The sequence below is a fragment of the Diprion similis genome, chromosome 1 (genome assembly GCF_021155765.1).
Source record: "Diprion similis isolate iyDipSimi1 chromosome 1, iyDipSimi1.1, whole genome shotgun sequence".
In the NCBI taxonomy this organism is placed as follows: Eukaryota; Metazoa; Arthropoda; class Insecta; order Hymenoptera; family Diprionidae; genus Diprion; species Diprion similis.
In genome coordinates this window covers 17,524,456-17,765,923 of record NC_060105.1, presented here as the reverse complement: position 1 = coordinate 17,765,923, position 241,468 = coordinate 17,524,456, and the positions used below count along the sequence as shown (strand labels likewise).

General features: G+C 36.5%; 13 protein-coding genes across 35 annotated transcripts; 4 read left to right on the top strand and 9 right to left on the bottom strand.

Moving 5' to 3' along the window:
* Positions 1-9,511: 9,511 nt before the first annotated feature.
* LOC124416185 (leucine-rich repeat-containing protein 20) lies at positions 9,512-27,544 on the top strand. Of its 2 annotated transcripts, none has more exons than XM_046897111.1 (4): positions 9,512-10,221; positions 21,210-21,353; positions 23,977-24,144; positions 25,763-27,544. In XM_046897111.1, the coding sequence occupies exons 1-4, from the start codon at positions 10,065-10,067 to the stop codon at positions 25,924-25,926; spliced, it is 633 nt and encodes a 210-aa protein (XP_046753067.1). In that variant the 5' UTR covers positions 9,512-10,064; the 3' UTR covers positions 25,927-27,544. The 2 variants fall into 2 exon arrangements, with proteins under 2 accessions (XP_046753067.1, XP_046753071.1); XM_046897115.1 differs by lacking the exon at positions 9,512-10,221 and adding an exon at positions 17,150-17,236.
* Positions 27,545-28,506: 962 nt separating this feature from the next.
* LOC124416004 (formin-binding protein 1-like) lies at positions 28,507-66,200 on the bottom strand. 5 transcript variants are annotated; one of them, XM_046896806.1, is made up of 11 exons: positions 65,938-66,200; positions 43,253-43,368; positions 38,902-38,952; positions 38,025-38,331; positions 37,723-37,869; positions 36,864-37,220; positions 34,383-34,412; positions 33,073-33,380; positions 32,144-32,335; positions 30,715-30,851; positions 28,507-29,888 (listed from the first exon to the last, which is right to left on the bottom strand). In XM_046896806.1, the coding sequence occupies exons 1-11, from the start codon at positions 65,959-65,961 to the stop codon at positions 29,731-29,733; spliced, it is 1,827 nt and encodes a 608-aa protein (XP_046752762.1). In that variant the 5' UTR covers positions 65,962-66,200; the 3' UTR covers positions 28,507-29,730. The 5 variants fall into 5 exon arrangements, with proteins under 5 accessions (XP_046752762.1, XP_046752780.1, XP_046752772.1 ...); XM_046896824.1 differs by having other exon boundaries at positions 30,715-30,839; XM_046896816.1 differs by having other exon boundaries at positions 34,383-34,409.
* LOC124416201 (ubiquitin-like protein 5) lies at positions 58,262-74,115 on the top strand. 4 transcript variants are annotated; one of them, XM_046897138.1, is made up of 4 exons: positions 58,262-58,273; positions 73,492-73,695; positions 73,951-74,046; positions 74,077-74,115. In XM_046897138.1, exons 2-3 carry the CDS (start codon positions 73,518-73,520, stop codon positions 73,992-73,994), a joined length of 222 nt encoding a protein of 73 aa, XP_046753094.1. In that variant the 5' UTR covers positions 58,262-58,273; positions 73,492-73,517; the 3' UTR covers positions 73,995-74,046; positions 74,077-74,115. The 4 variants fall into 4 exon arrangements, with proteins under 4 accessions (XP_046753094.1, XP_046753098.1, XP_046753082.1 ...); XM_046897142.1 differs by lacking the exon at positions 58,262-58,273 and adding an exon at positions 72,664-72,786; XM_046897126.1 differs by lacking the exon at positions 58,262-58,273 and adding an exon at positions 72,750-72,934 and having other exon boundaries at positions 73,496-73,695.
* LOC124416169 (surfeit locus protein 4 homolog) lies at positions 68,036-71,903 on the bottom strand. Its single transcript, XM_046897097.1, has 3 exons — positions 71,753-71,903; positions 68,834-69,508; positions 68,036-68,700 (listed from the first exon to the last, which is right to left on the bottom strand). Exons 1-3 carry the CDS (start codon positions 71,801-71,803, stop codon positions 68,614-68,616), a joined length of 813 nt encoding a protein of 270 aa, XP_046753053.1. The 5' UTR covers positions 71,804-71,903; the 3' UTR covers positions 68,036-68,613.
* A 227-nt stretch (positions 74,116-74,342) lies between the features above and the next one.
* On the bottom strand, positions 74,343-83,622 carry LOC124416147 (uridine-cytidine kinase). 4 transcript variants are annotated; one of them, XM_046897071.1, is made up of 5 exons: positions 83,461-83,622; positions 81,895-82,151; positions 78,472-78,617; positions 78,166-78,312; positions 74,343-75,002 (listed from the first exon to the last, which is right to left on the bottom strand). In XM_046897071.1, the coding sequence occupies exons 1-5, from the start codon at positions 83,620-83,622 to the stop codon at positions 74,884-74,886; spliced, it is 831 nt and encodes a 276-aa protein (XP_046753027.1). In that variant the 3' UTR covers positions 74,343-74,883. The 4 variants fall into 4 exon arrangements, with proteins under 4 accessions (XP_046753027.1, XP_046753045.1, XP_046753019.1 ...); XM_046897089.1 differs by lacking the exons at positions 74,343-75,002; positions 83,461-83,622 and adding exons at positions 75,038-76,072; positions 83,204-83,254; XM_046897063.1 differs by lacking the exon at positions 74,343-75,002 and adding an exon at positions 75,040-76,072.
* A 191-nt stretch (positions 83,623-83,813) lies between these two features.
* LOC124416043 (folylpolyglutamate synthase, mitochondrial-like) lies at positions 83,814-89,226 on the top strand. Of its 4 annotated transcripts, XM_046896886.1 has the most exons (4): positions 83,814-83,927; positions 85,216-85,339; positions 86,851-86,966; positions 87,238-89,226. In XM_046896886.1, exons 2-4 carry the CDS (start codon positions 85,265-85,267, stop codon positions 88,715-88,717), a joined length of 1,671 nt encoding a protein of 556 aa, XP_046752842.1. In that variant the 5' UTR covers positions 83,814-83,927; positions 85,216-85,264; the 3' UTR covers positions 88,718-89,226. The 4 variants fall into 4 exon arrangements, with proteins under 4 accessions (XP_046752842.1, XP_046752835.1, XP_046752859.1 ...); XM_046896879.1 differs by lacking the exon at positions 83,814-83,927 and having other exon boundaries at positions 84,707-85,339; XM_046896903.1 differs by lacking the exon at positions 83,814-83,927 and having other exon boundaries at positions 84,707-85,386.
* Positions 89,227-89,535: 309 nt separating this feature from the next.
* LOC124415901 (neuropathy target esterase sws) lies at positions 89,536-106,811 on the bottom strand. 7 transcript variants are annotated; one of them, XM_046896648.1, is made up of 16 exons: positions 106,050-106,160; positions 104,596-104,997; positions 103,702-104,121; positions 103,113-103,438; positions 102,035-102,395; positions 101,649-101,942; positions 98,076-98,455; positions 97,291-97,462; positions 96,839-97,219; positions 96,224-96,499; positions 95,940-96,126; positions 94,234-94,350; positions 91,410-91,730; positions 90,784-91,091; positions 90,127-90,183; positions 89,536-89,892 (listed from the first exon to the last, which is right to left on the bottom strand). In XM_046896648.1, the coding sequence occupies exons 1-15, from the start codon at positions 106,119-106,121 to the stop codon at positions 90,136-90,138; spliced, it is 4,065 nt and encodes a 1,354-aa protein (XP_046752604.1). In that variant the 5' UTR covers positions 106,122-106,160; the 3' UTR covers positions 89,536-89,892; positions 90,127-90,135. The 7 variants fall into 7 exon arrangements, with proteins under 7 accessions (XP_046752604.1, XP_046752595.1, XP_046752613.1 ...); XM_046896639.1 differs by lacking the exons at positions 90,127-90,183; positions 106,050-106,160 and adding an exon at positions 106,503-106,811; XM_046896657.1 differs by lacking the exons at positions 90,127-90,183; positions 106,050-106,160 and adding an exon at positions 106,521-106,811.
* Positions 106,812-110,357: 3,546 nt separating this feature from the next.
* On the top strand, positions 110,358-119,898 carry LOC124416082 (histone-lysine N-methyltransferase SMYD3). 2 transcript variants are annotated; one of them, XM_046896941.1, is made up of 6 exons: positions 110,358-110,611; positions 114,071-114,312; positions 114,735-115,039; positions 117,089-117,368; positions 118,547-118,712; positions 118,846-119,898. In XM_046896941.1, exons 1-6 carry the CDS (start codon positions 110,478-110,480, stop codon positions 119,054-119,056), a joined length of 1,338 nt encoding a protein of 445 aa, XP_046752897.1. In that variant the 5' UTR covers positions 110,358-110,477; the 3' UTR covers positions 119,057-119,898. The 2 variants fall into 2 exon arrangements, with proteins under 2 accessions (XP_046752897.1, XP_046752907.1); XM_046896951.1 differs by lacking the exon at positions 110,358-110,611 and adding an exon at positions 113,486-113,713.
* A 20-nt stretch (positions 119,899-119,918) lies between these two features.
* LOC124415997 (endoplasmic reticulum chaperone BiP) lies at positions 119,919-123,379 on the bottom strand. Its single transcript, XM_046896795.1, has 6 exons — positions 123,334-123,379; positions 122,639-122,792; positions 122,033-122,453; positions 121,522-121,887; positions 120,964-121,367; positions 119,919-120,710 (listed from the first exon to the last, which is right to left on the bottom strand). Exons 2-6 carry the CDS (start codon positions 122,764-122,766, stop codon positions 120,050-120,052), a joined length of 1,980 nt encoding a protein of 659 aa, XP_046752751.1. The 5' UTR covers positions 122,767-122,792; positions 123,334-123,379; the 3' UTR covers positions 119,919-120,049.
* A 2,977-nt stretch (positions 123,380-126,356) lies between these two features.
* On the bottom strand, positions 126,357-129,277 carry LOC124409762 (probable low affinity copper uptake protein 2). Its single transcript, XM_046887596.1, is given in 6 exon segments — positions 126,357-126,786; positions 127,477-127,703; positions 128,439-128,712; positions 128,836-128,877; positions 128,880-128,896; positions 129,150-129,277. Coding segments are annotated over 6 exon segments (780 nt in total). The 3' UTR covers positions 126,357-126,694.
* Positions 129,278-131,300: 2,023 nt separating this feature from the next.
* LOC124416033 (BRCA1-associated protein) lies at positions 131,301-136,227 on the bottom strand. The gene is made up of 6 exons (XM_046896869.1): positions 135,812-136,227; positions 135,272-135,566; positions 134,448-134,637; positions 133,643-133,961; positions 131,878-132,296; positions 131,301-131,781 (listed from the first exon to the last, which is right to left on the bottom strand). The coding sequence occupies exons 1-6, from the start codon at positions 135,888-135,890 to the stop codon at positions 131,392-131,394; spliced, it is 1,692 nt and encodes a 563-aa protein (XP_046752825.1). The 5' UTR covers positions 135,891-136,227; the 3' UTR covers positions 131,301-131,391.
* A 2,240-nt stretch (positions 136,228-138,467) lies between these two features.
* LOC124416141 lies at positions 138,468-139,825 on the bottom strand. Of its 2 annotated transcripts, none has more exons than XM_046897039.1 (5): positions 139,596-139,825; positions 139,298-139,507; positions 139,008-139,247; positions 138,832-138,927; positions 138,468-138,695 (listed from the first exon to the last, which is right to left on the bottom strand). In XM_046897039.1, exons 1-5 carry the CDS (start codon positions 139,670-139,672, stop codon positions 138,470-138,472), a joined length of 849 nt encoding a protein of 282 aa, XP_046752995.1. In that variant the 5' UTR covers positions 139,673-139,825; the 3' UTR covers positions 138,468-138,469. The 2 variants fall into 2 exon arrangements, with proteins under 2 accessions (XP_046752995.1, XP_046753003.1); XM_046897047.1 differs by having other exon boundaries at positions 139,008-139,235; positions 139,596-139,820.
* A 24,491-nt stretch (positions 139,826-164,316) lies between these two features.
* LOC124415932 lies at positions 164,317-237,296 on the bottom strand. Its single transcript, XM_046896689.1, has 9 exons — positions 236,759-237,296; positions 226,137-227,109; positions 200,955-201,801; positions 198,376-198,671; positions 176,149-176,232; positions 174,201-174,707; positions 167,255-167,480; positions 166,154-166,546; positions 164,317-164,774 (listed from the first exon to the last, which is right to left on the bottom strand). Exons 2-9 carry the CDS (start codon positions 226,980-226,982, stop codon positions 164,506-164,508), a joined length of 3,468 nt encoding a protein of 1,155 aa, XP_046752645.1. The 5' UTR covers positions 226,983-227,109; positions 236,759-237,296; the 3' UTR covers positions 164,317-164,505.
* Positions 237,297-241,468: the final 4,172 nt, after the last annotated feature.

Genomic DNA, 241,468 nt, shown 5'->3' with positions numbered 1-241,468 from the left:
TACTATTGAAAACTTACAAAGGCTATTCTTTAGTTATAAATATAATGAGAGCAAATCCGTAATTGAAAATTGCATGAAAATTCAGCAATATGCAGACAGATTAAAAGCCGGAGGCGAAGAAATTAAGGAAGGGTGGATTATATCGCGAATTCTGAATATGTTGCCACCTAGATTATATCATTTCAGAACCTCTTGGGATTGCATGAGTAGTACAGACAAAAATCTAAACAAACTTTTTGAATTTTTGCGTCTAGAAGAAGACAGACTAAATGAAAGTAAAGGCGAAAGCCATAATTCTCGAAACGCTCTTATATCAAAACAGTCAGGAAAAGATTATAAACCGCCGAGTCAGAAAATTGAATGTTTCAAGTGTGGAAAGGCAGGTCATTTAAAGAAAGATTGTCGAGGTAGGCCATGTGAAAAGTATTTAGACTATTGTAAGAAAAACTATGGCTGTAATATTTGTAAGAAAAAGGGTCATTTTGCAAAGGATTGTTGGAACAACAAAGAAAAGAATGAAAAGTCTGATAAAGAAGAGTCCACAAAAGGTAAAAGTGATAGACGAGCATTTATAACAATAAGCCTATCAGCTGCAAATGTAAATCACATAAATTCTTTACCAAATTGTAGTGATTTATGGTACCAAGACTGTGCTGCGACACAGCACATGACGTCTCATATGGAATGGATGAGTGATTATGTAAAACTCGAAAAGCCTGTAATGGTCGTGATCGGTGACGCAACCCAAATTGAAGGGATAGGCATAGGGAATGTTAAGTTAGAAGCATTCGACGGTGAGCGTTGGTGTAAAATTGAGCTAAAGGATGTACTACACACACCAAAGATGCCTTTCAATTTATTGTCTGTTACTAAAATATTAGATAAGGGTTACATTCAAACTGCAGATGCAAAAAACTCCTATTTCATGACTAAAAATGAAAATGAGATTGTCGCCATAGCAAATAGGGAAGGAAATTTATTCAAAATGATGTTTCGTATGGATAGGTCAGAAAGTACAAAGAGTGAGTCAGTTCGTTCAGACAGTTGTCTAGTCAGTATTTCTATAAAGCAGTGGCACGAACGAATGGCGCACCAAAACATTAAGTATATTAAAAACGTATTAGATAAAAAGGGTATTAAATATATCAACGACTGGGAAGAGTATGTTTGCGAAGGATGTGCTTACGGGAAGCAACACAGGGTGTCTCATCCGAAAAATAGTAAAGTAGCCTCACGACCGCTGGATCTGATACACGTAGACTTAGGTGAGATAGAAACTAGATCTTTAGGAGGAGCGAAATATTTTCTTCTTCTAAAAGATGACTTTACACATTACCGAACAGTTTATTTTCTCAAAACCAAAGACGAGGCAGTTACAAAATTAGACATATTCCTAAAAATGGTGCAAAACCAATTTGACAGAAAAGTTAAGACTCTCAGGTCAGACAATGGCACGGAGATTAAAAATTGTGATACTAAGAAACTATTAGACAATCTAGGAGTTCTTCATAGCAAGACTAATACATATACGCCAGAACAAAATGGTCGAATCGAACGTGAAATGCGTACAATCGTAGAGGCAGCTAGAACTGCGATACAATCGAAAGGTTTAGATGAAAATTTGTGGGCCGAAGCAATAAATTACGCAGTATTTACAATTAATCAGACTGGTACAAGCTCACAAAAGAATAAAACACCAGCCGAACTGTGGTTTGGACGCACAATAGACATAAGTAAGCTAAGAATCTTTGGATGTGACTGTTACGTTTTGTTACCAAAGCATAAACAAACAAAAATCGGTAAAAAGTCGATAAAAGGTATATTTGTAGGTTACGATTTAGATTCACCGAGTTACAGAATCTATGTCAAAGATAAAAATGATGTGATAAGCTCTGAAAATGTAATTTTTGATGAAAAATTTAAGTCAAATCAAAGTCTAACCGAAATGCAGATGCCTCTAAATGAAAACGAAAATGAAAATATTGAAATTGAGTCAGTAGATTCGGAATATGATACACCTGACAATGACACTTCAGATGAAAGCCAAAACTCCGAAATAGTTGAAGCTGAAAATCAAAATGAGGGTGTAAAGTTAAGAAATCGTAACGAGTTAAGAATGCCCAGAAAATTTGCCGAGTATGAGACAGGCTGGATAAATAGCGCAAACAATTGTGCAATGATAGGTGAAGTAGAAGATATATCCGTATCTGAAGCACTGAAAGATAAAAATTGGTACAAAGCAATGCAAAATGAATTCGAGTCTCTAGTCAAAATGAATACTTGGAAATTAGTAGAACTACCGAAAGATGCTAAACCATTATCCTGCCGTTGGGTTTTACGTCAAAAATCCGATGGTACAGAGAAAGCTAGATTAGTAGCGCGAGGATTTGAACAGGAAAAGGGTATAGATTATTTTGAAACGTTTAGTCCTGTTGCTCGTCATGCATCTATTCGATTGTTGCTAAGTCTTGCCGCGTCAAACAAAATGAAGCTAATGACATTCGATGTTAGAACAGCCTTCTTACACGGTGAATTAGAAGAAAATATATATATGTATCAACCTGAAGGATTTGATGATGATTCAGGACGCGTTTGTAAGCTCATTAAGAGTCTGTATGGTCTGAAGCAATCACCTAAAAATTGGAATGAGAAAATCTCATCGTACTTAAAAACATTTGGATTAGAAAATACTGAAGATGATCCGTGTGTATATTATAATAAAGACAGAACCGTCATTATGATCTTATTTGTTGATGACGGAATAATTGCTGGAAAAGATGAATCTAAACTAGTACAAATATTGAGAAAAGTGAATCAAAAGTTTGAGATCACATTTAATACTGCTACAAGCAATCGTCTGTCATATTTAGGGATGAATATTGAAGTAAATTCAAATGGCATTTTCGTAAACCAAGTCCAGTACACTGAGAAAATTATCAAAAGATTCAACCTTGAAAACTCTAGTCCTGTATCCACACCGATGGAACGTGGTATGATAACTGACGAAGGAAAATTTGTAAACGATCAACCACTTGATAAACTAAATCCATATCGTGAAGCCATAGGTAGCTTACTTTATTTAGCTACAATTAGCCGTCCAGATATTAGCTTTGCAGTGAACTATCTTAGTAGACAGATGAGTAAACCGATGACGAGTCATTGGAGAATGGTAAAACGTGTGTTTCAATATTTAAATGGCACAACGAATTTTGGAATCTTCTTTAACGGAGATGATAACGTAATAGCCTATACTGACTCAGATTATGGAGGAGATCCAGTGACTGGAAAGTCAACAAGTGGTGTGCTTATTTTGAGAGGAGGCCCTATTGTATGGCACACACAGAAGCAACGCCATGTAGCAAATTCTACAGCCGAGGCTGAATATCGAGCAGCAGTATCATCTATTGATGACATTTGCTGGATACGACGTTTAGGTAGCGAGCTAGGCATTACAAATCTAAATGAACCCACAACTTTATACGTTGATAACAGATCAGCTATCTGTATGTTGCAAAACACCCATGAAGGGAGAATTACAAAAGGAAAGAAACACATAGACATCTCACGTAAGTTCATTCAAGAACATTTAGAATCTACTATTACCTTAAAACATGTAAAGAGTAACGAACAAATAGCCGATATTTTAACAAAACCTTTACCCTATGTAAGTTTCAAACTATTACGAAGTAAAGTAATTAAGGAGGAGTGTTAAGATACCTAATTACTTTAAGTGTCGCACATAAGTACCAAGCTTAAGTTGAATGAAAAATGAAAACGCGGCTTGAGGGCGCTAGCTGCTCCTGCTGCGTCTTCCGGTACAAAGAAACAGAAATCAGTCAGCTAGCAAGTATGGTGAAATTTTCAAAGAAAGTGTATCCAATATAATCCTGCACGTACTTGCTAAATCCGTCAGTAAAATTATTCCTAAATGTATGTTAAATTGTTAAGCTTCGATACAAGTATAAATACTCCTAAGAAAGGTACGTAAACTACAATAAACTGCAAACTAGCAATTCTCATGTGAAACCGCGTGCAACATGTAACCACCATTTCCTTGTTTGATTGTAAATGTTGCAGGCCCCTTTTGTACTTTTGTTATCCTCTTCAGTTCTTATTAACAATAACTCAAATAAATAAGAGATTTAAACCAGACTGAAATTCAATATATGTATACCCACTTCCAACCAAAAAAAAGGAAATATTACAACACAGGGTTTGCCAGAAAGGCGCAGACGTTGCATCCGGTATTGGCAAAAATATAGCTGTATAGAGTGTGAAAATTAGGGAAAAACCTGAGTTTTGCATATATCTAAGTTAGTGTGTATTTTCGAATTGGAACAGAGACAAATGAATACGTTCTTAGAAAACAATGATATATACCGGCGAGGAATGAGCGAAACACGTGCCTATCGATTCAAAATAATATTACAAATTTTCCGGTCCGAGTAAAATAGGGTGAGAAGAATAAACACAAAATGGAATTGGGTTGGAAAATAAGCAAACAAACAAATAAATAAAAGAAATTGCGTGCTAGTTAGATAATAAACTGCACACGTGTGTCGATTAAAGGAAAATAAAAATCTACAGTTGCCAAAGTATCAGAGGATATCTTATCGAACAATAGCCCGCGTATCGAATACGATCATAGTCGCAATACGATGACATCTACGCTGTAAGTTTCGGGCGTTTCATCTCGGCCTCATTTTTATAGACATTGAAAGATAGAGTTAGACAAAAATGAAGCAATTTTACAGTCCCCAATTTTAAAAATAACATAACTCCTCTAATAAACAATTTGTATAATAATAGCAACTTGTACCTTGAGTACGGATATCTTTAAGCGTCTAAATCAGATGGTTAGGTGGGAATTTGAAATTTCAAACATCAACGCTGAAACGATAGAAGTAGAAATATTAAAGTTATAAGGTGAGAGATAGATTTTTCATTTTATAACAATTTAAAATTGCGAAGAAATCTGTGAGGATAAAATGTGCAATCACAGAGTGAAATCAAACCGATAAAATATTTAGAAAAGTGGATGTTTGAGCGCTCGTTCATAATTAACTCAATTTTTTCTTTTTATTAATTTGTCAAATACTCAACGAGCGATCTCATCAAAAACAAATAAAAACGATAGATTTTCAACTCATCAATCTCTTGATGTATACTTATTTCGGATCTAAATTTCTGAGATAAACTAACAATAAGTACCTCATACATCGCAGTATATACAAATATAATTCAAGAAACGAGAAACAACCGACTTGTGATGTTGAAAATTTGCCGCCGGGTCAGCGAACCGTATGAGTGAGTCTGCACGAAAGGATTTTTCTTTTAAAAATACCCCAGACATATGCTTTTCTCTTATGACCTTAGTCGACACCGACATTGCTTTGTTTGAAGTAAAAAAGGCACACATATTGCAACTCACTGCCAATTTTGCAAAATCCTTCAAATGTTTTCTCGGTATAACGCGTTATACGTGAACTGTTTGAATCTACGCAGTAACCGTTGAGTTCCAGCATAGAATACAGTTTAGATTATTTTTATTATCCTAATACATTATATACCGAGTTAACACCGACGCAAACAGGCCGTCGACTGCGTCTTCAGATTCCGAGAAAAAAGTATTACTTTATTCCGTAAATTGTAGTTGAAATGTGAAAAACAGTTCTCCATTTCATTTTCTTCTTCTCCATGTTAAAACGCGATTTGAAGACAGTATACATTTTCTTTAACTCTTTCTCTCTCTCTCTCTCTTTCTCTCTTTTCCCATTATACTCTCAAAAATCAGTACACATCAATTAATAATAAAGCAAATCCTCATTTTTGACGTGAACCTATTGGTGTTTGAATGTGTTGTGTGAACTATTGTGTTTTGAATTATAATTTTCCTAGTGTGAAATGGGAAAAACGATCGATATAATCAACACGTGCAATGAGCGCGATATTCGTTCCAATAGTCGTCTTTGAAATTTAAACGTTTTTGTAGTTCGACTATCCGGCGGTTCGCCGCGCCACTGGCATTGAAAAATAAAAGAAGCCGTTCAGCAGCGACCGGTTTTAAGCTGTGCTATATATACACGTGCAATTTACGAATTAACAGGTCACCAACACTTATTGTTAGACATCACTTATATTCTAACATCAAACGAAATTCCCAATCGTTAAAATAAGCCAAGTTATGCATAATGCAGCCAAATCCAAGAGACTTCACGAACCACACTAAATCAATTTTGGTCATAAGAGCATAAATACTTATAGTAGATTCGCAATCAAATACTTTCGAGCTTTATCGTTATCGGGGTATTTCGTTTGAGAGGAACATTTTTTTCCTCCCACATGAAAAACTTGCTATACATAACCATGAAAAAGGATTCTCTTGGAAAGAAATTTCTTGAATTCGAGCCTAAGAGGTGGCGGTTGGAATTCGAAGTTGTTCCATTCAAACAACAATGGAGCAAGATGCCAGTTAAAGAAATTATTATGACTCGACCGCATAACTTATAGATACAGACTTGATCCTGGAAGTATTTCGTAAAAAATTAATTTCCTTCTGAAATTGTCTTTAGGATTTTCGTTTGTGAAGTCAACAGTTCAACCCCTGAAGACTTCGAGGGGTGCCTTTTCATCTCATTTCGGTCCTTGCAAAAAATGTCGGATAGATAAATGCGTCCTTATTCCAATTAGTATACAGTTTTCGTTTTCATATTGTTTCGGAAATGGAATTTAAGTTGTAAATTCGGATACATTTCGGTTTTTGCGGCGGATCGCTGCAGAATTTGGGCGCGTAAATATTGGAATTGTCATTTTGCAATGCGTCATCTGGTGGAAAAAAAATCAAACTAATGCAATCAGGCTAACGGCTGATCGTTTTTTCGCATGTGAATGCTAGATTAGGTATATTATTGATTAGTTTCATTAATTTATGGGTATATAGAACACGTCCGTGTCGAATAATACCTGTGCGCAATAAAGTCCGTGTCGAATAAGGTCGTGTGCAATGTGGTCTGAGGCGAATCGGCCTCTCTCAAGTCGTTTAACAATGAATTTTTGTACAAAATTGACTTTCAATTCTTATAATTTGCGAACCGTTGAAAGTACAGAGTTTGCTCGCGTATTTGCGAAATATAGGTATAGATCTTTACGCTTACAGTAACTATCGCACAATATATGTTGTAAAATTATCACGCAATAAGATCTTCGAATTTCGTATATAAGCTTTGTGGGATATTTGTTGAATCATTGCGTAATTACAGAACCTCTGCTATATTACTTAATGTAGTAATTAGAAGTAACTTGCGTAAGGTAATTCGAAAACCGGGCGAATAGAACAGCGATTTGTGAGTGTATCATAATGACATACAGCGCCGAAGCCAGGCATGGGCGAGCCGGGTGGCTGCCTGGGGTCTTTGGCAGAGAGGGCCAAGAAATTACAGAAAGCAGATTTTTTTCGCAAATTGTTTTTTTTTTGGAAAGCTGTCCTTTCTTATTCAGTGGTAATATTGTACGACATTCTGCAAGTGATCAACAAAATCAGTAATGCCTTACAATGTCCCAAATTTGATTTACCTACATACTGCGGAGAACATGATCGAAGCTGCTCTTTTTCAATTACAAGCCTTCCGAGAGACTGGTTTCGAAAAAGTGCAGCCAGCGCTGAAGAGATGGCTGAACAGTTGGACATTTCGCAAATTTTACCCGCATTACATATCCCACGGACGAGATGACTTTTCGTTTATGAATCTCAATGCTATGAACGACTAAGCGATCCAATTAAAAGGTTGGAAATTGAATTTTTCAAAAAATTATGCAATATAGCGGTATCAATTTTACGAGAACGTTTCGTGATGGCCACAGACGTTTGCAAACCTTTTAGTATCATGCAAAACTCTGACAACTTTGTAAAATTGGATAGATCACAAATTTTGAGTAAATCGAAGTCTCTGGAAAATTTCCTAACCTGGGAAGGTGGAAACAGTGATATTGATGGTACGATGGTGGAGAGCTTGCCGAAGTACTGTAATCCTTAAAGGGTTACTCTCTAACATCTAAAATGGCCAATTTGAGTGCACTCATGACGTTGCCGCACATTATTACTATAGGTCTTGATGAAATATATCCAAGGTTTATCGTGGCTTCAAGGATTTTTTTAACATTACCCGTAACTTCCGCCCCAGGAGAAAGAACATTCTCAAAGGTGAGGCATATAAAAACTTATTTGTGATCCACTGTATATGTGCCAAGACCGACTGAAATGCCTACCTCCATTGCAATGTCAACTGAACATGAAATTGGTAGGATGTTAGATTTTGCAGATATTATTTCAATATTTTGAGATTTGAGTAGTGGAAAAATTTTTGGGAGGGGCCCGATTTTCAAGGCTCGCACGGGGCCTGACGTGAGCTAGCGCCGGCGCTGATGACACATAACGCACTTCCTGTATCTTAATAATTATCATTCAAACTTTCAAGAATGCTGTACATCGCAATTATCATAATAATTTGAAATTTCATGCCTGATAAGTAACGTATGAAGTGCGATGCACACCGATAGTGATATGTGATGATGATGATGATAGTGATGGGGAGAAAACTGGGGCCACAGCTGGCTGTCTCTTATAGGTTTGAAGCGTTAGAAAGCTACGGATTTTTATTATAGGTTTACGTCGCACAGAACCTGCAACTGTTACAGGCTTGAAATTCACCGTCAAATCGATCCACTAGGTACAAAATCTCGATACCTTGAATAAAAAATATTTTACGGTCTTGAAAATAATCACAATATAATTAGAAATTAATCGAAAAGTTCTAACTAAAGATCTGAATAAAAATTGTTGCAATCAAATATATTTCACGTCGATTATCCATATATTTTCTTTATGTACGGGGCATTCCATGTCAACTCCTGTACAAATATTTTCTACTACAGTCTACTCAAATAAGGTTTAAAAAATTTATATCGCAAGAACTGAGTGAGATAAAAATCGGCAACAATTACCTGATATTCAGGTCCTGATATCCTATGTAACGCAGTTAATAATTGACATAGAAATCAGAACGGTTCAGCGTTGGACATGGATGGAATTGGTATGGAATGTCTCATACATATGATGAAGAATATCAAAGCAGATAACGCGGATAACCTTATTGAAACCGGAAGATGTAAATCACAAAATTACGCAATAGGTGCGGTGAATTAGCACTGGAAGCCGGAAAAGAATGAAAATTATTACGTAGTTTAAAATCGCGAGCGCGTTTTTTTATTCTGTATATGATACTGCGTAGTATCGGGAGCGTGACGAGTGTTGAATTATTTTGTGGGAATTGATCGAGAGGACGAATATATCACGAGACGCGTTAGAGATATTAAGAATAAAAGACGCGTAAATGCGGAATGGGTTTGGAAAATTTTGACAGCGAGTTGCCCCGCGTGTTTATATCCACGTGGCTCCGTTCCACGGAATCGGTGCGTGTAGTTGTTTTCAAACAAAGAGAGAGACCGGACAAAGTCAGCTGATCAGAGATACATCTCTGGTGGGAGAGAGCGGAAGGCTTAAATAGCACCGTTCGCCGCTCAAACGAACCAGTACTAACATTCAATTTCCAACAAAACGGCACTCCACTTGTTTCCGATCAACCGTCGGTCTGGCTAGCTGAAAGGAAAACACAACTTTCGTTCAGGAGCCTAGAAGTTGATTAGCAAATTCTAATCGTAAAAGAAGTGGCGGTAATATTGTCCAGTCAGTATTCAGAAATAGAATTTAAAAAAAAAGAACGCGGCGCGGGAAATTTGTTTAATCTGAATAATACAACCGACCTTTAATTCCGCTGCAAAATCCGTCAGGGATATTCTGCAATTTGTCGATGCAAGAGATTACGTAAAACGTAGTTCGTACATGATAAGTGCGTCGAGTGTGTTCGTCGAATACATATATATTTGTTCAGCATTTTTCTTTGAGCACCAAGTTTGTCGGATAAAGAGTTCGAGCCGCGAGTGTGTTCGATAGAATTGCGAAGATTGCCGCTAATCGACGGAACAAAGATCAAATAAGAAAAACCAAGATGAAGCCCCCGTCGTATAACACCGAAGAAGTACAGCGGATCTCCCAGGAACAAGGAGAACGCAATGTGGCGATGGCTGTTTGCGTACAACTCGCTGGAAGAGCGATCATCAGGGTTGTGTCGAGATGCGAAGCCGCTCAAGACAATTGCAATTTGGGTGAGCAGCTTGCGCGTAACAACGATCTCCGATATTTTACAACAAAGAAACAAACAGACTTTCAAATTTCGCGCGCAAAGGTTCACGCGCATTTCGCAATTCCGATGATTGTTCACGGATTTACACAACAGTTTCTATGAATTTGTTGTAACGATATTTGCTGTCGGAAGAGTAAATAGAACAGTGTTGTAAAATTTCAATCTGATGCTGTTAGGATTGTTCATTCGAATACAAGTTTTAGGTTAGCTAGCAGACGGTCATCTAAAGATTGTAATTGATCCAAATTCTGCCGCAACGCTCTGAAGCTGGCTGCAAATCAGTCAGTCGGCTGTAATCGAAATTCGAACGTTTCATATTCTTCGGCGAACTGCCAATCGAACTTGCCATATCGTTATCGCCTAGCTTTACCTGAGATCGAAACAAGCGATAATTCTAGCTATCGCGCAATTTGAGCAAACATTATTAATTTTGCAATATTGCGGAACTGTGTGTCTAGTCTGGAAAAAAAATTTGCAATTTTATCGACGTAAACGATTCGCAGAAAAATATTCCGTAGTAAATTGTTGTGTTTATGCGGTATATATCAGTTTTATCTAAAATTTCATCGTGATAAATTTTTACGTCGCTTACGCGTTATCAGATGCCCGATTATAAAGATAAGGTGGCGTCAAAACACAACCGGGTTGAACTCTTTCTTTGTTTGTGGTTGACACGACAACAAAGCCTATATGCAGACAATGCCACTTCAAGTGCGTAATCGCAAAAGTTGTATACAACACACTTAGACTACCTTCACCTTGCTATAATTAGTCATCCTTCCTTGTGTCGTGAGAACGCAATTTATCCAGTAGATTCATTTCGGACAGAAATAAAAATGGTATATATACCTATATCATATAGATGTAAATATATGCGTCACAATTTCACAGCAACCTCTTAAAGCTATCCCTCGAGTTTTTAAAACCCTACAGGACGAGAAAATTTATTTTACCGTTAGCATTAGCTTGGTATATTAAAACGATTACAGTTTCCTGCCTATAAACGATCATCACGAGAATACATAAATGTAGTAAATATATTCACATACACGTGCATGCGCGCGCGTACATAAGTTTATATGAGATCCTATGTTATGTTATTTATTTGCTTTTCGACAGACATCCTAAACGGAATAGAATATACGTCGCATTTTACAAGGATGGCATAAGCTTTTTAATGCGTATTATATGTGTATAAATATATTAGCTGTACAATATGTAGGTACAGAGTGAATTGCTATGTCCTGAATTCATAATTAAACATAATACCTATAAGCACGTGGGATTGGAACGTTGAATACATCGGAATAGTAAAATGCGATTGAAATATAAATTTCCGATACACAGTTTCTAATAATAATTCAAAGAACTGCGTACATATATAAATACGGTGTTGTAACATTTTTTTTTTCGCTCCCACCTAAAAAACTTGTACGTAGCATATAAAAACTTGGCAGAAGGACATCTCGAAAAGGTCGCTCTCGGATTTTAAAGTTTTCTCATTTAAATAACACAGTGAAGCTGCCGTTCGTTTGATTTGTAGAGATCTTGATTCTCTGTAAAAATGTCATTTAAAGTTCTGTTTCAAGGTCAATAGCATAGGCACTGCAGACATTTAAATATGAATACTATGCATGAAATTGACTGAGAGCTTTATGACTTTAGAACCGTTCGAGATACGAATTTTGCTCAACGGATACTTTTGTAGAGAACTAAATTTCTTACGGAATGCTTCTAGCATCATGTGCGTATTATGAAATGTGGCCGAGTGGTAGCAAATGAATTGTAACTTCCAAATGGGAAACCGATTTGCTGCGTAAAACAAATTTTTAGCACTCTAACCTCAAAATCGCGACTTTGTCGTCATATCTTGGCTTTCGTGATAGGAATTACAGGTTCAAACTCGTGCGGATAAGGCTTTTTGATTCACGTATTACATCTCGTCAACAAACCGTATACATACTTTTTGCAAAATGCAGTATTTTCAAGTAGGGTGAGAAAATTGTTACTTCCAACCCTTCCAACCGAAAGAATATAATCCTGTGACGAGAGTAGGTACATAAACGCCATTGTCGTCCGTGTACACGGCCCATAGATATACGGAAAATAACGCAACGCGGTATAGACAGCGTCAGCTGGATCAGCAATACTTTGTACTTCCTGGATTGAACAAGGCCCGGGCCTTGCCTTAACCATACTTGGAAAGATTTGAGACCTTGTGCACAGCCTTTTCTACCATTTTTAATTCGTCTTATTGCTCATGGTGACTCACGTAATGTGCTTCCTCTGATAATATAAGACGATCCAGGGTATTTAACTATTCGTACATGTGTTCAACTGCATACATACACATATATTTCGATGTTAATTTATTTATGTATTTAGTGTATATATGTATACATGTGCACGATTGCGAATGCGATGGTGAATTCGATGCAAAAGCAGTGCATAGAAATGCAACAACCATCCTCGTATGTTACATATCAGAAATGAAAACGGGATTTCTAATCGTCTGCTACAGTAGCGGCGAAAGTGAGCTGGAGGAAACGAGTTCCTGGATTTTTATAACTATAGTATACATGTGGGGCATTCAGTACTTATTTCACCGAGTTTCGAGCTGGTTATTTTTTATTTAGGGGAAACTTTCAGGCTATAATAGCACCTCTCTAATTAAAAGAAATAAAAATTTTTTGTGCAATTATTATATTGTCACAAGTATTTGAACCCTTTTATCACAATTATAGCTATGTTCAAGTTCTCAAATAGACTTGTTAGACTTGTTATTTGTCATGAGTATTTTGAGATTAATTCCGTGATGGATTAATTTTTTCTTAAATTTTCTTTCCAGCCTTTTGAATATTTCTAATATACAGAAATCGATGTTTCGCTATTTTTCAAATGTTGAAAAAGTCTTAGGTTTCTAAAGTACTTATCATCAATTTCATTCTCGAATGTTGATGAAATCTGAGGATTTTTTGAATCGTAACAGACATGCTGGAATTATGAGGAGGGAGTAAACTAATTTTATGCTTCTCTCATCGAATTTCGATGAATATTTATATTTCTTATTGAATCAAAGAGATTTGAAATTCGTCCAAAATCTTCATAATAATATTGAATCACTGTTTTCTGCGCATCAAACATTTTTGAAATACTGAAAAAAAAATCCGGGAAGAGAAAGGACTCCATCATAGAATCAATATTAAACATAATGATCGGAGTAAAATCTGAATATTTTTTTTTGTTGGAAATTTGAAAAAATGTAGTGAAAGTATAATAAATTTTTATAAATATTAGTAATTTCAGAATAATTACATAAAAAATATTTATCGGCGCTTTTTAAAGGTGCTATTATAAACTGACAACGTTTCGATTAATTTAAAAATCTGGATTTCGAAACCTCGTCAATTTGACATGGAACGCTCCATATGTACGTTCGAGGGGGCTGCACACAGCGACAGGGATAATAAAACTTGGTCTTTCGTATTACATGTATACCTGTACGCTTCGTTTGCCGGTTGTATAGTTGCGCGTTTGATACGTAAATACTTGAATTCAGTTCTTTGTTTGCTGAATATCCCGCGAAGAGTCTCGCTACGCGTTTAAAAGCTTACGACGCGAATTAGCAGCGGACCGGTTGCTCGCGCCCACGATGAAAATCGTATCAGCTTACACGCAATACTTTGCATGTATTTACCCATTTATACGTGCTTGAACACGTTGCATTTGTCTTTCTAGCCATTAATTGTTTTTACGATTTTCATGAATCATCTTGCGAAATTTTGTCTAGTGAAATGTCACAATTTTGAAGTAAAAATCGAACCACTCTATGGCTGCGCTCAGATATTAACTCCCAGTGCTGTCAACAAAGTTTCATCTCTTTTGCGCTGCTGAGTTCGTGAGTGGCTCTGTCTCTGTCCTAGGGAGTTTTAAGCGTTACCAACTAATTTCGCAACGTACCTCTAAAGACAAATTCAACTGCTACTTACAATTAGGATGCGTTCCGACATTAACTCCCAGTACAACAATTTATCATCACTTCTGCTCTGCCGAATTCGTGGGTAGCTCTGTCTCTCTCCTAGGGAGTTTTTTGCGTTACCAACTAATTTCGGAACGCACTCCAAGTGATAACTGAGATTTTACTCGCAAAAGTATAAGAAGCTCTGTAATTTTCTAAATACTTTTCTTAGATTTTCCGAGTTAAAATCTCATTCCTATGTAACGGAGTAGCACGGTTTTCATCAGTGGAATTTCTGATCGAACACTTCCGATATAATATTCACTATTTTCGTTCTATTTCATAGAATAATAGATGAGAATTTTCTGAATATTACTGAGAATTCATTATTCCTCTGAAAAAATTATAGGTTTCGTAAAACAATCTCACTTATCTCTGAGACTAGTTGAATATTTTTTTTATCGGTAAGTCTTCTGAACATCCGACTTCTTCATGTTCATAACTGGAAACAAAGAAATACAGACGAGCAACGAGTATTACACGTTTCGCAATCTAATCTTGTCTTTGTTTCTTTGCGCCTTACACGCTTAATATTATCCGAAAAAATTACTACATTTCAAAATTGCTGTTGTTGTTAATTGTTATAATTGTTAAAATTATATGAATCATATTCGCTTGATCTGTGCAATCAGTGAAGAGAATATTGCAATCACTTCTTGGATTTTTATGTATTCAATGTATACAGAATAATATCGACATCATCAATAATTATACAATATGAGTTGAAGAGGTTCAAGTTGGCTACATAATCGTAAAATTTAGCAAGTGAAAGACCGGCTTCAATACATATAAGCAATACCTGCGGCCTTTCGGAGTGACTTATTCAAGCACACGTACCTCGCGCGCATCAATATAGTGCCAGTAAAGATCAACAATCCGAAAATAGAGAACAGGCCTTGGCACTGCACCGAGAATATATACCATACATTCCGTTTAAAAAACATTTTCCCTTCCATTGTTTGTTCATTGTTTTTATTTGCTTTCATAGGTTAATCAATTTGTCGTCACGTAAGTCTGTAAGAAAAAACAACAAAAAATGCGTACGTGAGAGTTTTTCAGTGTAAGGTTTTACGTACATTCGGTTTTCGCTATTTACACCAGCAGCAACTGAACACAAGTCTGTGTACGCGTGTTTGCATGCATTATAGTCACCGCAGATGTGAGCTACGGGTAATACAGGGCGTTGCCGTAAAAGGAGGGATACCCTTAAATGGTAGCTTGTTTTAAGGCCCTAAGGCCAGCTACGCAAGCACGAACGCGGGAAAAGAATGTATATCTTGGCAAAAACCAATCTACTGGCTTCCAGGTTTCAATTCGCCTTTGCTGACTTGTAAACTACGCGCTAACAGCGTTCCAAGTCATTTTATAAAATTCTCCGATTAGGCACTGTGAAAAAACATCGTCCGGAAACTAATATATGCGTGTATTACATTTCAGGATTTTCGATTGGATGTTTAATTTACAAACCTGCGACTTAATATTGCCTATATAATTATAACAATTGAAAAATAATATAAAGACTGTAAGAAAAGTTTAATTGTTCAAACCCAACTCTCATTGAAGTCGAGAAACTGAAAATTCAGTTTGAATAATTAACCCTTAAACTTATTTCATCATGAGGGAAGAATTAAAAATTCCATTACGTGGTAGTAAACACATTTGCAATACGAGTTGTTTCACATTTGAAAGTAAGTGTTTTTTCATCGCATGTTTGACTCTCTGACGGCTTAATGCAACAAAATAAGAGTCTAACAGCTCACACGATGGTTTCTGTACTCCGATAAATTTGTTAAATTTACCTGTAACGGTCAGCTGATAGTCAACTTCGACGCCATATTGCTTTGAGCTCATACTTTTTTTAGATTGAAACAAAAAAATGGCAGATTGTCATGTATTTATTAACGCCTATTAGACTTTTTAATTCGTAATTTTTATACATATTCACAAATGAATTGTTCGCACGGTATTACGACCTTCTGAGGAAAAACGGAAACGAAACAGCGTTGCCAATTGAAAACCAAAAATATATTTTGAACTAGGGATCAACGAACTTCAAACATATATGAATTCCTCGTTCCTGTCTCATCGCAGGTTCAGTGTAAAACGATGTATTACATAAATGTGTTACATACATGCATCACGCTTCTGCGGATTGGTAATTAATTCGAACCGTACGTTGGCCTTGTTGCAAAACTATTTATACATGCGAACGCGTGTTTATAATACACGCGCTATGTATGTATGCGTGTACACACTTTCACGTCGATCAACTTCCGCGTTTCAATTGCCGAATACTGTCTGCCAATATTCTAACAGCAATTAGAATCCCATGTAGTGGGAAATAGAGATGTTATTTGATATTAAAATTTGCGTAAAAATGAAAAGATGAATGAATCATTAAGCTTCCTGAGCCTCAAAAGTTCTGAGAGAAATTAGAAGACTTTTAGGAAACAGATATTTGAAATTAATTTTTCGAGAATGCACCTGTAAAATCTGGACGTATTTTTAACGAATACCTTTCATGACAGTCAAGTTATAAAAAGTCTGTCAAAATTTTCATAAAAATATTAAGGTTTCTATGTAAATCTGTCGAAACGAATTTTTTTCCACAGAAATTGATATGTTTCTAAAAGTAAACCCTGGAAATGATCCGAATCTGTTAAATGAGATATTTGATAAAAAAAAAAAAAAAAAAAAAAAAACTGAAAAACTGTCTGAAATTGATATATTGAGTAAATTCATTCAGGGATTTCTGAAAGTTTCTAAAAATAATTTTCGCCAGGTACGTAATGCGAATTCCTGGCGCCGCCTAGAGTTAGCCTACTGGTAACACGGTACTGTATTTCTATCTCGTGTCGCTCGCTAGGTAACAGAAGCAGAGTTATAGTAGCCAAGATGGCGCACGCGGTAACACGAGTAGTGCTACGCTGTGAGAGAGCACAAGAAGACGAGGATTTAGGTAAAAGATAAATGTATTTGGAAGAATTTACCGCTCCTTCCACGATCCGTTGTTCGTCTAAGTGTAATTAATTCTTAGTCTAAATTCTTTTCTCATTTCGGTTACATTTCTTCAAACCAAGTTAGGTGGGGCTCAATCTGAAATACTCTACTTATGAATTTAAATTTCTCTGCAATAATTACGTAAATACATAAACGAAATAGAACGCGCCCACAAACAATCTGTATTAATATTCATAATATGTGAACCATAAACCGTTACACCGGGAGTTCTAGTCACGTGCTGTAGCCTCAACTTTTTGCTGCATGCAGGATTCTGCTTAGGCCTAGCACGATAAACAATTTCAGCTGTTCGAATCTACTCATAATGTAACCTATAATCTGTAACGTAATAATTTCGTAGACCTATTTCCGATTCCAATGTGTGTCACGTCTCAACGCTGCCTCTGGCGTGTGGCAACAATGGATGAGAGACGTACGTTTAACGAAAAAGCGCGGGAAACGCACATTCGAATTTTCAAATGTTCAAATTTCCGCTGTTAATTAATGGTTTTATTGTTTGTTCCTTCGCTATTTCGTGGTGTTTCTTTTGCTTCTGCGTACGCGATGAATCTACTAACCCATAATCGAGGTGCAGTCCATCTGTGTATATCGGCTAGATGCAGGCGGTAGTTATCGAGTGACCTAGTTTGACTCGTCTATACGGAACGCGGGGCGCAACAAAGTGGGACAACGTGGATATACATCTGTGCAATCCTCAAAATGAATCTTGAGTCGGAATTTCGTATCAGTATCCGTACGATTGCGTGATTTATGCATACAGAAATTTATACCAACAGAAGAGTTTCTGGAATGAAAGAAATATCGTTTGATTTGACGAAAAAAAAAATTGCTATCACAAAACAATTCGGGTTGTTAGGTGAAACCATATTTGGTAAAGTCTACAATTTTTTTTTTTTTTGCCTATAAGGCACTTTGCTTTCAATCAGGAAATATTCCTACGTGTGGACACGAAATTCAAGAAACAAAAAAATTAAAAAGGAGCACAAACAATCGACTGGCTTGAGATTTTGTATTCTAGAACTTCTCGTTATTTAGTTTGACAACCCTTCTTATCCGAAATTTTCATTCTGACAAACAAATCAGAAATTGCTTGACTGCTTTTACTCGAAATTGAATCAGTTCTAATATAAGCTAGATGAAACTAAATCAATTTTCCAAGTAGCGAAATATTCGAGTTTGCAAAGTCAACTCGATTGTGTTCGAGATTAATGCAGTAACTTTTTTCTCTTTAAAAGAAAATATGATTTTTACATATGCCTATATAATTATAACAATTGAAAAATAATATAAAGACTGTAAGAAAAGATAAATATGATTTTTACATATGAATCTTGAAAAACTGCTAGTAGAATTAATTGTAGTCAATTGGATATAATTGTTAAATTAACGACAAAATAATACACATGAGCGTATCTTTACGGTTAATTTGATAATGGATTTTACTTTGTGCTTGAAATTCTATCAAATGTGTTGAAAATCAGTCAATGTTATAGTAAGAAATTTATCGTTATGACAAGAGTAAAGTTGAAATTACAGTAGAACTTCTATTAAAACAGGAAGGACGGAACGGGGAATCACCTGGTTGAATGAAATCCGCGTATAATCCGAACACGATATATTATATGATTGATGAATGCGAAGAAGAGTTTTCAACGACTCAACAAGTATCCATAATAGTTCATATGAATGAAAATGTATTGTTTATAACCATTGCATTGTCGTTATAAAATCTACGAAAAATACACAACATTCTCAGTTTTTCACCGACTCGATAAAAGCTTCAAGTAATGCTTTCCGCATGCATTGTAGTCAATTTATTGAGGTTAAAATGGATTTTCAAAATTAAAAAAGAAGAACAAGAAAATATTTACCAGCAAGCCCGGTTGATCAATATCCTAACTGGATTAACCGGACCCGGTTAATTGAGGTTATACTGTATTTCGATTGCTTATCACACGTCCAAAATCAAAAGAAATACGTTCTCTAGAGAGTCATTCACACGTATTACGTTTCCAAAATTGACGTCAAGCATAGAATGATTGTGATTTTTCGTTACACGAAATAGCTCATTATTTGAACGATATGCATTATAGTTATGAAGTGCTGCATTTCAATGAATTATGTGTATAATAAGGCCAGTAATTGGGACGTGTACTCAAATATATATAATTTTTCTTTTTTACTGCTGGATAACAGTGTTGAAATTTATTAATTATTATACAGTAGAATATTTTGCAATTGTTATATGATCATATTGCGAAGGTTTTATTGATTGTAAGAGAGGTGGGTATAATTTCTCTTACAGTTTAATTTAATCTTATAAAATATTTTGATCTAATGTGGAAAAAATTAAATCACAACTCCGAGCCCGTATAATGCGGACGAGCTGGACTTGTTAATTAACTGGTAACCATTTTAGCTTTACATAAACAAAGTTTCTCAGGTGGAAATCGTACAGGAGAAAGCGTGAAATACCTGCAGTGTGTTTGCAAACACGATATTCACTTTCAAAGAGATTCTTTCGCACATGCAGGTGATCATATTCCCAAAGAAATACGTAATCGACTCATGCTAATACTCCGGCAGTTGTTCGTAATTAATGACTCAATAATACATATGGTAATAAGACCAAAAAAGTTACGCCATAAAAGTATTTGCATTAAAAATTTTACACCTTCTTATTTTTAAACACCATGATAGTGATATTGAAAAATTCATAAATGTCGTTACAATTACGTAGTTCATCGACAGTTTGAAAATTCCGCCAGATCATACAATTTTATTTTAACTTCTTGGGTGACCAACTGCAGCAATTTGAGACATAAGGAATGATGATTGTTGTTAACGATTGTGTTATTTCTATGAGTCAAACAGAATGAACAATGTTTCCAAAAAAATGACAGTCAATAATATTAAGAATACATATTATGAAATGCGGATATAAATTCAAGTTAAAGAAACGAATTTACACAATGAGCAAATGTAGGAGAACAATTCTGCCACGGTGTAAAAATACTTTTATATTTAGCGGATATTTTCAGGATGACCGCTCTGCTAATTTGAAAAAATCGCTTTGTATTCGTGTGAAACTTCGGTGTCGGCGACTGCACGGTCGGCTTTACTGAAAACTGCTACGACAGCAGATAAGCATCGCAATTTTCATGACGTATGTACATACATACCTTATTAGCCAAGCTTTTTTAATATGAATGTAATTTCCAGTATAATGAGAGTCATAAAAATCATTTTAATATAGGTATAATAATTGTACGTGATTGGTTTGGTATACATGCATATATCAAATATTTCGCCACTACCCCAATCATTATGCATATACCAGTTGGTGTGGTCTATAAAAAGATAATTTTTGAATTTCGACCGTCTCACCCCCCAAATTGGCTCCAACTAATTAAAAAATAATTCCCTAAATTTGTCAAATTTTTATCTCATACTGTAACCCGTGCCACCAGAGGGTCGAGTTCCCAATTTAACCCTTATCAATGGAATAGTCAATCTGCCAAATGGATTTCGATGAAATTTGAAAATGGGGAGTTCCTTGGGTAGCTGATTACGAAACTGGACTAAAAATTTCGAAATTCGAAACAGCGGATCCAATGTCGCAATACCAAGTGACTTTTTTAGATTTGCTATTTCTTTGAAAAGGGTTAAATGGGGAAATAAACCCTCTGGTGGCACGGGTTAGAGTTGAAATAAGAATCTGAAAAAAGTAGAGAATTATTTTTGAATTATTCTGAGTCGATTTCGGAGCTAGGTGAGACAGTCGAAATTGAAAAATTACTTTTTTAAGGACCACCCTAATATACTTATAATATCTATAAGTAGCATTGCAGCAATAATTTTTTCACTTATGCAACGTTTTGAAAATTCCGTATTTCATATATTTGTTTCAGATTTGTCCGAATGTCAACTGATGCAGGTGCCAGACGCGGTTTATCACCTTATGCGACACACAGAGCTGAAAAGATGCAACCTTTCCGGCAACGTGATTACGAAAATCCCGCCAAAGTTTGCCGTCAAATTTTCGCTGATCAACGGTAAGCTGATATAAAATCGGTTATAAGTGGTAAAGATAAAACGAAGTAACGAGACTGCACAGTTTTAAATGATTTCATAGAATTCCACAAAATTTAGTACGATTTCATACGATTTCAAAAGGTTTTATACGGTTTCATGTGATTTTAAAGATTTCACGAAATTTCTGGGATTCCAAACGATTCCATGAGATCTCAGTATTGGTGGTGTAAAATATAAGCAAAGTAAGCCTTGCACGTGAAAATCTGTGGTTATTGACAGCTATTTAGGTCCAATACCATTCTGTCTTTTTTTCTAATGAAGAAACTGTACCATACATCTAATGTTAATAAGTCGCAGTTCATTTCGTTTACAGTCGAACCTCGCTAACTCGAATCTCAGGGGCAGAGCTAATTTCTTCAACTGAGATAAGTTTCATCTTATCGAAGTTTTCCAGTTATAGAGAGTGACCAAAACAATAACAATATTCGAGTTATAGAGGCTCGTGAAGATTCGCCAAATATGTCGTCTTTTTTCTATTTTGAACCAGTCTTCACTGCTTCAATCACTCTAATCTTTTCACCGATGCTTAAGGTAGTTGGGCAGTGATTTCAGAAATGTTTAATTCACATGAGTTTTAATTATATAATTTTTTGAGTAATCTTGAACAATCCTGTAAAGTTTGAAGATGATTTGCGTTATTCTATGTATTTTCTTCAAGTTGCAAAGTTTTTTGCAAGGGAACAGACTGAATCTCGAACATATACAAGTTTCCGAGTTAGCGAGGTTTGACTGTATAATTGAATTATCCACAAATCGCCTACATTTAAACTTTCAATTGAGGTCTTCGAAAGACCAAAAACAATTGATGTAAAATCGACTTACAAGATGCATGTAACAAACTAATGCGTTATTCCAAGATATATTCATCGATTAATAGTAACAATAATGAGCTATCGCTAAATAAAATTCGACAAAGTTAATGAATTTCGCGTTAACAAAAGGTGCTAGATATTATGCCCATTTCAGATTACCAATCACTGGACTATTTCAATCGAAATATCTTTTCACGGTCTTTCATTTTAAACTTCCCGCTCCTTATTTTTTGAAGAACAAGACGCTGATTTAACTCATCTTGTCGGGCAAGTCTGAAAACTTCACGCTAAGATGCGTTTAGTTTTTTTGATTAAACTTGACATAAAAACTTTACGCTATTGCTAATTTTAAACCTCTGTTCCTTAATTATTCCAATTTGACTGATGATTGGATACCTTTTTGACAGGACTGAACACCCGATGTATTGATACTTGAGAAATGTTATTTCGCATGTGTTTTACTCACAAATTTTCAAACAACTTTCAACCATTTCAAAATAGTTTTAAAAAACGTTAATAATTTTGTCTTCCCACAAATTGCAAAACGCGTATTATAATATTTATGATCCATTCGAGATTTAATCTATTCCGGAATGATGCAATAGATCATGTAATATCATACGATACAGATGTACAATCACTAGGAGTTTTGCTCTAAAATTATCAAGGAGAAAATAACGTCATAATAAATGAATTGTGGGATTTTTAGCACACTAACACTTACGATTAATGACGTATTGTTAGCTATTGCGGTATCTTATTACGAAAATTAAAAACGTAGAACGTGATATTTTTGTACATGATTTTTGTCGTATTATTATATGTACCTGAATTAAAATTGTCTAATTTTCCCTATAAATTCAGATCATGGGTGATTGCAGCTTAGATTGCAGTCATTGAATAATTTATGCAGAACGATTTCATCAGTGACGAAAGTAAAAAATTTAATTCAATTGAACGTAACAAAAATAAAATATGCAAAAAAATCGAAATTAATCTAGAATGAGAAATTACGAAAAAAAAACTGGCTCGACATTAACTGCAACGCCAAATCTGACGTCGGCGCGAGACGCTTGACGATCACCATCTGAATCCAATATTAAAGGTGCGATATGATCAAACAATTTTTTTTTTTTTAATTCATCGACCAATTTATGTCCACCGTCAAATGAAACGACTAAAATTCAATAAACTGTTATACAGTAGATTCCAAATATGCTAGAAGCTTTACGAATTCACCAAATATGCCATTTTTTACCGTCCAAAAAACTTAGATAAAAACGGTGTGACTCGAATTATTATTATTATTATTTTTCAAGATTTTTTCAAACGTTATTATATTTTACGCGGACAAGAGCGGAAAAAATAGTAATTTCGTTGCGGTATTGATGAGGCTTTTCGACGAGACGTGAGGCTTACACTCGAGTCCAAAAGCCTTATCCATACGAGTTTGAACTTGTATTTTTCATCACAAGAGCCAAAAAATCACGAAGAAGTCGCTATTTTGAGGTTAGAATGACAGAAAAAAAAAATTCGATCTCGAATTTGGTGATCTACTATCGGAAACTATCGAATGAACATTCGTGTCAAATCAATCGCGCGTTTCCTGCCGCGATATTCACTAACAACTATGATTAATCCACTAATTCCGTATTTTAAATAATACATGAAAGATCGGTCAAATTGTTGTAGAAAAATGACGAGTTATCAGTAGATGAGTTATATGATTAATTATGAAAAATTGTGTATGTTTTATTTTCTTCAATTCAAGAATTGAACCTGAGCCACAACCAAATGAGTAAACTACCCGAGGAGCTTTCGGAATTGCAGGCCTTGAAAAGGCTCGATATTTCCCATAATACCTTCATTGCATTACCACCCGTCACTTGCAGAATACCTCAACTGGAACAACTGCTTGCCAACAATAATTCAATCATAGGTGAGTATCACAATTTTTTTTAACTCTGTTCACAAAAATAGTACTACTTTTTTTACTGTGTTTGTGGTATTTTTTTACTTACATTTCTTCTAGGGCTGTACGATTGATCGATTAATCGAAAAATAAAAAAAAAAAAAAAAAACCAAGTTTACGACCAATCGATTAACTGTACTGCCTTACTTTGTCCGCAAAATTCACCGTTTTTTTCTTTTGTTCCGCAGCGAACAATAAAACCGCGATGTAACACTTCAGTGACAAAATTAAAATTATGATAGTTAAATTAGTTTAACAGATCTCGATTTAATTACAAGTTAGTATGTCAATTTTTTATATGACTGATTTGTTATTTCAATAAAAAAAAAAAATATATATATATATATATAGGTATATATATGGGGTATTCCACGCCACCTCAACCAGTGTTAAACCTCGACCACCTCAAAATCATTTCATTTTTTTTCTACCACTCTACTCGGCAAAAAACGTGATCTGAATTTTTTCAACTTTTTTTATTAAATCGTTTATTTTTTATAAATATTTGAAGTCGATTGCGAATACCCATTTTTAAAAATATGAAAAAATTCTCACCCCCCGTTAAGGAAAACTTGGGCCGAATTTTTTTTTCCATATTTTTTTGTCGCCTAATTCGGAATTGTGAAATTTTTAAACTCAAAATTATCTTTACTCACTAGAGTGGCGTATCATCGAATTGGTGAAACCGAAGATTTACAAATAAATTGACCCTCATTTGACGCTTACGATTTGATCCTGTGTTAATTTTGGGTGTAAAATTTTTTAAATTCCGAATCAGGTGATAAAAAGAATAGAAAAAAATTCGGCCCACGTTTTCCTTAACGGGGGGTGTTTTGTGTCATATACTGAATTTTTGAAAATTTTCTAAGATTTAAAAAAATTGGCATTCGCGATCGACTTGAAATATTTATAAAAAATGAGCGGTTTAATAAGAGAATTTGAAAAAAGTTCAGATCGCATTTTTTACCGAGTAGAATGTTAGAAAAAAACATGAAATATCTTCGAGATGGTCGGCATTTAATACTGGTCGAGTTGGCGTGGAATAACCCATATACATAAAGTATTATTTTTAATACGATAATTATAACTCTGAGTCCTTGAATTTGATGTTTCGAAAAGCTGAAAATTATATTTTCTAATATCTCCGAATAAATAATCTAACGTAAAGAAACTACTGAGGGAATACATGTTACATTATATACTAATTTACAAAAATCGTAAGGCACGTGTTAATGTGTAAAAACTAAAAAGAGAGAAGAAAAGTTCAGGAGAATCCCCGCTCTCTTTATCACAATTCTCAAATTGGCTGACTTCTGGGTTTTCCATGATCAGTCTAATACGAAGTACAAAAAAATCAGGGCTGTGATCAATCAATATTGCAACTGACCGTTTATTCGATGAATTGGAAAAACAACGAATCGATTAATCACATACCCGTGAAAAGAAACGCAAATTTCCGGAGAAAGGTTGATTCTCAAGCGTTTTGTATTACGTGATTGAAAATTGGCGATAAATAATGTATTCCAATTACTGTTTAATAATTGTTATTTATATATATATTTTTTTAATGCATGTGTATGTGCAGATGTCGATGTGGAAAGATTGAGGCACGCACCGGCCCTGGAATTTATCGATTTACAAAACAACCCGTTGACGTCGCGAGTTCACGACCTGCTTCAAACTTTGATAGAAGTTAAAATCGAGCTGACACCACGAGAGCGGGAAGACTGGGAAGATCTCACAGTTTGAAAATGAAGCTGGAGTGGCGCGTTTACCTGATAAGAGAAGAAATTGTCTGTTTTTTTTACATAGAAGTGGGAAAATAGAGTAAAAAGATGTCGACCCAGTTGCACTTGTATGTTAATTCGATCGATTAAACGTGTCGATTAGAGTATTAGCAAATCGGGACAATGTGCGATTCATCAGAATATAGCCAAGTATAATTGTGTTTTACATGTGCGGTGCAGAAAAGAGACTGACGGAACAATAATATTTACCGGTGCGGGACACGTACGCCAAAGTGATCTAATTTCTTCATCTTATAAACACTAATTAAATGTAATGTAATATATAACACTTGTAACTCATCCTAGAAACACCCTTGCAGAACAGTTGCGATATAATTTTCGGATATAATCCCGTATTATGCGAGTAAATACATACAAATACGTACATAGAATATTGGTGTAATTGAAAGTCTTTCACAAACCACACGTTTACGATTACTGTTCATAAAGTCCATTGCTATCAAAACAACTACTGTGATTATATATAAGTATATCCATTATCGTATTATGTATAAGAGATTGTAAACGTATTTTGTAGAAAATTGTTACATTTCGTGTTTTCTTTTTTAATTGTTCAATTTATAATCTTATGAAATTATTCATGAAAATTATACTGTAATAACTATGCAAAGGCAGAAAGGAAAAAAAACGAGAGAAACCAGAAGACTTAAGGACTCATTTTAAGGCAACAGTTACGAACAACACTAGAATATTTGAACGTAATATCATTATTGCTCACAGTAGGTGTGTGTGTGAGTGTGTGTGGACATACACACACGCACACACACGCACAATATTTTTTTTTGATATTTAGGTATATACACATATTCAAAGATATATTGATTGATTTACAAACTATTTAGACTTCTGCCAAATATGAAAAAAAAAAGATTGCTAAACGTCAAATAATTATTATCTATGTCATTTTTTTGTACCATGTAAACAAACTTGAAATTTTCAACGATTTATTTGATAACACATGATGCGTTCTCACAAGGGTGTGATGTATTATACATATTGTATATGCAATATATATATAAATGATGTATTAGAACCCTAACGTTATTTCTTGCTAACCCCAGTGTTAACTTATTTAACACGTGTATACTATATATATATATAATAATGAGTTATTTTTTTTCTATGATGAAAACAATTCAATTTTGTGTTGTATATTGACCTGTCTGACTGCCAATTTTTCAATAAATAAATTAGTTGGTGGCTTGCTGAGTATGAGTGGCTACTAGATCAATTATTTAAAATGTTTCAGGGCGGGTGATATACGTACATACCTATGTCAACAACATCGCTCAAAGTTAGGGTAAAAACAATGTTCTCGCCTTAATCGAAATAGCCGCCCAAGCTGCACATGTTATCGAAAGCATTTTTGTGATTTAGACAGATTATTTACAGCCTTTTGTGCCGAAATGCCGAAGCACATTACTATTTGTATTTAATTTTAAAACGCCTGTCCTTTGTAAAGATTGTATCCTATGTTTGAAAAAAGAATTACCTTGTATTACTCTGTATTTCGATCTAGTCAATTGTCCAATCGGACGTTGCAATACATTTTATGAAACGAACTGATTTCTTTTTTCCTTCTCCTGTCTGTCTGTTTGTGTGCGTGTGTGTGTGTATGTTCGTTTTTCTTCATCATTCCATGTAAATCCTTCTAAATTCAGCCTTCATTTTGAGGAATTTGGATCGTGAGCGGAATGCAAATTAAAAAGCAGTACATTTTTTTTTTTTTTTTTTTTTTTTGTTAATAAAAGTTTACATTATTTTAATCATGACTTGTTGCATTCGGCTGTGGCAATTGCCCAGAATATTTGCATGTATAATAATATAATTGTATTTTATATATAGATATATCGCTGAATAATTCATATTTAATTATTCGCTGATAACAAGAGTTCGCACGGTTTCTGGTTAACACGACAAATAGCTACATATGTATAATTAATTAAAAAAAAAAAAAAAACTGAGCTGAATGAAAACCGACGAATGTTACATCAATACGACCGTATTTTGTGACCGCTAATTTATTTGTGTAAAAGCTACATAATCATTGATAATATTTTATTATTTATATACACAGAGAGGGCGAGAGGAATATTATTATTTTCGGCTGAAAAAAAAAATGGAAAAAAAGAACAACACTTATTGTTAGAACGAATTATGTAGGATGATACTGTATAAACGAGTTACATGTTTCTTTTTAGTATATCCTTTACTTTTAATTATTAATAATAATAATTATTATTATTCTCAAGATTATTATTATTATCATTATCATTATTATTACTATTAAACAAGAGTATAATTGAATTGCAGAGTCGATTATCTACAATACATGTCAATAGATATAAAATCACAAAATATACATACAATGGACACGTATATTAGATTAAACATTAGATAGATACCCTATATGTATATTAATCTTGAATAATACAGCTAGCGGATTTCATTTTTAACGAAAGTAGTTTCTTTCTATTTTTTATTCTGCTATAAATCGATAGAAACTTTGATATTTCAATTGAAATAACAATATTGGCAATACTGTTGGGATTCGTTAATATAAAATCTCAACCTTGCTCGAAGTTTGAATATCACACAAACCTCTGTGCTTTGCGACCAATAATAATAATAAATATTATAACATTAATTACGAGTCTCAAAAAAACCTGGGCATATAATCATGGATTCAATCGAAGCATTGCACAGATAACATTTCTCTCGAAACAAGTTTTGCGTGTTGGTTATATTTCATATTATATATTTATAACGAAGTTTCATTTTAATCGTACAATTTAATATAATGTATATACACTTGACACCTGCGACGTCCCACGAAGGAAACTTCCTCTACTTCAGCGTTATTCACGCCGTACCCTCGTTATGTACAAGAATTTAATAGCAAACCTAATTGCTGCATCGTTTTCAAGACACTGAGTGCGGTTTTCCTGGTTTGCCGACATTCGTATGGCGTAGAATAAGTACAACCAGGGAAATCGTACCGAATGCAATAATATTGAATTCGCCATAATCTAACTTTAATATTTCCAATGGCAAATTGCACATGTCTGGCGTAAAGTTTGAAAATCCAGCATAACACCGACTCGATGTCGCACCTAACGTACTTTAGTAGTTCAGTCTTCTCGTATTTCTCATATGGTCGGGCCGTTTACACCAAACTTTTCGACGCCTACGCAATCTTTGCCAAAAAATATATTCCGTATCCTTATTATTAAACACTGTTTACTTATAGAGAATACTATGTGTACAGTTTGAGCATAAAAATTTATCCCCTAACGTTGCCAGCTCTACGCGCGAACTGCAGGATTTGTTCACTTTTTTCACTATATACTCTTTCCCGAAGCAACTGTGTCTGTTGTACGATCTTGTAAAAAACTATCCACCACCAAGGCAAACAATTTAGCCTGATTACGTGTCAAGCAAGCAGCTTTATGGTTTTACGCCGATCGATTGAACAATTGATTTTTGCTACAGTATAATTCCAAGTTCGTTATTAAGTAGCACAAATGTTTATATCTTCGTCAGCCAAGCTACCATAAATAGAATAGTCACCTGTAGCAACTCCATCTTTCTTTCTTTTTTTTGCTCTCTCTTGTCTTCTCGCGGTCTCCTTTTCTCTTCAGCATTGCTCAAAATTCGGGATTTCACGTGGACGTAAGTTTTCGCTCCCACCTCCAAGAGCCACCAATCTCTGTAATTGGATACTTGCTACTTCGCCTGAATTCGGCTATGTGTTGTAGAGATTGCACTCTATGTACGATGTGGGAACGAAGCCTTCAATGGGCTGTGAAATACGTCGCACACGCGTCCAGCCATCTCCTTGATCCAGTTCGATCATGTAGAGCTCTTCTCCGTCGTACATGGGTATCGATCCTTCGCTTGTTGCTGCAAATATTGATAGTACGTGAGAATTTTTTCACAGAGCTTAACTAGAGAATTAGTGGACCGCATCTTTTGAGTTGAAAGTTAAGAAATAAGGAAAAAAGTGTTGGAAAAATCTGTTATTTGTGTTATTTATGAAAATGATGGTGAACTTAAGTGGAACGAGATACTTGTTATGTGATCTAAGGTTTTCAGACTTATTTTGTTTGCTACAGAGATCTCCAGAGATTACCTAAGAAAAAATTTTACTGGTAGTTTTTTCCAAAGCGGATAAACATAAATTTATGTAACTAATGCACAACCGAGATATTGACCACACTTGAAATCTGGTGTAAGCCTCTCATGACATCTTAAGAAATCGTTTAAGATGTCTGAAGTCGCCTGAGATCTTGCGAAATTTCAGCAGACATAAAATGAATTCGACCAATCACATGAAAACCCTGAAATCCTATGAAATCCGTAAAGTCATCTCAAAACAATGAAATCTCCAAGATCTTTCAAGTCCTGTGAAATCCTTGACACAACCTTTTGTAATCACTTTACATTCTCTGAAATCGTGTAATCTTGGAATCTGGCGTACAGACAAACTGTTGAGTGGTTAAACCTTTGGGTGGGAACGTTGTTTGTCAACAATTATACTTGAGCGTTATAACGATACTATGATATAAGATTTCGTGAACGTTCTTCAGACAACCTGTGAAGATCTGTTCAGCAAGAAAAATAGGGCCAAAAACATCAAAATCGAACTAAAAAAACCAATCTTTCCCATTTCTCAACTTTTAATCTTAACTTTGGTTCATACAACTTAGCTACTACTAAATCATCTTACCGTCAAAGGGATACAGAGCTCGACACGTTCCTAGCGGTGGTTGTGCTTCAAGCTCGTCGAGGTAGTATTCCTCGCCTCCGCTACCAGGCAAAGATGTTCGCGACGCTCCCAGGCCGGACTCCGGGCTGTTCGTGGAACTGTGCATCAGTACAGTAAAGCCAGAGCTGTCTATCTACGCTATTTTATCTTATCTAACGCACTGCGAATTTGCCTCTGCTACGGTATTATGCATTCGCTAATATCATGGTATAGACTGATATTACCATTGAAATAGATCAAGGTTTTCAGTGCTCGATATCAACGAACACATTCTTCAGATTCAAATTATGCACAGCATTGATTTTATTTATGACATAAATTTTCTTTGAAATTTCATTTGGACAAAAGTTTGTCATCAGTCCCGTGTTAATATAAATGCAACATTAAGAGTGAACAATTGGCGCTGCGTTTTTTGCGTGACACCATCACTTGAACACATATATGAGTGAATTACCACAACATAAATTCTTAGTATTTATAACTGAGTCGAATGAGATATAACATTCTAATTACTTTTATTGGGGTTGTCCTTAAAAAGGTCATTTTTTAATTTCAACCAGCTGACCCCCCAAATCAGTATCAAATAATTGAAAAATAGTTTCCTAATTTTTTCAGATTTTGATCTCAACTCTAACCCGCCCCCGTAAGAGCGTTGATTTCCCCATTTAATTCTTTCAAACGCACATTAAATCCACCTAACGGACTTCGATCAAATTTGGTATAGGAAGGTTTCTTAGGTGTCTGATTACGAACCTGAACTCGGAATTTTCAAAATTCAAAATAGCAGATCCAATATGGCGGATAAAAATCCAAAAAGTCATTGGATTTTGATAAAACTCGATGCTCAGCGGTTTTCGAGGGCACTGATTATGAATCTAAACTTGAAATTACAAAATTCAGAATGGTGGATCCAACGTGGCATTAACCATATTGGATCCGCAATTTTTTTCTGAAATTTCGAGTTCAAATTTATAATCAGCGACCTCAAAAGACGTTGAGTACCGAATTTCACCAAATTCGAGTGAAGTATTGGATTGCGGTCCACTGTATTGGATCCACCATTTGCAATTTTCAAATTTTGAGTTTGGATGCGTAGTCAGTGACCCAAGAAACTCCAGTGTACCAAATTTTATCGAAATCCGTTCGTTAGATTTAAGGTGCCTCTGAAGGAGTTAAATGGAGAAATTTATCCTGTTGCGGGCACAAGTTAGAGTTGAAATAAGAATCTGAAAAAATAAGGGAATTATTTTTGAATCATTTGAAGCGATTTTAAGGAGTAAGTGTGTCGAAATTAAAGAATGATCTTTTTAAGGACCACCTTAGGGTGGTCACATACTAAGAGTCTCATACATTTTTATCTGACGTCTGTTTACATTAAAGCAAGGCTTACCCATGGATTGGTTGAGGTGTTCCAGGAGCACTCTTTTTGTGCACTGGTTGACTAGTATTAACGTTGCTAACACTTGAGTCTGACGCGGATCTTGAGAGGCTTTCCTCTCCACCAGAATGGCTCGACCTTCTAGAGCTGAGAGGTCTGGTCGCCGAACCATTGCTCGTAGGCTTGCGAGAAACTTGACTTGGGCTAGAAAAGTTATGAGAGTTAAATTCATACGACATTCGTGAAAAACAATGGCATTGTTCAACCACTTACTACAATTTTTCTGTTTAGAAATACATTTATCAAATAACACTGCCGAACATTGAAAAGCAAAAGCATTGAAGCTTTTTTTACTTCCTTGAAATCGTTTTAAATCCTACGGTATGCATCCAAAAATTTAGGATCGCTTTACAAATTGTCGATAGGTACAAAAAGTTATATCTTGTCCACAACAAGGTCGATATGAATGATTCAAATGGTATTCCAAAGTAGAAGCTACCAGTTTCGTTCTGCTTTTTTCAAAATTCTGTGTGACTACTAATTTCTTCTCATTGCCCGAGTGACTCGAAAGTGCTAAGATTAGACTTCAATCTGGTTTTATGAGATTTTTTCGCGATATTTTTCGCCAAATTATACAACTTTTTCTACAGAGGAAAAAAAAGGAATTCATGACCTAGTGGACACAAAAAAGACGTGGAAAATTTTGAAAAGATCATAATGACTGGTATCTTCTACTTTCAAATGCTACCCGGATCATTCATTTATGCCTTCCCATGGTCGGGATATCCTACAACAAAAATTTGAAAAGCGACCCCGAACTTTTGGACAATACTGTAATACAGAAGAAAAGTAGTTGAAAAGTTCTCAATGGAGAATTCACAATGTAGTGAATGTTTATTCGACACCCATGTAAAATCATTTCCAAGTCTCGTAATGATTACCTCGATAAGTTAAGACCTGCACGCATAGCTTCGTCAAAATATCCTTGAAACTTAGTCAGCTCAGCCCCAAGTTTGTCTAATTTATGACTGGATTCGTTGAGTTGACCCTCTATACTCATAGGATCACCCAAAGCAGGATTTTGTTCGTAGACACCTTTCATTTTCATAAGACCATCTCGCGCAGCAGTTTCCTGTTGGATCTTTGCTTGTATTTCGTCGATTCGTTGCTGAAGGCGCTTTTTCCGTTGATTTGGGGGCAGGTCGCTGCAATCCTCCTTTGCGCCATCACCATAACCAGGAACGTTGTTCTATAACATAGCGGAAGTGGCAAATCTTGGTTGATTATAGAGTTGCGAGTAATGGTTCTGTGTCTTGAAATATTGAGCAATACTTGACAGCATGTTGCATTATTTTTCGGTAATTGAAGCAAACATTGTATGGAAACAGTTTTTACAATAAGTAGAAATGATTATTAATATTCACACGGAATTATTTTTAGACAACAGATTTAATACTTTGGAGCATACATTTTCCCTTGCAGTCAAATTCTTCGAAACTGGGTATATAAGGGTTCGCCAAGTCGCTTATTTTGACAATGGGTTCGGACCTGAGAAATCCTCAAAATTCAAAATAATGGATCTAATATGAGCGACTAGGATCAATTTTTATATTTTCAGTTCAGAATACTGGATCCACTATTTTGAATATTGAAATTTTGAAATTTTGACATTGCAATCGTTTTTAGCGACCCGAAAAACTCAGGGTACCTGAGTTCCACTTTTCTACTTCCTATAACCTCGCCACAATCACACTTATTCTATAAAAACAGGCATTTTCAAAAAAATTTTCCTTTACAGCGCTCACTATATTCGCAGAATCCCTCTTAAAACACGAACACTGATATCTTAGAAAAAAAATGACACCGATATCTCAAAAATGGAATATAAATCTTGACTAAACGATTCAAAAAATGTGTCTCATATATGAGACGTTGTGTCGCGAAGGGTTAACGATTAATTTGTCAACTTTTGAAAACTAAGTAGTAGTAATAATAATAATAATAATAATAATATAAATTATATACAAAATAAAATCAACAGTGCTCAAGCAATCCTGAAATGTTTTAAGCTAGTTTTTTACAGTCGATGGAGTGAATGAGAAAATGATTGGCGCGCGATCATTTGTGTTATTTATACTGTATGAAGTAAAATGGGTAGTGGAACATGTTTTATGTTTATATTAACAATGCAGGTTCGTTCAGCCTGGCCAGCCGTACTGGCCAATTATTAAGTATTATAGAAAAGACAGACCTTTAAAGCAATGCACACCTCGATCAACTTCTGTCGTAAGCATGAAACAAATCACAAAAGCAGTAAGTCACACATCATGTTGTTTGTCATTCAATAGGTTTGGGCATTTTCTAGCTAAATTATTAAATGCCAAGTAATAATTATGCCTCCTGTGGTGAAAATCATTCTCAGTAAATTTCGAAAACATCTATACAAATTGACAGTTTCTTAGTTTTTCAGAATAATCTCTGACAAATTCGGATTGTTTCTTTTTTTTTCGTACAAATTTCTCACTTTCTATGTATAAAATTAATTTTTGAAGATTTATAGAAAAAAAATTAATAATCCGTTTCTTCAACACATTGGAAAAGTTCTAATAATTTTAGTTTCATTGAAAAATTATTCTCTCTGAGAAATCAGCCATCTTGGTGTTTAATAACACAGTATCGTCAGAAAATATTGAAACAAAAAATAAGAAAAATATCAAAATTCAGATTTCTTTAAGATTCCAAAATGAAAACAGGTTCTGCAAAAATATGAGTTACATATATCTCAAAATTCGAACTGGATTTTCATTCTCCTCTAAAACTTGGTCAGAAATAGTCCAAAACAAAAATATTTCGCTTTTCAAATTTAATGAAGAAAAAATGAAGTTCAGAAAGAACACGGGTTCATTCCAGAAACTCTCCAAAATTTCTTGAATTATCTCGGACATTATCATAATAACGCAACCTTTTTATCCGATAGACGATATATGCTTTGGAATTTTTTTCACCATAGTCGAAAATGCCCGATGACAACAATCTGGTGAATTTTCTTATATTGTAGATGCAATTATTAATGTTCAGATGTGCGGACGATAGACAAGCAGGTAGCAATTATCACTATATGTACTTACTAAGTGGGATGGCATCCAATTTCATGGGTTGTAGATTGGAAACATGACAGAGAGACCAGAGAGACAGATCGAAGAACCATCCACCAAATTAAGAGAAAGGTATAGAAGACATTAAATCAGATGCGTAATAAGGAATAGAAAAAAATCCACAGAATGTTTTCTGAAGGTAGTGAAACCAAAATACTGATTTTAACCCGTGACTGAATTATCTACCGTGTTTATACCATACATAGTGCATCTCCTACGGCTTATCACAGGCGCGGATCCAGGACAAAATTGGGGGGGAGCTATTGCCACCGCCTCACCCCTGGATCCACCCCTGCTGATCAAAACACTTATATAATAATAACGAATATTTTCACCCAATTCATGCTTTTATCTTATGCACTTGAATTACAGGGCTAGAACCCAGATAACGAAGCGTGTCTATGCAAAGTCTGCTTCGCTTGCTGTGTTTTTACAGAAATTTTTGGTGAACTATGTTTTGTGTGCCAAAATAATGTTCGGCGATAATTATTTGTTATTTTGGTGCACAGCAAGACTTGCTTGCATTTAGCAAGCAGGTACTTTGCTGACAGCTTTTGCGTAGAATGATTTACTTGAGTTTTGATAACAATTGTGGACACACCGTGTTCCAATATTGCTACCAATGCTTTGCAACCATTGTTGTCTTCTTGCTGTATTTACACGCATGTTGTTATCTGGGAAGCTAACAAGCCATTGGAAGAAAAGGAAGGAGAGTCGTTTTTCGACTTTAAACATAATAAAGAGGTATATATATATATATATATATATATATATATATAAGTAATTATATGTAAACTTAAAAGAGAAAAACATTTTTCGATGAGCTGCCGTGTCAAATTTGGAATATTTTAGTAACCACTCTTTCTCTCCAAAGCAAATTACCGGTACTTCAAAGTTGAAATGAAGACAATTTGGCAAAGAAAGTAATTATCGTAAAGTACGGTACAGATCACGTAATTCAAAAGAACTTCTTGAAATTCAGTGTATCCCAAAATCATGTACTTTTGATGCTAACCAATAATATTTTAGACATTTAATTTTTGAATACTTGGTAGGAAACATTATTTGTGTGCATCGAAATTACAGCATTTCAGCGGATACACTCAAATGCTCGATGTCATTTCAGAGTGTGAATATAATTACCTGCCAAAGAAAGTTACTCACCAAAATATTGCATTCAACACACCAATTTTGATGAAAAAAAAAAGATTTTTAGAGTGCAGAAAATAACGCTAATTTAGTATTATTTATCACTTCATATTCTGGTAATAATTAAGTGCACTTCTATCAATGTTGCTGAATACCTCAGTTGCAGTTCAGATAAGCCTGATAGAAAATTAAACAAATAAGGTGAAAAGATAGGGAAAAAGATGGTAGTAAAGTAACTTGCTGCAAGCCCTGTTTCAACCAAAATTTGAGTAAAACATACATTTCTGTAGCTACATATATCTAATCAATCATTGCTAAACTTGTGCAAACATTGATACTGTATAGATATGAAAGATTTTAATAAATAAATAATGGATAGCTGGTGAGACACGAAGAATAGGGATAAATAAAACCGGAACAAATGTTACCTTGTTACTGCTGAATATTCCGAAAAGACCCACACGTTTTTTAATCTTCCCACCGGAAACTGTTCCTTTAACGGTGAGGTGATTATGGATTGGTTGCATCACTGGCTGAGATAACTGGCTGTTACTATCGTACGATTTAGCAGCTGATAAATCCTCAAATGGAAAATCCCCCGGTGGTTGAAAGCCGCTCTTGTAACGTTCGATGACCAACAGCGTATCTTCTTTCTCATTAATTTCGTTCGCCGCTTTTTCTATCCCATCCAAGCATTGTTCAATAATTGGAGCGACGGCTCTCTCGATTGCGACAGATTTCATCATATAATTCCGCATGTTCTTCACCCTTTTTTCATCCAGTTCCTGCAGACAGTGTTTCTTGTATTCAAACTATTAGCAACCTCTCGAAAAAAAAAGATTCACGGCGTGAACGAACTACTTTTCCTAGCTTTGCAAAATTTCATCTCCTGAATGACATTTAAAGTATAAGTAGAAAGGTAATTGTATAGATTGTATTGATAAGGAACAAAAGTCGATCGTATCAAGTTATTTTGTGCAAACGTTACACAAGCAATTCAACGTAGGGTAAATTTTCTCGCATTTATACAATTCGGGATAAAATTGAGGCAGCAGTAAAAACAATTTTTCTCCCACCGTTTTCGCTTGAGCTACTTTTTAGTGATGAAGTATGTACAAAAATCTTGGAGATAAGTGAAATCTAAAATATACATATACGATGTATATGTATATTGAATTGTCCATGCTAAATGTTCACGAAGTCAGCCCGGCATAATTTCTAGATGTATCGAAAATATTTTGTCTGGTTCGAAGTGCTTTCTGTAGATATTATTCGTCTAATATGTACCTGCAAATGTTGAAAAACTTCGGGCATCGCTGTATGATAATGTAGCGTTTGCATGTCATTTGTTTTTTGCAATTGATTTGCATACTCCGTTTTCGCCTCTTCGCACTGCTGCGTTTTCACAGTCATGTTCATTCTCTGTTTCTCTACCTGTGAAATTCACTTTCGTATTATTTTCAACATTTTTTTTTTTACATGATAAAAGAAGAAAAAGGATATTCTTGATTTGAAACCTTTTACCATGAATTCAGCCCATAATTTATATTCTTTATTATACGTATATGTATTTATAGAAAATGACAAACCTCGGCCCTAGAAAGATTAAGGTCGGCATCGGCCCTTTGATACTGATCCAACGCCCTCTCCGCTTCGCGAAATGCTTTTTCATAAGCTTTTCTAGCACGTTCTAAATTTCCTATTTGACCAGCAAGAGACGCCATTAATCTGGCTCCTTCCTGCAAATGTTTCTTTCGATCTTCCTTGAAGTCTTTTACAAGTATATTCAGCTCTCGGAGGACATTTGCCTGCAGATTTTCTGCTATTAGTTCTCTCTGTCCTGCTTGATCGTTCACTTCGTTCAATTCTAGTTTGAAGGCACGGCATGGACTGTACCTTACAAAACAGAAAATAATTATCAGCATTTTTCATTCAAAATAAACCAATAAAATTAAGTTCCACAATTTATTATCATTATTAAGGATATACCGCCTGGATCAAAAGATGGGAAGAGAGAAAAAACCACTTAAAAAAACCGAAAATTATGGTATTCCATACGAAAATTTAAAATGACCATCAGTGGTAGTTCAAACTTTGACAAAGTACAGAATTAATTAAGATTCCATAACATACTGTTATATTGACTTTCTGAATAGTTGCCAGAATTTATCAAGCACCATTAATCTTTGCAAAACTGCAATTTTAATTTCCAGAAGTTTACAGACCAAAATAAAAACTGTTTAATTTTAGATGAAAAAAAAAAACTGCGATCTTTCAAGTGTGAAATATTTATGTATAGACGGTGGGCAACCAGCAAACACCTTTCAAGCTATTTGATGATAAGCGTATAGACGTTCTGGTTTTCATCAAGCAACTTACATATGTATAGCAGTACAGTCAGTATAAGATTTGATTGGAATAAAATTCTTATTTATAGTACAAGAAACATTTCTCTTTTTTACTCACTGGTAATCTTCCTCGTCCTTTTTTTTCGGCTGATAACTCTTGACAAGTCTCCTGTAGCAGAATAAATGAACTAATCAATTTAATTGTGATGAAAAAATAAAAATTTAAATATCACATTGCAGTATATAATTCGTGTATATTGAAGAAAGGCAAGTGAATCGCATATTCGCATGCTTTCAGTTCGACAGGTTTTTTTCTTTTTTTCACGTTCACAAAAATAGAAACCAAGAGAGAGAGAGAGAGAATGATAAAAACAATTGTGTGGCAATTACGTAGGGATCATAATATTTGAATGAAAAACAATATTGGTGTTTGCATAAAACACACATAGTGTCCGACTTGGGCGCTCCGTATCTCATGTTTTTGTTAGGCGCATTGTGCTAGTCTGCTTTATCTCTCAAAAAAATTACCCACTTTAACTAAAACTGACACAACTTTTCAATGTGAAGCTCCCGGAAATTATGAAAACAGTTTGGGAACGTTTACGCTACGTAGCTATTAATTATGCTATACAACATAAATATAGATAGACGTTATAAGCTGCTGATCGTATAATGTAATATATTAAAAAAACAAATTACTGTATAGGAATGAAGCTGCTAATGGAAGGAAAATGAAGAAAAAAAAAAATTACAATTTATCAGGAAATAAAGAAAATACAAATTTTTCAAAAGTTTTTACATGACCGTCCATTTCTAGATTCAAGACACTACATTTGGAACCGGACTATCAGAATATGAAGTGCTATTTTGCAGTAAAAATTTTACTGGGCAAAACATATACCAGTTAGTTATAAAAGTCGTTTTATGATGCATATTCAACGCCTTATTGATCCAGTGTAACTTAACAAAAGTGTAACTGCTTGCATAAAGGTTACTTTGAGCGCATGTGATTTATTTAAGGTTAGGCGTAAAGGGATCAGCTGATAACCCAGCGCGACGCCATTTTACTCTATCCATAGTCAGACTATGATTTTTTAATATAGCTGCAAAAAAAGAGAATTGATATTCACACTACGTTTTGCAAGATGTCTAATTTTTTTAAATTTTTCGTCTTCCTGCTGTTCTGAACTCCAAACTTCCTCTGGTAATTCCAAGGGTGTCAATTGTTTGAAAACTTTCTTACCATTACCTGATCTTTCCTTTCTTTTTATATGGTAATTGGGAGTAAAAATTTATAGTTAAAATCGTATATGGCATTACTTACAAATGCGAATGGTTATAAAAGAAACTATCTAAATTTGCTTAATTCGCGAAATCATTAGATTCGCCTGTGCTTTTAAATCGTAAATTACTTTTTCCGTCGTAAGCATTGTAGAAAAATAACGCTGCGCGAGGTATCATTTTACTCCTTGTGATTTCTAGAATCTGAGAAAGTTCCTCAGCTCTGAACGCAGGCTATCGTAAAAAACGAATATTGTTAGTTGGCCATTATGTCGTTAAACATGATAAACGTATAGAATTATTACATGCCCTCAACACCGAATGGGAAACGTCGAGTCGCGTGCTACGGAAGTGAAATTTGAACAAAGATTTTGGCACCATCTCTCAATCCTCGACATTTTCCACAATTATACGTCTCTATCTATCTATTTTTTGGTAAATGTCCTCGTGACGTCGAAGCCTGGTTGTCGGCGCCATTTTATCACCAGATAACCTACGTTTTTATTTTTAACGAAGGCAAATCGTAATTTTTGGTGTTTCGAATTACTCATGTCACATAAATTAATGAAACGTAATCAACAATATACCTTTTCTACCATACACACGAGAAAAACACGATTAACGGTCAGCTGTCAGCCTGGTTGCATTAGTTTTATTTTTTTTCCACCAGATGAACACATTGCAAAGTGACAATTCCACTAAACTCTACTGTAGAGTGTAGTAGGCAATCCTAATAAGAAGATATCTTGGGTGACGTATCAACGTCCAGCCCAAACTCCTCGACATATAGACATGAAATTCGGGAAGTATGCTACATTTATAACGTAACCAGCCATTAAGAAACGACTTTTCAAAATACGACTTTAAAAGTATGAAGAGAGGAGAAACGTGATTTTCAGGATTTATCGATATCTCCTGGGTCCGATGAGATATCGACTTGATTTTTCTTCTAGCGGTAGTTCATTCGGTTACCTAAAAATAAATTGTAAAATTTCTCGAAATTCGACCCCAAAAGCGATAAAAAAAAGATATACGTGTTTTCATGAATTGCTCGATATACCTCACTGTCAATTGTAGTGCAATGTATTAGACATAGATATTTAGTCAGCAGAATCCAGGAAGCGAACCACGCTTCATGCACACGAAGTAACGTAACTAAAAGAGGGGAAAAAGTGTAATAACACCGTCTATACTAGCTGAGCATTCCGTGCACTAGAAGTCTTAATACCTACATACGTTTATGCTTACGTGTATATATGTACATAGAAATATTTACTACATATACGTTACATACAGCAGAATGCAGGTGCATATGAAGTATTACAAGATAATATTTCAAACGATTTATTATTTCGGGGTATAAAATTGAAAAAAAAAACCAAAATGTTTGCGATATGAAATCGACAACGTTCGGAAGAAGAAAGAAGACACTGTCTTATAGAAGACTATATTCTCAACCAAAAGTCAGTCTCGGTGAGAATATCGAACACTTCGGGATGAGATAATAAAAAACTGAAAAAAATCAATCGTAACCAAGTTGAAAAGATAATTCGTTTTGAATAACAGTAATGCCAACAAGTTGTTAACAAATTGTTCAAACAAAAATTTGTGTAACAAATCTCTAGAGAAATTTTTTTTTTATTTCATATAAAATGATTTCATTGATTTTTCTGAATACCTGTGACATTTTTTAGAATTTTCGACGATTTTAAATGATCCCATTTTCCAAAATTCTATCAAAAAATTCAGGACTTTTAATCCGTTTTTCAAAATTTTAAAAATTCTCGAAACCAGGTTTTCGAAAAACGCTGAGAATTTCAGAAAAATTCATGAGTATAAAGAAAAAACAACGAATTCATTTTACGTGAAATAAAAAAAATTTCACTAAAGTTTTGTTTAAACAATTTGTCAACAACTTTTTGGCATTATTATTATTATTCAAAACGAAGTATCTTATCAACTTGAAGACGATTAATTTTTTTCAGATTTTTATCCCATATTCTCACCGAGACTCGCATTTGGTCGGGAATATACGTCCCACAACACCTTTTCAAGCTCTCGGCAAAATTTTCGGAAATAAATTCCGCAATGGATACATATTTTTTAGAATTGGAATACTGATGTAAGTACAATAGAGTAAACATCAAACATTAGTCGCCAAGCTGGCATGAAATACTCTCAATGTATGCATGAGTTTGCTTCAGCAAGGCTTTTACTATATATATAATATGCTGTACTCCGTTTTTACGCATACCTATACACCTACATATGTAATCCAGTACTGCATGTATGTACGCAAGGCAACGCTCTCTACGTTACTACGGAAATAATACAGTAGACGGTATTCAGGGAGGGACAACGGATCTCTTTAATATAACATTACGGCGCGGTGTATGACCAGCAGCATGAGCCCAGTTTGGCCCTGAACTCTGACGCGTGTGTGTAATGTATGTACGCTGTAGTGCACACATATTCGATTTACACCCATGTGTCATTTGCTTTGTGAATATTTATACTTGGTACAATGCGGTGTCTAGTAAAATAGTCCACAACCTCGCAGTTGAAATTTCAGTTATGTCAAAGTTTTTAGATTCTTGACTCTATAATTTCCACCCCATGAAAATTGAAACAAATTATAACTAAAATGTACTACTCTTTATGTCTTAATTCTGACATCAAATAAAAATTTTTGTACCGTAACAGGTAAGTGAGAACCCTAAATACTATTCCCCCCAGAATGGCATTGGTTTAAACAAGTAGTTGTTTTTCAATTTTACTCTAAGACATTTGAAGGAAGAAATGGCGAGACACACCACACATACATGCAAATCACTATTAGCAGGAAAAGAATTGTTCTCAGTTTGTTCGTGATGATGAAACTGTGTTTCAAGTATACCAATTCCGAAGGCATGTCATTGAAACCCGGGACTGCAAAAAAATAATATTGCGGAAAAATTAATTAAAATGCATCAATTATTCAACAATGTATCACAGACTAGCCCCCCCCCCCCCCCCCCCATGTAGCCTAGCATAGCCTTCCCCCCTCCCCCAAATCAACATGAAAAATGAAGAATTTTGATTTTTTTATAGGAAGTCTCCACTTTAAAGTACTTGGTGCAACGTTTTCGCACATGGGGTGCTTTTTGGTGATATAGGTGTAAAATGTATGATCGAGAAAGGATGATTACCTTAGTTTTGCGGCGTACTCAACTTCGATGGTGCATCTATCACGTATGAAATGTCCATATCGCTCCAGAAATTCGATACCTTTTTGCGTGTGCAACGAGAGATTCTCGTACTGGTCCTAAGAACAGAAAGAGAAACAAAATGATAAGCATGGCGGCAGATATTGATTCGTAAAAATTTTATTTCACTCAAAATATGTATTCATTCATTTGTTATTAATAAACAATCGCCCAAAAAATGCTTGTTTTCTGGTAAAAATTCATTTTTACTTTCGAAACGGTACCAAATCTACTCAAGTTTGGATATCGGGGTTTTTGGGGTCGCTGATTACGAAACCGGTATTAGATTTTCAAAATTCAAAATGGCGGACATCAAATTTAAAAAATTTATCACTTAGAAAAATTTTATATCCACCATATTGTATCAGCCGTTTTGAATTTTGAAAATCCAATGCCGGACTCGTAATTAGTGAGCCCAAAAACTTTCAGATACCAATTTTCATCAAAATCGGTCCACAAATTAATTCGTGGCTGAAAGGGTTCTGAGAGAGTTCTGAAACAAATTCTTTACAGCTTATTTTTGGTTATGGACTGGTTAATCCGGTTTCTAACCAAAAAAATATATATCAATGGTAAGAAAATTTTGCGGTAATATTTCTTTCGGTTTGAAGATGAATATTCTGTGCGCCTCGAAGACTACATGAATTTAAATATCAAATGTAAACTAGTAAAGGAGTTTATTATAAGAGAACATGCGTGAAATTACGACAGCGCCAAAGCGACCGTATTTGTCCGAACCGACGGGAATTTTCCCCTGTCGACGCCAATGACTCATCCAATCATAATCTTCCGTGGCTGCGCCATGACACGAAATTAACCAATCGTTTTGAACCGCCCTGTCGCATAGGGACCGTGAATAATGGTGTAGGGTGCGTTCCGATATTGACTCCCAGTGCGTCAACAATCTTTTATCTCTTTTGCGCTGTCGAGTTCGTGAGTAGCTTTTAGCGTTGTCAACTAATTTTGGAAAGCAATCTTACTTGGTATTTCTGAAACTGTTACAACTGATAGCGTAACAATTAACCTTCACTTTTCTTACACCGAGAGGGAGCCTTTTCCGGTTCAAATGCTTGATTTTGGGGAAAAATGATGACAAATAACCGTCAGACCACTCGTAAAGGTTAGTGCAAGTCCTGTCGATACGGACAATTTTGGACACTTGTAGTGCTATTCGTACTCGGACTCGGTATACAAGCGTCCGGTACACCAAGAAAAGAGAAAAAAAATCTTTTTCGGGAAAAATGTAAGGCAGGTCGGTTATGTATATGGGGTATTTCATGACAACTTGACCAGTGTTAAACCCCGACCATCTTTGAACAGTTTATTTTTTATAAATATTTGAAGTCGATTGCGAATGCCAATTATTAAAAATCTGCAAAAATCTCAAAAATCCAGTGAATGACACAAAACACCCACCGTCTGTGTTTTATATCATCCACTGGATTTTTGAGCATTTTTTCAGATTTTTAAAAATCGGCATTCGCAATAGTTTTCAAATATTTATAAAAAATAAACGGTTTGATGAAAAAATTTGAAAAAAATTCAGGTTACGAATGTTACTTCAGATAACTTGGGCAGTATTTACTCAAAATTCAAGTTTAGAACAAGAGGTTTCAATTTCATAACCCTTTGCGGCATAACGTCTCATATATTATGAGACACCATTTTTGAATCGGTTATTTAAGATTTATATTAAATTTTTGAGATATCGCTGTAATTTTTTTTTTTTTTGCATAATTTGACTTCCAAGATGTCAATGTTAGCGTTGAAAATGTCTATTTTTGCAGAATAAATATCATTGTGGGAAGGATATAGAGGTTAGAAAAGTGGAACTCAGGAATCTCGACCTTTTGGGGTCGAATCCGACGTCAAAATTTCAAAACTCAAAATATCAGATCCAATATAGCGGATTGAAAATATAAAAATTGATCCAAATCGCTTGAAATTTGTTACGCGGGGGTTTTCGGGGTAGCTGAAAATGAATCCGCCGTAAAAATTTGAAAATCCAAGATGGCGGATCCAATGCGGCGGGCTAAAAATATAAGAATTAATTTGCTCGTGTTAGATCCGCCATTTTGAATTTTCAAAATTTCTCACATTTGACCCCATTTTTTAAATCAGCGACCTCAAGAACCCTTATATACCCGGTTTCAAGGGATTTAACTGCAAGGAAAAATGTATGCCTTAAAAGGCTAATAATATTGATGTCAGGCTACTTTTTGATAGATTTTTATATCTATTGAGTTCACAGATTGCACGTATTTACAAGCTAGCCATTTATTATAGTAAAGTGTGTTCCTTTATAAATTCTAAAAGAAATGACTAATCTCCATACATGTGTGAAAGTTCAGTTTCCTGTAGAAAAAATCTCATGGTCAGACCAAAACCGTTGAAGCATATACGTCAATGGCATTCCTCCATCGATGTTACAGTTATTCTTATGGTCGGTAATACAGAGCGCTACAAAATTATCAGCATACTTGATGGCAGTGTTACTAGAAAATGAATGAATAGCGATCTATACTTGGGAGTGTATCCAAGCGAATGAGAATAATAAGTGTTAATTGAATTATGTCTATGTAATTGATGTTTCTGAAAATGATTGCACCATGTAGGAAAAGTTTCCCATGCGTCACACGACCGCAGATGAACTACTTTGACATCTGCTCGCAATATTACAACAGGGTCAATTGATATTTGTACCGGATTAGCAGGAAGTTGAAGTTGACTTCTTTCTTAGGATTTTAAGACGTATATAATAATAAAATTCCAAGACTTTTTATAACGATAGTTTTCGTCCGTCCCGACAGCCACTATACATATACATTTCACTACACTTATACGAATACGAGCAGAAAGAGGAAGGCATTTATTCAAAGATACCAAATAAATACGCCTCAAGGTCATGAATGCCAAGGAAATCGCTTGGCCAATTCGAATGAAGCCTGGTTACAAAATTGGATCTGCCACCAACTCCCAATTTGGGGAAGAAAACAACAACAAAAAAAAAAAATAATTAGAACAGAATTAGCAATTTAACGAAAAACAAAGAAGTTCAGAAGCTTTATGGGTAAAACTGATAATTTTACAAGCCGTTTTACAGGTTTCTTCCGAAGTCGGTAAAGTCAAATTATAGACAATCGACGTACGTGTTTAAGAACACGTGGCACATACGCAACGCTTGCGTATCACCCACGCTGAATAGAAAAACGTTAGATTATCAAACAGTTGTATGTTTTACATATTGTCAAGTGCATATGGGGGATTCCAACCGAACTCGACTCGTTTTTGAACTTCGTGTTTTCAGATTTGTTCAACATTTCTTTTTTATATGATATCTCTCATCGAACTAAGTATTTTATTTTGATGAAACTTTATTGTTAAACCTCACGTTTTTGTGCACGTCATCTTGAAAAATGTAATTTTCTAAAAAAGGCGATTTGAAAAAAAAAAACATAATTCGAAACCGTTTGATTTCAAAAATCTGAAAAAATGATGTGTTTTCTTGTGAGCTAATAGAATTTCGAAAAAAAAAGAGAACGCAATGCGAAAACGTGGGGTCAAAAGTGGGTCGAGTTCGGCTAGAATGCCTTATATATTCTATACTTTGAAACTGAACAATACATATGTAAGCGTTGTCATTGGAAGGTAATGAAAATCGACGGTTGGGATGACGCAGGATGAATCCGTTATCATTTTCATGAACGTACGTCATCACGAACTCGGGTCGAAGATTATAAACATCGTGAATGTGAAACGGATAGACACGCCATCGTGAGAAAAATCCGTTGAGATCTAGCAGAATGTAAAACGAGATATAAAACGTACGTACGCCTACAGCTAAACAAATCGATCGATCGTTTATGGGTTCCTCGTTCTGTGACGTCACGGTACCATCAAAGCATTAAATCTTATTAATTCAGCTCCACTAAACTCTGGACATAAAGAAACCTCGCCTAATCCTGCAGACTAGATTCGACCTACTTCTACATGTACCTACGTGTGTATATAGTTAGTTAATGTATACATATAATATACATATACATATAGGTATGTAAGGTCAATATACAAGTACAATTTTCAAATCAATCTTCAGCTCGTCCCTGCGGTGCTGCTGATAAGTTATTATTAATGCAATTGATTTGTACCGTTTGTTTGATACGTAATATTATTATTAAACCACGGATTCGAGTCATTAGAATTCTATTTTCAACTAGATATCTTTCAGCCGAGAGTGACAACAGTTCCGTACAGATTGAAGTATCAATAATTACCAAAAACAAAACTCAAAGAAAGTTACAGATCCCTAAATTCAAATGACGCCGTCTGGTAGGAATGAATTTACTATGAACTAAATAATTGATACTTATTTGCAAAATTGGTTCTTCGTCGCATATTTCACTTTACATTAACTCAATTTCACAAAAGAAAAATCAAACAGCTTGCACGGGCGTGTCTACTTGCCTTGATATTTCCAAGGTTTGTGCCTAAAACGACCAGCTGATTATCCGGCTCAACGCCATATTGTTCAGACCCCGCCCACTTTACTGATTCCAATCGATTAACGCTTTCATGCATACATTTTTTTTTTTTTTTCTTTAGATACAATTCACTTAAACTTATGCATACATAACAAACAGGAAAAGAGAAAATGGAAAGCGGAAGCTTGTTCGGAGGTATATCAAAGAGAAGAAGAAATGGTTTCACAGACGAAAAGAATGAAGACGGAATGTTAAATACATATGATAAAGGAATTGTTTGTTTAATTTTGTAAAAAATATTGTTTAATTCATCGTGATAAAATGATGAGTTTTCCGCTATTGCTATGCTTTTTTATGCAAACGCTTTTTACCGCTGTTTTACGACCGCGCTTTCCGAGTGCTTGGTCACCCCTACCAAGGAAATGGAAATGACGATTATTTCCAAGCACAGTCTAGAAAAGCACGATAGACTGGGTCTGCAGTTAGCGCGTTGGCACGAAAAGTGAAACTACTGCACATTGCGTTCTACAAGTATAAAGTGACGTAATAACGTGAAAAATACTGAAAAATCGTAAAACCTAAATGATACTGAAGCCGCAAATTATAGCTTATTTGTTATTCATCCAAAATGTGTAAAGATGTCAACTGATTACAGAAGAGACGGTGCTCGTATTTATCGGTCAAATTGAATTTTCAAGGTGCATTCTACTCCTCATCAACTCAATGCAACAAAACGAAAGTGTAATCAGCTTGCACGAAGTTTTCTGTCCACATTGCTCTAGGTACAAAATAGACATAGATGATTGCAGGGCTTCCGGTAATTGAGGTATTCGAAAAATGTTGCATTAGTGGCGTTAACATAACGAAAAATAGTGGCAATATTGGTGTGACTACGAATGAAGGAAGGAACTGAAGTTAAAAAAAACCTGACTATTTTTTTGTTCAATTAAATATTAATGAAGAACATATTTACTAAACGACCTTTCAATTTATCGATAAGTTGAAATACCGGATACCGGAAGGCCTGTGACAGATTGTTCAATTGTTCAACCATAATTAATTCATTGACAAATGTTTCAATTTCTTATAACTTTTATATTTTTTAATTTTGTCTTCTCGTATGAAGTCTGCAGCAGAGATCTCGGCATCGACGACAAACGTCTAACACGATAAATACGGAAGTCGTATAGCAGGGAAAAAAATGTCTTAAACCAATACATAGAGTATAAGTGTATACAGTTTGTGTGTATGCATAAATCTCGTAAGTTAACCAGATTACACATGCAAAATACGTGCCTAACAAAGATGATTCATCAATTGTGTCAACTTTCCGTATTTTTTGTAGTAAAGGGATTATAAATATTACTTTCCGAGCAAGTTTGAAAGTTAATGAAATATCAGGTGTAACAGCTGTACACACGCGTTGGGTGTACACGTGTAAATAAAAAGTCAAGCTTACCGACTGACACAGGCTGTGTGTAAAGGTGGAAATGTGAGATTTTTATCATCATGATAATTCAAGCCTACATCTCAGAATGTTTACCGTTAATTTTTCGGGGTTAATTGTGTTTCTTTATGACTTAACCGTTACTCCGTGTGTATGTACATACATAAATTAATTGATTCTAAGAGCATGTAAACCATAATGCATGTGTACACCATTACCACTATGCATGGTTATGCTTATCCAGAACGAATTAATATATACTCGAATACCTTAGATACCTTTATTACGGATTATAAATAAACAACGTGTTACGTCATACGTTATACGTATGTCATGTTACTAGACATATAAGATTTTTTTCTGTTTTTGCAACTCACGTTGATGAATCAAGCTAAAGAATTTTAATATTGTATTAAAACTTTTTGTGTTTTACATAGATTTATAGATAAAAAATCTGTCAAAAATACTTTAAATATTCTTGTTGTATTTTTTCTGTAAAAGACATCTGAAAACAAAGAATTTGAAAAAAAACTTAAATTTGGACCATTATTAAGAAAGTTATGAACCAGAGACCAAAAAAAAACGCGATTTTTTTTTTACACGTGATATTTTTTTAACAACTATTCAAAAAAAATCTCAAAATTTACCAGAAAGGCTCTTTGGAGGCGTACTAAATAATATCAAAAAGTTGAGGAAATCAAAAATAAAATTTTTTCAAACCGTCCGATTTGGCGTGGAACGCCCCATATATATACTTTTATCTATAAAACAGATATAAAATACATAGGTACTAGGTATATCTACAGAAAAGTTTCTACTTCAACCGGAAGTGGCGTAGATAAATGTATTATTTGGAATTGCGTATATATCTGTAATGGTGTATCTATATTATATATGCATACATATTTTTGTCGTCCCATGAACTACATTAATATGTTCTGTAGATGTTTCCAATTCGTACATTTTATAACATATAGAAAAAATTAGCAATCAACATGTTATAAAATTTCTGGTTGGTGAAAATGTTGATCTCCAAGATGAAATTATTAAATTCCTGTTAACTGCAAAGGAAAAAGAAATGGTGCGACTATTTCTTTCTCAGGGTAAAAAATCAAATTCTTCACCTGATTGAGAGCCCAATTTGATCGCATCGGTAAGTTGTTAGAGGTATGGCTTAAAAAAAATATGGTATGGTAAATTTAACGGCTCAAGTTTTCACGTGCGAGACGTGTATTCGAGAGTATTTCCGGTGCACATTAGAATTCAAGTCGTGTTAAATAGATGCCGCATTCTACACGGCGGTAAAATTCGATCAAACGGTCCGTATAATTAATTAGGTATATTATAACGGGTTATTACGTGAAAATGTCACACACAGGTAATTTTGCCCTTTGAATCACACGTTAGTGTGCTGAGTTAACTTTGATAACAAGATAGTACTCGCTGATTATTGGGGTCGCTAATTACAAATCTGAAATAAAGTTTAGAAAATTCAAGATGGTGGATCCAATACGGCAGAAGAAAATTTTAAAGTCGATCGAATCCCGTTGAAAATTCTATGCAAAGATTTTCAGGGTCGAAGATTGCGAATCTGAAATTAGATTTAGAAAATTCAAGATGGTGGATCGAATATGGCGGACGAAAATTTTCAATTTGATAGAGTCCCGTTAAAATCCTCGAAGCAGAGGTTTTTAGGGTCAAAGATTGCAAATCTGAAATTATATTTAGAAAATTCAAGATGGTGGATTCAATATGCCGGACGAAAATTTTAAATTTGTCCGAACCCGGTGAAAAAACTGCAGGCAGGAATCTTCGCTGTCGTGTTGGATTAGCCATATTGAATTTCCAAAATCTGAATTCAGATTCATAATCCGCAACCCCAAAAACCCGTGAACAGAGTTTTTCATTCAGAACCACAAAAAAATATGTGGATTAGTTCTGTAAATATAAAACGACGTATATAAAATAGGTGGTAAGAATACTCAGATTTCGGCATTCAGAAGTAACATTTTACGGATAGACATTTGACTCGTTTCTTCACCCCCTAAATTGCAAAAGTGTAAACTGATCTCGGTACAAATGTACCCTGAATTGCATAAATGCAGGCGTGTTTACCCAATGTCAAATTGCCACATAATAACCCGGTGTATAATGATTATTTATACCAACATAGGAATAGAAAACAAATATGGCGTGCACGGCTTACACTTGCATGCTTTTACTTATTGTTAGGTTAGGGTACACCTATATTGGCTATATTGGGCGGCAGAGTGGAGAAAAACAAGTGGATGGATGCTTCACATGAGTCATTCAAGAGTCCGCTTATCGATCCTGGACACGTTTCTATACCTACATATGTTTCAGATACGTATATGAAGCATTCCACGCCAACGCCACGATCGAGTTCTGACCTCACCTTCGTTAGTTCGGATGAAACTGTTACCATAAAATCAACGATAATTACACCCAAGTAAAAATTTCTCAACTCTTCTATTTTTTGCTCTCTCTCCTATCAACGATTTTTGAGCTATAAATATTCAACCTTTTTATTATTGGTTTAATTGGGAATTCTTCACGTAGTTTTAAGATCGATTCCATGTTTTGTCTTCTCTTTATTTAGAAGTTTGGCAATATTTCAATTACTAAGATCAGTAAACAACACTTTAAAAAATTGTGAAATCTGTTTGAATGTTAAAAAATACAAATTCGTTATTTATTATTCGAGAAACGGTTGTATAAGTGGCTCTCTCTCACCTGAGCCTCGCGTTCAGCGACGTATTAATGACTGTATGTTGCAATTATGTAGAGGATGAAACGAGTGTTTTTTCCTATTTTTTTACTATTTAAAAAATTAGCATCTTCACGTAACAGTAAGATTCAATTCATGAAATTTAAAGATATACAAAGTTCAAGAATAGAAAAGTCAAAATACAGAAAGGTGATACGGTATATTCTACAGAATTTTCGAAAAAGGTGGAAGTGTTTAAAAATTTATGCATCAAAAACAGTTACTCATTGAAAAATCGGTCATTTCACAGGCGCTAATATAACCTCACAATCAATAAAAGATTCGATGAAACATAACTTGAGACGTGAAAGTCTACTGAAGTAATTGGCAGGGAATACCCCATGTATCTTAGGTAGGTGATGGGCAAAACTCTGCGTTGGTACCCGCCACTCTCAATTCTTTTATGCATACAATCTCTTTAACGACGTGCATTATCAATAAATGAGAGGGGCGCAAACGAACTAAAGTGAAATGACATTCCAATGATATCGTCCTATTCGTATGAGCTTATACCGGGACCATCTCTAGAAACTAAACAGGAACTGCGCATGCGCGAATTTAAATCCGCCGTCCGTGCAGTCTGGCCACCCCGAGACCCTGCTGTCAAACTCTGTTTCTGTCGGCGATGTAGTTCACATGCATTTTTGAGGTTAGAATCTCAAGTCATTCAGATAGTCACTCGGAAAGGCTTGGGAAGCATTTGTTATTGAAAATTGATTGTTCAAAGAACGGTCGGAATTTAATGCTGATGCTCTTTGAAAATTCGTCCTATTCGATTGAAACAAGAAATCTGTTCAAATGTTGGGTGCTTGGAAGAAACGAAGCAGGTAGGTGGGGACAATTTATTCAATCATTTTCATTACTTCATACATTAAGAATAACAATGAAATTTTTTTCTTTCAACAGAAAATACAGCCAAAATAATAGCATCTCTGCTGTTAGCTGATGTCTTCTCTTCCCATTCAATTCATGACACATGCAGAGATCATCGGCCACTTTTGTTGGTTGAAAAAGGAAGTTGTAGATCTTACGGTTTCTTTCAATTTCAAATCTAATCTAAAGAAATCTAATCCCAAGAGTAAAACTCAGAAACATTCTGTGACACAAGTTAAAAATCAACATTTTCAAAATGTGCCTCAGTAATTAACTTTAAGGATAATCATGTTTTAGAGTAATGTTCAGAACATTCATATGAAAATATTGACTTATCGGGTTCAACATTGTACCCCTTGTTCCTTTGAAACAAATGAATATCTAATTTTCACTGAAGTTCATGAAAATATCTACTCAAACCTAAATCCAATACAATATCTTGTTCATAGTGCTCCGAACATCATCCAGTAACATGAATGTCCGGAAGGAATCCCTCTGTCGCAGAAACCGTTATAAGGTTCTTTGTTTTTAACTTGTGCCACTAGATAACTTTTGCATTGCAGATTCCATTTCCAATCTTAGGATGAGATTTTTTGTTTCGAACAGTGTTAACATGGGATGCAGAATTAATTGTAATAAATGGAGATTCACAAACTCTCAGTTTCAATGAAGGACCATTGTAAGAGTATAAAATTGAATCTGGTTTCAAGCTTTCAATAAGTTACCGGATGACTCCCTGATAAAGATTCATCATAAAAAAGTTAGCCAGCAAGTAAGTCCTATTGTAGACAAAGTGATCATTTGTAACGTGTACTAGTAAGTGAATGCATTCCTTAGACCTTGCTGGGGTTGAACGAGGCTCAAGCACGGATGATAGCTGCAACTAGCTAGTCAGATGATACTGTCGATTAATATTGACTTTAAAGACATTTTCAACTGAAGTTATCCAACATTTTTAGATTGAGATTGGTTCAGTTTACCCATCAAAATTCATCCTTGGAATCTGATTTAACACTTGAAACACTATTCATCTGAATTGAATACCAAGAGAGTGAAAAATAAAATATCAAAACTGCCGATAATAAAATTTGAAAAATAATGTGGACCAATAATACTGCTTGGATTACAATGGTGCACGGAATGATTGCTCTGTAAAATTAGTTAGCAGCAATTGTTGAATAACAAACTTATTACTATTGGCTCGATAGATCTAAAATAATGGAATATTCAAACACCATGATCTGTAGCGTGTCGTGCTCTTCAATTTTGCCACGACTGATGTTCAGAAGGTGGCGATGACCAGAAGAAATTCCTTCGGATACCTGTTGTCTAATGGAACAACGGAACAACCAGGTTCGATGGTTGGAACGGTGGCACCAATCGAGAAACTAGGGTCCTAGCCACCAAAACGTTTTGACCATCAGGTAAGGTATGATTTTCATCCTATTATCCAAACTTGAAACTTTAAGTCTGTCAGAACAAACGAATTTTATCATTGAATACATGTGAAAATATTGTAATATGCAAATATCATAGCATCAGAAATTTACTTACACGCTTCAACGCCTGACAACTTTAGTCTCGCTTCGATGATGGTTGTTTCCCACCTGAAAATATTAAAAGATATTATCATCAGACAAGAGCTTCTAATTGTTTTGGATACCACTAATTTTCAATAAATTGCGACAGAAAAACGAATTGCTACTTTTTGTACTCCTAAGCTTTGTGTTTCAAGATACACTATTTCTTTTATTCCTTGTTACTGATTTTATTTTAATATTTCATGTTCATCGGCACTGATTACTGGCTTCCGGAGCACTGCACTGTAACAAATCTACTCTGGAGCAACCTTCTACTGGGTTTCAACAATCCATTTATTTTTAATTTTATGTAAATAAAGAATCTGTTTGAAATAAACAATATTTTTACTTACCTGCCTCAGTTTGTCTAGACTCCCACTCGTTGATGACGTTCCACATTTAATTTCAGTTTTCTTCTTTCAATAAATAACTGATCCAATTTCTGTAGCTTTTGATATTTGTTTCTCCATTGACGCCTTTATTGTGTCGATTAAATATCTGCTAATATCAACTACGGTATTGCTGAATGACACTTTTCTTAGAAAATTCACGATAAGTAGGAATAAATATCAACATAACCTCAATACGCTACTTTACGCGCGAGATATTCAGAGCCTTGTCACATTTCGTGTACGTTGGTCGCCTTGGTTAGCTGACGAAAATTACTCCGCGGGGCAATTTCGCTGACCAATGAAATTGAATCATCTGGCGCATGCGCAGTTCCTGTTTAGTTTCTAGAGATGGTCCCGGTATATGTATACAGTATAAGTACAAGCTCTTCATCCGTTCGCTAATGGATGAATCCTTTGAAATCTAGTCGGCTTGCTTATCGGACGTGCGGATTGAACAAGTGAATATCGAAACAAAAGGTTGGTGGCAGGGTTGAAGTTCGAAATTTGAAAAATTCCGACAGCGCTTAATTCCGAATTATTTGCCGGCGAAGCTTGAAGTAAAGAAATCAAATTTTTACGGAATAACAAAGTTCCGAAACTGAAAATTCCGAAAAATAAAGTTTCGATAGAGTAAAATTCCGAAAATTAAATTATTCTCGCACAGCGTAGTTTACTCAAAGAGTGGGGGTAAAAAAAAAAAAACAGTAAAATCAAAAATCAGAATTACCAGGATTCCGAACGTGAAGATATCGAAAATCGAAGTCAAAGAAAGATCAAAGTGGTGATATTTCACCGAGCTAGTAATTCACAAAATTGAAAATCTTATATTATTCGGAATATCGATGTTTCAGATTTTTTTTAATTTACTCATTTTCAAATTCGGAATTTCTACCCCGCGCCGGTTGGTGTGATTAAAATCGATCATGGATCAAGACTCGAAAACAGGAATCCAAACCCACAAATTTTAATTAACAAATAATTTTCAATCATTGTTACACGGTTGAAGTTGGTCGATTGATAATGTAACGATTTATTTTCAATAAAAATCACTATTCTACATAATTATACGATGGTCTAAAATTCTATAAATCATAATAAATCAAAACCAATTTCACATTCCAAAAACTCGATATCTTCAAAGTTGTTGTCAAGTTTAAAATTGATAATTTTTTACAACATTTCGTTACGTTGCTAACTTCAAAATCGTTGTTGTTGTTGTTGTTGTTGTTGTTGTTGTTGTTTTTTTTTTTTTTTTTTTTTTTTTTTTTTTTATTAACGGCAAGAAGGTACCTTCACTAAAAATAAAAACAAAAAAATTTGTCCGACCCACGCGTTCAAGCAAGAAGAAGTTTCAAAACTTAGTTTCTTCTGAAGGCGAGCATGTCAAATATCGTCTACATGCGTACATCATCATACTTCGGATGTACGATATAAATGGGGATGAAAAAAATTGGCGAGATTTTACGGCGGCGCCACCGTATGGTTATATTAATACATCATGACGCAAACTTTTTACTCCTTCCAACTGCCCAGAGGCATGTGATGAATTCTACGCAGCAGTTCTCGGAAATCATCAATTCTATCGGGCACTGATAATTTTGAAAATATTTATAGTACACGAATTTTTATTTATTTATCAGAGGGAAAAATCTGTTTTACAACTTCATACGGTCATAGATACTTTTATTATAGTTATTATTATAAAAAGATAATTATCAAAATATTTTGTACAAAATTTAAACCACACATTGCAGAATATTTTTTAACGATTATATTTATCATGGTTTGTTTGAATGATTGTATTTTAAATGTATATGAACTGAATGTATTCGCGAACTTTCTTCGCCATTTTTGGCTAAAAATTTCGATTTCACCTAAATATGTTTTCATGTATACCATAAAATTTGAAATCACTGAAATATTTATATTAATTCATTATTAATTATGTCCTCATTTTTTATCCAGTCTGAATACTTCAGGATATACTTTGATGTATCTATTCCTTCACGCAACAGAAATAAACAAATTATTAAATAATTTCTTTTTTAAACACTCCGGAAATTCGAGATCTTTGGAAAAATCATACCAATTTAATCGTTATCCAATTTCCATATCACTCTGAAAATTTCAGGATATACTCCGGAACGTACACTTTTAGAAACAAAGATAAACAAACAATTTATTTTTTGGGTCTTCACAAATACGTACATATATGACTGATAAAGTCAAAATAAAACGTGTTTTTCACCACTTTCCGATGACCTACCTCAAAATAGATTTCATATTTAGAGAGATCTAACATTTTTATAACAAAAAAACATACGCCATAAATTTTTTCGAAGGTAAAGATCCAGTGCAAAGAAGTGATAAAATTGGTCAAAATTGGATTTCCAGTATGCTCAGTGTACACTACTTAAATACATATCCAAATTTCCGGAAAATTCAAAATTTGGACCCAAAATGGTGGCCGAAGGTTCGTAAATCGGTCCACATGTTATGTACACTGGGTTAATTCATGGAAACGTTATGAATGCAGGCATTAATAATTTAACACCGGGTACACTTTGTTGATCGGTATTTCATACTCCACGTTAAATTGTCCGACGAGACATTTCCGTGAAATAACTCGTTAATCATGCATAATTATCATCAAGTATAATAGTATAAAAGTACGAGGGTATTTAAAAACTTTGGAGGTCTCGCGGCGTGTTATTTATAAATTAATTTCAACTCGCTGGAGCTCGATAGAACTGCGTCTCAACTTCTTATCTTCCTTGCATCCTTCCCAAGAGATTGCGTGTATGTGTATATAGGCATGTACATATATACGCAACACGTAGGTGTCTAGATTACATTAGTACAACTTCCTAAAGTATTCGTCGGCAGTTTGTTACACAGAGTGACAAATCGACGGTTGTTCGATGATTCACCGCAGCTTCTCTTTGTCAGAGCGTTTAAATGAAGTAAAATGCTTTTCGTGTTGAATCATTTACAAATTATCTATAAAGGAAATGTTAAAATCGAGAAGGAACAATTTGGATAAGTTGTTCGAAATTTTTTATTATTCGTAAATATGTACAGTGAAAAATTGGTGGGGTTAAAATATAGCGAAAAACTCTGGCCGGTGTAGTAGACTACTAAGGAAGAGAAGAATTTTCGTAGTAAGTTCATCAGATTTGTTGTGTTGGATTTGAAAATATGAATTGGAACAGTGTCAAAATGCAAGAATCAACAGACGGACATTTAATGAATAATTGACGAGGCTGAAGCTAGCAGCCAGAACTATCAGCCCAAGGTTCTAATGCTCATTCAAATAAGGTAGTCAAGACCAAAAATCAAAATTTTTCGAATTATCATGAACCCCAAATACTTTTATGGAATTATGAGGATAAAATTGCACTGTGTTTTTATATTTCTAAAAAATTTAACACATACGGCTGCGAGCTTAAGCTTCATCAATAATTGGATTAGGTACTGATAAGTTTCACGCAGGTCAACAGGATTTTTGGATCTCCAGTGACGATGCACAATTGGATTTCCTCCTTGACCTCATTTCTTTCAGCTTAAAAGTGAAAAATATCGTTATCATTATTCAAAAACATTGTTTCCATGACCAGAAGATCTGAATATTTTGAAGATTAATCAGAGATGACTAATACTTAAATAGATTAAGCAGACTACCAGCAATTATTTTAATAAAGTTTATCAGGATGAATCGAAGTTTCGTGACTCAAGATTCTTTCATTCATTTTTTACCCTCACCGACGAACCCACCTCTTTGAAAGAATCTTGGCTCACGAAACTTCGATTCAATAAAGTTCATCACAAAACTCGCCTATAAAACAGGTTCATTTTTTACAAATTCAATGTGAAAGTGAATATTTTATTTTATCTTGCTTGTGTAGACTAAATTACTATCCCGTATTAGCATAATATATACATTAGGGTGCCCCAGAAAAAAAATGTCTTCGGTGTAGATCGAAAAAGTTGATTTCTGTGGTAAAACAAATTCACGTGAAAGGAGAATCCTGTAGCTTAATTTGAAGAGATCGCTCACGCACGTGATAAATCAGAGGGGCCGAACAAAGTACAATTGATTTTTTTTTTTTTTTTTTTTTAATTTCAATGTTAGATGGTCATAGATCGGCTTTAGATATAAAGAAAAAAAACATATCTCGAATTTTTTCAGATTTTTTTTTCGAACTCTGAGTCTCCTTGGTGAACTTTTTTTGTACTTCATTCTTGTACACTAGAATTTGTACCTAATTCTTGAGTACTAGAATGGAATTCCCCAAACATCTTCTCCCTATACAATCGAAAATAACGACGATTCGAATTGCAACAAAATTTTTTTAAAAGTATAAAACAACACTTTAGAAGAGGGGCAGACAAAACGGTGGTGTAGAGGGGAGCAAAATGGGTTATCGTTAAAATTTTACAAAAAAATCTTGTTTTTCAAAATGTTTTTTAAATGGTCAAAAATTACTTTTATCAACATTGTCGAGCATTATTTTGAATTTAGGAAAATGAAAAAAAAAAAAACTTCCCTGACATCTGAAAATCATTTTTATTTTCTTTGGTTACACTCAAAAAAAAAAAAGATTTAGCGTATTTGAATCGTCGAAATCTAAGTATTTCCTTAAGAACCCCGTTTCGGCCACCCAGTCCCCGTCCCCTCTATATATCTTGAAAAATGACTAAAAAATAATATATGTATATTAAACACCCACGACTCGTGTGGAATATCAAGATCTGCGGTCGCCGATCGCGCCAAGGTCATTACAAACATGAACGCTCGTGCGTCCCGCCTGCGCTGTCTTTTACCGCGATGAGAAGCGTTCTAACCTCCCCGGTGAAAATATTAGCAATATGTCTCCTCTCGCGATGAAATTCGACAAGGTTTATAGATTTATAGATTTTTAGAACCTTTAACCAAGCCCTGTATGAAAGTGATCGATGCACGGAGAACGAAATATACCATTTTCAATATTTCCAACATCGTCTAAATCGTCAGTTCGATCAATAGTTATTGTTCTTTATAAGATTATAGATTTATGTCGACACTTTTTGGTGTATACAAAAAGATATACAAATCAGTGATGAATACGGTTGTCCATTTTATATATATATAATTGACTCGTGGTCAAATAAGGATTCTCTATGATTTCCGTGATATAAAAAGTTACTAGCTCGTTACGTTTACGTGAACGGTTCAACTCTATCTAGTGGCGAAAATCCCAATAGCTCTGCTGAGAAGCTGATTGGCCGCTTTAAAAATCCCGACAAATTTCCCTAACTGATCCCAGAGCGTGGTGTGAGTATACATGTGTGCCTAGAACTCCTACGGAACGCCTCTTTCTTCGATGTTAAAACCTTTAAGTGAGATGTGTACCAACTGTCTAAAAAAATCCCTATATTGTTAGGGATTTATTTTTCTGGCGAACGCTCTCCTGCTCTATAACGCCATCCTGTATAGTTATGGTGTGAGTTATTTAAAGTCCCGCTCATTTATCCCCACGCAGATACAACGTCACAACAATTAATCACCAAAGATCTAGGGTATTTTGGCGCCGTTGGTAGACATCTTACTTACTTACCCAGTCCAGTGCGAGAGAAACTTCTTTAGATAAAGATACTACACTCCAAGGCACACCATGTATGGGAAAATATTCTTATGACGTCAAAGCCTGATTGTCGGCGCCATTTTATCACCATATAACCCAACTTTTTAATTTTAATGGATGCAAATGGTAATTCTTGGGTTTTCAAATTACTCGTGTCACATAAATTAATGAAACATATTCAATAATATACCTGTTCCACGGTTCAAATGCGAAAAAACACGGCCAATGGTCAGCTGTCAGCCTGGTCGTATTGGTTTGATTCTTTCCACCAGATGACGCATTGCTAAGTGACAATCCCAATATTAACACCACGCTATTTACGCACATAAACCAAACGAGTTGCAATTATCAGGCAGGTCCTTTCGAGAGAACCTCTCGGTATGTATGTATGTACGTATTATACGTGAGCAGCCACGTACTCGCATACTTACGGTACACACACCGTGCGAGACAATGACTCTGATGCCGATCACGACCTGGGCCAACGCTCGACAACCAGACGGAGGAATTTATTTACACGCGTTTTACCCGCGCCGTAATCATCGGTGTCAGCTGTTCAGGCTAGCTTTAAAACGAGGATGAACGAGTTTCGACGAAGCATATTAAAGAGTCTAACTCGCATACGCGTACCTCGGCGTCTGTGCAATCGGACAAAGGGGGTTTAAAAAATTTTAGCTACTCAGAATTTCCCATCAAACGAGACAGCTGTAAGTCCATTTCTTCGTTTCGGTGACATGATTAATAAGTCTCTGGTTTTGACATTCGCAGGTTCAAACTGGAGACATCGAACACTTGAAACAGCAAGCGAACCGAATGTTTTCAAAAGGGTATAATATTTATTTCTGACATGGCATCACGTACTCTGTAACGGCGAAAGCGAGTATATAGACAAACTTCAAGCCGCATCGTGCGCGTTTTTGAAGTCCTACGACGAAGTATCGGAACGATAAGCGTAAGGTGTGGTCGTCGCCGAGGTAGGGCCGCTTAAATTTCGAATCGCGTTCCCTTCCTCGATTAGAATACATTTAGTAAGTAGGTATATATTCGTTGTACGCAATGGTTCGAACCTTGATGTGAAAAAAATATTTTGTTCTCGAGCATCCAAAATTTTTGGGCAAGGCTAAACAATATTGCATCGAATTGTAGTGCAAAGATAATCAGCTGATCCTATTTTAAAAGGAAAGGTTTAAAGCATTTATGCATTTTACTGTGCATCCATTATTGCGTTGATTCCGTTTCTTTTGATTTTTCTTTTTTGCAGTGAAAAAGAAAAAACTAAGATTTTTAAACTCAGATATGATAATAAATTTTAGAATTTCAGACTTTCCCACACGATATATTAAAGATAGCGAAACCACAAAAGATGTTGGAAGATGAGTATGAAATTAAATAATACATGTTGTTTGACGAGTAAATTTGTTTCGTCTTGCACTATTTTCCGTCTATACAGAGTTTTTGTTGTTAGAGATATTGTACAAATAAAGTCCCTACGACATGTCTGGGATAGATAATAAACGATAATTTCGACACCATAGTTAAAAGTTGAAAGTTCATATTTGATCGAGAAATTTCTACAGGAAAGTTCTGGTCCAAGCAAAAGCTTAGTTTTGATTTTTCAATTTTTCCAACCACTCCTTACTGAGATAAGATTTAATTTGTTATTACCGTAGCACCAATTCCATAAAATCTGACAAAACAAAGAAAAAATTCAGAACAATCTACTAAAATATGAAAAGATATTTGAGCTCTCGGCGAAAATGAAGTTTTCATTGCAGCAAAAGATCTGTACATTATTTTAAATGCTAAGTATAAATTTTCTCAAATGATAAATATTTGGCGTCAAAATATGAAATTCATCATTTTGTAATTCCGAAAATAAGCTTTTTTTCGACCAACTTTTATGAGAAATTTTTTTTCTTCAATTTGATACCAAAAATTTCCTCGAATTATAATAGATCATTTCAGTTTTCATTACAGAACAACAACAACAACAACAACTATTTAAGGACCACCCTAATACATATATGTAAATATTTTGCAAATTATGAATTCATCGGACAGATGTTCGTTATTACATAACAACGGCGTGGTAAATTACATCACGAGGAACTAAATTCGACGCTAATTGCGTTGCGTTAGTAATCAGCCTTATACCATGTATACACACAAACACACACGTATGGAGCGGAAAGGTGTGTGCATAACATAGATTGTTAAATATATCCTCCGTCCTCTCTCCGCCCTTTTTTTTCTACTCGCCACTTGGCAGACGTGAGAGGAGGTTGCGTGAGTTTTTTTCTTCTATTATTCTTTCACTTTGAAGAGGTTGTTTAAATGAGAGCGACCCGAGTCACTTTCAAGTCGTCGTCGTCACGTTTGCAGTTTGCATTTTCCACATACCAAGTACCCGGTGGAAATGTAATATTCAATACATTTTTTCCGAGCTAGATCAATCATTCCAGCAAGTAAACCGAAAAACATTCTTAAAATTCTATTAGATTGGTTAAAAAGTTATAATTTTTTATGTGAAAGACTGGACTGATTTAATAAAGTTTTGCACCTGTAGTCTTCTACTCAGTACAGTATTGTTTGAAAAAAAAAAAATTTAAGTCAATTGTTGGCAGATAAATATTTACACCATTGTAGATGATCCGAGGCTAACTTCGGCGAGACGAGATGCGGCGGAGCATTGATAAGGAATCAAAGAAGGAAATAAAGACCAAGCGAAGAAAACAAAGAAAAACGGTGATAACAAAAAGATAATCACGGAGGAATTCTTTGAATATTGTTTCATTGTTCATTTGTCCATCGGTCGGCGGTTGATAGACGAATTAGAAAACATAACAACAAACATAAATATATATGAGCTCAAAATAGTAACGTTATCGTAAGGAAACATTGGGGAAAAATAACTATTTTCCTAATTTTACAATGATTTTCAAAGACCTAAGATTGAAATATGAGTGTGTTTTGTTTTATTATGGTTTACCGAATTTCATACAATTTCGAAATTGTGAAATAACAGTTTTTCCTCGGCATGAATCGTTACGATAGCGTTACTAACTTCAGCCAGATACATAAATCGAAAAAGAAGAAAAGGAAGACGCATGAATAACGACCAAACGGTCGTATAGGTTAGTTTTGATAAGCAGGCTTAAACTGATAAGATAATTGTGCGGCGTGTAAATCTTAAACGTAGATAATATTGACCGAGCGTAAAATTGCCGTATCGTTCGTTTGTGAGACGGCCTGCAGCCAAGAATGATAAAAGGAAGAGAAAGAAGGAAGTACAGAAATAATAACAACGCTGCGCTCATCGGTCGCCTTGTGTCGGATTATATACGTATACGTACGCACAGGTACATGGATGTGGAAAAAATGAAAGCAGCCCAGAAATTCCACAACAAATAAAATAAGTTGGGTCGAATCGTTATGGACTCTGACAAATGTCTCGAGATAAATTTGACAAAATGTAACCTAATCGCGAGGCAGCTATATCAATTCTAATTGTAAGTCTGACCCAAGGCATTATACTTTTAGAAGGCTGAAATTAGTAATGTTAACGGAACGAAACATTGAGGGGAGAAATCACTATTTTGCAAGTTTATAGTGACTTTGAACTAGCTAAGTTTTTCAAAGTATGAATAACTTTTGGCCTAGTATGATTTACTGAATTCCAGAAATTCCTGCAATTCTGAAATAACGATTTTTCCGACACGTTAATCATCGCGGTAACGTTACTAACTTCAGCCTCGTTTTAAAACTGCTCCAAGCAACTTCAAAGCGCATTGTGCTTCAGAGACAGCCACAATTTCGACCAACGACAATCGTTTTACAACAGCAGAAGATAACCACAGGACAACTGAGGTATTGATAAAACGGTTTACGAGCTTCTCGGAACTCGGGTTCGTACGTATAGTTGAAATGAGAGAAATACATGCCCGGTAAGGAGTTTCCGGCCTCTGTTCTCACGAGTTCCAAGGATTAAGGAGGTGACGTGGTATGGCGACTGCTCGTAGGAATGGCAGAAAGACGGTTGTATATTCGACGATTTAAATAGACGAGAAATCTTAAGCGATGTCAGTCGCACGCAGAAATGCCGTAAATGGTGATTGAATATTCGCTGCTGCATTCATGTCGCGGGCAAGGAATTTATTGTCAAGTGGCGGCGCGGCGGGCGCACGTGGAGAAAGTTTCCGACAAAATGAGCGAAATTGAGAGAGAAAAAGGAAGAGAGGGGGGGGATAATCAAGGTGCTTCAATGATATGTAACGTAACCCGAAAAGGATGTCACGTTCCGAAAGGAAGAGCAGAGAAGAGTCGAAGGAAGAAAGTTTTACATGCATAAATATATATGTATGTATGTACATACACATATACCGTATCATCGGTCGATAAGGTCAAGAATTGTATATACATATACATATACACACTCGCGAAACCTACATAGATTCACAGGCGTGATAATGCAACTGCAAGGACGTGCTGTAGACTTGCGTGTGTCGTGTCTTTAGAAAATATGAAAGGAAGGTTTGTGAGTAAAGACCTAAAGAGTCGTTGTGTCAATTGAACGACTGAAGACACACACATGGACGAAAGTTAATTATCAATAAAATCGCGACATTCCCCCGTGATATTATAACAGCGATGATCCAATTCGAAGAGTTTCAAATACTGCAAGATAACGCATGTATGTGTGTACAATAGTGAGTATAAGGGAAAAAGTAATAACGACAAGAAGAGAATGAAACCGTGAAATCGCAATCAATTTCAGAACATCGAGCAATTGCGACCGCAATCTTCTTCGGTATAAACTAGGTGTGATGACTCACTGGTGAGCATGAATGGAAATATTGAGATCGCCAACAGCCTCTCTCCGAAGACATAAACGATAGCTGCATACGATACGGAAGAATTTTAGCGTCCCGTTTCAACGCTGTGTACTTATTCTTTTATCTAGTAAGATGCGCAAGGAAATAATTCCGCGGTGAGTGTGTGAATAAGTTCGGAAAACGTGCATCACCGAAGTGTAGTAGGCGTAGGTAAATGTGGAAATGCAGAGTCGAATGACGTGGTGGGGATTGACGCAAGTTCCCTGGAATGAGCGAATTAACGGGTGAGATTGTCATTCAATGACAGCGGCACGAACAGAGACGAACAACGCGAGGCGTCAGCTGCAGCTGCTCGGAGGGAATAATTGACGTTCGGTGTGTCGTTCAAATTTCTTGAGATAAAATGAAGGAAACGAGAAGAATGAAGAGAGTGAGAATTCGTCGAACAAGCATCGGGGAAATAAAGAATACCGCCCGGGGCTAGTTGGCTGAAAAGGTAGGGGCCGGCCAGCGAGGCACACGAACTGGTTTTGAAGACTGCAATATAGCAAAATCGCGACACAGAATTGTAGAATCGGGCTCTCTTATACGGGGTCCCGATAAAAACTCACCCATAACTCGGTGCCCCAGCTCATCTTTGCGGCTTAAAAGCCTGGAGGTCTATTGTCACGACACTTCACATAGAGAGACACTGGGATTTCGCTCGAGCCCGCTACGAGACTCCGTCGAGAGGCATAAAATTCACTGATTATTCACCCACATTTACGGAAACACCTTCAACATGTCCGCCTGTAACCACTGGCTCGACTCACCGTCTGTCTCCAAAACCGCCCGGAATTCCACGACCGCGCCATCTAGGCCTCACCCGACGCACTCCACTTTCAGATTTGAAACCATTCGACGGCCAAACGGCCGTTCGAATCCCCCTCCACACCGAATTCCTCCTAGTCTAGTTACACACCGCAAAGCCAGGGGCCTGATTCTGCCTTAATTTTCACTCGAGAAAAGAAGATTTTTGCGTTTAAAGCTACCTTCGGATTAGTCAGATGACGCTTATCACCGCTTTCACGAATATAAGTCAGAATCAGGGTCCAGAAGTGCATTTTAATTTTTTTATTTTATCCACCTTTTCGAAGCGAAAGCTTTGAAAGAAGCTGCGGATTGGCTGATTTTTGAATATTGACGAATCATGTGGGTCTTTCAGCTCTTTCGTTGGCTACTTTCCACTCGTTCGACTCGTCTGGGCCACGTTAACCAACGACAACTGCGCTACAACGGAACGATCCATGAGAAAGAATTCCAATTCTTTCGAACTTACATCAGGTGAAAACGTTATCTGCAGTCCTGAAAGCAGCTCAAAGCTCCCCTGGGTCTGGACCCTGGGTGTTGGAGACGCATAAAAGATGAGACGCAACACTACTGTCAATGCTGCAAATTGATAATAAAGTGCATGTATACTGAAATTGTCCCCGTATGCCCGTACTTGCGAGAGACAGTGAAACATTTTCATTTTATTTTAACTAATAATATTAAGTATCGCAACGAAGATTATCTTTTCGAGATACCAATATCTTGTCTCGACAATGATTTTTTTGATTACCTTGTCATGAAAATTGTCGTTGATTATCAATTTTCGAATCACATCATCTTTTATCAGAAACGCGATTATAAACAAGTTCACTATATAAATTAAAACTTGTAACTCTTGAGTTGCGGTCTATTTTCATTCTCATCTTAGAGAGAATAAATTCAATACGAGAAAAATGGCAAAGAACTAAGAAGGGGGAGAGGTTCGGTTTACTTCGTTTCAATTCGACTCACAATCCATGATGAAACACAAACATATTACACACAACCTCGTTCGATACAACGTCACTTGCCTCAGGTATTACTCGACACAAATTTATTCAACAGGGATTTTATTAGACACAGACTTATTCTACATGAGTGTTATTTGACACAGTGTTCTTCTACTAGGACGTCCTAGTAGACGAGATTGCACCTAAATATTTTGATTTCCAATCTTCCGCAAGTCATTTGGTTCAGTTTTTGCCTAACATTACTGTAGTATATGGGCGATTCAATAATACTCATCGCAAAAACCGAAATATATGCTGTGCGGAACATTGGATATAAATATATTAGGACACCCTAATAAAACACCGCTTCAAATAACAACCATGTAAAATAAATCTGTGTCGAATAATATCTGTGCACAATGAATCCGTGTTGAATAATTCCTAACCGACAATGGGACAACAACAATGGTTTCTGTTGCTCTTCAAATAGTGACATTCAAACACTGTTGTAAGACGTGTGAAAAAATGTGAGACAAAGTCTCAATTAAGTCACAGAAGTAAATCTTGACTTACTAAGTCATAATAGAATTTTTTTTTTAAATTCGTGTCATACAGAAACTAGTTTTCGAATATAGTATCCTTGTAAATTATGGAAATCTAAACTAATGACCTCGATAATTTAGGTTTCCGACGACTCTAACAACACGATTCTTAAACGATTACGAAATGCAGATCATTTGGCTTGGAATTCTTATGCTTCAAACTTTAATCTGATTCTAACAACTCAAACTCATAAAGCTAGTATCAGTTTCGCCAATTTAAAACGGTTATTCCGTTGTTCCTTATCGGAAATGATGAGTCGAAAGAAAAAGAAACGAGAAAAAAATATATATACATATATAAAGAAATCTACAGTCACCTATGATGTTTATTTCTAGGGGGATTCGTTTTTACAAGGTTTCAAATTGTTATTTCGGTCAATATTTTCTGATGCTTCAACTGAAAAATATTTAATAGTCTTCGATCTATTATATACCTATAATTTGTCATGTAATCAATTAACGTATTAAACTAAAATTCTAGAAATTAAAAACACCAAAAAAATATATATATTTTTCTTTGCTTCATAATAAATGTACTGCCGTATATACAATACCATAGCAATAGTATAAATTAGGTAATTCTATTATACTTTCATGTATCTGCCAATAGTAAAAATGCTATTTTCAAGGCATTTCGGTCACTCCAAATTGTCTTGACGCTATTTTGATGTACATCAGAAGTATTTCGTGTTATTTAAACATTGTCTTATTTGGCTTGGAATTCATTTACTTGCACACAACACTGTGCTATAAATAATCCAAACCCCCACTTGCATAGATAAAATAACTCTAGCCGAGGGCAACTTGCGGGAATGGAATTTTTTAATTTTTTTTCTTAATTCTTGAGATGATTTGATGATCCAAATGATGATAATTAGTAGGTCATCTACCATTTCTTTTTGTGCTCGTCCATGGAGACACCGCCAGGCCCCAATGAAACGATCATTAAAAGTCCCCCGATCACGGACAAGGTCTGGAATAAAAACAATAGATTATTATCATCATCACCTGTGCAGAAAAAATTTAAGTATCGAGAAATTTCATAACAACAGTGACTTGAATCAAAGTCGTAAAAAAAATAAAATGTATAAGACTGGATAAATCACCTGAAAGAAGTCGTATTTGAGAAAGTCTCTGAGTGGCTTAAAGTCAGGAATAGTCCACCACGCGTTGTGGTAAAAGTTGAGAGCGGACAAGAGTAGGACAAGCAGAAGCGCGCTCAGTTTTGTTTTGTATCCAATGGTAACCAGGACCATGAGAATACTGCCGAGGATGTCCTGAAGTATTTGCAGAAACGAAACTTCAAACCGAATCAGCGTGATGAACATAAAGGCTAGCAGTACTCGTCCAGCCAACTGCAGCAAGTTCTTAGGTTTATTGTCGCCCAAACTAGGAACGCCAGCAAATAGGGATCTTCCCTCGACTCTGGACTCTGCTAGGACCAACAGCAGCGCGCCGATCAGGGCCAAGTTTCTGAAGAGAAACTGCAGGTCCCAGAGAATACTGTAAGCAAACGTCTGGAGGACAACGATGAAGAATAAAACTCCACAAGCTATGCTGACGCGCCATCTAGTGATGACCATAACGCAGCCGCCGAGCTGGCCGATCAAGTTGATCAGGACAAATAATGTGGCCAGAAATGTTCCACAGCCCCAAGACAAGTCCATATATTCCCTCTGCTCGCTCCATTGGAACCACATTCGCAATCCATCTTCCAAAAATGTCGCAATCAGACAAAGCCGTGCGAGCGTTGGAAGTATGTGTTTTCCGTTACGTATCACCTAAAAAAAACAATTGCATTGTTATTCATGTTGTTTTCGTTGTCGTTGTCATGATTTAATGACAAACGTGTGCCCTTGCAAACAGATACTATACATGTAAGCGGATAAAACTGGTGTTTACAGATTCTCCACTGATGAAACACGTGTACGATAACCATTACAAAATAACATTCTCATATTACACTGGCTGTTCTTAAGTTGTTCTTTTAAAAATCTTTGTGTTTCGCTGAGGTTGCAGTTTGTAGCATTAAAATAAAAATCATTATGCCAGGCTGAAATTCGGTAAATCATGATACAACAAAATGTACTCATCATTTTATGCTATAAAGTTGCAAATTATTAATATATTTTCAATATATCATGACATTAATGATACTAACTTAAATGAGGTATTATTTTATCTCAGCAATTAATGCATTGTACTTGATTATGAAACGCAATAAAGCAATTCTGATCTAAAGCTTTTCATAGATTGTTTTTCAATTCTTAATTTACCAAAATACCCTTTCTATCTACGTAACATAAGTTCGTAGACAATTTCAATTTGCTTTGTATAACAAATCATGTTCGATGATACGCACTGAAGGTTGATACTCGACTGCCAAATAGCAGCTTCGAGTTGAATGCCAAGCTAATTTTGTTCTGAGAAACTTGGACTTATTCACAGCAAAATCATACCGTAACTACCAATTAAATTATTTAAGAATTTAGCGTTTTATAGAATTAAATAGATTCAGTTTGATTTATACATATTATCAATAGCACATATGTGCTAAATTATTTCAGTAAGCTAATTCCTGTTTACCACTGAGAAAGTAAAATGAGCGAAGTTAGTGACATGGAAATACTGAAATATAGAATGGCTTAAAGTTAGTTCAGTTGGTCAAATATGACTATATATGTTTTGCTTTATTACAGTTTACTGAATTTCAGCCAACCTCAAAGTTCGGACATCACAATTTTTCATTTCAATTTCATTGAGATATTGGTTGTAAAAAATTATCAACTTCGTAGTATCAAACACATTTTCGTACATCAACTTTCTTAAAAACCGGTTTTCGTTTAGTATGCAAACACCTGCAAGAAGAATGTCTCGATTCTGTTCCATTCAAAGGCAAAGTGACCACAGCTTCAATCTTAATCTTTACAATCTATTATTATCATTTAAGAATCCTGAATCAAATACTCCCAGTGCTGTTTCATTGATTAGGCATGCCTATGATACCTTGGAAATTGGGCTGAGAAAAGAACAGCAATAGGAAATTAAATTAACGGAGCCTAAATCAAGCCCATTTTACAGCAAGGTCTTTGTATTATAAATAATCGCTGCCAGTAGTGCCGTTTAACCATCTATATTTTGTCACCCTACCACATTGTTGCGGTACGTCAGACTCTGTGCAGAGATGGTAAAGCGCCAAACGCAAGTGCCAAATTTCATTGTGATAGAATTTTGTAAATAATGCATGGATTTAAACGCAAACAACAAAAGTTCCCAGAAATGAGAAACTTGGTGAAACTTGACTGACCGACTATTTTCAAATTCTTCCAGCTTTAAGTGGCACAACATTTGGCAAACTTTCACCTTGGTTACAAAATCATTCATTCGGGAGACTTGAAACTGGAATGTGGCACATTCCTACAATTGAACTTAAATATCGGATTTTTGGGTACGACTGAAAATCATTGGATCAATGATTTTCAAGTGTAATAAAATTCTGTTGAATCTCACAGCTGAATTGACGATGAAGTACGTGCTGGAATATAGCCTGTGATTGTTTCAGCAAGATGAGAATGACTTAAGAAAATGTTATGTACTGGATAATTAGATCTGGAGGAGATTTTTTGAGGCTGTGCAAGGATAAACATCGTTTCGAAAATAATATTTTACGTTATATTTCCATCGAAAGGACAAAGTTCAGTCACGACCAGTGCAGGGAATTAGGTTGAACGATTGTGTGAACTTGAGCCAACTTTTTCAGAAATCGCAAATAACCGATGACAAGGGTAAAATATAATCTGTGACGCGAAACGAAAGGTGATTGGCAATAGTAGGTGGTTCAAAAAATATCGGTAAAAATATGTGGGCCAAATTATAGCGAGCAACAGACGACTGAGAACAGATGACGTTGTCAGAAGAACCCTTACTTTCTGATTCGGCTTTGGTTAAATGAGATTCGAACAATACGGCACGGATTTTCATCGCGGTCCATTCGTATCAAGATTTGTATAATAAATACATTTCACCTGATCAGCAACCTCTTCGGCTCTCGAAACCACCTCTTGCTGGATGACCATCGTGTTGTATATTTCATAAAACCACACACACACAGCACGACTCGCGACTCGCGAATGATGTGGAGAAACGTATCAACCGACGACTTACTGACTTCCGGTTAAAACCACACGCACCGCCCGCCTTTCTGAAAGCTACGTCGGTAACGGCGTCGGTATTTGAACGAGAGTTTCACCTCGTCATCGTTTTGCGGAGTTTTGAGTTTTCGAATTACTTTTGGCAATATTTCCTTTCACCGTTCAACGATTTGGATGCGAAGAATGGCACCTGCTACGTACATTTAAGATAATCTGCTAATTTTGTTTGTCTTTCACTATTTTACCGATAGAGCGAATAAGTTTTTTCGAATTTTCATCCGTTTCTGAGTAAACACCATGTCACGGTAGTTGTTAATTATTGAATGCCAGAAGGAAGGTTTACTTCATGAGTTTGTTTAGGCGTAATCACGAAACTTGCATCATGCAATTTAGCCGGTTAACTTGTCGATAATCTCGTACCGACTCCATTCAGCCGTTATCCCATTTCATAGACACGATAATAACACGAAAAGAATAAAAAACGGTTGAATAAAAAACGTCCCGTCACGATGACGGATAGTTCTGTAATAACACAAATAGTTCAAAATTATTATATCATTGCATTGCACGATTTGCTGTAACTGCGTAATTGACAACGAATTGATCGTAGATCGTTGCGGATTTGTACAGTTTTATATTACCTATCACCTATAATTAATAACACCGATTCTATATATTTTTATACAAAAAATTACCGGATCGCTATCGTCACTTGTCATACGTGTTGTTTTCAAAAGTGATTTGATTTTCGTTGTAGCCCGCCGGGAAAGCCAGGTGCAGTAGAGAAATAAGTTGTCTATGGGGAAATGAGGGTGATGATTGAAAGTCCTGCTTGCGGTTAACGCGTGTTCAATTGTAAGAAGAATTCGGTTATTGAGCTCGGAAAGAAATATCGTGATAAAACATTGGTAAGATATTGCAAACTAGGAACCTTGCGTGATTTTATTAGAAGGCTGCCGGCAGATATCGATTTACGAGAAAAAATAAAATAAAATAAAAGAGATAACCCTATGCGCAAGTTTGTTATTTACGTTTGCGTACAATTTTACTGTATAGTTACGTACATAAACAATTTCCGATATTGTTGATGATTTATACGGCTCGTAGGGTTTCTTTTGCTATGTCACTAATGCATCTTCACGTTCATTTCGCGATATACAGGAATATGCATGCGGCGTATGAATGACTAGATTCTTAATTGTAACCTAACCTAACCTATAACCTAACCAATAGCCCGGTATAAAAATATTAATGCAAATCTTGTAGGAAATATTTCAACAATTTTGAAAAATTCTATTGTAAGCTCCAATTTTCACGGATCTTGTTCTTATTACTCTCACGTAATTCTAATATTTTTACAGACTTGGTAAGAGATTTTTTTCTTCCTGTTGAATCTCCATCGAAACCTGAAAAGTGTTGAAATTTGACGATGAAAGTAATCCGAACGTATGGACAAATAATCAGCATTGAAAAAAATATTCGTACACACTTTTCTACACTTGATCATTCGTTACCAATTACAAATATGCTACCAGAAAATTGTATTTAGATTCACAGCTGTGAAATACGATAAATTTTTCTTGCTAGGTTTAACCAGATACGTTGTTTTACAGATCTAAGCACCCAGTGAGGCAAGAAAATGCTTGAAATCACGTGCAACGATCGTCTTGGAAAAAAAGTCAGAGTGAAATGTAATCCCGATGACACGATAGGAGATCTGAAAAAGCTTATAGCTGCGCAAACGGGAACCCATTGGGAGAAAATAGTCTTAAAAAAATGGTACACCATATTCAAAGACCACATCAAGTTGCAAGACTGTATCCTTTTATGTTTCGATATAGTTGTTAAAAATATTAGGAATTTTGCATTTGACTTAATTTTTTTATTTCATTTTTCAATTTTTATTCTTAGTATGCCGACTAAACAAATTTGATGATCAAATCAAACAAATAACTGTATTAAAAATAAATAACTCTTAATTTTACCGAGCGATATTTAGAGTAATTAGTTTTATATTCCAACAATTTGCCAGATAAATTCCTCAATTTTTACAAACATATTTATATCTACAGATGAAATACACGATGGTATGAATTTGGAGTTGTATTACCAGTGAAGATATGCACATCTGATATTAAGATATAACGAGATTGTACAATAATAATAATAATAATAATAATAATAATAACAATAATGATAATAAATTTATCTATAAACAGCAACAGGATTAGGTACTATTTTTAATGTGTATAGCAATTATACTTTATATTTAACAAATAAATAAATTCAGCATTTAACTATGTAGCTATAATATTAATCACACATGATAGAATATTTTGCTTTGTTTATATTGATACTCCAATATATATGAAATAATTTTCTACTACTAATGATAAGCTTTTTATTTAAATATATTATACAATTCCTCTCTAAAATTTACACTCTCGCACACACACGCATCTATATACACAACTATAAGTAAATATATATTTAGTCACGATTTCAGTTAACTAGAAACCAAGCCTCAAACTATTATAAAATTCAATCTAAATATTATTCCAATCTAACAACTAAACGAACAATGATTATTAAGAATTTGACGTGGACTTGCTGCTTAAGTTTAATATTTTGTATAAATTGTAGCATCTTTGAAGGTTTCGATTAAACCTTGTTTGAAGATTTTTATTAATAGAGGCGGCATTAAGCGATGTATAAATCGACAGAAAATGCTCAATATACCTATGTTCACTAATTGTCAGTGTGATTCTTTAGATTTTGAGCTTCACGGAGAACAAAATATAAATGTGGAGGGCAGAGAAGATCATCCTTCGCGATGATGACAAAATCTAAACTGCATAATGTAAAACATCGAAGAATCGACGATGTTGTTGTGCAAATCTACGCTGTCTAAATTTACCTAATTTCCCTCAAAACAGTTTTCATTGTATTCTAAGTTTTAGGATAACAGTATATAATACTAAACAATGATTTAACGTTAATAGTCTTTAATGAGGTCTCTTGAATCCGCCTTCCGCACGGCTAGTCGGACTCTCGGCTTCGATTGTAACTCTACCTCGGTTACTTAGGAAATCCCTTATGTGCTGCACGATCAAATCTATAGCCACTGTAACATACCCCAATTTATTATTACTTTTTTTTTTTTTTGTTAAGCCTTCGAATCAGATTTTCGATGTAAATTCAATGAGATATCGATGTACAAGAACACGGTGTAACGTATCGTAGTTACATGACTCTCAAATAAACATGACAACTAATTTTTTTCACATTTATTTTTATTTTTTGCGTTTTTTTTTCACATTTATTCCATCACAGTATTATTATTCTCATATTAAATATATGGAATATATTGGATATATTTTAAGATACACGGAGAGAAAGATGATTTATCTCGCATCATTCTCTGACGTTTAGTTGTAAAATCGTCGGTTCAGCGTCATATCTAAATTTATATCATAATATTTATTATATTTTTCCGTTGTATCTATTATGCATATAAAGGTCATATCATTTCACACGAAATTATGAAACAATACATTATCACTTAACGTCGATTCAAAATTATAAACATTCGAATATTCTATCTATTCACTCGGTTGGGATGAAAAAAAGTTGAAACAATTTTTTACGTGAGAAAAAATTCATAATGCAAATACGCACGGGTCATATAAAATCAATAATTGAACGATGTATTTCGAAATGCACGGCATTTCTTCCTGAGCTACAACGATAGCTTCTGTTATCGTCATATGTCTTGACTCAATAATCACTCTAATTGCTTGAATACAAGCGATAAAAGATTATCATCCTTTTAGAGATGGTTATAAAAGAAAAAAGTGATCCTCAATTGACCAGCTGGTATAAAGCATTTGTGCAGAAAAATATTTCACATGACTGAAATCATTCCACGTGTGTGTAGTGAAAAAAAGAACGTACGGGTAACACATGGTTCGAGGGAATAGCTGTTCACCGGGAATTGTAAATGGTTAGAAATATTTTATGATAGTATATAAACTGTGCTGATCGGTTGATTATAGATCAGTCATCTGCTGAGTGTGTCGGATGATGCTGATGTTCGCCTAGGTTGATGGAGGTATGGATGCTGCCCGGATGACGATTCAGCCTTTTTCGAACGTAAAATGTCCCAGATGTGGTGCACTATTAGGTCTATCGCCACTGCGAACATACCACAAACAAACCATTTGTCGTTGTAAATCGCTGTACATTTGATCTGCTTTTCTCTTTCAAACGCAAAAACACTCATTCCCACCACACTAATCGTACCCTCAACCACCGGGCAGCACCCATAAAACATAAACTCATAGCTTGATAGAGATGAAGTTAGCCGAGAGCAATGCGATGAACTATTTCAACCTTCATACATGAGTTCATCGATTGTGCTTTTTGTTCGGCGTAGAGAGAGGACCAACCAAAGTTGAAAACTCGGATACTTTTTAACGGTCAACAAGACTTGGTTAATGCTGGAAGACTGTTTCCGTGAACAGCTATAATACCAAGACTCAAATAATTAGTGCAGAAGTTCCAAAACGTAATTGTAATTCTTGAAATTTCTGAATCTTCACAGGGGAGCGGGGTTGAAATTCCAAACTTGATAAGTTCCAGAAGAGCAAAGTTCTGAATCTTTTGGTAGCGAAATTTAAAAGAAAGTAATCAAAGTGTGACGAAACATCAAAGTTTCGAATGGTTCAGAACTCGACGCTCAAAGTTCCGAAAGTGGAAATTCAAATATCTGAAACATCGAAATTGCGAATGATTGAAGATTTTCAGTTCCATGAATTTCAGGCTTGGTGAGATTTCACCGCTTTCATTTTTCTTTGTTTTCGATTTCCGATATTTTTTTATTGGGAATCCTGGTCATTTTGGTTTTCGAAAATTTAATGTATCGAAACTTTGTTTTCAGAACTTATGTTCCATCGGAACTTGAATTTTCGGAATCTTGCATCGTGGACTTTCAGTCGTTGGGTTTCCGATGATTCGAAACTTTGTTGTTTCGTAAAAGTTGTATTTCTTTACTTCAAGTTTTACCACTTAATGATTTGGAATTAGGCGCTTCCGGAACTTTTCAAATCCCCACCCCTTCATAGGTTGATACGAGAGTCGAAATCAAATTGTGAAAATAGGCAAACTTCGAATTCAAGTGAAGCGGTGCTCGCGTGTTAGTAAAGTTGCATGGATGTATTGTAAACGTAAATGAAATATGAATTGAGGATAGATGGACTTGACCGTCTGAAAGGAAAATTCAGAAACGAGAAAAAATCCGTTTGGAAAATCTGCAGCAACGTTATTTGCGCCAATAATAATGAACACCAATAAAACAACGTCCCTACTAAGTGATAGAATTGAATCTGAGTAAATTTGAGTAAGACAATTAGAGTAAGACGTCAACAATTTGAGAAGAAGTTTTGTAATTAAAACGTTAGAAAGGCTTAAGCCCTGGGAGTTGGGCGTCAATTCTAATGTTTTTGGACTTATTTTGCTCACTGACCAGATTTTCGCGATTTATCAGAAAAATATCACGAGGTTAAAGTTAGTAACCTTATCGTAACGAAAAATTGAGGAAAAAAGCAGTATTTTCTTAATTTCAGAATGATTTTGAAGTAACTAAGATTTCGAAATATGAGTATGTTTTGTTTTATTACGGTTTACTGGACTTCAAAATGGCGAAATAAAGCTTTTTCCTCAGCATGAATCATTACGATAACGTTACTATCTTCCATATGATAAAATATTCAGGATGTCTTACATCACGTCTGGTGAAGTGTATTACAAAAATCTATTTTAATCTGTTAATCTATAAAGTGAACAAAATAAATCCAAGATTATCGGAATCGAGTAAAAATCACCAGTTTAATCATTACGTGAACGTTCCAATTAGAAAACCTTTCATAAATTCTTGATATCATAGTTTGTGTCATCTGGTTTTGATTGAAATCATTTCTATTACGTACCAGAGTCACCATTACTGGCACAAATAATACTGCTAAGAATTTGAAAGCCGGTTTTTTAGTCATTGCTAATTTTTTATTCAGACAAGACAGCCCGTTCATCGGTAACTGCTACCACCACCTCCTACATGAAAGAAGCAAATGCACATAAATTGAGTCACATAGTTGAAAAATTTTCAGCCTTTGTCGTGATTAGTATTGGTTTCCGAACGATTGCTAGATCTTCAAGCAACAACATCGGCGAAAGCCAACACTGGTTGGAAGGTTTCAATTTCCACGTGGTTTAAATCAAATTAGAATTACCTGTGTTATCGGCTCCTCTTGGTATAATGACATCGGCGAATTTTTTTGTTGGTAAACAGAATTCCTCGAAAGCTGGTTTCACAAAGTTCATGTATTGATTCAGCACATAGTCCAAGTCTCTTCCTCTTTCTTTGATGTCCCTTGGCACTAAATGTAATATTCAATTAGAGGATTGAGTTGTTCAATAATAATTCGTCGATAACAAGTTCGTTTTATCAGGGCTACGTAAATAATCTTCCAGAAAAACGAATTGTATTTTAGATCGTGTGGAAACTGGGATAGAAGCAATCGCACATATTTACTCACCTCTCCTGGCCAACCGAGTGTCAGAGTCTGTGTCGACGAACAGTTTCATATGAAAAAGTTCTCGAATTTCCGGAAAATAGAATACCAAAATCCCTTCGAAAAGAACAACATCTGCTGGATATATCGTCGTGATTTGATTCTTTAATCTATAAAAAAAAAAAATCAGGTAAATGACTGGTTGTTTGAATAAATTGTTCAGTTTCAAAGCGGTTTTACATTGACTTTGAAAACTTTATTGATATTCGGAACAAGCGAGCTGCAGGAATCATGAGAACTATAATTTATATTTACATAACGGGCTTGTAATTACACAAATGACAAATCGAAATATAACGAGTACATAAATACCGATTGTTATATTTCCGCAAAGACTTGGTGCAATAACTGGCTTGATTTGTTGTTTGTTATGCTTTTGAGTCAATAAAAATTGAACCAATCGTACGATTTGTAAGATTGTCGATGCAAACCGAGTGAGAAGGTTGAAAAAAAAATTTTCCACCAAACTGTTTGTTATTTTCCATAAAACTCAATACAAAAAATGACCATGACAATCGGTATACGCAAAGTATTATCAAGCGTGCGTTCCGGCTCAGCGTGAAACCCCGAACTGTTTGTAAACACGTTGAAAATCTGCTGAGTTTCACTTTACGCAGTATAAGGTGTCGAATATAAAAATGATTGCAGAGTTCAACCTGGCATCAGACCAACAGTAAGTGCAACAGACAAACCTCCGTCTTTTCTTTAATAAAGTTTTATAATTATAATTTACCCAAGATTCGTCAGTTACTCAAAGTTTTTTGGTGAAGTTATTTTGAAACGGACAATAAATAGAATGCAGGGCAAACTTGTCTACGCCTTGGCCGTTTTTGCCATTGTTCTTGCCATCGCAATCAGTACCGCAGACGCATGTAAACTCTGCGGCTGTAACATGTGTTCCGGCGGCTGTTCTCTATGTACAGCCCCAGCCCCAGCTCCACCTCCGCCAACATACTCGCTGTGCAGCAGTTGCAACAACCCTTGCGTAAGTTTGGAATATTTTGCGAGAGCTTGCGGAGTACCGTTTGAAAAAATTTTTGTACTCAAAGTTTATTAAATTTCTTAAGTGATTTCTGGAAATCTCTAGAGTAAAAAGATGAGCCCAAAAACTTTGAATTCAGATCAAAAATCCCAGAGTTTTATCGTAACGAACGTTATAAATATAAAACCTTCGCTCAAATCAGTCATGTCTTAGCTTGTGTTACTCGAATTCACTCAGACTCATTTCCATGATATAGTAAAGACGTTATTTCATTTGTGTTCAGCGTCATTGATGCAATTAATATTGCTGAAAATATTTGAAACGAAATTTTTTCTTTTCAAAATTTCACATTCAAATCCATAATCCACTTGAAAATTTCACTTTAGTGTAAGTTTCAATCTGATGTTTGATACGGAACTTCATGCACGTTTCTATGTTGTCGAATTCGAACTGGTGAAAGAAATTATTTTAAACATCCTAAGTTTTTGTATTTGTTCTTGTTTCAAGAATATACTTTGCAAAATACTGATTTCAATTAATTTTTGGTACAGGATGCTCCTACCTGGTACCCAAAACCATATTGCGGAGGCTGTTTGAAGCGCAAGACTTTGCGTCTCAACAATAACTGTGGCTGTTACAACTGTGGATGCTAACTCAAACATTTGAAAAATCAATGGTTAATTTATTAGTATGATATAGTAATAAGCAACGTATCATGTAGAACGAAAGTTTATACAAAAATAAAAATATTGTTTTTACTTTTTAGTTTAGAGTGTCAGTCGCAACAATTACTGTGACTGTTAGAGTTTGGAAAATCCTTGTTAAATTTATTGGTATGACTGAGCAATACACAATGCATAATGTAGAAAAACAGTTTATATAAAAATAAAGACATTGTTTTTACAAGTTTCAAAGTAAAACATCGCTAAAAGTTTAATTTTGCCCTAACTTAGTTTCTTAGATCTCAAAAACATTGTTCGTTCATCTGAACTTTGGAAATTAGGCGTGTGTATTTCATAGCGATATAACTTCGGCACAAACTAATATTATTTCAGCTATTCAACTTTCAAAGATTTGATTTTTCGTTTTTAAAAATAATTGTCCAAATTTCGACGTTGCGTCACTCTTCTGTAGGGGAATTCAGGAGCGTTACTCGTGTCCCGAAAATCATCAGAAAATTGTATGGTTTTTGCAGTGTTTCAATAATTTGTTGTGAGACAAATACAATCCAAATACGAACTTCAATAATTCCAAATACAAAATTTTATGATAATTTTGAGTAAAAAAATAATTTTGCAATATCCGAACCATTTAACCGAATTCATTCAAATTTTGTACCAACTTCACTTTTATAATATTATTTTAAAAAATCAGTACATCTTGATACTTGCAAGTTAGAGCGAGTTGACGATCGTTAAAAAAATTCAATGATTCATAAAATCTGAACCGTTCGTTCAATCATTCTCAAATTGAACACCAATCGTCTTTGGATGATACTTTGTTTATAAAAAACACATTTTTTTTTTTGCAAATCTGAAAATTTGTGGAAAATAAAGAGGTTAAAGAAAATAAGAAGGCAAGTAAGCGTCAACAAACCAGTCAATTTCGATGCGCTACCCCTTGAATTTATTGTCTGTTAAGAATTAATGGGCCTCGCTGTTTCAATTGGAAATTAGGAAAACAGGAAAAAACTTTTCAAAAATTCTCTTGCAGTATTATTCAAACCAACGATGGTAGATACCGAAGCTGTAAAATTTAACCGATTGAACCGGGTTAGCATGGCTATGTGACGAAAATTATGCTGAGCAAATTTAAATAACACAAGCCAATGTATCGACAATTCGGGAAATGATTTTGTCATTAAAATGTTCAAAATGATTAAGTATTGATGTTTTTGATCCAATTCTAAGACTGTTGGGGTTATTTCGTTCATCATAAAGACCTCTAGCAATCGCCTGAAAAAAGATTGATAGATCATTATCTTCAGAGTGTAACAATATAAATAGATTTTTGTAAGTATGGTACAATAGAATTTTGTTAAGTGTAATATAAAATTTCATGTATGGTTTTCACAAAATTTTTAAGGCTTCCATACGTAAGTAAAATGGACCCAAAAATAATTGAATCAAATACGATCATTTTGATCGTTCTAATTATAGAACTCTTTCTAAAATTGTTGTGCTGGTAAAATTTCCTCGGCATCATTTCCGTGGCATAGTAGGAACGTGGCTTCGTTTAAGTTCACACTCATAGGCGCAAGTAACATTGCTCGATATTTATTAAAGGTTTTTTTTTTCTCTGCTGAACTCTTGATCCAGATAATGAAACCCATCGATTTTTAATTTATGCAACAAGTTTGCAGACTCAGAAAAAGAGTTCAAAGTACGAACGAAAGAGATACATACATACTGTTAGAGCGGTAATCGTAGGCTGGTATCTCGCATTTAACGCCAGCCAAAATATCCCTCAAGGTCCGTAAGATTCTATCATTGTCGAACGCGTCAGGGTGGTCAAAGTTGAACTGTCCTTTTTCAGCTTTCAGCTTCTCGCTGGTGGTCAATTCCCGATAAAAACTGTCCTGCGATATGCAGACAACTTGGCGCTCCGTGTGATCCATGTCCACCTGTCCCAATTTTTCCATTATCCGCTTACAAACTGTGGACTAAACGTTCGTGTCAATGCTATAAGATGTACGATATAGTGAATAAAATGGTTTTCCGAATATCATCGATATTACATTTCATTTTATTTTAAAAATGACCATAAATACTCCATTATTTTTTCCCGATTAATCAAGTATAATAGATTATTTTTAAAAATCGATTAATCGACCGATTCGATCATTTTTCCTCACAATCGGTTTCTGTTTTTTACTCCTACGAACAGCGCAATACAATATAAATTTATAAGATTAAAGTATCAATTATTATCAATGTCTTACATACTAAGTACGTATTGCGTATGCTATGTGAAAAATAAACGAATATTTTTACCTGAAATTGAAAAATATTTTGAACGACACTATAAATCATCGAAAAACTTTTTTGAGATTTGTTTTGGACTCAATTAATCGATGAATCAATTATTTTTAGCGTAACAGGCATCGCTGGTTTATGTATGTATTGCTCTTATGGTATGTATTATTTATAAATATATATTTATTGTTATAACATTTCTGCTTTGCTTTACTTTTCTTACAAATTTTCATCATGATAATACTATCTGAATTCAACAATCGTCAATCAATGACTATTGCTCTCAAGGTTTTGGAATCACTCCAGAATAATTCAATAAAATATAAACTCCTTTTACTGCTTGTCTTTGTCCTTATCTTACCGACAGAGGAAGCGCGTTTTTTTTTCAAACTGTAATCGATTTCTGTACCAAGCACAGATTCATTAATTGTAAATTGTCTCTTGCGAGAAGGAAAAACTAGTTTATTGCTCCATTCCAGAGTAATTCGTAAAATTTACATCGCGATATTCCGCCGGTTGAACACAAGCTTCATCAACGCAATTCAGTATTGTTATTATTAGTAGTATTAATCATATTGAAGTTTAGTACCGTTATCGTAACGATTCATGCTGAGGAAAAACCGTTACTAATAAAAACAAAACACACTCATATTTTGAAATCATAGCTCCTAAAAAATCATTGTAAAATTAAGAAAATAGTGATATTTCCTCAACGTTTCGTTACGATAACGTTACTAACTTCAACCTCGTTAGTATTCTTGGTTATATCATTTGGCGTTTGGACATTCCATTCATGAATATGAGAATCGTATTGATCATTAGCCTGAAAAACGATCAAGACGATGATCGACCAATGCAACGCACATTGGATTCCGTATGCGAATAACACGGTATTCGATGCGACAGGCGTGGGGAACCCGCGCCTCGTGCTCAGCAAATTGGAGTTCCAAAGACTAGGAACGTTATAACCGTCAATATTTTCGAGTCGACTTTTACCTTGCCGCTGGCAGTTCCGCCGGAGACGCCGATTAGGAACGGAGTTTTGCCCTCCACGCCGTTCAACTTGCCATTTATGCCGAACGACATCTTTCGCGACGCACAGAGGTTTATCGTACCGTCTGCCATTTTTCTAACACTCTGTACAACGTGCCTATTCATGTGCGAAAAACATGTGTGCTAACAATTCACGCGATGTGGTCATCAGAACCAGAACTCAGAAGCAGTTGCTTCAGGCAGTCGATGACACCAATGCGGAACCCGTCATCGAGTTGCGACTGCGCCGTGCCTGCCTTCGCCTGCATAAGGATGAACATCATAAAACACGTGTATATTTGCGGATCTACGTGTTACGTGCTGCTTCTGTCGAGTATCGATCGGTTCGAAACAGACGAAAAGCGGAGAATATCGGTTGCTGATTAGGCGCTGACTACAAACTGCTGAAAAACAAGCTTTTTCGTAACTTTGTTGAACAATTTTAACCTTGTAGAGCAAATAATCTGTAGGGGTTACTAATTTATCAGTCACGTTGCAAGGCTTGCTCAATTACAGCTTTTCGGCATTTTCTAGTCATACGACGACTGTGGTTGGTCGAGAACTGTGCTAGAGCTTTCTCAAATCGCTCGTAGGTGTTTCGACCCATTGCTTCGATTTCCACGCGTTATAAACAAATGCACTGTGTGTATATTGATTTTATAAGTCTATGATATTCATAGGCGAAAAACGTAATCTTGACTTGTCATGACTGCTCGGGGAACTTGAGGTTGAAGTTAGCTAGATCATGCGAACGTCTTTCCGTTTAAATCCGAGTTCCTTATTGGTCGAAATAACACTTGTCGCACTTTGGCAAACCGCGGGAGATACGAACAACCGGAGAGCCGCTAAAAATCGTGATACGACGTTACGTTCTTTGACAACAAGACGCGTCACCAGTTGGTCTCTACTTATCATTAAACGAATCTGAATTTCACAATCATCTTTTTTTAAAATCATGACATAAAAACTCTAATGATAAATCATCAACAGACGCTGTGATTATTACCGGTTTATTAGAAAATAAACGACGTTAGTTGACACGTTTTTAGAATCACCGACGACAATATGAGAATTGTTGAAACAATGAAAATCAATAATAACATTTTTTAGTCCAAATACACAATTTCGAGAATCACCGAATAATTTTTCTAATATAGACTATTTAGTTTTACTATAAATTAGTTTTACTATAACGTTGACTCGGTAATTCTTGAAATTGCGTATTTGAACTTAAAAATATGTTTATTCAATATTTATCAAAATAAAAATTCATCCCGAAGAAAGATAATGATAGTTTGTTCTATGACCCCATTTGAGAAAATGATCAGAAATACGTCAACTTCGAGGGCTCGAAACTTTATGAATGCGAGGAAGAAATAACTTTTTATGATCATAATCGGATTCCTTGACCTAAACAATACGTAAAACACATGCTTTCAAAAGTAAATATTCACTTGAGACACCCAAAAACATTGAATTACTTCATGACATCTTGGCAGTTAAGTGATTAAGAGAGAGATGCACCGTCGATGTATTTTTCCGAGGGTATTGTTGACGCTGGTTGGCGGCACAATAACAATCTCGCATCAGCGCAGCTTCGGCTCGCGTTAAGTTTTTGAAATGTGTTCGAACCACTTCGTGACGTACATCCGTGTTATATGAATTAAGTCGTTATCGGCAGTCCGTGAACCATTCTGACCTTAGAATTTTTATTGCCAGGGCACGTACTACGCCGTCAAGCCTTATCGCTGTATCAAACCGAGGAGATATGCAATTTTTTTCTAAGATTATGACACAACTTATTACCCGCGGACGGTTTGTCTCCACCGGCACGAGCTACGAGGTACGTCGCATTCCGGGTCGCCGTTTTAAACACACTTGCCAACAATGGTATTATTATTGAAACGCTTTTCGATCAGAATTTTAATTTATCACCAATTCATATACATTCACAAACACTGTTATTTGCACCTACGCACAATTAATAATTCACCATGGAAATTGAAAGGAAAAGACGTACTACAATAATTATATCAACGCATATTCGAGTATTCTTATATTCTTTATAATGATTTTTTTTGTACGACTAGCCGACAACAAAAACACTATGAAAATCTGCCCGCCTAACTCTCTTTTGTCGCAGAATTAAACTCGAGGATGAGACGGCTGTATCTTATGAATCGAAAGTTAGGAAATTGAAAATAAGATCCTTTGAAAAATCTCCAACAGTGGTATTTGTGTAAATGACGATGAACAAAAATATAAAAATCCTCCCCCCCCCCCATCATTTTGAAGTTATTAACGTAAACGTAACGATTTATGCTGAGGAAAAACCGTTATATCGCGATTTTGGAACTGTTTGAAATTCAATAAACCATAATAAAATAAAAAACACTCATATTCTGCAATCTTAGTTTTTCCAAAATCATTGTAAAAATATGAAATAGCGATTTTTTCCAATGTTTCGTTAAGATAACGTTAATAACTTTGACCTCGTCCGACCCTATGCATCAGAAATAATTTTGAGCAAATTCGAATAGCACGAGTTAATCAGTTATGAAAAATTTGAATAAAGCGAATAAATATTTGAACCTACAAAACTTTTGAACTTGGGTGTTTTTTATCCGATTCTAATGTTTTTGGGCTCATTTTGTTCGCTGCCGAGATCCCCACAAATTGTGTAAAAACATTCAGAAAATATTGCATTATAGTACAATTATAATGTTCAAATGTCATTGTTGACAAGCATGTCTTGTGCAAAACTTGTAAAAATCTATTTTTATCAGTCCTGGAGATACTTGTCCGTAAAATTTTTTTCAAACGAGTTTTGGGAATTTCCGTGATAAACAGAATAAGCTCAAATGCATTTTATTTCGAACGTTTTAATTCTTGTGTTGTTCAAATTTGCTCAAAAATTGTTTTCTTGTGCAGTAGGGATGTTGTTTCATTTGAATTTACTATTATTGGAACAAATAATACTGTTAGAGACTTTTAAATAGTTGTTTCTCTCTTTCTATTCTTCGACTCGGACAATACAGCCCATTCATCGTTGTCGCGATAAAACCTTTATTTCTCAAATTTCACTGAATGCTGGATCATTCTCAGACGTATATTAACTATTCACTATCGCTATTATTACTGAATGTCGATTCTCTGATTAGTCTTTTGATTAACGATAATTAGCCAACAATAAAATATTAGATAATGGCCATCGAAGGCTTTTAAAATGTAACGTAATATCTTACTAAGATATCACTTACTCATAATCATGGTTGGAAGAATTGAGATGTGTTTATTTTTGTTAATGTACGGCCGCTCTCTATACACTACTCTTTCAATTTCACTTACTTCTAGGATGTGATATGTGCTCTGAACACTTTACAAACAAATGCACAGTACTTGAGAGCAGCCAAAACGAATCATTCTTCGGGGAGCGAATCCATTCAGGAAATGAAAAAATATCTTTTGCGGTACATAATTTAAATTTTTAATATGGGTATTTTTTGTATCATATTTGCATCAAATTTATTTCTGCTTCTCGTTCTTTGGGTATTCAATAATGGCTGGGTAAAACTAGAATAATAATTTGACTCCGTACAAGTTACAGGATTTTCCTGCAATTTTTTATTGAATCGTAATGCTTGATTCTCTCTTCGATTTAAAAATTTTCTATTCTCACACGTTTCCATTTCGCTTCTGTTCTTCTAGCTCCTAATCTCTCAATTATTATCCATTCTACAGGTCCGGATTGACCCTCGAAGATGTCGACAAACTGTCAATAATTCATGTCACAGGAACCAAGGGGAAAGGATCGACTTGTGCATTCACAGAGGCTATACTGCGCCAATATGGATTTCGCACAGGGTTTTATAGTTCGCCGCATTTAATCCACGCCACGGAAAGGATAAGAATCAACGGGCAGCCGATAAAGGAGGATCATTTTGCAAAATATTTTTGGCATGTTTTCAACAAATTGAGTAACCAGAAGGAAAGCGAAACCGATATGCCTGCATACTTCAAATTCATCACTGTTTTAATGTTTCACATATTTCTAAATGCTGACATCGATGTTGTGATTCTTGAAGTTGGTGTTGGCGGTGAATACGACTGCACGAACATTGTCAGAAATCCTGTGTGCGTTGGTATTTCCAGTCTGGGATTGGAGCATACTGCGTTGTTAGGAAACACTCTGGAGGAAATTGCGCATCAGAAATCAGGAATATTGAAAGAAAATTCAATTGCATTCACAGTTCCACAGCCGGACAACGCTGTGAACATTATCAAGCAAAGGGCTATCGAGAGAAACTGCGAACTGCGAATGGTACCAGATTTCAAATCTTACGATTGGGGCGGAGATCCACCGAATCTAGGGATAGCCGGTTCTGTTCAAGAGATTAATGCATCTTTAGCTGTACAATTGGCGCACACTTGGATGCTAGAAATGGCAAAAAGAAAGTCACGAGTTTCAAACGGTAATGAAGCTGATAATCGTCGAATCGATACGAGCAAAAACAGTTATGCTTGTGTTGCAAAAACTCTCTCTAGGTCACAGTTCAATTCATCTCTTAATGGTAACGAGAATGCACATAATGTTAGCTTCCTTCATTCAGAGTCTCAAATTTCTTCCGTTTTTGCCACTCTCGATGAAAATAATGATTTCTCTATAATTTCGCCGAAGAAAACTGCCCTCGCTTTGTCTTGCTGCGTGTGGCCAGGTCGCACGCAAGTATTGTGCGGTAGAACTATGAATTTTTACTTGGACGGTGCTCACACGTCCGAAAGTGTTGAACATTGCGCCGCCTGGTATCTAAATGAAATAGAAAATAAGATTGGGAAACGTTTTCTGATATTCAACGTAACGGGCGATCGAGACGTGTCAAAACTATTAAAGCCAATGAAAAGTTTGAACTTTGAAAAAGTTTACTTCGTACCAAATATATCAGGCAAAACAGTTAAGTTAGATCAATTAGAATTGCAAACCACAAGTAGTTTACAACATGAAAGATGTATAAGAAATCATGAGATATGGGGTGAAGGAAATTCAATGGTATTACAAAACGTGTCCGAAGCATTATCGCACATCACTAGCACGTGTTATTCGAACAGAAATACCATCAAAGATGAAGGTAAACCGCAGATACTTATCACCGGGTCTCTGCACTTGGTAGGTGCCGCGTTATTAGTTCTAGATCCAAATTTAACTATGAAAACGAATTACTGATACGAGATAAAAAAATTTAAAGACATCTATTAATATTAATCAGTGATGAGTCGGGCAAAATTCTATATATAATACGGAATAAACAAAGCTGTGATGATTCATTGTTCTGGTTAAAATTAAAATCAAAACTAGGGGTTGAAATTCGTGTCTGAAAATATCATTGATTGATTTTATTTTAATACAAAATTCTGTTTAGCTATGATATGCTGAACAACAGGGTGTTGGCTGAAATGTGAATGTAAAATTTCCTAAGAGTTCTAGATATTTCCAGGAAGTGGAAACCTACTTTTGTACAACATATGGATAGTCATATATACTCTGAATAAGGACTTTCCCGATTTATTGATCAAGGGATCTTACCATGCGAGGATAAATATTTATGTTATACACTTTGCATTCAGTTTATCTCGTCTCGCGATTGAATGCTTTTCTACATAAGATCATTGTAACATCTTTGTGAAAAATTTTACGTATTTTTGCTACGAAAATTTCTTTTGCTAGAAAAAGGAGGAAACAAAGTATTTTTCTGTGTAGATGTAATCATATTCATCCCCAACTATATGAATTATAAGATGTACATAAAAACAGGTAATAATAAATAATCATAAACATTCTGTAACATCTTTACATAACTTAGAATAAAGTTTTATTATTACCATTTTATAAGATCTGGTCGAAAAATAATTGTACTTATTCACTTTGTAGTTAGATACTGCTGAGGTTTTCAAGCCAATCGCACTCTTCGTATTCTAATACTTATTCAGTAATCGATACACCGCGCAAAGTTGTATCAGATGAAAATAAGAAATGAAAGATCATCAATACAAACAATAGAGTTTTTATTTATACTTAACACTAATAATGACAATATTAATTATCGTATTAATATGCACTATAGTGGTACATTACATTGATTGGTGTACCGCGATGCAAGCAGGCTTTCGGCTGCTTGCAAATGGATTTCGTGGATTACGTTTGTACTTTTGAAAGAAGAACTAAAATTTCTAATATAATTAAATATTTACAAGCAATCAACAAAGGCTTCAAGATTTCCGTCTACGCCGTTGACAGGATCAAAACATCTTCGAACGATAGTCGATTTCGCACTCTGCCTCATTTTCCGACAAACTAAGGGAACCTCCGGCTCTTCGTCTCAGACGATTATCTTCCGGACTCTGAAAAATAAAAACAATGCCTTTAATAATCAATTAAGAAAGTTTCTTCTAGAGGCATTGATGAAATTATGCAAGTAGTTAGCGTCTTCCGTTTCCGTTTTAATGATATGGCAGAATGATGTCGGAAAGATGCAAAATTGAAAATTGCCAAAGCTAATTCCAACCCAAATTCATGAAGCACAAATTTATAGCTGTTAAGGGGATAATTAGTTTCGTTGATACAATATTAATTACCATGCACAGCTACAGAGAAAATGGAGAATGTCCGTAACGTCCTAGCGATGGTTCTAGCTGAAAAATGTAGCATTTCTTTTTTTTAAAAGCGTACACAACGATCGACTGATGATATACATGGAAGAACATTGGTTTTCAAAATAACTATGATAAAGTATTAATTTTGTCACATGTGATAAAACGCGCTAGGAATTATATAATCAAAGCTAAGCTCACTTTACACACAATATTTCATTGTATCCTGCAAAACGATGTTGGAAGTGATAAATTTTTTTTAAGTATTCTATGTGTACAGGAGCACCAGGATGCATTCTTAAGATGAATTTTGACGTACGAAAAACATGCGTTCTTTAATTAACACTGTGTCGTTACTAACAATAAAGTATCCTTACCTCTACATAAGCTTCGCAACAATCATCCCCACATATAATTTTAAATGAAAAACCTCACCATTTTCCCAAAAGTTCTTCAGTACTTATAAAATTCTGAGTTCTAAAGCAATTACTTCGAAGTTATTCAAGGGAAAACAAGTTGCTACGAAACGAACAAAATTCGTCAGAACTAAATCGAAAGCCCTGAGGATTACAGTCTGGTTAAATCAGGCCAAAATGGAATTGTAATATAGTGAAGAATCGTGCATTCAAAGAATGTACTTGCCTGGTCTAGAATCCCAACGGTAGGTTCGGAGGCGTAACCAACTTCGTGCGCATCCTCTTCCAAATCAGCTTCATATTCTTCTAGTTCTTCCGAATCAGAGTCGAGATCTAAATCGACGTAACGATTGCCTCGAGATACCTTACAAACCATTTGTGCCAAATCGGTGAACGTATAAGCCGACACAGACGACTGGTATTGCTGCTGATTAGCTGCTTGGTGTTTCGCTTGCATTGCTTTTGCATGTTCTCGGTCGGCGTTGAATCTTGGTAATACTCCTGCCTTCAGTTGACCGTCGAAGTATGTTTTCCCTGTAACCAGATGTCGCAAGTTGTTCGACTGTTTCACAACTACTGAACAATAGCTTCGATATAACGAGCTCAAACAGATGATTAATCTGGCCGACCTTGATGGCTGAGCCTACATATTTTCGTCTCAATGCATTTCGAGCTAGAAAAACGTTGATAATCGAATCCAAAGTTTAGTTGATTTTACATTACCAAGAGCCGCTTTAAATGAGACCGATATCATAAAAACTCGTGAATTTAATCATCGGACCGCAAAACATGGAGAGTTAGTAAACACTTCAATTTTTTAAAGGATGACGGTAAGTAATAATTGAAGCTTACCGTGACGATAGCCTACATCTTTGATTTCGTCAAAGTTTGCAAATTGCAAAGTCTTGTACTTGTCGATCGGAGGTCTAATGTACTCGCAGTAGTCGGACGACTTGACTTCTTCCAATTGGCGAACGCAGCTGACGTATGCCAATCGAGACTGGATGTCAGGAAGATTTGGAACTTTAACAGTTGTGGCAAATGGGTTCCAGCGTTTCCACAACAACCACCAGCCAGATAAAGAATCGCCATAGTTTGTCAAGTCGGTGTCATCTTGGGAACCGACATCTATTGCTAGTATGTGATGAGCTCCTTGTCGAAGCATTTCATCGGCTTTGAGAGAAAATAAGAAGGGTGTGTGTATCATAGAAGGAAATACATACGTATACATTTGCCACATTCTCAATCAACAAGACATGCTTGATATGCTCATGAATTACGACGCGCGTGCTATGCAATGTGTACGTTTGTAGATTTTTTCAGATACACGTGTTACGATTGTCTGTCGATACAGTAAAAACTTTTATTCTAATTAATTATGCGGCATTAAAGGGACCTCGCCTTTCATTCCCTGACTAAGTGCAATTAATTTAAAACATCTCTGAGATGAAAAATTCTCCAGTTTCTGAAGTGAAGACCTGGCATATGTACTTTTGAGATTACGGTATCGTTAGTATTAGCAGCCATGCTTTTCTCAGCATTTGTCAGCCTAGAGCTTGACGATTCAGGCTGTCGAAAGATTAAATGAAAATATATTCAGGGCGGAGGAAAGATAAACTAGAATGACCAGAATTTCAAACTAAGTGATACTTGCATACGAGTGCCAATGCGAATGAGAAAATGTAGTCGTAACTTGGGAAAAGAGAGGAACTGAAATGGCTAAGACTCACGATTATAAGTTACCATTTCTAAAGTATGAAGAAAATTGATAAGTATCATTTGCAACTCAATTAATCGGTGTATGCGATTGGAACGATTGTTTCTTCACTTAATGGACCCAAATGATTGCTTTTTATTGAAGTTATACACGTACGGGCTGCAGGGTCTGAATCGAAAGTAGGGAAAGAAAAAAAATGTCTAGCAATGTTCATTCTGCCAATTACGGCGAACACCAATGAAATAACATTCATACCGTATAACAGAAATGATTTTGAGCAAATTTGACTAACGAAAGCTGAGGAATAAGAATCTGATGGAATAAAAACAGAGGTATTCGTTTTCCTTGTTCTAATTACAAAAGCTTTTCTCAAACAGTCGATATCTCAGCTTGTATTATTCGAATTCGCACAGATTCATCTGTACTGCATAGTAGAGATATTGATGCATTCGTGTTTGTCGTCATTAACAAGAATAAACAACTGCTGGAGTTTTTCAAACGGTTTTTCTCTTTTCCCAACTTTAAATAAAGACGATATGCCCACAGATTCTCATTCGGCGGTAGTTCAGAAGGCGATATTTACATAATACCATGGAAAAAATGCGATCAAACGTAAAGTGTAAAATAGGTGAAAAAAGAAACTTGAAAAATATGAAAAGAACATGAACTAGCTAATTTGCAAACGTAATTTAAAAGTAATTAACTATCACGAAATATATGATACCTGGTACATTGTTAACGTAGCACCCGTCAACCAAAAGATGTCCGTCAGCTGGATCGCAAATAGGTGGAAAAATACCAGCTATGGACATGCTCGCCCGGCAGTACCTCCATAACAAGCCTGTCTCAAGGAAACTAATCTTTTTAGGATCTTTTTTTTTAGATATATATACATCTTTTGGCTACGGGAGCGAGCTCTAAAATCAATGTATACGAATGTACGCTGGGGTTTGGCGATAACGACTAACTATACATTTTGGTTCGACTTCATATTCAAGCAAGGTGGGAATTTCTCTTTAAAAATTTGTGAGTCTACCTGTAAAAGGTTGATTATTAATATAATCAACAGCTAAATAGTCTGGTCGTATTCGATATCGCATAGCATAGATGAAATGGCTGTATGAGGCAGTACAGAGGTTTCACACAAATCTTAGCGTGTTAGATTTTTCAAATAAAGACAGTTTGACAGTCTTACAGAAGCTCGAACACCTTGTGTCCCATTTAAATCAAACAAGTGTTTATATTCGACAGCGATAACAGGAACGCAGAAAAATGTTTCAGACAAAAGTTGCTTGCTTTTGATATATTTAAATGAATATTATTTAAGGTTTCGTTGGAGGATTACATGTAAATGAGGAGAACTTTGTTTTAGATATTGTTCAAGTGAGTGTAATTTGCATCTCAATGAATGACCGCTGAATCGAAAGTTAGAAAATGAGGAAAATTCATATTAAAAATCTTCGGCAATGTTATTTGCCCCAATGATAGTGAATAAAGATCAGATGGTGAAACAACAAGATCAATAATGTTAGAATCGGATCAAAAAGAGCAAATTTTAATGATTTCGAAAGGTTTCATTATAAAACCTTTCCTCAAATTGTCGATACCTTAGCTTCTGTTATTCGAATTGGTAAAAATTATTTCACCGCTCTTGGCTAAAATAATACTACTGGAGATTTTTCGAAACGGTCTCTTTTTTTAATGATTTTTTTCCCATCTTTTTCCATTCAGACGATCGGGCTGATTCATCCTTGAATAATATCTCAGAATAACAATGGCTTTAAGTAACATCGTTCTCGAAAGCAGGTGACTAATGTTCGAAGCACTTTACCGAACGCTTGTTACTCTTTTGAAAGTGTCACAGTAAATTTATGAAAATGTGAGACCCATTCATGCTTGTCTATTTTAAACATTATTTTCATTGAAATAGAAAAGAAGTTTTATTTTGCGTCGTGTTACCTGGTAAGTTGTTGACGTACCCGCCATCAAGGAGGAGGTGGCCATCGACAGGGTCGCACATCGGCGGCATATAACCCGACAATGACATTGAAGCCCGAATATAACGCCACAGCGATCCTGAATACGACAAACCAGTCATGTTATTTGACTATTCTCTTTGCGACTTTCTTTAATAGCTTTGTGAATTTTGGTAACATTCGGGGCTGGGATTGTCTCGTGACAAACAAAATTCAATATCAAGCAACCAATCGCCTCGATTCTCTGTCTTGTAATTTGGAAGCATTGTATTTCATTTTCATTCGATAATATAAACTTTTGCATCCAAATATGCTTAAAGTTTTTATGGTTTACATATGAAAATGAAATACAGTGAAATACAGGCAATTATTGGATACGTGATGAAAATTTCATGGCAGAATATCGAGTAGGTTGTGACGTGAAATTCTGCTTATCGATTGTCAGAAAACGAATTTTGTACTTGAAAACATTATGCATATTTTTTTTGTTTTTTTCTTCTCAGATTAACTTGATGGATGGGTAACAGAAATTGGAGAGTACGTCAACAACAGTTATCCATAGAGCTCGCTCCTGCGTTTTAAAATTGTGGCAAGCCAGTCAGAAATGTACAACTTAAATATATTGTGTGAAAAAACAAATCGATTGACAAATGTCCCAGATGCGTGATTTCAAATGTTAGGGAATTTGGATTTTGTGAAATTGAGAAATAGAATACATTGATATATATTTATTACATTCGGTGCTAGATTAATCCAAAGTTCAATTTTATTACCGTCTTGCCCTGTTTTGACAATGAATGTGCCTAGAAGGTAGAGTTAGATTTGTGATAAATGATGAACTAACGACTTGCGTCAAAATCTAACATTCGCACGTAGATTCTTTGTACGTGTGATATAAGAAAATCCAGGACATTTGTACAAATGTTTCAGTCAATTCTCTAAAGTGCGATTAGCTAAGTGACTACATGCAGTCGAATAATCAAGCAAATTTCTATCGATTGAACTTTTGTAATTATTATATTAGAATAGAATTTTTTGATATTGCAAGTGGTTGAGACTTTTCACCAAGTTACTGTAAAATATGAATTCGTGAAATTTGTGCGTTCTTCCCTTCGACTGCAGATACCCAATTTGAATATGAAAAGAAATTGAAATAATATCTAAAGAATACATGAGAATGTTTAGGAAAGAGAAGTTATTTACCTCTACTACCTGTAACAAGTCTTGAGGAACAAGTTTTTAAGTTGAGAAGCTTCTTTTTCCTCTTTTTTTCAATCGTTTAACAAATATAAAATTGTGTCAGATGCGTTTCCTCGTTTGAAGATAAAATATATGATCGTCTAAACTATGTCAAACTTTAAACGACGTAAAGTTCAGAATTCAAATAACAGTCGAATATCGCAAATATCACACAGCATTTTCGCAGTTATGGCAAAAAAAAAAAAAGATGATTTCTCAGAATTCGAGAAAATTTAAAAATGATTTTTTCTTTAAGTTTTTCTAAACAGCGTAAAACCACTCGTTCAAATTTTAACTCATTGTTAGGTGACGTCAAGATGATTTGACAAACGATGGAAAAAAAATATGCACTTAGCGCGCATGTAAGAATTGTAGCGAAGGATTGTAAGGACAAGAGAAACAAACAAAGAAAACAAGTAAATAAAGAGTGATCAAAGCCAGTTTACCGACCGTGTGTGTGCGTGCGCATAGAAGATGCAGTGATGTCAGTCGTGATGGTGAAATACGGAAGCCATAAATCCTCGATATACACATCTCCAAAAGTCCCTTGAATAGTTGCATTAAAATCTCTTCCGGAAAACATTGATGTCATCGGATATGTTAGATCCAATATTTGCCTCCACCATTGGGTCATTTTCTACATCGAGAAGACAAAGATTTCACCATTCGTCGCAATATTCAATCCAACATTCCAGCAACCGTAAGAAGGGGGTGTGCGATCAATTTTACATTACCTTGGACCATTCTCTGGCTTTTTGCGTTGTCGTGGTAATGTTTTTCTCCATACACCACAAGGCGCCCATGAAAGCTCCTATGCTGACGCCGCCGACCATGTCGATGGGGATGCCTGCTTCCAAAATGGCCTTCAGCATTCCTATATGAGCTGCGCCTCGAGCTCCTCCGCCACCCAGAACCAAGCCTACAGAAGTTCCAGTGAGCCATCGTGCAAGTCTGCTAAAATCACTGTGCACGTTTGGTTCTGACGTAAGCACTTTTGAGTAGAGTTCATTCTGCGAGTAGAAAAAAAAAAAGTTGATCAATCACGGTATATTCGATACAGCTAACCATGAAAATTATCTGCTATTTGCGAGGTTGAAAAAATCAAGCATCTGACACTAAAAGAATAAGTGGTTAATCCGGTTGAGCTCGATCAGCTAGTCGACGCACTTTCTGCTCGGATGGCTAGTAACCATAAGAGAAATCATCGACTTCTAGTTCAGTGATGCAGCAAAATATAAGAGCCATTCGCTTTTCGTAACGTAGATGAAGTTGAGTATCTGAGACTAATAAAAACGGCTGATGGTTACTTCGATTCGCGGGTACTACAATTTTCTTGAAAATCAACTTACAATGCGATATTGGGATTTTCTGGTGAACATCCTCTTCGGACATTGGATGTGGTGATGACTTGAGACCCAGGATCGCATGTTGAGCCATTGAACAGTGTTACTGGGTCGTTGGCCGCTCTGTTCTCTGTGGAGTAGCACTAATTCTTTCTGAGTACGCATAGCGAGTCTCTCAACCTCACGTTCAATCCGACCTAAGCTGGGCGCCTTCTCACCCAAGCCAACTATGAGTATGCAATCGGCTTGTCGTACGCAACGTTGAGTCCAAAGCGTGTAGCTCGAATCACATTGATACAACGAAATGCGATGCTGGTCCTCCTGCTGCGCCAGCCACGATGTTAACCGATACTCGTTAGCCGACTCCATTATCGAAGCACCCAATGTCTGTAAGCAGTGATAAATGAGTAAAGAACGGAAGTAAAGTGGCGAGAGTTGAATCAGAGCTGTGAAATCACCTTTCGAACGACATCAGACGTCAGGCGTACGCATGGACCAATCGAACACAGCGAGTGATATAATTCAAAAGTGAAAGCAGTGAGCGGAACGTCTTCTGAGATTGGAACTATCGCTACTGTTGAAAAGTTCACTTGAGACGGTCTTGCATCCACCGTCGCAGCTGTCCGCCTCCTAAAAGTGTGAAAAACTTGCGTGTAATTGAAAATTACGAGGGGCATCTTGTACCAAACTACATTTTACATCTCAGCATTTTTATACAATTCTAGTAAGTATTAAAAGGATCAGCTAGAAATTCGTTGAGATTTTTAGAATAAAGTTCAATCATCAATTAAATGATATTACCTTAACGTATAATACATTATGACTCAATTTCTGGGTAACATTTCACTGGGATGACAGCCAAATCGATTTTAGATAAAAAACATTTTTTTTTTCTAAATAGACATTGAAACTCCATGCAAAGCTGCAAAGTTTTGACGCAAGAACTTCTTCCACAGATTTTGTCTACCCAGATTACAAATTCTACGATCATATATTAATATAATATATAGATTATAATAATATTCGGAAAATCATTGAATCACAATTTTTCCAAACGGTGTAACAATAAAATTGTCAATTTAGGAAGACTGAAGATAATTCGTGGCTGATCTTTTTAATACATGCTTGATTAAATTGGAAGGTAAAGAGCAAGAGAACGGAAAGTATTCTGGGAAATCGAGCGTACGATTCGTTCCAGAAAGCCAAATACAGTAGCTATTACATTTATATTGAAAAAACTAACGTCACTCCGTTTGACACTGCATTGGATTGGGAACGTTGCCAAGAGCCGAGTATGCGATGGCCAAGTAAGTTGATCAACCGTGTTACAACGATGGGAAATCTGAGCTTGATGGCATTGAAGAGACCTTCGGGGAGTTTGGCAAGTTCCGAATCTCGGACAGCCATTACAGTCGTGGATCTTGCGGTCTGAGTAACCATTTCGACGATCCCAACCAAATCCCCCTTTCCATACTCTGCGACCAGCTCTTTTTTCCCGTCGGCGTAAGTAATCACTGATCTCAGACGTCCGCTCAATACAATAAATGTTGAGTCAGATTCGGCGCCTTGCCGATACAAAGCCCTGCCACTTTCCAGGAACAGCCAATCCAGGGCAAAGTCTACCTGTGTAATCATTTTCACGTTAGCTTTATATAAATAATGCAATTTAATCCCTGGATGCTTATTTTACAATCTATAACCCTTTAATTTACACCGCTCGGCATCCCACCAGTTTTTTGCAGCTTTTTATTTATTAATCGTAGTTGGCCACATTCTTTAATAGAATTGCGCAATGGTCCGATAGTTTAGACTCGTAATCATTGACACCAAAAACCATGTAACATGAAGTTTTATCCAAGTTAAATGGCTTCTTGAATTTACGTCCGCCGTTTTGAGTTTTCTAATTTCGAGTTGAGATTAGTAATCATCAACCCCAGAAGCCCATGTATGCAAAATTTCAAGTGAATCACATGGAAGGCAAAATGTATGCATGAAAGGTTTAAGGATGAATGTGTCGCATCATCAGAATTAAAATTTATGGCAAAGGAATGTTAATTGCACCAAGTTAGCCCGTCTAATATTGATTTTGGCATCCACCGATTGGTCTACGTAGCATGTATTTAATAAATAAATAAATACATAAATATATCCAATGGATAATTACAACGATTCATGTCTAGTATTACCTACACAGTAGGGATTTTGGTTTATTCGTCTTTACCGCAATTCCCACAGTTGGAACTGATGCAGAGTGTTAGAACGTTTCTATTTTTCTTTTTCTGATTTTCGATTCAGACAGTATGAAGCGTTCATCCTTAAAGAGGTATATATGAGTAGACGGCTGAAAAGGGGAGTGAATTTTGATATTTCATATCTCGACAATCAGTTGCTTATTTTGACAGAAATTTTTTTTCTTGAAAAATACGTATAGGACCTTTTATTCGTTGTTGAACAGGAGACCCAGGTAAGAGAAAGGTGCATTTAGCAATAAATAAATTAATAAGAAGCATTGGTATTGTCTCGTATCGGCTCGAACATAAGTCGAGCTTTTTGGTAAACGTCTTTACCCTCAAAAACTATACTCAATTATATTTGGAGCTTTTTAGAGGTTTTTCAGTATTAACTGGAAAATTTGTTATCGACCGATGATTGTAATATTTTAGCAATGCGATGCAATGCAATGCAATGCAATGAAAATTGTTCAATCTTTTCACAGCATCAGGCTGGAATTTCATGCGCAGCAACACGTAGCAGCGGTAGCAGCATTTCCCACCATCCAAGCATTCTGATTGGTTGACTAAGGTTAGGTTAGGTTAGTCAACCAATCAGAATGTTCGGATGATGGGAAATGCTGCCACTTACTGCTGCTGCTACTTTTTGCTTGCTCATGAAATTCCAGCCTCGGTCTGAAGTTGGGATAAACAAATTGTTAATTAGACGTGCAATAATTGAGAATTGTTCTTGAAATGGATGTTTCGAGTGCAGATAGAGTAGAGTCTAGGGATTGTCAAACAAATCAGGTAAAGAAAAAAATTCTTTATAGTTACGATGCGAATTTGAACGAATGGTAGTGCGAGAAACCGAAAACATCAACAATTGCCAAGCTGCGTTAGAATACTGTACATCAGAGAAAAATGTACGCGACTGACATGAAATGAAACAATAGGTAAAGCGTGCCTGATCAACGCGTTGTAGTTTTAGGCGACCTAGTTCCAATAGAAATGCAGAATTGGATAATCAAGTCGCAGGTTTTGTACTCGAAAAAAGGACTCAAGGTTTCGCAATTCCGCGCAAAGTTATATAACCGAAGGGACTGGAAATAGCAAGATCCATGAACATTTAACGAATGCAATTGAAAGCTAATATGGGACAGTGCAAATGTATGACACGGATTAACTCTACAGCAAAGAAAAGCTCTTGCCTAGCATTTACCCAATGATTTTGAGGAAAAAGAGCGGGTGCAAAAGTGCAAAGGTGCAAAGAGCGTACTCATCAGAGGCTTTGGAAATGAGAATTCAAGGATAACTGTCATGTTGGCGGTTCACATACGTTATACTAAAACGCAGACGCCTACCGAAAGAAACGCTTCCACCTGGAAACATGTTCGCTGCCAAGACAATGGCTGGATGTCTAAAGATCTATTGCAAGACTGGCTGGGAGTGGTATGGAATTAGCGACCTGGCGCTCTACTGCGGCGAAGAGCAATGCTTGTTCTGGATGCTTGCGCTGGGCACACGACTGTCACCATGAAATGTCAAATTCAAAATCTGAAAACAGATTTAGTCGTCATCCCAGGAGGCATGAAGTCTCAGTTACAAGTCCTCAACGTAGTGGCGAACAAGCCCTTCAAAAAAAAAGCTAAGGATTTGTTATACCAAGTGGAAGCTAGAAATAAATCATGCTCTTAAACCAACTGTGAAAAATAGGAAACCATTTGTTCCTCTATTCGTGCAATGGATCAAAACTGCCTGGCAATCTATTAATAGTGAAACGATCGTCGTAAGCTTAAAAAAATGCTGCATAAGCAACGAAATAAATGGAACTGAAGGGGACGTGCTCTGGAAAAATAAAGATGATCGCATCACAGAAAACAAAGGGTCAACGACTGAGGAGAACTCTGTCGAAGACTCGACAGCTTGGGACGGCACCGACAAAGCCTCTGCCGATTGAAATATACCTGAAACAATGTCCAATTATGTTTGACTGGAGTTCAATTTATTTAGTGTATTTTAAAAAACTGCAATATTATAAATAAATATCCACCTGTGATAATAAGTAATTTGCTTCTGAAATTTGACTTATATTCGGATCGGAAAAAAAAAGGCCTGAATCAGAAGTCGATTTATATTGGCGCCAATACGATATATACACAATATACGTACACACAATACCTCAGAAACGGCTCCACCGATTTACTTCAAATTTCGAAACAGAATTCTTGGATAGTTTATTCTCTTTGCCACGATTCGAAATATTTTTTTTAAACAAAATAGCAATCGTTTAAAGTTGAAATTATATTATTTGGAGACAATTTACGACCTTTTTTTATACAAGTAACAAGGATAAGCTATCCAAAAATACTGTTACAAATTTTAAGTAAATCGATTAAGCAGTTTTTGAAAGAAATGGTAGACATTATTGTCAATAACAGTGTTTACTACTGACTCTAATTAAAGAAATATGTAGCTGAAGCACAACTCACGTACATTTGAACAAAACAAACTCCGAACGAATTGAATAATTGGTTGTCGAGATATAAATTCGGAAAATTCACCGCCTTTTTCAGCTGTCTACTTGTCATTCAGCTTGAACTTACCTGCCTAACGAACGGGCTGAGTCGTCTGACGACAGTGTTGGCAACGTGAAGAACCACCGTAGGTTTCTCTCGCATGATCGCAAAGAATGTGCTTTTAGAAAGCAAGGCAATGCGGCTCAGATTTTTTGCCCTGATTGTGTAAAACGACGGCTCGCCCGTCAACACGGCCAGGCCGCCAACTATTTCCCCAGGGTGAGTACTGAACATGTGAACTTCTTGGCCAACGTCTCTACCTTCCGCGACACGTTGACTGACGATCAGAGATCCTGAGATGACGTAAACCAATGCGACATCCTGTATCAGATCGCAGTTTGTTATTAGGAATCATAGAAACAGAGAGTGTAGGATTGAATTTTTGGAATGAATCAGCAGAACCCAAAACCTGCCTTGTGCGATTCTTCTTTCATGACGTAAGTGCCTCCTGGAATCTCCCGAATTTGAACTTTTCCGTCTTTAAGAATGGTGTCGTCTTCTAGTCCCAGTTCTCGCACAAACGCATCCGTCGCCAACTGAATCAAGTGCTGTTCATCCATCGGTTGTTGGTGCGACGCGTCGTAGGTTGAACGCTTTCTGTTTGTGCTGCCGCTACCGGAATGCATGAGATCCGGTGTAGCACCTTGCGAATTTTGCAGATTTGTCATCGGCAGAGTTGGCGAATGCGGATCACACTCTGGTACCATATCCGGCGTATTTTGACTCAGAAGAGGACTAGAACTTTGGTACTTCCAGTCTGAAGTATTCTTCGACCTGTTCGTGCATACTTTATTTACTTATCATAACAAACGGCTTGTTTTTTCAATTGCATCCATTTCAAAAGCTTCACAATTTACGTTTGTCATTAAATAATTCAAGTCTTCAACCCTTTGAAGCATACATTTTTCCTTGAAGTCAAATTCCTCAAAACTGGATATATGAGGGTTCTAGAAGTCACTAATTTTAAAAGTGGGGTCAGTTCTGAGAAATTATATATACAATATGATATAACATGAGTAAATCGGGTCAGTTTTAATATTTTCAACCCGCCATATCGGATCGGTTGTTGTGAATTTTGGAATTTTGACGTCGGATTCGTTTTCAGCTACCCCAAAACCTTGGATTACCGTGTTCCGGTATTCTGACGATTTTTTTTTTCTTTCTAACAATTGACATACTCACAAAGAGACGATTCATTTCTGTGCGCAATAAGTAATTTTTTATTACAATCGTACGTACTATATAAATTTTTCGGAGAGGAAGTAGTAAAGTAATTAGATTTCGTTGTTAACAACGCAGTGTTTACAGTTAAAATTTAGTGTTAAAAAGCTTTTTCTGCTTCTCAGAGAGATGCGTTTTTTTTACCGTATTCAACGTAACTAGCTTCAGATATACTTTTCAAAGCTTTGTTTTGTGATGTTTTGGTACAGTTTTAACTTAATCGTACGTCATAAACATCTTTGAAATGGGAAAAAGGTGAAACTTTCTTACCGACGACTAGAAGCAATAGGAATTGGCTGGGATATCAATCCTGAGCAATCTCGATGAAAAATATTAGATCCTGCTGCAGATTGCTCCATATGTCCCGAAGCGGTGGTGGGATTAGCATCCCAACCCTGTCCAGTAAAATTTTCTCTAGTTCTAGAACGAACTGGAGAACCAGAAAATGGACTCTGCTTCTTTTTCTGCATTCCTGGATTCACCAGCTCCGCCGACAGGCCCAGGTATTGATGCAACGCGGTAAACGTGACGCGTTGTAAACGAACCATTATGACTTGGATGACTCGAATGAATGCGTCTGGATAGTCTTGAAATACCTGTTAAACATTAACGCAAATTCTCATTACAAACGCACAAATGAGCTGTGCACCGTTTTAAGAAGAAAAAAAAATAGGAAATAATCGATTAATCGATAATTTTTACCGATTCAATCGAGTCCTGTTAGTTTTTTTTCTTTTTTGGACACGATTAATCGATGCATAGATTATTTTCTAGTCTAGGGACAATCGATACAGTCAGATATAGAAACATTGTTGTTTTATCTGAGCTGAATGTATTTTTCGTCAAGCGTTATACTTACTTCCTGAAAAGAACTCATTGGCAGTTTGACAACCACAGAGTCCTCGACAGCTCTGGCGGACACGGTCTTGTAAGAGCTAGTGTGACCGGTAAGCACGTCTGTAAAGCTGAGCAAGCTAGTCACGGATTCTCCAGTTTTCACTAGTTTCAAAGAAATTTGAGCACCGTCGGTTCCTACGATAAATACGTTGACCAGCCCTTGCTGGACGATGAATACATTCACGTCCGGATCTCCAATTTTGAATAGATAACTGCCAGCGGGTAAATTCATGATTTCTGTATGCTTGCAGAGCTTGAGGAAAACCGGCTTTTCAAAGTGACCGAACACTCTTATGCTTTGAAGCATGTATAACGCGTCTGGAGGCACTCTGTCTCCTGGGCCGAGATCTTCCTCCAAATATTCGGCTGGAGGTTCTAGTACCTGGAAAAAGGATGCAAAATATTTTAAGGGTCAATGTTAGTCGGAAATTAGCGAATAAGAAAAAAAAAGTTTAGAAGAATAGAATTTAAACGAATTTGAATAACACAAGCCAAGATTTCAATAATTTGAGAACAAGCTTGGTAATTAGAATGTTACAAATAATGCAAATCTCGTATTTTCAAACATATTCTTCTGTTTTTTGGTTTATTTTATTTACTACAAGAATTTCCAGAGATCGTCTGATAAATTTTATCATCTCCAGAGTGGATAAAAACGAATTTTCGTAAGTAAAACAGATGTGCGTCAACGGTTACATTTGGCCGACTAAACTTCCTCGTCATTTTGAACGTTTTATTTAAAAAAATCTGAGAATAATAGTAAGAATTATCGGAATAGAAATTTTTTAACTATGCTCAATAGTAGACTGAAAATATTTGTTTCCATACAAAGAACCAATGTAAAGTGGTAACTTGCTTTCAACTGTTGAGGGGCGCTCTCTTTCTTGAGCTGAAGCAGTCTTCTGGCAAATCGCATAACGGCTCGTCTCTTTTTCCCTTGTCCAGTAGGATGTACTTGGCCACTAATAGATTTCACTTTCCGAAGCATTTTTCTACCATAGAATAATACTTTGTCTCGTTTTCTGAATCTCGGCCTGCCGCTTCCAACGCCAACGAATTCTTTTACCTCTGGCAAAAACTCTTTGTTTTTCCATTTGCGCAATACTACTACAGACACGGTAATCAGGATTAGTAAAAGAACGATTGCACCCAGGAATAGAGCTTTTGACGCTTGGTACTCTTCCATGAACTGGCCAATCCATCTTGAAAATGCATACGACCCCAGATCCTCGTTGAATTTATTAAACAAGTCGACAATCTGAACAGAAAACACAAGATTATTTCCTTCGACTATTCGTAACAGGTGAATAATACTCTGTCAGAAATTTCTCGTTGTACAAAACTAGACAATGTTTCTTACTTAAGTGTAAAAACAAAGTTGAAGCTGGTAATATCAACTCTATTAAACACGGTAACAAGAATCACTGTTCTGAAATTTTCTAATGACTTTGAAGAGCTTGAATATGCTAGATACGAAAATGTTTCGCTTTTCTTTCGTATTCAACGTGAGATTTGTGCAGTTTATCCAATTACAATGCGAAACAATACGTTTTCTTTGTAAATAGAATCCCTAAAAATTGTCTGAGAGATTCTTCCTTCAGCTGATCTGTTGCCAAAAAAATTTGACGTGTAAGAGCGTTGTAAGTTACAGATTTCTAATTTGGAATTGACCAACCAATAAGTTATCATCGACCAAAATTAACTGGAACGATTTGAGAAAACTTCATTTACAAATATCAACGACATTAAACCATTGTTTGTTCAAATTAGACAAGCGATATTAATTAGTTTGGTGAAAAGATAATAGAGTAACGTGATTTTTCTGATTTTGTTTCGTATAATGAGGTGCTTATAATTAAAATTCAATGTTCTAGAACCTTTTCCAGTGTTGCAGAAAATTTCTTGTACATCAGATCGATGTACTTGATCGGTTTCAGTTATTTTTTTTCACCTGCGCTTAATCATGTTTTTTTTTGAACAGTTTTTTGAATTCTCATACGACTGTACAACCCCAAAGATTAAGCAAATCATTCTTTACTGGCAATTCAGCCAAGGTTATGCTATGCGATTGGACGAATAGTGCATTTTTCTCCAATTGCAATACCGAATGAAGGTAAATTCCTAGACTCTTAGATTACTGATAATTTAGTTCCATAAGTTATAGTATAAGTACAGCTGCATAGCAGAGCGCTGTAATTGGAAATGCTGAGTCACTCTTGAGTGTGTGTGGAGCAATTGCCTGACGCAGCAGCAGCAATTATTGTGAGTTTATAATTCCTTCTGAAGGATCGCGTCGTTTTTATTATATACCTTTCTATAAAACTCAATCAGGATTGCAAAATTATTGTTGTTGTTTGCGAAATCGAGATATTTATGACGCATAAAAATGACGGAACACGCAGCTGCTGGCTGATCGTGTTGTCGTCGTCATAACCGAAACCGTAATGTGAAATATTTTGTTTACATGTAATTCACGGAGCATCTTTATCGACAATGCATAGCATGACACGAAAACTATGCCTCGTCAATACCGAATGTTTACACATCATTCATGTTATAAATAATTTAGATGCGTAAGTTTGGTTAACAGTATCTTAACCACGTAAAAGAAATGACGATTTTCGCGTTATTCCTTTATCGGTTGTGTAATTGGACAGTTGTTTTATCATGCATTTAATTATCTACATGAAATATAATCTATGCCTGATTATAGCCTCGAATTCGCGAATTGCTGCGATTTGCGGTAGTGATGAAAAATAGTATATCTGATATAGTTACAACCTCCATGGTGGGTGAACATCTCGTTTCAGTCTTATGACGTATATGTGTTATTTACGTTGCGCAGTGGACTGTCGTCGTCGTCGTTTGTTCAACTAACGATATTAATTAACTATATTTTACCGCATGAATGGAACGCGAATGGAAAAAACTCGTGACACAATCGCGGAGGAGAACTGTTTGGTATGATTCGAATTTTCGCCCATTCAAATCACAGCAAATGATAATATTTATACTGCTGTCAGCTAAAGCATAAACTAACGACGTCCATCGCACGAGTCATCCAGAGCCATACTGATCCATGGACCATGATACGATCTGTATTCAGCTATCCGAAGTTTGAACATGCGCGTTGAAGCCTTTGTTGTCTAGTTGTATGAATGTATTACTGTCTCTGTTAGACAAGGAAGAAAATGAAAGGTTTAACTAATGTAGAGCGCCTAATTGTATGTTACATACGCCAGTCTTTTATTCCCTCTCTCTCTCTCTAGTTCGGGGACACCATTCTCTTTGAGGGACATCTTTAGTGCCGCCGTCCCACTTATCTATATGCTTATACCTCTATGACTATCAGAGTTGTTATACAAATAGATATGCTGATATCGATAATTCCTAGAGCATATACCGATAATTGTAGTCCAGTCGGAATAGATACGAGACCTATTCAAAGCTACCATCACTCAGCCAATTATTTACATAGGTTCTTCGGACCGACAGGAATATGCCCTCAAGTTTTCCACAACGTACTAATTGCATTTTAGCAGTGACACATCATTCAAAAGTTGAAATTGGATTTTTTTTAGTTATCTTTGTTAAAATGCGTTTTATCGAACAATTTTTTCCACAGCGTCGTGCTTTGTAATGTCTTCAATAAAATAGGTCCTATGCAAAAATAACCTAACATTGTTAGTTAAGCAGTTAATTTCAATTAAAAATTTTTTTTCTTATTTTGGTTTTTGCTTTCGTTATCGGTCATTTATCAACATACCGTATCAAAACTCATCCATCATGTAGAGGAAACTTTCCCTAAAAGATACGTGCAAGTTTTATTTATCTACGTTATATATGTATAGTTAAGCAACAATCTGCGATATACGAAAATTCGGAGTTTTCAAATTCCCATCTCCAAGGAAGGCTCACAGATTTAAAAAACCCGAGGAACCTCGTTTCGTCATGTATATACATTCCCGGTAAAAAAATGTCCATTTCCGTTAAAACAAACACCGTTTTTCGAAGATTTAAAATTTTTCCTTGTAAACAAATAGGAATAATTACTCAAAATATATAGATATTAGAAATATTCAGCAAGTTTCCGATACATTTTTTAAGGCGAGTAGTTTGAAAAAAAAAAACTTGGAAAATCTTCATCACATCCAGAGATGTCGATGCTTAAACGTTTTTGCAATTCACTATTGTCGTAATCATGATTTTTGCAAAATTCAAATATGTGAGGTTTCTCTACACTTTCAGGCATGAGATTCAATAAATACCAACCCTTAAGAGCGTTCTTCTCATTGCGGTTAATAATTAATTCCGACAGCCCGCGTGCGGATCAGCGAGCAGCGTCGGTCGCTCGGCCGGGCTACTTAAACTTCCTTAAAATTGGTCCTAGGGAGTTGTTTTTTTCAATTCTACTGATTTTTTTCTTATGAACGCAATGATATCTTTGAAAATCAATTTTTTCCAATACTTCCGCCAATAATTATTGTGTTTCGTCGATTTGAATACGGCCATGTCTATATAAATAATTTTTCTATAAATGCGGAAGGGTATAATAATGTAATTATATTTTTTACAGAGTTTCCTTCATCACAATCACTTTATTATATTCTTAAAGCGACAAACAATTCCGAATAATGATTACTTTTTTCAAATTTTTTTTCGTCAGGCTCATACTCGCTATCGCTATTAACAGTAAAGCTACTTGAGCCTCCAGTTATCAGAAAGGTCATGTCAGTTTGATTATCGACTGCTTCTGGATTAAAAAAAATCCTTGACCATATCATCGTCATTTAAAATTATGTCACGTTCGACAACATTTGCAGACGGTTTCTACGAATTTTTTTAGGGAACCCCACTTTGAAAGTACGAAGAAATGAAATTGTTTATTATTTTCGGAACAAAATGACTTATTATTTTCAGCAACTTTCGCAGAAAAAAAATAATTCAACAAAAGTGATTGTTAGCCGGAAGTTTTCGTTGGTTTAAGGATATAATAAAGTTATTGTGATAAAGGAAGTTGCCTCTACATGATGTATGAGTTTTGATAAGATATATGTTGATAAATGACCTATGTTGATGAATAACGGATGCAAAAACCGCAATGAGGAAACAAATTTTCAATTGAAATTAACTGCTGGACTAATAATGTTAGTTAGGATATGATATGATATATGAAGAACGTATAATGTACGAAAAGATATATTATGAATAAGCAATCTGAATGCAACCGCTGCGCACGTGGCTCCGGAATTCCGAGTATATCGTCCGCGGGGTTGACAGATATTGTAGTACGACAACTTAATAAAAATATTTTAACCTTTCCAACAAAATCTGTGTTGATGTTGAATGAAATTACAGGCGTTTGAGTTTAGTCGTGAGGTCATCAGGACGATCAACTATCACAATTTCTGACATATCAAAATCTGATTACACTTTATGCTGCAACTGAAAGAAATCACAGATTTTCATTTTTTCACCTTATTATGGTGATTCGGCTTGATAAAATAAAAATTGAGGACTGTTTGTGCAGATTTCCTAGTTTTTAACTGACGGAAAGGTGGGAAAGTGAGAAAATATGCCCTCTCACAATCAGTGCGCAACTGCATTTCAAATTCGTAACTCAAATAACTATATGAGCTAATTCTATGGAACGGCACGAGTAGGAATTAAAAAATGTTGTAGTTGCGTAACCGCAGTTTTACATAACAGCAAAAATGGCGGTAATTGCCGATGGCGATTGATTTTCTTTTCAAGAAGAAGAATCGTGGCCATTTATATGCTTAGACGTATAAATTCCACTCAACTTCAGAATTACTTATTGCAGTGAATTTAGAATCCATCAGTATTTGACTATGTAAATGCAACTAACAATCATAATATGATATCAGTGTAATGAATTACCATCTAAAAGTATATCTTACAATTAGGTGTAAAAGTATATCAGTCGTTAATATATTATCTTGTCATTACAGTATTGAAATGTATCAAATTTGGATGTATTAATTCTATTAATCTGCATTCGAATAAATGAATACTCGTGGCAAAGATGTAAAGTATAAAAGCTAGGTCGTTCAAAAATTTCATGAAATTCTTCTACGCCGCATAATATATTGCCAGGTCAATACATATGCAGGTATCAAATGCTGTATATTATTATAAAACTCACGGAATATCACGTGTTAAATTGGAACATACTACATACGTGAAGTTATACATCAATGATCAGGCGGATCATTATATAAGAAATTATACGTCCGTGCTCAACGGTCATGCGCTTAAAGATTTCCGCTGAAAGAAAATCAGGCGAGAATGAAATTTTCCATTAGATTCATTTCATGTCGTTCCCAGGGGAATAAACTACTGTGTGGAATGTTGGGCGGCTTGATTATCCGCAATGCAACTGCTACAGAGACGTTGTATGCCTGGAAATATATGCAGCATATTTTACTACAGGTTGAGAACCGTGATAAGTCGATCTATTTATAATACTGTGTTAAACTAGTGTCATCTGAAAATACCTTGTGGTTAATTTTAGGGTTGCAGTATAGAATGCTGATACACATAAGCTCGTTGGATCTAGAGATCTATATGTGTAACATGGGACTCAATTTAAAGATTGGCCTACCGTCGCGAGTAACGCACGCAATTCATAGTTTCAGTTTGTTTTATTACCTCTGCAACAGCTGGATGCTGAATCATTGAAGTTCATCTGACAAAGTATATTAGTTATATGTGAGAATGAGGTTTACGAATAATGGGTACAAAAATAGAGTCAATATCAGTAAAGGAACAACTCTTCTTACGGCTGAACCGTTTGTGTATGTGCTCAAGTCACTTTTTCGATGGGACCGATGTGACAACTGTTTCGCGAGGTGAGACCACATTAAACTCATTCTGACCTCAAGTGTACCTAACTATCAGATAAATGGCTTACAGAAGCATGGCGTCCCAGCAGTTCCTAACCGGTAAAACTGCAGCGCCAACTTAATTTATCAGTTACAGTTAAGTAGTGTAATAATTAACTTGCACTGGGATATATTGAAGTGCGCCTGTTATTTAATAAAGAAATCATACCAGTTATCAACCTCAAAAAGCAATCAGAACAACGAATTTGACTTGGAAATTCAAATTTCCAACACCTACCGCCGCAGACGATCCACTTTTGAAGCGATCCATACAGGAACATTTGTGTCTTTATAGAAAACAAACTGATCATGTTCCAGATTATAACAAGGATTCTGAATAGTTTGCAGAGCATTTGAGCTCTATTGAACTATTTGTTAAAATGACAATGCTGAGAGCAATTGTAAAATATTCGGGGCATCAAATTGAAAACATTGATCTTCCCAGTAAATCAAAACAAATTGCGTTCGAATTGGAAACGAATATTCATATTCCAATCTGCCGGAACGACAATTTGGAACATCATTCATATCGAATATTTATTACTCCAACGATTGTGACTATTCGTTTTGGTGTATTATTCGGAATAGGGCACAAGACAATTCGCTAGTTCACATTTATTCGAATTCGAATAAATTAATTACATTCGAGTTTCGAGAAAAACGCTTCTAAGCTTAGAGCACTAATTTCTTGAGTGAAAACTTTTTGAACACACTTCTTGACGTGTGCATGAATTAGTATAAAAAAATCACGAAGATTGCATCAGTAGTATATCCGAAATTAATTTTGTTTCGATGTTCGTTACAGTGGAGATAACCCCTTAACCTCTATAACAGAATTTATAGTTGATATGTAGGCTCGAATGTAGTGTAACATTTTTCGTCTTTCAACCCGATGAGATTGACAACAGAGTTCTAGGGCTTCAAACGGAAAAGTTAAAATAAAATTTCAAGGTCCTGTGAGATTTAAAGAGGTACTCGCTAATAAAAGGCCAAAAAGTAGATGGTATACATGAAACTTTTTATTTATTTGAAAAAAATACGACTCGAATTTTTTTTTCAATGTACTTATCAAATTTTTAACAAAGTGTTTTCTGAAATTTGGATTGATGAAAAAATTCCTAAAGTTGCAGCAGCCCGAATCAAATCTGATTGAATAATGGTAGTCCGACGATTGTTCAGAGGTTTACATCTCTGACGTTGTTCTGAAAAAAAAAGAAAGTTCTTCATTATTTCGGAAAGTCGTTTTAAAGCTAGAATTAGAATCAATTAAATAAAACCGCACGAAAAGAAATGACTACTTGAAACAATAACATGTTTGATTTGCACAGATATTTCAACTTTCGTTTCTTATAGAGAATATTTGGCATGAATTGTTCTAATCATGATTCAGACCACAGAAAATTTATATACGATTCAAATGAGCTTTGGATGTTTAAACTTGTATCAATTGCTTTAAAGTTTTTCTGGGGATAAGGGTTTCAAGAACAGCAGCTGCGAGGTGAGGTCAATTTTCAACCTGCACTCGCTTGGCTGCCAATCTTCATAACTTTCATATTTCTAATTTCTTCTAAAAGATTCTTTGATTTACAATCCAGTAAGATCATAGAAAAATGCACTATCCCCTAAAAATCCGATATTCTCGTAAAGCAAGTCTGTTTTCAGCGTTAAAGTGAATGAAATAATTTGTTATGTAGTTAGTCGCAGAAGTATTTAAAATAGTCACTGCGCAGTTGGTTGATTATAACAACCATTAGCTATAAACATTGCTAAAGACAGCTAGCCTTGAAGCTAAATGAGGGTCGCTTCCGGGATCATCGGTACAAGAATTTCCTGCCACTGTCGACCCGGTTCGAATTAGAAAAATTCGTTTTTCTCGTTCGTTGTATGTGCAGAAATTGATTTTGTAGAACGCCAGTATGTTTTGTGGGTTTTTCCATGCACGTTTTCCGTACCCAAAGTACGTCCTGTTTCCAAAGCCACACTTAAGTTCTAGAAGTCAAAAATGCGGTGTGAGTATCATGGACCTGAGTATAGATGGTGTTCCTACGAGAGCAGCTTTTTCCAAAAATGTTTCTCTCTCTCGCGCTGGGATAGACTTGATTAAAGATGTGTATGTATTGTACCAATGGCGCCAAAATCCCCTAGATCGGTGGTGATTAATTGTTGTGACGTTACATTTGTGTGGGGAAAAAATGAGTGGAACTTTGAATAACTCACATCACAACTATACAGATGGCATTACCTGAGCAGGGTAGCGTTCGCCAGAGAAATGATTCCCCAACAATATAGGGAATTCTTTAGACAGTTGGTACACGTCTCACTTAAGAGCCTGAACCTCAAAGATAGAGGCGTGTCGTAGGAGGAAAAACGTATACTCACAACCACGGTCTTACATACAGGTTTGGGGACTCTAGAGGCGGGGGAAGTACGCTTACGCTGCAGTTTTTGTTTTTCAGCGCTACCGTTAGTTGGCACTAATGGTAAAGTAATGTTCGCAAACATAACCTCAAATTTCTCAAACTTTGCAAATGACGTGGTCCAAATGTATGTACGTAAAAATAGTGAAAATCACATAAATCGTACACGGTTATGTATTTTTAAGAATAACGTGTGCCATCATCACTTTGTCATCGCACACCACTTATTGTTTGAGAAGTTTGAGGTTATGTCTGCGAACATTACTTTACCATTAGTGCCAACTAGCGGTAGCGCTGAAAAACAAAAACTGCAGCGTAAGCGTACTTCCCCCACCACGCAAATTTCGACGAGTCCCCAGACTTGTAATTTGTATGTAAGGCCGTGCTTACAACACGACAGGCAGCCAAGCCAGCCAGTTGCATCCACTGAATGAAATCCGACTAGAATTATGAATGCCGCCGGATTGAAGGAAAGCGATTCAGATTTCAGAATTTAGGGGCGATAAATAAAATGACATTAATTGCTGATCATCAATATGAAGGGTAAAAATAGTCAAATTTCGAAGGGCTCGGTAATCTTAACCGCGACACCTTTCGCCTTTGTTTTGATGTCCAAATACAGGGATGACAGATGCGACAACTGCTTGCAGAGGTACAATAACAATAAAATTACCAATGATTAACATGTGTAGAAATTAGAAGCGATTTCTTCCCCACTTCATCTGTTTGTTTCATCTGTAATCATTCTTCTAATTCAGAGTTTAGCAGACATTACAAGATACATTTCTCACTGAAATTAGCTCCATCGATGATTCTTTGACTACCTGACAACGGGATGAATTTCCGTTTAAATTTACTATTACATTGTATCACTTTGAATCACAACAATTTTAATACAATCGAATTGCTTGTAATTAAATGTATCGACCAAAAGAGTAGTTTTGCGTAATTTAGAAGCTGTATAATAATGATCCAGTTGCTAATTGATTCAATGGTATTTACTTTACAGCGGTAAACTACTGAAATGTTCAGCATGCCAATCTATATATTACTGCGATCGCCACTGTCAAAAAGAATCATGGGGCATTCACAAGTTCGAGTGTGCAAATTTGAAGCGAATATCACCGAGAATAATTCCTGACGCAGCTAGATTAATGGCACGAGTAATAATAAAGTTAAACAAAGGCGGAGCAGATGAGCAAGGCTTTTACACAGAGACAAAATTCAGGAAGTTCAAGGACCTCATGTCTCGTAAGTAACTACAACAAACGGCAAGTTTTCAGGATTCAGAAAACTGCTTTGCAAGCTTGCATTTTGAGGGGTTCAATCTCATAGTTAGATTATGGAAAACGACCATTTAATTAAATTCTTTGTAGGGATTATTGAAGACAAATGGGATTCAAATGTTGTGAAGAGAGACGGAAATACGTCTAAAAAGTCTCGAGTAATGTGATTTATAACAATGTTAACAATTATAAAACCTTCTATTAATTTGCCGATATCTTAGCTTGTGTTATTTCAATTTGCCTCGATTCATTTCGAATGTTGAACAGTCAGGTTGTTGGTTCGTTTGTGATCATCATTATTCTCACAAATATTACTGCTAGAGAATTTTTTAATTTTTGATCTAGTCTTGCCAAATTATCCTCAAATTCATACATTTTGTTTTTCAGATTATTCGGATCTGAAACAAGATGTGAAACGGATGGAACACTTTACCTCTCTATGCGGTGTTTTATTTGAAGTACTCGGAGAGACACTCCTACCGAATTCGGCAGAGTTGATGGGAATCTATGGTCGCCTGTGCGTCAACTCTTTCAACATATTAGACTCAGAGATGAACAGCATCGGAACTGGAGTTTACCTAGGGCCGTCCATAATGGATCATAGTTGCAAGCCAAATGCTGTTGCTGTTTTTGAAGGGACTAAAATCACCATTAGAGCCTTGGAAGATATACCTCGATTAGATTGGTCAGAGGTATGAGGATACACAAGTGTCATACAATACTCATTTCACCGTATTAACTCAATCATTCAGCATAATTCAATTGTTTTGCTTCCAATGAAGTTCCAGATCTAAACTGATCTGTTAACCCTTTGAGTCACACATTATTGTGCTGAACCTACTCTTATAACAAGATAGTATTCTATGCTTTTTGGGGTCACTGATTACGAATCTGAAATCAGATTTAAAAAATTCGAGGTAGTGGATCCAATATGGTGCACGAAAATTTCAAATTTATTTAAATCCGGTCAAAAAACTCGACCCAGGGGTTTGTGGGGTCGCTGATTACGAATCTGAAATCAGATTTTGAAAATTCAAGGTAGCGGACAAAGATTTTAAATTTATCAAATCCGGTAAAAAAGCTCTATGCGAGGGTTCTTGGTGTCGCTGATTGGATTCGCTATACTGAATTTTCAGAATCTGATTTCAGATTCGCAATCAGCAACCCTAAAAATCCTTGAACGGAGTTTGTTCTTCGGATTCGATCGAATTTGAAATTTTCGTCCGCCATATTAGATCCACCACCTTAAATTTTTGAGATCCGCTTCCAGATTCGTAACCGGCGACCCTAAAAACTTGGAATTTATCTAAAACATGTGTATGTGTAGAGGACAATTTTCTCGGAAATAAATTGTCCTTCAATTTTCACGATTCTTTTCAATCAATTCATTTCTAACAATAATTTACATTATATTGAAATAATTACTCTCGAGTATTAAAAACCTATTAGTATACTATCAGAAATAGTAAAAAACGGTGAGGAAATATGTTGAGAAGTTCTCTAAATATACCAAAAACGGATATAAAATAGGTGGTAAGAGTACATACCACTATGACTCAAAGGGTTAATCAATTTTCGCTCGTAACATTATTTAGAAAAACTCATATTTCCGCGCTTTTACTAAACTTGTACCATTTCATTACAGAGTTTATTTTCTTCGTATTATGACACCATAGTTTGACTGTTCGTTATATCGTGTTAAATAATGTTGGAATTGAGCTCGATTGCCAGGAAAAATTTTGCTTCTGCAATTTAACGAAAAGTTAAAAAACGCTCAACTTCTTGTACTACATACAAGCAATGCTGATCGTTACTTGTTGCCGTTAGTAATTGCAGCTTGCTGTTGCATCACATATAATATGGGTTCTTACATCATACAGTAGCTACTTGTTGTTTTCTTAAAAGTGTTGCTTATTCGTTTGTTTGTTTGTTCATCATTGTTGATGTTTCATTTCATAAACACGCATTCCATGTTATGTTGCATTATTTTAACCATGTGTCGATTGTCTCTGTGTTTCATAAAATTAGGGGTATGCATAAGTTCTCAGCGTTTTTTTATACTAAATCTTTATTAGGTTTTAAAATAGAAAAATAACGATTAGTCTTTTTGCTTCCGCAGTTGTCTTACCCAGATTAAATTGGAACAACATACAACGGCGAATGTGCACGTTATCGCATTCCATTTTTCACACAAACTTTCACGATAAAAATAAGCTCTTTTCTCCATATTTTATGGTCAGTTTTGGAGCAGGTATGAAATCCACATGCAACGCTGAGAACTTTACTACAACCCTAATATATATATTATATATAGTACTTTGCGCAGGTCTGTAATTTTAGTGAATAAATACAACATGAATATCTAACTAGCTATCAACAAAGCATGATTTTTGGATAACAGATAGAAATTCACTTATTCTCAAGTATTTTCAAATCAATATAACGGTACAAATACCGAAACATTTTACTTTCAGCCATACTAACTCAATTCTGCGTGCATTACTAAAGTGAGTTCCAAAAGCAATCAAAGTCATATGTCACGATAAGAAGCATAATACTTTATTGCACCCTTGTTTTATCCATGATTTTGCGAAATTGTGATTTTACCATGGGATGTAGATAATTTTCGCTTTACGAAGCAATGTTTCAATATTACATTATATCTATCTATTTATACATGTATATTAATGAAAAGTACTAAATTTCTTTTGTTTCTGTCTTTCCTACCGACAATAAATCAGATTAGAATATCATACATCGACCTGCTCAATTCAACAGAAGAAAGACAAAATGAATTACAAGCTGGTTATTATTTTCGTTGCAACTGTGAGCGATGCACATCACCTGAGCCATTTGTGACGGCTATTGCTTGTCCAAACCTGTCGTGCGACGCTCCATGCTCTCCGTCTGAGGAAAGTTGTTCAGCATGCGGAGAAAAACTACCCGGAACACTAAAAGATTTATTTAAAGAAGTCACAGAATTTACTCTACATCATTTACAAAGCATGAAGACTGTCGCATGTATCCTTATCGAAACACTGGAATAATGAAATACAACGTGATATAATATCTCTTATATTGTCGACTTGTAACGGTTGATGCGATTCACCAACTTTCAGCCAACTCTTTAAGGGAAAAATTTTAATCTGGCGGCAGTATCGATGCTACAATGTAGTGTACAAGAAGATGTATAAATCCTCCGATATTGGGGGCTTCAGGCCTTACAATTCACAAAGAACACGTTGCTAAATCTTTTTACTTTTACGAATTGAACCTTTGTCTTGGAATCTTTAACACACTAATGTATGATATAAAAAGAAAATCCGATCTTCCCGAATATCAAATCAGTATTGAGATGGACCCTCAGGAACTGTCAAAAAACACGTTTTTCCGATATTTTCAGTCTTTGAAGCATACATTTTTCCTTGCTGTTAAATTCCTTGAAACTGGGTATATTAGGGTTCCCGAGGTCGATGATTTAAAAAATGAGGTCAGATCTGAAAAATTTTTACAATACAAAGTGGTGGATCTAATATCAGCGAACAGAATCGATTTGTATATTTTTAGATCGCCATATTGGATCCGCTATCTGGAATTTTGAAATTCTAACATCTGATTCGTTTTCAGCAACCCCGAAAACCCTGAGGTAACAAATTTCAAGCAAAATGGCTCAATTTTTATATTTTTAGTCCTTCATGTTGGATCCGCAACTTTGAATTTTTCCATTTTGACGTCAGCTCCATCAGTTTTTTGTGACCACAAAAACCCAAGATTATATTTTCTGGTCCCCTTATATACAATCACATTTGTTTTGTAAAAATAGGTATTTTCAACACTGTTTATTTATAGCGCTCATTATATTCACGGTACCATCACAATCCCTTTTCAAACATCAACCTTGAACATTTTAGAACTCTAATTATACAAAAAAAATCCCAGCGATGTCTCAAAAATTGAATACAAATTTTAAATAACCAGTTCAAAAAAGGTGTTTCATGTATGAGATCCTGTGCCAAAAGGGTTAATTCTGAATTTTTTTTTTCCTGTTAAGAAAAGTAGACATGTGAATATTTCTGAGATAGGAGAATCTTCGTGTACTCTATAACGTATCCAAATTGCAGAAAAGTTAAAAATTTTCCCTAAAAAGCTGACCAAGCGTTGGGGGATCTGTCCGTGAGCAACTTAACTCAAATCTTCAGATCTCGATGTTAGTAAAGCATGCCTAAAGAAGCAGGAAGGCGTGTTACATTCCCTCAACTTGCAGCATGTACGAACGCTTGACGCTGCTTTCGAAGCAGCAGTGAATTTGGGCATTTGTTGGGAAGATGCTGAACATTATGGAACAAAACTTATACCTGGATATCTGTAAGTGGTGCGATTTCCTGTTCATAGCTCAATTTGTTATTACATCGACAATGATAAGTAATTTTTCGCTTATCCACTTCAGCTTCCAGTAATTCCAGTTTTACTTACTGTACGTTGCATTTACCATTTTCAGATTATATTATGGCGCCATGCACCCACTGACAGGACTACTCTATCTGAAACTAGGAAAGATACAATTGTATTTAGGGAAATCTAGCAGAGCAGTTGACACATTAAAAAAGGCTGCTGCAATTATAAGTGTAACACACGGCGATCAGCACTCTCTTGTTAGAGAGCAGCTCAGACCATTGACTTATCAAGCTGTTTCCGAATCTTCTAAATAAATAAGGACAAATTATTTATAGAAATATTTTTTTAGATTTTGTATGAACACTGTTCACTGAATTATCGAGGTACTACACTGGCGCAGTCCACAATAGCGACGAGAATGATAAATAAATGAATGAGCAAACTGTAGCAAATATTACATTATTCAACTCTTGTTGCCAAAGCTCAAAAGAAATTCTGGACAGTTTTAGAATCACTTTTACGATGCAATTAAAAAAATTAGATGGACAATGGAAAAGATAAGTATGTAAATTATTAAATTTATTTGACTTCGTTCTAGATATAGTTTCTAGAATTCTGTGAAAGTTAACATTTTTTTCCGTAGAAATTATGGAAATCCAATGTGTCAATAAGGTTGTTTTAAAATTTAACGGTGATTAATTTGCTGAAAAAATGTTTATTTTGTGATACTGATAGGATACATCTTGTATTCGCGCAATCATACAATATTATTGTATATGCTACACATATACCACAATAACAATAAGAAACTACACTGGCATTCACGCATCAGACACACTTTTGTCTCTTGACTCCCAGAGTCTCACAAATATTTTCAAATGTATTCGATTACTATATTAATGGAACATATAAAATAATCAAAATAAATTAACAACACAGTGGAGTCTTACACAGGAATTGACGTTCAATTCCCTCATAGACAATATTCCGAAAAAGGAAATATTGCTGCTTCGTGTCACATTTTTTTTTTCCTTCAGGGGTATGGAGGTGGAATTACCTTACAGCAAATACGCTTCAAAGACTAATACAACGAATCGACGATTTACTTCTAGCTCCTCTCTCTCTTCTAAACTCGCGTTATTTTCTACTTGGCTAGTTAAAAAAAAAAAAAACTTCGCCGTTATGAATCAAGCGGCGTATTTTATGTACAGTGTACAAGTCGGTATCGTCGTATAATAATATCTGAAGTATTTGCTTAAAGGATGGTTTTTTTTTTCAGTCTATAGAACGCAAAGGGCTCTCTGCAATTAAAGTTCATCCTTAAGATCATCATCTTCATCAGGGGAGCCTCCCGTTGGTGGAACGCCACCCGTGCCTTGGTAAAGCTTGGCGATAATAGGCTGAACTATTTCTTCCAATTCCTTCTTCTGCTTCTTGTACTCTTCCGGCTCAGTGTCTTGATTGTCTTCGAGCCACTTGATCTTCTCCTCAATGGCTTCCTCCATCTTTGATTTATCAGAGTCGCTAACCTTGGCTCCGAGCTTTTCTTTGTCGGACAATTGATTCTTTAGCGAGTACGCGTACGATTCGAGTTCATTTCGCGCCTCTACTCGCTCCTTCAGTTTCTTATCGTCGTCGGCAAACTTCTCAGCGTCTTTGATCATCCTCTCAATGTCGTCTGGCGTCAACCGATTCTGGTCGTTGGTGATAACGATTTTTTCACGGTTACCGGTTCCCTTATCCTCAGCAGACACTTGCAATATACCGTTCGCGTCGATTTCGAAAGTCACTTCAATTTGAGGAATTCCTCGTGGTGCTGGTGGGATGCCGGTCAGATCGAACTTGCCCAGCAAGTGATTGTCTTTGGTCATCGGTCTCTCACCTTCGTAAACCTGAATCGTTACCGTGTGCTGATTGTCCGATGCTGTGGAGAATATTTGCGATTTTTTCGTCGGGATTACGGTGTTTCTGTAAACAGAAAGGAGAACAATAAACTTAATTAGCATTCAAACTTGTAAGTATTTGGTAAATATCGAATAAACGCTCGAAGATTTTGGTGATTTTTCAAAATTCGTATTTCAGCCAGTAATAGAATCACGTTTAACTTTTAGAATATTGTAATAATAATTAATTTCAAGATAATTTATTTTTATTGATAAAACATGAATTCAAGCAATCAAAATATGCCGATGAATTACCAAATCATAACAATAATAATTACCTTGGGATAAGCTTGGTCATAACTCCTCCAACAGTTTCGATACCCATGGTCAGAGGGTTGACATCCAAAAGGACAATCGCGTCGGTGTCTTGTTCCCCAGAAAGTACACCAGCCTGTACAGCAGCTCCGTACGCAACAGCTTCATCGGGATTGATTCCCCTCGATGGCTCCTTGCCGCCAAAGAATTCTTTCACAAGTTGCTGGACCTTCGGTATCCTCGTGGATCCACCAACGAGAACAATCTCATCTACATCTTTTTTGCTCATATCGGCATCCTCCAGAACTTTCTGTACAGGCTTCATCGTACTACGGAAGAGATCCATGTTCAGCTCTTCGAATTTGGCTCGTGTCAGCGTCTCAGAGAAATCTTCACCCTCGAAGAAGGACTCGATCTCAATCCTGACCTGAAAATATACATAAAACATGTAAATTCTGTTCTCACTTTCATTGAGGTTTCTGGTATGAAGTTGAACTTTGATAAGTGAAATCTGTTTAGAATCAAAACGTTTCGCTGTACTTTTGACAAGGGTTAAAAGACAGTTATATGATAATATTTACCTGGTGACTGGCACTTAGTGCTCTCTTTGCCTTCTCGACTTCTCTTCGGAGCTTCTGGACAGCTCTGTTATCCTTGCGGATGTCTTTGCCCTTCTTCTTCTTGTAGAGTTTGATGAAGTGGTCCATAACTCTCTGGTCAAAGTCTTCACCTCCCAAATGGGTGTCACCGTTTGTAGACACAACTTCGAAAACACCGTTGTCAATAGTCAAGAGACTGACATCAAAAGTACCACCACCCAGATCGAATACTAAGACATTCTTCTCTCCATCCTTCTTGTCAAGACCGTAAGCAATTGCAGCAGCAGTTGGCTCGTTTATGATTCTCATAACATTCAGACCAGAAATAGTTCCAGCATCTTTGGTTGCCTGTTTTACAGAAAATTTATAATTTATTTTCAAGTACTTTCAATATTCAAGCAAGTTTTGATGCCTAAAACAGCCATTGTGCTGGGAATCTTTAGGCTAATCATCCAATATAAAATACAACGACGATAAAAACTAAAAATCTTACCTGTCTCTGAGCGTCGTTGAAGTAAGCAGGTACAGTGACGACGGCATGTGTGACTTTCTTGCCCAAGTAGGCCTCGGCAGTTTCCTTCATTTTGTTGAGAACCATGGCGGAGATTTCTTCGGGTGCGAATACCTTGTCTCCCTGACTAGTGGAGACCTTGATATGGGGTTTACTGTTTTTCTCAATAACAGTGAACGGGAAGTACTTGACATCCTGCTGAACGGTGGCGTCTGACCATTCTCGACCAATCAAACGCTTCGCGTCAAACACCGTGTTTTCGGGATTTGTCGTCAGCTGGTTCTTGGCTGCGTCACCTATCAGTCTTTCACCATCCGGCGTGAACGCGACATAAGATGGGGTGATACGGTTTCCTTGATCGTTGGCAATAATTTCCACACGACCATTCTTGTAAACGCCAACACTGAATAAAAAAAATGTCCAAATTAGTACGAAGAAAACGTTTTGTTTTTTCAAACCCCAGCCAGCCGGAAATCTTAAATCCAGTACTTTAGTCTCAAGAGCTTCGAGGAGTACGGAATTTCAAACGCAGGTTTATCAATACTGGAAATAGATAGCTAATAATACATTTTTGTTGATAATTATTACCATGAGTATGTTGTTCCCAGATCAATTCCTATCACCGTTCCAATGTCCTCTTTGTCTTTTTTCTCATCTTTGGCACTCGCCAAGGCTGCGACCAGCCCCAACACTAACAGGGCAACTGCTCCCTTCATTTTCACGTATCCGAATGAATATTCACCTAAAAAATTGTTGAAAAAATTTGTAGTTAGACACTGTTTCGAGCAAATCTGATCGAGGCTGCCGAATAATTAGGGTAAGACTGCAATCGTAGTGTGAAAAAAGTTGCCAACGTTGTTCAAGTGCCTGTTGAAATCGAACTTTGCGTTGATGGTTGTTCTATAACCGGGAATAAACGATAAGTCTGACTTTCACAGATGCAATGAAAAAACGTGAAGAATATGAGTTGAAAAATGTCTAATAGCAGCTGTAAGCAGCGTTCTGAATAATGCCGGTAAACCGCAAATTCCGCACATATAGAGTTGTTGGTAACGGTTGTAAAATGATTATTGAACGAGTGACCGACCGACCTTTATTGCTACGACTGATATTGTAATAGTTAATCCGAAATTATACGAATAGTGGACGAATATGGCTCTCTTTGAGACGTGGCTTGCCGGATAGAAGACTGCGCTTTATTCCGAAATTAGTTCAGTCGAAGAGTGAGAAATAGTATATGCACAGTATATCGATTGGCAGTAATTAAACCGATTAATAATTACCAGTAAAATTAATATTTTTATCCCAGTTTGTGGAGAAGAACACACGAGAGTTCACACAATTCTATATTGAAACACCTCTTTTCACTTGGGACGTCTGTTAAATGACTGACTGGCGAGCGCTTTCGACGCCGGGATATTAACGGGAAAATTTCGTCGTGTCTTGCTTTGATTGGTCCGAATCTCCACGTTATAGAAGAAACTCGGGCTCTGATTGGCCCGCATCACTACAGTTGGCCTCCGTTTATTGGCCCACGTCGCGACTCTCGCTTGTTCCAGAAGTTTCGGGGGCGAACAAGATTGGACGTGTCTCTCGCAGGCCGAATGACACCCACCAGTGATGGATGCGTTAAATATATCTCACCGTCCTCTCGTCGAGAATTTTATCGAGCCACAGATTTATATTTCGATAAAATCGCGATGATGGCTCTATTACATCTGATTATTCGTATTATCAGCGTAAATATCGGCTGAATTCTCGTGAGATTCTACGACAACGATTTCGTTTATTCGAGAATCTACCTCTCCGTAATCCCGATCTTTCCAAGACAGTACGATCTGAATTACGAACGGTGAAAAATGAAAGATGCTTCAATTTCAGAAATATCTCCGTTTCTTCACCACTCCAGAGATTGTCATCATAGTCTTTAATAATTCTATAACAGCGAGATGCATGTCTATAAAATAAAAACATCAATTAAGCTCAGGTTCCGTCCTGATGGATCCCCGAATGGACGATCCTGACGGCGTAGCATGTATAATTTCGTATGTATGTATGTGCGACGTGGAATATTTAAAAATAACGGGAAGATGAAACGGGATGATGCGAATAACAGCACATTTAATTCACGTATATTGTGTCTGGAAAAAAAAATTACGTAGCGACGCCAGTTTAGTTGTAAAAGAACTGAACTCGCTTTCTTTCACAGATGTGACGAAATTATCGTCCAATTATAACGCGACACGGCTCGGCGCGCGGGCCAAAATCGGCAATTATCTAAAACATCGAAATTCTAAATAGCTAATTTGACTGAAATTAATTTCTGTTGCGGCATTCCGTGGCAATTCGATTTGCTTATAATTTTTCGGCTTCAAATGACGATTGCAATTGTATTCAAATGAAAGATAAAGGATTTAAATTCAATCCGAATAATCGTTGTATGAGGGTTTTGCCACCGTTCAAAAATATACTTGCAAATACGTTTGCTTTCTCTACTCTATTCCAATTCTCAGAGATATAAAAAAAAAGAAAGGAAACTTGTTGGCATAATACCGATTGTTATATTGCATCTAAGAGCTACCGTCGATGGTTTTATAATAGCGTTTTTGGTGTATTAACCAATGACATATAGGTATGGGTCTGTCCCGTTTATTACCTAATACGTAAATAAATAGGTATAAAATGCTGACAATTCATGCTGATCAATCGAAGAAAATTATTATGAAAAAATATGTTTGGATGTTTGGCAATGAGTTTAGTGAACTTGTTGTTAAATATCGGATTTACGAAAACGCATAGGTTGACGCATTATACAGTATATTATAATATACAAAATCCTTCTAGAAACATACAGTATATGTATAAATTATGAACCTTATCTCTATGAAAGTACAAAAGTCGTTTACCTACACATATACGTATACATGCTTCTTTTTATATAATAATCTAATTTTCACGATTCTTGGTTTATTTTTTTAAATTTATCGTACGCAAGTAAATAATCGTCATAGTGACCACTTATTGTGATGTTCATAGGCCTTAGAGCATATTATAAGATTATCTATATTGTATAAAATATATATCTTGTTTAGATGCCTATACACATCACAATAAGTCGTCGCTATAACGGTTATTTACTTGCGTACGATAAATTAAAAAAAATCGATCACGAACTGTCAAAATTCGTTTATTAAATAAGCAGAAGCGCAGACAGCTTGTAACACCTACACGGTGAGAGAACGGGAGAGATAGAGAGAGAAGCATTTATCGTGTATATACATAATCATGTAAGCATATATTTATATTTCGAGTGCTAAGAACCAAAAGGGGTAATCCATTGTTTTTTCGGCCTGCGAGATAAATTTATTTTCTCTCATTCTTGTTACTGCTCTTATGGCGGTAAAATTGTCAAATGCAGAAAAAAAAACTGTGGGTTACGTCCTTTTGGTTTTCAGACTTCCTATATTGCCAATAAATAATTGTTGAATTATTATAAATCTTTGATTCTAACACTATACCTTTTCAAAAATTTGGTTTATATTATTGCAGCCTTGAGCATTCATTCAATATGTCGAAAAAAACTGTAAATAAACATATTAGGTTTAATTCAGTACCCCGATGCAAGAACCTAATCTGAATTTTTTTAGATAGTTTACCCTTCATCGTATCACATTTTGTATCAGTGATGAACGTCGAATTTATACTTGAAAAGTTTTACGTTCCAAGCATATCTTGATATAGAGGAAAATATGTTTTTTCTGCCGAGTGTATGCAGAATGAGTGTCTACCTTATAGGTATAATTTACGTATTTGGCTGATGCAACACTACTACGTGTAAGTAACTGTATCATCATTTGCTTAAACATTCGCACAACAATACAATCGTCAATCTAAATCATTATTCGATTCCTCGACATTATATTTTTCAAATATTTTGCCGCATCGTGCATTTTTATTGCAAACAGTAATAACTTACAGTCTGATTAATTATCACAGCCATTGAATCAAGTTTACAGGATCGTTGAGTGATAGACAAAATAGCGGAATACATTTTCAGAGATTAAAATTGAAAATGTCGTAATAACAATTGCAGGGAAATTCCTTCTTAAACAAGCATTAACTAATTTTTACTGTTTCTGTTGTATTCGTTATTACGAAAATACGTCTATGCGTTATTTACAGAAGAAAATGTTTCTTAATGTGGAATAGTTGACACTTGAAGTGAAATTTTGACCGTGCCTATAATCTGATGTTGGTCACCAATTTCATTCAATTTTAGATTATCAAGTAACAATTAATTATCTACAAAGGAATAGACTTTTTATTAACATAATATATTACTGTGAAGTGAACTTTTGAAAACAATCCGAAAGTAGGTGGGTGTAAAAATGCTCACCCAGCACTTTTGCTCAACTCAAAATTAGTACAATAGCTCATTGGTCTAACAAATAAAGATAAAGTATCAAAATGTTTTAAAATATAACTGAGTTATCAAAAATCGTCTGAATTATAAAAAATCGTCACTTGAACAGACGCCATTCCTCAAGTCTTACTTAGAATTAAACTATTGCATATAGCTGCTCAATTGTATATCGATCATCTCAGTTGCTTGTTTTGTCTTGATCCTCGTTTACTAAATCTCCATCACGTGTGCACTTGTGCACTAGCTTCTGATGCCAGCTGCTCTGCGATTACAGACACACTCGATTGACGTCTTTCGGTACTTGTTATTGCATCTGAAACGGTAATAAAAACAATTTTTCTTATGTATATGCTGAAGACACAAACATGCGAATACAAACTAAAGGTATTTCGCAAATAGAATTTATGGATGTTGGCGAGTCAAAAATCCATAAATTTTACTAATTTCATTACGAGATAGTCAAACATTTAGTATTCATCGAATTACCATATTCGTAATAATATTAATACTTTAAATAAGAGCTTAGATATTGATACTTCATTTGAAATCGCTTCAAGATGGTGAAAAATCTAGTAGATTCATTCTATTTCACTCCAAAATGACTTATTCATTCTAAAGATTATTTTTTACAATTATACTAAGAACTTTTTGATCATAAAGAAAACATGTGGTGGGAAACATCAATATATAAGTTTGTGTTCATTACTGCAGTATGTTTCACTCTTGAATTGCTGGAGAAATCATCGTAGCTTACGAATATATTAATTTGATGAGTCCTAAATGTTTGATTAATTCGCAGAAACACTAATAAAAGGTATTGATTTTCTGGCTCATCAATCTACTTATGAACAGATCAGGATTAGATTACTGCGAGTGATTTGTTTTGACTCAAATCGATGCTGTAGTCCCTGAAATTTCAAATTTGTCGATTCGAATTGACAACAAAAATTCACCAATAGTAAGGATAAATTGAAAAGACATTATCTAGTATGTTTTTAACTACCAGAGCACTCTAAATCACATTGCGTATTCTTGTGTTGGTCGTTAATCTGATGCATATTGAGTTGGTGAAGTGACGGTCCAAACATCCAATACCCGAAACCTCCTCCAAGGATTAAAGCAATACTGAGATAACCATTGTAAGTCATCACAGCCAGCATAAGCAGATACCCCAGAGTCGTGTGAGCAGACCAATGAAATACCTCTAAAAACCATCTCGGCCAGCTTCCACTGTAAAGGAATAGATAAGTGTGCCGCATATCTTCATTTTCTTGTCGTTGTGCATACTTTATACTTATTTGTTACGTGTGTATTGTACAGAGATCTATTGGAAATTTTTGGCCATATTCTTAGCCGCGTGGCTCCTAAAGATTTCGGATTTCAGGACATTCGTAATAGAATCGAATAAAACTTAGATCTTGTTGTAATTATACAAATATAAGCAGAACAAGAATTTTTTGAAGTTACTTGATGCATTTAGTTAGAAAAATCAATCACTCAAAGATTGTGAGTTTTCAAAGAAATTAATTGCCTAAATTAGGTGATATTTGGTCCAAGAATAAAAGTTTTGATTTGCAATTTGCCACGAAAATCTTGAAATTTTATAACCACCTTTGGTCGCACCCTTGAATATAAAATGATCACTAATCTACGACTTTTCTTTGGATTTTACAAAACTTGGTTCAAAATTTGTGGTATAACATCTTGTTGTTGGTTTTTTGATTGGAATAAACGATTAAATAGTCCAAAAATACTGAAACTTCACGTAGAGTTGGAGCTTTTTTGTAATATTTATCACAGACACGTTCCTAAAAATAATTTCTTGGAATTATCTTTTTACTGGGGTATTTAGGATCTCAAGATAAAACTAAAGAATTTTTCTAAAAAAATTGAAAACAGCAATAACAATATTCTCAAGCGATACAATCATCTTATTGTTCCTGATCCTTACAGTTAGAAGTTTACCAATTTGCGGAGGCAGTGCGTGCGAAGGATGCGGAAGAAAGTCTTGACAACAAAGAGGAGTTTTCATTGGAATGAGACTGATCTTCTGACATCGAAGCGAGGGTGTTGAGTCTCAGTTTAACTTGCAGTATTTTCATGCCTTCGAAGAGAATAGCGAGACTTGTCAATCCTATGCAAGTGGCGACCAGGCTCCAAGTTGTGCTTATGACGTAACTCGGGAAAAGAAACGACCCCAAGTCCGCCCCGAACCAAAAAGACATATGCATCTGAAAGCCTGGCAGAAAGAGAGCAGCTATAATTAAATAATTAATGCGCATTGCGATGGAAATGCGGTACGATAATGTTTGTAATAACAACTTTTGGCAAAATATAAGCCGTATGTCTGGGTTATACTAACCGTTGTATTTTTTTCCTCCCTTGTTTTTCAGATCCCGCTGTCGAATTGTTCAACATTCGAACTGTGCGTTCAAACTGATAAGCACTTGTGTTTACACTTGCATGTGCTGGCATGATGTTAATCATGGTCTAAGGAAAGAAGGTGTGCTCTTATGCATTGAAAATATGGCCGCACATGACGTCATTTACATTTAACTACAATTGTCGTACCGTCACGTGCGGACTATCACGTGACTTTGCTACTGCGCTCCTCCGTTTAGAGCACACCTTGTTTCCTAAAAACAATGACGCTAATCACCCATATTATCAATGTACGTTGAACACCTAGCCTTACCCAAAGGCAGACAGGCTTTGCTCTCTTTGCATGTGTAGACTTTGACGTGGAGTTCCGTTTGACACTTAACATTGCATGCTGCCTCACTGATCTGGTGATAATAAGTCATCGTTCATGCGACATGTAATGTAATGCCGAAGTCACAGCTGAACAAGCTTGAAGATATTTTTGTTCAACAATTCATGTGCTACAATTGTCGTGGAAAAGGCATTTTTGCATTAGAAATTCTGATTTTTTCTACGACAATTGGAGTACATGCATAGAATGACTTGAGTCAAAGCTGGAAATACTCTAATGATAATGGTCATGATTGTAGGTTTTCGGATTGAACAGAGCAATGAATTGGAATTTCGTTTAACTATTCGACAATTCAAATGCGTAGAATAGTGCATTCCACGCCAATTCGACATGTGTCTGACTCTTGACCTCTCGACCAGCGAGGTGACACGTGCGTGACACTCTTGTCGTATGAAGATGGCGTTGCTGTAGAAAAAGAGATACATTTAAAAGAAAGCGCCAAAAATTGGTAGAGCATTGAAGACGCTGTTTTTAAAAAACTTATTCGTTGACTGAGGATATGTACCTCAGTCAACGACTTATTGAATAACATTTTTAAGTGTCCTGTTACGGAATAGAGAAAAAGTATTGACGAGCGGTTATTAATACGTCTCCATGCCCACCCGAGATATTGTTTTGGGTACTTTTGAATACGTCGCTGCTTAAATTTATATAGGTCGAAAAACTTTGTAAATTTTTTACGACACAAGTTTAAGCCATTCATGTGTTTGAAGATTAATTATGGGTATACATATTCCTGCCGGGAAAAATTCCTTGAAAACTTCTATGACAATCCTCGAACTTTTTGAAGAATTGAGTGATTTAATTCTGCCGCAAGTGATATAAAGATTAATAAGAATGTTAGAAACGAGGTTTTACCGTATTATGCATCGCCAGCCAGTCAGATATTTTGATTACAATATGAATGTAAAGATTAGAAATTGTTTTGTAAAACAAATATTACAGCACTTGCAAAACTTTAATATTCAATATTTTTCAATTTTGGTTCAATTGTAATCATTCATGTATAATGATGTAAATTGAAGAATATTTTTCATTTTATGTCTCTAACTTACCATTTCTTTTGCAACAACCTTATAACAGGGACGAGAAAATTTTGGAAAGAAACTGTAATACAGTGGAAATCATTCAAATGTAATATTTAAATTTTGTATTGAGTCAATCCTTTCATATATATAGAAATTTCCCCATTATGTTATCGGTATTTTATAAATAAAAAGGAAATAAGCATAAAAAGAAAATCAAGTGATAGGAATCAACGATTCAGACTACCTTAAAAAACAAATAATTTATTTATAAGGGGTACAGTCTATCCAAGAGTTGGGGGATTAGAATCTAAAAATAAAACTGTGTAGTGTTGAATGTAAGAAAATAGTGTTAGATGTCTGAATATCATAGTATATTGTGTACCGAGGGTGTGAAGCGAGCTTTTTTAAACCGAGTGTAGAGATTGCAGTACGAGCCGAAGACATATTGCACCCACACGAGGTTAAAAATCCCGCTTAGCTCTTGGTGCAAACCATATTTTTCGTAACGCATATGCACATTTTTTTTCATCACGATTCGAAATACAGTGTAAATACATAAACATATTTTATCGCAATTATTGTTAATTCTCTTGAAAATATTGAAAAATACTTTAGCATAAACGGGCAAAAAGAACTACAAACGCTCGCAAAAATATTTTTCAATATGTTCAAGAAAGTGATGAATAGTTGAGATAAATTACTTATAACGTGTTTGAAATCGTAAACAAAAAGCAACGTTACAAAAAATATGATGTTCACCAAGGGCTAAACGAACTTTATAACCTCGTGTGGGTTCAGTACTCGGTTTAAAAAAGCCCGCTTTACGCCCCTAGTACGCAAGATACTATTTTATACTTATTCTACACAACGATTTATTATGTATACTATTATATCACTCGTATTATTCCATCTCTCTACCATTGGCATTGCACGTTCCTATTTAATTTCCTTATAATGTTTTTTACATTTAATGTTTCTTATTATCCTACTGTTATTACAGTGCGATTCGTTAATTGTGATATTTACACGTTCAACACTCAATAATTGAAACATTTGCTTATCCTAGAAGTTTAATTTGTTATTTCGGTACCTCGTCAGCCGCATTAAAAAACGCAAATTAATGTTTTTTCTGTTGTCTTCGCGCGGCTCGACTGTTAGTGGTTGGGGTTGAGGTACTCGAAGTTTGACCAATGATTATACGTCCACTGGCAATTTCCTCTTTGTCAGCCGAGTTTTCTATCTGCTTTTGAGCTTCAAAGAAGAACATCACATCTCTAAGCTGCTCCCGTAGATCAGTCATTTCTAATTCCTGAGCTCCTTTGTATTGGTTGAACTCCAACTGTAACTGCTTGTGCTTGGTTTGCCACGAGGAAAGATTTGTCTGAAGTGCTTTGCTCAGCTGCCTTTCTTCGGACAGCTCAGAAAGTGCCTGAGTTAACTTCGTGCTCGAATGGTGCAGACGTTTTTCCAACGATTGTTTTTCTTTGGTAACGAGATTCAGTTGTTCCTGGAATCAAGTGACATCAAGTAATACAATGTAATTTAGCAAAAGTATTACAATGTTAATCCACACAAATAACGAGAAAATTTCTCTGTCTCTCACCTTGAACTCAACATTCTCTTCAGATATTTGACCCAACTTTTCGCGCAATTCTGAATTCTCATTGACTGTGCGTTGTTCCAGTCGGCCGAGTTTTTCCTCAAAGAACTGTCGCTGGCTTTCCAATTGGGACGTGAGTAAATATGTGAATTCTAGTTGAACAGAGTCAACTTTCTCGTCAACGGCGGCTCCTTCGCTTTTGGCTCCCTCACGACTGCCTTCAACCATTTTACCATCCTTATCTTGCAGCAATCTATGCACAAAATTATCTCCTACATAGTCCCAGACGCGATTGTTTCCCAGTTGCATTGCGTAGCAATGGTGCGTGTCTCGGTAATGTTCGAAAGCATGTCCTTCATGATATCGGGAACATCCGATGTGGCCGCATATCAGGCAAATCCAGAGAGCATCGCTGCACGCACCTGCAAAATGTACAGACTAATAACCTTTGACGACGTGATAATACAAAGATTTGAAAGATGTGTACTGGGAAATAATATAGTTACGTTAAACGAAACACGTCTCTATAACACAGGAAAAAGTTTAAAAACACTGAATTTTAACTGTAAGCATCTTCTCATATTACCAATATCAGAAAAATGACGTTATTCTACCGTTTTTTCATAGACACATCTATACTGCTTGACCGATTCTGATGAATTACTTCATTTTATGGAGTATAATATGCACCGATGCTACACAAACACTAGTCAAAATTATGGTACGGAATCTAGTTAATGCCGAGAGATTAATGGGGGGGGGGGGGGGCCGAATTTATCTGCTCCAAGGTTTTGGCGCGTTAATCGCAATATTTTTAGCACTAGAATAAGAGTGATATTAATTTTTGCTCAGTTATAGACCGTTAAGAGGGGAACATATACTTAGACAGCAAGAAAAATAGGTGAATTTTGGGAATCTTTATTTCAAAAACTATTACCGTATTGTTCCGAATATAAGCCGACGTTTTTTGCCTGTTGCAGCTGAGAAAAAACCCTGAAATACTGTCGCAGTACTCAGAACAATACGGTAATTCGATTCATGCGTACAAACTTTCTCACGAAACACTGTTATTTGTGACCGGAGTTAAAAGTGTTCTTTGTAGACAGTTTGCAGTTTTCAAAATATTTTCAAAACGGCTTGACCGACTTGCTGCAAATTCTCACGAAATGTTTTTGGTTAGTTATCCTCATTCGCATCAGGAGATTTTTTTTTAACTCAGCTAGTAAGTAGTTGTCTTTTGATTGAATCAGAAAGGTTGAAAATTTCGGACAAAAAACTTGTATCAACTTGAAAAAAATACTACTATGTAAATAAGAAAATCTGTCCACAAACGTTTTGAGAAAATTTAAAGCTAATCGGTCTAGCCGTTCTAAAGATATTCTGGGAACCGAATAACATGTCCGCCAGGGACAAGTTTTACGCCAGCCACAACAGTGCTTCGAGAGAATTTACACATTTGCCTTTAAATAGTTGGCGCAAGATGAACCTTTGACTTTCCATTAATCTAGTATGCATGCTATTATTACTAGACCCATTCTGTGCCATTTGTCATAACTCTCAAGTCCTGCTCAGTTGTTGTGGCAATTTTATGATTTTTTCTCTGTGTAACAGGGTGTATAATAAATAATATTTTGTGAGCTGATCATAATAAGCTAGATGAACTACTTTTAAACTTTTGTTTCGACACATCTCTGATCCGAGTTTACTTTTCACACATCCTTAACAGTTAATTTTTATGTGAAATTATTCGAAACCATTTCTTACGCACCACATTCCATACAGTGACTGTCGGCTAAAGGTTCCGGTGTCTGAGCGTAGCGACAGACCGGACACGAGGTATCACCCCATTTGACCAAGCAGCTGGAGTGAAAAGCATGGTTGCATAAAATGGTCAAAATTCCATCGACGCTTTCATCCATTCTTTCCAGGCAGACGGGACAAGACGGCAGCTCCGTGTGACCTGCAAGCGGCAAACCACCATCTCCCACTTCAACCCGGGAGACAAACACCATGTGACAAACGATGTCAGGTTCTAAAGAATTATATGGAGCTCCGTTGAATGTCTCGTAAAACTCACTTGCTGCCACCTGAAACAATAAATGATGTTTTGGCACAATATAATAAGTTCATAAAACCTTCGAATTAAAGAAAAAGTTACAACACATACGTCTTGAAAAATGGAAAATTTGTTCAAGATTAAATTATTACAGAAAATACTCGTTTTAATTAGAATCAATTTAGAAAAAAATTCCAAGCATTTCATTTCAAACATCTTTGTAAGATTCATGTTTATCTGATATCTGCTGTAAGTGAAGAAACCATACGTTTTCTGCAATTTTTTTTACTTATCAGGGATTACTTTATAAATAAATCCTCCAGTGTTGATCTAGTCCCTGAGTCCCTAATACTTGCACGTTACCATTGATATAGCACCTTTTAAAATATTAATATGTCCTTGAGTTTTGTCAATTGCTTACCCCAATATTTTTTTACCTGGAACTAGTGGTCTAACGAAGGTGAAAAATTTGTTATTACATAGAGAAAACAAAGTTCTATCAAATGAGAATACTAACAGCTGATCGGAACGTCAGCAAAGCCATGTACTGATTGGGACTACCATCTCTGATAATCCTAAAGTGTTGAATATCCTGATGACAGGCAGCAGTAAAAGTAAGCAGATCATGGCACGTCATTGTTGCTGGTACAGACAAAATACACATCGTGTGACTCCGCTCTGCTGCCTGATGCATTTCAGTCAACTCGCTGAAACAGTTAAAATTATAATATCAGCGATATGTTTCAACTGCCAAATTTCAAAAGCTTGATACAGAAAAGGGCTAAAGTCACGGTTCGAACAATGGACAGATATTTTGTTTCACAATGAGATTATTTTTACAGATATCCCAAAACTTTGAACAAAATCCCTTGACCCGGCCATATATCAACTGTTGACCATGCTTATAAGTTACCAGAAATGATCATTAAAATGAAATAATTGATTAAATACCTTGAATAGTTATTTCACGTTGAAATTGTAGAATCTGTTTATATAAGCAGTTTAACTAATTTAGAGCTGCAAACTGGATATTGAAATATTACATCCAAGTATTAAGAAGTGTGATGAGAGGCATGAACTACGAATATAAGGATTCATATGAGCGAAGCTATATGTGAGTAGATTCTGATTAAAAGTTGATTTTGATATTTTAAGATTTGTAGTTTGAATCATGACTACGAGTAATAAATAACGTTTTACCGGAACCTCGATAACGGGCATAAATAGAAAGAACAAAGACTACGAACTATTTGACCTATCATCTTATTTTGTAATTCTATTGATTTGCATGGGATTAGGGAAAAGTTTTAAAATTCTAGGGGTTACAATCTGAGTTCTTACTCCTCTTTGAACAGGTGTAGAATTCCTTTCGTGACTTCGACAAAAGGATTTCCGGAAATGAAATTTATTTGATCAGGGGACGTTCGTGCCATTGCTCCGTCACCTTCGCCAGGCCCAGAGACAGGGGTGGCAGAATTGTGAGCTTCTTCGGAATTGGCTCTGGATGATGAGTTGGATGTTCCTTGCCCACGAGACGAAAAAAGTGGACTTGGACCTTCGACAATGCTTGCATAGCTCTCAACCTTCACATCCTTGGGCTCTCGACAGCCTCGCATTTTTCTAGCAGCCATCGCACCTTGATACAAAGGTGTTAAGGATTTTTATATGTTGGCAAAATTGATATTTATCGATCGAGAAGTAGGTCGCGAAAATAATCCGGACTAAAGAATTCTTTGGAGATCGGAGATCGTGAATTGCAGAAGTTAATGTAGATTGTATAATTGTGCAATAAGTGAGACGAATGGAAGTGTTGTGAAATGAAGATTGAATGTCTTGTTGAACCTAACCTAACATTAAGGAGAAGTATTATTGCAAACTCACCAGAACTTTTTTGTGATTCTTGATCTTCAGTTTCTATGCGAATCACGCAAAGAGACACCAATATTACAGAAGAAGACATTACACATAATCGAAGGCTTAGCAAACGATGAAAGAAACGTACGGTTCACATCTTTCTCATCTCTGGTCTGACAGATGACGATGACGGTGGCGAATGACGAGATAGAGAATTTAACTGTTGAACGTTAAACTGTCATGGTCTTCCGCGGTTATATGCTTATTGAATGTTATTTTGCGTTTAGGTGCGAACAGTGCACATAACATCTAAATTCTGTGGTTTGTCAGAAGCACTGAAATATAATTACATTTCAGTGGTCAAAACTGACACAATTGGCTTTCATTACACAAGCTGCCAAAAGCAAGGTACGGCCGTGTGACGGGTGCAGTCCAGTGCTGCCAGACTGAAATTCTTCGTCGCATTAAATAGCGCCACAAAACGTACTAGAATCGAAAATTTCGTAGAAGAAATTTAATTATGATTACGTAAATAGAATACTATTGATTATCGATAATATTCATACTCCATACTTGTTAATAATATCCTTTATGTTCTCTAGAAGATAAATCAATTAAATATATGTATGTACGACTCACGATACACTAAACGCATGGCAACTGTTTTACCTGTAGGCTATATGTATAAAACAATCGAATTTTCAATCAAATGGTTTTTGTTATTAGAGATGAGAATTAAAATTGTTCAATAGTGGTCATGTGTATTATCGAGTTAGGGTAAGATTTCATCGGCAGTAGAAAGCAGCAGCAGTTTAGTAACTTACTAGATGTTAAGATCGGTCTAGTAATTTGCGCAGTAGAATGTGCAGCTTTGCTTATGAATTTGCTGCTCTGCTGTTTTCAAGCAGCAAACAGCACAGTGGGAGCTAATTTCGGAACGCACCCCCTATGATGTTGAAATAAATGTTGAAAAGTTTTGAATTAGCAAGAACGACATATAGGAAACTAAAAATTCAAGACCAAACATCGGATGACCAAATATCGAATATTTTACATCTTTACAACACGTTTCTGATTAATTGCTACTAAATTATTACATTCCTATATTTAGCGCTCATAAACAATGCTGTAGATAAATACATTTATTTTGATCGCAGTCTTGCGTTATGTACTACCTACTTGATATGAAAAATCATTAATGTTTATGGTACAACTCAAAAACGGCTATTTAAAGCAAATAACACTGAAAACTCTAAGGTTGAATACAAAGATATTTGTTTCAGGAAAATTTAAACAAAACAAACAAAATATGAACTGGAATCACTGCCTAACTAGATGTATGGGTCAACATATAAAACAAGGAGTTAGTTACCTGATAACCCATAAGAAGTGAAAACAACATTATTAATGGAGATGAAGTCAGTACTTCCAAATGCAAATAAAACAACAATGTAAGCTAAAAAGTCTGTTGGAAAAAAAATCGGAAATAACAGATTACAAGTAAAACTGGGCAAATATTGCATTAAACTAACGTCAGAAAAACAGTTTTGTATATAGCGTATTATATTATGTTGAACAAATAAATAGACGCATAGCAGGTAAATTTATAGCAGATTACATTTTGTATAATTTTTGTAGCGATTGGTCTAAATTCTAGATCTTGCAACGTAGGTCTGAGCACGCGGTATGTATTACTGATTGTTGATTTAGTGTTAAGAGTTCAAAACTGTGTGAAACTTATGTATTTGGACTGACAAACTTTAGCTATACTTATTGTACTTGACAGTTCAATGAAATGTGTTGAAGAGAAAATAAAAAAATGTCTGCTATCGTTTTCACCTCGGAATATATTGATTATTTGTTAGAAAATTGGGATAATTATATCTACGCATAGGCTCGCCAATTTTTTTTGGGATGTGGCAAACTTTTCTTACACAATTATTTACTTTAGATGAGTAAAAATGTAAATTTGGTGCAAATATTTGCAAAGTAGTTGGAAATGGTGTGTTCTTTTTTGATGGTATGAGCATTCGTTGAAATAGAAAATAAGCATGCGGTGAAATGGACTCCTGAAAAGAGGATTTTAATTATGCATGCAATTGTCTTCTCACTCATTTGGTGTAAGTGAAAATTATTACTACGCATTTCATAAGGTGATTTAGTTATCTGAAAAAAGTATATGTTCATGTAAAAACATTTTGATTGTTAAAACAAAATCAATATTGCAGTGCTAATGCCAAAAGGGCTTATACTTATTTTACGCCCTTTTAGCTTTAGAGAGCTATCTAAAGTCAAAAGGGCTTACAATTTTCTTTATTGCCAGTCGTTCTATAGACTTAGGTTCGAACTAAATGTTGAAAACAAAAAATATAACAGCCAAAAGGGCGTATATCTAAGTTTGAAACCAAAAGGGCATACACATTTTTTTTTAATATTCAACTTGAAAATAAGTCTATGGAACGATTGGCAATGAAAAATTAAATTATACGCCCTTTTAGCATTAGCATCGCAATATGTATACAATATTCGATCTTAATTTTAGAAATGAAAAGTAATTACATGATTTCAATTTCTGTTGACTTAAGGAGTTTTTAATACAAAAAATATATAGAACAATATACAATTTCATAGTAGATATGTACAATAACATCCACATATTTCAAAATAAATATGTGACACTTTTTGTTAGTCATACTTTTGAGCAAATTCTTGAAATTTTTTTTTACTCCTAGCATAACGAGCATTTTTCAATCTCAGATTCCTATTCTTCTTGCGTAATTGTCTTATCTCTGATTGAGCTTTTAACACCAGTTGTTGCAGAAGATAATTATTTGAAGTATTGATTGCGCCGAGGTCGATGTTGGCTACTGACTTCTTCAGTACAGTATTTGCGATGAGAGTCGCATCATTTCTGAAATGGTGAGTAGTGTTTATTTAAGATGCACATCAAACAAATTCATGTTAGTTCTTGAAGATCTTTCTTTTGTTACTGAAGACACAGGATCCGACAAACATCTACTACTCGACTATCACATCAGCTTACTTACATTCCAACGAGGAACGAGTCATATTCATATTGTGTGCATTTTGAACATTTTGACAGGGGCTCAGTTTGTTCACTCCTATTTTCATTGATACTAGAACTGAAAATCATTTCGATCATTTGAGTATTTTTATGCATCGTATGAAACTTCATAACAGTTACTAGAAATTTTTTACTTACTTCATATAATTCATACCCTGTGGACATTCATCGCCACTTTCATCATCTACGGCATTTTTTGGTTTTCGTTGCTCGTCATCATTATTTGGACTGACTGGATTGGATGCAGATGAGGTTACATGACATGATGAATTATATAAGATTTCTAAATTATCATCCTGATCCATTGAGCTGCCAGATATATCATTTTCCTGTTCCATATAACAGTCTTGATGGTTTGGTAGATTTCTAAACAAATGCCTTACATTTACATTTAATTTGTTATGAATGGAAAGTATGTAATCACATACCTTTCATGATTCTTCACTGTGTCAAAAAATATAGTTGGATAATGATTTTTCTTAATTCTCTTCAGTTTGCATAAACCACTGTAATAGAAAGCTTCTCGCTTGAAGTGCAAACCGCAAACATACATAAATTTCTTTGGTTCTAATTTTACATTCTCAGAATTATTTATACTTTCTAACCATTTTCTTTGAATATCCGGATCCTTTGGTAATCTGGAATGGATTAAAGCGGAATTTAATTTTTCTGCCGTGTGAATTAAACACAAACTGTCACCATTCTATACATGTTTGTCATACTAACTTATGAAAACTAACTTGGAATCCTTCTGGATCATCACTCTGCAATTTACAACTAGGAACACAACATTTATGTGGCATTGTTAACAAATTTCTATTCACATGATTGCCAAATATTCAAACAAAACCGGCAATTTATGTTTGAAACAATCTGCTACTCACAACAGCTGAAAACAGCTGATTCGGTAGGAAAGGCAATCAGCTAATCAAATACAGAGTGGGAGAAAGAGAGTAACCCTAATATACCGTGTGTCCACAAGGAAAGTGTGTACCCTTTGCGCGTGCGTCGAATCGTTCGAATTTCATTGGCTGACAGTTACCGCCTGATTGAACGGCCAACGCAATACCAATCACGACTGTCAGAAATGTTGAAAGGCATTCTAGACTGATAGACCTAATTGTTTTTTCCGTTGCCTTCGTTCATATTTATTCGTTGTGATATGGCTGCGTTGTAAACACCCCACTGATACATGAAATGCGCCGATTCAATACCACTTCGGGTGCGTGCCGAAATTAGCTGGCAGCGGTGGAAACTCTCTGGTAGAGAGGCAGAGCTACGCACAAGGATAGCAGCGCAAAAGAGATAAGATACTATTGACAACACTGGGTGCTAATATCGGAACGCACTGTTGTAAGAAAATCACCATCATCCTTAAAGTGGATACATCATACTCTATCATCTCGATAGTATGTGTAATGGGTGGAGCATCCTCGACACTTGAGAGCCTCGAAATTGTATCAGCGGTCGAGTCGTCGAGAGTCAGTCGCCATGTAGACAACCCAACAATAAATACACACCTGTCTTAGACCTAATAAGTATCAAGGCTTGTTACCCTGGCTTTTATTCGCCCTATACCTGACCCGCTGCATACCAGTGTAGGAATATTAGAAGAAGAGAAAGAGAGATAAAGATGGAGAGAGAGAGGGAGAGAACCATTGGCGAACACCTCGGCTATTGTGACGTCGGAGATGGAGAGGCAGTCGGCCTAATCCCCCTGGCCAGGAAGGAACTACGACATAGCAAACGAATAACTAATCAAAGACATCGGTGTTGTATTCGAAAGGCCGAAATTGTTCGCTATTTAATAAAGGACTCAAGCTTGAACCTGCTCGGCGAACCGGCGCGAGAAGACGCAATTTGCCACCGAATGGACCACGGCGACCTCTCTCTTTTTTTTCTCCAGCCAGCCACAATAAAACAATCGTCGATAAGTACAATATTAATGCTTTAAACTACTATTAATCCGTCACGTTAAGTTGACAACCGTTAGCGTGTAAGGTACGAGCCTGTTTTCTGTTATAATTCATGTTGATTGTGATTACCAGCTAATAAAATTACTGCCACGATATCGAATAATCTCCAGGGTTTTTGGCAACCTATCTTCTCTATCGGCCTCTGACATCAATCTCCTCTAGGCTTTTTAGATACCAGTCCCGTATATTCTTCAATAAAGAATTAATAAACAAGAAAATCTTACACCAGTATCCGTTAATGTACTTGCAAAAATGGGGATCCTTCTTTGTCTTTGAATTGACAGTTCCATATACTGAAGTTTCGGAATAATATTGTTCCCTAGCAAGAAGCACGTTCTAAAGACGAAGTTCTTGACTAATTCCTGTCTTCTGGCTCCTAAAGGAGGGATACCGCCTATATGTAAGGCCCGTTGTTGGGAGTTGTCCTCAGGCAACCTAAACAGATTTTTACTGTCTGGGCCTGGACAGAGTCTAATCTGGAGAAATGGGTTGTAGAGGCTGAGCCAAAGAATAAGGCTCCCCATTCAAGGATAGCTTTGGTAAATCCTTTATAAATCAAAAGCATTGTTGATGGGTGACTGCCCCAGGAGAGACTGGAGATAGATTTGAGAACGGACAGAGCTTGGATGGCTTTGGCCCTATTAAATTCCATATAAGGCTTCCAAAGGAGTTTCCTATCAATATAAACACCTAGATATCTAACTGACGGCTGATTGATAATACGGGTCCCATTGAACAAGATGTGAATTGGGAGGTTGCCGATCTTTCTCCTTGAGAACACACAAAGCTGGGACTTTGCCCAGCTCACAGTTAGGCCTCTGGAGAGAAGCCGCAGGTTCATAGCCTTCAGGGAACGTGTGACCTCCGCGAGAGCGGATTGTAATTCGCTATGAGATGAATAGATGACAACATCGTCAGCGTAGGTGACCATCCTAGTTAGCGCACCCGTATGGTTAAGAATGTTTTTCATGTAAATATTGAAAAGAATGGGACTGAGAGCGGAAGCCTGGGGTAGGCCAAGATGGGTAGTCCTGACACCGAGGTCCGATCCATGTATCCTTCTGTGTAGAACCCTATGCCCAATCACATGACCTATGAATCTTACGATTCTGTATGAAACCCCCAAATCCGATAGGTCCTGAATAAGAATCTTTGGGATGATGTTATCAAAGGCTCATTCCATATCTACGAAAACTGCAACCAGGTGTTCTTTCTTTAAGAAGCTGTTAGTAATGTCAGTAGTGAGTACCGCTATGTTGTCGTATACCGACCTGCCTTTCCTGAAGCCGAAGAAACATTTAGGGAGAGTGTATCTGTTTTCGAACCACCACTGGAGTCTAAAGTTGACTATCCTTTCCAAGGTCTTCAAGATAGTGGACGATAGAGAAATAGGTCTGTACCCCTTAGCCCCCGGTTTGGGAACAAAGCATACCATGTAGTGTGACCACTGCTGCGGAAATTTCCCTGAAGCGAGGACTTGATTAAAAATGTGAAGGAGCCAACTTATTCCTTCAGAAGGAAGGAACTTGAGAATGCCATTTGTGATGAGGTCTAGACCTCGGGAAGATCTAGTTTTCACGGATGCAAGAGACCAGGTTAATTCGCCTGGCGTAATGTCGGAGTCTAAGATGTGGTCAGAGATACCCAAGGCGGGGGTTATAAGGTTTTCGGCTGCGAGTGCCACCGAGACCTTCCGAAAGGCAGCAATTATATTAGGATCGTCAGGGGAGTATACGGGAGTCGATTTTGACAGGTTATATCTATTTTTAAAAGCCTTGATCGAGCTCCAGACCTTGGCCAAACTGGTCTGGGGACCGATCAAGGTGCAGAAATCCCTAAAGCTCTTCCTCTTGATCTCCCTGAGGTAATTTTTGACCTCTTTATCTATCTTGCAACAGGAATCGATATTTCCTTCGGAGGGGTTACATCTGAAGCGTTTGGCAGCCTTCCTCCTAGTGGCCACCCTGGCGGAGCACTCAAGCGTCCACCACGGGGCAGCGGGAGGTGACCCCTTTTGCGTGGGGGAATCATGTGGGTCCAGACCCCCGGAAGGCCGGAGAGATTCTGTTGAGGTTTGTCATCGTGTTTGATGCGCGCGCATCAAAGCGCGGAGATAGCCGATCGAGGCAACGAAGCCGTGAGGCGGCCATGCTGCGTGCATGCGCCGGGGAGTTAGTCGTGTGAGAACACTTGCGCTGATATACACTCGCTCTGAGATACATAGATATAGATAGATATAGAGAGAAAGAGTTTTTTTTATGAAGAATAAAGAAACGTGTGGTAAACATAATAATCTCTTGTGCTGTGTCGTCTTATAAATTTTCTCATTAATCCTATACCTTTCCAGCATCGTATTATTCTCTGAATACACACGGGTTGGCCTCAACAGATTCGTAGATGGAATTGATGAATTGATCGTAGGTAAGGTCAATATTGTGATCGTCCTTAGGGGTAAGTTTGAGTTTTGAAGACAGTGATTTGCTAAAGACGGATCAATCCACTTTGTTGAGACCTAGTTTTTTCATTCCTTGGAATTTACAATAGGATACATTCCCTATCCAGATCTGGATAGGTAAATGATCGCTGCCCAGAGGATCTTCCATAACCTGTCAGGAGGTACCGGCAAAAAGCGGAGCTGAAACAAACGTCAGGTCCGGTACGCTCCTCTTACTACCCCCTACGTGAATACAGGTAGGAGAACCATCGTTAATTAAAATTAGGTCGCTGTCTGAGAATGCGTTGAGAAGAAACTTGCCATCCCGGTTGAGGAGTTGACTGCTCCATGAGGAATGATGGGCGTTGAAGTCCCCACAAACGACTAAATTTTTGTATTGTGAAAGGACCCGGAAGAAGTCCCTCCACTGGTCACGAGATACTGGTTTGTTGGGGGGTCTATAAACATTTAGGATGTGAAGGTAGGCATTAAAAAGTTTGATTTGGACCATGTCTCACTCCAGTGTGGGAGGAAGGGGGATACAGTCCAGTCACTGGTAAAAGATATTTTCCGAAATGAGGAAGGCCACCCCTCACTCGGGGGTGGGTGGCGGCCTGTCCCTCCTCACCATATTAAAACCCTTAAGTTTAAGCAGTTGAGCGTCTTTGAGCCATGTTTCGGTTAAACAGATAACGTCATAATACTTTAAAAAGGTCTGAAATTCATTGATTTTGCTGAGGGCGCTGTGACAGTTCCATTGGAGGAGCTTAATAAGATCAGCCATGTTAGTCCTGGCGTTGCCGCCTGAAAAGCCCCTCCGAAGCCTTAATATTTGCAATGATGCGATCCGAGTCGGGAAACTCTTCAGCTATTCTTTTACAGATAAAATCTGTAAAGTGGGATAAGGAGCTCATTATTTCCGATCTAACCCAGTCTTTCATCCGCAGTTCCACCTCTGAGGTAGAAGGAGAGGGGGGGGGGGGGAAGTTCAGGAAATATTCCTGTTCCATAGGATAATCCTGTTCTCCAAGTTTATGTTCCGGAGTGAGTGTGTTGGAAAATATGCTGCAGGACGAGACAGACTTGCTAACAGGTGTAGAATGACCCAAAGTAAGCGCTGAGGTAGGGAGTGGCTGAGGATAAGGAGATCCCGCCTGTACGTTCCCTTTCGTTGGAAAGGTAAAGGAAGGAGCTCTAAGCTTTGTAGACGAGGTGGAAGGAAGCGGAGGAAATTCAAGACCCGTCGAGGCTTGGGGTCGAGAGGGAGCCTGTGATAGGGGAGCTGTTGGCGCCTGAGAGTTTGAAAATTTTTTGCGGATCGATTCCTTTTCCTTGATGTACGATGGACAGCACCTGTCAGAGGCCATATGACCCCCTTCGCAGTTGGCACAGAGGAGATTTGGACTGTTGTCCGCGAGGTCGCAAAATCTATAATTGTGCGTACGTCCGCAAAAGTTACACCTGATTTTCCCTCTACACTGGGCTTCGATGTGACCGAATCTGAGACATTTCCTGCATTATTTGACCGAGGGGAGGTAGGGAGATACATCCCTGGTACTGAGATAGATGGCCACTTTCTCCGGGAGATCGGGGCCTCTAAAAAATATTATTATATGAGACGAGTTCTTTTTACGGGAGCCACCGTCGGGATCTCTAAGAACCCACGGGATTCTCTCGATGTGTTCCACAACTGAAACCGAGTGTCCCAAAACAACAAGGTTGTCCCGTATTTCATCTGTCGTAAGTGAAGGATCCACCCCCCTGACAAGGCCAGTTTTGTATATGCAACCGTCCGGGATGAAGGCACCCAGGGACGGATTGCATAAATTAATGCCCTGGTCTACAAAAAAAATTGGCGTCTTCGACGTTCTCAAAAAAAAGATTGTACCCGTTGACACCTGACGCTTTAATGCTAGAAATCCCTTTTAGCAAGCCATTACTTTTGAGTAATTTAGCGAAACTCATCGCGTGCATTTGACCTGCATTACCGCCTTGTTTGTCGTATACTTGAACCAGAAGATGAGCACGATCACCCTGCCTATATCTGTTCTGACTCACATGGATGGACGGGGTCCAAGGAGGATTGGAGCTGGAGCCTTTTTTATTGGAAGGGGAGTCCGAGAGCTCTGGGCTCTCATCACCGGGCTCCCTGGCCCTTTTCATATCGACTGTAAAGTTCTCGTTAGACATTTTAGCGAACAAGCATGCCACAAATTTAGATACCTTCACCGGGACGATACAGGAATCTGGGTAGGAGCTAGTGCACCTCCAAAAGATCGCTGGTGTGAACCGTTGAGGTGTAATCAATGACTACAGCCGATTCCGTGGGTGCTGCTCGATGTATTCTGGGCAGTTGATTTAAGTAGCTATTACCAGGAATGTTGCACTTGGAAGAAACGAGAGACGCTAGGTAAGCTCGACTAAACCTGGTCAGCCATTTTAAAGCACTCCCGCAATCAACGTTTATGCACGTTTTCTGCAATCATAGAAATAGGTATCAGAATAGACCGCGGGAGTACGGAGGTGGCTCGTTCGTGAATGCGATAGCGCAATAGAAAGAGAAAGCTGGATATGGGCCTCCTCTATCCTTGTCTGTTGCGTTCTTCGCCTCGCAGTAATACGCAGGCTCCGCACATGCGCGGCTAGACGAAGACAGAGAGATTCCGTATCAACGTCCATAGTGGTTCCATATGCAACTTTCTCTTTCTATTGCGCTATTGCATTCTCAGCCCGGTCACGCAGTATATTCTCATATGTCCATGCCTGCAATACGACGTTTCGGAAAGGATTTTGTAGTTTATGCTGGATAATTTGTATTCACGTTTTTGGTGGTTACGCATTCCTAAGTTTTTAGAGTTTATTGCAGAATGCGATTTTGACTCTACATAATGAATGCGGTCCAAAACTAAGTGGTAGCTTCAAACTCTTTAGGGCAGAGGCAGAGCTACCCACAAACTCGGCAACACAAGAGAGTGTAGTGTGGGTTGCCTATAATGTGGCTTTAAGCTCCGTATTTGCAACTAAATGTCAAATAGTGATTGGATATAATGGGGTTAGTCAATTGTAATGATAAAGTAATAATATTATGGTTTTCCGTAATATGAGCATCTTGTAATACGGTTTTTAGACTCTTGATTATTAGTATTTGTTGTTATACCTCATGTCGCCAATCCACAGTTTAGCGACCCGTCGCTATGGCAATTATGTCATAACGATTGCTATTACTTATGGAGCTCCCTGTCAGGGAAACGGTCGGGGGGGCCATACATGCGCACCGAGGGATAAGCCAGGCGTCGGGTGGCGTGGTCTCGGCATCTTTCTGTGGAAGAGACGGCCGGAGGACCATACACGCATACCGAAGGGCCGAGCCAGGCGTCGTGCATGCGATCTCGACCCCTCCCGTCAGGGAGATGGTTGGTGGACCATACATGCACATCGGGGGACAAGCCGGGCGTCGGGCATGTGGTCTCGACGTTCTCCGGTCGGGGGGACGGTCTTCTTCTTCTTCTTCCTTAATGGCTATTCCCCCAAGGGAGGACGTGCCAATGTACTCTTGTCCTACTCCTTCTTTATGAAAGGAATTTCAAATACTGCTGTGATCAGATCAGGAAGTAAGTACTTCCTGGATCAGATGCTATGTGGTCGAAGAGAATCGTGCTGAACTGTTTCTTGGAGGTTATGTATGTAGTTGCAGCCTTGCGCTTAGAAGACTCCGTGAATGGCTTGAGGTAGGAAGGGTACGACGTCACAGCACAAAAAAATTAAACAAGAAAAATACTGAAACAGTCGTACAATATGTGTTAGCTTTAGGTAACGTAGTCAAATTGGGTTTTGTGGAGTGTAGATGGTAGGCATGATGCAAATACGACGGATCTTGGGTTTCAAGTGATTCTTAGCATGGTAGAAGGTTTACAATTCGATATTGTTATTAATAATGAAATCGGACATGACCAAGGTAACGTGTAGAGGATATTTCAGGAATATTTCTTGTAAGTTAGTGCCTGGAATGATATTATTTTTATTAAAGAAGTCTTTCAGCTTGACCCTGGGGACACTAAAATAGGGGCACTCCCAAACTAGATGATCTGGTGAAATGACAGGGTGACCGCACGTACACTCCTGGGGAGCAACCAGGGCCATTCTGGCGAGGCGCTCATTGGATTTGGTGTGGTTTGACTTGATTCGGTTAATCAAAGCAATTTTTTTCCTGCTCAAGGCTAGACCTTTGAACCAAGGTTGGTATGAAAAACTACCCGATAGCGAGCAGTATGTTACCCCCTTGTGGAGGCCTGCTTCGAGGATACTAACCTCGCATGCAGATGCCGTGGAAATTTTTGCAATATGTTTTATATCTGCCCAAAAAATTTTATTATTAAACTCTGCCGGCAGGTCACCTACCGAGCGAGCAGCAAGATCCGCCAGGTCATTGCCATGAATATCCAGGTGTGATGGGATCCACACTAGAGTGCAAAGCACACCGAGCCTGGTGATATCAAGCAGCGATTGTTTTATCACAGGTAAGATAGGGTTGATTCTATTTTTAGTAAACTGGGAAGTGAGGGCCGAGATTACACTAAGAAAGTCTGAGAGGATCAAGGCTTTATCCAGATTCTTTTCTTTGATGAGGGTTACAGCTTTGTATATCCCTAACGCCTCCGCTGAAAAGATTGAGGAGCAGTCGTTGAGCCTGAAGAGGAACGTCTGCTCCTCGTTTGGAAGGACAACCGCCGCTGAAACCTTGGGGGGGGGTCCAAGATTTTGGATCCATCTGTACAGATATGGGTATAGCCCGGGAAATCCGCCTCGCAGAGTGCGTTTAACCTGGGGTTAGGGTCCCGCTTAACAGTTTGACCTATAGTTGTATTTATACTAATATTAGTAAATATAGTTTGGTATTCCATATCAAGACAAGGGGGGATCTTGGAGGCTTTAATCCATGACGCAGAATTGCGCGTCGAGGACCATACCCTGTAGATGTAGGAACCTGAGGAGACTTGGCCCTGCCTATGCCTGTCTATCAAAATCTCCATGAGTTGTAGTTTGGGGATTATCATGTTCCCCGCAAGGGAGCAGATCCTAAATATAAAATTTTTTGTAAGTTTCATTCTTCTGAATTCAAGAGGAGGAATACCGCTGAGATGGAGTGTAACGTTATTTGGTGTGGTTCTGAGACAGCCCAAGCACACTTTGAGCGCCATTGTCTGGACAGAATCTAGTCTGGAGAGGTGTGTTTTAGAGGTCGCCCCATAAAATTCAGACCCCCAGTCAATGAAGGCCCTTCCATATCCTTTATAAATTATAAGCATAGTTAACGGATGACTTCCGCATGTGAAGGAACAGATTACTCTTAGAACTGAAATCGCCTGTATAGCCTTATTCCTATTAAATTCAATATGTTGTTTCCATAGGAGTTTCTGGTCGAGGTAAACTCCCAGGAATCTGACAGATGGCGAGTTATCAATTCGGCTGTCGTTGAACTGGATGTGAGGTGGATTATTCCCAAGGAATCTCCTGGAGATAACGCATAGTTGAGTTTTACACGAGCTGACCGATAGGCCTCTGTAAAGGAGCCATGAACTGATTGACCGAAGGGAGTTCGAAACTTCGTCTAGAGCCTTTTGGAGGCTTGGGTTAGCCGAGTAAATGACTACATCATCTGCGTAAGTTAAAACCTTAGTGTGGGAGCCAATATTTTGAAGAAGGAGCCTTAGATAGATGTTAAAAAGTAGAGGACTTAGGACTGAACCTTGGGGAAGCCCAAGGCTGGTCCTCCTGACCCCCAGACTGGCGCCCTGCATCCTTCCATGGAGAATTCTTTGCCAGACAACATGCTTTATGAAGTCTACGACCTAGTCGGTGATACCTAGATTGGATAGATCTTGGATAAGGATGCTAGGGATAACGTTGTCAAATGCTCCCTCTATATCAATGAAAACTCCTACTAGATATTCCTTTTTAAGGAAGGCGTTTTTAATATCCGAAGTAAGTATTGTAACGTGTACGCCTTTTCAAGGTCCCTGACCTGTTGAAAAGTGCACCGTGTGAGTTCTTCCGAAGTGAATTGAGATTAACTTCTAATTTCAAGTAATAAATTTTTGGACCTCCTTGATTTTGGAAAACTTTCGGCTTAATAATGACTCACCTTAAAAACCAATTTGCTAGCTCTCCGGACTTGGGTGATACCGAAGCCGTATTTTCTGTGAACAAGGATTTCGCTGAGGTGCTCTCTTTTTGTCGACAACAACCCTTTTTAGGCCAATGCGACCGTCTTGGAGACACGCAACGAGGTCGTTGACACCTGTTCGGCAACACGGGATTACCAGTGTGCCCTTCTAATTACAGACTCGTGTTATCCAAGATTTGTCTTCCTTTCGTTTATGTTTAGGGTGAAGGAAAGTGGCCGTCAAGGAAACTAATATGAGCCTGCGAATGCTATTTGATTTTATGGAGTTTTACCAAGTTCAAACTGATGCCATAATATAAAATAATACTGCGTGAATTTATAGGTTCAGTTCCCGCGATACTTTTGTTTGCTCAAATTTATGTTTTCCTCCTAACCCTCTATCTTTCTAGCTAATCTTTGAAATGTGAATCTAAGTTAGGCAGTGCCCCCTAGACGAGTGACACCCCTCAAATTATCGTGAGTCAGACGGCGTGCGCCGGTATTCTGCTGCCTGAGCCCTTCCGCGCTCCTCCTTTTATACCTGCGGGGCATCGCTTGGTCACGCTGCGATGATGCTGCTTCTTTCGTTCGTGTGGCTTTCGTCCCTCTTCCCGTTGTCTGTCTGCATGCGTGGTGTTTGGGTGTTTTTTCCCTGTCTGGTCTCGTCGTTGCGTCGTGCTTATGGTTGCCCACCTTCGGGTGTTCTGGTCAGTGTCCTTGCCCGTTGTATGTATTGATACCAGCTGTCGCCCGAGAGTTAGGCTGACGGCTGTATCGTTACAGTATAGCTATACTATCATGGACCGATTTGCCCTTCCTAAAGCCAAAGAAGCATTTAGGCAGGACTTGTCTGTTTTCGACCCACCACAGTAATCTCTGGTTTATTATTCTTTCCATTGTTTTCAGGATTGTTGAATAGAGGGATATGGGTCTAAATCCCTTCCTGTCTGGTTTAGGCAGTAAGCACACAATATAATCGGACCAGACTGTTGGAAAGATACGCTCCTTAAATATGATGTTGAAGAGAGTGATTAGAAAATCCAGACCCTCAGGAGGAAGTTGCTTTAAAACATCGTTTACGATCAAGTCCACGCCAGGAGAGGATTTAATTTTAGAAGTCCGAATTGACCAATTTAGTTCCTCCCGAGTAATTTCGCCGTCTAGGATGGGGTTGATATTTCCTAAATCAATGATTGGGGGTTCTTTCGCCGCGAGCTGGATAGAAACCTTATTAAAGGCTGTTATCAGGGAAGGATCATCTGGTGAGAGTGAGTTTACTGATATCGGTGTCAGGAATCTTCCTTTGAAAGCTTTAATCGAACCCCAGATTTTATCTAGGCTAGTTTGAGGGCCGATCGTAGAGAAAAAGGTCCAAAAACTCTTTCGCTTGGTTTGTCTAAGGAAGTTCTTTGCGTTTTTTTCCAACCGGAGATAGGACTTCCAGTTTTGGTCGGTTGGATTGTCCCTAAAATGTTTGGCAGCTACTCTACGTGAATTAATTAAGTTGGAGCACTCTTGGTTCCACCATGGAGCAGCGGGAGGGGATCCTCTCTGGGTTTCGTCACCTCCTTTTTTCTTGCCACCGGTAACCCGCAAGGAGTTCTGAACTGAGGCCACAAAGTTATCGTATACTTCGTTGATGTTATCCCCATCAATATTAATCGCTTGTATCTTAGATTTCAGGTTGTTACTAAATGAGGTCCAGTCTATGCATTTTAGAGATATTTTTTCCCTAACAGTAAACCTTTGGAGCTTAGCCCCTCTAATTTGAATAAATATAGGAAAGTGGTCGCTGTCCAAAGAGTCATCCAGAGTGGAGCAGAGTGCCCCTGCAAAAAGCGAGACTGACGTGAATGTCAGGTCACGGACACTCCGCCTTCCCGGCTCCGCATGGATCCTAGTAGGTTCCCCGTTGTTGAGTTGAATAAGGTTACTTTTCTCGAGGGCCTCAGCTAAAAATTTTCCGTCATAATTCGCGAGCTCACTGCCCCACAATGCGTGGTGGGAGTTAAAGTCCCCACAAATGACGAGGTTTTCGAGATGTTCGATGGACTGGAAAAAATCCCTCCATTCAGCTCGTGTCAAGTGGTTGTTAGGCGGCCGGTAAACATTCAGTATGTGCATAAAAGAATCATTACTAAGCTTAATTTTTACCCCGTCCCACTCCAGCTTAGCCGGGAGCGGAAGAGGCCCCAAGGATTGGTAAAAGATATTTTTTGAGATAAGGAAGGCCAGACTCCCCGAAGGGTAGGTGGAGGCCTATCCCTCCTCACGATATTGAAACCTTTGCAGGTAAAAAGTTGTTCGCTATTCAGCCAAGTTTCTGTAAGGCATGTTCACGCGTCCGCGGCACAATTATTGGAATCGCGTCTCGCACGACGTGAACTCCTACGATTCTAATTAAAGGATTGTAGGTACTTCTGGATAAGATATTGATTGACTCGGAGTATAATATTTATATTTAAATATATTTTAGTACGAATCAATATGGTTAGAAGTTTACAGTTGTAGTTACAAAATTGGTTAGAAGTTAGTTTGTTGAATGAGTTTCGTTTGTTTTCGATAGTTTAATAACGAGAATATAAGTTGGATATTCCCGGAGCCAATGATCTTTAGTTCAGTTTCGGGGCGATGGTACTAGTGTGTACCACCGGGAGGATCGTTTTAGACTGAAGTTTTGGTTTCGAAATATTTCTGAGGTAGATGATAATAGGAGTGGGAGTTTTGGTTTAAGGGTAGGAGACGGAAGTTAGAAAAATTCTTGGTCCTGATTTCTGATTGGTAGGAATATAACAAATTTCCGGATTGGTTGGGACAAATAAAAAGGAATGGCGTAGAAAGTGGGGAGAGGACCAGGTAAAAGTGTAAAAGATAAACAATAGGCGACCGTGTCGCAGCCGCGTTGTCCAGGCTGGTTCCCGTACACATCTGTTGACCAACTGAGTGTCGTAAAATGGGAAAAACCCATGTGGGTGAAATTCGTGCTACGATTTGACTCACCAAAAAGGTATTTATTACTTGATTTGAAGGTCCCGAATAAGTATATTGTTTGCCAGATGTGGGATGGTTACAGCTGCCGGACAGCGCGGCACGGACGACCTGGCTGAGGCCATATACCGGGTTCGGCATGTCCGTACTTACAATCTAATGACTCTACATATTTTTTGCTATAAAATATATACGTCGCAACAAGGCATAAGATATTAAAATTATTGGTTAAACCCTGGAGTTCATTAATTTTGCTAAAGATACTACGACAATTCCATTGGAGGATGTTAACTGTATCCGCCATGTTAATTACGGCGCTGCCGCCTATATAGCGCCTCCGACGCCTTGATATTTGTTACTATACGATCCGAGTCCAGGAATTCTTCGGCAATTCTTCTACAGATGAAGTCTGTAAAGTCTGACAGCGAGTGTCTGATTTCGGTCCTGACCCAATCCTTCAGACGCATTTCTGCATCCGAGGAGGGAGGAGATGGTTGAGAAAAATCCAGGAAGAATTTGGCATCCATTGGATCATCCGCGTCATCATAGTTCATGCCTGGGATAAGTGTTTTTGAGATAGCGTCGCTAAGAGAGGCTGGTCTATTATCAAGTTGGAGACTTTGCGCAGGAGGTATAGGAGACACCCCGTCTACTGAGTTTACTGAGCCTGCATTGGATTTTTTACTGTTCTCTAATGGAAAAAGGTGTGAGTTGGCTTGACTATGGGTAGGGGTAGAAGATAAGGCCGGAAAATCCTGGTTATCGAAGAGAGGAGCATTAGTGGGATTTGGAGAGGCGTGTCTTTCAGACGTTAACGTTTTATAAAATTTGTCATGTATAGCCTTTTTTTCCTTGACATATGCGGGACACCCCCTGTCCGAGGCCCTATGTCGACCTTCGCAGTTAACGCACTTAAAGTGTTGCGGGGTTTTAGTGAGTTCGCAAACCCTTTCATGATGCCCACCTCCACAGTTAATGCACCTGACCTTACCTCTACATTGCGCCTCTACGTGGCCAAATCTAAGACACTTTCTGCACATCTTAACAGAGGGCAGATAAGGTAATACGTCCTTGGTACTCAAATAGATTGCCACTTTTTCAGGGAGGTTATGGCCTCTAAAAAAAAACCTTGATCCTTGAAGAGTTCTCCCTATTGAGATCCGCCCCCGGGCCCCGCCAGACCCAGGGGATTCTCTCAACGTGAACAATCTCTGAGCGTGTACTCCCTAATATAACAAAGTTTTCTAGAATTTCTTCTTCGGAAAGAGAGGGGTCTACCCCCTTGACTAAGCCGAGTTTGTAAACACACCCATCGGGAATGTATGCTCCTAAAGCCGGATTACAGCTCTCAATGCCCTGACTAACAAAGAAATTAGCGTAATCAATGTTATTGAAAAAGATATTGTAACGATTGATACCCAAAGCCTTGATGTTCGAAATACCCTTGAGCAGGTCTTCGCCTTTAAGCGACTTGGCAAAACTCATCGCATGTATCTTACCTGCGTTCCCGCCTAACTTATCGTAGACTTGAACGAGAAATGGAGCACAGTCACCCTGTCTGTATATATTATCACGAACTCTATGAGATGGAGCCCAAGGTGTACTAGGGTTTGTTCCTTTTTTATTAGGTGGTGCCTCTGTGGCCCCAGGGTCCTCCTCAGAGGGATCCCTGGCCCTTTTCGTTTCAACTATTAATTGATCACTAGACATTTCTATGCAGATACAACAAACAACACCGGGTACCTTAACCGGAACACGAACCGGGAACGGGGGAGGAAGCCAGTTGGTCACCCAGTTCCCCTTCTGCCCCCGAGAAGCACCGAAGCTGTTGACTGCTGAGCGGAGATGAACCAGTGAGTCAATAACGCTGTATCGAAAATGGCGGATCCTGTGGAAGTCCTAGCCGCGTGATCCTAAAGATACCGGGTTGTGGGTTGGAATTTTGACCTTAGCTGATATTTGTAGGTGTTTAAAGCAGGAACTTTATATCGTAATTAATTAGGTAAGTTAGATAACCAGAAACTAACACCAGGAATAAGAAACTCGTACAGAACTCAAGAAGCAAATTTAGCACGTCCAAGCCTGATTGGCCATCTTGAAGCACTCCGGGGGGACGGTCGAGACCGTACATGCGCACCGAAGGCGAGCCAAGCGTGTGGCACCTTAGTTCGACGCCTTCACGAACGGAGCGCTGCGGCGCTATATTCACGCCTCCGACCAGCCGGCTGCGAGCGCCTGCACTGCGCATGCGCGCCGGCGAGTCGGGCCGGAGAGAAGCGAGCAGCGCGCAGTTGGCAACTAAGCTCGAAAGGGGCAAGAGCCACCACCGCTTCCTTCATACGTCACACCTCACCTAGGGATATTCGGATCATTATGCGCAACATATCAGTGTCTTATAAAAATGTTTATATTCATAAAGGACGAAGTGGACAAGTACATGAGAGTAATGAATGATATATTTACCCTGTACACCGTGCATGAATTGAAAATAACATGAAATTCATTAGACAGAATAAAAGTTGGGAAAGCACTGCAGAAGATTCTCTCCGTATCTTTTGAGGCATTCACTGATTTAGGAATTTTATCCATAGAATATCACACAGCATCTACAATGAATATTTCGGCAGTAATAAAAGACGTCGCCAATGCCATAGCAAAACGTGTCAATTTTGAAATTCCAGATGAATGCTGAATCATTAACTGAATTCATTTCGATAATTTTGCGATTGTAGAGGGATGGGGGGGGGGGGGGCGACTATACGTTAGCTTGCCTGGGGCGCGTAACACCGTTAGGCCGGCGCTGACGAAATATAATCGTACGATAGACAAAAGATTAAACATTTGATTACTTATGTGAAAATTATGACTGCATCAGCCGTACCAGGGTGTATAGGGGTTGTCAACACAACTTCCTTACAACATATTAAACCAGTCCTGACTAACCGAGTTTCATTAGGCCTTGACCCCGTGCCTTGACCCAACTCGGTATCCTTAGCTCGTTGGCGTGGTTGAGTGGTAATTATTATTGTATGAAATATTATATATTTTATTATATTATATTCTTCATTATATTATTGATCATGTATTATATCAACAAATAATGACGAATATTCGGAACTGATGATGTCAGAGACACAGGTACTATCGCCGAAGCGATGAAGCACCTGCCAGCGATTTGAAAATGACAGCATCTCGGCAACGATAGAGCTTTGTGTCCCGTTTTTAAGCTGAATGTAAACGCAACGGCTTTCAGACCAGCATAACAGTGCCTAGATAACTGTAGCATCTTAGCCTTTCTTCATCTCGGCGACGTTGACTTCTTGTAGACTGCTCGTGGAATGGTTTAGTTGGATGGGACATAGGACCAAATATGTAAAAAACTAAGGGGTAAGAAATATTCTGTACAAGTCCAGTTTTGACCGTATAGTGAGCCCTGACCTCTCGACGCGATCACTCTACTCGGAATTTGCGATAGACCAGAGGTGCTGGTCCATAACAGGGCACTAAATAAAAAGTGATGTTAAAACCTATAGTTTTATAATCGGCAGGTAAAGTTTTGCTTAGAAGTATATTGAAATTATTGTGATGGTTTTCAACTTTTTATTCAACAATATTCAATAGAATCACAACTAACAGCATACGCGACTATTGCTATAGAAATTATTAAAAATTTCTACTACTCATCTATACAAGAATGCTGTGAAACATCTGGATATCCAGTTTGGTCTATTTTAATTAACACTCTTGGTAAATATACCAAAGACTGGTAGAAACAACAGTTTTATGCACAATTTGGAGGGTTTCGACAGGAAAAGATAATGTTGATTTAAGGCGGTGCATCAGTCCATTTGGGATTTGGGAGTGCTAGCTTCACGCCTGAAACAACGGTCCAATTCAGTTTTCCTTCAACATATGTATTGGTTTGGTTTAACAAAAGAGCGCTCTTGTCCAAAAATGGATAAAATCGATGAATAATAACTCTATTTCGACACTTTGTTTACCTATACAAATCGAAGTCGCCTAAGCGCTGAGCGGGTTCTAGGCGGCACATGTTTGGATGATATCACGCGAAAAAGTTTCCGAAACGGCTTCCGTGCTTACAATATTATTGCAAAAAAGTCTTATTTTAAACATCTAGTGCCATGTGAAACAAATCATAATACGGGTTTTTAAATAGACAAATAATCTCATCTAGTTTGTGAGATATTCACTTATGGCAATTAAGATGGACAACCCTTTATATTATATTTGAACATTTGTTCAACTATATTTTCAGGTTAATATACTCATTACTTTTCAATGCTCAATGATTTAAACTCTGCGATATTTGTTTATTAATTCTTTAGCCAATACTTTAAAACAGTGCATAAGGGCATGAAAGAATAGCTAAAGTAATATATACCCTACCTATTTACACACATGATTAATCTGTCAAAATTCGCAAGGTAAAACTAGCCTGTAGAATTTCAACCACATTTCCCTGCTTTACCTTTAGTTCGAAGTTTACAAATTACGTTAGCCAATTGTTAAGGAGTCTGGGCAAGGGGTTCCGTAACCGATTCAAGAGAATTCATAGGAATTGTTCTGATTTTTCCTCAAAACTTCGAATCAGTTTGGAATTTCTTACAGAATGATTGTGCTTTTGTTGAAAAGTATGCTCTGATCAGTTTGGATTCGATAAATATCCGACAGATTTTTAATCTATTGACTTCGTAGCGAGACGAGCTTCCAGGTTATGTTTCGCAATGTATTAGGATTTCAATTTGTGTGGTAATACACTGGTTCTGGCTGACTAGAGCGCACTTTCTAAGATTTGAGCGATCTTTCACAAACCTTTCAGCCCAAACCGATGTCTTGCGGAAAAATGATATCGAATCTCATAAAGACTCTTAAATCGCTTAAGTGACTCCGTGTATAACCCTAGTCACTTACATGAGGTCCAGTTGACCCCAACACCGACTTCAACGTACAATTTTAAAGTCAGTAAAAAATTTTGCAGTCCTATTGCGTATATTTTCACTTTTTGTCCTTCAGAATTTCTCCCACATCCTCCATCGTTTTTTTTTTTTTGCTAGTACTAACATTGGAGTTTATTTTTGAATTGTTACATATTGTCTCAGAATTTTGTTCAAGTCGTAACTGTGATAACGTAATGTTGTATAAGGTAATAACGTTCCGATGTTGGCTCGGGCTGAGTGACCCTATGTGAGTAATGTGAAAGTTTCCATAGGTGTATATGACTAAGGTTAAACACCTTAGGGGGATGCTATCGCCGATTCATATGAAACAACATTTATTCAAAAGAATTTTTCCAAAATGATGTTAATTAATCAATTTTTTCCATGGAATTTGATAATTTACAAAGAATAGGCCCGAGCTAGCCTGCAAAATTCATCAAATCGAGAATAATTTACTTTTTATACATCATGTAGCCAAGTGATTTATTTTAACTATTATCAAAACCTACCCAGATAGCACATTTATCGGAATGCCAACTATCAGTTAAGAAAATTAAAGTGGTATAATGTGGTCAGCTGAAAAATTTGAATTGAAGTTGGCAGGAGGTCGGCAAATTCGCCTGAGATGTGTTCATGACCGTACTGTCAATAAACCAAAAGTCGAAACTGTGCCAACCGTACGTCAACGAATGTCCCGAAAAGTATCAAAATCAAGAAGAACCCAAAACAAAAATTATAAATTGTATGAAACACGCCATAGCGAACGTAATGGGATCAAAAAATTCTGGTAACTATCGAAATTTCAAAGTTTCGCATGACTACTTTTCGTAACAACAATTCAATTATAGCTGACTTGTACACCAGTAATATGTAAATTGAAAACCTAGTGGAAATTCCTGAAGATATGGTTGATACGTAGTACACTATTGGATTGAAATGCGTCCTTTTTATCCTTCTCCGATTACTTGATTTCATTTTGTGCCAGATTTTTGGTTGTAATACCAGAGCACAAGACCAACATTTTTTTCCTCTAGCATTCTGGCCAAAATCGTATAAGTTGGATAGATTAGATGACCCCAGGCCCCAAAATGCGAGTTTCAGATACTTTACACGCAGTGTCTGACCTGATCATATTTGTGAAGTATACTTAAATGATGGTCCTAAGATACTGAAAACACGTTTTTGAGACATTGATAGCGCAGTGTCTACCCGGGACACCGTTTTGAAAATAATTTGGCCACAAAATTGTAGCATTCCGTGTGAAAACCAAATGCAGCAATGCAAACAGTGTGCAGCATCCAGCTGAATAGATAACTTTTCGATACCGAAAAATCATCAAGAAATCTGATTTAGACGTATTGGGATCTCCGTTATACAGTAGCAATCATTAAGTTGCACGTCTCAAATCTTTGGATAATGCGTAACAAGCGCGGAGCGTATGCCGGTTGAATCCGGTACGTTTTTTTCCTTTTGGAACTTAAAATCTGTAGAAAATATCTGAAACTAGTATTTTGGTAATATGGTCAGTCATAAAAAATATTCAGTGTAATCTACAGCTTGTCGTAAGAGAATCGAAGGAAAATGTTGGTATGTCCACTCCATGTTTATCTATGAGGTGGCCATGCTGCTTGTTATCAATTTGTCAAGTGTCGCGGGAAATTCAATTGATCATTGAAATAGTTTCGTGGAAATTGGTGGAAATTGCTTTGAAATCAGATAGTATTCGAACAATTTCCTATCTCTAGCATAGTTTTACTTAAGTTTTAGATGCATTTCCTATAAAATTTAAATAGCAAAAATAGAACATATGTAATGTTGAAGATACAACGGTTTGAGTAAACGTATCATTTAAAATTTGTAACTAGAGTAACTACAAAATAATGTAATTTTCACCATACAACATACTTTTCTTTCGATGGAATTGCGACAAGTTGGATCTATTTTTGCAGGTTACTGTAGATTGAGAGTGGGGGATGACTCAAATGGCTTGTTACGTACCAATTGGGACACATCTCAGTGGAGGAGGACCGTTTCTACAAGTTCGTTCCTACAAGTGCTGATCCTACAAGTTCGCTTCTCCCGATTCACTCCCAAAGGTTCTTTTTCACAAGTTGCGGTCCTACAAGTTCGTTTTTACAAGTGGCGCTACGACCCAGAGGTGCGTTTCTATAAGTTGCGAACCTACAAAGAATTTGAATTATATTGAATTAAATTAAATAAAAATGTATAAAATTAACACTTAAATGTATGAAAAACCAATTTGTAAGAACGCAATTTGTAGAAACGAACTTGCAGGATCGTAACTTGTAGAAACAAACTTCACAGTTGTAGGATCGTCACTTGTACAAACGAACTTGTAGGATTGTAACTTGTAGAAACAAACCTTTCGGAGTGAATCGGGAGAACCGAACTTGTAGGCCCGCCACTTGTAGAAACGAACTTCTAGGTATTGAGTGATTCTTGGGCTGAACGTTCTGTCAAGTATGCGGGAACTGCGGATTAGCATGGCTTCTGAACGATACATAATCACGTATTTTCACGAATTACAATTGTTCACATTTCGACGTTACTCTAACGTAAAACAAAAATATTTTCAGTCGGCCGTATGTGCAATTCTTGGTAGAACACGCCTGTTAGACGTTTATTCACGTCATTGGCGTGTAACTTTGATAATAGTTAAAAGAAGTCACACGGCTGCTGCTGCGGTCCATAAAAAAATAATTTCTCTAGATTTTTGCAAATTTCGTGTGCTAGTTCGCATCTGTTCCTCATAAATTAGAGTCGAGTCTCCTATTGGTGCAGCCCGCAATAGTGTCGCTTCCCCAGTTTTATGCGTAAACCCTTTCCTCCGCTTTTCAAAAAATTATCGCGAGCTGTGATTTTTCATACCGTTCTCTAAAACTTCTTTTCATCCATGTATATGTAGTTTGAAGTAGGGTATTATATTCAACACGAAGCGAACAAAAAATCCGCTAGTGAGCGCGGAGATCGACGATGGGGGAACGCCGGATTCGTCGAAAAACTCTTCCCCTTTCATCGCTGCCCGGCTCTAATGGGAGACCCGACTGTATCAAATGACGAAAGGACAATTAGTTTAATAGGTGTGATCTATGGAATTTCAAAACAATCATTCCGGTTAGTGGGAATGGACAATGTCGTTCCTCAAGGAAGGACCCTGGTGAAACTGGGGTATTTCATAGACTTCTCTTATGTTCAAACGATATTTTAGATTTTATCCGAGTGATCTCTGTAACTAAAAAAGTCACAGGTTATATCGACAATACGTATGGCCAGTACACATACATCTAGAATGTGTTCAAGATATTTTCAGTATATTTTTATAAGAGCTAATATCACATAATATAGGCCAATCTTTCGTAACCCAATTTACTGACAGGAAGAGTCCCGTGGAAATAATTGTTGTTATGGGCATGGGCAATAACATTCATTTGTAGGTTAATCATCGAGTTAATGTCGAACTATTTACTTTTATTTAATGAATATCGTTCTACCAATGGGAATATTGCCTTATTGGATCTCTTCACTTGTTTTGTTTTGAACCTCTTTTCAAGAGTCATTGTTTATGACTAAATATCTGTCACCAAAAAACCGAATCTCTCGAAAATATTTTGAAAAGTTGAAATTACGGCTGCGCGTTAAATTAATTGATCGTAGACTTGGATCAATTTGAGTTCTATTCAATATTTCGTGTCATCGAATAATTCAAAAGACAATTAATTAAAAATGCCGATTTGTCAAGTAATCAGAAAAAATGAGCCCATATTCGTGATTAATTGAATAATCAGAAAAATGACTAATTCAAGTTTTTAGATGATGTTTTGTTTTTATACTCACAGATAACCCGTTCGTCAGATAAACCAAAAAATCTGAATACTTGTTTTGAAACAAGCATCTTCGGAAGGTCAGAGTTCTTACAAGAAAATAAGTATGTTCCACAATTTTTTTCATATATTGTAACGTTCACTGCTTTTCTAGAGCACCTTGCTCGTGAAAACGCCGTGCTAGTGTACTTTTTTGTGACTTCGTTCTAAAGGATAAAGTCCATTTTTTAAATTTATTTCTGAAAAAGTAGAAGAGCTCCATATTAAGGGAAAGGTAGCGCTGTTGATAATTTTTCGTTGTCAAAAGTCCCTGTCTCTGTTTATCTGTTTTGTATACTTGACGCGCGATATTACTCCGTTGTAACGTTGTGCAGACTCGGGTGTATTGGTTTGTGGTCTGTGTTTCTACATAGACGCTGGCGGTTATGCCGCTGCTTTGCAGAAAACAAGTTCTGACTTGCCATAGCCGTCGCTGCACTAACGTAAGACCCAGAGCGTCCAAATAGCAACAAGCCGTGTGCCGTCACATACACGAGCTGGAACGTGCGATCCGTGCACCAACACATAGCGCCAGCCAATCACGGCGATGCATTGGTGTAGGAACTGCGCGTCGCCGGCTCGTGTGTTTGACGGCACACGGCTTACTGCTTTTTGTGTGCTATTGTGTAGTCAACATTGACGAGTATGAGCCTTGCGAGTGAGGCAAGGAAGCCGAGGGTATTAGGAGAGCCCGAAACATAAACATGGAGATTATTCGGGTGACGAATAAATGCTGCAGGGCCAGAGATCGGGCGCCAAAGCGAGCATTACGCGACAACACCTCGGCGAGTTCAGATCGATCTCTATCGTGGATATCAATGCGGGACCTCACATACTTATGTTTCACATGGCTAACGCGGAGATTTGAGAAAGTGTGCCATTAAATATTATATAATAATTTGTCAATGCTACTGATATTATAACGTATCCATAATATAGTTTTCGTCTTTATTATTATTTCCTTTATTCCCTACACTTGGCTGGGCTGTCCTGATCGATTTTAACGTTGTCGTACGTATCTTCAGATATCAAAGTCCACGTATTTTAAACGCAAAAAAGGGCTTAACATTGCGTTGCGTCTGACAATTAGTGCGTCGGTGTGGTCAGCTGTGATTTTGACTGCTCGACCAGCCGGTGGGGCGGTCGAATACGTTACAATATATGTGTCCCAACATCCATGAACAAGTAACTCATTATCTGAAAAAACTTTTCTATAGACAAGGGATAATTCAATTTAAAAGGTTTTGAAATCAACCATTATTTCAATACCAAGTATCCCTTTTTGAGATAGCAGTATTTTCTATCTATAGCTATATTAACCCTTCATTAGGCGCATCAAATTTCATAGTGACAGTAAGTGCATGAGATCTTCGGGAGATCCCATTTAGTAGATACAATATTTTTACCTGTAATACTGTCTAGAGAGATAGATAGTGATTGTAGATCTTCGACGTAGGATCTGCAAATTAGCGATAAGGAACTCTAGTGAATGAAGCGGGATGATAATGACCGATAGATGATGATTATTAAAACAATGGTGCAATGTACTTTAGTCGATACAGCGATAAGATCTGTACCCCGAGATATCTGTACAACAACTGAGGGTTTACAAAATCGAGAGAATACACAATGATACGAGTGTGCGAATTACATGAGTATGATTTGACTGTCGCGATTTTGCCACTTTGCCGAAATAAATAGGTACATATGAAAAGTTTTTTACTTGAAATTGTGTCTGTCGGAATTTACAGGTTGAACAATTTAAATTCATTGATAATTATAAGTAAACAATATTTCATCTCAAGAGTAAAAAAATCCGAAAATTCGACCACGATGGACGACAACGCAAAAAGAAACTATTAATTTTCATAAAAATGGTCCATTGTGAATATAGTTACTAAACCGAAGATATAAATAAACAAAATAATCCGTGGCGCAGCATTTTTTAATAAATAAATACAGTTTTTATTAACTTAAAAAAAACAAATTTTTCCTTCAACAAAAACGTATATGTAATGAGAAAAACAAACTGAATAAATGTTTATAAATTCCTAACCGTATAATAAAATAGTCTTCAAATTTTGTTAAAATCTAAGCTGACACAAACAAAGGAGTGATTGTATGTTTAGTTCTATATCACAAAAAATACTGATTCCCGTTATACACCACGATCAGTAACACCGGCACGAGCGTGGGGTCCGTGGAGACCCCGAAAAAGTTTGATGACTTGTGGCTGTGTAATGAACGGCGAAAACAGCGCGCTATCATAGAGCATGGCTTTATTGAAAGGTTTTTGAAAGCTACTGAAAATGGTAGCACGAGAAAATTTTTTTGTAGCAGCGGAAAAAAATAAAATATCTGGGGTCTCTACGTCACCGCGCGTCTAATAAAGGGATAACTATACGAATAGCTATTAACCCTAGTAATATTTTGCGTGTAAAGATTAAGAAAACTAGAACTCAACATTTAAAATTGCGTTGAAATTTTCGGAGACAAGTTTGTCAGAAAAATATAATTGAATTTACCATATTTTGACTATGTAAGACCATTCCACCGCCATTATTACTCTTTGAAAATATGGTAATTCACCATCTCATACGAAGCTCTTTAATCATGTCAGTAATATTGCTATTACTAAGAGTTATTGCAGTATGACTTTGAACGTTACTGGGATTATTCATTCAAGAATTCACAAATGAATAATTACGAGCACCTACACTGACTTAATACTGCAACCGTCAAGATGTGGTTAATGAAATTATATTTATGGGTTCTCATGCTATGATGATGGTACAGTTGACTTGTCAAGGATAGTTCATCTTTCTATGTGTGGATAGCTTCGTGTAGAAGAGTATATGTATATAGTAATCTTGACCTTATTCCAAGCTATCTGAATATAAATTACTACCTTGCGAAAATCGACTGCAACTGTTTTTTTACTTTTACTTGACCTTTACTCTGTAGAGTAGATTTTTGTAGAATCGGAACCTTATTTTCTTTTCAGGGCAGAGGATAGGAAAATAAAATTGAATTTGTGTAGGTAATAATAAAAATAATAGCACTGATGTCGCAACCATATTTTACCCAAGTCTTACGGATTTATCCACTTAAAATGCTAGAAAATCGAACTTTCAAATTTCACTAGGGTCTTGCCTTAAGGAGATACCAGAACTTCCAGTCTCCCTTGTATACATTAATTCCATTGTTTATTACACATATACGTAACGACTTCTCTGCTACGAAGAGAACTTATAACAGTTTGAATTTGTGCTCAAACGGGTAGCGGTGGTTTGATTCGCGTTTGGTTTATTCAGTGCCGGCTTCTTCCTTTCACGATAGATGCTATTTTCCCTAATACTTTCATCATACGACTGCGGTGGACAAATGAGCAGAGAATTGTGTTCACTTTTCCCTGTCGAACTTTTGCTCTTTTTGTAATCCTCTTGAGTATGATCGTCGTTACACTCTTTGACTTTGTTATCTGTGACCATTTCGTCTCGTGCATCTATAAAAAATATCATTCATTAATTGTTTACGGAGATTATGAGGAGAGAAAGCGATAAAACTTGACACACTGACGATGAGCTCTAACAATGTCGACTAGAAATTGGATAAAGTAAAACGGTGACACAAGTGACAGAGCTCAATGTTTTTGGATTATATAATATTTCTAAATTCCATTCAAGGCGTAAAACAATCTCGACCATCGAAAATCGGAACAATCAAGTAATGAGAAAAGTCGGATGAACTGATTTCTCCTTTTATTTTATGGACCAATAGTAATAGTTCATTGGATAAAGTAATTGCTGAAATTGGAGGTAATAAAAAATTCACAGGGTGATAAATTCCGAAGAGTTACTACGGAAAATTTTTAAGGGATCACGAAAAAAGGTTAGCGTAACTTTACATGCAATGCCGAATAAAGTATAACAATAGATATCTTTTACTAATTAGAGAGGCGCATCATCGGATTAGTGAAACCGAACACTTACAAGTAAATTGACCTTTATTTGACGCTTACGATTTGATTCTGTGTTAATTTTGTGTTTAAAAATTTTTAAATTCCGAATTAGGTGATTTGATGGGCATTCGCAATCGACTTCAAATATTTGAAAAAAAATAAACGGTTTAGTAAAAAAATTTGAAAAAAATTCAGGTCCTGTTTTTTTACCGGGTAGAATGTTAGAAAACACATGAAATGATTTTGAGGTAGTTGAGGTTTAACACTGGTCGAGTTGGCGTAGAATACCCCATATATTGTAAACTAGGACAGTAGGATCACATGTATACAGTGCTTCCTGCGTAATTTCCGCACCTCGGGGTTGAGAGTTTCAAAAAATAGGAAATTACCGAGGTATCCCACTCTACCGCCGGAGGCAGAGCTTAGAAAGCAACAACTGTACATAATATAAATAACAACACAACCTCAATTCGCTACTTAATTAACACGTGAGAGTTTCACAGCTTTTGTCAGATTTCGAAAGTTAGTCCCCTGATTTGTAGATGAAAATGTAGCTGCAGGACGATTTTGCCGACCATTGAGATTGAATTATTTAGCGCATGCGCAGTTCACTTTTAAGTTTCAAGAGGTGCTCCCGGTGTGGTTCAAATTTGAGCATATTTTACAATTCAGAGATAGCGATTGATTATATAGTTGTTCATCGATCGACGTACGATTAGTGAAAAACATGAATAATCTACATTATCAACGTTAACCGTCAGAGTTTGTTCTTCATTGCAAAAACTTGTGAAAAAAATATTTCAACAATGTGTATCATTTTGTCGATAATATGTAAATAACACTTATTTTGAGCAGGATTTCAAACAACATATCATAAGCTGATTAACAATACCAATCATGCTATTGTATGAAGTGAAATTTACCTTCATGTGAGCGAAAAAGAGATTTGGATAATGCAACTGTACAGTTTCTTGTACTGATATGATCTGTGACGTCGTTTCGATTGCTTTCATTCTTCGCCTGGAAAGTTATCCCAGAAGATTGTTGTTCGGATGATTGCGACAGCTTGAGGACTGGACCTTTTATCAGCAACGCATCTGCCCGAATATCACCTTCGCTGTCATACACGCTGGTAGCAGACGTATTTTCTGATATCAGTTTTTCTTTATCCGAGTCCCAGCCGTTGTTGTATCGAACATTACTGATATCTGATTTTTTTAGAATCGATTTTGAAACACGGTGTCGGTCTAAGAACGGCATTGTTTCACTATCTATCGAGTTACTGGATAAGGACAGCTTACTTCCAATAGATTTTCCTAGAATTCATATACGTATACTAATTAGATGATGATCGGATGTCGGATGAGAAATTTATTGTTTTTCAACTTCGACGCATATACTAAAAATGATGTTTACAGATACAGAATAAATTTCTGAAGAGTAAAGGCCGCCAATTGCCAATGCTGCATATTTTACAGCATTTCAGATTTGGTAGTTTTATGTAAACAAATGATCTGTGGACAACATTATTACTTATGAAATGATTTTACGATTCCAAGATTTTCGAAAAATGATGCGGCAAAGTTTGCAGATCTTATAAAAGTGATTGTACGGCAAGTTTGTTCGCACTCTTACAATTAGAATTCAAGAAGATTCCGTACAGTTTGTTACGAGTCGATCAAAATCTGCACTAAAAATATGGCATAATGTTCACAAATAACACCGAATTGAGTACGATGATCATGGCTTATTAAACTTCGAATTTTCTATTAATATGCATGATAGAAATAAATACATGTAATATAATGCTGCATTCGCAAGATGCAATGAAAGATGAATTCTTCTTGTATGGTGTGATGGAGTCACGTGTAAATGGATTTTGGACTCACAAAGCCAGCAAAGTTTCGAATGTTGAAAAAAAAAATGTAATTATTGTCCTTGTTTTCAGGGCACCAAGCGATTTCGCTTGACCACTGTAGCTGCAATTGTAAGCAGTATTAATCAATCACTATGATATCAATTACCAGAGTAGGCATGTTTCAAGCCACCAACATTTCCAAACAAATGATGGTTAATCACTCGGGATGGAGAGGCAAAGTAATCTGCTGGTGTCAGCATGCCATTTCTGAGGCTGTCGATCAGTCCGTATTGGTTATTATTATCTCCTGTGACAGTATTTTCCGTCGAGACTCCACCGATACTTGATAAAGAATCAGGATTAACGCCAAAATGGGTGCGTTGCCTTCCGCTCTGTAATTATTAGTAGGGTAGAAGAGCGAACGTCAAGTTAAAATATGCAGTTGCAAGTCGAAGGTAATTGTATTGATCAATAGGGGTTGGGTTAGGTTAGGTTAGAATAGATTAGTACTTTGATTTCCAAGTAATGAAATCTCTTCAAACTTTGGGAAATCATAGGGCTCATAATTGTGATTGTTGGTTGACTGACAGAATTTTGGAAAAATACTGGAAAGCCTAAAGTATTTGCAGTTCGTTTTCACTCGATTTGATATGAGATTACATCAATTACATGGCACACATGGGGGCAGTGATTTTGATATGCCTAATTTTTATAACAATTAACAAGTGAATCTGATATTTTCAAAATTTTATCACCTATTTTCCGAATTTTCTTAACCGACCTGCGAGTACAATCATAAGCCCTATCATTAGCGAGACTAAAAAGAGATTCTGTTACTGGGAAGAAGAAAAAATTGAAAAATACGATTTGCCAGATTGATGGGAGTCCGACTTCCCCTCAATATTCGTACGTATCCTTACATTGAACTTCCGGTAATTGCAAGGAAACGAAATAAATGCACGAAACTATGAATGATTTTCTGACCCACACAGTACAATATGTTACATAAAATGTAACAGAAACGTAACGATTGTAGTTTGAATGTGTTGAAATGAAATGAAATAAGATTTTCAACGTTTAATAACGTTTTATTCTATAATGTTTGATTTGCTATTTATTTTTATAAGGCATTAGAAACATTTCGTCTGTCGCTTAATTTTTTGACCGTACAAGAATGTCTCAACTTTAATATTTCTAAAGTATTGTAATTACATCAACTCTGCAATAGTAATTCTACCATGTTATGTGCGTCATCTTTTCACGAGGTGATCGAAATATTCCGACTGTTTGGTATCCAAAATATTTTCATTTTAGCTTCCTATAATAGAAATATATTACGTTCGATATTTGTCTCGTATCTGAATATTTTAGAAATGGGCGATCATCAAATACATTTTGCTTGGCATTCTTGGCAATGTAAAACTTATAATCGTTACTTAAACGACAAACTAATCGAGATAATTCGAGCCTCACGTACCGCGATAAGTTTTCCTGAATATGCCAAGTATTTATGTCCCAATTACAAAAACTCATTATTTTTTGTTAGTAAACAAGGGCTGGAGTTCCGAGAAAAGAGATTAATAACATTCGAGGTTCGAGCTTCTAACATCCAAAAAATAAATTAAATTTTTCATTCAGAAAAAACTTCAACTATGTCACCAGAAATAATAATATGTTGAAGATTTCGAAATCAGAATTATCCTGTTGAGTTTTTATAAACATTCATTTTTTCAACTCTGGAAATATCGAAGACATATCAAAAGTACTTCCCACCAACGTTAATAAAAATGTTTCAAAATCACTGTAAATGGCACTTCTCTGTACCAGAGTTATGAGTTTCTTTTATAATGTGGCAAAAACTTAAAAATTTATCATTCAGTGAAACTTCCCAATAGCGGAATCTTTTAGCACCGGAAATCTTGCCCGCTATTGAGAAGTGTCCATTACACAGAAAAAGGCTCATTTGTTATTGCACAAATATATCGTATTTTATTGCATATAAGCATATATATGCACACGAAACATGTAATATTTGATTAGACGAAAGTGCATAAACGAATAAACTAATGTAGGTATTCGAAATACAAACACTGTAACAAGCAAAAAAAACAACACTATTTGGTATGTAATAAACTAACAACAAAAAAAAAAAACGATTTCGTTAAAGGTAGATATGCAGCAGACTTCAGCGTGAATAAAGGCACATCAGAGCCAAGAGTTTGGAAAACAATGAACAAACTGAAAATTTTGCAAATGTGTCCAGTATTAAGAAGTTTTTTCAAGGCAAAATGAATCCGCGGTAGTGTCCGCGTTAGTTATTTTACCACGCCTCGACAGAAAGTTTATTCTTTTGCCCTGTTTAGCAAATACCTAACCACGAAACGAAGAAGAAAATGATATTCCTCCCTAACTGCTCACTGTAGACATGGCTTATTAAATACACATCATTATTGATTATACTTTCTAAATACTTTATACTTTTGAATGTTTGGAACGGGTATCGTCAAATATATATACTTTTAACTAAATTAATTTGATTAAATTCATAAGTTTTTTCTTTCTATGAATAAGTGTGTATGGGAAGAGGGGGAAGTGTAGATACGAGCGCGTACAATGCCTTCTAACCTCTGATTTAAACATATTTTTCACTAAATCTGACAGTTTGAATCGAACGATTCGTTACAGATGTGGCAAAAAGTAGTATGTGCCACGCGGGAAGGAAACAGGCCATTCAAAACGCGTGTTTGGCACCCTCGTCTTCGGCTCAGGTGACAATCACACGCGGTTTGAAATAGCCTACTTTCCTCCCTAGTCACGCAATAAACTATAGAATGTCTGTTATTCGGAGGTATATTTTCCCTCGGAGGCAATGCTTTTCTGCCGAGGATTTCTAACATATTCGTTATAAAAAGGTGTCCTTTGGAAAAAGTTTTACTGTTATGATATTTTCATAATGTTTTTGTCATATGAATGTACTGTGTGGGAATTCGAAAGCATGAATTACAAGAGATGTTTTTTTTTAAACTAGTGAAATTAACGAAACAAGCAATTGCAGTAATTTTATCTAATGGCAAGCAATTTTTAAAGTGGTTTCAAGCGATTTTCAAAGTCACTACATTTCAAATTGCATTGCAGTTTCAACAAACGAATAGATATAACAGTTATTTTAATTCAATGTTCGTCGTTACTGAGGATTCTTTCATCAAAGAGGTAGTAAAACCGAAGGCTTCAGTAAAGATACTGAGAAATAAAAATTAAATTCTACTGTTGCAGCGGTGAGTCTACGAATCATGCGAAAAAATTTAATAATAAGTTTATTACTGAGATTGTAGGCCAGTAAGATGGAGACGGTGTAAAACTGCAAACAACGAGGTCTACTGCATCAATGACATCGATGTATATTATAAAGTTACATTAGACGCGTTGAAAAAAATCAAGAACCACCTTAATTCCCTTTATAAAAGTGATTAATGCACTTAGATATTTATTAACAAATAATTCCTCCCTCTCTAAAGTTTAAACTATCAAGCGCATCATTATATCGAGATGACTCCTAGAAGGGAAACGATGCAAGCGACGACGCACTGACCGATAGGCAATTTATGTTTAATCTATTTGTTTTATAGAATGGTAGACACGAGACCGTGCACGATGTATGCTACAAGCCCGGTGGTTTTCGGAAAACTGGTAAAAACTGTGATAGCAATGCATCATCGAATCTAATCAATTTCAACAGGATTACTTCACACTAAGTTGGGTCACAAACGACTTCATTAATCTTTTTTTCCAACCTGCAGCGAAAGTATCCCTTTTCGTGCATGTAAAGTGCGCGCAAAGTGACTTTTTCCCGCCCGGTGACAAATGAGCGCGCGCAAATAACGTATCGTAAGCGGGCGTAAAATCACGTTTTGCACCCGCTTCGATGAACGCCGGGCGTAAAATGGAGTGGTACACCGCGCGATCACCGCGGAATCGTCGTGTATCTTGTAATTAGCCTATTCTTTGTGCACTCAAAGGCAAACTTTCAATACAGGTTGTGGACAAAAAGTATCGTGTGCACTATGGACGGAAAGCGATGTACGCTCGTGCGAGTTTCAGCTGAGCCTCGGCGACCCTTCGCACACCTCGGGTCCCCTCGGCTCAGCTGAAATCTCGTACTCGCGTCAATCGCTCCCTTTCCGCCCTAGGTACACAATATACTATTAGCTGGCACTTTGGGGTCATTCGTGATCTAAGGATTTTTAATCAAGATTTTCGTAACTTGAAAGTTTCTTCCTTTCAAAACAACTTTTTATTACGTTAAAATTAAGAATTCTGTTTCGATCTTTTTTATCTTGTAAAAGGCACTCAAGTGAATACGCAAAAAAAGAAATTCCAAGTCAAAATATTAAATCGCTTTCTTTGGTGCGTGACCCCAAGGTGCCAGCAATGTTATGCCAGATAAAGATACCAGCTGAAGGTTAAAATGCTAAAGTAGTCGGAGACTTCGATTCTTTGTGGATCCTTTTTTACTTTTGCATACAAACAGCGTCATGACCTAGGGCTTGTTCACTAACTTTCCAGTCCGTACTGAGAGGTTGATCCGAGGGTTGATCAGTTGATGTACGGCAAGTTTCGTTCCCGCGTCTGTGCGTAGTAGCACCTTGGCTCAGTGTTTTTCACCAGCCAATCGAATCTGTCGCTTCACTACGTTCGCTACATTTCGTAAACGTCACACTTGCGTTGGGGGTTAGGTTGGTAGCGTGATACTTAATTTCGACGTGCGTGCGTGTGTGTGTGTGTGTGTATGCGTGTGGGTGAGGAAGGGCAGGTGTGAGTGGGTATGCACGTGAGGTTATAGTTCTGGCAGGAGTGTAGTCAAAACGGAGCACGTGGGCTGATCTTGGGTGCTGGAGTGGAGGGTCGCTGTCTGTTTCTCGCTCTTCACTTTCAACTCGCATCGTCTTCTAAAAACTGTTGCCACTCGATGGTGTCTCGTGTACGAATGGCGCTGCTTGATTTTCCCGTGTTCGACTTCGCCCCACGGGTTTGGGGTTTCTTGCGACGTGTACATGGTGGTGCAACGTCACAATCTACCTTTGTTGGAATCGTACAACGGTTGGTTTTTGCCGAAATACTCGTCAGTCAATTGCATTTCTGATATACTGAAGGTAGATCAGTGGCATGTATTACTTTAATTTCAATGGATTCTTTTGTGATTAGGTAAACTAGATGATATTGTTCTAAGTTGGCGTCCGCTCTAATTGATGGCCGACAATGCCTTGGTATCTAAGTTATTAGATGCTGGGAAAGCTTACAGATACTGTCGCCAAGCTGTTTCATGAGACACAATATTTGAATTGGATATTTAATCTTTTATCCCGGGCTCACAATCGAATCAATTCAACAGACGCAAACAGGGTAATAAATTTACTACATGTCCCTATCCTCCATCGAATCAAGGCCTACATTTACATTGGGTAATAACCTCTTACATGAAAAAAATTAAAGTAGCGGTAATTACCGGTACACTAGTGTTTCTGTAGCATGTCAGACTTGCAATCAATTCATGAGTATCTGCGAAAAAATCGTAACATCTCGATAACTGTGTGAATTCCAGTTGTTGAGATAGTTTTTAACTTGCAAGTTCAGATCATGACTCTGTTTGTATGTCCAACTAATGCAGGATCCATACAGAATCGAAGTCTCCGATTACTTTAACAGTTTGACATCTAACTTACTGTGAAGTAATCATGTTCAAATTTATTTGACTCGATGATACATTGCTATCACAGTTTTGAGTACTTTTCTGAAATGGTGTAATTTTAGAGCACGTTTTACAAAACTCAATTTATGACAGCGGAAGCTAATCTCTATTAGCAGAGTCGTGTTAGCTGTGACAGCTGCTATCTAAGTCAGACAGGCTTGTGGCATCATAGAGATATTATAAATAGCGTATGTAGTATGCAGGGGTTAGCATGAGTGGAAAGGTCGTGCTAATAGAAAGTGAGAGAGAATCGAGGCTATCTATCCTTCTTTGCGTACATATCAATTTTTGCACGCGCCAGAAGAGACTCAGAATGATGGTTCATTCAAAACTACTAACGTTATTGTTACATACATTGATAATTTTATTCAATTTTATACATTAATACAAAATTGACCTAGTGCGTGACTTCGAACATGACAGATAGGGTCTCGATTTTTTCTTTCTTTTTATCGGCAAACCAGCTGTACCATTGCCATACTTGCTTACTCTGTTTATAATATTTTTATGTGCGGGTCTCGCCATGCGCGGTTCCATGTTTACCATCCTATAAAAAATTAGATGTAACTCCAGTTGTTTATCTGCCGGCGTGTTGTCGTTTGCATCGTTTTCCTTCTAGCAATACTCTCTGTATGCAATTGCCGCCCAGCGTTCCATTATGTACACTTTGTTTTATATTTAGAACGGAATAAAATCTATTGGTTTCATTCCAGATGAAAACAGAATCATAGATATTGTTGTACATCTAGCCGGTCCAATGATAATGCAGTCTCAGTTGTTTTATGTACAATTTTTTACGCGCAGTTTCAAACAGGTCGTCGCGTGGACCTTGTAACTTGTTTTTGCTTTTCAAGTAGAGGTAGGTATACGGTCTAAAAACGTGTTGCGTAATACTCCGATGGTCCCCTCTGTGGATTTGCTATCGTCTCGAATCATGAATACAAGACACGAAAGTTTACTATACCATGTGACTCTATATATATATTAACTTCCTTTGACATGATTTGTTCGAGTGTAAGTATCACACGCAAGATCTGGACTATTGAGTCATTTTAGGAAATGTGAAATCATGCAAGCACACTCTGGCTTCAATATGTAGGGTGCGTTCGGATATTAGCTCCCAGTGCTGTCAACAATATTTTATCTCTTTTGCGTTGCCAAGTTCGTGAGTAGATCTGCCTCTGTCCTAGGGAGTTTTTAATGTGGCCAGTTAATTTCGGAACGCACGCCTAGATATTTTCGACGTCAGGTACATACAAGTAGTGAGGTGTAAGGTCATAACCTGGGCAAAAACACACAGGTTCCATATAACATCAGGTGAATTCGAAAATTTTTGATCACATGAAGATGTTGAGCATATACGTACTTGTTGAATCCGAGTTTTCTTGTGCTTCGGTAAAGAAGTATCGTGGAAATTTTCTGTACCATCTTCATTCGGCGGATCTAATTTCTGCGCGGGCTGCTCGGCGGATTGTACATTGGATATGTGTAGCAGAACACCCGTTGCCGTCGACTTCGTCGTATTCGTTGAAGTCGACTGTTGACGATGACAGCTGTTGCACTTGTCTGTACTTTCCAGCGGGTTGATGTACAAGTTACTATCACCTTCCTCCGTGAGGTCACCTTGAGAATTGAAAAAATGCGTGTGGCAACTGGCAAAGGTATCCGTGCTGTCCGCGCTGCATGACTCGTTATTATTTTTAAAACATGAATTCGAGCAATTGTCTTGATTTGGTGAATTCTGATTGTATCCGAAACTGTTTGATTCTGCATTGCTGTCTCTCAGGGCTCTCAGTTCCTGGCAAACTGGATTCCGGAAATCACTTGTAGCCAAAGGCATGAGATTCTCAGCATCTCTAAAATCCTTATACTCCTGGAAAAACAAAAGAACAATTCGTATGTCAGTGAAGCCCCACGTGTGTATTCAGAATCAATAACATTTCACCTAATGCATATAATGTATACATCGCGTATCTATTGGCATGAGGTCGTGACTGCCAAAAATTCGATTTCATTAGCCAGGGAGTGTATAATTTTTTTTCACCATTCGCTCTGAAAATGATCAAAACGTATAATTCAATCGAAATCAAACGTTTGAAAATATAAAGGGAAAAGATCGTATGTAAGGCAAATACGATCTTTTTCCATTAATAAGTACATGAAAAAAAGATCAAAACAAAAGAAAACAATGGACATGGGTTTCTATTATTGAATCAGTAGCAGAAGGTCGGATTTATTTATTAGCACATAGACTTCTTGCGCTTAGTTAAATTGTTATTTAATTTCAACGTTTCTGATCATATTTTCATGTTTGAGGCCCAGATACGACAAAAAAAGGTTGTAAGGTGGAGTTTAGGACCTTATGCCATTAGACATGCAAAATATAAACGTGTATGTACATGAACTTATTATGAATCGAGCGAAAACCTTTAAACTAATAAATTAGACTATCCACAATTAACTAAACTAAATCAAACTATTGGTGAGCTAAAAGGTATAAATTACTGTCACAAATATTCTCAGTTAAATGTACAGATCATTCTAACTCGTGTTTCGTTGTTCTAGACAATTACTTGAGGGTACTATGAGGTACATGTAAAACTATGCCATGCCGTTAAGAGACTGGGTTTTTGTATGATTAAATATATCCTCCACGACATAAAAATGTACCAAACGTGTCTTAATAATTTATCGGATTTGTTATACAGCTAATGTATTGTGTCATTGCATAAATTTCCCCTGAGGTGGAAGAAAACAAGGCAATTGCGAAGTCAAATCAGCAATTTGCGAAGTAAAGTACCATGTATTTATAGCCTACTATACAAAGGTGAGCGAAGTCAACGAAAGCCTGTAAAATGGAAAGTAAAAATTCATTAGAATATGTATAATATATAATCAATAATACATTACTTGTTTGGAGATTCGTACTTTTATTAGTCGGTTAAATGAAAAAAATTTCAGCGACAGTGCGGCGGGCTCATTAGTTATTACACGTTTAAGATATAATATTATATTTAAACTGGATTGTATCAAATAATCAGGTGATTAAACAATCGAAGAAAAGCGGTAGACGCGTATAACATAAAGTAAGCCAAGGATACCTGCAGAGTTCGTTATTTTTTCAATCTATTTTTGTGTCTGGCTAATCGCCGACGAACAGAAAATAGGTGAAAATGACCCGTTAAAGTTACGACCCCACTTTGTGTCCAATTAGTAATCCCTGCGATTAGCTAAAACATAATATTCTTGTAATGACTTGATTACGTATTGCTTTGTAAGTATAGTGAGTAGATTATAGGGACGTATATCCATACCTTAGTAGTACAAAAACAGCATTCGAATTCACTAGGCAGTTCTTCGATTTTGTCAAATTTTCTGGAATCCTTCTTCTCTTCATCCTGTAACATGAAATAGTCTTTAACTTTTTTTCATAGACGTGTTATCGGACAGAAGAGGATAGATTCTACAGAAATCAGTTCTACAGGGCAGATGTTCTACGAACTCGTTTCTACAGAAATTTTTGTAGAGAACAGTTTTCTAGTTTCACACATACAACACACACAAAATCAACACATATACATAAATTCAACACAAATAATTTAAATTAAATTACATTATGAAATTGACGATTAAATTTACGATTCTGACGATTCCGTGATAGCTCTAAATGTCTGTCGTGACAATCACGATCCGTAGAAAAGTATTGTGTCGAAAAATTTATGTAGAAAAATTTTCCGTATAAGAATATTCTGTAGAAGAATTTTTCTATAGAAGAATATTCTGTAGAAAAACATTCTGTAGAATAATTATCCTGTAGAATAATTCAAGCAAGATTATTTCTGATTTGAAACACGAATTTCTGTCCGTAAAAAAAAATTTATGTATAAGTTCTACAGACCATTTTCTCTGTAGAATTCATTTCTGTAGAATCGAACCGTATTCTTTGGACAACTGCGGTTGTATTAATTTGAAGGTAAGGCATACATTATAAACAACTAAGCAAGAAAGGATAAATAATCACAGTATATGCGTTTGAAGGTAGATATTTTATTACCATTTGTGAGGTTGATTGAAAAACAATTTTACCGTGGCAGCTAATTAGCTCGCTTATCATTGAGTTTTTAATTAGCATGAGTTAGATGCGGAGATACTGCACATATAAGTCACGAGGGGATGTACTCCCAATTGTTACCAATTTGTGGCAGGTACTATTATTATCAGATTGTCTCCGAATATTATTTCCGTCACGTACCTACACGCCGTTATAACGATAGAAAAACAGTCGGCTTCTAGGTATCTAAATTCATGATAAATTGTTGAAATAGTATAAGAGAGCTGTTTCGTACGTCGCACCAAAACATAACAATCTCGACAAGGTCAGGAGAAGCGGTCAGGGGTTTTAGCACCTAGAATAGAAAGGTAAATAGAAATATAACACGGATTGGGAATGTCACTTTGCAATGCGTCATCTGGTGGACAAAAATCAAACTAATGCAACCAGGCTGACAGCTGATGTATGTCAGCTATGTGATATGAGTGATTTGAAACCCCAAGAATGTTGATTTGCTTCCATTAAAATCAAAAACTTAGGTTGTGTGGTGATAAAATGGCGCCGACAGCCAGTCTCTGACATCATGAGCAGATTTTCCAATAAATGTAAATAGATTTAAACAAAATAAAGTTGTATATACGTGTAAAAGTTTTGCAATTCCACCTCATATACACACACTTTTGGTGCAGAGGTGTTCACTGTATACATTTTTCTTTTAAATTATATTTTACACAGAATCCACCTGTTTCGATCAAGAGTTGTCAATTTTATGTTTTCTAGAGATTCTCTGAAGGAGTTGAGGGAGCTATTCTTAGATACAGTTCAAATTAAGCACTTTCAGATTAGTTCTCGCCTGAAGAACTATGTTCTTTTTCTGTGTGTATAAATACCTTCTAAACTACGAAATACATGTATATATGTGTTGTTCTTATACATGTTTTTACTCCCAAAGTTAGTTTGTCCCATATGATTATCGCTGCCTGCAAGACTACAGTTGACTTCGAATTTATGGGTTTTCCCTCACTTCAAAAATCTGTTATTGACACCGAATTTTATGTTTTAAGAATAACAAGATGGATTTGTCTAACGTTCAAACTTATTTGTACGACGAGGTGAGTACTAGATGTATGTTCGTTTCATTCGACCGGTTTTACATTATTTACCACTTCTTGGACCATGTGATGTCTTTCTGGTGAACTTTGAAGTCAAGTACGTACGGGAAGGAAAGTAGCTTCCAGAGTTATTTATTTTTCAATAATGTCCCGTCAGATTTCTATTAGTCCTCTTTGAATTCGGCTAACGTAGTTTGAGAGTAAACTTAACCATTTCATACAAGCAGTACAGTTAATCTAATTAGCACGTATTTGGGCAGGTAGACGAATTCGTCTTTAAGGGAGTTCTATCGGTACGCATAAGGTAGTCAAAAAAAAAACAAAAACTATCGTACACTTGACTTTTGAGGTACCTGAAGTGAGCTACATCGCATCGCCCAACGTGTTCTGGTATGCGTGCATATAGACACACGTATACACCTTCAGTCGGCTTGTGTCGAAGCACGTAATGGTGATTCTCTTTTTGAAAATCGTAATCACTACAAATTATTCATTCAATCTTCAATTCAGAAGAATCCTTTGAAAAATAATAATCGTTAAAAATGTTCACTAGATTAGATTCTTTTCGCTATTAACCATTTGAGTCCCATATTATTGTGCTGAGTCAACTTTTATAACAAGATATTCGTCTGTGGTTTTTGGGGTCACTGATTACGAATCTGAAATCCGATTTCAAATATTCAAGATAGCGGATCCAACATGGCGAACGACAATTTCGAATTTAATCAAATCCGGTCAAAAAATCGATGCAGTGATTTTCGAAGTCACTGATTACAAATCGCGAGCCAAATTTCAAAAATTCAAGATGGTGGATCCGATATGGCCGTTGCAGATTTCAAATTTGATTGAATATGCTCAAAAAACTCTATGCAGGAGTTTTCGGGGTAGCTGATTTGTTTTGCCATATTGAATTTTCAAAATCTGATTCTAGATTATTAATCAGCGACCCCAACATACCCTGGACGGAGTTTTTCTCCGGGTTCGATGGAATTTGAAATTTTCGTCCACCGTATTCGATCCGCCACCTTGAATTTGTAATTTTTTTCAATCAATTTGTTTCTGACAATAATATTAATTGACATGATTTCACAATAATTTCTCTCGAGTATTGAAATTCTATGGGTATAATATCAGAAATAGCAAGAAACCGTAAAGGAATATGTTACAAAGTTTTCGAAATATACAAAAAATGGATATAAAATACATGGACCACTATGACTCAAAGCGTTAAACAGGATTTCATCGACATCTAAACGTCAATTATTGGGAGCCGAGTGATTGAACACGATGAAAAAGTAGTTTGCCTTTAGTACGTGTTGAATGATGCAGTATAGTCTAGTCAAATTAGGAACAGAAGTGGAAAACGGAGATATAGACTATTTTTTTTTAGAATCACTTTTTCGTAACATAGAGATGAAAAAACGAATTATTCACGGTTTGGAAAAGTCACGCAACATTTTTTAATAATCGAAATGAAGAAAATTGAGGCGTTTTGCGATACATTTTCATGAATACCTCCATTTCAACGTGAATTTCGAGAAAAATGGTGCACATTTTTTGGTTCCGAATGAAGTTTCCTACAAAATAAGACTAGCCGGATGGTCAAAAATTCAAAATTCAATCTAGAGCGAATATTAATTCAGAAAAATTAGACTGTTTTCTCAATCTGTTGTAATTATTTCAAAATTTGTTAGATAATCTTAATAATTCTGAGAATGAATGTTCGAGTGAATATAAGAAAGTGTGCAAGCCACGGTTATGGCTGATGGAACAGTTTTCGAGATATTAATTTTTGAAAAATTTTTAGCGCCTTAATTGTAAATCGTGCCATGGAAAAACAAAATTTTTCAACGAGCGAAAAGATTTTTGCACATACTTTGAAGTCTGTAGTATCATTTATAAATTTGGAAATATAATGAAATTTTATTTTTACATGTTTAAAAAAATATTTTAGACAAACACGAATTAGAAGACCAAACAAGCGGAATAACCTTATAATTTCCCATATTTTCAAATCCTCCGTCACGTACTTGATTGGTTATTGAAAAAAACGAGTATTTAATAAGAAATGTTTGATCGGATCAGTACTTCCAGAGATATGGAGCATAACGCGTTTTAGCTCTAATAACAATGAAAGTAATAAATATTTCAACTTGAAATTCGGCATGCAGGTTCTCGAATATATGGGTCATCCCGTTTCGACCTGCGTTCGACCCTTCACCTCTCGGATTTGGCCCGCGATAATTTATATGATTGTTCTCACGTTAAAAGGCACTACTTTTTTTTCACATTTTTTTCGACACTGTTTGAATTTTCTACAATTTTTTGAAATGATTTTATTTATCGTCACAAGTTAAAAATCTGAAAAAATGATGAAAAATCGGGTGTCAGATACAAAAATTCTTAAACCTAGAACCGAAGTGGGGAGGTTTTTCCTTCTTACTGTTTTCAAACTTTTTTCGAAAAAAAAAACGTACAAAAAATCATAAATGGGCGTCGATGTACCTACTATGGATGGTTGCTGAAACGGTTTTATCCGCCACACTGGATTTTTGAATTTTTCTTATAATTTGCCACAAGAGTTTTGTTTTTATTTTGCTAATAAAAGTTTTTTCGATCACGATCAATTAATAAAAAAAACCTAGTTTGAGATAATAAAAAAATTCCAATTCGCTTCTAGGCCTAAAAGTTTTTTAATATTTTACGCCCATTTTTCAGTATTTTTTCCAGAGTTTTAAATTTCGCCCATCATTAGAATCATTTAAAAAAATAGTAGAACATTCAAAACGTGCCAGAATAATCTAAAAAATGAAAAATTTGTGTGTTTTAATGTGAGAACAATCGTATAAAAAATAGCGGGAAACAAAAATTGTTATCAACTATCTGAAATATATCAGATTAATATTCTCACATTTTCCAAACATTTTCATGTATTCAATGAAACTATAACATTTTCAGTTCTCTTGACATAATTTTATACACATAATACGGTATTATTTTATACATTTTTTTACGATTTATAGAAAATTTAACATTGGTGAGTCGTGTTTCTTTGTGGATTCGTAACACATTTATAATTGAGGTTATTCATGTTGATAAAAATAATTAAAAGTTAAGAGAGAGAGAAAGGGGATCCCCCTCCACTCACACCCAGGCATATAATGTTTTTGACTGCACCAAATCTCTCATACATAGCATTCTATTTGCAACTGCAAACGTGCTTCGCTCTACCTTCCTTTACTCCCCTACGTTTACAAAAATAATTCCAATTAACAAGGATTATCATTATTATTATTATTATTGTACTTAGAGGAGCTTATTTAAGAATGCATGGCATATCTTCCGATAAAATATCTTTACAACTGAAATGCATATATTTAAGAAACTGCATGCCAAATAACAGGTTGAAATATTTATGACTTTCATTGTTATTAGCCAACACGCGTTATGCGCCATATCTCTGGAATCACTGATCCGATCCAATATTTCTTTTTGAATACTTGTTTTTTCAATTACCAATCAAGTACGTAACGGAGAATTTCAAGACACGTTAATTATAAGGTTATTCCGCTTTTTTCATCCTCTAATTTCCTATGTTTGTGTAAAATATTATTTTAAATATGTAAAAATAAAGTTTTATTATATTTTCAAATTTAATAACGACACTACATACTTTAAAGTATGTGCAAAAATCTTTTCGCTCGATGAAAAATTTTGTTTTTCCATGGCGCGATTTACAATTTAAGGCGCTGAAAATTTTTCAAAAATTAATATTCCGAAAACTATTCCATCAGCTATAACCGTGGTTTGCACACTTTTTTATATTTACTCAAATATTCATTTTCAGAATTATTTAGATCACCTAACAAATTATGAACTCACTACAAAAAATTGAAAAAACAGCCCAATTTTTTCTAACGCTCGCTGTAGATTAAATTTTACAATTTTCGACCATCCGACTCGTCTTATTTTGTAGGAAATTTCATCCCGAACAAAAAAGATGTGAATCATTTTGCTCGAAATTCACGCTAAAACGGAGATATTCATGAAAATGTATCGCAAGACGCCTAATTTTTCTTTAATTCATGTACACATTAACAAATGTCACGCAACTTTTCCAGCTGTGAATAGTTCGTTTCTTCATCTCTATGTTACGAAGAAGCGATTCTAAAAAAATAGCCCATATCTTGGTTTCCCATTTTCAAGCACTTTTCAAACTAATCTGATTGGACTAATAATGATATCTTGGCCCACACGCACCCTCGAATTACAAAACTTTAACCGACTTATCTTTACATGTTCAGCTACCCATATTTATATTTTTATTCTTTTTTAACCGTCAATTCATTTTGCGATAGAACTCCCTTAACTGTACAAACGTTAGGACAGATTTGTGGTTAACACGACGCTGCAAGCAAAAAATGCTGTAAGTAAAAAATAAATTTGTAATATTTGAGCATATGCTGCATACATACAAGCGTTTATGTTGTTAAATGTTTTGTATTGTTAAAAGGCTGCTGAATAGATCAAATTTACTTACGATGATTAACTATAATAAGCTTACTAAAATTAGTATCACTTGAACGCATTGCATTTATTACAAATAAGTAAATAGTGTATTTGAACATTTTTAACAACTATTAAAGCGCATTCATATTATTAGGCGGTCGTTCTTCTCTTTCAGGATCACGTGAAACAATTGTTGTGCTTGATCATCTGCAACAGAACAAAAATTCACCAAAATTTAATTTTAAGTGAAATGTTTTTTCGTTAGAATTTTGTAAAGCAATAGTAATTAGAGATTTACTTGTTCACTAATTTAATATGAATACACGCGTGTGGTTACATTAATTCACTTGCGAATTCAATTGTCCACTTCATGAAATGGTTGTCCAATTTATGATTTATTCTTAAGTAATTGTAACGTAATTTTTTTCATGCGTTCTGCGGATAGAACTTTCATTTCATTCACCGAATGAAGGATATTCTTCTACTTGATGATGTTGACAATTATAGTACATATAGTAAAGTGGGACTTCGATCGACGCATTTTTCGGAACTTCAGGATAGATTATTACCAAAATATAGTCCGAGCAGTTGTCACCATAAAAAAAACACCGTTTAATTAACCCTCCGTATCTCTCGTGTGCCTTTATTAAAGGTACAGCCGAAATTTAAATCTTGAAGCTCTTCGAAATAAGTAAAGGAAATTTTTAGTTTTATCAGAATATTTCTTGAGTAATTGACATTACTCACTATTGGATAATGTACCAGACATTCTGAGTAGTGATCCTAATTTTTTTTTCAATTTTTGAAAGTCCGAAATGCATTGAAAACTGGAACATACCGCCAAGAACCTAGGGGGGACACCGAGTGGCCGAAAAACAACTAGAGACACGGAGGGTTAAATACGTATCTTTTTTTAGGTTACACAAAAATTAGTCTTCCAGTATGGGATCTAGAAGCGTGTAGGATTACAAAGAAATACGTTATTTAGCCGTTTGAATCATTTTCTGGTTAAAAAGTAATTGTGTAACAAATATTTGGTAGTATTAAAGACAAAAATTATTACGTATGCATCAATGACATCTTGCAGTATACTGACAAGTTTACTCCCTTCCGAATAAACTAGATCAATTTGTGAAATGAGTTTGAAAACTTTACAATTAGGTTGCTTATCGTCGTCATCTATTCTGAATCTGCTTAAAAGATCTCGAATTAATAATCAACATTAGCAAATCCGAAGCTCGCAAATGAATAAAAATAGAATGTAATTGTTGAATAGGGCACCTTCATGTTTCTCTAGTGCCAGCATTTTTTTTCTGCAATACTGTGCATGTGTATTATATGTGTAAAGGAGAATTCCTTGAGGGTTAACGACGTGAACAAAGCCTCGTTGGCAGATAGGTAACCACGGACTTACAAACTGAGCACGCCCTTTTCTTCGAGATCAAAGCTTTTAAGTACTGTTCTACCAGCTGTCTAAAGAAATCCCTATAGCGTCAGGGAATTATTTTTCTGGCGAACGCTATCCTGCTCGGTAACGCCATCGTGTAAAGCTTCTCTGGATGTATTTCAACGATCTACTCATCTTTTCCCCACGCAGATTCAATCTCACAACAATTAATCACCACCGATCTAGGGTATTTTAGTGCTGTTGGTGCCGAATTTACTCGAGTTCAGTCCAGCCCGTGAGAAACTTTTTTAGAGAAAGAAGCTGCACTCCTAGGTCACCAGCAATATTCACACTACGGTATAAATCTTCGGAGAGTACATCAGGTTACACGTTGGCCATATCGACGACCACTGTTTGCGAACATTGCAAATACGCGAGGCGGAAAAGATTGCTTTTATGGTGCATACGATACTTTATGTAACAGAAGTATAGTTTACCAGTTTCTTTTTATAATACAAAAAGGTGCATTTTTACTTCCTCTACTAAATTGATGGTCCTGTTTTTACTCTCATGAAACGATTACTTTGCGTGTAAAAAACGCAGGCAAAAAATATGCGTAAGCCACTCCTGCATTACATAAATTATTTTATTCATTACGACGGATTTATTGTGTCATTTCGATTCAATTGTCTGATTTATTATTTGCAAGCGTGATATTGGATCTATGGATGTGTAAAAGAATAATGCATCTCGTGCTTTTCAAATCAAATTATGAATTAACTTGTCGTTGATATGTGGAACTAATATAATACGACGTGGAGACTGTTCATGAATTGTAAAACCATTTCGTAAAAAGAACGTAAGCCACATGAGAATGGTACGGTATAGGTATGCATGTATGAGTTAAAGAGTTACTGAAATATATAGTTTTACTGCGAGTTCGAAAGGTGTTTTTGAGGATAACGGTGGACAACGGAAAGAGTGAGATACAGAGGAAAAGTGCACATTTAGCATGTATAAGTATATAAGTTTTATTGTAAGATATGTGATGGTCGATTGTCAATTAATGCATAACAAATAATTCTTCATTTGTAACCGAGTAATACTACGTTACATTGAGTACAAAATGAACATGTGCTTTCTTAATTATTTCCCTGCAGAATAATCGTACAAGTATGCACTATTTTTCTGAGCATAATGTATCTAGAGGAAACGGTGAAACTTGGTGTACTAAGCGGCAGACTGCGCATGCATGACTTTCGGGTAATTTTCATGCAGGTTGGTCACCTCAAGTTTTATCTATCACACTCGGTTCATGGAAGTTATGGTAGGTGATGCTAATTTTTTGGATCGAGTAGATCTGAAATAGTTGATACACTGATTCCGGATCGCTTGGAAAACTTTTATTGTCAACTCATTGATCGCTTATAATTGCAACGAGTCATCGTAAAAACATATTCTAAATTTACCACTTGACGTGGAAGAGTTCATTTTATGACACCCGTATACCCTGTTTTGAGTAAGATGGCTCTCGTGCCTTGTAGCGTTGAATAAAGACATATACAACCTGCTAACCCTGGGATATTTTTCGTAATGGTTTGCCAAGTGTGGCCGTTCATTGATCTCTGTACTAACTGGATGCGGTATTGTATGGGCAGCCTTGCGATTATTAGAAGCCACGTGGCTTCTAGTCAATTTGTTGAGTACAATCTGACGATCGTCAGCCGACTCACCTGACTCTTATATCCTATGTATGGCTAAATCAGGAAGTAAGATTAAAGAGAAGACTGATCTTGGCTTGTAAAAGTTTTGTACACGCCATTGGCGACGTGGCGATCCCCACAATGATTCAAGAATTATGGGCAGCTTCCTGACCATAGATCATATACTCCTGGACCGCGCATCGCCTATGCTTTAGCATTGAAGTCGTTGTGACGGTCACTAGCCGAGTGAAAGGTCACTAATGCGTCAAGGAGATCGTAGATATAAGGGAATTAACGTGTCACATCTGTCTAAAATTGCTAACAAAAGTCGCTATCGCTACGCAGCGATAAGATTCGTTTGGTCTTGTTGACAGTGCGGTTCTTAAACTTGAAACTATTTTAGGATACGTAATGTATAACCGATGAATCGTTGTATGTACTTTTCAAGTGAGCTATTTTTTGCGCCAATTTCGTTGAACGCCGTAGGTCCGAACAACTCGCGGTGCGGAAAGTGGCGTGTTGGGAGATGCGAGAGAGGCAGCAGTGAAAGAGAGCGGAAGAGGTAGTATTGCAACAATTGAAAACAATGATGGTAACAGCAATTCATTCAACTCGTCATTTGGAACTCTATGAGATAACAAAAATACTATAAAAGTACTGCAGTCAACTTGGCGGTAATGTTGTATACCTAATTATCAGCTGTGAACTTCTAACTAACACACGTGCTGTGACATTATGTGTATGTGCGATATACGAACCACTCTGATAATGAACAACTTAAGAGTTTTGCCGTGGGGACGTGAGCCGTGCGTAGCAGTCATAGAACTGTAGGGCACCAATCCAATCATCTTGAGAATCAAAACTCTACTCAAAGTGTACGTCCTGTATTGCCTATGATTAAGGATCGTAATGTCACGCTATTATTATTTTTTTTGAAACTATTAGGTATAGGCCCTATAGGCCATGTCCCATTTCCGCTATTATTAACAATAAGAACGACCAAGAATAATCGAATTTCGATAACATCCAATCCTTTATATCGGCTACATCGCTAGTTACTGTCATATAATTCATATAGAATCGAGCTCGCATTTTGTTTCGAACCGAAAACAAGGTAGCCTGAACGAATAGTACTGAGTATAATTGCATTTGTCAAGTCTACTGGTTAATGGTCGATTCCGTCATCCTAGTTAGGGAGTCTAGACTGGGATGGATTGGGTTTTCTTGGACTGACAATCGGTACAGAATTTCCGATGATTGGGGTTACATAACTCCGCCGGGCGGTAAAGGTGCTGCGTGCGTGGAGCGCACCTGGCGGGCGTTTGCAGTACTTGACAGACAGGGTTTGAGCAACTGCAACGGAATGACGACAGCGGTTCGGTTCACGTTAATTGGGTTTGGTACAATACGGTTATCGACCCGGTTGCTAACTATATCGTCACACCTTATGAATATACACAACTATACCTTACACGTAAATGCCAAAATTCATCAAAATGATCGAAACCCGCGGGACCTAACCGGAAAAAACTACTTCTAGCGTCGCAGGGTGGCGAGTGCGATTATGCGGCCGGCTGAAAGAGATATGCACCAGCGAGGCTGATTGTGGGTAATGCGCATAATGATCTGGTACCACACCAAGATTTGATATTCTTCTTCTCCTTCATTATAGTCGTATCCTTCTGGTGGTGCATTATCCACAATTCTTAAATCTCTCTCGGAATCACCACGATGCCAAAAGCGTTTTCGGAACTGCCAAACTTCGTGATCAAAATTAGTCTCACTCGTACCAGATAAGTTCGTTCTCCTCCCTAATCCTACTTCCTGGGTTCTATAGATATATTTGAGTGCAATAATTTTTCTTGTGAGTGCTTGTGCTAACAAAGAAAAGTGAAAAAGTGAAAGACGTGAAATATCATAATGGTGCTGATTTGTACATGTATATTTATTATTATAAATATGATGGAAACGTGTTTTCTTTCTTTCATTCTTTACTTGGCGAAAGGTTCCTGCGCCAGTGGCGTTTTTTCGGAAACCTGGTTATCCCACAACATTTCACTACGAGCAGTATGGTCGCCTCGTAGCTTCACGTCTTTACAAAAAAATAACTCGGGATGCCGCATCCAGATAGTATAGAGATCAGTGTATGGGCTCCTAATGTAAAATCGACTCAGCATAAAAAAAATACTATGATCTTTTCCCCCGCTTTTTCGCACCCCTTATAAGGATAGTCCTTGTACATCTTCAGTCAACGCTGCCAGATAAAAATATTGCTGTGGCACGATCCTACCTATCGATAGAGCTCATTCATTGTAAGCATGCGGAGTCTGTCACTCATTGTCAACATAAAAAGTTCACTGTTCCCTTTCGGCAAAGGTTCGTTGCTTATACCAGCGGCAGATACAGTGTTTTTTTATTTAATAATCAGCCAACTTGTTATTGTACACCTTTTCACATTGTAGTGCTGGAGCTGCCAGCAGCAGAATTGTTTTTAATTTTTTATATTCCACTCATGGATTCAGTTTTTCTTGAAAAAAATACCGATTCTTGTTTGACATTGACGTATCAATCTCGAAGAAAGAAACTTGCTCTTTCGTTATACATATGCGATCACGGTGTCATGTTTCATTATCTTTAGTCCAATTTTGGTAGGTGATAATAATTTGTTTTATACATGAGAAATTTTTCTCAGGTGTAAAAGAGGAGTGAACTCCGTTTGGATCTCACTCGATAGAACACGAGATTAGTTAGATACAGACCCGTGATCGGATACCAAGCATTAAAACGATTTTAAAAAGTCTGATTGGACAAAATTCGATTGAACATGACACATTAATTAAACTCTGATGGACAATGAAATTGAATAAGTGCTCGAATACTAAATGGAAGTGAAAAGTTAGATGTGGACAAGTAATACCAAAGTCCTATTTTTAGACCGATTGTGGAAAACAGAGGCTCTAATATACATATTTTACCGGCAAACGCGTGAAAAGATCTTTTCTTACCACCTATTTTCGATTGGTAAACTACTACTTTATATAGTAAACAGAATCATGCTGAAAAGTCTTTATACAGTAGTTCGGAATAAAAAATTCATCATCTTGCAAATAAAATGGAGCAGGCTCGTAAACTGTTCTTGGTTCGAACGATGCATGCGATGTTTGGACCAAGAAGACTGGAGACCAGAGAGACCGCACTCCTATCCAAGCCCTTAGTTTTAGGTGGGCCAATAGGTATATGGCAGCCGCTCGGCGGCGTTGCTAAGCGCAGAATAATTGCGCAATCTGATACATCGCACGTGTTTTAAGGAAGAGACTTGAATTATTGTGAATTATTTGATTGCGCAGTACCGTGTTGCACAAGTATTGTGACGTTAGCGGCTATGGAGGGTAGAGAGAAGGAGGCTCAACTCGGCTCAATAATATTTTTTTTTCCACTGCAGCATCAGTAACCATCCTATTTCGTGACTTAAAAAATCTGGATACATCGAGTGCATACTACAGACGAAGTTCCCATTCTCCTCAACCCATTTGAAATTGGGACTTCAACATTACTTTTCCACATCTGACAAATTTTGATTTCTATCGAGTGCTCAATTATTTACCTAATTTCTTGGTTTGCCCGAGTTTATTCAATGTTCGGTGTCCAATATGGCCTGGTGTCAAATGGGACTTTTTAAAATCGTACAATTCTGGTGTTATATCTAGTAATGTCTAGTTAATCTAGAGATGATATCTAGAGAATAGTCTAAGAACTCTAATTATACCATGGTTTGTACTTAACTCTCTACCGGTGACTAGAATCGTGTGAATCACAATTTAATTTTGTTCAGCTATTAGCGCAGATCATTGTTCATTGCATATGTTAACTCTCAATGTCTTGGTTGCAAATAATTGGGATCATTAGACTTTTAATTTATATTTCAAAGGTTTCATAGAATGTTTTTCAAAGTTTTAAGTTATCTTGGAAGGACTTGAATCGTATTTGGTGTGACAGCCACAATTCGAAACGTCGCACTTAAATGTTGATGATTAATAGTACCTATAAGCATGAATTTTCGGAGTAGTTTGTTAGATGCAAGTTCTCAAGCTATTGCTTGACAATAATAGATGACCTTATTAGAGTCGAGTCACAACATTCATAAAAATCTGTTGGTGACCTGAAACATGTTTTATTATTATAGATCTAAACTATACTTATGAAAATATTTACTCACGTGAAACTTCTGTATTTGCTTCTTCCAATCGGTGATTACATAAGTTTTGGCAAACCCGCGATTTTGTCACTTTAATTTTTATTGAATCTTTTTCTATTTTGCTTTAATGAGTCAACCACAAGCTCGTAACTATATTTCATATTTACAAGTAATAAGCGTTGTTATTTTACTTTCTCCAATGCAAATTTGTAGACCACTTTCAAGTTTATCACATTGAACTGTTCAAATGTCCAATCTCAAAACTCAACTATTGGAAATGATAACGCTGTTGCAAATTATCATCAGTAATAGCAGAGCGATCTTTTGATGAAAAGTGCAGATGTAAACGTAAATCGAGTTTACAAATAAGGTTTCTAGTGACTATAGTTAAAACATAAATTAATACCAAGAATAGGGAGTTGTTCTATATATATTTGACATAATGTGACGACCTGTTAAGGGTTTGGCGACACTGGTAATACAGGCCAAATCTGCAGGCTAATGTAAGTACCGTGTTTCAAGCATTCTTTATACCGAAACTAGGTTGCATATCCTGGGAACCAGTACTAGAAAAAATACAAGCACTGGCTCAGGCCCGATATTTAACCTTAGTTTACCGATACACAGCCAGCACTGGTTCATGTTTTCACCGCCAGTGCTGGAGCAAAAACACCAGCACCGGCCCAGACCCGGCATTCAAATTTTGTTGGCCAATGCTGAGCTCGCGCTGTACCATATTTCCAGCGCCAATACTAGTAAAATCACTGTCACCGACTTAGTTTCGATATCGTAATGTCGTAATTCGGCGCTGTACCAGCAGAGCTGCGAAATACAAAGTTATGCACAGTTCTCTTTTCATCGATTTTACAACTTTGCCTTCTGTAGATACTTTACAGTAACTTACAGTTGTCTTACAGCCGAGCGTAACTGGACAGATACATAACCTCTCTGTTACATCTTGTGCTGAGTTTGGCTTTTTCAGGGTAGTTTGGTAGTCATATTCTGTTTACGTGGCGTTTGCTACTGCTTCTTTATAATTTCTTGTACTAAAAATATGCCCACTTTTCTCTATAATTTATCAACTGTTGGAAATCTCAATATTTAAACTACAATTTTCGAAGCTGAAAGAGAATTCATATTTAACTTGACATAACCGCAAACTGTTCTTGCGTATTTAAGGTTTCAGTATGATTTATGTGTTGGTAAAGCAAAGGTGAAGCGAAATTGGTTCATTGAGTAACAAATTTTGAGGTCATCGATTATATGAAACATTCGGTTTGCTTAAAACACATGTCTTGTCGAGTGGACTGTGCACTGACTTCGTAACACCAAATTACTGCATAATAAATTGTTTAAAGCATATTGTTTACAGCTGGAGTCTAAACATTGAACGATGACAATAATTCGAAAAAAAATTTATGCCTGAAGCTGACAGCGAAATTCAAAAATACTGCATTGTTGATAAAATTATAACAATGTAACATTAACGCTAATTGCTTACAGTTCAATAGAATCGCATAACGGTCACACAGGGTGAAATTTACTTCAGCTCCAAAAAAGTGATATTCTGTTTCACAATCAGTCATGAGTTCTAAAAATGTGAAAAAAAAATTAACAGGTATTGTTTAAGGATCGCAAAAAAGCTTTTGTAGTTTTCCTAACCAAAATATTTTGTTCAAATATTGTAAAATATCGAGAAATATAAGGTACCAAAGGACTCTGCGAGGAGTTTAAAAAATGTGTGGGGTGGTATTCATACTAAGTGTCCAATTAGGGTTAGTAAGAAAATACCAAAAAGAACATGTTATTCTGAATTCTATTTTAATTAATAAAATCTGCCTATGCATATTCTATTACTATTTTCCATGCAGTTAGGGTAGATTAGTAGCGTGCTGTTTTTAACGTCATCTCTATATATAAAGTATAATATAAAATACTAAAATAAGGGAAGAAAGATATTTTAAACATTAACAATGAAACGCGGCATGAACAAAGAGAATCAATACTCAAATGGCAAAAAACATTATGTTTTGGTTCCACAGGATGATTTTTGTCAACCATCCCAAGGTCAGCAGGTTGCATCTCAGAATGATATAGAATGGTATATTTTTATTCCTGGAATTTGAAATTGCACCGAGAAGTGCTATCACATATGGCCTTAACTTGATGGGTTATGATATGAGCTGGACAAAGTGGTACAGAGTGTACTTCCGCAAGGTACCGGTAACTCATCGGTACCGTGAAAGAAAATCGAGTATCGAATTATTCAAATACCGAAAAGAGTCGGATTATTTTTTTATGTGACCTCGCACTAGTTTTTTGTTATTTGATTTCATTCATTTGACCAATTACGAAAAAAATTAGAATGGTAACACTGAATTCGTCCCTGCAAGATAGTGCGACTTCGACTTCGTTTCCTTTTACTTCTTCAAACTGGACTTTTCGCTTACGTTCCCTCTTCATATCGCGTTCGTAGTCACATGCACCGCTTGTTTCCACAGCTTTCGACTTATACTAATCAAAGTTACCGACTTTCCTTATATCTTCCAGGTATGTTACCAATGACGGATAAAGTTCGGCGATCGTATGAAGTTCGATGTTCACAGATTGCAAACATTTGTCAATTTTATTGAATCTTTCCAAGATGTCATTCCACAGCATGTTCAGGAAACACATTTCCAGAGAGTCAAGTGATTTAAAAAGTCCCGAAGCCTCAGAACGCGTAGATGGTTTTTGACTTGTGTCACTGATGATTATTTGAAGACTTGCCATGATCTCAATCCAGGAGCCACAAAGATTTCGGTAGGCGTCACCTCGTGCAGACCATCTTGTCTGAGAAAGAGTTCTCATGACTGTTGCATTCGATTTTAGTTTTGATACGAAAAATTCCCACATGTGGGTTGAGACCGAGAAAAAATTGTACAATGCTTGCAAAGTACCGCAGAAAGATATAGCAGCTTCACAACACTCAGCTATCAGCAACATGATCCGACAAGATTTAGCAAGTGCGTTGAACATGAGACGAAAACTGCCAAGGGATTCAATTTCTTAATTGTATCTTGACGATCGGAATATACATCCGACATGTTGCTTGCGTTGGCATAAGACTGTTCGCAACTACTGGTGATATCCACATCGTGATTTTTCAACGTCTCGAGAAGTACGTTAGCCAGGTCTTCCATTCTATGTCCACAGTGTATGAATCTCATAAACCTTTTGACAGGACATCCCTCTGCAGATACATATCGTACGATGAATAAAAGCCGATCTACGTGAGAGATGTCACGAGTTGAGTTGACCGAGATGGAAGAATACTTGGCGTGCTTTATCTCAGTCACGATCGTGTTGATGACTTTTTCTGCCATGATTTCGATCATTTCATCGCATATACTGAACGAGAGATATGATGTGGTGCCGCATCCTTTGTTTCTGAGGCGTTTTATGTACACATCCAAAAAGGGATCGAACTCACCCAAAAGCTCTAAGGTTCTATAGTTCTCGTTGTTACTTCATGCAAACCTCTCACGTAAACTTCTAAAAGGCAACCCGCGTACCTCACAACAGCCATATTACGCCACAAAACCTCATGCCAGTCTTATCTCTCTTCTGTTTGAAGAACAAGACTATTGTCAACTCTACCGGTAGTGTTTTTCCTCGCTAAGACCGTCGTACATCCTGACTTGTGATCATCAGAGTTTTCATGTTCCTTCATTCTTTGACCTGCATTTTTCCAGTCGTTGTATCTTTCCTCATTAGGTAGTGTCCCTGATTTTCCAAACATCTTGCGGTCGCACAAAACACGGTACCCTTGCTCTTTGAAAATACTAGCCAAGGCTGAAGTCGTTTATCACTATTGGGCAATGTTCAGCTAAAGAGTGGAAGGGATAGATACCTAGTTATACCTGTATACTGGCGCATTGAAGAAGATAAGTTGGCATTTATATTTTGAACGAAGTATTCGAGTGTTGCATCGTTCCGGATCCACTCGGTAGGATCGTCCCCAACAAATGGAAATGATGGGATTGAAAGGCGTTAATCGGCATCCGATTCAAAACGTTCACCAGAATTTTCTGCAATGACTGCTTGGAGGTTATCAAAATTTAAGTTTTGCGAAATTAGAGGTAGCTCGTCAGAAGCACTTGTTGTTTGGTGGTCATCACTCAAATCGCTGGAAGCTAGTGCACTGGTACTAGGTTTAGAAGAGGCGAAGAACGAGTCCAACTTAAGAACATTCTGAAGAAGCCTATTTTCCTTCTGCAATTTCTTCTTATTTCTTTTACTTTCTCGGAATTCGCTGAGTTTTTTGCTGACGTCAGACATTGGTAACTATTTTTCAATCTGAGGATAATGAGTAATGGTCTAATAGTCACGTGATTTCGCTCAAATAGTTAAAAACAGTTATATAAATGTGAACGTACCTACTCGTGTTGTAACTGTTGTCTCTTTTCTCAGTAGATTCACATAGAAAATAAAATTGTTCAGCCGAAAAATTTTAATTGACACAACTTTTTCGCACACACTTTTGAACTCGTCGCGCGCGAACCTCTCAATAAGACCGCCCAGCCTATAAGAATAGAAAGTGAGACAGAAAGAGCCAGTGAACAAGGAGCGCGTGCATGGTCGGGGTACTTGAATTCCCGGGAAAAATCTTCCCCGCGGCGGTTTTGCGGTCTTATTTCAAGGTCGAACATCTGTTGATGTTGGATATTTTAAGAAATAAATTCGTTTCTAAAAAAAAAAAAAAAAAAAAAAAATTGTATTACACTGCAATTTTTTTTGTACTATAATGTTGTTAATCATTATTTGTTTAATCGATTTCATTCACTTTATTCGTTTAGTTAATTTAATATATTCCGTTGCTTCACTCATTTTGATCGTATTTTTCACTTTGGAAAAAATTTATACAATTTATAAAAACTATAACAATTGTAAAATTATTTTGGGTTGTATTATTATTATTTAGTATTAAAATTTGTTTTGGATTTTGCCGCGATAGAGATAGTGCTATAACACACCAGATACAAATTTTTTTTTCATACACGATGTACGGATGTCTACGAAAAAACGTGATCAATTTCGATTTACCGCCCCCAAAAGTTTTCCGCCCTGCTCTGCCTATTGGTAAATCAGCTCCTGTACACAGGAACAATAAAGTGAATTAATTCATTTATTTTAATGTCCGGTGTCGTATGTCCTCCATGTATACCATTTCGGTAGGCTGAGGCGAATTTCGTCTGGGACGCTCTCTAAATTAGTTCTAAATGACCGAATAAAAATCTCTTCTGCAATAAAGTTTTTTATCCTACCCATAAACGCTCGCGCAAACAGAGTTAACTTCACCATTCGAAATACGTACGGTATTACTCAACTTTCACGATATATTTTATAGCGGGTCTAATAACTGGTGACCAAAATAGTAGCTATGCGGAAATTGTAGACATTGTGTTAACTATTCATTGGAAACATGAACATTATCTATGGAGCAATCTATCGTATATTGTAACATGTCTAGCTATACAGTTGAGAATATATGTTGATAGCCAGCACCAACTTGGCAAAGCAATCACCAACGCCCGGGTCGATGCGACGAACGAACCTAACCTAATCAGGAGATAATCCTTTTTCCTTCGCTGATGTTAGTAGCGGGGACGCATTGGCAATACCAGATCGATCGAATATCGAACTGGATTTTCTGATACATTTACGGATTGACCAGCGCTCAGCAGCAGATGTGTAGCAAAGCGCTCACCTGACTCACCTGACAACGACTTACGAATAGGAGCAGATGTCGAGCAAAGTGCCTACCTGCATGACTCGACTTTGATAATGGGCTGTACTCATCGAGAGTCAGTTCGATAACGTAGATTCGTCTTCGAAAAATTATTATTCGCACTTAGAAAATATCGCGTACCTTGTATTAAAATGACAAAGTCAAAATCTCGAGGTAATGATTTAGAGAAATATTGGTACTTAGTTTGAAAATCAAATTTCCAAGGCAACGAATTGAGAAATCTTTGTAGGGGAGACCGGAGCATGACGGACCCTCTGGGGCACGACGGAACATCCAAAAAATGGTGTCAAAAAAAAATACACATTTTTTTTAATATTGCGACATTATTAGAATTTGTTTTAATGTGCGTTGAATTAAAGTATGCAACATTCTTTTAGGACAAAACAAAATTTTTTTAGAAGAAAGAAAAACAATTATATGTATTTCAGATAAAGGCCATTTCCTCCGGAATACATTTTTTTTGTTACACATATTTGCTAGGATTTAGGATTAAAAGTGTTTAGTTTTAATTTAAACTTGTTTATTTTAATGAATCTTTTGGCGTTATCAGTGCTTGACTCGAACTTATATCTATCTTTACCTCCTAGTCTAACTTATCTGAAGATGATTTTAACTCGGTCAGTAACTGTGAGACTAAGAATATTGATAGACAAATCAATGATTTATTCGGTACGGGGAGAATAAGCGATGCAGAGTTACTAAATAAAAAAAAAATTAAAAATTTGTACAACTTTTGGAGGCGGTTCGTCGTGCCCCGGTCTCCCCTACTTAGTAAAATTTCATAGCATAGAAATCTCGTGGCTTAAACAGAACGAACATTAAGCGTAAAACGTTGATTAGTTTAGTCAATCAATTTAAAATTTAATTTGTATCATTTTTTTTCTTTTATATCAATTTTTCGTTATATCTTTGTTTGTGAAATCTCTTGAAGCCAGAGGGCTAGAATTAAAATTATTTGATTAAAATTTACAGTTAACCAAATTATTTCATTTTTTATTTGACGACACGTTTGATTAATTTCATGAAAATCGAATAGGATCAAGTAGTTACACCAACGGTGAAATACATAAATGTGTGCGGTACTAAGTCATCCGTGTCCGATGACATTTGTTTGATGATCCCGAGTCTGATGCACAGCCACGGCTGACGCCCTGGTCTGTAGCTATAAAAACTCGTACACTATAGCTTAGGCACGAGAGCCACGGTACTCTACTGCCCACTTCTGTGGGGGGATGCGGCGATGGTAGCTAATCTACCCGAATCCGTGAACCACAAATTAGTTAATTAGACAGGGTGTTTTGTATAGGCATAACCTATGATCTTTCTTCCCTATCAAAGGAGGAGATGCGTTTGTTTTTTATCATTTTGAATCGTTCTAATCAAGGGTAAAGACTACTTACACTAGCGAGTTTGCACGAGTCGGTGGCTCTGGCTAAACTGCGAACTTTGCAATATAATATGTATAATAATCACTGCCATTTTTCGACATCCCCGGTAGCGTCTCCAGAAGTCTACAAAAGACTTGTGTGTAGCAAGGGAAGAAATGTGATTAATGATCATCATTTCGCGGTTGCAGTCGTCTTAAGATGTTCAATAGAAACACTCGCATTCGCACAAGGGCCAAGGAATACTGCAGAAAATATTGCCCAGGTGTAGCGTGACCGAATTCAAACTTCAACACGCTAATCCAGCGCCTGAGAGACGTGACAGCACCTGACAGGCGAGGATTTGAACTCAGGTCCTCCTGTTCCGCAGTCTCACACGCTACGCGCTATGCTACTACCGCTACTACGATCGGCGTATTCTACGTCAATTGTACATAATTTTACTCAAACTTTTTCTTCGATTTGAGAGATTTTCACTAATTTACTTGGAACTGAACTTATTTTACGGACTGTCGGAATAGATATGGCTTCAATATTCCATTTTTCCCGGGATGGTCCACGCATGAAGCAATCATAAGCCCCACTTAGTATGGATTATTACGTTACCTAAATTCAACGACCATTATCACACAGTCCTAAGTACGCACAACGTAACAAATTGTTTTACATTACGTAATTAGTATCTGTAAAGGATTATTATACTTGTTGAAGTGAAACTTCTTTGCTGAGGGGCAACAATTTTCGTGCTTTAGAAAAATTAAGACCACGTGAGGGGAATGTCTAGGTACGAGGTGGGGAGACTGGCAGGGGAGCAGAGTGCCTCAGCAGTGATGTAGTCCATACAAGTGCCCGAGCACCAAAAAGGGGTCTAGATTAATTAACAAGAAGTTTCACTTCTATCGTGCATCGACTCCACGCACACAATTTTTTTAAGATCACCGTTATTTAATTATTCAAGTAGATATTACCGTTTTGAAGTTTTATTCTACCTTTTTCCCTACGAAAATTTTTAGACCTCAGGATTTGAGAAGTTGTGATAATCTGCTACGCTGCACTGAAGGAAAAGCTTGAACTATCGATAATAGGGTCACGCTGCGACCCTATTGTTGTTAGTTTTAAATTTTTCCACGCGATAGTCAGCCAGGTGCAGGTTACTTTCGATCCTGATTTTCCATGAGTTACATAAACACATATAAAAATTGTTCTTATCTTAGCCTGGGCTCTTTACTTTCCGGACGATTTCTATCGTAGCTGTGGGATGCCCTTAATGATTCAACAAACATCAAGGAATGATTGGCGATTGTTCGTTCTGTATTACGCGCGTTCTGTTTGATCGGACTTCACCACAGCCGTTCGTAAGCTGACAGAAGTAATAATGAATAAGTTAAACATATAAAACTCAGCTTACACTAGGAGTGGTATTCCCTTGAGTTGATGGCTGAATTGGAATATCATCTTGAAAATAGTGATCGTTCCGATTAGGCGATGAACTGGTGGCAAAGTCAAGCAGACGATGGTTTGGACTCTCCGGGGTTGACAGATCATTCGGCAATGTTGGCAAGCACGTTGAGGCGCTTCGGCGATGAGTAGATATGCTGCAATGCTCGTAGTTACGGTAGCATCCCGGGCCAGTCTGCGCAGGACCTCGTCCACACGCGGATTCGCCTTCCGTGCTGTTCCCATCTATTCCCGACATGTTCTGACCTAAAACACCAGTCGGAATGATGCCTTAGCCTATCATACATCAAAGAACAATTTCATACCGAGTCGTTGAAGATGTGAGCAACTATTCTTTAATATGACCTCGAGATTTGATTCAATCCTGTGAAAAGCTTTGCAGGTAGAAATTGGATTGATTGGTCGTTTTACTTAAGTCTCACCATGAGCTAAACTCTAGTTAAGATCATGTAGTACTCCTACCTTTACCGACCGAGCAAACTAACCCTTTTTCTTCCTACCTATACCAAATGAACAAACGAACGGAAAGGGTTGAAATTTCGACGATGCATCGCTCTTTCGTAGCGGAATTCAGCAAAGTTATTCATATCCCGAAAGTCGTAAATAAAATTGTGTGGCTTATTGATACGTGTTACTATTCTCACATTTCCCGTATTTCAGGGGCATAGCTGAGATACTTGGCGCAATTTTGCAAAGAATAAGGAGTGAGATGAGCCATCGTGAGACTTTTTTCATACAATATGGAGGCATTCGGACGAGAACTAGAAATCACAATAATTTCGTAAATAAAGGATGCTTTTACGAAACTGTTGTAATTCCTAGTTCTCGTCTTGACATCTCAATATTGCATGAAAATAGTCTTACGATGGCTCATTTTACTCCTTATTCTTTCCAGATTGGTGCAAACTATCTCAGCTATGCACTTTTTGCCCCCGAAATACTGGAAATGTGGGAATAGCAACACGTGTCAATAAATCACACATTTTTTTGAAGATTTTCGGCATGCGAAGTACTTTCCTAAATTCCGCTACAAAAGAGCGATGGACCGTTGAAATTTGAACCCTTCCGTTCGTTTGTTTATTTGATATACGTAGGAAGAAAAAGGGTTAGTTTGCTCGGTCGGTAAAGGTAGGAGTACTACATGATTTAAGACCAGCCGAAGTTGGAAACGGTGATTCAATATTATGCATAGTATACCTAAAAATTTGTAAACAAATATGAGGCTAATGATAGGAAAATGTGGCAGAGTAAGTGTTCGAAGAAATATGGTATCATAAATGTAAGGGATCTGTCGGAAATATCAAATTCACTGCAATGGTAAGTTGGTTTAATTGCATTCATCGATTAATCATCGAATTCCATTGATACCCTTAGCAGTTGTGAGCTAGGCATTAAAATCGTCATTTTTGATTTATATAATCGTCAGTTTGACTGGAGGGGACGTGGGGAATTGTACAATGGTTAAAAAAGCTAGTGGGGCTGATTAAGAAAACTAGCATAATGTATTTTGTTAATTTGATTACGCGTTAATTTAAAATGTAAGTATGTATAGCCGGTTGTCCTTCATGTAGGCGTGGAAAAAAATCGGTATTCCACCTAAGATTGAAATCGACACTCAGGTAAAGCATTTGCACATTCTGGCAAATAAAATTGACAACAACAGCAATTATACCTTATCCTCGTTCACTGTAAAACAAACGATAAATGAATTGCGCCTTAATAAACTCAACAGTTGAGCATACATGTAGGAATAGTATTTTTTGTCAATGAGATTCTCTGAAATACACGGTTTATCATTTTGTTCCTCTAGAAATACTCATTTCCGAAATTATTTGGTATCTCTAAATTCACAGCGTACTCTCTCTCTCTCTCTCTCTCTTTCTCTCTCTCTCTCTCTCTCTTTAATTACTGCAAATGCTCGTCATTATTTAAAATACATTTACACTTAAAATATTTTACATCCGTTGACAATGGCCAGTCATAGATGATCTTATAACTTGATTCTTTATCACGATGAGAAATTGTTCACGTGAATTAGGATGCTCTTGTGACATGACAAAATCGAAAATCTCCTGCACGGACTACATTTCTCAAACGTTGTGACTGCGACTCAAGCATTCGTACATGTTTATGCCAAGTGCGCGAAAATATTATAATTTGCTGAATTTGTGTTGCACAACGCAAGTCAACTAAAGTATACAATCGGGTATTATGCGGAAAAAATATTTTGGAGAAAAAGATAACGTAAGAAATTTTTGAAGATTGATATAACGCAGAAAATGAACGATCAATAAATCCAACAAATATACGTTCTGAGTATACTAAAATCATGAAAGTTGTGCTTAGTAATAATGGTACGCAAGCAGAAGCTGCAGGGGCAATGAACATGTGTGAGAGAACAGTGCGGTTGTTATGATGAAAAACAAGATATTTCGTAAAGCAATGCATCCATTTGAACAGTTACCGTGATATCTCGTTAAATGATGAGTGACTTTTTGGTAAATTGAACAGTGAGTGAACACTTCTTACCCGTATCAGCGATGACGTCGATGAGATCTATACTCTTAGCGAAGGCGTCCCTCAGGTTGATGTGGTGGAAGGAAACAATGCTTCCTTCTCGCTTCGCCCTCTCCAAAGCCTCTCGGCGCTTCAGTGCTTTTTCGCGTCTCATCTGATTCTTGTAGAACTCGGCAAAATTATTGACGATAATTGGAATGGGTAACGCAATTACCAGGACACCACATATACAACACACACTTCCAATCACTTTGCCGAGGGGAGTAGTTGGGTAAATATCTCCATAGCCTACAGTTGTCATGGTGATTCCTGCCCACCAAAATGTCTCGGGAATGCTTATGAATTTAGTTCCAGGTTCTTCCTTTTCAGCAAAATAAGCGAGACTTGAGAATATCAAGACGCCCATTGCGAGAAATAGCATCAACAGGCCGAGCTCTTTGTATGAATTACGTAACGTAAAGCCCAAGCTTTGGAGCCCGGTGGAATGGCGTGCAAGCTTCAGTATCCTCAAAATGCGCATTATACGAAATATCTGAACTACACGACGCACATCCTGGAATTGGTCCGTTGCGTTCTTGTTTGTTTCGACGAGGAATAGAGACACGAAGTAAGGAAGTATTGCGAGAAGGTCTATTACGTTTAGGCCTCCCTTAAAGAACTTCCACTTGTCTGGGGAGGCACTGAACCTAAGTACATACTCAAGTGTAAACCAAGTGATGCAAACCGCTTCCACCATAGCAAGTTGTGGATTGTCTTGAAAGTTTCCTTTTTCGTCATTCACTTGCATACTAGGAATGGTGTTGAGAGTTAATGCGATGGTTGATAGCACAATAAAGAGTATTGATATCACAGCTATCACCTGCAATTTCAAGTAACCCAAATCGATCACTCATCTCTAAACACAGTTCATCAAGTCTATTAAAATAACATTGACATATTATTTATATGTGCCTTCCAGTTTTAATTCTCGCTCCGCTATTTTTCATTGACTGGTGTAACATGGGCATTTCATAACATAAGCTCGAAGGATAAGAGGAACCTTGTATATTTATGTTCATAAAATAACGTATCCCTGAATAAATGGTACCAAAGGTAGTTTAGTAAAAAAAAAAAAAAAAAGCTAATTGTCGAGGAAATATATTTGAACATTTTCGTTGTATGCATATAAATTTATTAATCTTTTGACAGCAGAATGCGAGGAAAAGATACTTCTGTCATGTTTTCTATTCGACCTGAGTGTTCTGTTATTACACAATTGTAAATTACTATTCGCGTCACGAAATTTCAGCGGAATATCAATATATACAATTTGTTAAAGCGAGGCAATTGTAAGGTTTCAAAGAATACTCGACTTATGCATGAAACTGAACCGATTACATTTCAACAATAGTTGTGTCCGAAGCAGAAATTTCTAAGAACCCACTAGGGCCATTTTACAGTGCGAAATATGATGCAAAGTTGCAATTCCAAGTTGTGAGAAACACTGAAATAACATCTTTTCCGAAATTGGATCTATTTCTGAAAAAATATACAATAGATTCAGGTTTTAGATAGTTAAAAAAGAAAGCCATCTCTGAAAAACATACAAAATACATTTTCTTAATCTTATTCATGATGAATTTTTAGGCAAGGCTTTGTCTTTGGTATGACACAAATTATTGATATTCTGGAAATTTTGATGATCGTCTCTAGTTTTATTTTTTCTAGCACGCCAAAAACTAGTAAAGTACAGAAAATTACAGGTTTTTTAGTCAAAATCAGCGACGTTCTACCAAAATGTACCGTGAACTTTTACCAAGCCATTTGATTAGTGTTGCAAGGAAATTTTCGATGAAACGTGATTACCCTGAAATTTCAAGAGATATGGAGTGGACTATTATATGGGACGAATTAAAAGAATCAATTTTGCTTCTGGAGACGTTGATCTTTCAAGAAACAAGCATAAGCGTACCGATAAATTTTTCGGATCAAATTCCCAATAATTGAAACTTTGTTGAAGGGGTCATGGTTCTTCAATTCCGGTATGCGCCATTTTATACGATGTAAAATAATATTACACATCTAAAGATCGCCAAGAATCAGCGTAGAGCCGAAATAAAGTGACAAGTGTGTCTACCGGCTGCCATATTGATTTTACGGCAAACTCTAAACCCACTTGGTAAATATTGTAGAGAACAATATTTTCTACAAGAGTGTAAATCGAAAATTGTCGGATTCTATTTTATGCCAAACATTTTTGTAAAACGAATAATTTTTGTATCGTATATTCAATAAATAATTTCTCATTTTCGATATAACAAAAAGAAATAGGTACGGTTAGTTCATAAAAAGAATCTTCGATGAAACTGGTAATATTTTTATTTCCTTTAGAAATAAGTCTAACCAAAAATTCCTTATACAAATTATTATATTATGGTAAGATGCGACTCTTAAATAAAAATTTGATATTATCGAAATATCTGCTTGGTTATTAACAGATCGTTGCGTCCATGGAAATCTTTTTAGGAGTTAGAATCAAACAATGTTGAAATCTGATTAGTGTCATAAAAAGACGTTTTCTCGCTCGTCGGTGCATTTATTCAGAAAATTTAGATTATAATTATAAAAATAACATAATACTGTAGATGCCAGTACGAAAAACACTGTAAAGAGGTAAAATCTGTATACGTGCATGTGGCGCAGCAGCTGCGTGTATAAAGTAAAATAATGAAATCAATAATAATAAATTAGGATCGAATTAAAATCAGAAGAAATACAAACGTCAAATAGCGGTATACACCATCACAATTAATCGTAGATACCACACATTCCACTCGAACGCAATTTAAGCGCACCGCGATAAAAACTGTGTAGGTATACAGTTCTGCACATGTATTCTGGTTTCAACATGCGAATTATTTTGCATTAACTGAAGGTACTTTCCCATTGAATAATTTTAAGTTCATTTGCTTGCCAGTTTCATATGTGTATGTATTCTTGGTGGAAATTTCCTTCAATATGCTCCAAAGTACTAACTGATCGATGGCCAGAGTTTTGTCTCAGATTCTACTGACACTCCTAAGAGTGTTTCTTTGGCCTAAAGTATGAAGCTTCTGAAGTGTAGTTCCATCTGTTGGGTCTAGATTAATAATATATCGGTTGTCGAAATTTATAGATCAGATTGTATTATGGCTCCGAAATATTAATATTTTAAACAAATTACAAGACAGGATCTGTTTATTAGAGCATTCCACTAATTGAACTGCTAGTTAATCAATTTTAAACGGATTGAAAAACGGCCTAACTGATAAAACTATACTGCAAAACCTCCATATTTTGAAGTGAAGAAACACCCTTAAAAGTTTCAGCAGAACCCATGTTAAACTGGTGGATAAAAGCCCATAAGGCTGGCAGTCTTCATACCTGTATCTTTCGTCAACGCCACGTGCAAGAGCACCAATCGGAATCAAGTTTCGTAAGTGACTAACAATTTTTTACATATTGCATACGATGTACCCATCGAGTGATTTGAGAATTTGGTCCCAAGCTGCAACACATGCTACTTATGTGGGCAAGTGTTCCAAATCCTTTTCCAAGCGAAGTCCATAAATTATATTTTCCGCCTCGTTCTCAAGATTACAAGCAGTATCGATTTTGTAGCTGGAAAGTGTCACATTTCAGAATTTGAACACTTGAGATGGGGGTTCGCAGTTACTCCGGACGGATTTAGTTCATCATAACGTTCTTTGTGCTTTGTAGCGTCATAAGTTCAATCATAACCCTCGTTATACTTACAAGTTGGTAGTTTTGTTAAAAATATGGTAAAATCGGAGAGAAAACGTAGAATACATCAGGAGAAAGAGGAGCTGGGTAGCCTGATGGAGAATGTCAAGAGAACGGAGAAACTATTGGAAGAAGAAATGCATCGAAAGGCGTGGCCCAGACCGAGCCACCTCGCATGGCAGTTCATCAGAAGAATTTTGAAAGTACGATTCCTGTATCTAATCGGTACCACTGAACGTTGACTAAAGATTGCTGAAGACAGCCAACCCTGGATATTATTTTGAAGCAAGCAAAAGGACACGACGAGTGCGAGGGTAATGGAAGTGCCCGACACTTACCGACTCGCTTATAGAGTTCAAAATAATAACTGTAACGGTAGAACACTTCTGTACCGAAGTTCCCCTCGCCGTTCCTTACCAAATTGTGCTAAGGTTAGAGGTTCCCCATTTTGCTGGCTGTCTTCAGTAATCGTCACTTAATGTACTGTAGGACCAGCTTCTCTGGTTCCGCTGTTTATTTTGGGTACACAATAGTGTCCGCTGTTCTTAGTTTAGCGCACCGCCACTGGAGCACGTGGTGACCGCCATGGTGACACTTTCTGTCGTTTTTTTCTGGTAAACAGCTGTGAGACTGCAAAGGAAAATATCATCGAGTGATTTCGTGGATAGGTTTCATCGGGTGTAATTACAAGTTTGAGAGTTTGTCTTACAAAACTTTGAAGGGTCTGCGACGTCTGCCCTAGGTTCAGAAATGTCGATGCCGTTATTGAAAAATGAGGAAGGTATCGATAAATTAGTATTATTAGTACGTCTGTTGGACATAGGAAACTTTTTGACGAGAATTCATCATGTTGAAGCAATGGCTAGAATGGCCTGTATTGTTCCAGGGTTGAACAAAAAATTAAGAGTCTTGGAAAAAAAACTATTACGGATTGGTTACTGTTGGCGAAAATCTCGGTGGAAGAGTGGAACGAACCTCGATTAATGGAGGAAATGGATGAAGAACTGGATTCCCCATCAACATCCACTGAATGTACATACATTCATCAAATCAGCTGACAGTTTAAACCCCAGAAGCTCGTTTGGAAAAGCTAAGGAGGCAACCCAGATGAGCAACAGATTCAAGCCTCGAGTACCAGACGGATTCACCATTTACCAGAGAAAATGGCCTCTCAAAAGATAATTTTCCTTTGGAATGTATTAGGGGATACGAGATACCATTTGTTACCGTTCCAACACAGTCAGACGTTCCCTGTAGTATGCTCGCAAATAGTTTGTCCTCGAACGCAGTCCTTTTATCATGAGATCAGAAATTAATAATCTACTCCAAATTCAGGCGGTTGAACGACGGAGAATCAATTTGTTTCATCATATTTCTTTGTAGAAATGCCTCATAAGTTAAACTACTTTATTATTAATTTAAGAAAGCTGAATCTATTCATCAATGTCCCACATTTCAAACTACAGGATTTGGTGACTTTATCTGACCTGTTATCAAAAGAAAACTATATGTATGTGTTACTTGGATTTGAAAGATGCCTACTTTCGGATACAGTTATATAATATTGATAAAAAGTTTGTTAGATTTGTTTTCGACAAGCAACCTTTCCATTTTACTTGTTTAAACTTTGTGATGAACGTGAAGCGTTATTTTTTCACAAGGGTATTGAAAGTAGTTGCAAGAGATCTCGGAGAAAAAGGGTTCCGATCTGTAGTTTAGCTTGATGACATTTTAATTTTGGGCAGCTATTTTGATAAATGCCTGTTAAATTTGGAAACCTCGATATCAACGCTAGGATCTTTATAGTTCATAATAAACTATGAAAAAAGTAGCGTCACGCCAAAAGCGCAGTAGATGTTTAGGCTTTATTCTGAATACAGACAAAATGAGCTCTGAACTAACTGAGGACGAAACGAGCATTTTGACAGACAATATCATCAAGTCCACTTCATTAAGAAAGAATTACAAAATTCGTGAGCTTGCACAGTTGATATGTCAAATCATTGCTGACCTACTGCCCCACTATTGAGTTCGATTTGGGTTACGCCACAAAAATCGAAAAAAGCAAAATATCTAACCTTTATGCTGGCTAACGACGACTACGATCAAACAATGACAATACCAAGTTACATTTAGAAGAAGTTGGAATGGCGGACTAATAAATTACCCTCAGCATATAATTTAAATGGAAGATATAGCCAGAAAAAGGCATTTTGGTCAGATGGTTCGGGACCTGGATGTCAATGATTGTGAAATTTTTTTTATGCCGGCACTAGGCTTGACGAGCTGGATGGAAGAATTGACAGCATTGAAGGGTTGGTTATCTAGTGAATCTGGCATAAATGAAATAGTATTATTGCTTTCAACCTGCGAGATTCTCCTAATATGCGCGGAAACAATCTACAAGTTATGGAGAAGTTGCTTGCTAGTGACTCTGAACAGCCTCCTTTCGATGTCAATAAAATTAGAGTGGTTCGACTGGGCAAGAACGCTGTGAGTGGTGAAGCCAGATCACTAAAAGTGACCCTGAATTCTTCTGAGGATGTGCACTGGATATGTAACCCCTTTCCGTGCATTTAGCTCGACGAAATCCGGTCCCAAGCTGTAGGAGACGAAACGCGCTAAGTAGGCCAGAGTGATACTCGGAACAGCTGCAATACGAGTCCAATCTTCAGTCTAAGAGTTTGACTCGTGATGTTTATGTTTGGCCTAATCTTCATTCCACAAGTCTGGCTGACTCGTGATCTTCATGCTTGATACAAAGTTTGTATCACGAGTCAGACTTGTCAAAGTATGGCAACAGGTTAGGAACAAAAAAGGCTTTGATAATGATCAAGTCGTGTTCAGGAGCAATCTAACGAAATCTCAACTTGCCCATTACAATAAATTGTGCGCAGAATTTGAAAATCGCAAGAAAAACTGTAAGAGTAAACCTGTCCATTATGTATATTAGAGGTGTTTCAGTCATAACTCAAAATAAAAATCTATAACTAGATAGCACTGAAGGCAGCATCAGGATTTACGATCATAATATTCATAGCATCAAAGCACGCATCGCCGAATTTGACGCAGCAACACGATTGATCTAAGAATTCGATATCATTATTCCGATGGAGACCTGGCGGGATGCAAATGTATGGAATGGCGAGGTTGGATTGGACCAATTTGATGTTACCAAATATGACAGATCATTGTTAACTAGCGATAAAGTTAGAGATGGTGGCGTGCTGGTCACAGTAAATGGACTGTTGAAACACTGTTGTTTCTCTTACAGACAACGCATTTGAACATGTGTGGTCAATGTCACAGTTAATAATGTGAGTTTGATAATTGGAGCAATCTATATACCAGCAGCTTCTTCCTCGGATTATTACTCTCAGTATATTGAATGTATGTAAAGCTCATTTTTAGAAGCTACCTGGGAATTAAGTAGCGACAACTTCATCTGATTTGGTAACTACAACATTCCATGCTATATCATGAAAAATTTATTTCCTTCATTTCACATATTTAAGTTGACGGGTTATAAATTAAGACCTAAGTAAACGACACACTCTTTGCGACAGCTCCTTGGCGACGAAAAAAGACCCGTAAATCATACAGAGAGAAGATGGATGGGCAAAATGAGTATTACGAGGAAACTGAAGGACTATTATATTGTGCTGAAATAGCTGACTAGTCGGTAAGTCACAGAATCATACGTGCAGAAACGTGCCCTTGACGAAACGTTAAAAGCGATTATCTCGATACTTGCGGTATGCACGACTACTCCAAAACTGTTTAACCGATCAAAGTCATATTTGGCACACATTTTTATGGTACATCTGTCCAATTGATGAACCCAAGACCGACTAAAATTATCAAAATAAACATATTTTTGGCTGGATCATAGTTTGAAATTTTTCTCAAAAAATTAACTTCTTTGTTCTAAGGCCCATCCTTTAGTCAATTATCATTATTATTCCAATATTATTGGTTCATCAGGTAACCACATGCACACACTAATTAATTTTTTGCGCAGACTGTTTCAGATAACACTACGAGGTACTGGAATGTACACCGCATTCGGCCTCCTGTCCGGACAGCTTAACGGCGACTGGTTATATCTCCACCATTTTCAATTTTTGTAAGCAAAATAAAAAATAGTAAGAAAACTAGATTCATGTCATAAAAAGTACCTGCGACTCTAAAAATATATATACATACCTCACCCTCCAGAAACAATCATAAAAATCGAATAAGATTTAGCGTTCTATAGGGAGTGCCCCCCTTAATTTTCTGCAAGCGTCTCGTAGGCCTATGCAATTACTCTTTCAGTATGGTTTTTGTTTTTTATTATGATTAATGAAAAATGCGATATATCACCCTTCTCCATAAGGGTGGTGATATCACTGATGTGAAAAAGTATTGTCTCATATACAAAGCAAATGTGTTTACTAGAATCTTTGATTCTCTGGAGTGTGATGAGCTGTCAAAATATTTAATGAAATTTATTATTCCGAAACAAGACGAATTCCCGAGTGGTCGATCAACTGTGTCTAATCTATGCATTTATGTTGATTTTTCGGTTAAGAATATTGCAAATAAGAATACTATCGATATTTTTTACACTGAGTTTGCAAAGGCTTTTAATACGCTCAACATTAACTTATTAATTAGGAAATTGAGTTGTTATGGTGTGTCTAAGACTCTGCTTAAGTGGTTAGAGTCGGCTCTCTGTGGTAAAACTCAATACGTTAAAATTCAAAATTTAGTCTCTGAGGCTATATCTGATCGTTGTGGTATTGAGCAGGCTTCACATTTAGGACCCTTGCTAATTATTGTTGTTGTAATCGATGCCAAGTTCAGTATTAAGCATTGTAAAGTCTTGTTATTTACTGACGATATGAAGATTTACAATGTATTTGATTCCTTCTTCCAGTGGTGCGGACTTAATAGTCTAAGATGTAATATTAATAAATATTTTAGTATACGTTTTGGCGAAACTGGGCTACAACCGACTATCTATTCCTTGAATGGTGATCATTTTGTGAATATGAGCATACTAGAGATCTGGATATTGTCTTTAACACGAAACTGTCTCTTAATATTCACATTGATCATATATCAAGATTATAGAGCTGAAGATAGTAAATTTTTTGGAGAGATTAACGAAAAACTTCAGGTATCAAAATTCCTTTTGAACTTGTACTACAGCTGTATGAGTACAAGTACAAATTTTGATGAGCTTGGAACGATAAGTAGAGAGATTCTGTAAACACGTTCCGAAACATGCTTAGTCCTCATTTCTGTGGAATATGATGAAGAATGGTACAGGGCGATGCACAAGGTAGAAATACGGATGCCGTGACGTACTTTGAGGGATTATTTGTCCAAAATCTGCTACATTGCCATTGTCATATCCTCGATGCCTAACGTCCCTGAATAGTAGCCTCATTTTGTATCATCTATTCAATTACATGTGGTAAATAGTGTCGCACAATCTGTTTGTACCGTTTGTTTTTTCCACATTTCACTCTGAAAGTTTATCGAAATTCATCACGGGAAGCTTAGTAGGTTGCGTCTCAAACCGCATCGCGGATACGACTGCTCGAATTTGCTGTAAATATCCCGTTTTTGAGCATTTCTCTTCAGACAAAGCGACGACATAATCGTGTACAGAGGTAAACGAAGCTACAAACGCCGATATCGCGGCAAGTGTCTGGTGAATATAATCATCAACAGTCTCCCAGTCGAATTGCACGTACCTGGTTATCAGAACTGTGGACATCAGGACTGGTACAAAATTAATAAAGAGACTCGCGCGGGGTGATCAAGGAATCAATCCTCTCGAAACAGCCTGCAAGAACCACGACATTGCTTACTCGCAGAATCGCGTGTTGGTTAAAAAAGCTTGGCAACGGGTTTTCGCGCCAGATGCCAATATGAGTGAAAAAGCAGCGGCTTGGGCAATAGCTAATACAATGAAAGTAAAATCAAAACTTGGGATGGGAATTCGAAAGCAGACTAACGTAACCTTGAAAAAAAATTATAAATGCTGCGAAGTGATCCATGGTTCCAAGCAACGATGCAAAAGTAGCTACCCAGTCTGCGCTCAAGGGAGCTGAAAACGCTGTTAAAAAAGCGGGTGGTAAATGTAAAGTGCTAACACTGCGCGTTCTACCAGTTCCTTCAAAGATTGGTGGTTTTTTTACCGTTTCTGATTCCTATTTTCGCTGGACTTAATGTCACAGGCACGTTAGCTGGTGGCGTGGCAGGTATAGCAAAACCTGTGAACGATGCGAGCGCTGTCAAACGAGAACTGGAAGAGAGCAAACGGCACAATAAAACTACAGAAGCTATGGCGATGAGATAAGGGTTTCATTTGAAACCGTACAAAACGGGTCTCGGTCTCCATTTTCCAAAAAACTAGATACGAAGCTACCATGTCTCGAGCGTTGACTGATTGGGATTTGTTGAAACATGCAAAAATCTTTAAGATTCCATATTGCTGCGGTGTTTTCATGCGAAACGAAATTCCCAAAAACGAATCAGCTATAGGCAACCTTGACGACAAAGGTGGTCCAAGAACACACTTGGTTGCGTACAAAAAACGTGAAAATAATATCTATTACTTTGACAGTTTCGGTAACCTCCAACCATCCTCAGACCTCATAAAGTATCTCTACGTTGGTAGCGTTAAATACAATCATGAAACGTATCAGGATTATATAAGTACACTTATATCTGAAATTTCTGAGCGTTGACCTATATGAACACGGTACATAATTCAACAAAGCCAGTTTATCAGTTGCAGACATAGATAATTTGTTCATGTTAACGATTTGGGGAACCACTTCGATTCTTGAGGCGCAATATTTCCCAAGGATTGAGCTTGCTCGTGATAAAAGTTATGCTCTTGAATTGGTAGAATTGATAATCTTAAATTTGATTCCCAACGTTGATATTGGCCACTATAAAATTTATGTGGCTGTGATCACTACACCTAGCGGCAGCTATGAGATCGAAGAGAAGTATCTTCAAAACGTGCTAAAAAATAAAATAAATTGCTCACCATTAAGCCTAACAATAACACATTACGCAGCAAAATCAGATGCAACCAGATTATAAACTTTGAACCTAATGATTCCATTTCTCAACTTTTGGGAATCGCACAACGTCTGTTGGAGGCTGATAGAACTCACGAACCAGACGTGTCTGTAACTATACTCAACGTCAACGCGTTGCGAGTTTAGTGAAAGACTAAAAAGGGTGCCTACGTCAATGGACATACAGTACACACTATTCACAAGTTTTTCTCAACCATCTCACCAGGATATAAGATCGTGGAAGTGCCGTCGCACGACATTTACCTTGTGATCACCGTTGGGACCATAGATCACGTTCAGCTTCGGTTAGTGGATCAAGACGGAGACTTCTTTAATTTTCGTGTTATAACTGTGAGGTTGCATATGAAATAGCAATAAAAGATGGGTATTGTATACAGACAGCCAAACAGTAGGTATATCAGTAAGTCGACATGTCCTGATCAATTTAGTCATTGATTGATTCTCGAACCGTTAACATCTCGGAATGTGGACTTGACAGCTCTGAAAGGTCTGAAACTGACACCTTTTGGAGAAGAAAAGTCCATACCATGGAAGAAGAAATCTTAAAGATTCAAACACCGGTCGTCTTTGACGAATCCATTACGCATTACGAGATTCATGCGCACAAACCTTACGCTTCGTCAATTTTCGACAACAGCGATGAAATTCGATTCACCGTTCAGCATCAGGATTTGTGCATATTACCTAGCAAAAGTTCAGTACGTATCCATGATCGACTCCTAAAAGATGACTGTACAGCGACTGTGAACACACAGCTCGTAAGCAACGCTGTTATTTATTTGAAGAAATTTCCTATGAAATCAATGCTCTTGAGATTGATAGAAGCAAGAATGTTGGCCTGACAAATCTCATGAAGAGTTACGCTTCCCTGAACCCTGGTCAGAGTTGGCTGATGGAGAACGCTGGATGGCTTGACGTAGAAGAGGAGAAAAAGTAACCAATGCCGATGTGTAATTTTGACGTATTGATACTGCTCAGCATGATATTGGATTTCGCTGAAAACTACCGCAAGATTGTTGTCAATGCCAAACACGAGTTATTTTTGACGAGATCAAAATCTGATGTAAACGCAATTGTGCAAAGTCAGCAGGAGAAATTCAAAATTGTGATCAACACAGTGGAATGGCTCGTATCGTATTTGAGACGTGTGGATCAGAAAACAGTTAGCCTATCGTGAAATATCGTGTCAACCACCTCAACCGGTTCCTTTTGTCATGGTCGTATTTAGAGACCCATAACTTTTTTAGTTTCCATTTTTTTCTTTACAAAAATTCGAAAATTCTTTCAACACCAAAAAAAGTTCAGCGTAAAAAGGAATGGTAATTTTTTTTTTCTGTTTTCTTATATCAAACCCGAAAACACCCGAAATACAGCGCTGTAGACTAGAATACTCCTTCAGGGGTTAAAGGCAGTCAAAGGTGTGAAAAGATAGGCATTCAAACGAATTTTATTCACTCGTTCTATAACGTTTTTTATTTTACATATAATATCAAGTTTTTACTCTATATTTTCAGTAAACTTGACGAAAATTTCAGGTCAAGATATTAATTCTTGACCAAATTATCTGCTTGATTGTTGAACCCTCTTTTGACTGGTTTATCTAAAATCAATAAAAATAGAAAAAAAAACTGTTGGTTTAATTATTTATTGAGTACTTAATCAAAGCTTTTTTCAAACTAAGCATAACTGCAGCCTCTAAAAGTTTACTTAAGAACTTGAAGGGAGAATAGCTCTCTTTTATTGTTTGTAAAAAAAAAGTGTAAGTAAAAAAAATCCTTCAATCAAATACTAGCTATTCAATCGGTTTTTCGGATAAAGTGGTGGCGGAGAAAGATGCATTTAAAGTTTCACACTTGATCCTTTGATGCAGGAATTTTTCTGTGCAACCAATTTATCTGACACCATCTGAATCGGAGGTTGTGAGATTACTGATACGAAATTGGAATCGAATTTTCGAAATTCAATATGGCGAACGCAAATTTCAAAAGTCACTTGATTTGGGTAAGATTTGGTACTCGGAGGTTTTTGAGCTTGCTCATTACGAATTTGAAGTCGAAATTCAGAAATTCAAACTGATAGATCTAATATAGCGGACCAAGATACAAAGATTGATTTGAATCTGATGAAACTCGGTATTCAGGGGTTTTTGAGGCCGCTGGTTACGAAGCAGAACTCACAATATATAAATTCAAAATGGCGGGGAAAAGATCAGCACTTGTCTCAAAGAACACCAGAAATGCATCAAGCTGAAACACTTCAGCATCTCAGTACTGCCGGAACACCACATGGAAAGAGGCCACAAAATGAAATCCGTAAACATCCTAATAACGTCAATAGAAACAACGGATATGAAACACATCCAATTTGGGACGCCATGCTGTCGGGTTTTTAATTGATTGGCCAATCAATTAAAATACCTGATCGGTCAACTTCACCCGACTGGAACGTTACACCCTGACGAATCCAGTGTGGGTATACGTAGGGACACCCCTCAAGAGATCAACCAATATCAGGTTGCCCCTTGCCATGTACCAAAAGAGTGGGGAGCTGCTACCAGGCGGGGAAAGCGATAAGGCAAGCCGAGAGGTGTACTTTTATAAGTCTATGTGTTTCCCTCGCCAAGTCGTCGATTAGAGTGAGAGAAAATGCCCTCAGCTATTGTTCTCTCTGTTTTGTCACGGCTTCAACTTGGTGCAAAGAGTTGGAAGTCTATCTCTACAAGTCTACGATTAGCACCCTTGATGCCCCGTAGACACTAATCACCGTCTATAGTAACAATATTTGAACGACCGAATACCAGCTGCACCTCTTGCAGTGAGATTTCTCATTCATAATTATGCGCCAAAACCAAGTCCACTATTATTTTCCGGAGCGTTGTCTCCTTCACTCTATAATCCAACTTATACTTAACCTGGCCCGTGTAGGGGAACCTGGAACCCACATCTTAACTGTTTAAATTCTGAAATGTGGCGTATCATATGGTAACAATCTATATTCATCTACATGTAAGTACGTTCGATTGTTCATTTGCTTATTATCCATATCGGGCATCGTATTATTACACACATGGAATATTGATAAAAATCGGGATTTGAGTTCACAAATCTGCTTTGAAATTTTTTATTTGGAAGGTCTGGTCGAAAAACACAGCGAAATTTTTTGGAAGTGCTTTAGCCACCCGCCTCTGAGATGTGATATAACTTGGTGTTTCCGATGGATCTATTTTTTAGTCAGAAAATTTTTAGATTAACCCAGTAAAGTATAACTTAATGTGGAGACTTTGTCGAAAATGGAGTTTCATGACAGAAAAAGATATATCATTTTGAATAATAATGATGATTATTTATATTTGTTAAATATTTGATGTCACAGTGTATTCGTTACTTTGTAATTCCCTTGATGTGTCTTTTTCAGTGCACATTATTAGAAACTTATTTCTTCCATTCGATATCAGAAATACACTCTGAACATAATTTTTTTCATGTTGTACTATTTCTTAAAACTTCACATTTTTTGCCGTATTAAATACTCTAATTTCAAAAGGGGCTGAAAAATGTTGTATAATATATATATATATATATATATATATATATATATATATATTTTTGAATCTTTGAAGATTATAGAATATTTGTATAGAGACTCCATTTGCCGACTTCTGAAAGAAATCTAAGTTCTCAACCTCGGATCTTGATCGGTACATCGTGGAATGCTTTATATGGATTCGTTAGCAGTAAAGGGAGGTGAAAAACACAGCAATAGAGTAACAGATGTGGAAGGCAGTGCTTCGGCATTAGTAACTTATGTAAAACATTTTTGAAATATCTCGCGGCCCTCCACATTCGCGACGGTATGAAAATGTAATGAAATATAAAAAATGAAGTTGAAACTTTTTGCTCCAGGATGCCTAATATGTAGCTACACCACTAACCCTGATCCTATATTTCCGTATATTTCCTGTAAGCTTTAGCCGGTTAAATCGTTTTTTCGATAAACCATCGAGTTTTGAAGATATGTGATATTAGCAAAAAAAGAAGTGACTCGTCTTAAGATCATGTAGTACTCCTACCTTTACTGACCGAGCAGACTCTCTCTTTTTCGTCCTATATTAAAGAAAGAAACGAACGGAAAGGGTTCAAATTCAATCGACCATGCATCACTTTTTTGTAGCAGAATTTAGGAAAGTTCATCATATCGCGAACATTGTCAAAAAAATGTGTGGTTTTTGACACGTGTTAGCATTCCTACATTTCCCGTGTTTTCATGCAATATAATATTGCCAATATTGGGATCACTAGACGAGAACTAGAAATAAAAATAATTTCGTAAATAAAAGATCCTCTTACGATCAGCTGGGCGCACTCAGCTATGCACTTTTTGGCCCCTGAAATGCGAGAAATATGAACATAGTAACACATGTCAAAAAACCACACAACTTTTTGATGACTTTCGAGATATGAGTAACTTTCCTGAATTCCACTACAAAAGATCGATGCACCGTCGAAATTTGAACTCTTTTCGTTCGTTTGATTATTTAATACAAGTCGAGAAAGGGTGAGTTTGCTCGGTGAGTAAAGATAGGAATACTACATGACCTTAAATCCAGTTACAAACCAAGTATAGTTATCAGCCGTGTTTGAACCACATCGAGTTTGTGTCCAGTTTATTTCCTCCGCAGTATTGTATGTGCTAATGCATAATATTTTTCTCTTATAACGCCTTACTGTAACGTGTAAAAAAGTTGGATTTCCACAAAGATATGTGTAGACGTATGAAGCATATGTATGTATGTTCCTGGCAATGTGTGCAATACATATTTAAAGCATACTTTCCGTGAAATAAAACTTTAATATACTTCATTAACGAGAGCGCGTAAAACGGTATAATTGTTCTGAAGAAACCGTTTCATATTGCGTATTCTGTGATCTATGTTCATTGACTTGTATAATATCCTACTACTGTATTACAATGTTTGACAGATTCGTCATAATGAAATTATTCACTAGCGAAGGAATCATATCGAAGAAGTAAAAAGCATGCTTTGTCCAACTTCGGCAGTTTACTTAAAGAAAAAAGGTTTGCAATACGCTGTGTGATTTCGTACACTACTTTTTAATAAAACGCATTTTCCTTTGTAATTCTAAGCTTTGATTCTGACATCGGTATTTACGCTTAAAATAATTACACAGGTCAACGCGGTTTTTCGCCATAGATTAAATTATGCATTTTTTGAATCTTGCATACACAGGTGTCGACAGATAAATATTAGAAATATTGCATTTCATCGGAATATTTAAGTATACGATGAAGTATCATTATTATTGACGATTCTTCGCGTAAAGGTATTCTAACTACCCCGACTACCAAACTATCAATTACTATGGATACATACATTTTACACGATATCTACAGCATACGGACTGTTTACGTTGAGTTGTTTGATGTTTGAAATTCGCGATGAAGACGAGATATCAAGGAAAATGGTCATCGAAGATGTTAGCAGATTTGTTTTTTGACATCAAAACGAGCCAATTCATAATCTTTGTTGTAACATTGCGTTTTAATAACGAATGTTGGGGATCACAGCCTCCACTATATTGTTATTCTACCGGGTAATGACGAGAAGTTAAGGTTCACGATACGGTAAAACTAGAATCATCCGAAATATTTCTTATCGTTTTTCGTTTTGTTTTTTCATTCTATGTCCCGACCAACCTAACCTCCCAAGGAGCGGTCTGCATGAAGACAGTGTTGCTGAAAGAGAATGCGGAGATGATATCATTGCCAAGGTCCTGTTGTACTATCAAACCTACCGAATCGTTTGCGTCCGGCTTGGGAAACACCGGATGTAAGGTCTATCGTTATCGAGATGTTGACACATTCCTGGCAGGTGCTTGAAAGTTTCGGCGAGAGTACTTTTATCTCTGTCGTAATCGTTTATCGAATCTAGCCACTTACGTACGACTTAAACTGTCAACAACATGGGCCCGCTAACAGAAGCAAGCAACTGGTTTAAGACTTCGTTAAAACGGGTCAGTTGGTACTACTTTCGATACCCCTGATAAAAGTTAGTATCAGACCTATGAAGAATCAGCTCCAACAATCGCGCCTACAACTCCATTTACTGGTGGTAATAATTAACTCTTCTTTGGTAAGCTGAAAACCAGGTTTATCTAGCAGTGCCATCTATGTCTCGTCCTTTTCCATGAACCCTTCTCCCTACGAACTTCGCCACTTCTCGTTAAAAACTAGTAACTTTTCATCCTGCATTCATAACGATTTGGCGTGTTTTTCGTATCGTTGAAAATACCTTTTACGCAATAACTTAGTACCTTTTGTGTTGTGACGCTCGATTTGGAATTATCGTTATCTTTTAAATTTCGTACGTAGGCTTTCGTTTTCTTACGACTCACCGAGTTTTGATTTTCTATTTTTGCCAAACGAACAGCTCTTACTGATTATTACGTAACAACTCAACGAGGTCATTGTTCATCGTTCGGTTTCTTGCCCTTTTCTCTGCTTTTCGTGCCAATATCATTTTATCTCAACTATCACAAATTTTATTCATCATTTTGAGCCTTTCGATTTGATGCTGATTTTTGGTTTTCGTCCTGATTATTACTGTTTTATACGTTGTTTGCTTCTCTCCCTGGCGTATGTAAATGAACGCATATGTGAGATTGTGTATGCGAACAGAGTCATACCTTAATTCGTTTCTTTACTGATTATTTTGCGTTTCATGAATGATCTATCGCGTCGCCAGTACTTCAATTTCAGTTTGGGCCATAGTAACTTCCGTTTTCGCCGACTAACGATAAGCCAGTGCATTACTTCTACCCCTACTTTACCATGTTATATAGTGTAACTATTCTATCCTCGTTTAATATTTTCATTAATAATAAAAATATCGTGTTTCTATTGTATTGTAATAACTCGTATACCATCGCATTAATTCGGTGAGGTGCTTTCTTCACAGTTATATCATAAATTATGCTGTAATTTTTGTTAGCCCCTTTACCTCACCGGCAATTTTATTGTGAAATCTGCTGTATTATTTTTATATCATATTTGCTTTGTCTATCCTCACTCTTCCCGTCACCTTCTGCAACGTGGTTGACGTAGTATATCGGGTTCTGTATTACCGACCGTTACGGGAACGCCTGTACGAGGCAGTATAATTGAAGTCTGCCTTACCACGCCTAAATTTCTATTGTACCTACAAACTCTTTTGTTCCGTTTGTGTGTATCCTTCCACCTTCCGCGACCATGTTCTCTGCAACCAATTACTGACGGCTGAGCTTATGGTTTAATTAATAATTTCCTCGATTAAATTTTGTTTTCTTTACTGACATTTCGTTTTTTTCGGTTCTTCGCTTTTTTGGCTGCGCTTGATATTGGTTCCTAATCTTGTTTTCCGACATTTCTCACTTTACTACTACCCGGTTATTTTGGTTTATTTTTATTCACTTTGGGAGTTTGCTGGCGTGCTCGCTTGAACATGAACTCCTTGTAGGGTGAATGTGACGTCGATACTTTGTATAAAAAAAGTAGAACGTATGAAAAAGTCGATAAAATAATTTAAAAAATGAATAATTTAAAAATTTTCATGCAGTTCTATTTTTTCAAGTAAATAGATATTCTAAATAAATGGGTGTTGTTTTTAGACATATTTTTAACTCATCTGCGCCAAGGTAAGGAAAAACAGCATTTACAAAGCACGGCAAAAAATTGTTTTGTTTCGTAGACCAGTGTTATTACGCATGGTGTATAAGACTGATAACGTTGATAACCTTGTTGGTAGTGATGATAGCAATAAGGATAAAGTACAGATAGCGATACAACGATAGCAATATCGATAGCGATATAACAATAGCAATATCGATAACGATGACGATAACGATAACGATAACGATAACGATATCGAAGAAAGTGTTAATAATAACAGCTTTATAGTACTAATAGATCAAGAATTCTAATCGTGCGTATAAGCTATATCGCTAAATATTATCTCAATTTGGTGAATTAAAAAAGTGTGGAAAATGATACAAATGTACGCTGTGCAATCGTCCATACCAATCTCTTTGATAATAATGAAAATCATAGTAATTACCACCAAGCCCGCAATAAAGCCCGCAATACCCTTTGACTATGTCCCCATAAGCGATCAGCTTGTGCGGGGCGAGGAAGGAAGAGGTTAGTGAACACTTTTATGCGTCTGTAGCCATCTTGACGCTTGAAAAAAACACCCGAATTCAAACAAGGGGCAATGAAAACTGTAAAAAACCTTTCCCAGGTGCAACTGGACCGAATTCAAACAAAATTTCACTACTACGGTAGGTGGGAGGCGGTAATAGTACCTAATAGTTTTTGTCTATCCTACAGATATTTCACCTAACTAGTACAAATTAGACTAGCAGATATTTGCTTGGGACACTTCCACTTGCACTAAATTACGTCTATGGATAGCTGATATACTTTCTCCCGCATTCATTGCGTCCTATCCAAGCCCCGCTCCCTTAACTCACGTACCGTGATATGTAGAATTGGTGAAAACCTTGAAAAGTACAGTTAGGTACCGCATGTTCTTTTTTTCAAGACAAATTATGTGACGATTTTAGTTTTAAACGTACGCCGAAATGGGATTTCGATAGAGTGTCCCATGAATTTTACGGTATTATGAAATTGTAAATGGCTCACATTCTTCTATTCGTAATACAAAACGGTAATAATTGCTCGAAGGGATATTCAAAATGGATCCTTCGCCAGGCCATTGTACATACATATGCCAAATCGATGGCTCTTGATAAAATTCACTCAGCTTTAGAGAGGCTGATAATAAAAGTCCCAACTTTCGCGTGACGATTATAATCCAAGGAACTCTACGGACCCCGATGATAAAACAATTATCTACTATGCTTATAGCGGGAATTAACTGTTTTATCATCGACGTGGTAGAGTTACTTGAATTATAATCGTCACGCCAGAGGTTAGATCTTTTATAATCAGCCTCTATAAGGTTCAGTAAATTTTATTAGGGGCCATCGAAATACATATTTGATATCAGTAACATCAACTACTTCAGCTTTCAATCAACCTTGATCGAGTTATTACGCTGGTTTTTGTTTTAATTTCTTGATTCAAGATTATTAGTTTTCACAAGTGACACCGTTTCTATTATTACCCAGCCCTCTGAACTATATATTAGTTAATTTCCGAATACATAACTGCTTGTAGCTAATCGTCTTTTTTTTTAATTTCATTTTGTCATTTTCATCCTATTTGCAACACTGTTTCCGTAGTTATAAATGTCAGACGTTTCTCTTTATTCAATCTACCGATGTAATGGTGCTATACTGCATAGAGGGAGCGGTGCCGAGACTGGAGCTACATGATGCCTGGTAATCACGTGTTAACCCTTCCATCGCAATCTGCTTTCACATATTCTTATATTGACGTAATATGAAAATAATGATCAGCAGTACGTAGTCAATCTATCTACATGACACAAAGGGGATAGATTTATATTATGTATGTACAAAAATAGCGTTGTCACACCACCTAGAAATAATAAAATCGATTATAATAACTCTTTATTACTATACATACTGTACTTGGTCTACTTCTACTCAGAGCTGATATTAATTTCATTATTTTCCCTTATTTTCCATTAAAAAATGTCTACATCCTTTTGTCAATGTGAATAATTTTATGGAAAGAACAATGATTCAGGAAAACTGTCATAAGTATTCAAACAAATGGTTTCCGGACTTTTCTGGATACAAAATTTAATACATTGATACGATCATAGTAAAATTTATTCACATTATAATATGCAATAAAGTAATGCAAAGCAAAGTTCACTTAAAGCTAAATAATGATACACGGAGAAAAAAGATAAACGACTTGAATACGGTTATCTGGGAAATACGGTTAGGCGTGGAGAAATTTTTTCAATGCCAACAAATTTTATCCCGAAAAAATCATATTATTTGCCACTTCAACAAGCCGCCTTAGAGAAAACTGCCATACGCGTAAGTGGTTAAGTCAGTACGGTTAGTTTGAAAAATTGGTAATGCTATTGCAATTAGTTGTATGACTGGGCAACCCATATTTGCCATAATTTCTGCTCCGAAGACTGGCGTGTATACTTGAATATGCCGCAATCTAAAATATACCTGGCTAAGCTGAGTTTTTCTCTCCGTGTAATGGCACCAATAATAATGATGGCAACAAATAAATGGTCAAAATAGGTGCATTGGCTTACACAAACTTTAAATAATCTACTTCAGGGGGGTGTCCGATTTTTTTCTGTTGCCTCATTTCATTTTTGATGGTTTGAGAATATGTGTGACAAATTTCAACCCAGAATTTTTTTGGTTGCGTTTTTCGTGAAACAGCTGTTTTGCAACTGATGTGCACTGTATTTGAAAAACTAGTGAACCGATGGACTAAAAATTTTAACAGTATGTAGAGTATGCTCTTATCGTTCGATGAACGAGAAAAGCGATGCGCCATACTCTATTTTTGAATGAAAAAAGAAATCTGCTAATTTTTTCGTTCAAAATCGATTATTTGAGTTTGACCGGTAACCATATCATCAAAAAACAAAATTTCTGGTTCATCAAACGATAGCTACATGTGTACAAACTGAGGTTAAGAATTGAAATCCCGAATTTGGAAAATTTCGAAAGCGCCGAATTCCAAATTTTTTAACGGTGAAATTTAGGGTAAAGAAATCAAACTTTGTCGGAACATAACAGTTTCGAATGGTCCGAAAACCGACGCTTAAGATTCGAAAAGTGCAAAGTTCGAAAAGGGCAAAATTCCGAAAGACCGTAACTCCGACAAGTCAAAGTTCCAAAAGTGCGAAAATGAGAAAATTTGAAAATCTGAAACATCAAAATTCAGAATGATAGAAGACTTTCAGTTCTGTGAATTTCTGGCTTGGTGAGATTTCACCACCATGATCGTTCTTTGTTTCGGATTTTCGGTATTTTTACGTTAGAAATCCTGATAATTCTGATTTTCGGTTCTTCTCATTTATTATACCCACTCGTTGAGTAAACTACGCTGTGTGAGTATATTTTAATCTTCGGAGTTTTGCTCTATATCGTAACTTGAATGTTCTGAATTCCGTATTTCGAAACCTTAAGCCGTCGGGTTTCCGACCATTCGAAACTTTGATGTTTCGTAAAAGTTTCATTGCTTTGCTTCAAGTTTCTTTCCAAAATAATTCAGAATTATGCACTTCCGGAACTTTTGAAATTCGGAAGTTCAACCCCGCCCTTACAAATTAAAATTCCATTCGCTTTTTTCATTTAGACCACCACAAGTGAAGAAACCCTGCACGCCTGCGGCTGCAAAACTTCGTCCGGGGTTACAAATCAGGAGGCTCAGCAAGCAGAATTTGCCATAAAAATATCTGTAAATTTTTTTTTCTGAACATCTGAAATATCAATTAATACAAACTAAAAATTTACAAGTAATTAATTGAACAGCTTTAATTTTATTGAATCCTAAAAAAAACTCGTTTCAGCGGAAAAAATGGGTCACCCCCCTTAAGGGGACGCGTCGGTGAAATTTTGAAAATCGTTACTAGAAGTCGTATAAAAAAATTCTTCCACCAATGTTCAGATTGTGACAATATAGACCTTCATACAAAGTTTCAATCTCCTGTGATGAGAATGCATGCGAAAGGAATTTTTCGCAGCGGTGTGCAGAATCTACTTGGAAAGGTTCCTTGCGCATACATTTTCATTGCAGGAGATCGAAACTTTTTTTCGAAGCACATAATACGATAATCGAAAAATCAGTCGAAGGCTTTTTTTGTACGACTTCTGTTAATCCGGTAAGAATTAAAAAACTGATTTTTGTCAAAAATTTCACCGAAGTCTTTTACCTTAAATAAATCTGTGTTGCCAGAAATGACTAATTTAAATTCAGTCTTATCATTGTGCCCTGAATTTAAATTTCAGTCAATGATAATTTAAAAAAAAAAGAATATCGATTCAACAGCAATATTCGTGGCAGACAAGCATTGGACAATATATATTCCGTGCGTGACTATGATATGTATACCTACAGTACGAGTGAATTGCGGAATAGCAAAGTTTTTCACGACGTATGAAGCGAATTAAAAATTAGCTATTTATGTGCATATGTCTGTATATGATATTTTATCTTGTTACATTTGCTATAGAAGATAAACTGCATATTTTACCACAATAAGTTTTTTTTTGTATTATATAGATTAGTGGCATTACGTTGGTTAACTTCAGACAAATACGGTTCTGAAATTTGAGACGCTTGTAGTGCTAGCGAGGAAAAACGTCTCCATCGAATCAGTTTGAAAAATCTGGCAATATGGCGATCTCAAAAACAAAAATTTCAAATCTAGAAACTTCTGTCATTATCAATTTTGAAGAGGTCACGTTTTTGTTGTATTTTTTTAGTGCCAAAATCCTGTGTAATTTGAATGAATCAATTAGCCTCATTTTATTCGTGACTGGATAGTACATACAGATCGTCTGAATTTTGAAGAGTCTCAATAAATGTTTTTCAATAGCGTTTAAGTTCACTGATTATGTCTTTGAATGATTTTGAATACAACGATATTGTGATAATTTCAGGTTCAACAGAAAAAACTCGTCTCATTTACGAATGAAAAGGCCTTGGTCCATCGAAATCAACAAATAACACGATATTGATCAAACGAAATAATAATACGACCATTTCAAAATCAGTAATAAATAAATTTTGGTCCCTTGAATCTGGGTTTTTTTCATTTTCGGTTTTGTTGAGAAGAGGCTATTTCAATAATTCCAACCCAATTGACTTAAGCTCAACTTTACAATTCTTGATGTTATTATTTTCTTGGTTTCTGGATATGATTGATTGTAGCAATTTTTTTTTGCTCGTTTCATTAAAATAGACTTCTCCGGATAAAAAATCCCAAATCTATGAGTCAATCTCACGAAATAATTTTTGATTACATGTTATGCTGTCTCAACCACAACAGTTGGAGTTTTTGTGAATTATTTAAACTTAGTTCTTGTATCGTAAAAGTCCACTTTCTATGCGGAGAAAAGAGAAAAACAATCACTCCGCAATTGGGATATGTATAGAGGAGTAGATTTTTTAACTTTATAAAATTCAAATACCCGTAATTTCGTTATTTTTTCCAAACTTTCAAGACACTTTGTTGATATCGTTTTTCTGTGTAGCGCTATCAGTATATTATATTATAAAAATCTTTTACTTTGCTTACCTCTCTTTTTTTAAGTGTCATGGCATGAGCACGCTCGTGATATCGTATACTTACTCCCAATTTATAAATATAATTGATTTCAACGGGTTCTAAACGAAACAAATCTCATCGTTTTGGCGATCGGCCAAACTGATCTTGTGTACAGAAACTTTTTTCTGTCTTGTATTCGTATACTGATTTATTATTCACAGAAAATACAGTTTTGATTCTCTAGCGTACGAGAAAACGATTCCTACTTACGTGTGTGATATGTATACAGGTATGCGATGTACAGGGAATAGATATAGCATCGGATTTTCATCCAATTGATTATGAATAAATAATGCGGTTGTTTTATATCCCCTTACTATACATAACTTTCGAATAAACTAAGTTTTCAACAATTTTAACCATTTAGACGTTAAACATCTATAGATGCTGTCTAGATACATATCAATGATCATGTAGTTATAAAATCTCGAAAACTAGATTATTGTGCTGCATGATTTAGAACAAAAACAACTGAAATTATCAAACTTCTAACTAATACAAACAAATTATTTTTCCCAGCAACATTTGATTCATTCATAGCTAGATTAGTCCTGTAAACATGCAAACTAAATATGAGATGGTTATCAGCAAACGAATATTATCCATCTAACAAGCAACACCAGTTTTGTGTCTCCCTTCAAATTCCTCGCAGCTTATGTATATTGTAGAACATTGGACATTGAACACCTCATTGATTGCCCTCCTTTGGGAGTCATTTTCACACAGTTGAACCGTTTTTCCGCCGATAAATAAAAATACGTGTCTTCTAGTTTTCAATGTCCTACAACATACATGAGTTGCAACGACATTGGAGAAGAAACACCAAACTGATGTTCCTTGTAAAGCATATTTGGAAGAAGCGTTCAACTGGATGATGCAACATTGAATATTATTGATTGTTAATTATACACTATCTTCACCATTTCACTGATGCTAACAAGTATTTGTAGAATGACGTACGATCCATGTGCATGCCTCCGTACTACAAACATTTGTAGACGTATATTATAAGAAACCATGACTCACCCTGGCGGCTATAGAGGTTGTTGGTTTTTCGAGAAGGTCCCAGAGACATTTTTGATATTGCGCACATTTTCCTTCCCCGAATTCCTCCTCCTCTCGTTGCCGAAGAGACTCGGCCTCCTTTCTCATCTCCTCGTGGACGTGCTCCTTTCGTTGGTGATATTTGTGCTGGCAGCAGCTTTCGAGATAGAGCTCGTCGATACCCCAGTACTCTAAGTCGTCGCTGAATGCTAGAACGCACATCTCGTCAACTAAATGGAGTTTCCCAGTCCTGTAGAAATTTAATATTGAGCTAAACGACTTGGGATGTCGATCGAAAAAAAATTCGTTGTCTATAAGCGAGTAATCGTCACAAAGCTCAGTTATTGCTTCGTGAGTATTGCAGTCTCGGAGACGTCCGAGACGAGTGTGAGGCAGTCTTTCCAAAGTACGCCAAAGGACCTCGTGTTTAACACCACCGACATTAATGCAGACTCTTCTGTTCAAAGCTTTCGAACGCATCAGCATGAAAGGCTCCGGTGGTAAGGATGTCATGGAACGCGAATAAATGCGTTGTTGCATGTGAAGAGGAAGAGGTGGTGGAGGTGGTGGCAACGGCGGCGGAAGCATCGATGGTAGCGAAGCTGGAACTGTTGAAAATGAAGCATAACGAACTTCTTTATTGCCCAAGCTACCAAGGTTCCCAAGGTTCGACATATTTCCAACTGTGACAAGCGATGGGTCGTATGTGAAGGAGTCCATCGTTGACTCAAGATGAGGGACCTGAGTATAAATCGAAGTTGGAACTCCATTTCCGTTGCGATCTGGGTCGGCACCCGCTTCATCATCAAACTTTCTGTCGTTCAGCATGAGATTAACTTTAACCTGAATGTCAATCTATGCTTGACGATCAGTCGCTTTTCAGGTTCATCCGCCAGTGGAACTTTTATCCTCTTTCACTAATCTCCCACCAGTTGGCCACATCTTAATGTTAGTCCTAAAACAAAAAACAGTCTTCGTAGTCAGTTGATTTAACACGATTTTACTGCATCTTTGTGTACAATCAATGTACAACAACGCTTCGATCCTACCGCATTATAGATCTACCTTTAGAGGTACAATTACGAACAAAAGAAAGTTTATATTTTTTTAAATGACCAGAATTTTTCACGCTACAATCCATACCTACAGAGAGGAAAAACATCAATCGCAGTTAAAATTGCTCGAAATCATTCAATATCTTCGGAATACAAGTGACCTAAAATCGCTTGAAATCGGATGCAATCGAGAAAATCTTCGAAATCTTGCAATCACTCTTCATCTAATCTGTAAATGAATATCCACTTCTAAAAATACTTACAAGAGTTAGCATATTATGGTTTATTAGTTTACATGGTGTGCCTAGAACTTTTACGATACGCCCCTTTCTTCGAGTAAGTTTTGTACCAATTGTCTAAAGAAATCCCTATGTTGTTAGGGAATTATTTTTCTGGCGAACGCTACCCTGCTTGGTAACGCCATCGTGCAGAGCGTCTCGGGATGTATTTAAAAGATCCACTCATCTTTTCCCCACGCAGATTCAACGTCACAACAATTAATCACCACCAATCTATAGGGTATTTTGTCGCCGTTGGTACCAAACTTACTTAAGGGCGTCGTCTAGTGTGAAAGCTGTATTTTTGAAGGTCTTTTGGGTATTCTTCTTAAGACAAAACATGGAAATAAAATTTCTCATAATTTTCACATTATATTTATTGACATTTAAACAAACTTTGAAATTTTTTGGAGACGGAATAGTGAATACAACCTAATGTATACCGCCCGGTAGGAATGTATTAAAAAAAAGTTTAGACATGATATCTCAAAAAGCACTCGACCGATCCTGCTCAAAATTTTGAAATTTTGAAATTTGCATTTGTTTTCCACCTGTTTAGGTCGCAATACAAAAATTACCGAAGCAGTCATAATTATCCTAGTTCACGAGACCGGTGTAGGTAAAATAAAGGTACTGTAACAATTTGAGCAGAATCCGTCTAATGCTTTTCGAAATATCATGTCTAGACTTTGTTTTACATATATCGGGTTATGTACATTAGCTTATATTTAGGGGAGGGTGGGGCAAAGTGGGCACCTTAAAATTTTTGATATCTCACAAAATTTGGGGGCAAATTGGGCCCCCTGAAATTTTTTAAATAACAAGGGATACAATTGACCACCTGAACTTTTTATCAATTATGAATTACTCGAGTAATTGCACACCTCATAACGTGAAACGTTCGAAGTTGTGCTTTACTCTCAACTCGTTAAGGTCAAATAATTTTCCGAACTTGAATTTGATTATTTTGTCTCGAGAAAGCTAGATAATACTTTAACATAACTGTTCATATGAAAACTAAAGATTGTATTCTGATTTTAGGCATTATTTTCTTAATGGGCTCACTTTGAACCCACCCTCCCCTATAATGCGTAATAACGTCGTCGTAAACAGAGAAACGGGTTGAAATGGGTAAAAAATTCGTTTTCGTAAATTATAAGCTGTTCAAATTGAGTCTAAACATGGCTGCATGGGAATTGGAGTCACATGTTGACGGCATTATTCAAGTTTACAAGCGTTCGCGTAACACGTTTCATACATTCCATGGCACTGTAGAAAGTAAACGACAGAATTATCTTTTGTTACTTTGCGTGAATAAGAATGTAAAGTATGGTTCTGCATTTTCGGGTATTTTATCACAAAAATTTCGGATTTTTATCCGATTATAAGGCTCGCTTTATGGAAGAAAAAAATTCAAAATTTCACAAAATGTATTGAGAATCGATGTTTAAGGATGCTTTTATATTGACAGTACCGAGCGATATTTTAATGAATTATATTTTAAATAAAAATTACGAATGTGTTTGAAAAAAACAAAAATTTTATTGACATTTGTATTTTGTAATTGAAAAACAAATTATTTATTACAATTGTAATTTGTAATTAGAAGAGAAACCGATACTGATTACATTCGTAATTTGTAAATAGAAGAAAAAATGACACTGACTTTATTTGTAATTTGTAATTAAGAGGACAACGGATACTAATTATATTCGCAATTTATAATTACAAGAACACTCGATACTAATTACGTTCCTAATTCGTAACCAAAATTCTTTGATTTAGAAATTACAATATTTGTTATTATATTATTTTCACTCAATTAATTTCGGTCTAATTGATTACAAAAATTAAATAGTGGTGGTGAAGACTGGCCAGTATTTCCTCCAAAATTGATTGTTATATGTTTTGCGTCCGCTATTCGTATCCTGTTTAGATTGTGTGAAGAATGTACTCATGCAATGAATAAACAAAATCCAACAGATGGTGTATGGTGGGAAGAACGTGTGTAGGATGAGTGATCCGTGATCATATTCGACGTTGCGTATCAATTCCTTTATCCAATACTATTTCCATTATGCCAAAGAAACATTTCGAAATCGTTAAAGAAGTTGATGCCATGATTATGCTATACTTAGTAATGTAAGCAACTTCAAGCTCATTCATATCACATAAAAATTTCCTCTTTATCCACTTGTTGACGAATTTGTAACGAATCGGTGTGTATTCCATCGTAAGAAATGCTTGTTTGTATTAATAGGTTGGTCGTGAAGTAGATCATTGGAAGAAAGATCGAGCGAGTGAGACTTGAAGTTGAAAATAAAATAAAGAAACACGTTGTAAGTGGTGTCTGGTAGAAACATTCTTACACAGAGAAGCAAAAGCTGGAAACAAACAGTACCTATAACTTCAGTGAGGCGTCCTACGCAACACAGAGGATATAGTAAAAACAACGCGAGTAAAGTTGGATTTGAACAAACAGCTTGTATATGTATATCGCGCGTTCCGTCAATCACGTAGGTATGGCCACACGACTCCATAGTGCATCACGTATGGCATGGGAACAGGCAGAGGAGTAGAAACCGTTAACGCATAAAAACTGTTTGAGTGCCGAGATATTTAAATAAATATACCAAGACTGAGAGTTGAGATAAGCAAAAACACAGAGGTGTAAACAAAAAGCAGACCATAATAAAACAGGTTGAAACCCTTGAAAATCAGTGTCTGAAGGAGGTACATTGTGTCCATCCAGAACTTCTGATAACCATTCACTAATTGATCTCAGACTAATGAATTGAGAAAAATAATTTAGTATACAATATCAGTGGCGTGAGAGATAATTGGGTAAAGCGCGGGAAATAGTCGTGTGCTAGCGGTAGCGTCCTTTTGGTGTTGGTTTGAGTTCGCCGTTTCACCAATTCTCGCAAGTATCTAAAAGTGTTTTTGTAATATTACATGAAATTTTCATGTACAAAATAAGCAAGGTGTGGGATAATTAAAATAACCTCCATTGATAACTGTTGCAGTAAAAATCAACGATTCACTTTTTTCACGTTTTTTATGTTGCACGTCATCTGACCACCCTCAAATTTCTTGCCGAACAAACTCACGCGAGAAGTCTCACATTTTCACCTAAGCAAAACTTACAGAATCCCGCGAGTCACCCACTTTTTACATTTTCACTATATTTGAGGTTATTCTAATTATCCCACATCTTGCTTATTTTGAAGATAAAAATTTTATGTAATATTACAAAAACGGTTGAAGTTATTCGAAAAATAAGTAGATATTTTTGCAGTAAACGATATTAAGGGGGTGCCCTGGTAGATTTCGACTATATATCTCTCCAAATATCGAAGTCCACGTAAATCAAATGCGAAAACGGGCTTGACCCTTCTATGCATACATTTTTCCTTATATGCGATTCCCTTCAAATTTTGCATTCATGGGCTTTTCGGGTCACCGATTACGAATCTAAACTCGAAATTCGAGAATTCAGAATGGCAGATTCAATATGGTAAACAAGCAAAAACAACAGCAACAAAAATTTTAAAAGATTCTGTACATATTTTGGTGTGTATTAGGATTGTGCAAAAATTCGCGTTTGGATTCTCATGGTAGATTAGCATAGAATGCTTTTTTCGTGGAAAAGTACGAAATTCGAGCATCTGCTTACACGTCGTATTTTTACAACAAGTAAACAAATAAATTTTATATTTTTTGTTGAGACTTGGAAATATTTCAGGGACTATGTGCAACCAAAAACTCGGCAGTTGTTACCAAAAAAGTAGTTTAATAAATGAAAAGTTAGAAAAAAAGGAATGCTAAGCGTCCCAGCGTGAATAAAGGGTTCACAGCCCCATTCTATACGCAATTCTTAAAAAAAACACTCCGAAATCGCAGTAGTAAATGTGGACAATTCACGCCATTTCTTTGTTTCTGCGTCTACGGAATGTGTAGGAGTGTTTTTGTTGAGAATTGCATATAGAATGGGGCTGTTAAGCCTTCTTCGCATATAAAATACATTGACTTTAATATTTGGAGATATACACGTCAACGTCGAAATCAACCGGGGCAACCCCTTGAGTGTTTAAGCTGTAGCCAACAAATACTATTCATTTGTTAACGATAGAAAAAGAGTGTGCATAAAACACTGCCATAAAGTACTAAGGAAATAATCAAAGCAATTCCCGAATATATAAAATAGTATCCAAGAAAGATATGCAATGGCCATATACCAAGCTTGACTAAGTGAACGTTGTTGTGTCCCGAACAAGGAAATAGACAAATATTTGATTATTTATGTAAGAAATACTTTAGGATTTTGTGATAGAATAACACGTTCAACATGTATACATGCATTCAGACGTATGTAATCAATTATTCGAACGACCAAACGATAGTTCAGTAAAGTTCTATGGTTACAAAGAAGAGTTTTCCGAGAATACAAAGAGTTCTTTTATTGCCACTTACAGAGTAAGAGTAAAAATGTTGAATATACTATGCTGGGTATAATTCCTTAAAAATATAAACATTTTCGTATGAGTAATATTATATGTATACTTATTTTGGGCACCGTTACACAGTCGCATTGCATTGCAAACAATTGAAAAACCTTATGAGGAAAAAGAAAGAAGTATAAGATTCAAATCAGTAACATTACAATACAACAAAATATGAACAAAAAAAATTACTGTTTTGCAACTCTAAAATGAATTTTAAGAAGTCGAATTTTCAAGATACGAATATGGTTTGTTTTGTTAGAGGTGACTGAATTTTCAGACCCAATCTTGAAGTTTTGAAATACCAAGTTTTCCCAGAAATGCATTGTCACTCTTAACATTATGAATTTGGTTCTTATAAACAATAGGGTGTACAGCATGAATATAGATTAAAAGTAGCAGATAAGCTACACAACGAAAAAGAAAAAAAAAAACAATTTTTTGTTGCCCTAATTTTTTCTGTGAATTTTGGTGTTTGAGAACGTAGAATTTAGGAATAAAATCATGATTATAGTAGAGCCCCCCCCCCCCCCCCCGCGCGTTTACAATACCACAATAACATAAACACTAGCACCAATCTAATATAAAGTGAGCCTCCAAATTTATATTACACCTTAAGTTTTTACAGTTGCTTAACATTTCTTGGACAATATTTGTATGATTAGGATCTTTTAGGTTGCCTAAAAATTTATAAAGAACAGGTTCGAAGGAATTCCAGGTATTTTTTCTGAGTTTGTCATGACATTCTCCGCTTCTCGGATTCTCTGTTTCTTCATAACAACAAAGTCAACATTTTACTAGATTACTTCTTTGAAAAACCGATGAAAATATTTATTTCAATAGAGTTATTCTGAGAAAAGTATCTCTTCATGTATACGGGGTAGTCCATTTAAGTTGACAAACGTGAATAACTTGGCAATGAAGCATTTTCGAGAAAAATGTTTCAAAGAAAAGTGATATCATTTTCAAAACGGAATGTAATGGATATAATTTTTTCCAGGTCAGTGGAAGAGTTCGAGGACAGATGGTGGTCAAATTCGTTTTTTTAAATAGATACCTCAATTTTTTTTACAGATTTATATTGTATTCTCAAATGAATATCCTTCGCACAAACCACCATTTGAAAACCATAATAAACAGAACAGTTTCACCGAGGGTTTCACACCACTATGATGTGATATGTAGAAAAGGAGTTGATATTCTAAATCAGCAATCCAAAATCTATATGTATCATGTACGAATATTTTGAAAACTCTTTCATCGCAGACCTTTGTAATTAATATTTGAACACCAAGGTAGGACGTTTCCATTTTCCATGAAAACTACTGGTTACCGGTTGTATGCTGCCAACTGTCAAATCACGTATCAATATGGCAAAAAGGTTAAACGTTTGGATCATATGATGGTTTGCTTGTGCTTAATTTTGATCTCGATTGCATAGTTACTCTTACTTTTATTCGCTTGACTTAATCCGTTTTTGTCAGGCGATAAATGCGACTTTTGCAAACAACTTACCGCTCGCCACTATAGTTGAGCGACCATTTTTAGTCAAAAGTTAAAAATAACCGAGTTATTTGGCAAAAACAAGTTGCCCTTTGAGTTGGATACATTTTTACGAACTTTTGTCGCCGTCTGGCGGTGCTTTGGTCCTGACAATAGAGTCTCGTATTAATAATTCTGTAAATACGACATATTACCTAGGTACTAAGAACCTAAGACCAGACTTGGTCATTTCATATGAATTAATTTATTATTTCAACCATTTCAGGGCCGCCCATAAGTTGAAGGTTACACCGAAGGGAAGGCAGGCTTAGGAATTGATTATAAACTATGTTTAGAGAGTCTAATAAGATAGAAAAATTGCACTGGATCTTAAACTTTTACTTTAGTATCCACTGTTTTGGGAAGATTTAATGAAAGAAGTTTTACCAGCCAAATATACTGATTGTGAGTAATTAAGAGGGGGGGATGGAGGGGAGGGGGGCTCCATCGACCAAAGCAGCTACATGAAGCCTAGGTCACAGGCAGCTGTCGATTTTTTCGAAGTGTATCTTTGTGTTCTAAAAAACGTGCCATGTAGTCCGAAGTGGTAAAAAGATATTTATGGACCGCCGATTTTCTATATTTGACCTAAAGCATGCTATCAAACATTTGAAATGATTGTTTGTTCGTATAAGTGAATTTCAGCCATAAATATTGAAAATTTAGGAGGAAATGCACTTTGAAGGGTCGAAAATTTCTTTATTGAAGATTTTTTAATGTGCCCCTGGACCGGGGCTAGTTGTCACAAGGTTCTTATTTCCTCCGCTAGATGTTAGACCAACCGGCGCTATAATAAATTAAAATTGTAGTTCAAAGTTTGAAACAAATGAATGTTGTTAATTACAATGGACTTCGTGAGTAATTATTTTCCATCTTCTAAATATGTTTTTCTCATTTTCTTGGTTGTCTTGGGACATTTCGCAACAAGATGATCGGAAAGGTGTCGCTTTCATTTGATATTTATGTTTTTGATATGGGAATAGTGGGTCAGAAGAATTTGCACATTTTTAAACAAAATCGCGGGTTGGAGCAAGTTGTCCGAATATTTTTTTACTGCTTCAAACTACATAGCATGTTTTTCGGAGTACAAAAATACACTTAGAAAAAGTCGACAGCTGTCTGCGACTTATGTCTCATGTAGCTCTTTTGTTCGATGGAGCCCACGCTTTGAACTGCCAAAGTAATGTGTAAGATGTAAGTATACATGATAATAGTACTTGATAAACTGTCGCGTACGAGCATTTAGGAATAAGGATGTTTCACGTGTAGATCCTGATTAGTTCAATACAAATAGTGAACAAACAACTTTATAACATTACTGATACGTGATTTATAGCCAGAGAGTAATGACCAGTTTATAATATAACGACAGAATTTGTAATATTTTGATCTGAAGCAAAAAATGTAAATGTTATTGCAATGTTTCTGTGTTGTTTCCAATGCATCGGATTAAAACTTGTATTCAGAGATTTTTAGGGTGGTCAAGTCACATTTCGTGGTAAAAATTTGCTGATTTTGTATCGTGTAGCAGATTAGTTAATAACAGTTCAAGTTGTATGAGAGACAGTGTGCCAAGATTTTCGAGGTCACAGATCCCGAAATTGGAAAACAAAAATGGTTTCATGGTTGGCATATACGAACTGTTGGTTTAAGACAAAAGTTTTTTTTATTTGATGTATAACAGTGAGGGAGAAATTAAAAACTTGGTCAACAATTAAGTATTCAAAAAATAGTATTCAACTCTTGGCATGTAATAATCCGCACGGAAATACCGACAAACGTATATCTGCGTTCATTTGTTTTACTGCACAAGTGGAGGCATCACTGGAAGAATTCGGTTATGACAGTAAATTTGTACTAATTTAAGAAACCAAACTCAAACGATTGTATTAGATCTAGAGTCATAAAATTTGTATTGTTAATTGCTGCATTCTGCATGTATAGCTGTATTATACACTGGATTGCAACGTGAATTATTACCCTACAACGAGCAGTGATGGGTCGACGATAGCAACAACCTGGCGAGAATTAGGTATAAATAAATTACCTGGCATCGAATGTAGCTTTATAACTTTAACGTGCATGCTTTGCAAAGAGAACGACATGAAAATAGTCCGAGCACGACGGAAACAGCATATGACGAACTAAGAATACCCGCAAAACGCATAAGTAACAGGAAAAAAGCTGCAGCAACTTTGCGTAAATCGTATAAAGCATTTGAATGTCAACGGTCCGACCTACTTCGAATACACTCTGACCTGAATAACACAAATTCACAGCCCTCGTATCGATTGCCCTCAGCGAACCGGGGCGCCTTGCCAGGCGTATAACAAAATATAAAAAGAGAATCAAAATGAATTTTGACATGCCTTGACGATGATCATAACGCGAAGACAAGTGTGATTGCATCGAAAAGTCATGTTTTTATAAATAAAAGCCAACACAATTCCCTGACGAGACTACTAACAATAGATATAGTGTCCTCTACTGTACGTTACTGTACTATCTAAATAAAGTACATCATCTCTTCTGGAGTAAAACTGACTGCTTTAACGATCGCATGGTATTAATACAGCAGCTAGGTTTATACATGTCGTATAAAAAGCAAACAATAATGTCAACGTGCAGGGTATAGACTACGTATGTATGTTACACTTGTAATGAAATATACCCCGGCTTGGCCCCTTTAACGGACGGACGCTCTGCCTCGCCCGGTTACCCGCGAAATCGATCCCGTTCAGAAGCAACTTTGTAGCTTTGTAGCAGCATTATCCTGAAAAATGTTAACCGTTTCCTGACGATTCGAATGACCTTTCAAATTTTCTACTCTCACGACCTTCGTGGATTCATTTTAAAATACTTCGCCATGTTGTTTCCGAAAAATGATATGCATATATTGTACTGCAGATGATATCGAATGATGAGTCGCGCTTTGAAATACATACCATGTAATCGATGTTACGTTCGAGTGACGTTATTATTAGAATTGTCACTATTACTATACTACTATTCTTGCCAGGGGTGAATAACCAATACGTATAATTATAAGCTCACGTATCAAGTGTGCATAACTATAATGTACGTAATCCATTCATAAATAGGTGCTAACACATACGTGCATGTATTATACCTATACAATTGAAGCTTTTGCATGTGTGAATACACTTATTCAATACATATATATATATACATTAATATTACAAATGACTCTAACGGTTTATATTTACCTCCCTCTTGAATACTGCTGATGGGAATGTTTGCCGAGTTGTAAAAAAATTCACTTATTCACATTTCACATTATTCCAACTGACAAGGGCGAGTACCGCAAGAACTTCTTTCACTATGATTCGTCATGTGCGATATCGACAATCCACTGAACAGTTATCGATTGGTTACCGTCCCAATGTATACATCCAGTGATCTACCTTCAGTCTCCAGCATTAACATATCATCGCGTATAACATTACGACTCACAACGCCACTTCTATTATTAACTACTACCACTTCTACTATTGACTAGCTGTCGTAAACAATAACAATTACAATAATAATGTGATCAACAATGGCAACAATAACAATAGCAACACCAATAACAACGGCGAAAACGTGGCTGACAATGAGACACTGTGCCGCGCGGGTCTGATCGACACACCGAATGATTGTTAAATGATTGCAGAAATTTTCACAGCAGCAGCGGGTAAATGCACGATTGAGACACTCGGCTGCTGGTGCTGCTACTGCTGCTGTGGCTGGTGCTGCTGCTGCTGCTGCTTTGTGGTTGCTGCTCCTGGCTCTGCGTGCTCTGCGTTGACGTCGAGGCGGTACTTGGAATCGGGCCAGCTGCGCCTGCCTGATTCGCCTGACTTGACCACCCTAAATTTTGATACGCAAGCCCGTCGCAGCTCCGCTTTATTTCGCGGTCATGACGAAATTTATCCCAACAATAAGAGAAATTTTACCACATATACCCACTACATTGCAGATTAAACGGAGTCCAGTATTCAGGGAGCAAAATTTTATATCATTACTTGACTTCAGTTGTGCCTTACGATGTGCATTGGGGCGGTTCAGAAAAGGGCATTTTTAAGATTCTGCTCTTCTCCAAAAATTTTGTAATCTTTCATTAAATAATAGCTTACGTGAAACGGCTGGGTTAGAGAAATTATTCTACTGCCTTAACGACGTTGAAATTAGAAAAAGGGCCATTTTCCGAAATTTCAAAATTGAGATATCCGTAAATTCTTCGGACGCTATGTTTTGTATGACGAAACAAAAGGTTTTTTGAAACCTGAGATGCGTACGATTTTTTTTTAATAGTGTAATATCTAGGTTGGAATTCGTGAAAACTAATTTTTTTAACTTTCAAATATTGAAATAAATCACTGCTCTTCATTTTTCTCGTTGATTTGTAGCAAACAGAAGTTCAAACGAAATTGGATTAGTGTGAATCAATATTGAGTACTGCCTCATCGAATTATTGATTTTATCTTTCAAGACTTTAGTTAAGAAATTTGTATTTAAGAATTTCAACATAGCTTTCTCGGTACTAAAGAAAATTACAGGCATCTCAGTTTTTCCAAAAACTTTTGTTTTGTCATACAAAACATAACCATCAAAGGATTTGGAGATATATAAATTTTGAAATTCTCGAAAATAGCCTTTTTTGATAATTTCAACGTCGTTAAGGCAGTAGTAAAAAAAAATTTCCAGCCCAACCCTTCGGCGTCAGCTATTTTTTTTGTGAAAATGTACAAGAATCTCGGAGAAGTGCGAAATCTAAAAGAAAAGCCCGTTTCCAAACCGTCCTGATCTGCACACTTCCATGTTTTTCCAATGCTGTCATTTCTATCTTTGAATAAAGTTACTCCAATCGATAATTTTTCACGCGATGAATCTATGATCGCTTCGATGCGCAAAACATTTAGCATCGTCAGTCGATACAACTTTCACACGTGCTCCTAAAAATGTAATTTATTACAATTTGCATCCCGTAAATCAGTAATGCTCATACTTTAGATGCATAAGTGTAATTTCAAATATAAATTTGTCATCTGTTAAACCCATACTTTCTGCATGGATACTAAATGTTTATGGTTGATCTACTCGTCAACCTAATCATAACTGAAAAACCCGGAGCTATTTGCAGTGGCCGATGAAATGATAAATTAAACACACCCGAAAGGATATTTGAATTAGTCTATGGCTAGTCTTAGGATAACATACTTTCAAACAGTTTATTTGGCGTTTCGGTGGTAATTTCTTCAGCTCGACTTTTACTACGGCCAACTCTATAAAGTTGAGCTTTGATTGGATACATATTACTCAGCAGACACTTTTATGTGTCCCTTGCAACACTTCGTATACAGTGAACCAAAAAAGTTCTTGTAGGATTTGAAAAATTCTGTGGTGGTTTATTCACAATTCCCGCTCGTTGTTCGGAACAACGGTTCCAAAACCTGAAAGAAGTTTTTGGATCACCGTTGTACACAATTGAATAGTGCCCGCCCTTTTAATGTTGTTCAATTGTTTTGATTCTCACAGTGAAAATATGATCGAAGTAAGCAAAAAATAAATAAAAAATGTGTGTGAGGTTTGAAGGTTTGAAGGTGCTTAGATAATTTTAAACCGTGCATCGCGATTGATATTTTAAATGAAAAATTGATGTATTTTTTCGATGCTAATACTTAAATACTTCTTAAACACATAATAACGAAGAAAGAATTTTGTAACTTCGCGTACACTTTGGGAATATTATGAGGTTTGAAATGCAATTCCTGCAGATTTTTTGAGCCTTGATCAAAAAACTTGAAAAATTGAAAACACGCATATTCATTAAATCAAAAAATCTGAAAAAATTGCATTTCATACTTTATACTATATGTCCACGGAATGTGTCAAGTTACAAATAAAAAAATACATGTATTTCCCGCTTAACATTTCAATCGCTCGGTGGCATGGGTTAAAATTATCCGAGCGCTTTCAAACGTTACGGATTTCTGTTGTATACTTTGATTATATTTCCTACATTTTTATTTTGCAAGTAGAGAAGGAAAAAATACAACTGACATTTGTATTTCATAATTAGGATGGATTAAAATACAAATTACAATAGTATTTTTCAAATAGAAAGTCATGAATTTCAAGTTACTATAAGTATATTTCTATTTTACTGTAAGCTATACACGGGTTTCAGGTATAGATGTGGATATTTTGGATATTAGGGTCTGCCAAAAAGGGAAAAAAAAAATTTGTTTAACCGCTCATCAAAATTTCGGGTGTTCATTTCAAATAGAATATCAGCTCTCAATATTGATATTTAGAGGCAGCGAGTTTGTTTTTTCTACTTTCCATTTAAATAACACGTAAAAAGATCGAAAAATTATTTAATTTTTTTTTTCTCGTAAACGGATTGACTTCTGAACCATATAATATTCTTATGGGAAATTTCACGCTCTATAAAAGAGTACTGAGATACAATTTTTCTCTCTAACCGATGAGATATTCAAGATGACTCAATATTTATAGGCGAATATCTCTTATAAAGAGACGTTAGGGAGGTCGGGTTTCAGAATATCTCCATACTTGTCGTGGGGGGAACTTACCTCTTGACTATGAAGTGCACAAAGCCGTTGGGCTAAATAGCGAAGAATACCCAAGGTAAACATCTTTCTAAAATAAAAAGTGATTTACAATAAGACTGAGTAGCCTAGACTATATCAAAAAATCAATCATTTTTTTTCAAAATTCAAATCGAAAGTATTGTTCCAAATGACGAAATTAAGCTGCTGTCCAAGTTTCAGCTTTGACTGTTGATATTATTGTTTAGATGTGCCTCATCGCGATTTTCTACTTCCCATTTAAATAACATAGGAAAAATTTGTTTCAATCTCCGGAATTTTATAACTCGTCAACGCGTTAGCATACTGATAAGAATAGAACGTATTTTTGTAGGAAATCGAAGGCTCTACAAAGGCTTTGTCATCATTTTATGATAAATCTACTCTTTCAAAATTTATTTAAGGTCAAAGGTCAAAAAAGGACCTTAAATAACTTGTGAAAGTAGATTTATCATAAAATAATCACAGAACTTTTTCGTAGGGCCTGAAATTCCCTACAAAAATACATTCTGGTCTTATCAGTAAGCTAACGCGTTGACGGGTTATAAAATTCCGGTGATTGAAACAAATTTTTCCTATGTTATTTGAATGGGAAATAGGAAATCGCGAGGAGGCACATCTAGACAATAATATCAAAAGTCAAAACATGGACACCATCTTTTCTCCGTCATTTGGAACAATATTTTCGACTTGAATTTTGAAAAAAAATAATAGAATTTTTGGAATTAATAGTAAAGAAGTAACCTTCCCCCACGACAAGTACAGAGATAATCTGGACCCGACTGCCCTACCCATGTCCTTGTTAATCGACAGTACAGCTGCCGACCGCGTAACGGCCAAATGTTGATCTGCACGCCCTGATATGAGCCATCAGATCCTACCGGATTGGCGAGTTTCGAACGGCTCTAATTCGCAAACGACAACTTTCCTACGAGAAATAAGAAACCACTCAGTCTCAGATTTTCACAAGGAATACATTGGCAGCTTATGAGGCGGTAGTCCTAGTTCAATCTGTATAAGACTACATAGCTGAAGGTACGTGTATCTTATACTGGTGGCTACACATAGCCAGATTTCGGTATACCTATACTCCATGTGTTTGGACATCTGTGGATATATGTCTGTATGTAAATGAATGCACGGATATTAACAGGTACATTTGTATCTTCAGATACCCGTTGGATATACTAATGTATCCATATATGCACATACACACATTATATACATCAGCGTATGGCTATAGATACCTGCAAATAACGCTTTTTAGAGTAAATCTACTCATCGATTTTATTCGAAAATTGTTATTAGATCTAGTGTAGA

Excerpts from the sequence above, each read along its gene's own strand:
- LOC124416185 (XM_046897111.1), top strand. The coding sequence starts at position 10,065 with ATGAAGCCCCCGTCGTATAACACCGAAGAAGTACAGCGGATCTCCCAG. Across the intron at positions 21,354-23,976 it reads CAAATTTTCGCTGATCAACG|AATTGAACCTGAGCCACAAC; the intron begins GTAAGCTGATAT and ends CTTCAATTCAAG. Across the intron at positions 24,145-25,762 it reads CAACAATAATTCAATCATAG|ATGTCGATGTGGAAAGATTG; the intron begins GTGAGTATCACA and ends GTGTATGTGCAG.
- LOC124416004 (XM_046896806.1), bottom strand. The coding sequence starts at position 65,961 with ATGAGCTGGGGCACCGAGTTATGG. Across the intron at positions 38,953-43,252 it reads GAGTACGCCGCAAAACTAAG|GAGACTTGTCAAGAGTTATC; the intron begins GTAATCATCCTT and ends ATTCTGCTACAG. Across the intron at positions 38,332-38,901 it reads AAGGACGAGGAAGATTACCA|GTACAGTCCATGCCGTGCCT; the intron begins GTGAGTAAAAAA and ends CTGTTTTGTAAG.
- LOC124416169 (XM_046897097.1), bottom strand. The coding sequence starts at position 71,803 with ATGGTCATCCAGCAAGAGGTGGTTTCGAGAGCCGAAGAGGTTGCTGAT. Across the intron at positions 69,509-71,752 it reads CCGAAGAGGTTGCTGATCAG|GTGATACGTAACGGAAAACA; the intron begins GTGAAATGTATT and ends TGTTTTTTTTAG. Across the intron at positions 68,701-68,833 it reads TCAAATACGACTTCTTTCAG|ACCTTGTCCGTGATCGGGGG; the intron begins GTGATTTATCCA and ends TTTTTATTCCAG.
- LOC124416201 (XM_046897138.1), top strand. The coding sequence starts at position 73,518 with ATGCTTGAAATCACGTGCAACGATCGTCTTGGAAAAAAAGTCAGAGTG. Across the intron at positions 73,696-73,950 it reads CCACATCAAGTTGCAAGACT|ATGAAATACACGATGGTATG; the intron begins GTATCCTTTTAT and ends TTATATCTACAG.
- LOC124416147 (XM_046897063.1), bottom strand. The coding sequence starts at position 83,622 with ATGAATAGGCACGTTGTACAGAGTGTTAGAAAAATGGCAGACGGTACG. Across the intron at positions 78,618-81,894 it reads GATTACCGCTCTAACAGTAT|ATTAAAGAATCAAATCACGA; the intron begins GTATGTATCTCT and ends TTTTTTTTATAG. Across the intron at positions 76,073-78,165 it reads AAGAGGAGCCGATAACACAG|TGGCGATAGACCTAATAGTG; the intron begins GTAATTCTAATT and ends GTATGTTCGCAG.
- LOC124416043 (XM_046896886.1), top strand. The coding sequence starts at position 85,265 with ATGCAATTTTTTTCTAAGATTATGACACAACTTATTACCCGCGGACGG. Across the intron at positions 85,340-86,850 it reads CCACCGGCACGAGCTACGAG|GATGTGATATGTGCTCTGAA; the intron begins GTACGTCGCATT and ends ACTTACTTCTAG. Across the intron at positions 86,967-87,237 it reads ATGAAAAAATATCTTTTGCG|GTCCGGATTGACCCTCGAAG; the intron begins GTACATAATTTA and ends TCCATTCTACAG.
- LOC124415901 (XM_046896630.1), bottom strand. The coding sequence starts at position 106,121 with ATGCGTCATAAATATCTCGATTTCGCAAACAACAACAATAATTTTGCA. Across the intron at positions 91,731-92,998 it reads CTACGTTAACAATGTACCAG|CCGATGAAATGCTTCGACAA; the intron begins GTATCATATATT and ends TTTCTCTCAAAG. Across the intron at positions 89,893-90,783 it reads CCGTTGGGATTCTAGACCAG|AGTCCGGAAGATAATCGTCT; the intron begins GCAAGTACATTC and ends TTTATTTTTCAG.
- LOC124416082 (XM_046896941.1), top strand. The coding sequence starts at position 110,478 with ATGAGGTTTACGAATAATGGGTACAAAAATAGAGTCAATATCAGTAAA. Across the intron at positions 110,612-114,070 it reads TGTGACAACTGTTTCGCGAG|CGGTAAACTACTGAAATGTT; the intron begins GTGAGACCACAT and ends TTTACTTTACAG. Across the intron at positions 117,369-118,546 it reads AAGCATGAAGACTGTCGCAT|ATCTCGATGTTAGTAAAGCA; the intron begins GTATCCTTATCG and ends TCAAATCTTCAG.
- LOC124415997 (XM_046896795.1), bottom strand. The coding sequence starts at position 122,766 with ATGAAGGGAGCAGTTGCCCTGTTAGTGTTGGGGCTGGTCGCAGCCTTG. Across the intron at positions 122,454-122,638 it reads CTGGGAACAACATACTCATG|TGTTGGCGTTTACAAGAATG; the intron begins GTAATAATTATC and ends TTTTTTATTCAG. Across the intron at positions 121,368-121,521 it reads CACTAAGTGCCAGTCACCAG|GTCAGGATTGAGATCGAGTC; the intron begins GTAAATATTATC and ends GTATATTTTCAG.
- LOC124416033 (XM_046896869.1), bottom strand. The coding sequence starts at position 135,890 with ATGTCTTCTTCTGTAATATTGGTGTCTCTTTGCGTGATTCGCATAGAA. Across the intron at positions 135,567-135,811 it reads AGAATCACAAAAAAGTTCTG|GTGCGATGGCTGCTAGAAAA; the intron begins GTGAGTTTGCAA and ends CTTTGTATCAAG. Across the intron at positions 132,297-133,642 it reads CAGTCACTGTATGGAATGTG|GTGCGTGCAGCGATGCTCTC; the intron begins GTGCGTAAGAAA and ends TACATTTTGCAG.
- LOC124416141 (XM_046897039.1), bottom strand. The coding sequence starts at position 139,672 with ATGCCACATAAATGTTGTGTTCCTAGTTGTAAATTGCAGAGTGATGAT. Across the intron at positions 139,508-139,595 it reads TTCCAAGTTAGTTTTCATAA|ATTACCAAAGGATCCGGATA; the intron begins GTTAGTATGACA and ends AATCCATTCCAG. Across the intron at positions 138,928-139,007 it reads CAGGGTATGAATTATATGAA|TTCTAGTATCAATGAAAATA; the intron begins GTAAGTAAAAAA and ends AATGATTTTCAG.
- LOC124415932 (XM_046896689.1), bottom strand. The coding sequence starts at position 226,982 with ATGCTGAACGACAGAAAGTTTGATGATGAAGCGGGTGCCGACCCAGAT. Across the intron at positions 201,802-226,136 it reads CAACCTCTATAGCCGCCAGG|GTGATAGCTGTGATATCAAT; the intron begins GTGAGTCATGGT and ends TTGAAATTGCAG. Across the intron at positions 176,233-198,375 it reads AAGGGAATACCACTCCTAGT|GATGAAGAGAAGAAGGATTC; the intron begins GTAAGCTGAGTT and ends TTCATGTTACAG.